This window comes from Sus scrofa, chromosome 2 (genome assembly GCF_054392235.1).
Source record: "Sus scrofa isolate SSC_HxYL_T2T_F1_AM1 chromosome 2, Sscrofa_HxYL_maternal_Yorkshire_Landrace_v2.0, whole genome shotgun sequence".
Classification (NCBI taxonomy): Eukaryota; Metazoa; Chordata; class Mammalia; order Artiodactyla; family Suidae; genus Sus; species Sus scrofa.
Window position 1 is genome coordinate 19,476,735 of NC_139384.1, and position 284,259 is coordinate 19,760,993.

Sequence of the window (284,259 nt, forward strand, 5' to 3'; positions counted from 1 at the left end):
CTGCGGTCCGGGGCCGGGTGGTGAATGGGCTGGTGGTGCTCGCTGCTGCTGCTGAGAGGAGGAGGAGGAGGATGAAGAGTTGGGCTTGTTTGTCTCCCACAGTTTCTCTCCTGCTGCTCTGATTTCTCCCCTCCACCCCATTCCGGCCCGGGGCCTGTGTGTGTCTCTCCTGGAGGAGGAGGAGGATCCAGTTCCTCCCCCCACCCCCTCCTCCCCACCCCCCCTTGCCTGGGGAAGAGGAGGAAAGAAACAGCCCAGAGAGAGGGAGAGAGAGTGAGAGAGAGAGAGAGAGAGGGAGAGAGAGAGAAGAGAGAGGAGAGGAGGAGGAGGAGGGAGAAGGGAACAACCTACCATCTTAACACACTAATATCTAAAAAGTGCGAGAGGCCCAGAGCAGCAGCAGAAGCAGCAGCAGCAGCTCCAGCTTCTTCCCTCCCTCCCCATGAAGAAGAGTTCCCTCCTCCTCCTCCTCCTGCTTCTCCTGCTCAGAGTTCCTGCCTCCAGCTGCCAGGGGGGACAGCCAGCCAGCAGCAGGAGGGTGCAGTATCCCAGCTTTTCCATTCTCTCTTCTCCTCACTCTCCTCTCTCTCTTTTTTTTTCTGGAGTAGCTCTATTTCCCCTCCCTCCCCCTTCTCCCTCTCCCCCTCTCCCTCTCTCTCCCTCTCTCTCTCCCTCTCTCTCTCTCTCTCTCTGTCTTGTCTCTGGTGTTTGTCTCTGGGAGGAACTGGGGCTGCCTGCTTGGAGTTTGTTGTGGGGGGGGAGGTAGGGGGAGGGGAGGGGTGTGTGGGAGGGAGAAGGGAAAGGGGGGTGTTCTCGGCAGGACCCCTCAGTCAACTTGAGATTTGAGCTATAACTTCCCCTTCGGGGCGCCCCCCTGCGTGCCCTTCCTATTCCTCCCCCCCTAAAAAAAAGACAATGGAAAAACCTTGCCTCCCCCTTCTTCCCCTCTGCCCTCCACCCCTCCCCAGGATAAATTGGAAGTAAGTTTACGAGCAGCCTCGGGAGCCTGGGCGCTGAGTGCTGGGCCGGAGCGGGTGACAGAGGCGGCGCGCCGGGGGTGGCGGGGAGGGGGCGTCACATTGTCCCGGCGGGGGGCCGGGGAGGGGGCCTACGGCAGGGGCGGGGGGCGCGGAGCTTCGTCCGCCCCCTTGGGCTCTCCCTTGGCCCAGGGATGGTCGCCGGGGCTCTCTCACCCCCCCACCCCCCCCCGGGATGCTGTCGGGGGGAAGTTTTTATTATGGTTATTTATTTAATTTTTTTTTTTTTTTTTTTTTTGGAAATCCATCTTGTTTGGTGACTGAGGGATCTGGTTAAAAAAAAAAAAAATAGCTGCGGCTGCTGACGCTGCCGGGCCCAAGTGTGTGTGTGTGTGTGTGTGTGTGTGTGTGTGTGTTGGTGCATTTGTATTGGGTGGCCGGAGCAGCGTTGGGGAAATTCCGCTTATTCTTCTTCTTCTGCAACTTGTTATTCCGGAGAGTCTGCCTGCACCCCTCACCCCGGGGCCGGCCCTCCCGTACTCGCCCCCGCCGCCCGCGGCCGCCGGGCGCCCCCAGGACCCCGCGCCGGCCGGGGCCCGCAGGCCGCTCTGAGAGGGGCCGCGGCCGCCCCTCCCCCGCCCGCGCCCCCGCCGGGGGGAGGGGCGCGCGGAGTGGGACTCTTTCCGTTTGGTCCAGCCCCGCCGTGCACGCAGTTCCCAACACTTCTCGTCATCCTCTCTTTGGTCTCTTTATTCTGCTGAGCGGTGCTGTTAGGATTTCTTTTTTTCCCCTGACCACGTTCGCGATGGTGGGTAGCAGCAAGGTGGCCCTGGTAGGGGAGGGGTTTGATACCGAGATTGGGCACCGGGGGAAGAATGTCTCCTTTCAACTTTGTCTGTGGCTTGCACCCCCGGAGAAGGCCACACGCCGGTTGTGGGGTGCAGATGTGCCGAGAGTGATTTCTAAGTAGTTGAGTTGTTGAGATGAGGGTACGACTGCTAATGGTAGGCAGGTTTTGTTTTCATTGGTGAATCGGGTGTCATCATATTCCGGTCATATGTTGAAATATTCTTTGTTTAGGTCTTGAAGTAGAGGATCTTACTCTGCACGTCCACATTGTGTTGTTTTTAAATGATGTCTCTGCAAGTATGGCTTTCTAGAATTTCAGATGTGAGTTAAGGTCCGGGCGTGTGTGGGCCTCAGCACTGGCCTTGACAGTGAACTTTGTGGCTGTGTTTTGGATTTCAAAGATTTACCCCATAGCTGGGGTGCGAGCTGTGCTTTTCTTTTTTTGTTAATTGTAAGTGTCAGGAATGGAGATGCTTGAGCTGGGGACGTTACAGAAGAACATTTATGTGTTAATAATTGATAGTTGAATATTAGAATCAGATTAATTTGGGATGATGAAAGTTTTTTTTTTTTTAAAGCAGTTATGCACTCTAGGAAGGAAGCCTTTTCATAGGCACACTTTATAGGGGTTCTTTAGGGCGCAGAGCTTGAATATCTCCTTTGAGAGAGGATACTCATCAGCATCTGTAGCTTCATTGAGGGCCTGATAAGCGGACTGGAACTAGGGCTAAAACATCTAAGTGAACTTTTCAGGGTTTGTGTTGTTTGTTTACATTTGATGTTCACTCTTGTTTGGGCAATAGGAATAAATAGTTCAGCTTTTCTTTTGATTTTTGAAGACAAGCCCCTGCCCCCCTTTTTTAAGTTTCACAATTTACTTGGTTTCACAGCATTATAGGAAACTGTTACTCCATTTTTACTGGAAAAACTATTATTCATTTTGATTTTGGTAAGTTCCTTTCTATTCTCTTTTTCTGTCTCCATTTGTATATGGACTCTGCATCGTGGGCTTAATCCTAGCTTGTTAAGGACCATTTAAAATGTCTGAAGAATACATTTTAAAAGCTCAGAACACGTGTTTTAATGGCAAAGAGGAAAATTTTGTGTGCAGTTACGCTCATGTTTTTAAAAAATTTACTGTACTTAAAACTTTGGAGGTGTACAACTATTCTTAGATAAAGAGCATAGTAATAGTGCAGGAAATTCTCAAAACACAAACTTCTGGCTAACATGTTAATATTCCAGGTGCTTTATGTTATGTCATATTTTTGCTTTTCTTAGCAGAATAGTTTTTGCAGTCTGACTGATATTGCTTGGATGGCCTTAATAGTCTTTTGCTTGAGTGCTTCTGAAGGCTTTTTAACATAGTTTCTAGATAATTTTGCAAGCTTTATTTAAGCATGTTGCACTTTGGACTCAGGCAGGTCGTTATGGAACTGGAACAGTAGTAGATTAAAAAGACTCCTGCCTATGCCAGAATTGGTTCTTAAGAAGTATAAGTGATGGACAGGGCCCTGTTTCTTTTGGCTTTGAAGGGTCCATCCTTTTTCCCATTCAGTCATCTGGAAGGAGCTGCCCCAGAAATACTCTTCTTCTGCTTACATGAAGAACTCTAAATGCTGTCCAGCAGGAGGTGCTACAGCAAGATAAAGGAAACATGAATTTTGAGGGTCTTGCTACTTACTACCGCTCTACTTAGCTTCAACTAAGCAGCAGGATTAACACCTTAAAGCTCCAGAAAGATTTTGAGTAAGTCCATTGAGAAATTCCATTTACTATTTGAAATTGAAATTTTTGACTGCTTTTTACCTGTTTACAGTACCACACAAAGTAGATGGCTTATTATGCTAGCTTAAGGATGCTGCCCTTATGTACAGAACTTTGTTAGAATTATTTTATTTCAAAGAGGAGTTAGGCTCATATTGGTGAGTAGGGTATTGAACACACTTTAAAAATTCGTGTGTGATGGCTGTAAACAAAAGTAATTGGTATGATTTGGGACTTTAGGCTTTGTGGACATTCCCTATAATATTAATACAAATGGGATATAGAGTACTTGAAATTTTGGAAAGGGAGGTACTGTATGGAAGAATTTTTAGGCTTTGTGTGTTTGTGTGCTTTTCCTCCCAATCTATGGACAGCAGTAATAAATTCTTAGATACTCACTTTGTAAATATATATGGTTGATGTATTTAAGTTGGCCCCCAAAGACTGCAATTCTTGAAATGTAAGTAAAGTTATATCTCTGAGTATGGGTCATTGCTGATGTGTCCATTAGTAACATGTAACAATAACTGGATAAAGATGAATGTAGTTTCACAGCATTTACAGCACATGGGCCTTTGAAACTGTTAGTGTTAGGTGAATTGATTTATCACTGGAAATAGTATGCTACTGTAGTGGCTTGTAAAATTTTATTTCAGAATTTTAAAAACTTAGTAATGTGTGGAAAATTTGATGACCCTGCTTTGAATTTTTTTGTTTTCTAGGAATAATACTGTACTTTTTTTCTCAGAAGGGCAAATGAGATAATATGTATGAAAGTTCTTTGTAAATTGTCAGAAGCCATGCAGATGTTAAGTTGTTGAGAAAGGTAGCTAATTAATACATAGAAACTTCTGTCTTTAAAATATTAACTTTCTCCATATCGTTTGGGAAATGAGTGCTTTAAAAGTGCACCCAGAACACTTTATTAATTTTTTTTTTTAATACTGCTGTGGTTACCAAAACCTCTTTGTTATAGTTTTGAAGCTTTGTTTAAAAAATGCTGCCTAGGCAGTTTCCCCAATTCAAAAAAAAGATCATTTTTCCTTTTGTAGATCCTGTGAAATGTGTATCCACTAAAGTTTTTCTTCGCTTCTCCATTGATGTGATAGAAATTGATTTTAGTGAGTATTTAAGTTCCCAGATTCTTCTATAGCATCTTAATAACACAGAGTAACAGATGTCACAGTTAATATTTTGATTGTTTTGATTGATTCTGCTAACTTTCTGAAAAATTCTTACTAAACCTTTCGGACTTATTTCAAAGTGAAAATGATGTATATCTATAGCATTAGTATTAGGTGTGTGTGGGTATATATCATTTTTGCTTTTCTAACTTAGAGGGGTGCCTAAGGAAATGACTACTCAAATCTAGAGAAATGCACCGAAATATTTGTGTAAAAATAACCCAGCAGTTTAATGCTTAGAGCTTTGAGTTCTACTTTTCTTAATAGACTCTGCTTACAAAATTGGACTAAAATAAAATAAAATAATGTATAGATAATTGGGAGTCCCTATGTTTTTGAGAGTATCAAAAGGTATATAGTACCTTAAATTTTAGAATTGACTGCTGTTTATGAAATAGCTTCAATTAGAAATTAAATCTAGAAACTTACTTCTGTGAAAGGTGAGAAAAACATTTAACTGTCTAGATAAAAATGAAACATCTCAGGGTAATATTAACTTTTTCATCTTACAGAGTGAATATTTAAGCTTCTTTTGAGGAAATACTGACATTAAGGTTATAGTAATATGCTTTCAAATTTTGTATCCTTAGTATTTTATTGCCGAAGTCTTTTGTATTTTAGTTACTATTGAAAGGGAGAAAAGGAAGGGATTAAAGTTTTAGGTCTCTAACCTTTGACAGAGTTCCTTTATATCTATATTCAGAGCTGATTTTTTGAAGCATGTTTGAATCTTCATATTAATTTGTGCTGGGAAATATTAATGATTTATGTTGACTTTTCAGAACTTTTGTACATGGGCTTTTTTTTTTTTTTTTTTTTTGGAGGCCCTAAATATTCATTAGGGGTGTAGCAATATATTTTGATCACTTTAACTTTACCAAGTGTGTATTTTTGCTGCTTTGAGATTTTTTTTAAGAGATAATATGTTAACACTGCATTAAATTTATTGTAGATAATTATTTCTTAAGTGGCATGTTTCCTTCTTTTGTTTCTTTGTGTGTATGTGGCCACATTATTTTTTTAGGCTTTTATATCATCTTATTTGTGTATTGAATTTCTGAATAGTTATCTTTTGTAATGTTGAAATAGACCTTTAAGAATAACTTTTATATTGCTTGTCTGTCAATTCAGTCTTAAACTGAGGTAGTAGAGAACTCTTCCCTTAGAAGTATGTGCATTTCAGTCTTCCTCTGGGCTTTTTTCTAAAGCAGCTTTCTTGTACTAGACACTTATCTGGCAGTTTGAATGCCCCTCTACTTCTCCCCTTCCTGCAAACCACACCCCCACCCCCCTTATTAAAAACAAAGCAACAACAACAAAAAAACCCAGCAGGTTGAAGAAAACTATTCTTGTCTATACTTTGGAATCATCTACGGAAATATTTTTCTACTTTTTAAAGTAGACAAAAAAGTGAACCCATAATATTGAGATAGGAAAGGAAAGGGGCCTAACAGGTTGATGATCTAGGCCTTATTTTGTCTCTGTTTATGGGCCTAGGGGAGAAAAATAACTTAAACACAGAAGCCAAAAAGATGGGTTTTGTTTTATTGTTTTGGCTGCATTGAGAATACAAACTGTCAGTACTTGAGGAGAAGGAGCAGCAGAGAGGAATTGATTTTTTTCTGCTGCAGATCCAAGTATTGTTAACCATGTGCATCTCCAAAGCAGCATACTTACAAATCAAACAGTAGTTGATTCTTTCACTCAATTAAGAGTCAGAACCCTAAACTGTTGTTTTTTTAAGAATTTTAAATAAGTACCCAAAACTTCAGAGAAATGACACTAATTTCTTGATAAAAGTGGGTGATAGTAACCATGGCAACTGCTATCTTTGGCCTATGGACAGTATATTGTATTGATGAAGCTTCAGATCCTGTAGTATCCTGTCACTTTTATGATGAAATGTAGTAGCATGTGTTGCAGGTGATTTTTAGCTGGATTGTGTTAAATTTGTGTGCCATCTTATCTTTCCTTGTTAGGAATTTCTTGGACTATATTCCACAGCATGTTTGTGAAGGTGCTGTTGCCTGAAAATAACCCACCACCTGTGTTAGGCCTCCTGATGCAGATTGTACTTAGTTCCTTCCCAGCCTCCTTCCTCAATCTTGCAGAAAATAGGGGTGTATGTGGAAACTATATACATAAATTACAGCTTAAAGTTATCCACTTGGGTTTGGACATGTTGTTGATAGCTTAAAAACAAAAACAAACAAAAAAAACTTTTGTGTTTTTACCAGAGGTCAATGAATGAGGGAAATGGGTCTGTAGTTGGAATATTTTTTTCTAAGTGTTCTTTTCCCAAATATTTGTACGTGAAATGAGGGTGTAAATATTGAGTAAGGACTTGACAAAAGAGAAACTTAAGTATTATTGTGTGTGTGTGTGAGAGAGAGAGGGAGGGAGAGAGAGAGAGAAAGATGGTTTTATGTGCATGTATTACTATAAGAATATGTTTCCTAGTGGGCAATATTAGGATATGGGAAATGTTTCCTTATGAGAATTTTCTTTAAGAAGAATTATTTATAAAATACAACCTGAAAGTCTGTTAAGAGAAAACCTGGTAAACCAATTATGACTTTTTTCCTGGAGGGGAATAGAAGGCTTTGAAACTGATCAAACTTAAAAAAATTGTTTTAAAGATTATCTCCTTAAATATAATTTAAAAATTGTACATATCTTTTTGCTTTTTAAGGATTTCTTTTATATGCTTATTCTATATAAGGTTTTTTAAAATGTGAAATGTGGATCTAAATGTTAAGTGATACTTTTTCCATTATATGCTAAAGAATCTGTGCTAGAGCAGACAAAAAAAAAAAACTATAACTGAATTTGACTAGGCTCTGATAATAAGATCTAGTCAAATTGTGCTGGATAGTTCAGACTTTCTTGAAACTTACTGTGATGGGATGAAGTGGTTTACTTACTACAAGTCCCAAAATGCTTTGCGGGTTTTGCCTAACTCCAGATTAGAGCATTGCATGCTGGGACCTGTAGTTGATTTAAACAGCACAGGGAACCCTTCCCTCTTGTCTACTCCATTTTATACACAGCTTCCCAAGCTTCTAAGAACTTTCTGCTAAGTAAAGTTTGATCGCTAATATCATGATTATTCTGCTGCTGGTATTTCTAAAGTGAGTCTTCAGAAACACCTTAGTGTTTTAGTTTACCTTAGATGAGTTTGCTGTTTTTGAAATCAGTTACTGTAAGATTTAGGTGTAAAATAATATATTTATGTAGATGTGTTCAAAACTTGACTTAGCAATTGTAAATTTTTTGTCTGTGATGATAGAGGTCTCTATAATTAGATCATTAACTGATTCCTAGTAGCCCTGATAGATATGCTGTTCTCTTTTCTTTGAATGGGGACAGTTATTCAGTAGTTAAAATTTGGATGAAAGGGATGGTTTTTTGTGTGTGGGCCAGTATTTAAGTTCAGAGTTTTTTATTCTTATTTAATGATTGTCAACATCTTGAATCTCAGTATTCTATAAATGGAAGATAGATTCCTGAAAATGTATGTAGTTTTATTGTAAATTTAATACTCAGAGGTATAGTCTGAAAGAGAAAAAGGTAAGATTTCTTTAATTGTTTGTATTTTCAAACAATTTAATTGTATTTATAAAAGTAAAATTTCTGTCCTTTCGAGGGGTCTGATGTTTTCACTTTATTAACTAATATCAGTGTTGTTGTGGGGATTAAATGTTAAAATGTGTAAAAGTGCTTAGCACAGTGCCTGGTACATACTAAAGATTCAGCAAATGTTTAGAATTAGCAACAGCAGCAGTAGCAGTGGTTATTGTTACTTTTTTTTTTTTTTAAAGCATGCTTTACATTTTTCCCTTTTTATGTTATTATTTGATCAGAAACCCAGGATGTTCTGACAAGGCCTTGGGATTTTTGGCCTGTAGTAATGATGTGGCAGTTCCTTACCACATAAAATGTCTTCGCACCTCACTTTCTCTGTAAGTGATGTATGCAAAAAGTCAGACAACCAGCCAGTAGCAGAATTTTGACCAGGATTCAGTGCTGTCTATTCAGTACTGTTTGCCACTGTGCCACAGCCTTTAGTTGACTTTGGAAAGTTCAAAAGGTAATGAAATTTTTTTTTGTTCATAATGTGTGCACTATTACAACATCCAGCCTAGTTGATTAATGAAAATAAGATGCTTCAAAAATGTTTCTCATGTCACAGTGTATGTAACCTTGGAAAAATTCTCTTATGTTCAGAAGCATGAACCAATCTATCACCACAGTTCACAGTGTTACAGGATTAATGTATTGGAGGCCAGTGAGCAGCCCCAGAAAGAAAATGTAGTTTCAGGTCTGTGGGTTGTACTTAAAATGTTAGGTTCAAAGAAATCATAAGTCATTACATTATTTTTCTCTTTTAGGACACTCTAACTTCTTTTAGGTTCTTGAACTTGTTCAAGGATATTTTTATCTACGTGGCTTTTAGCTTTTTGAGAAGGGAAAGGGACACCTGAGAATATTGAAAAATGTAGGCATAAGTTGTGATGTATGTACCTTAGTTTGAGCATATGCGAAATCAGGGAAGTGTCTTTCTTATCTGCTTGGCCAGTGTCTATTCTAGCAGAGCCCCTCGAATGTTATTGCTGAAGGCTGCTATGTTTATTTAAGAAACTCTGCCTTTGGTAGTAATTATTTAAGTACTTGTTTATACAACAAACCAACCCACTGTAATAATACTAACCTTTTTTCCCTCATAAACATGAACTGAAACTTGTTAACATTTGTATACTAGATATTAGATTCTTTAGACATATTGTAAATTTATGGAATCTGATTTGATATGCTTCCACATTATGAATGGTTTTATTTGTTTTATATTAACTCAACTTTTCAAGACCTAATATTAAAATGAAAATAATTTAGTGGTTATAAAGATGTTAAATTCAAAAATCTAAATGTAAGGAAGAAAATGGTCTCTGGTATTAATTGGCCAATGCAGAAAGTTTGGATGAGTTATTATCTATATTTTATAGTTATACACACTTGTGTGATTCCTGAAATAACCAAAGTTGGAAATAAGGAGAGTAAAACTGGGCAGCCATGTGTAATTCTCTGTGGAGTCCTCTGACATACTAAATTATTGAGCACAGTTTTCTATCTTTTTTTAAATGAAATATCCCAGGCCAATGTAGATGAAACAGTTGTGACGATATCAGAAGACCTGGCTTTAAGACCAGTCCCATCATTAGCTGTTCACTCTTGGGAAGTTCATACTAGCTGGGCTTTAGTTTTCCCAGTACTGCAGTAAAATGGGGATAATGGTGAGAGCCTGCTTCGCTGTGCTATTAAAAGGAGTAGATGAGACAACACTCATGAATGTACTTTATTTTCTAGACTATGAAAATTCATATTAGTTGAGTTTTTAATCACTAATAGATGGCTGGATTCTCAGATATTTGGCTATATTGTTTAAACAATGTTAATATATTAAAAATTTCAAATGTGTGAGTTAGAATGATAATTGGTGATCTAGACCCCTCCCCATGGCCAACAGACAAGTTCCTTTTTTTTTTTTTTTTTTTTTGTCTTTTGTCTTTTTAGGGCCGCACCCTCGGCATATGGAGGTTCCCAGCCAAGGGCTCTAATCAGAGCTGTAGCCGCTGGCCTACACCACAGCCACAGTCACACCAGATCCTTAACCCACTGAGTGAGGCCAGGGATCGAACCCGCAACCTCATGGTTCCTAGTCGGATTCGTTTCCACTGCGCCATGACAGGAACTCCGACAAATTCTTTTTTCAAAAAAAAATTTTTTTAATTATAGTTGATTTACAATGTGCCAAATTCTAATGTATAGCAAAGTGACTCAGTCATATATATTTATACATAGGTATCCTTTTTTTAAAATATTAATTTCCGTCATGGTCTATCCCAGGAGATTGGATATGGTTCCCTGGGCTACATAGTAGGACATTATTGTCTGTCCATTCTAAAAGTAGTAGTTTGCATCTATTAACCCCCAGCTCCTACCATACCACTCCCTCCCTTGGCAACCATAACAAGTTAACATGTATTTGCAGTGTATTTCTTGACAAAAAGTGCTGCTGTGTTTGTGTGTATATATCATATATATATGTATATATATCATAAATGTACTGGTGTGTTAGGATAATGTAAAGTTTGAACTATCGGCTTTTCTGTTGAAAGGTATTTTTATGTGTTAATGTACAAATCTATACAAATATATGTAGTTGTTCTCAGAGAAATGGCACAGATAAGACTAGATTTGGCAAGTTATGAATATTTTTTGTATTTTAGGGTTATCTATATATTAATAATGATAATTAACATTTGCTGACTGTGTTTATGTTTAGCGCTGAACCATTTTACATATAGGATTTCATTTCATTTTAATTCTCACAGCAGTATTCTGAGAATTTACTGTTGCTATCCTACCCCCATTTTACAGATGAGGAAATGAAGGCTTCCCTGGGGTCATTTAGGTAGCAAATGATACAGTCTGAATTCAAGCTCAGGTCTGATTCTAGAGCCCCTCCTTTTAAGTGTCTATAATGCTGTATTTAACTGTGTAATTCCCGTAGAAACCTAGAAAGTGAATTACTAAAGAAGTTTTCAATTTACTGAAATGGCCACAGCTATGATATATCATTTTAAGAATGTTTTATCTGATTTGAGTTGAATTAGGTTGAATGTTTTGGAAATTGTAAGCACTGGAATGGAATGAAACTGAAGGCATTTGCAAGACTGTGCGTCCTGTCCGTTATCTGCCCGTTGCTGAGCACAGTGCTGATGTGGAGTGGGTTCTAATATCTGTGTCTTAAAGGTTAGAACTGGGGCACTGTAGCATGGTAGGTTGTTTTATACACAGTCTTAATAGGTGCAAATAGTTTGCATTGGCTATTTCAGTTATTCCTTACGTAACTACCAACATGTAGAGGGTTTGATGGTAAGTATCTTTTCTTTTAATATTTAATGTTATTTTAATGTTTTAAAAATATTTAAAGGCAGAGCATTGGAATTAGAAAACTAATACTTGCAATATAGATATATGTAAAGTGGAAAGCTAAAGTTATCCTATTCTCATCTACCTAAAAATTTTCTGTGCATTTAACTGTATATAGTATCTATGTATTTTAAAAATACATAGCATTATACCATACTACTCTCTTGAAGTTTACTTTTTTCTGGTGGCTTGTTAAAAAACTTGCCTGTTTTTCAAATTAAAGCTCAGGTGGGAAATGTGAGTGAAGTTGAAAGGAGGGAGGTGGGTAAGTTTTAAACATTAAGATTATGAACCAGATATCCTAAACTGATTATGACTTATGGGGCAGAAAGTAATTGAAGTTCTTTTTACTTGTACCTAATGCCTTGGAAATTGTCATTGTTATTTTAAAAATTTTAAAGAATGTTAACTGATGTAAAATAACAACACTGTTCTCTGTCCTGCACAAGTAATTTAGGAGGTATCATTTCAGAATTAAGTTCTGCTAGTTTATTCTGGTTGCTACTTATAAAGAGATCAGTTGTGGTTTCACATAACTTCTTTTAAACTGGTAGTCTCTCTTCCTGTTGTTAGGTGGCATTCATTCAACATTTGTACAATAAGAGTTTTAAAACTAAGAAAATACCTGTACTGTTTTAATTAATAGAAACTCAAACGAGTGCTTGTTTGATTGGCATACAGATAGCCTGCCTAAGAATTAGTTCTTCACATGTGTAGTGTTGGAGGACCTCACTCTCATCCTATCCCTACTCAGTCACCCACCTTAAGTTGCTATACTGGTAACCCAGCATTTCTTTAAAGCAGGAAAAAAAGCGGGGGGGGGGTTATTGGAAGTGCCAAAAGTTTATTAAATGCCAACAATTCATTCTTATGGTGTCATATGTATTTCAAAAAAACCTACTTAAGACCTTATAATCTACATTAAATATCTTTTGATTCTGGCTTTGAGAGTTTTGACTTATTGATAAGGTTATTAATCGTAATTTACCTTCATAATTTTTAAATTAAAAATTTTATTTCATAGGTGATAAGTTTTTCATCGTCAAAGTTTTTGAAAAACCTTTCTAATCCTAGAATGTGCTTGTATCTAAGGTGCTTTATACGTATTTAGACCCCTATTTGGTGAAAAACTAAAGCGTGGCCTTTCTAAGCATTGGATTTGACAGGGTTTAGCAGTATACTAGTTTTAACAAGCCAAGTTAAAGGTATTTCTCGTTGGTAGGATTCATAGTGTTTTTCATTTTGTGTGGCTCAGACCATGCTCTAAAGAGTATTTTATTATTTCTCATCGTAGTTTTTTAAGTGTGAAAGGGCTCAGTTCATGTCGTGGATGGTGAAACTGAGGCAGAGACAAGAATTTGAATAAGTTAATAGCAGAGCCTGTCTCATTCTAGTTTTGGTCTTCTTAACCTATAGTATCCAAACTTTTAAATATTACAGCCACCAGTAAATGTATATTTATATATAATTTCCTGAACCTTGTATTTTATTTATGTTAGAAAATATACAGGAAATTTGAAATTTTAAAAAGTATGAGATTTAAAAACAGGAAGTTGTGGAGTTCCTGTCGTGGCACAGTGGTTAACAAATCTGACTAGGAACCATGAGGTTGCAGGTTCGATCCCTGCCCTTGCTCAGTGGGTTAATGATCCAGCGTTGCCGTGAGCTGTGGTGTAGGTTGCAGACGCGGCTCGGATCCAGCGTTGCTGTGGCTCTGGCGTAGGCTGGCAGCTACAGCGCCGATTCGACCCCTAGCCTGGGAACCTCCATATGCCACGGGAGCGGCCCAAGAGAGGGCAGAAAGACCAAAACAAAAACCCAGGACGTTGTAATGATTTCTCCCCATGGCCCCCGTTTCCCCCAGGGTGGGTGCCCCCACTTGGAGCGTTCTAGTGAGGACATTCTTCTGCAGAGGTAGCCCCAGGGACACCTGGAGGACAGTTGGTAGAAGGCGCGGGGGTTTTAAGTTGGAGTAATCTTTTTATGGCTTTTTAATTTTAAAGAAATAGCCTTTCTTTCTGTGAAGGCTGAAAGATCGAGAGTAAAGGCCTTGAGAGAGGTTAGCTTAAAAGACAGAAATATAGGCCTTATTTGTTTTCTTCTGATGTGACCAAAGGGAGAAAGCTGGCCTTTGCTCACAGCTCCTACTCCCACTATGGAGATGGCAGTGCCTTCTTCTGTTGTTGTTAGGCAGTTTATAGAACGCAGGATAGCTTGGTAAGCGTCTTCTCTGTGCCTGATATGACGTAACATTGTGGAGTATGCAGCATGCATGTTAAGTACAAGTGGTTGTATTTGGCTTGTTGCTGCAGCATTTTTGAGGCTGTCTTAAAAAGCAATTATCACTCAATGGAGTTGGATATGTGCAAATTATTGAAATCGTTGTTTCAGGAGACCAAACTTTGTAACTTGAATTATTCTATTTAGTATTTGTTTACTGCCCTCCCCCCTAATACCTCAGAGCAGAATTCTTTTTCCGAAAAGAACAGATGCCGTTAGCTTATCAGGACCTGATCCTAAAAAGCCCACAAAAATCTTTGTGCTGCTTATTTTCTTTATTTAATCTATATGCAAAGCATATTGTAATTATTGCTGTTAGAGGGTTTTAAGCTGATGGTTCCTCCCCACCCTTTTTGTGCTCAGGGGAGATAGATGAGGAATGCCAAATTGACAACTTGTTATAAAGAAATAATGACCACTGAAATAAAACAGGAGTTCAAATAAAAAGCAAACCAGTTACAAATGTAGAATGAAAATATCTTTTAGTAAAATGTTAGCATGCTGTACTTGGAACAGATGCCACATTAATTCAAAAGAGAGCCCAGAAAATGTGGCAACTTTACGATGTCAATGGAGGGAGCTGCAGTAGTTCCTGTTCTCATTGTGTCAAGTTCTCAGTACCTCCAGGTCCAGTCCTAGTCTCCTCTTTATTTATTTTCTGTATACATTACATGTTAATATTCAGATATTAAATCCATGCATAGTATTTTTGTTTGTTATTAAATACATTTTCATACTAATAGATATTAGTGTAAAAGCTCAGTACTTGTAATCCCACAGTAATGATTCTTATTTTAAATATGCATATCAAGGTTTGTAGAATCTGAGGGGAAAAAAAATGGGCTTTTCTATTAACTCTTCAAGGCACATGTGTGATAATGACGTAGTCTAAGAATTGAGGCTTTCAAAGAGGCCTAGTGCTTTTTGAATGTAGAATTTGGACAAGTTACAAAACTATGAGAATTTTGCATTTTTTTCTCATTTAAATTTGTAGTTATCATTGGACATTTGCTATGATTTTAAAGTAGCTTAGATTCATTCATTCCTTTTGCTGTGTTTTTTATGGTGTTTGGAAAGAAGAAAGGGTGATGGAAGGGTACTATACACACTTGGGTACTCGCAGCCTGACATTCATTTTATAGAAGATTGCACTGGGACATCTCTGAACTGCCTGTTTCTTGCACTACGTGGTTTGCCTGGGTCTGAGTGTGGAGGGAGATGGGCTGGGGGCTCTTAACCAGATGTACAGTGCGCCACTTCCTGAACAGTGCAGTGATCTCATCACTAGGGGCACATCCTATGAGTCTGTGAAGAAGTTTGGTGCACATGCTTAGAAAACCACCACCAGTTTTCTTTGAGTTAGTTGAAGCACGAAGGCTTACAATTTAGTAGTTTTGTGAAAAGGTTAAAAGTTTTATGTTCATGCCATTCAAGTGAAGTTTGTAGCATGGCAGTTGAGCACAGCAGTTAAGAGTGTGTACCCTGGGAGTTCCCGTCGTGGCACAGTGGTTAACGAATCCGACTAGGAACCATGAGGTTGTGGGTTCGATCCCTGCCCTTGCTCAGTGGGTTAACGATCCAGCGTTGCCGTGAGCTATGGTGTAGGTTGCAGACTCAGCTCAGATCCTGTGTTGCTATGGCTCTGGTGTAGGCCGGCGGCTACAGCTTCGATTAGATCCCTAGCCTGGGAACCTCCATATGCCACAGGAGCGGCCCAAGAAATAGCAAAAAGACCAAAAAAATAAATAAATAAATAAAAAAGAGAGTATGTACCCTGGAGCTGGAGCCACTCGGCATAGGCTCGCATCCTGGCTTTGCTCCGCTCAGTCTGGATTGTGTTAGCTCTGTGACAAAGGCCAAATCACTTCACTCTCTATGCCTCTGCCTCAGTTTTTTCATCTGTAAAATATGAAGAAATAATAGTATCCTTTTTTTTCTGAGATTGTCATGAGGAATAAATAGGTGCCTGGCATGTAGTAAGCACTAAATACATGGGAGCTATTATTAACTACTATTACTTAACCTTAATTCTAGACTCTTTCTTCTCAAGGCTTGAGACAAATGTTGCATGGTGGGAAAACAGCCTGAGCTTAGGGGTCTGACCTCTGGGTGGGAATCTCACTATAACTACTTAAAGTTGAGTGTGTGACCTTGGACTAATTATTTAAGCTCCTTTCAACAAAGACGTCCTCTGTACAGCAGCACTGTGCTATTCACTTGGACTTCAGTTTCGCTATTCATGACATAGGGATGATACTGCTAACCTCCTTGGATTGATGGGACAGTAAAATGGAGAAATCTTAAGACACTTGATAAGCAATAGCTGCTGTTACCATTGTCATTGTTACTATTACAGTGCCACTAAAAGTTTATGGGAAAAGAGTAAATGTGGAACAACTTAGGTAGAAAGAGTTTTTTCCTTGAAATATCATGAGAAAAGGTATTGATGGGACACGTGATCTGATGAGTTCTTGTTTGTGAAAACCACCAAAATATAAAATATATGGGAATATATCAGTTATAACAGAGACTTTAAAAAATATTTCAGGGTACTTGGTGGAGTTCCCGTCGTGGCGCAGCAGAAATGAATCTGACTAGGAACCATGAGGTTGAGAGTTCCATCCCTGACCTTGCTCAGTGGGTTAAAGATCTGGCATTGCTGTGGCTGTGGTGTAGGCCGGCAGCTACAGCTCTGATTAGACCCCTAGCCTGGGAACCTCCATGTGCCAAGGGTGTGGCCCTAAAATGACTAAAGACCAAAAAAAAAAAAAAAAAAAAAACCCAAAACCTCAGGGTACTTTATTAAATCTCTTAGTGATAAAAGATTTTTTTGTGTGCCGGGATGTTTACAATCGGTGGGTCACTTAGCGTCAAGGCAGTAATATATAAGGCCTTATAACTCAGCAAGTTCAAAATATTCATCAGTCCGTTGGGTCTACTGCTCAGGACAAATTGTTTGTTTGTTTAACCCTTGAGAACACATGCTTGGTGTCATAACTAGCGGAAACAAATGTGGAACACTTGAGCTATAAGAGTGGCTTACAGATGCTTTCTAGTAATGATGGACATGGTTATTTGCCTTCTGATTTGGGGCATTTTTTCCTTTGTGAAATTTCTTCTCATGTAGTGCTTGGTTTTTTTCTGCAGTAATAGTTCTATATTTAATTGGTGATTAAATATAGAAAGTTTACTTCTGTATCCTCTCAAGAAATATACTTTCTATATTTAATCATCATATGTTTCCTATATTGAGCCCAGGAACTGGGCCTAATGAGAACAAGGTGATTGTGAGAAATGCTATACTTTTAAGTCTCTACCTTATAGTGATCTCAGAATTAAGTTTTTTGGGGGTAAATAATATGAGTTTTTAATATATTCATTAGTAGGTAAGTACCTAGAAGTGTGTGTGTATGTACATATGTGTCTATCTGGTTAATGAAACCAGCAGTTGAGGGAAGGGGAATGGTCATTAAATATAAAGTAGAATTAATTTTATTCATTCACTGTCAGTTTAGATCGGAAACCTTTTTGGTCTTTGATCTGTGTAGTTTTTTTGCCTGAGATTCAACAAATTGTTTGTCATAGTTTACCAAAACATCCCGAGTCTGGTATGTGTTACCACTAGTGAGCATTTGAGTTAAAGTAGAATAATAGCTTCCATTAACCTTTTGTTCTCATTTACTAAACCATACCATTTGATAAAGGCTTAGTAGGTGGATAGAAGTATTTAATTTATTTTGTATGTGTTCCTAAAATATTGTTTCTGCTTTCCTAGCATAAATTCCAACAAGTTTGTTTTGATAATCAAGTGCTGTACTTTAGCTCAACAGAGATTTTTAAAATTAAGCAATTTTATAGCAGGCTGTATAGGGTTTTTTTTTTTCAGTTAAAAATTATAATACTACTTTGCGGTAGCTAGTGGTCAGTAAGGAAAGCTTTGTAGTTTTAGAATTAGCATAGCATATTCCTGTATTAAGTTTACTTTAGCCTGTCTATGCAGGGACTGTAAAAGTTGCTTTCTCCTAGGTGAATGGAATTGTGAAATGTTTAGAAGTGTATTTCATTTTAACAGTAATAGGAGGTAGAAATAGACCTTTGGGGTTGATTTAAAAGAACTTCACAATTTTGAAAATCCTCTTGTCCCTGCCGGATTTGTAAAAGGTGGGCTACCTGTGGCAGGGCTGAACTGCTGACATGTGTGCGGGAGCCTGTCCTGTTCCGTGGTGTGGTAGCTACTCTGTAGAGAGGTGCCGCCTCCATGGGTCGTGCGCACCCTCCACCACAGTTCCGCTCCCCTCTTCTCTACTGTCTTTTATGTCGGTGCTGTGCCTGTGTTATTCCCTGTCTACCATTCACCACTCCCTCCAAAGCAACCACCATCTTATTCTATTTCTCTTAAAAACAAAGCAAAATATCATTGTAATTGTGAGTTTTTAAACGTAGCTGTTATTAAGACCTCAAGGCTTTAACAGTTTTGTGTACTTCTCCATTTTGGGCTGCCAGTCAGGGGTTGGATAATAGATAGCTTAAAATCACTTGCAAAATAACTGAGTATTTGTGAAACATTTTCTGTACTAAGGGAGAGAATAGAAGAACTTTTTACCTCAGAAGTTGCTCTGTTTTCTGGTAGGGGGCGAGGTGGGGTCATCGTGGGGGAGGGCATGGCCTTGTTACTGAACCAAGATAAAGGAGATAGGAAGCATTAATTTATCAGATTGCCCTCTGTAGTCCCATGGACCTAATTGGAGAAGAAATTGGAAATGCTGGTGTTGCTGATTTTGAAAGTATGTTGATTTAGTAGTAGAGAGAGGAGAATTTCTTTCTTTAGTCTATGTGGTACAAAATATGGCTGTGATGCCTTAGTTATTGTGCATTGATTGTTTTCATTTCATTGCTAGTGGTAGCAGAATAGCAGACCCTTTTCTTTTCAGATATCTCCTAGTGGTTTTGAACTGTTAACTGAATTATTTTGATAAGAAAAGTAAAACTCAGAAATCCGCCGAGGTTACATGTTAATAGTTATGTTGGATTTAAATTCAGTGGTTTCTAAGATTTCTACCAGGCATTTCATCCATTATTCAGTACACAGAAAAACATATTTGCGATAACAACCTAACTTTATAGGATTTTTAAAACTTTCTATGGAAATTTAAAAACACGCCCAGAAATAGAGTGAGTAATAATTAACCATCCCCAAGTACCTGTTAACTTGATTTCAGCAATTATCAGCATTTTGTCAGTCTTTACTGTTATGTGAAACATACAGGGAAAATACTTTTATGTCTTTAGAACGTGTAGTACAAATCGATACGTGGGTATACTCAAAGAAAAAGCATGTATGCACAAGAATGTTAGCTCTTTTTCATACATTGTAAATTTAATAGTAATCGTCTTTTAGGATAATGTTGCTTTCATTTGTTTTTTAACTTATTGTGCCACCACCAGTTTATAGGGGAACCACATCTGCTTAATTTTCTTACTTCTCTGTCTTTAGAAACTCAAGATTATTGGTTTTGAATTTACTGTTCTTAGGAGTGCATTTAATTTTATATGTACTTGCCTATTTGCAGCTTTTGTGTGGTCACCAATAATGTTAATTTCTAGAGTATGTTGGGCAATATTTAAGTCATCTTACAGTTGGAAGTCACAAATCTTGTTTTCCACTTTCTCCTGCATATTCTGTTTCTATTTCTCTTCCACCCAAGAGTGTGGATTGACTAGGGAATACGTATTATAACTTGTGAAATAGTTTGTTGGGGAGGGAATTTTGACTACCTGCTATCCCTGGACCTGCTAAGAGTTTTTGGGAACTTGGAACTTAAGTTATTGTTCTACTCCTCTTTGGAGGAGTAGTAAGTTGTGTGTGTGTGTCTCCAATTGTGGGTCCTGTTCCTTACTAGTTACTGAAAGGTGATGGTAGCCTTATTTCTAAATTTCCTTGCTTTTATTAGTTTAAATTAGACCCATGGGGTAATTATTCCACCTCAGTGCATGAGGCAGCATTGTCATTGGTGGTTGTGCATCCAAACCCCTGTACAGCGCATTGAAAAGATACCTTTTAACGTTATGATGCTGTTTGGCATATTTAGTTTAGTGCAAGGAGTGTACTTATTTAACAGGACTCTTAATAAGCTCCCTCTACACCAAAGATATCTTTTAAAAATTATACTTAAGAAGACTTTGTAGTATTCCCCAGTAGAGTTCATCTACAGCAGCAAAACCTTTCTAAAATAAAACTTATTCCTTTAACCGGTATTCATTTAAGTGGGTTTCTCTGTACTTGGTTTCCATGGAAATAGCGAATAGCTAACGTTATTTATAAGGTGAAAGTAAAATAGGGTGCCTAATGGGACCCCATGCTGCTCTGATGAAGAGACTTAGGAAAAAAATCCATGCTCATGGGATTTTTTTTTTTTTTAACAAGGTTAATGGAAGCCCTGATTTCAGTCTTTGGTAACAGAACATATTTTTGGTTTTAAAGGCTAGCATTAATATCAAGCAAACTTCTTTTTTGGTCTGTATTGCTTTCACTTTCAAGTTTTAGGACCACTTACTTATCAGCATGATTGAAGCTTTATGCTTCAGACTCATGTTTCTTTGTGGTTTTTGTTTCAGAAGTTAAAATCCCCAGCATATTGTAGCTGTTTCAGTTTCTCATTGACATTTCAAAGTACAGATAAAAAGCTAAATGTTCATTAATGATAGCAGTGACGATAAAGAATCAATATGTTGGACTACATAGATTTTTTTGTTAATGTGAATGTTATGGAACCTTTAGTTTTCAGGCCTTAAGTCAGAGTTCTTTTTCATTCGTGTTGTGGAGCTAAACCTGTGTAGTCAGAAAAGATTCCAATTTTCTTTTGGGGATAGAAATGGAGGAAAATCTTAATTTCTCTTTCTTTAAAAAGTGGATTGTTGCCAGAGCCTTGTAATTGAAATAAATGTTAATTATTTTAGTCTTTGAATGTGGATTTGGAATAAACGTTGGCTTTTTCCTCACTGCTGCGGTGAGGCCTGCTCTTAGTTTTCTAGGCCTACAGCAAAGCCTTGCATTTCTTAAGCCCCTTCATGTGAAAGAATATCATTCCCTTTGTGTTTGTGTTTGTGATTGGGGTGTGTGTGTGTGTGTGTGTGTGTGTGTGTGTGAGTGTGAGAGAGAGAGACTGAGAGAGAGACACTAATTTTTCTGTAGCCTGAAAGGCACCTGCTCATTTTTTAGCCTGGTGAGTGCAGCAGTGCTATATTGAGAAGTGAGGCAGTATGGAACACAATAAGGTGCTATAATTTTTATTTAGTTAGTTTTGGTCGTCCTTGGCAGCTTGCGATTGTTATCCGTTTGTCTGGAAGTACTCTGTGATTATTTCTGACTATCAGTGCAGCAGGAGTTTTCTTCTGTGTTTTGAAGGAGAGGGCTGTAGTGTACTTAGGGCTCCATCAGGGGAGGAGTTTGGGGTTTTGTGTGTGTGTGTGTGTATGTGTGTGTGTTTCTTTGGACAAGCTTCTGGCTACAGTTGGGTTTTCTGTGCTCTGATTTTTAAAAATTTGGTTGTTTTAATCCTGTTGGATTTTTGTATGGGATATTCAGGTACTTTGACTAGTTTCTTCTGTGCATATTGGTGCATTTTTATAAAATTTCTTTTATGTGTTAATTGTTCTTTTAGTTTAGTTTTTTTCTTGTGTATTTTTAAAACCAGGTGTTTACCAGTGACCTTCCTTAGTGACTTTTATTTAAATTATCTTTGTGCTTTAGAGACATAGGAATTTGGGTCTATTATCCCATCTCTGAGAGAGCAACTCCCAATAGTTGCAGTTAGTGCAGCAGAAAGGGTTTTCACAGATGCAGTGCTGGGCGTTGATCCTCGGTGCCTATGGTTTATACCCAGAACTCCCATTAGTATTAATAGGAGGCACTTGCTTAATCCCTGTACACCATGATAAATCCAAACTCTTTTGTAATGCTTTGTAGATACTTCAGTTGTTTTTTTTGTTGTTGATGGCAAGAGTTTTGGTCCTGAGGTTAACTGATTATTAAGATAAGAATTTGAATTGTCTTGGGATATGGGGTGCTTTGCTAAGTCTGGTCTGTAATTAAGAAGTTTATGTTACGATGATTAGACTCCGAGAATATTTACACCTTTGTGAACTGTAGAGGCTTGCAGATAAGGACTTTGGTACTTTATAGCATGACGAAGCAAGATTTCTTCTTTCCGTTTATTTTTCCTGATACTTCTCCTACTGCAAAATTAATGGTTTTGCAAGTTTTTGTACATATTTTTAAAGAACTTAGTAAAATTATATTTCTATTTGTAAGCTTCTCCACAGTTTTACTCTCTAGCCTAAGTCTTCTGTGAGCTAATGTTGCTAGCATTTTTCAAGCATATAGAAGCTAATAATGTGCACTATCTTAGAGCGTGGACATAGCAATCACTGGTCAAGTATTAGATAATCACTGTTTATTACGCCTGTCTGAATTGTGGATTTTTATTACTTTATTTATGCACAATCTAATGGAAGGATTCCTAGATTGAGAACAGTAAATCTGAGTTTTAGACTGGGATTTACCTTTTATAATCTTTGTAGCTTGTGGTTAGACGTTTAGACTTTTGGGACCATGTTCCCCTTGAAATAAAGGTATGTATCCGGTACTATGGGGTGTCCATTCTAGCTTTAGGCTATTTGAGGGCCTGCTTTCCTAGATACCAAAGGCTATAGAGGCCTATGATGTGGTGGTTCCTAATCTTGGCTACCCATCAGAATCTTCTGGGGCAACTTCTAAAAAAATGCAGGTATTTGAGCTCCAAATCAGATCTAATGAATTCAGAATTTTTAAGGGTTGAGGCTGTGAATCTACATATTTTTTAAAGTTTTAGATTTATCTTGATGTAAGTTTGAGATCTACTTGTGTAGGGCATTATTTCTACTCTGCGTGTGTGTGTGTGTGTGTGTCTGTCTGTCTGTCTTTAGTTAGGGAAATAAGACATAAGTTATAGTGTAAGACAGTAGGTGGTTAAATTCTTAGATGAATGGGAAATTCAAAGAAGGGAGAACTGGGAGTTGGGAAGGTCTCCGTTAATCAGTGACTCTTCATCTGGACCCTAATGACTGGGTGAGATTTGGAGAGGCAAAGAGAAGGTAAAAAAAAAGATACTCTTGGTATAAGAAAGAGCATCCCCAAAGTGAAAGTTTGGCGAGGGGAACAATTCTGATGAATGTTTTAGTCTTTTTTGTAGTATTCTATTCTTGCATCTGCTGTAGATTTCCTAAACATTTTGAGGGAGTGAGCTGTGAAGATAATTGATGGGAGAGAGTGTTTCAGCTAAAAGGAAAAAGCAAGTGGAAGAGCCCTGAGAAGGGAACTTGTTTGGAGTGTTTGGAGTACAGAAAAGAGGCCAGTGTTGCTGGAGCAGATTGAGCAGTAGGGGAAGGGAGGAGATGAGGCCTGAGAGTAGCAGAAGCCCAAATCACTTAGAGCCTTGTGGGCCATTGTAAAGGACTTCAGCTTTTTCTGAGTATGATGGGAAACCGCTGGAGGGTTTTGAGCAGAGGAGTAACTAGATCTGTCTTGGGTTTTACAAAGGTCGCTCTGGCTACTGAGAGAATAGAATTTGGAGGACAAAGATGGAAGTGGCAGGGAGGGGGGGAGCAATTAGGAGGCTATTGTAATAATCTAGGTGAGGGACCAAGGTAGTGGTGGTTAAGACAGTGGTCAAAACCTATGTATTTTGAAGGTAGAGGCAAGATGGTCAGTTATTGGATTGGATGTAGGGTTTGGGAAAAAGAGGAGTCAATAACGACTTTAAGGTTTTAGCCTGAAGGGGTGCAGTCACCATGTATTGAAATAGGGATGACTCTGGGATGAAGGTTGGGGGATAGTAGTCAAGGGTTTGGTTTTGAACTTGTTGAGCTTGAGAAGCCAATTTGACAAATGTTGAGTGGGCAGTTTAATGTATGAGCTCGGAATTGGGGGAAAGGTCTGGGCTAGAGATAAAAATTTGGGAGTCGCAAGCCTACAGATCCTTTATAGCTATGAGACTGGGTGAGATTACCTAATGGAAAGAGTTGCAGAAAGTGAGCCTTGGGACTGTTCAACATTTTGAGGTCCTTACAGATGAGAAAGAAACTAGCAAAAGAAACCCAGACAAGTGGCTAGAGAGATTAGGAAGAAGATCAAGAGTGGGTAGTGTCCTGGGAGTCAAGAGAAGAAAGGGTTTCAGGAAGGAAGGAATGATCAACTGGGTCAAATAATACTGATCCAACAGGGAAATGAGAGCTAAGACTTTACTATTGGATTTAGCAACAGGGATGTCACTGGTGATCTTAACAAGATTGAAGGAGGCAAAAACTCTAATAGAGTTCAATAGAGAATAAGAGGAAAGAAACCAGAGACAGTGACTTTGGTTAACTCTTTCAGGGAGTTTTGCTATAAACAGGGGCATAGATATAGGACAATAACTAGAGAAGGAGATGCAGTCATGGGAGGCTTTTTTTTTATTTTTATTTTTATTTTTTTTAAGATAGGAGAAGCAAAATGATCCAGTGATGAGGGAAAAATTGATGTTTCTTGAGAGTGAGGGGAGAAGTACTTAGAGGAATGCCCATGAGAGGGTAAGGTTAAGAGGGATGGGGGCAGGAGGCATGATTATGAAATTGAGGCCTAAAGGACTAAATCTTATTTAATATGATTCTGCCTTTTTTTTTTTTTTTTTTTGCTTTTTCTTTTAGGGCCTCATTTGTGGCATATGGAAGTTCCCAGTGTAGGGGTTGAATTGGAGCTGCAGCTGCAGGCCTATGCTGTAGCCGCAGCAGCACAGGATCCAAGCCAAGGCTGTGACCTGCACCACAGCTCGCAGTAACTCCAGATCCTTAACCCACTGAATGAGGCCAGGGATTGAACCCATATCTTCGTGGATAGTAGTCGGGTTCATAACCCCAACAGGAACTCCCTGCTTTTTCTTCTAAGCATTTATCTGCGTTTAAGTTTATTTCAGACTTCTTATACTCTTTGCTAGAAGTTAGGAACGGCAGATAAAAAGCAGTAAAACTTACTGTATATAAAATTAGTGTATCAGCTTGGTATAGTAGAAGAGAAGAGATTGAATCTTCTGCGTAAGGTGACATTTTAAAGTGTCTTTGAATGACAATTATCTGTGCTATTCTAGTCCCTTATCAAAATTTATGATTGAGCACAGACTATAAATTTAATCACTCAAAATTTGTAATACGGTGGATTTTAGCCTAATTTTAAAACACGATCTAGTGTTGAACTTTTTTCTCTGCAAAATTTGTTTATGTTTAATGTATTCTTCATACATAAAGATTTTAGATATTTTACAAAAAGGTACTTCCAAAGTAGTTATCCATCAACTTTGGTTTATTGATGATATTTTAAATTTTACAACCATATCAGAAATCTGAATGATTCACTTCTTTACCAGTTCTAATTAAAGCAGCTACCTGTGAAGTTCTGGAGAGGCGAACAATCTTCAGTTTGCAAAAAATCATGTGGCATTATGTTTGCAAGATAGTATTCATCTCTAAAAGCAAAACTAATTTCACATACTCTAGGAGTTCCCATCATGGCTCAGTGGTTAATGAACCCGGCTAGTATCCATGAGGATGCAGGTTCGATCCCTGGCCTCCCTCAGTGGTTTAAGGATCTGGTGTTGCTGCGAGATGTGGTGTAGGTCACAGACGTGGCTTGGATCCCATGTTGCTGTGGCTGTGGCGTAGGCTGGCAGCCATAGCTCCGACTTGATCCCTGAGAACTTCCATATGTGATAGGTGAGACCCTAAAAACACACACACACACACACACACACACACACACACACACACACAAATTCACTTACTCCAGTGTATGTGTTTTGAGTATATTTTTCAAGAACAAATTTATATTTTAAAAAAAATCAAGCAAATAAGGCTCAAATTTGGAACTACTTTAGCTACAGGTGTGAAATCTATGTGAGAAACAAATGGATTCTCAATTAGCTTAACACGCGGAAATCAAACTTGGATTTCAGACTTACATATATTTTGCATATGTATATTGTAAAAATACACGTTTATATATAAATATTTTTTGCTGCTAACTGATTTTTACTACAGAAATAAAGTATTTGCTTTTCTTTTTAAAAATCAATATCCAAATAGTAATCAGTTAATAATGTCTTCAGAAGGAACACTTCGGTAGTTCTGATGCAGAGTGTTTTAAGAATCATTTAGTTTAAAAATAATTTACTCTTTTTGGATATCTGAACCTCTGCAAATCTTATTTAAGTTGTGGATCCCCTTGCCAGAATTCTCATACATTCAGAATTTAGCACATCATATCCTGGAGCTGGCAAACCCCTCTGAAGCCCATTCACGAGGATCCCTTTAGATGTAAAGAATCTCAGGTTTTAAATCCTGCCCTAGATAGTTTACTTGCATGATTTTTCATTAAAACTTTATGTGCAGGAGCTCCTGCTGTGGTACAGTGGGATCAACAGCGTCTTGGGAGCACTGGGACTCGGGTTCGATCCTCAGCCTGACGCAGGGGATTAAGGATCTGGCATTGCCGCAGCTGTGGCTTAGTTAGATCTGATTCCTGGCCTGGGAGCTCCATGTGCCACAGGGTGGCCAAAAAACCAATCTTTATGTGCAGACTTTCCCAAAAATATTTGGTCAATATTTATTATAGTTTGTTTCTTAGAAGAATACCTGCTTCAGCTGGTTAGGAGAAAGTGAGGTTTTGGAGTTCCTGTTGTGGCGCAGTGGAAACGAATTCAACTAGGAACCAGGAGGTTGCGGGTTCGATCCCTGGCCTTGCTCAGTGGGTTAAGGTTCCACCGTTGCTGTGAGCTGTGGTGTAGGTCACACACTCGGCTCGGTCTGGCATTGCTGTGGCTGTGGCATAGGCTGGTGGCTGTATCTCTGATTGGACCCCTAGTCTGGAAACCTCCATATGCCACGAATTAGGCCCTTAAAAAAAAAGAGAGAGAGAAAGAAAGTGAGGTTTAGCGGAAAGGGCAGCTCAGTCAAAGCAATCTCAGGGTCTGTAGGCTCTTCTCCAGCTTTACTCCGGCTAGCCGTGTAACCTTTGGGGAAGTCGGCCTCTCAGGCTTTGTTTTCCAGTGTGATTTCTGCAGTCTGTGCAGGCAGTTTTATGAGTAATTTCATAATATCATGGTAAAATTATTTGTCAATTAGGGATTGACTCTGCTACCTTTTTTTGGAGGAGATACCCCAGAGATAAGGTGCATCCATTGTGCCTGTTTACTGAATATGATTTTCAGAAGAGTTTATTTGACTCTTTCTCAAATGCCATATGAGTAAAAATTAAAATCCCAATCCCATCTTGATCACTTTGAGTTTCAACGTATTTAATATATTCTAGTTATAAGCCATTGTTATTGTATGTGTTGCAGTTACAGTCTTCAGTTCTGTGGCTGGCTTTTTCATTCTCTTAATGGTGTTGTATTTGATGAACATAAGTTCTTAATTTTAATTTGGTCCAATTTATCTGTCTTTTTCTTTTCATTATATTTTAAAATGGTAATATTTTACTTCCTAATCAATTGTTTTTATCCAAAGTCATTCATTTAACAAATAATGCTGTAGGCGATCGATGTATAAGAAATTATCCCCGGCATGTAAGAGCTAACAAGAAATGTATAATAGGGAAAATAAGCTTGCAACAGAGAGTTAAGGGTCCACTCGGTCAATTCATTAATTTAACAAACGTTTACTGAGCATTTACTATGTGCCTGGTGCTGTCTTGAGTGGTACAGAATCTTACAGGTATCTGTAATGTTAAAGATCCACTTTTTAAAAATTGAGGTATTACTGATATAAAACATGGTATTAGTTTTAGGTGTGTAACATAATGATTTGGTATGTGTATGTATTGTGAAATGATTAGCACTGAAGTTTAGTTAACATCCATCACACACATAGTGACATATTTTTTCCTTGCAAGAATCTATTTTTTAATAACCACATCAATCTATAGATTTTTGCATATTTTTCTTTTGGTTTGGAGTCATTCTAATCTTCGTGGTTAAAGTTGCCATTTATATGGACTTTAGAACTTTAAAAGTACTACTGCTAAAGGAAAGGCAGGATAAAAAAGCAAAATGAATTTCTTTTGGAAATGAATTTTAACTGCATGAATTTGGGCTCTTTAAAATTATTTTACTGTGTGTTTGGTATGACTCTACATAGTTAAATAAAAATTTATAATCTGGATAATGTGAAGATTTTTTGAAATATCTGTTGAGGCAATGAGAATTCACATTATACTGTTGGAGTAGTATCCGTCAACAAGTGTACTGTGTTTAAAGCATAAGAAAGATACAGATTTAGAGCATGGTATGTGAAGTTTAAATAATTTAGTACTAGAATACCAAGGGAAAAATTTTAATTTTTATCTCCTAATTTTTTTTTGACTAAAAAAGTTTAGGGCACAGAAGAGTTAAAAATAAACAATATAGCCTGGCTTGAATTTTCTGACCTCGAAATCAACTGAGTGATAATTGGTAAAAGCATCACTGAGCATTGGATTGGGATACCAAAAGCTTGATTTTCTTTCTGGCTCTATCACTGATCAGTTACGTGGCATAGGGAAAGTCACTTTTGTGTTATGTGGTTTACAGTTTAAAGTGGTGAGACTTTAAGAATGTGAATGAGGAGTTCCTGTCATGGCTCAGTAGTTAACGAATCCGACTAGGAACCATGAGGTTGTGGGTTCGATCCCTGGCCTCACTCAGTGGGTTAAGGATCCGGCGTTGCCGTAGGCTGTGGTGTAGGTCACAGACGCGGCTCTGGTCTGGTGTTGCTGTGGCTCTGATGTAGACCGGCAGCTACAGCTCCGATTAGACCCCTAGCCTGGGAATCTCCATATGCTGCAGGAGCGGCCCTAGAAAAGGCAAAAAGACCAAAAAAAAAAAAAAAAAAAAAAAAAAGAATGTGAATGAAAAGTTTAATTAAAATATGGGAACTTCATATGCTGTGAGTGTGGCTTTAAAAAGCAAGAAAAAAGACTGCATATAAAATACTGTGAATTTTAAAGCCTTATTTAAGACAAATCCATTTCAAGATTAATTGAAAAAAGGCCTTTTAGGTACCAAACTAAGGGCCAATGGTGTTAAGCCTGATTTGTTGCTAAAAAGCAACAAATAGGAGTTCCCGTCGTGGCGCAGTGGTTAACGAATCCGACTAGGAACCATGAGGTTGCGGGTTCAGTCCCTGCCCTTGCTCAGTGGGTTAACGATCCGGTGTTGCCGTGAGCTGTGGTGTAGGTTGCAGACGCGGCTCGGATCCCCCGTTGCTGTGGCTCTGGCGTAGGCCAGCAGCTACAGCTCCGATTCAACCCCTAGCCTAGGAACCTCCATATGCCGCAGGAGTGGCCCAAAGAAATAGCAAAAATACAAAAAAAAAAAAAAAAAAAAAAAAGGCAACAAATAGCGAAGGTCGTTTGTTGGGGATGAGGGTCTATTTCTGTGTTACTTAGATGAGGTGCATTTCATTTCTTTGTCTTTTGGGAAAGGGAAACCATCAACTATTTAATTTTCGTGTCTTGAAAAACAGTAAAAAAGTGAGGGAAAAAAAAACTGGAAAATTAGAGATCTAACTGCCCTTGAATTCTTTCCTTGCTGTAAAAACTACGTATCTTTTTCTTTGTTTTTTCTCTTGGGTTTTAAAGCTTTGGAGATTTTTGTATTTTTTGTCATTGTTAAAATCAGAAATCTTTAAGTCATCAGCTTTTGATAAATTTGTGTTTGTAGTCTGATTCCATTTTCCCCTTCTTCTATTGTAGGGAGCAAGAGAGCTGAAGAAGAGTCAGTTTCCCCAAAACTGGTAAGTTCTTTTTTCAGGCAGGCATACTGTGCTTGATATTAGTTGGGTAATAATTCAAGTGTTCAGTGATTTTTTTTTTTTTTTGCAACAAAACTCTCTCCCAGAAATAAGAATGAGGCTTTTCCATTTGTACTGAGTGAAAGTGAATTTTTCTCTAATTTTACATAGCCATATCTGAAATGCACTTGTGTTTCTAATAATAACTACCACGCTTTCATGTTACTGCATTCGATAACCTGTTAAAATATAAAGGTCCCCACTGCAAAAAAGAGTCCTTAATGCAGTGGTTAGGGCTGAAAATTAAAAAGTCAGGAAATTCAAAAGTTAAGGTTCCCATTGTGTTTTATATTACTTAATATGCTGTTAAATTTGATGGCCTTAGTGTATGTGCAAAATGGCTAGTTTAATGTAACTGTGGGAATCTTTGAAATTTGGGACTCTTGAGCATTTACTTTTTTTTTTTTTTTTTAAGACCTCACCCATTGCATATGGAGGTTCCCAGGCTAGGGATCGAATTGGAGCGGTAGCTACTGTCCTACACCACAACCACAGCAACGCAGAATCCAAGCCGCGTCTCTGACCTACACCACAGCTCATGGCAGCATCCTTGAGTGAGGATGATCCTTGAGTGACCCACTGAGTGAGGCCAGGGATCAAACCTGCATCCTCATGGATACTAGCCATGAGTTCGTTACTGCTGAGCCACGACAAGAGCGCCCCATTTGTATTCTTAAATTTAATGCTGGGTTGGTTTCATGTCTGATACTACATTTTCAGTGTGTGTTTTGTATAATTCTTAAAGAGGGAAAAATCAAAAGAGAAATGTAGCAGTGTGGAACATAGAGGCAAACACATTTTTTCCCTAGTATCAACTTTAATATCTGCTTTAACAGCTTGTACATCATCATACTTGCTTGTTTCTTTGAATCTCTAATTCAGGATCACTGATTAGACAGGGCAGTCTAGTGACTAAAGATCAAATAAATATTAACCTTATTTGGAGAGCATGTGTTAGGATAAAAAAAAATTAAACAAGATAGCTGGAATGGAGTGGTCCCCTAATGCAACACTATTCTTTTTTTTTTTAATTCTCTCTCTCAAATAGTAATTAATTTAGTGTATGGAGTAGATACTGGGTTAGGGCTTCTTTTTTCATAGCTTTTGGTCTTGAGATATCTTTTACTTTTTAGGGATTGGGCTTTGAACATGAAAAAAAAAGGCATTTGAACCAGTTAACCTTGCATTTTACAATCTTTTTGTTATACTTGCCTTTCTCTGCTGGAACCATTTAAAATAAATAATCAAGACCCTATTGCCCTTTACTTTGAGATATGATGGAATCATTGACTCTTAAAGAAGAAGGGACCTTCAGGGCCTTCTCTTTCAGCCTTTTACCGGTGTGGTAATTTCTTCTCTTATATCCCTGACAGATTATTATTCGGGTACATATAGAATACTACGTTTAAAAAATGTAGCTCATATTTTCTGTAATGTATTCTGAGGAACTCTAGTTCCACAGAAATTCATAAATATTATTGAGATGGGGCGGGGGTGGGGTGGGGAAAATGTTCTGTGGTCAAATAATTTGGAAAATGCTGCTTTAAAAGTTAAACAGGTTTCTTTACTGCAGGACTTCTCAGAACCTTTAATATGCTAATGTGCATTGTGAATCTCCAAGAGGGGGATATGATATGCAGCATTCTTGAATACTTCTATTGACAGGGAGCCCACTACCTCATAAGGTAACCCATTCCTTTTTTGTACAGCTCTAAGCCTTAGCTCTCCCTTAAACTGATCTCAACTCTCTCTTCCATAACTTCCACTCCTATTAAGTACTTATTGGTTATGCCACGACTACCAGACCCTCTTATGTTATCCTTTGTGTAGGAAATATTTATATGATTCTGGCCAGGCTTGTCTGGACTATTTTTTATCATTAAATAGCATTCTAGTAAATGGGGCAGTGATTTGACCTCATTGTCACCGTGCTCTTGTACTACTCTTCAGCCTCCTTCATTTTGAATTTGTGAGGTGATTGCTCTAAAGAAAGGTGGGATATAGGAGTGTGTGCCTGCTAGGCCCGGGCCCAGGAAGCTGAGGTAGCAACTGTACGTTAGAATGAACCCTGGTGTTAGAAGAAAGGACGCTATGGAGGAGAGGGTGCTGTGGGGAAACCCTAACTCGGCCAAAAATACCATACCCTTGTGTTTCGAGCTGTAGCAATGCTGGATCCTTCCTTAACCCACTATGCCAGGCTAGGGATTGAACCTGTGTAACAGCGCTCCAGAGACTCTGCTGATGCCATTGTGCCATGTGGAAACTCTCGTATTCCTTTTTTCAAATGAGAACCTCTTCCCCTTCCCCCCCCAAAAAAAAAAAACAGAAAAAAGAAAGATAACCTGTTTTATGCTCAAAGACATTCACACGTTTAGATGTAAATCTAATTTTGTGTGCATTTAAGTTAATGATTAGGAAACATCAGTCTCACTTTTGTCAGTACCTGTAATACCAGAATTTGAGCATAGTAACCTTGCCAGATTTAGAGGATAGCTTCTAAGATCAGGGTTGCCAAGTTCTTTGTGCAGTGGCATGTTCTGTTGACCTGTGGAAAGTCACCAAAGAAATGCCACTGTGAAAATAAGGAAACAAATTTTATATTGTTTTTTAACATTTTATTGATTCACGTTAGTAAATGTTAGTTCTCAATAATAGCTATTAACATTTTTTTATTTTTATCTTTTGTGATCATTTTTAGCACTATTAGTAAAAAGTTAAAGATGTTTTATTTCCTGGCATGTTAGATACATATTAAGCAATAAGGGGGTTTTTTTTGGTGGTGGTTTTTTGTTTTGTTTTTGTTTTTGCTTTTTAGGGCTGCACCTATGGCATCAGGCTAGGGGGTCACATCGGAGGTGTAGCTGCCAGCCCTTGCCACAGCCATAGCAAGGATCTGAGCTACGTCTGTGAACTTACACCATAGCTCATGGCAATACCAGATACTTAACCCACTGAGCAAGGCCAGGGGTCGAACCCATATCCTTATGGACACTAGTCTTGTTCGTTACTACTGAGCCATATTGGGAACTCCTGCAATAAGTATTTTGTGCAAATTGAAATCTGATATTTTAGTATTAGGTGTGTAACAAGTAAGGATACATAGCTCTGTCAAGACTTTCTACTTTTTCATATTTTAAAAAATTACTGTTGTGAGAATATAGATCAAAAGTGGAGTCTTAACACCAAGTAGACATATGGTATAGAGAACACTGAGCTGTCCGTTGTTAAGGAATTTAGTCTGGGGGCTCATGTAGCATATACTTCCTGTTAGTTAAAGAAACCTGGTTGATGAGTTTTTATTGGAAAAAGGTTTATTATATCAATTCAGGAACATAGCAGTGATTTTTAGTAATAAGCTTAGAGTTATAGCGTTGGCTGTATTATGAGAATCACAATGAAAGACCTAGAGGTCACATATCTCCAAGCAAAACTGTAAGCAGAAAAATAGTCAGAAGCCCCTTTTCTTAGAGAATTTGAAAATAAGAGAGCCTGCAGTCTCTTCAGCAATGTGCTGTGTTAAGAAGCTTATACAGAAGTTTATGTGTATTAGAGTTAAGTATGTTAAGACTAGCATAGAACTTTATAGTTTACAAAGGGCTTTTCATGTAACTTTACCTAATTTAAACCTCATAACAGTTTTATGAAATAGGCGGTACTGTTCCCATTTTCCTGATTTATAAGCAGACAGACCTGAAGCTGAGTGGTTATACAGTGAGAAAGTGGAATTAGGGCTTTTTGTTGTTGTTGTTGTTTTGGGGACAGTGAACGTTCTTTTCAGACATTACATCTGCCTTTTTAAATGAGATTTGATTATTTTTTGTTTGGTTTGTGGAGTTTCTATTTGTTAATATTTTGGGTTTTTTTGTTATTTGAAGATGGGAGATCCTTAGGTGTCCCAGTGGCTTGACATGTACAGTTTTGAAGATGATGAAGATGGGTATTTTGTGCTAGGCACTTGCCTTCTGTGGTAGTAATATTTAGACCTGATGGATGATGAAAAGCATTATACCTCTGTAAACTGTTTGTGAGTCTGTTCGTATTTACCTTGCAGCAGCTGATTTGTTATTTATAACTTATGAGAATTGGTCAAAATAGAAATCACTTAAATAAATTTAGTAAATAATACCTTCTTTATAATGCTATAAACTGCCCCCAGTGGTCATCACATGGTGGGGGCATGAGTTGTCTAAGTCCCCAAAATATTTTTTAAAAGGATTCAATATATGCTTACCTTGTTTCTGTAAGCTATGAATATATGTATATAACTTGTTCCTTTAGGTGGAAACTGGTCTCTTAAAATTGCTAGTCAGAAAGAGACTTTGTGAAGGAGGATAGCAAAAGAACCTTCTAATCCTTCATGAGATTTTCTGTAACAAGTCACTGCCTTTTTTAACCCTTCAGTTTTATTTTGAAGTAAAATGAGTAATTGGCATTTAGAGGCCTCACCAAATAAACTTTCATGCCTTTGTGTGTCTCTAAAAAGCAGACAATTTGATGAAGGAAGTAAAAGCTGTCAGCTCCTCATTAACTTGAGTTGCAGGGTTCTTTGACATTTAGAGCCTCCAGGTTAAACCCTGGTTTTACTTATTCCTTTCCTGAACATTTTGTTTCATCGTATAAAATTTTCTGATATTTTAATCTAGCAATCCTCAGTTAATTTTTTATTTGAAAATAAGTACATATTTTCCATGGAAAAATTTGAAAATATTGATACTTGTTTACCTAAGTAAACAACCTTAGTACTTCCACTCAAGAGATAACTAACAGCCCTAAATTATGAAAGTACCACCTGACCCAAAATCTAGACAGCTCAGAGTATTGTTATTTTTACAAATCCTTGTCAATTCGATGGACAAGATGTGTCTTCTTAAAATTTACATTTCTCTGACTCTCTTTAAGATAGACATTTTTCATGTTGGTCATTCTTATTTATTCTTCTGTGAGTTTTTTCATAATTGAAAAAAATAATTTGTAAGCACTGACTGTACAAATTATGTTAACCCTTTGTTGTGTATATTGTAAGTTCTTCGTGTTTTTAATCTGCTGTTTGTTTTCAGAGTTTATGAATTGAGTTGAACTATGATGTTATATATTACTACTAGTAAAATAAAATATGGTGTTTCTGTTGTTGAAAATACCCTTCAAGGTGATTCTTAATTTAACAAAAGTTATAAGGAATCATTTTTTTTAGGACACATTTTCTGATAGTCTTTTTTTTTTTTGGCCGCATTTGTGGCGTATGGAAGTTCCTGGGTTAAGGGATTGAATTCAAGCTGCAGCTGTGACCTATGCCACAACTGTGGCAACACTGGATCCTTAACCCACTGAGCCAGGCTAGGGATTGAACCCATGCCATCACAGAGACAGCACTGGATCCTTAATCCACTGCCCCAGAGCAGGAACTCCCTGATAGCCTTAAAATTAATTTAAGTACTGTTTTCAGGAAGAACTCCAATACATAAGTCAATAATTTGAGTAGGGAGATTATTTTAATATTTAAAATCATAGTGACTGTGTTGTTTTAACATTTACTTTCGTTATGTAAGCTGATATGACAACAAAAACCTTGGTCTAAATAAGTAACTTAATGATTCTGATACTTATTTATTCTAGGTTTAGAGATTTTTTCTAAGATAATAAATAGCCGAAAAACCTGGGTTTATTTATCAAAATATGTCTCCTTTTCCACATTTTCTTTCCTAAACATAACTACCTTCATGAACATTTTTGGCTGAGGAAATCATTGTACAGTAATCCTTTTCCTAGCCTCCACAAATGTAAGTTTGAAGGAATTTTATACTTTTGAAATTTATTGTTTTTTTTTTTAAAGGCTAGAGTATTTTAATATTATGTAACATAGTATATACCCCCTAAGGGAGAGGTTTCCGGTGATGTTTTAAGCCTAGTGAGATTAAACAAATACAGTGAAGATTAATATTCACACAAATTCATCCTGTTAATGATTTCATTATAACTCTGTTAAATCAGGTTTTAAAGTTTTAAGAAGACTTAGGCTGACTGTGGACTTTATCTGTAGATAAATAATTTTTAGAAAGTGTGAAGGTGATGAATCTCATTGAATTGCCATAAGAGGTAGTGGTTCTTCTAGCGTCCTGGTTGTTCCCTTCCTCAGTATAAGAATACTGAAAGGCTGCTCTAACTAAAATTTTTATAGGTGCAAAGAAAAAAGGAGAAAGAAATAAAGTTTACATTTGTTCAAATAAACTTTTGCTTTGGGGAGAGTACATAAAATCATGTCTAAGGCCACACTCAAGAAAAAAGAAAAAAAATTATAAGTTAGCCACTGAGTTAATTTAAATTGCAGTAGTGATGAGCAGAGCAGAATAGGAAGGGTCACATTCACAGGTGTAGACTTTTGCCATTATCTCCATATGCAGTTATACATGCAGCCAAAGAGCTGCGCCAGCAGGCTTGAAAAGAAGATGGTTTTCATTGTAAAGCTGGAAACGTTCGTTTCCAGACCACCTCATCTGTTGTGCATGATAGATTTATTTTTGAACATCCCTGTCATAACTTTGTGGAAAGCACAGTTACAGTGCCATGTATTTGTGTTAAGTATTAATTTGTTAAATGTAAACCTTTAAATTATACCAGAAATTCCCCCCATTTTAAGTCTGTTTTTTTCAACAGAGCGAGAGTCCATCCAAGTGAGAGTATTCTGGCCTTCTTTAACCCCTCAGAGACCCTGAACTCCCTCCCCAGTTCGCTCTGTGTGATGTTTAAAAATGTATGACAGTGTTGTTATGTGTCTCTTCCTAAGAACAGCATGTGCTGGATGGTCGTCCTCTCCCGCTCTAGGCTCCCAGCTTATCCAGGACGGAAGTGGTCTTATTCAGCTCTGAATCCTCAGAAAGTACTTTGTAGCGTAGTGCTGGACCTGTAGTAAGTGCTTAGATGTTTTCATGACCAGATTAAACATATTCCTCTCCCCTCCCATTTCTTACTTATTTGAAGTGTTTGGTAGAGAAAGGTTCAGAGAATAAAACCCAGAAAGTTTTGATACCAATTCAGTACAAAACTACTCATTTTGGAAAGAAATCTGGGGAAATTTCTTGCTCTATGTGTAGTTGACTAATTTTTTGACTAATATAACTTATTTTATTTAGCATGTATATTTTCTTTTTGCCCAACATAGTGACCCAAAACATTTTATGATCTCTACAGCTGCAGCGAGAAGAGGAGCTTGTTACTTTAAACAGAGGCTGAAGAAACTGTAGAATTAACAGATATAAGAAAAGTGGAGAAAGTAGAGGATGGAGTTGCAGACTCTACAGGAGGCTCTTAAAGTGGAAATTCAGGTTCACCAGGTATGTTGCATTCATGGCTTCTCCCACATCATATTATTAAGTAATGGCTAAAATTATTACAGACCATTTCTGATTTTGAGTACAGTTTTTTTTTTTTTTTTTGTCTTTTTGTCTTTTTGCCATTTCTTGGGCCGCTGAAGTTCCCAGGCTAGGGGTCGAATCCGAGCTATAGCCGCCGGCCTACACCACAGCCACAGCAACGTGGGATCCGAGAATCATCTGCGACCTACACCATAGCTCACGGCAATGCCAGATCCTTAGCCCACTGAACAAGGCCAGGAATCGAATCCGCAACCTCATGGTTCCTAGTCAGATTTGTTAACCACTGGGCCACTACAGGAACTCCTTGAGTAGAGTTTTTAATCATCTTTCAGTCAGTTGTCCAAGAGTCATGTTATTTGCCTTTTATTAGTACTTAACAGACTCTGATAATTTTTTGAGAACTTTAATAAAATATTCCTGACATTTCTTCCACAGAAAAGAACTAAGCATATTTTTTATCCATGTACCAAAAGTTATATATATAAAAAAAGACCTCTCTTTTTTCATGGTTTTGGCTCATCTGAGGGCCTTTGTTCATGTGACCTAACTTGCATATATAAATAACCAGACATGTTTAAATTGACTACCATGTATACTGAAGTTTTTACTCATAACTCAGTTTTTTATTTGACTCCAGTCTTTAGTAAAGAAAGTGTGATTGCCTTCACAGATGTTTAAATTTCTTCCTTTCTTTCTTACTTTGTCTTTTTATGGCTGCAGGTGTGGCATATGGAAGTTCCCAGGCTAGGGGTCGAATCAGAGCTGCAGCTGCCAACCTGTACCACAGCCACAGCAACGAGGGATCCAAGCAGTGTCTGCAACCCACACCACAGCTCACAGCAATGCCAGATCCTTAAACCACTGAGAGAGGTCAGGGATTGAGCCTGCATCCTCATGGATTTTTAGTTGGGTTCGTTACCACTGAGCCACTATGGGAACCCCAGTGTTTAAATTTCAAATTTCACAGTTCTTACATTTTACTTCAGGTACCTAGAGTAAACAAACCTTTAAAACATATAAATAAAATATAATTATAGTTCCCTGGTGGCTTAGCAGTTAAGGACTCAATGTTGCTGCTGTGGTTCAGGTTTGATCCTGCCCTAGGAACTTCTGCCTGCTGCAGGAATGGCCAAAAAATTTAGTAATTACTATTTTATGTAATATAATTATATTAATAAAATATGTATTATATAATAGAATGCATTTTATTTAATATGCCTATAACCAAAACAAAAAGCTGTCCTTAACTAAATCATTAGCTTTTATTGTATAAACAAAATATCACTGTTCATTATCTCTTTTCTAGATGTTAGCTGGATATGGTCCTAGGTTCAGGACACACATACACACAAACAGAAATATATAATCCCTGGTAATGAAAAGTGAAAATGAGGGCAGTTCCCGTCATGGCTCAGTGATTAATGAATCTGACTAGGAACCATGAGGTTGTGGGTTCAATCCCTGGCCTCGCTCAGTGGGTTAAGGAGCCAGGATTGCTGTGAGCTGTGGTGTAGGTCGCAGACGAAGCTCAGATTCCACGTTGCTTTGGCTGTGGCGTAGTCCTGCAGCTACAGCTCCAATTCGACCCCTAACCTGGGAACCTCCATATGCTGTGGGTGCGGCCCTAGAAAAGACTAGAAAAAAAGAAAAGTGAAAGTGAGTAATTGACTACTTTTGAATGTTCAGAGTGTGAATAGAGAGGAAGAAGGAACTGTTTTTTGAAGGTGTTTGTTCTTAGGTATGATTTCCCTTGTTTTATCTGAGTAGTCTAAAATAAGATTAATTTCTAAAGTTGTTGAAAGAACACCTTGGGCAAGTTACTCAGAATTAGGGTGGAGTAGAACTTATAGGAAAGCTTCAAAAATGCTTATATATAATATAATTATCTATTTATCTATCTATCTATCTGTCTTTCTGTCTATCTATATACTTTTTACATCGTCTCTGTATGTTCAGAAATCCCTGATGAGGCTTTGGACCTTGTTAAACTCTTGCTCAGCAGTAGTCTTAGCATTTGCCATGTATAGACGGGCTTCTCTGTGTGAGGTGTGTTTTGTTTTTATGGTAGCTTTAAGAAATTTGTTATGCAATATAAGTTATGCACATTTTATTTGGCCTTGCTTCTGGTACTAATTGAGGAGAACAGAAATCTCTTTGCAGAAATAAGCTTGTCTTTTCCCCTGGTTGAAAGTATTTTAGCATAGAGGTGTGTTAAACACCCAATTTGGCTGAATGGCAGTTGACAACAGTTAAATTCAAGATTTATTCAAAGGTGACATCATCACAGAATGAATTTCTGGAGAATAATAATCAATCTGAAATTTACATGCATCAAAGATAATTTCATGAAGTTATATGTGATTTTTGGAGATATTCCTCCTCTCAAGAAATTTTGAGATGGTAAAGTTAACATAATGCTTTTTGTTCATCCTCAAAAGACATGAATGATTTCAAATAAAACTTTCCTTGAAAGGCTCCTGGTCTAAATGAGACTAAATTACTAAAAATTAAATAGAATCAAATATTTTGTTTAAAAATTTTAATTCAAGCATACCAGTTTATGAAAATTATTGTGAAAAATTTAATGTTTGTTTTAAAATCTAATTTAAATTATAAAATTATGTTGACTCAAAAAGAATGTATTTTCCTAAAGTTATCATTCTCTTAATATTCACATTATTTTCTTGTATATGTAACTTTATTTTTAGTATAAAATTAATAGCTTTTTAAATTGTTATACAACATTTTATTTTGCAGTAACAAAACAATTATTACTATGACAAAACAATGACTGTTACATAAACATTTCTGTTTATCAAGTTGGCTGATAATATTTTAACATAAATTATATATTTCATTTGTTACATTTAAAATACTTACCTATGTAAAAAAATTGACATATTAATAGTAAATCCAAGTGACATGCCTTGCTTATAAATCTGATATTGTTATTCTGATTGGTTATGCAGTAACCTACGTGATCACTGATGATGCAAGTTCAGGAATGCCAGAAATTACATCAAAGTAGGCAGACACTGGCTATTAAGCTAAGGCCAAAGCCATATCACACATTTGACTAAATATTGGAGCAGAAGCTACCCTTTCATCATTTCCACTTAGAGAATGAAATTAGGGCCAAAGATTAGCTTACTGGATAGAAAGTGTGGTATGAAACTACCTGGAATTGATGTTATAGAAATATATTTTTTGTTTTTTAAGGACAGGAAGATGATTTAAAAAACAGCAATGTATACGTGGTTGATGTTGAATGAGTGTTTAAATAATAATGCCCTGTGATGGGCATCTCATCATTTTTGAGAAATTGCCTTTTTGATCGTTCTTATGTGGATTTGATGAAAGTCATATTTAACCTTTTGGGAGTATTTACTTTACATGTATACATGGTATAAAGCAGAGATTAGTAAATTTTTTCCATAAAGGGCCAGATGGTCAAGTAATTTATACTTTGGGAATCATTTATGGTCTCTGTCATATCTACTCTGCTCTGCTGCTATACAGACAAAGCCATAGACAGTATGTAAATGAATGGGTGTGGCTATGTCCCAGGAAAACTTTATTTACACAAACAGGTGGTTGGTTGAATTTAACCATGGGCTATAGTTTGCCAACCCTAGCATTCTTGCAATAGAATTTTGCTGCATTCTTACAATAGAAGGTAACTTTAACTTTTATAACACACAATGTCAGCTTACAGTTACTTGGGGTTAGTATGGTCTAGTTAAGTTGCCAGGCTTGTTCTATCCTGCTTCTAATGGTCTAAAATTCAGCTTGATTGACTATAGGTAGAAAAGTTGGCTTATTTATTTCCTGCAGAGGTAGAGACTTAGTTTGGTTATCAGTTTTAAAATTCCAGTATCATGGAGGAAAATCTTTTTCAGCTTTAAAGAGGCAACTTTAGTGTAGTTGTCCACTCTCTGGTAACCAAATCAGAAAAGAAAGCCAAAGAATTTTCTTATTGAAGAATGTGGCTAGTAGCCTTTAGGCTGCGTTAGTAAAAATGTGTATATATAAAACCTTGTGTTTCTATTTCATTGAGCTCTTGGAAAGTATGTTATTACTGTTAATATAGATTAACACCAGGATATAGAAGAGTTATCATTGTCGTATATGACGTAGGCTCCAGTAACATATACCTTGTATATTTGAAGGTGACATGTTGGCAGTCTTCAACTGTCCAGAATGTATCTTAGCACCTGAAGTAAGGCTTTTGACAAGCTAGAATAAATGTCTGAAGTCATTCGCCAAAGATTACACATTTTACTCAAGGGGATTTCTGAGGTTATTACAGCCTATTCGCTCATCTTAGAATTAGTTCACTGAGTGTTATCACACAGACGAAGCAGCAAATTTGAATTGGGGTTCAGGGGCTGTTAGAGGGAGGCATAGAAAGATTTGCTAACTTACTGCTTGGCGTTAAGTAGTCCGAAAAACTAAAATGCAAGACACAAGAATGCTTTAAAACAGCAGTTTTGGGCCTTTATTGTAGGGACCTTGTTGAATTGTTTGCAGAATAGTATATTGATGTAAACATACCTCTGAGTATCAATAAAAGCTGCTCTTTTTTCCTATTTAATAAGGCAGATAAATATATATTTTAGAAAGGTTTTATTTTATGATTAAAAACTTTAAAAGTGTCTTGCCACCCAAAGAGATGTACAGATTTTCCAGTTATGTGAAAAACTCACTTGGGGAACAGCTTATTCCCAGATACTTTTAGGATTCAGCCTTCTGATACTCCTTTGTGCTTCAAATTCTCCTGTGCCTGGTTATTACCTTTGGGCAGTAATGCTTTTAGAAGTTGAGATAGATCAGTTGACATCCATTTTTCTTTGTTTTTCATTTTTTGGACTTACATTTTCCCAAGTAAAGGTCTTTCTCATTCAGTATTCTGATAGCACTCTCCTTCCCAGAGGAACCCAGGTAGGTAGAATTTTGCATTACTGATCTTTCACTTCATTACTGAAATACTGAGCATCACTGCTCTGGGTACATCCATCCTCCCCCACAGAGAAGACAGTGGCAGAGTCACATCTGACACTAGGCTCCTTCTGTAAACCACACCAACAGACTTGCCAGATCTGTTTGCTGTGTACAAACAAGCCTGTCGTTGTATGGGAGCAGCTTTTCTCCAGGCCTTGTTTGGGACTCGAGACAGTGACAACATTTTAAAGGGATGTTTGGCTTTTGGAGCATCCAACTTGTTTAAATTGTCTTTTAAAAGCTCCCCTTCCCCACCCTGTCTCCAGATTTGTTTAACAGCAGGAAACTTTTCATTTCAAATATAAGGTGGTAATTTGATTTTTTTTTTAATGTTAAGAGTGTTTAACATATTATATGGATTACAGAAGCTTTTGCTATATTCTCATGTGGTGTTGGAAATTTTTTTTGTGTGGACTTAAAACTGTAGATTTGGGGGGCCAAGCCTGATTAGCCATAGTGAGTTAATATGTATGACTGATGGCTCTTTTTCTCTTTTTATTATCAGAAACTGGTTGCTCAAATGAAGCAGGATCCACAGGTAAAATACTGCTTTTTTTTCATTTAATTTTTAATTTAAAATAATTTAAAATAAAATGGCCATAAAATACTAAAATATAAACAATTCTTAGGTTTTCAAAACTATCTCATCTCTAACAGCAATTATTTTCAGCACATTCTTCATGTTTTAAGAGCTAAGAAAAATTCATTCTATTATATTTATTTCATCTTCATTACTATTATTTTGCTTTTATGTTGTTTTGAGTATTTTGAGGAAAAAATTGAGAGTTAATACTCTACATATAGATTAAATTTCATTTCTGCAAGCCCACTTACTCAAAATCAGAGTTTGTGAGGCTTTTCTGTAGTCTCAAAATTATTGAATATGGCCCAGAATCAGTTTTATTTTCTCATAGTTTATAGTACAGAACACTGAACTATTTTCTCATAGTTTATGGTATAGAATAGTTTCTACGAGAAACTATATTCTCATAGTTGATACTATAGAACATCCTACCATGACCAGTATAAGAATTTTAGAATAATTTTTAAAAAGCATTTAAAAATTTTATTTTTAAAAGAGCCTTTAACAAGGATTTTAAAGAACCTTATATAATAATCCATTAAGTATTGCCTTTTCTTTAAAGACTCGTAGGAGGTTTTTATTTTTTTTGGGCTATTTCTTGGGCCACTCCCACGGCATATGGAGATTCCCAGGCTAGGGGTCAAATCAGAGCCACAGCAACGCGGGATCCGAGCCGCGTCTGCAACCTACACCACAGCTCACGGCAACGCCAGATCCTTAACCCACTGAGCAAGGGCAGGGACCGAACCCCCGCAACCTCATGGTTCCTAGTCGGATTCGTTAACCACTGTGCCACAACGGGAACTCCTCGTAGGAGTTTTTTGGCTTAGGCATTTTATTCTCTGTCCCTGAAGAGAAACCTTCCTAAAAAATTATTTTGTCTTCAGTGATTATATTTATTGTTCAGGCAGTGACTCTTTTGCAGCAGTTAGACAGTGGTCATAAGTATGGAGAGTATTTATCAGACATTCCCAGAATTTCTCCCTTGTATTTGTTTACTCGTAATCTGTTCACAGAACACCTAGACCCATTGATGGGTGTGTGTGTATTTGCACACATATAAATTGTTTTAGCTTGTTAAACATAGCATACATACCTCATTGTAAAGTTAAGTAAAATAGATTCTTGGATTGAAGAATGGTACTGAGGCAGATTTATTTTTGGAAGTGGGAGATAATACTCACTCCTACAAATTTTGCACACAGTGGCTTAACTGCTGTGTTTTTAACACAATCCATTGACTGAGTGCCGGCATTGATAGCCACTTAGCTTCTGTTTGACAGTCCAACTTCTTTGAGAAGCTTCTCCATTTTAATTTTTAAAAATATATTATAATTTAAATTAGATTTAGGGAACCAAGAGGCAGTAGACCTTAGATGAATAGGTTCTTTTATATTTAATATCATAACTTATGTTACCAGCAGCTGAAATATTACTAGAAAACTTTAGCATTTCTTATACAGCTGGCCATCATGTAACAGAGCAGTTTTAATGTGAAAATTCTGAGGGGGCAGTAAGTTGCTAGACAGTCTTGTGGGTAATTTCATTAGAGAGGCCTTATATCACATACTCTCATACAAAAGACCACGTGGAGTAAACAGAGGGGAGGATGTATCTCTGGCCCTGTCTGAAGACCAGGCAGGGTGAATTGAAAGAATCACTTGTGAAATGATGAAGGAGAAGTAGTCTGTCTCTCTCGGGTGGTATTCCTTCCACTAGTAAGTAGGCTATCTTGTTACATTAAGCTTTTGAAAACTTTAATTTTGGATTTTTCTCCCACTTGAGTAAAAGGCAAGCGTGCTCAGTGTATCTCATTTAGAATAGTATTCTTTTTTGATTCCTAACATTTTAGAACTGAGAAGTTGCCCTGGTAGTCAGTATGTTAATTCGAATGATGTAGTGTTAAGGAGTTGCAGCACTGACAGCTTTTCAAATCTAGGCTAAAATAACAAATGTACTCTTCTAAATAAGGGAGAGGGCAAGCAGAGGAAAACCTCTTTCTATTGATAATGCCTTTAAGCATGCCTTTAAGCAGTGTGTTCATACTTATAACTTCCATTTTCCTGCTTTTGTCTGATTAGTGGAGCTTTAGGTTTTCTGTCAACTGGTACTTTCTTATGAAGAATAATTATTTTAGTAGAAAGGAGTGCTATTATAGTACAAGATACTAAAATATAAAACTTCTTATAATTTAAAACAATTGCAAAGGAGCTCACCCCTGTTTTAGTGTTAGCAGCTTACATTTAGGATTTATGCACTAGGTGGTGGTAATATGACTACAGTTTAATGGATGACAGATATGATTGGCTAAATGCTTAAGGTTGCTTCATCGTTTGTAATACAGTATGCATAAAGTCTTCTTGCTACTATTCTGTTAACAAATGAAATATCTTTCTCACAGATATTTTTTCTTTCCAATCAGAATGCTGATTTAAAGAAACAACTTCATGAACTTCAAGCCAAAATCACAGCTTTGAGTGAGAAACAGGTAGGGGAAAAAGGAGGGGGGGCATATTTTTAACATTGTGTTCTAAAGATATGTCTGCTCGAGGCTTCTAGGAGAACTGCTATTTTTCCTCATGTGTGAAAATAAGTGTGGGCAGCCAGACTCAGTTTTAGTTTTGTTTGAGCTCTGTTTATCTATTTTTATTTTTGGTTGAAATCAGTTTCTAGAGTATCCCATGGGTATATGTTACTGGCAGATATCTAAAAGCAGTGTGGCAGGCTGCTGTTAACTGAGTTAATTAAACTCTGTAGTTTACCCACAGGGGATAGGGGCAAAGAAAGTTAGTGGGAGTATGTGATGGAGAATCTTATGGCTGCTGGATGTGCCTTGTTACCTGCTTTAAAAGCTTGAGATGACATTTAACTTAGTGTAGAGAGAACGGTTTTAAGTAGATTGCTCTATATGTAGGTCTCCCATTCTGATTATTGTCATTCTTTTATGTTAATCTTTATTAGATATTGGCCTACTATTATGTGAAAAAACTGTGGCAGAGCCTTGTTAGATGTATTCTATGTGGGACAAGAAAAAGAACATCACGTCTTGCTTTTTTTTTTTTTTAAACCAAGGATATCTGTAAAGTAGTCTTTGGAATTTTTTGTATAATGACCTCTACTTCACTAATTCAGGCAGCTCCTGCCACCAGGTGGAGTGTGACGATAGAGCTATAAGTGAGCGTCTGTGGTAATCTGACAATGTTTTATTTTCTTGTTCCTTCCCCACCCCTTTCCCTCTGGTTAAAAGGGGCAGTTTTCTATCTTGGAGTAGGTGAATGTTTGAACCAAAACAATGAGGTGATTTGCAATTGACAGTTCACGCTAAGGACGTTTTATGGAAGATTTTTAGCTATGTAGTTCTCAAAGATTGATTTTTGTGTTGTTTTTTTTTTTAAAACTTGTGTTTAGTGAAATAATAGCAATAAGAGAATTTTATTCCTGGAGGGGTTTTTTAAAGTATTATGTTTATATTATGTATTGTATTGTGTTTTCATTTAACTAAGAGGAAAAATAAGTTTTGAGAACTATGTGGAATAGATACGAGCCGTTAATGTTTCAGAATAGAATCTTTTTCCAAGCTGAGTGAACAACTGCTTTTTTCTCCCCTCTCCTGTTCCATTGCTTCTACATTCGCCCATCTTGTCTTCTTCAGACACAGGAGGTGTTTTAGATTAGGGAATTGCCAAACTGAAATGGGGAGGAGGTAGCATGGTGGAGAACAATCTGTAAGGAAAAATAAACACAGAGTTTGTTAGATGTATTTTGCTCAGAAAATGATTCAATTCTCTAACGTCAAAATGATGTGTTAGTGAAAAATGTTCTAGCTTTCGAGTTCTGTTAGTGCTGAGCCTCCTTATAGTGTCAGGGTTAGTTTGACAAGATGCCAATGAGTGAGTCACTTTTGCTGAAAAATTCACGTGTTCCAGCAGAGAAAGAAGGTGAGAATTGATTAGTGGAATAGGGGGTGGGGGATACTGTCAGAGAGTTAAGACTACCTCAGACTACATTTGGGGGAAATGGGGCCATTTAAAAAACTTAACATTTATTTGAAATTTTTGTAAGAGCTGGCGTAAAGATTTATTTCTGTAACTTTTTAATTTTTTTTTCTGCTAGGAACCTCACTTAATAGAAAATTGCAACCATTTATGTTCAGTAAAAATTCTCATCAAGTGGCAAACTCTGTCATCTGAATCTAATTTGGATTTTAGAAATTAGAATTTTAAAAAATGGGTTTAGAATCAGAAAAACCTCAGGTGTACAAAGAACACTAGTGTCAAAAACTAGAATACAGTCTTACAGTTTTTAAAGTATTTGCTTAACTGTTGAAACAACCTTTTTGGTGAAACAGAAAATATATCATTTTTAGATGTGATAGTGGTTGAAGGAAACACAGCTACAGAGTTCAAAAGCTAGGAGTCCCCATTCTGGCTCAGCAGTAACGAAGCCATCTAGTATCCATGAGGATGCGGATTTGATCCCTGGCCTCACTCAGCAGGTTAAAGATCGGGTATTGCTGTGAGCTGTGGTGTAGGTCCCAGAGGCAGCTTGGCTCTGGTATTGCCGTGAGCTGTGATGTAGGTCCCAGAGGCAGCTTGGCTCTGGTATTGCTGTGGCTGGCAACTATAGATCCGATTCGACTCCTAACCTGGAAACTTCCGTATGCAGCAGGTGCGGCCCTAAAAAAAAAAGTTCAAAACCTAGTCCTTGCTCAGACTTATTTCCAACATGACACATTGATATTTTGTTTAAAATAGTTTTATTTTAGAACAAACTCCTAATACTGTGTGCCCAGCTTTTTGTTTTTCCTTCTCAAAAGAGCCACTTGGCTTCTGGGAAAGCTTGCCAATTTTCCTTCTACTTTAATAAGTAAAATCTGAGTTACCTTACTCACATGACTAATATTTTAATATAATATTAATTTTTTGGATGTGAGAAAAAATTCAAATACAGAAAAATTCAAAGAATGTCATATTCCAGAATTAATAGCTATTAATCCTTTGTCATATTTGTTTCCATTCTTTTTCTATATACATTTTTCTATAATCATTTTCCCAAATCCATTTGAAAACTTAATTATAGAAATAATAAATGCATATGTTCTTTTATTTTGCTTTATTAAAAAAATAAAACTTTGCAGATAGTCAACTAATTCTTGCAGGAGGCACTTTAGTTCCTATTTGTTATTACTACCTCAGTCTTTGATATTTATTCTGTTTCTTCCTCAAGACCAGTTAGGAAATGGTGCACTCCATTTGGGACAATATAGTCTTTATTGAGTGTCTTTCATGGCTAAAACTCAGTGAATTTCAGTGAATTCTTGGTTAGATGGTTCCAGTGCTTTCATACTGTATTTAGAAACTCCCCATGGCAGTTTTTAAAGTCATCTTCTTGATCCAGAGGGCTTTAATTTGTGGTTAACAGTTTTAGTTCAGTTTTAACCCAGATTTGATTGGCTAAATAAATTGTATGTTATATAGGCATTAAAAATTATGGTTTCAGGAGTTCCCATTTTGGCTTAGTGGTAATGAACCCGACTAGTATCTATGAGGATGCAGGTTCAATCCCTGGCCTTGCTCAGTGGGTTAAGGATCTCGAGTTGCTGTGAGCTGCAGTGTAGGTTGCAGATGCAGCTCGGATCCTGTGTTGCTGTGGCTGTGGTGTAAGCCAGCAGCTGCAGCTCTGATTCAGCCTGTAGGCTGGGATCCTCCATGTGCTGCAGATGCAGCCCTAAAAAGCAAAATGTGTGTGTGTGTGTGTGTGTGTGTGTGTGTGTGTGTGTATTTAATGACATAGGGGTGACTCATGATAAAATAAATGAAAAAGCATATGCAACTTCACATGCATTACCATCCCATTTTTGTGTGTTGTGTATATATATGGAAGTAGCCATGTAAGTGTGTATAAAAACACTGTCAGTACAAAATGTTGTTGAGAGGTGATGAGTTTATAGGTAGTTTTTTTTATGGTCTTGCATATATTTGCTACACTCTCCACAATAAATGTTTCCTTTTTATAATCAGAAATAGATGAGAAACATTATTTTAAAAAAAATGTTAACACCAAACTCTTGTCTGTTCCAGGGATGGCTAGCGTTAAAAAATCTGATGACATTCTTCTCATGGTATATGAACCACTCTAATCAGTGAATCCAACTATTTTAAACCCTAGTAATACTGAAGTGTAGAGGGAATCATTAATTTCTTTAACAGGGTTCATTCTCATTCTGTACCCCTCCTCTCTCATTTTTGACATGCATATGTGATCTTTTGCTCGTCAGAATAGAGATTCTAATATTGGAGCCAATGCACTTACTGGCTCTAGTGCTCTGCTTTCATTCTCATTCATTCATTGTAGAAGCAGTCTTAACATCCCAAAGTTTGTTGCTTATTTCTGTTGTGATTCAGGCTTAAGCCATAGTAGTTTCATCTTTTATTTCCCCTGCCTTGAGGAGTTTGACCCCATCTCCCTTCACCTGGTGCTCTCCTGGCCAGGCATCAGGGAGGTTGTAGCTTAAAAGTTACTTCAGAGGACCTACCCCTGAAACCCCTTCCACCTGTCAAAATCAGTGTTTCTCTTAGACGCTCTCATTGAATCCTTCATTTTTCCTTCATAGCTATGCCATTTAGGATTAAGTTCAGCTGTGAATGACTGAAAACCCCAAACGAAAATGGCTTAAACAAGGTAGAATTTTATTTCTGTCTCATGTAAAAGCTCTGTAGGTGTACTAGGGCCAATAGTGGCTCCACAGTGCCAAAGAACCCAGGGTCCACCAGTTCTGTTGCTCTGCCATCTCAGCATGAAGCTTCCACATCATAGTCCAAAATAGCTGCTCCATCTGGTAAGAAGGGGGAAAAGCAAGCCCTTTATTTTTAAGAATGTTTACTGGAAGTTGCATGCACCACTTCCAGCTAAATCCCATTGGTCTAAACTTGGTCACGTGGCCCCAACTAGGAGCAGGGAAGCCTGGGAAGTGTAGTCTCTTCCAGGTGGCTCTAGGCACATAAAATTCAGGGACTCTAGTACTGAGCAAGAAGCGAGAAATAAATACTGGGGGTTATTAGCAATTTCTTCTCAATAATTTATCATAATTTACAATTACATATGTATATTATTTTTATGTCTTTTTTTTTTTTCTTTCCTAGTAAGATTCATTAACCACAGAGCCACCATGGGGACTCCTATTATTTTTATTTTTATTTATTCATGTATTTATTTTTGTCTTTTTGCCTTTTCTAGGGCTGCTCCTGTGGCATATGGAGGTTCCCAGGCTAGGGATCTAATTGGAGCTGTAGCTGCCGGCCTACACCAGAGCCACAGCAACACCAGATCTGAGCCGCGTTTGCAACCTACACCGCAGCTCACAGCAATACCAGATCCTTAACCCACTGAGCAAGGCCAGGGATCGAACCTGCAACCTCATGATTCATAGTCGGATTTGTTAACCACTGAGCCATGGCAGGAACTCCGTCCTATTATTTTTGAATATCTGTCTTTAACTAGATTGTTTCAAGAAATCAGGGAACATGCTTATCTTATTTACTTCTTTATTCCAAGTATAGTATAGTATAGTATAGTATAGTATAGTATAGTATAGTATTTATTTATTTATTTATTGTCTTTTTGTCTTTTTAGGGCCATACCCGTGGCATATGGAGGTTCTCAGGGGTCCAATCAGAGCTACAGCTGCCAGCCTATGCCAGAGCCACAGGAGTACCAGATCCAAGCCATGTCTGCGACCTATACCACAGGTCATGGCAATGCTGGATTCTCAACCCACTGAGTCAGGCCAGGGATCGAACCCGCAACCTCGTGGTTCCTAGTCGGATTCGTTTCCGCCGCGCCATGACGGGAACTCCTCCAAGTATAGTATTTAGTATAATATTTAACACAGGAAAGCATTTGTATTTCTTAAATGAATTATTTTTTTTACCTGATCTTTTTCTCTACTTGTAGCTATTTTTAAACAGTGCATCTTGCTCTTTATACTTTTTAAACTTAAAATATTACTAACATTTTCATACTTTGTTATTTAAAAACGTAATTTTTAATAGCTTCAAATGTTTAATAGTCTAGCTAGATTATAGCTTATTTAACGATTCATTACATTATTTGATGATAGAATGTTTCCAGTTTTTGTTATTTATAAATCTTGCTATGATAAATATCCTCCTATGTGAATCTCTTCTTTCTGATTGCTTCAGGATACACTGTCAGGTATGAGATTATTGGGTATATTGATCAGCCATCACCCAACAGTTCTACATAGCCAACCAGTGTTTTATTGAGTTTACCAAAGGTTTATTTTCACACCGGGTCTGTAGGCCCTCTTGGTCTAGGCTGGGCTTGGCCAGGCATATCTACTTCAGTTTGTGAGTTGGCTGGGCCTGCCTCAGGCTATAGGTTGTGTTAGATCTGCTCTAAATGTGTTTGTTCTGAGGCCTGTCATGAAGGGGCAGCAGCCACTTGGGACAAAATCATGATGTGGTTTATCACTAGAGTGTAAGAAACAAGCCAGATTACCAAAACACATTATAAGCCTCTGCTGGCTTCAAGTCTCATTAGCCAAAACAGGTCATGTGGCCAAGCCTTGCAAAGTTATCTGTCAAAGGGTGTGAATGTATAGTTTTAAGACAGAGAGAATATAAAGAGGTGAGAGTTATCATCCATGCACTATTACTCTTGATCAAAGTGTATTAAAAAAAAAAACCAGTTTTACCGCTTATTTCTAAATAGCCTTCAGAAAAGGAGGTATCAGATTAACAGCATATTTGAGAGTACTAGTTTTCCCCAAGAGATACCTTGTGGAAGAAAAAAAGCACTTTGCTAATTTGAAGATGGACTAATGTATCCATCATATCTCTGTATATGAATCTGATGCTTATTTGAAGGTATACTTTTCATGTCATTTGTCCATGGTATAAATATTCCATAGTGTTCCATAGAGTTACCTTTTGGTTTTAAAGTTTGTTTTTTTTTTTGTTTGTTTTTGTTTTTTTCCACCTTTTCCTCTATTTTTCTTATATCTTTAAAGAGAGGTAGACCCCTTCATAGTCTTTGGTCTTTGCTGCTGGTTTGTTTTTCTGACTCTGTGTTTAAAAATCAGTCTCTATTCCTTACAGATTACTTAATCTAATACAAGATGAAATACTTTTCTGGGTTTAATAAATAGTTGCCACTCATGGAATCATTCTCATTTAAAATTTGAACATATTTTAATGAAATGGATTCTGAAGCCTTTGGGAGAGAAATTTCTGTTCCTGCCATAACTAATTATGTTTCTGATGCATAGAGCAACATAATTTAAGCTAAGTAGGTGACTTGAACAGTGGACTGGGTATGTGTGTGTAGGGAGTGCACTGAGGGTTTGATTCTTTTCCTTACTTGGTAACAGATTTGTTGATAGGTTTTGAGTTATTAAGTAATTTAACATGTCTGTTTCCTTATTTATGGAATGTTTGAATAATGAACATGTATCTGTTAGGTGCACTGAATATATTTGGAGGTAAGTTCTATTTAAATGGAGATTGTTAGCTTTAATCATGGTGGTTAACTTCATCTCAAGTAATGCCTTCATCATACAAGTAAAGTACTACTTTTTCAAGGAGCTTAGAATATTTCATATTTAACTCAGTCATGAGCACATCATTGTAACACATAAACTGGGACATGGACTGTTTGTGATTTAGCTATGATTATATAATTAATTATATAAAATTCAAGACTAGAATCCAGATCATTGTAGTATTCATTCAGCTTTATTTAGTAAATTATATTCTTAAATTACTCTGTGGACTTTAACCTATCAAATATGTTTTGAGGGAATTCCCTTGTACAGTGGGTTGAAGATTGGGTGTTGTCACTGCTGTGGCTTGGGTTTCTTCTGTGGCACGGATTCAGTCTCTGGCCTGAGAACTTCCATATGCCATGGATGTGGCCCAAAAAATATTTTTTGAAAGAGGACATTAAGCACAACAATTACTTTGCCTTTAAGCTTCATTGCCTTGGAGTCACATAAGTAAATTAGTTCTTGTAGTCTCCTATTGGTAACCTGATACATGACTTTTTCTCATCTCTGATGTAAGTAACCATAGAATGTTAGTTACCTTGTCTCATTCACAACCAAACTGGAATGACTGCATATCCCATTAGAATTTAGAATTGTTATTTGCTTAGAGATCCTTGAATCGTGATGGGAATCTGACCTCATCTTTATCCAAAGTTTAGGAGTTCTTAGGATTTAATCTAGTTCAACCCTTCTGCACAACGTTTAGTGAAACCATTGGTCCAAATGTTTGTTGGGTTTACTGCCTCTTGTATACATCAGTTCCTTCTCCCTGTATCGAGGGAAATTTATTATTTCTAATTTCTCCTGGTGAAAACCTGTTGGCTTATATTCAACCAAGATGAAATAAATGAAGGTCTTAGAAGTACAAGTCAAGAACGTAGAGGTTTTGAAGGTTGAGATGTCGTACGCCTGTGATGTGACTGTGGTCCCCAGAGCTGCATTATCTCCTGGGGTCTATTTAACCTTTACTCTCAGAGTGTAGTTGTCTCTGTGGCTGGTAGTTGTAACCTGCTGGTCAAAGATTTAATTAAGAAAGAAAAGCTTGATGAAGGAATTCATATTTTAATGATGTTGTGCCATGTTACTGTAGGACATTTTACCTGAAAATGGTGGAGGAAATCGAGTTAGTTGGTGACTTGGACCAAATGCAGCAGTGTACTTGCTGAGTAGGATAGAGCAATGTTCTCAGGTCATCCTGATCATTTACTTTTAGTGTTGGTAAATGGAATGACTTTTAAAATTCAGTTTGAAATTCTTAATCCTCATCATAGGTGTTGCATGTCTTGATACTGGGCTAATGGAATCTGCTGTATTTCTTTTTCTGCTTTACTTGTCTGTTACATAGCAGAGAGCATTGCTTCAAGCTAGGAAAATCTAGTTAAAGTCCAAGTTTGTAGCCCTGTGTTTAGGGACTCTTCTTTACTTTGACTCTTTGAAGGATGTATAAGTCTTGGGTGGAAGGTGGTGTACACAGCAAATGCTTAACTGGGCCTTAGCCAGTGTAAGTCTGACTCTACCTCTCCGCTATGTCATTAAGCTAATTTGTGCTTTTAAATAATCAATTCCCTCTAATGTATTCCCTTCTTCCTAGGATCTGTGTTTTTTCAAATTTCTTTATCATTCTAGGATTCTGACTCATCGTTTATTCCACATACATTATTGAAAATTTCCTGTGGTGAAAGGCATAGTTGTAGGCCCATGGGAGCTGCCAAGAATGAAAACCTTACAGTGTAACTTAACCTGTGGCTGGTCATCACCTGAAAGATGTGCAGGTTCATTAGCCCTGACACCTTTGGCAACTCATTCTTGATCGCCTCTCTTGTATCCTTTCCTGCCGTAGCTACCCCCTAAGTTCCCTGATGTCACCTTTACTCACCACTCTCTCGAGGCTCCATGCGTTTGCACATGCTGTTCTTTACAATTGAAATTCTCTTTCCCCTTTGCTTGGTGAATTCTTATTTAACCTTTGAAGACCTAGTTTAAGCAAAGATCCATTAAAGCTGTCCTTGACTTTGTTCCAGTCTCCAGGCAGCGAGATAGGCCTCTTCTGTGCATCCATGGTATTTGTCCCTACCTCTCTTATTTATACTTACTATGTCGTATTGTAATTATATACTTGTAATAAGCTCCTCAAGGACAGGGAGTATGTCTTGCTCATGTTTGCACCCATCAAGCCTAGCATGATAGCAAGCACTTTCTGAATGTATTAATTCATTATGCTTTTAAGAAGCTAGAAGTCTAATAGGTGGCTAAGTTTGTTGGATGTCCCTACTGAAGTGTTTTGCCATTAGGAGAGTCTCATTAAAATAGTTCAGTTCCGGAGTTCCCGTCGTGGCTCAGTGGTTAACGAATCCGACTAGGAACCATGAGGTTGCGGGGGTTCGGTGCCTGCCCTTGCTCAGTGGGTTAACGATCTGGCGTTGCCGTGAGCTGTGGTGTAGGTTGCAGACGCGCTCAGATCCTGCGTTGCTGTGGCTCTGGCATAGGCTGGTGGCTACAGCTCCGATTGGACCCCTAGCCTGGGAACCTCCATATGCCGTGGGAGCGGCCCAAGAAATGCCAAAAAGACCAAAAAAAAAAAAAATAGTTCAGTTCCCCTTTTTTAGGGAAAATATTTTCAGTATTGTTTCCTACTTAATGCTTTAAGAACATCCAGTAACACTATTACCTCTGTTCCAAATCAGAGCAGCTTTATAAAAACTTTTATGAAGTGAGGTAGCATAAAGTAGACAATGAGCCCGAGTTTGGTCATATGGAAACGTAATAGATCTAGAAATGGTCTCCTGTACAGCGTTGCTGTGTCGCTTACCTCTTTCTGTTGTACCTTCTTTGATTCCTCTTTAGGTTTTTTCCTTCTGACCTTCCTAAACATGCTGATATCGCTTGTATTCTTTTAAACAACAGCAACACTCCTTCCTTTGTTTAATTTCTTTCTGTCATTGGCCCATCCCTCTGTGCTCTCCATCCCTTCATTATTAAGCTTATTAAATTATTAAATATGATTAAGCTCAGGCTCTATTTGATACTACTTTTTCCTTACCTTCTAGTCTTTATCAGCCCCTCTGCAGTCGGTTTCCATATTCATTCTACTCTAATGAGCTCGCTGGAACTTCCGGTAACATAATTGCTAAATCTAAAGGAAGTTTTTCACACTTCATCTTACTTGAACTAACTGTAGCATTTCGTATTAATGATGATTTTCTTCTTCACGGAACCAAGAACCTTCCTTTCCTGGTTCTCCTTTTACTTCTTTGAATGCACTTACTCGGTTTCCTTCTCAGGCAGTTCTTCCTCAGCCTGACCTTTAAAAATTAATATACTCTGGTGTTTCAGCCTTGTCTTCCTTGTCATCTTACTCTGTTTTCCCCCCTGTGGGCGGTATGCTGCCTTAAACCACCACTGAATACCACTAACCTCCAAATCTTTATTCCTTTTCTCCTGTCTCTCCAGTGCTCCAGACAGATGTGTATTTTCGGTTTCTGCATACTAGATGTCCCAAAGCTCTATATTCTCAGACAGAACCCTAAATCCACCCCTCTTCAAGTTCGGCTTCTCTTTCTTTCCCTTTCTGGTTAATGATACCCCATTCATCCAGTGGCCAAGCAGCAACCTGGAAATTACCATGGACTTCTTTTCTCTCTCTCTCTCCGCCTTGGTCTTTCATCCGTAATTCAGGCCAGTTTATTTAGGCTTCTCAGTATTGTCCATTTCTTCCTACTTCCTTCCCATGGTATTGCCATGCATCCAGTCCCTATCGCATATGATCCAACCTTTCCACTATATTCAGGATGATCTAAAGGAAAACCCTGTATGTTGCTTTCCTGCTTAGAATCCTGCAGTCAGTAGCTTACCTTCTCTTATATTCTAGGAAGAAGTCCAAACTCCTTATGATGGCTCAGCAAACCCCTCATTATCTTGTCCCTGCCTACCTCTACGCTGAGCTCATACATACCTTTTTCTCCAGACTTGCCACATACTTTTATTTTCTTGGTTGTTTCTTTGACCTGGAATGTTCTTTCCTGTCTTCTTTGCATAATGTGAACCTAGAGTCACCTTCTTCCCTTTGACCCAGTTGGGTCATTTTCAGGGCAGTATAGTTCAGAAATAGCTACTATACAAGAAGAATTGAAAACAACTACAAATAAATCAGGGTGCATTATCAAGTAACATGTAAGACTTTATATGCATATTTAAGGTGCTTAACTGAATAGAAAGATGAATGGAAGGTGAAAAAAGCAAACTGTAAAACAGATGTACAGTATGATTCATTATTTAAGATACAAAATGTTTAAAAACCATGTTTGTATATGTGCATTCATGGTCATTTATGCTTGGAAATACATGAGAAAAGGTCTAGACTATTAAGACTTATTTACATGGAGCTGGTGGCAGCAATAACCTCTAAGAACTAAGATTCAAGAGAGGTGACCAAGAGGTGACCTGGCATTTTTAACTTCTTATATTCTTTTTTATTTTTAAAATATTGAAATATAAAAACTATACATATATTTATGTGTATGTACTTATGGCTCAAATATATTTTTACAAACCGAAACACCCAGGTCAGTGGCACTCATATCAGTGTCAGAGCGTTACTATCACCACAGAAATTCCTTCGTGCGTCCTTCAATTCACCACCCGCCTCCACCAGAGAAACCACTGTTGTGACTTCTAACAGCCTCAGTTGATTTTGCCTATATGAAATAAACAGGGTGCACCATTTTGTGTCTAGCTTGTTTTGTTCAACATTATATTTATGAGATTATACCTATTTCTCTGAAAGTTTTTTTTTAAAAAAAAGAACTTTAAGAAATAATTATAGGGTCATAGGAAGTTGTCTTTTAAATCACTGAAGAATAAAAGTTTGTCATCTCCTGGATGTACCCACCCTAAAATCTCTTGGCGTTGTTAGCTCTGTCCTCTTGGGAATCGATAGTTCTTGCTCTGTTGCTTTTATTATGTTTCATTAATTACTTGTTTGTGTGTTTATCTCCCTTCTAGATTGTGAGTCCCTAAGTACTATATTCCTTTCATCCTTAAAACCCAGTGTATACCTAGCACTGCATACACGGTGGTGCTTAAACATTTGTCAAAGAAAAGCAGAACGTTTTAGTCTATGTGTTCTAGGCCATGCCATGTACCGGCTTGGCTTCCTCATCTATAATGTGGGCATTATAATCGTGTCCGTTCCTATGCTTTTAGCTGCACATAACTGAGCACCCAACTAAAAGTGGCTAAGACAGTAAGTGGACTTAGTGATTCACCTAGTAAGAAGTTGCTAGAATTGTCTAGTTCAGCATCTCAGCAACACCATGAGAACCGTGTTCTGCTCATCTTTCTGCTCTGCCATCTTTAGTAAGTCAGCAAACATTGCTTGTTGTCACAGGATTGCTGCTCCAGCTCCAGGGTCTACATCCTCCCAATTTTTCTTGTGTCTCTTCTCAAGAACAAGGAAAACTTAACTAGGACAACTTTCGACAGACTTTGCATCTCATTGACTACAGTTTTGTCACATGCCAGTGTCTAAAGTAGTGACTGGCAGAACAGTGGGTCCAAGATTGATTTACATCCTGGAACTGAGGATTCACCTCTCAAACATTCGGCGGCTCTGGGAGCTCCCACTGTGGCACAGCCCCTTAAGTGTTGCCTCTGTGGTCACACGGGTTTGATCCCTGTCCCAGTGCATTGTGATAAGGATCCAGCATTGCTGCAGCTGCGGTGAGGGCGCAGCTGATGCTCAGATTTGATCCCTGGCCTGGGAACCTCGATATGCCACAGGTACAGCTGAAAAAGGAAAAAAAAAAAATTCAGAGCTAGATACACAAACAAAATTAGTTTTTGTTAGCAAGGAAACAGAAGAGAAAGAGAATAATGGGTTTGAAAAAACAAAAACAGTCAACAGTCCTCTGTCTCCATTTATAACAGTTCTCTCTACTATTGTAAGTTAAATATAATGTGTATCTGAAGATGTGTGAGTCCTTGGTGCTCCCTTGGCCACCTTGGCTAGCAGTCTGCTTTAGGGCAAGGAATGCAAAAGTAATTTTATTGTTCAGCAAAGTAACGTATAATCATAAAGGTAACTCTATGACAGAAAAAATGTAATTTATTTCAAATGTGAACTATAAAGTTTTTTTATTTTTAAAAATTATTTGTCTGTAGCCTATCACTGACATCTGTGTTGTTAATATTGATATTTCATGCCTTTGAAGCAGAGCAGCCTGGTGTCCCTTGGTTAATAATACCTTTACCACCTGCATTATTCAGGGAAGCCAGAGTTTATCAAAACCCAATGGTATTCATGGATTTTAATTTTGTAAAAGGTTGACCACTATAAATGGTAGGCCAAATCATAGATTCCTTCCTTTTTTCTTTCTTTCTTTCTTTCTTTTTTTCTCTTTTCTTTTTGGGTAAGGAACCAGACAGAAAAAACAAAGTATATTCTTGAGCGGTTGTCTTCATATAGTAGCTGGTTAGATGAGAGGCTGCCCTGCAGAATTATCTTTACAGGAGACAAGTTCCCCCAAGTTGATTTACTCTAAGCTCAGGAAACACATGTTTGTGTGAATCAGCAGGGACTGGCTAACCTCTTTCATACTAGCTCTATCTGAAAATGACAGAGTGATTATGAGTTTCTGTCAGTTAAGCACCAAACATTCCTTTGCTCTGAAAAATGAGGCCCTAGAAATCTTCAACTAATGTGTTTAATTTGTCGCCTTTTCTCCTACTCCCACTTACATCATCTTTTTAAAAACCTCTCCTCCTTTGCCAAAGCAAATGATATCATTTTGACCAAGAAGGACACTAGAGATAGAGATCAGTTCTGAACTTACCTCTCCTATGAACAGTGAGTGATTATTTCTGATCTCTCTTTAGCTAGTGCTTCTGTCATATAGTGATTGGAGAGGAAATTAACACTGCCTTTCCTCTGCAATCGAGAGGCACACCTTACCCTGAAAAGTTGTATTTCCTGAAGGAAAAGAATTGAGTGAAATTGGGGAGTGTTATTAATTGACAGAAATTGAAATTTGTTTGCCTGGGTGTGTCTCATTTATTACAGATTGTAGAAGTTGGTCCTGAATTTAAGAGAAATTTATGAAGATTTTGAGTTAATCCATCTCTTCCTTTTAATTAAGAATGAGGTAGAAGTCTTACTTTTTAAAAAAAATATTTATTATTCAGCAGTTCAGCTTTTTTTTCCATAGAAAGCTTATTTGATTTTTTTTTAATCTGGAGTGAAATCTTCAAGACTATTACTCACATGCAAAACCCCCAACTAAATTCAAGGTAGACAAAAGTAACAGTTGGAAGTCATTTGTAAACATCTGTCCTATAAGCTTCTGAAGACACATGATTTTCTTACTCTGTTTTCTGTTTATCCTAGATGTGAGTTCATCAGATGAGACAGTTGTTTGCAAGTTATCAGAGGTACTACCCCTGAGCCTCATCTGCTGCTAATAGCTAAGATTATCTAGAACTCTTTTTAAATGTCCAGTTTTCCCTTTTCATGTTTTCCTTTCCCCTTTTTACTTGCTTAATTGTCTTCTTTAGGTATAAACTGTTTTATAGCCATGACTTCTGAAGAGATATTGACTAGTTCTCCAAAGATGGAAAGACTGGTTGGTATACTAGATTTTCTAGAGCAGGGATCAGCAAACTGTGGCCTGTATCTGGGCCCTATCTGGCCTGCTTCCTGATTTTGTAAAATGTTGTTGGATACAACACATTCGGATATAAGTGTGGTTGGATACAGCCACATACCTATTGTTGACATGATGTCTCTGGCTCCTTTGGGGTTACAGTGGTAAAACTGAGTAGCTGCAGCAGGACCTGGCCATTTGTAGAAAAAGTTTGCCAACTTGAGGGAAATTTAACCAGAGAGGCACTTGACTCAGATAGTGGGCACAGTAAGACAGTGAAGAGCAGGAGTGAATGCCACACTGGAGCAGAGTGTACACTGCATATAGCTCATGAAAAGACCCTCTTATAGTCACACATGCCAGCCCCACAGCTTTCAGTACCTCATTTTCTTAAAAGCCTCTTTTATTTTGGATTCTTTTTCTCTCTCCTTCCTGTTGTCTCTCTTACAGAGTTATGAGGCATTTAATATAAAATAAACTGTGCACATGTTTTCAAGAGTATAATTTTTGATGGGGTGAAACCATCACTATAATGAAAATAATGAACATGTCCATCACCTCTGAAGGTTCCCTGTGTCCCTGGGTAACCCTTCGCTTCCTCCCCCACCCTCCCAGCCCTGTCCCCAGGCCAACACTGGTCTACTTTTTGTCACTTTAGTTTAAGTTTACACATTTTAGAATTTTAATACATGTATTTCTACAGTGTGTACTCTTTGGAAGTTTTTTCCTGTTTTTAGCTGTTAGAGATAAAGCTACTATGAACATTCATATAGGAGTCTTTGTGTAGAAGAATGCTTTCATTTCTCTTAGGTAAGTACTTAGATGTGTTCCCGTCGTATGGCATGTGTATTTTTAAAGAAACTGCCACAGTGTTTCTCAAGTGGTTGTACCATTTTTACATTCCCATCAGCGGTGTGAGAGAACTCTTAAATATGAACATAACAGCCAAGAATTCCAGATGTTTAATAGAAGCCACTAACATAAGAGTCAAAACACATCCACAGAATTTGAAGGGACAGTTCACGATTCTTGATAATAAAAAGTGAAAGATTTGGAAGGAGAAATAGGAGCAGTCTTTAGAGAGATGAAGAGACAGAGGGACGAATAATGGAAAGAAAAATTTTAGAGGCTCAATCCAGAAGGTCTAATGCCTGACTAATAGAAATTCTAAGACAAGAGGACAGAAAATGGAGAAGAAAAAAAAAAAAAAAACTGAAGAACAAATACAAGGAAATTTCTCAGAACTAGAGAGCATATAGTCCAGGTTAATACAATTTACTGAGTGCCTAAAACTAGAAGCGAAAAAGACCCACATCCCTCTACCAAGGCACGTCGCTGTGAAACTTCTGAAAAACAATTTGAATAAAAGCTCCCAGGAGTTCCCGTTGAGGCTCAGGGGAAACGAATCTGACTAGTACCCATGAGGTTCGATCCCTGACCTTGGTCAGTGGGTTAAGGATCCAGCATTGTTGTGAGCTGTGGTGTAGGTCACAGATGGGGCTCAGATCTTTTGTGGCTTGGCTGTGGCATAGGCCAGCGGCTGCAGCTCCGACTTGACCCCTAGCCTGGGAACTTCATATGCCATGGGTATGGCCCTAAAAAAAAAAAAAAAAAAGAAAGAAAAAAGGCTCTTGGGTGCTTTCTCAAAGGGGGGAAAATAACAAAACTTTGTGAACAAGGATTGGGAATCAGATAGCATCAGACTTCTTAGCAGCAATATAGGAAGATCGAATTTAGTGTAATGATGCTTTTGAAAAACTAATTTCCCATGTAGAATTCTGTACCCATCCCAACTCTTAATCAAGTCTGAGGGTAACAGAGACATTGTGGACATGTAAGATTACAACCCTTCCTTCCATGCACCCATTTGAGGAATCTACTGAAGGGTGTTCTCCATCAAAACTAGGAAATAAACCGATAAAGATGAAGACATGGACCCAGAAAACAGGGAATCCAGTACAAAAGAGGGGTGAAGAAAACCTTCTATTTGATGAAGGAAAAACCCCGATGACTTGTACAACAGGTTTAGAGAACAACCAATATCGGTTGAACAGGAGCTAGAGGAAAGAGGTAGCCAAGAAAAAATGGACTGATACATTACATGATGTGTTTTATAGCTTTGGAGAGTAGAGGGGAAGATGAATGATAGGAATAGAAAACCAAGCAAATGACAAAGTAAGGCATTTTTAATTCCAGGAATAACAAAATGTACAGAAAATAAGTCAATTGTAGTATTAATTATCTCATCAATTAATGTTGTTTACGTTCTAAAGATATAAATTTTATTTATTTTATTTTTAATTACTTAATGAATTTTATTACATTTATAGGAGTACAACAATCATCACAACCAAATTTTACAGCATTTCCATCCCAAACTCTCAGTGCATCCTCCCCACCCCTCCAACCTGTCTCATTCGGAGACCATAAGTTTTTCAAAGTCTGTGAATCAATATCTGTTCTGCAAAGAAATTGTCCTTTTTTAAATTCCACATATAAGTGATAGCATTTGATGTTGGTGTCTCATTGTCTGACTGACTTCACTTAGCACAATAATTTCTAGGTCCATCCATGTTGCTAAAAATGCTGGTGTTTCTTTCCTTTTAATGGCTGAGTAATATTCCATTGTTTATATGTACCATATCTTCTAGATCCACTCCTCCGTTGATGGACATTTAGGTTGTTTCCATGTCTTGGCTATTGCATATAGTGCTGCAGTGAACATTGGAGTACATGTGTTTTTTTGAGTCACAGTTTTCTCTGGATAGATGCTCAGGAGTGGGATTGCTGGATCAAATGGTAGTTCTATTTTTAGTTTTCTGAGGAATCTCCATTTCTGTTTTCCACAGTGGTTGCACCAGTTTACATTCCCACCAACAGTGGAATAGGGTTCCTTTTTCTCCACAACCTCTCCAGCACTTATTGTTTGTAGATTTTTTGATGATGGCCATTCTGGCTGGTATAAGGTGGTACCTCATAGTGGTTTTGATGTGCATTTCTCTAATCATGAGTGATGTTGAACATCTTTTCCTGTGTTTTTTGGCCATCTGTATGTCTTTGGAGAATTGTCTGTTTCAATCTTCTGCCCATTTTTTGTTGTTTTGGTATTGAGGAGGTATTTATAAATTGTGGAGATTAATCCCTTGTCAGTCACTTCATTTGCAAATATTTTCTTCCATTCTGTGAGCTGTCTTTTGGTTTTATTTAGGGTTTCCTTTGCTGTGCAGAAACTTTTAAGTTTAATTAAATCCCATTTGTTTATTTTTGTTTTTACTGTCAATACTCTAAGAGGTGGATCTGAGAAGATGTTGCTGTCGTTTATGTCAGAGAGTGCTTGGCCTATGTTTTCCTCTAAGAGTTTTATAGTGTCTGGTCTTATATCTAGGTCTTTAATCCATCTTGAGTTTATTTGTGTGTGTGGTGTTAGGAAGTGTTCTAATTTCATTCTTTTCCATGTGGCTGCCCAGTTTTCCCAGCACCACTTATTGCACAGGGTGTCTTTTCTCCATTGTATATTCTTCCCTCCTTTGTCATAGATTAGTTGACCGTGGGTGCGTGGGTTGAATTCTGGACTTTTTATCCTGTTTCACTGATCTGTATTTCTGTCTTTGTGCCAGTACCATACATTGACTGTTGCTTTGTAGTATAGTCTGAATTCAGGGAGCCTAATTCCTCCAACTCTGTTTTTCTTTTTCAGGATGTCTTTGGCTATTCTGGGTCTTTTGTGCTTCCAAACAAACTTTAAAATATTTTGTTTGAGTTCTGTGAAAAAATGTCCTTGGTGATTTGACAGGGATTGCATTGAATCTGTAGATTGCCTTGAGTAGTATAGTCATTTTGATAATACTGACTCTTCTAATCCAAGAGCATGGTATGTCTTTAATTTCTTTCATCAGCATCTTACAGTTTTCAGAGTACAGGTCTTTTGTCTCTTTAAGTAGGTTTATTCCTAAGTATTTTATTCTTTTTGATGCGATGGTAAACAGGATTGCTTCACTGATTTCTCTTTCTGATCTTTCATTGTTAATATATAGAAATGCCATCGATTGCTGTGTATTAATTTTGTATCCTGTGACTTTGCCAAATTCATGGATGAGCTCTAACAGTTTTCTTATAGAGTCTTTAGGATTCTCTAGGTATAATATCATGTCATCTGCAAATAGTGATAGTTTTACTTCTTCCTTTCCAATTTGGATTCCTTTTTTATCTCTTTTACTTCTCTGATTGCCGTGGCTAGGACTTCCAAAACTATGTTGAATAGTAGTGGTGAGAGCGGACATCCTTGTCTTGTTCCTGATCTCAGCGGGAATTCTTTCAGCTTTTCACCATTGAGAATGATGTTCGCTGTGGGTTTGTCATATATGGCCTTTATTATGTTGAGGTAGGTTCCCTCTATGCCCACTTTCTGAAGGGTTTTTTTTTTTTTTTTCTCAGAAATGGGTGTTGGATTTTGTCAAAGGCTTTTTCTGCGTATATTGAGAGGATCATATGGTTTTTATTCTTCAGTTTGTTAATGTGGTGTATCACACTGATGGATTTGCAGATATTGAAGAATCCTTGTATCCCTGGGATAAATCCCACTTAACCATGATGTACAATTCTTTTAATGTATTGTTGGATTCAGTTTGCTAGTATTTTGTGGAGGATTTTTGTATCAGTGTTCATCAGTGCAGTTGGCCTGTAGTTTTCTTTTTTTGTAGTATCTTTGTCTGGTTTTGGTATCAGGGTGATGGTGGCCTCATAGAGTAAGTTTGGGAGTGTCCCTTCCTCTGCAATTTTTTGGAATAGTTTCAGAAGGATAGGTGTTAGCTCTTCTCTAAATGTTTGATAGAATTCACCTGGATTAAACATGGATTTAATTTGAACATGGATTTAACTAAGAATTGTGATATGACTCTAAGGGGAGGAGGGGGTGGAAAGAGGGAAGGTAGTTATAGAACTAATTTTCAGTTACTTTGTGGTAGGAACTCAGTAGGTATGATTAAAGTGAAAAATCAAGGAATCACGATGAATATATATTTAAAAATAAGATAAACACCTGAAGAAATCTAAAAGAGTTGAAAGTGGCTTCATGAATGTATCCCCCCCCCCCGCCCCGCCCCGTGGTGCCCCAGGGCAATAACTAAGGATCTGGCATTGCTACACCTGTGGCTTTGGTGGCAGCCGTATCTTGGATTCCATCCCTGGCCCAGGTGTGGCCGAGAAAGGGGAAAAAAAGAAAGAACGGTGTTTCCTGAAAGCGCTGGAACTAGAGAGTTGAGAGGTTTGGTGCAAGGGACTGCTATTTCAATTATAAGTCTTGTAGTATTATTTTTTTAAGGCTACGTATGTGTATTTTAATTAAAAATCTAAATAGAGGAGTTCCCGTCGTGGCGCAGTGGTTAACGAATCCGACTAGGAACCATGAGGTTGCGGGGATTCGGTCCCTGCCCTTGCTCAGTGGGTTAAGGATCCGGCGTTGCCGTGAGCTGTGGTGTAGGTTGCAGATGCGGCTCAGATCCCCTGTTGCTGTGGCTCTGGCGTAGGCTGGTGGCTGTAGCTCTGATTCAGCCCCTAGCCTGGGAACCTCCATATGCCGCGGGAGTGGCCCAAGAAATAGCAAAAAAAAAAATCTAAATAGAAAAATGAAAGTCCCGACTTTTAGATAGGATGTTTATTAACGGTCTTTGAGGGATCCCAGGACTCCTGAGGTAGGTCATCTGCTCACTAAATCTCTGGCCTCCTAACCATCCCAGACAGTGTTAGGGACTCTGCTTGGGGCTCTTCCCTTTTCATTTTCATTAGTACAAGCTGCAAGTGACTCCAAAATTTGATTAAGACATTCTTAAGGAGTGTACAGGAGAGACAAATGTGATCTTTTTAATTAGTTACTCTTCTCTTCTGGATGGAGGATATATTTAGGCTCTAATAATAATAAAACATAATAAAAACTTATTACTACCCAGGAGTTTAACCCCATAGGATATAACGTCCCCTTTGCGCTCAGAGTGATACCTTATGGTACTATACTCAAAGCCCCCAAACTGTAAACTCCATGAGGGGCAGGGATTTTTACTTGTTTTATCCATTGATGTACTGGCTCTCAATGTTTAACATGCAGAATAAAATTCTGCCTTGAATATAATGTAAAGCTTTAATGATCAACTCATTTGGCAAATATCTGTTGAGTACCTCCTATATGCCAGGCACCCTTCTAGATGCTGAGAGTGTAGTTGACCCTTGATCAGCATGGGTTTGAATTGCATGGGTCTGCTTACACATGGATTTTTTCTGGTAGTAAATGCTTCAGTACTACATGATCTGTGATTGGTTGAACCTGTGGGTGCAGAACCACCGATACAGAGAAACCGCATATACAGAGGTGACTTCCAGCTGGGTCAGTTCACCAACTCCTTCATCCTTCAAGGGTCAACTCAAAGTCTCAGCTTTGCTTTTAGTCACGTGTTAGAAGTTTGACATGCTTTCAAACGCCCTTCAGAGTCTTAGATTTCATTTTACTAACATTAAACCACACTTAAGCCTGGTTAGAAAAAGAAAACACCCATCATGTTTCCTTTGTTGGGTATCGCTATTCATTTTTTTCCTAAGTCTGGGATGGCAAGTTGTGAGGTTATGTTGCTGGACGTATTAGAATATTAACCGTTTATCCCTCCTTCCCCACCTCTGTGTTAGGGTGGTATTAGAGTGCAGGGAGGTGTCCAGGTTATTGGGTCTCTAGTTTCTGTTTTCTACAGGTTTAAATGAGATCCTTACATTTAATAGGACTTTCTCTTATGTGAGATGTTGCAGGATTAGAGTTCTCCTCCTAGTTGGAGAATTAACTGACAGAAGGCCCTTTATAAAGTAAGAAAGGAGGTATGTTTTGAGTTTACATCAAAAATAGATCAGGAATTCCTGCTGTGGTGCAGCAGGATTGGCATGGTGCAATGGGATTGGCAGCATCTCTGCAGCACCATGATGCAGGTTCATTCCCCGGCCCAGCACAGAAGGTTAAAGGGTCCAGCATTGCTGCAGCTGCAGCACAAGTCACAGTTGCAGCTCGGATCTGATCCCTGGCCCAGGAACTCTGTAATCCATGAGACAGCCAGAAAAGAAAAGAACACAACAGATTAGACTTTTTCCACCTAGTGCTTTGTACCTGTCATTCAGGTTGGTGGTGAGTCACCCAGTGACAAACTTGAAAATGTTCTGTGCAAGCCTGGTGTTTTAGAGGAAAATTCCCCTAAGAATTATATTTTTATATTTTGCTACTCTGAGTTGGCTTTCAGCTGGAAAATCTATGTTGCATTTAAGCCAGGGCTAGTGGATAGTGCCTTCTTATGAGAGCCAGTCATGGTTTAGATGGGACAAACCTATAAGTGAGCAAGGTGGGGGCCAGCTTCAGAACAGCCCCACTACTGCCTGTTTACACTTGTGAGACCTCTTGCTGCTACTGGATTTAGAGTTGTAGTTGATTTCAGTTTGAGCCATATTATGGATGACTTTTTTTAAGAGACACCGAACTCTCTCTTTTCTCTATTCAGAAAGTAAAACATGGAGAACAGAAAGGGTATGCTTTCTTTTGTATAAATATAATATTATATACAATTCACGAAATTTTATTCTCTTCTGCTGTTTCTAAACCAGCCCGCGTTCAGTGGGAGAATTAAGCCCTGATTTTCTTGGCATTCATTATACATATTGAATTAATATTCCTATGAATCTAGAATGGTGCTAGTTCTGTACTGTCCCTGTGATAATTGAGAAAATAGTCACTAAAGTAAGTTTGTGTGTTCTGTGGTTTCAAATGAGGAATCATGGTTGAGAAAGGCTGTTCTAAAATGATGAGAAACCCTCTCCCATAAAACTCATAGGTGCCCAAAGATTTTTTTTTTTTTTGCAATTACTTTTTTTCCCCCCACTGTACAACAAGGGGATCAAGTTATCCTTATATGTATACATTACAATTACATTTTTTTCCCCCACCCTTTGTTCTGTTGCAACATGAGTATCTAGACAAAGTTCTCAATGCTACTCAGCAGGATCTCCTTGTAAATCTATTCTAAGTTGTGTCTGATAAGCCCAAGCTCCCGATCCCTCCCACTCCCTCCCCCTCGCATCAGGCAGCCACAAGTCTTTTCTCCAAGTCCATGATTTTCTTAAAGATTATACTGTGTGAGTATACAACGGTATGGTAACTCCTTGTCATTCTAAGATGAGAAACAAAAAAGGTCTCAAGCATTAATAGCCAGCTGGACATGATCTAGTGAAAAGAACTACTCTGCTCTTTCCTTTAATCAAGTCCATTATAAACTTAGGAACAAAACCTAGTTATAAATTAATACATCTCATGCCAAGTATTCTTACCACAAATGAAAGAAAGTTAGGTGTACAAGAAATTTTTGGAGGTGGTGGATATATTTATAACTTCTGATCATGGTGTTGGTTTCATGGGTACTCACATGTCCAAACTCATTAAATTATAGGCATTAGGAATGTGCAGCCTTTTGTATATAAATTATACTTCAATAAAGCTGTTTTTTTTTAAGAAAAAAAACAACCTATTTGTAGTTTTCATGTAATCAAAGCAGATTAAGAACAATAACATTACTTTTTTGTGTGTGCTAACATTTTGTTCTTTTTCAACACTTTATCTTGCACTTTATCTTGATTTTTTTTACTGTGTTTATAGCAAATAAAATCAATTATCTTTATAAGATGTGGCACTTGATTTGTTTTTAAAATAGATAGGTAAAAAGCTCATCAGCTCAGTAAAAGGCAAAACTATTCTGCTTGTAAATAATATAACTGTTTTATGGAACTGAGCCCTAGGGAGGAGGACAACACATGCTTTGTTTACTAACACAAACTACAAGGATTCTGCAGCTAATCTTAACGTTTTCCTGTCTAAAAGTCTTTAAAGCAGGAGCATCTATGAAATTTACATTGTTATTTTTGTGGCTAAATCCTGGTTCATTGAATGGGAGAGCCATTATTGGTAAAGTAAACACAGATTAAGAAATGTTTTGTGGATGATGAAGTGACATGTTCATCTTGAACAAGTTTTAGATTCTTAGAAATTGACAGTTATTAACAAATATCTCCACCCTCCTTTAGAGAAAAATTTTTTTAACAGTCCAGGTCCTTTTTTTAAAATCTTGACTCTGATACTAGCTGAGACTAATCGAAGACAGTCCAGTTTACAGATATTTAAAGTAAAAATTTTCCTTTTGCCATTATCATCACCTTCATAGTTAACCCAGAAATAATTTGCATTAATTGGTCATAGATGTTGGCCCATACATCCCACGCCAGTGAAAGTGCAAAGTCTGTTTTGCTCTCAAAGTCTTCTGTCAGATGTCCTGTGGAATAAGGTTGGAGTTATCAGCTTTGTTGGGAAAGATTTAAATAAAAACAGAATTGTTGCCTAATTAAAATTAAAAAATAGTTCTCTTTTTTTCTTACAAAATACAGTTCAAAATCCGTGGATCTATTAAGCTGGGAGTAGGAAGCAGGAATGCTATAACTTTATTTTTAAAAACTTTTGTATTTGAAAAGATATCACGTTAGTTATAAAGAAGCAAGAATATTTTAAATTTCAAGACTTTCAATAAAAGGTACATTGCAGAGCCTCCTGGTGGCAGCAGTTCTTTGTTGCCAGAATGTCCTCATATGAGACACCTGCCGGATGGGAGCTGATTCTGAATTAACACAACAGACCTACTCCACTTGTCTGTATCCTTTTGAGGCTTTTACTATGAAGTGAAATAGTATGCTGAGCATTTTTAAAATTCTGATTTTAGGTTCATCTTCTATTTTATTTTAAGTGGATCGCTGATATGGTTAACTTTTAAATGCCTTACATGTGAATTAGGGAATCTAGATGTACATTTTGGGGGTGTTTTGTATTAAAGAGCCCATGACTCCTGCACTTCTATGCCTGATGCTTCTCTAATGTGTATAGACCTGTTGGGTCTTTTTGTTGGGTCTCAGTTCAGATGATCTATCTTTCTGAAGGGATGAATCGAGTGCTCTAGGGAATTGGAAAGGTCAACGGGATGTAAACTGTGGCCAGCACTTGTGTAACAGTAAAAGCTCTGCAGAGAGAAAAGTGTCACTGACCGACTGGCTTAACTGTCACTCTTTACTTCCTTTGAGTGCCTGTGGCCAGTAGGTCCTGTCTAGGTTACTCATACATATCTCCCATCGAGTTGTAGAATGATTATCAAGAATGAATTGTGAGGAGCTCCCCTCGTGGCACAGCGGAAAGGAATCCGACTCGGAACCATGAGGTTGTGGGCTCCATCCCTGGCCTCGCTCAGTGGGTTAAGGATCTGGTGTTGCCGTGAGCTGTCGTGTAGGTCACAGATGAGGCTCGGATCCCGAGTTACTATCTCATAGGCCGGCAGCTGTAGCTCCAGTTAGATCCCTAGCCTGGGAATTTGCATATGCCACAGGTGCAGCCCTAAAAAAAAGGGGGGGCCACAAAAACAAAACAAGGAATTGTGTTTGTTCCCAGACCTGTTTATGCTGTTTGGGTATTGTAACTGTTACATACGCCAGTGACTTATGAAAACCAAGTTAAATGCTTTGGAAAGAGTTGATAGAGATGAATTAGTAAAACATTGCTGCCTAGTTACATATGGGTAAGACAGCTATAAAAGAAAGAGATGAACTATTAATGACCAGAAGGATTATACATTCAGATTGCTTTAAAGTGTCTTAAGAACCAAAAGTGGGTATGATAGAGATTGCATTATGGTTGTGATTTATGAAAGAAAGATATTTTGAAACTCCTTAACGTAGAGATCCATGCAAACAAGATACTTGGTACCTTATTATAAAATTAGCAAATGAATGCTCATTTAGGTTAAAATGCTTAGGTATGTATATCAAATTTTTATGCTTTACTGATTTTATATGACTTTTTTTTTCCTTACCTGAACTGGTCCTGACCATTATTGATTTAAGCTTAAGAGAGCTTCTATTGTATTGCTTTAAGCTACTAAAAATGAGGTGTACTTTTCAGCTTTTAATTCACTCATTCACAAATATTTATGGAGCACCTATTACGTGCCTGGTATTTACTTGGCCTCAGTATTAAATGCGGCTGATAGAGTTTCTCTTCTTAAGGAACCTACTTTCTACTGGCATTTTAGTGAAAGTATAGTAATTTGAATGGTAATGATTTTCTCAACAGTTGTAGAATAGTTATCAAAATAAAATCTAGTCTTTGTATTGAAGACCAAAGTCATATGCACACTAGTGATTCTCACCCCTAGCTTGTACCCCAGAATAACCTGAGGAGCTTTTGAAAATGCTGCATCTACAGCTCGGTCTTAGACTGATTAGGTTAGGTTCTCTAGGAGTGGGGCCCAGGCATACAAAGATGTGTAGGAAAGGCAAGTTGAGTTTAGTTAAAAGTTGTTTGATGTTGTCCAAGCTAAATCTGATAACTCCAAGTCAGTTTGATATAGCATTTTTATTCCTGAATCTAAATCTATATGGTGTTGGTTGGTCAGAGTTAATGATTTGTTTGAATCTTCCTAGAGAAGAAACTATTATATTAATAGCCTGACTTTTCAGCTTTTCCTTGTAAAGAAAAATTTTTAAGAAAGATAATGAATTGATTAAATTCGTTTTTGACTTTTCTCTAAAGTTAGACATGTGATTTTTTTTTTACTAATGTATTTTAGCTTTCAGAAACATTTTAGTGAGAAATCTCGAGAAAAGTATTATCTTTTATTTGTTTCAAGATATTAATGTCCAGCTTATATGAAACATGGGTTAAGTTTAGGAAGCACTGAGCCACGGGGTTTTTACTGGTCATAGATGTAGTTATACTCCTGTGTATGATGAACAAAAACACCTTGATGTCAAAGGTATTGAAAACATCTTGAAATAAAACCTCCTCTTAACGATGATTTCATTCATAGTTCATCTTGAGGCCCAGAAGCTTTGAAAGTTCAAAGTGTTAACGCATTCATTATTTTTCTTCCTAGCTCTTGTAAAATATGCTTGTGCTTTTCTTGCTTATTTATTTCCCCACTTACATCACTCAGAAGAGGACCAGAAGTTAGTACCTTTACTTTTGGGTATCTGTTTCACTAATAATCCTTTGATATTAATATTTTAGAGATGAGGCACATTCTTACAGAAAGTTTCTTATCCTTTTCCGGTATCCATGATAGATATGATCTAGTGTTCTGTGAAACCAAGCATTCATCAGGTCACTACAACAAATAACAAAATACACGTTACATTTGATTATGAATTCTGTTTTGAAAATCTAATCCTAATAGATCAGTTCTGCTCTAAGAATACTAATGCTTTGAGGGAAGGGGTGGTCTGGCACATTGGTTGAAGCAGTTAGGTTTTCATCTTGTTTAGGGGTAATTTCTCCTCTCTGATTTGCCTTCAGGTGAGAATTATTCCTTTCCCTCATCTCATGTATGAATGGCTGCGTGCATATGCAAGCACACACACACTCCTTGAAAATGGAACTGTTAATTTTCCCTTTCTGTGATCCCTTTGCTTATTCGTTATGGTAAACTAGCTAGGTAGCTTGGTCAAAGATATGTAGGAAGGTAGAAAAGTCTTGTCAACTGAAAGTAAAAGGAAAACACTTAAAGATTTACTAGGTGATTAAGTGGTTTGATAAAGATTTCGTAGGCCCTGCTAGGGCAAATGAAGAGAAAACTAATAGACGTAGAGTATTATCTTATCAGCACTAACGGCTAGGAGCAATTTAACCCCATGAGTATCTTATTCCTTCCATCCTTACCTTCTGTTTTAGTTAAAATATCAATGCCTCCTATGTAGGGCTTAGCAGTTTCAATTCTGTAAGGTAAACAAACATCCCCCCCCCCACTTCAAGTTTAGAAAACTGATGTGTGGTGAGATTGAGTGACACCAGTTATTTGGCTGGTGTATTAATGAAGACTCCTGGTTTCAAGTGATGGAAACTCAAAGTTCTTGAAGCAAAAAAGAGAATTTATTGGCTTACATAATTAATAAGTTGAGAAATGTGGCTAGTTTCAGGCATGGCTGTGTTTAGTGCCTTAAACTTTGTTTTAGGACATTCTCCTCCTTCTGGCTTCATTTGTGTACAGGCAGTCCTCTATTGGCAGTGGTCGGTTCTGGCAGCTCTGGGTTTACAGCCTGCCGTTTTATCAACCTCAATGAAAAGAGAAAAAAAGGTTTTTTTTTCCGCTTCTGGAAGTATCAGCACAAGATGCAGACATGATTTTCAGGTCTGTTCTCCAACCAGTCATCCTTCACTGTGGCCAGGGAACTGGGGTCTTCTCATTGACCAGGCCTGAGTCACATGCCACCCCTGAAGGAAGGTTGAAATCGTCCCTAGATGAACCACATATATTGAGAGTCAGGGAAGATAGTTACCCAAAAAGATACCAGGAAGGCGAAAAAGATAAGGTCTCTGGTAAGTTCTTGAGCCTGGACTTCTGATACTAAAGCTGATGTTATTTTCTAGTTTACTCCTACTAAAAATGGCAAGAGAAGTACAATTGCAAAAATAAATATAATTGTCTGAAGATAGGACATGAAATCTTGAAATTTGTAAATTGTTTACAAATTTATCAAAACATTTTCCGTTATCCTAGCAAGTTGAGAGTTATCTCAATCTCATAAAGTCTAGACACTCTTAAATAATCTGATCTCATTTTGACTGTTATAGGAACAACCTTTGGAGACTACTTAGTTTTAGAATTCTACTACTAGTTTGAAATACATGTGGGGAAAAGGAGGCTTAACAGAAAAACTCTTGTTGGATTGTGTAGATTTTCCATCATTGCAAGAAGCTCCCGACTTTTGGAGAGGAGGATTTTTCTCCCAGTTTACCCTGTCTTCTCCTGCCTGTCTCCCCAACCCCCATCACGCTTCTTTTTGTTTTTCAGCTTAAGTTGGTTCCTTTCTCCAAACACTCCCCCTATGTGAGCAGAGGCTAGACAGTTTCCTCACCCCTTTGAGCAGAGGCATAACAGCCAGTCCCTTCCTTTAAGGAAAGTACTACAGAATGGAATTGCACATTGACATGCTTAAGAACTGTTGAGAACTCTCTTTCCTTGTGTGGCCAAGAAGGCCAAAATCAGAGATCCTGTCCCAGAGATCTTGGGCAGCTTCAGCTCAGGTATCTTGGAGGCCCTAGAAGCAGCCTCAATACTGGAGATGCAGGGACTTCTGTAAACTCTTTTGTGCCCAAGATGGCTGTGAGAATGGAGGTGGGAGGTAATGTTGAATGCTCTGGTTTTCAGTCCTGCTGTCATCAGAATAAGAATGACCTAACGAAATTTTGGGCCCCCAGGCAGCACCGAAATGACATGCCACCTGCTGACCTAATCCATTTCATTTCTGGTACTAGGATAGTCAAAGCAGTTTGTTCAATTTGCAGTTGACTGTTTACTCTTTAAAGCAGCAATGATTAGATCTAGTGTAAGAAATCATACACTCTATCAAGAATTATTTTAAGGTGGAAAGTTACCCTTTTCAGAAGTCATTTAAATGTGGTGTATTTTACCTCAGAGACGATGCTTTTTGAAAGCTACTTTTTGCTGCTGTTCCCCAGGAAGGAGTACAATCTGCTGATGAAATTTGAGATAACAGAAGTGTTTGTCAGCAGCAGCTGAATGGAGCAAAGGACTAAGAGACTGCTATATTTATCTTTAGGTAAATTTTGCAGTTTACTAGGGGGAAAAATGTGCATAGCATGCAAGCAGATTAACTCATGTTAATCCAGCAGCCTCTTCTCTGGCAAGTAGAAGAGAGGGTGTGTAGCTGTGGGCCTGCACACACACGCAGGTGCTGGGTGGACTTCCTTCGTCTCCACAGCTCGGCCAAGAGCCACAGATGCCGATGAATTCTTGCTTTTTTAATTTTAATTTTTTATAAAAAACCTTAATTCCTGTTTTTTCCTCTCACCCATCAAAATGACGTAATTAAAACTTTTCTATTAAATGATAGTTTCAGGAGCTTGGACTCTGGTCTTGAACACGGCGTTTAATAGTTATGTGTAGTACTGCAATTGATGAATTAGACGTATAGAAGCACCTACTTCATTCCTCTCCCAGAGATCCTTATATCAGTAAGTAACATGCTGGCAGAATTAAGGTGTCTGCTTCCAGTTCAGCCCTCTTTTATTTCTTGCTGCTTTCTGTGATTCGGCAGCTCTGGAATTTGCTTCCCTGCATGGGCCTCTCAGAAGCCAGCTCTCCCGCTCTCCCCAACACGCTCACAGTCAGCAGAACAGGGAAATCACACTGATCAGCACACCACTCAGTGGATCAAAGGAAGCCAGCCACTTTCCTTCAACAAGACCCAGCGGTATTAGTCACTATGCCTTCTCCTGCCGTGAGCAAGGCCACTGGAACGCTGCTGGCAACATTAGTCTCTGTGTAAAAAGCTGCTTATGTTCCCTTTGCCTTGGCTTTGGCTTTGGCTTAGGCCTCGGCAAGGGGGAGAAAAAGGAGAATTCCTGGACAGCTAGTATCTCTCCTCTGTAAAACTTGGTGTGAAGCATTTCCCCCTATTGGCAGTCCCTAGTGGCAATCCCTAACTCTGCTGGGGAAAGACTTGGTAATTTTCTTTTAATTGTGAAAGAGCAGAGCCCCACAGCAAATTGAACATGTGGTGACTACAGGAGTTATATGACGATACAGTTTTATTTTGATTGAATTAATCACAGGTCTGACAAATCTACAAAATTTTTTAAAAAGCCACAGTTTTTGGTACTTAATCTCTTGATTCTGTTTGTTTTTACTATTTTCTGAGGAGTCTTGTTATTTTGTAGGAAACCTATGAGCCTTCATACTAATTAGTTGGATATAGTTGGCACTTTGCTCCTCAAGGCTCTAATGGGGGTATAATTCCCTCTCTTGTAAGCAGTTGGCATTTCAGTACAGTTTACAATATGGAACATAGAAGGGACCCCCTGAGTAGGACAGTGGCTGCTCTTTGTCACTTGCAGCTGTGTTTGCAAGGGAGCCTGCTGGCAACCAGCAAGGAGAGTGCCGTGACAGGTGGGAAGAGCAAAACCAGAAAATATGCTTCTCCTTTCTCTTAGCCTCTTTCTGTTCCCTTCCTTCCCTCCACCCCTTTCTACCTGACCTTCTGTTTTTCTTCTCTTCCCCTTTTAGAAGCCATCTGTTTTCCTCTACCAGTTCTGTTTGGCTTGCAGATGCCACTATGCAGGAATACACTGTGTTGGAGCTAGCGTATGCTTGACCTGTACTAAACGTATGTATTTGGGCTGGGCTCAGCCTGATGCATTGAAGGGAATGGTGAGGGCCTGGCTTATAAAATTTCATAAATTTTACACACCAATTCTAGTAAGCAGAAAAGGACAATGTATATTACCACCTGAATCTGAAAAATAATATAAGACTTTTCAATGGCTGGCTCTGCAAGTTATGCATTATTTTCTGTTAGAGATGGGGGAACATTGGTCTGGGTGTAAAAAAGCTGTTAGGTTCACTTGCCTTAACCTGGGCCTAAGCAGAGGGGGAGGAAAGGAGGAAGATACACTAACAGCCAGTATCTCTTCTTTCTAAAACTTGGAGGAGTTCCCCTCGTGGCTTGGCGGAAACGAATCTGACTAGAATCCATGAGGATGCAGATTCCATCCCTGGCCTCGCTCAGTGGGTTAAGGATCTGGCATTGCTGTGAGCTGTGGTGTAGGTCACAGACGCATTTCGGATCTGGCGTTGCCGTGGCTGTGGCATAGGCCAACAGTTATAGCTCCAATTTGACCCCTAGCCTGGGAACTTCCATATGCGGCGGGTGCAGCCCTCCACCCACCCCACCCCCCAAAAAAAGAAAGAAAAAGAAAAAAGAAAAACTTGGTATGTGAAGCCTTTTCATCCCTGTTGTCAGTAACACAAGTTCTCATCCTGCAGCGCTAGTTTAGCTGTTCCTGCACAGGCACCAGTCAATGTCTCCCTTCTGTGTTCTCCCGTCAGTTGCCTTCTCCTCAGGCATTGCTGATGGGAATGTAAAATGTTGCAGCCACTTTAGAAAACAGCCTGGCAGTTCCTCAAAGTTTTAAGCATAGAGTTATCATGTGACTCAGTATTTTTACTCCTAGGTATATGCCCAAGAGAAATGAAAACATATGTCTAACAAAACTTGTACACAAAATGTTCATGGCAGCATTATTCATGATAACCAAAAAATGGAAACAGCTCATCAACTGACAGATGGTTAAATAAAATGTGGTATACCCATACAATGGAATATTATTTGGCAATAAAAGGAATGAAGTACTGATGCATGCTACCATGTGAATTAATCTTGAAAACATGCTAAGTGAAAGAATCAAATCACAGAGTTCCTGTCATGGCTCAGCGGTAATGAACCCGACCAGTATCCATGAGGACGCAGGTTCAACCCCTGGGTTAAGGATCCAGCATTGCCCTGAACTGTGGTGTGGGTCCCAAACATGGCTCAGATCCCACATTGCTGTGGCCTTTGTATAGGCTGGCAGCTGCAGCTCTGATTTAACCCCTAGCCTGGGAACTTCCATATGCCACAGGTGCGGCCCTAAAAAGACAAAAAACAAAAAAGAAAGAGTCGAATCACAAAAGGCCACAAATTATATGATTCCATTCGTATTAATGAATATGCAAGTTTATAGGGACAGACAGTAGATTAATGGCTGCCCAAAGCAGCAGGGGTGTGTGTGTGTGTGTGTGTGTGTGTGTGTGTGTGTGTGTGTGTGGTGAGGGAATGGGGAGTGACTGCTCATGTGTTTGGATTTCTTTTTTTGGGGTGATGAAATGTTCTAAAATTGATTTTCGTGTTGGTTGTATAACTCTGTGAATATGCTAAAAGCCACTGAATTTGTACACTTTAAATGAGTGAATTGTATAGTATGTGAATTATACCTCAATAAAGCTATTTTTAAAATTATTACTATATATTTCATTTGGTCTGAGGGCACTGAATTGTCTTTCCTAAGGTAGGGACTGGGAGAACCCATGTTCCTAATAAGAATACCAGTCTAACAAAGGTAATCACTTATTTGCACAGTGTGTCCTTGTTTGCCCATAGATGAAAGTGGCACACATAAAGACACAGTGACTTCTCTAAGATTTTACAACCAATAAATGATAGAGCGAGTATTTAATCTCAGGCTTTCTGATTCCCAGTCACTGCACCCTGGTCAGAAGTGTCAGAGCACTGCAAAAAAAGTAATGGTGACCCTTGATGTTTTCCAGGTTCTTAATTATGCTTATCCCTTTCACCTCTTGAATATGACTAGAAAAGTCGCTGACTTTCTCCGTCTTGCTTTTCTTATCTGGGAAATAGAGATAAGAATGCCTCGCATTCCAAAAGTCACTTAACTTCCTGTCTTGGTTTCTTTATCTAGAAGAGGGAGCTAGGAATGTTTCCTGTCTCATGGGCATATAATAAAGACCAATGAATAAAAAACAATTATGAAACATCTTACCAGGCTATAAAAATTCTTATATAATAAACTATCAAAGAGTCTTGTTTCTTCTCCTTTCCTTTATGTTGTGCAACTTCGCATTAGTGGGATGTAGTAATAACCACTTATATCACTTTTCTCTAAGGAACTCAAAGCACTTTATAGACATTATCAAATTAATCCTGCCTACCTCCTTGTGAATTACACAGGAGCTGTCATTAGAGGAGCCTAGAGTGCAGAGAGGCGAGGTGACTTGCCTGAAGCCTTTCTTTCAGTCTGGGTCTATACTATACCAATTGCTCATTTATTTGCCCCTAGTGATGTTTATTTGGTCAATTACATTCTCTCTGGAATTTGTCACTTGTTAAACATGAAAACAGTGCCTGAATAGCTCTCCTGAATCATTTTAGGTTAGCTTAAACTTTATCGAGGGTAAAGCTGTTTATTTTGACCTGACCTAGACTAGAAAACAGTGTAAAACTCCTGAATATACACTTTGACTGGAGCATTCCCTATGGGGGTGCAGTGCCAACTGTGTGTCCTGCAGTGTAGACAGGAGGAATCCTGGAAGAATCTTTGGAAAGTACTCTCATTTGTCCAGACACTCTTAACAGAGTGAAGATAGACTTCCTTCCAAGTCCTTGAGTTTTACAGTGTGTTTACATGTAGCAGGCTCCTTTACCATCTGGATTCCAACCAAGATCTTCCCCACCACCATCATCATTTAATATTATTTTGATCTTATGGCTTAATCCCATTACCAGCCCTTCTGACAGAGAAATATGTATGTGAGGAATGTGTGAGATGATTAGAAAAGCCTGTATGAGATAGCCTTTGGGTAGCTTCTAATAACCCCCCAGATAGAGTGGAGCCTGACCCATCTACTGGAAAATACTGCATTCTGGCTTTTCTCTTTCCTGATGTTAAGGGAAGCTCTTGTGTCTTGCTGAGACTGTCCTGGCACATTTTTTGCTTGTTTGGGTTTTTTTTTGGGTGCAGGTTCTCTTTTGTCGTGTAGATCTCTCATCTTACTTGATGGGGGCACACTTTCCCCCCACTAGAAGCAGATTTTCCCTCATATTAGCCCTGGTGGTGTACTGCCCCAGGGGAGGCGGCCCAGTGCTGTTGGCACTGTCCTGTGTACAGTTAATTAAACCTCCTGCTGTGGACTGGGTTTCTGCCGCCGCTGTCCACTGATGTGTGTGAATTGAGTGAAGCACATGTACACGAGCTCAGGCGCACTCGTGGAAACAAACCCTGAAAATAGCAAAATATGAAGTTGGGGCAAAGCCTTCAGTTTTTAAATAAGCTTGGTAATCTGGCTAGCTGAATGCCAGAGCTCACAAAGCTGAGAATTGCATTTCTGAAGATAAGACGGGCCCTTTTTGTGTTTTTATCTTTTCTTCCCCAAATGTATTGAGTTTTAATATGGTGCTTTATCTCTGTGAGCAAGAAAACAGAACCCAGTGGTGCACTCATAGGCCCCTGGGTCTCCTCACTTCTCTGATGACCACATCCCAAGAAGGTAAACCTTATCCTGAGTCATCTTCCTAAGACATGTGTCTGCCATAGCCCCATTGCAATGTAAAGGGAACTCACAGAAGGCAGCAGTAGGGCTTTCCAAAAGCTAGTAATCTATACATTTTAGAGAAAGGAAGTAGGCCCCTTCCCTCTTTAAGTGTGCAGAGAGAACCTTGATTTCCACCCTTTCTTTTTTGAAATAGTTACAGTGCTTTGAATCCTTCTTGTGATTCTCTTTATTAGGACCTAAAATGCTTATTTAAGAAAAAATAAATTTTTTTTCTAATTATCATCTTGCTTACTTGGGTAAAATATAGCAAATAATCAGGCTGGGGTAGCAATGGAGTCTTGAAAACATACCAGTTGCTGAATCAGGCAGCTTCTTTGTTCTTTTTCCGCCCATCCCAACTCCACTCAGCAAATTTTAACTGTGTATTTTCGTATGAACTCCACCCACCAGGAATGTTTTTTTCAGCTCCTCCTTTGTGTTCATCTCTAGCATACGTGTGCAGACACTCATGACCATTAGTAGAGAGAGAGGACACATACATACATGCGTAGTCCAACAGGACACTGCATCATAAAGAATTGGTTTGTGATATAGATAATGAGAAATGAGAGGGCAAGGAACCCACATGGGACCTGAATCCAGAAAGGCAGAAGGCATGGAGGCAACCTAAGAGGAGTCACCTGAGCAGAGGCAGGGATATAGCATCGAACATGATGTAAAGAAGAAACATAAGAACATCACTATGCTAAAATTTTTTCATGAAATGTGTTGGGAAACAATGAAAAGGAAGACTGAGTAGTTATGATAATAGGGCCTGGTACCAGAAGGCTTTAATTGACCACACTGTCCCCAGCCTAGAACTACACTTGCTCAGAGAACTTTGGTCAGTACCTCCCTTTGAATGGAATGCTTTAGCATTGGAAGGGTGGAATGAGTTTGTATTTGGAGGAAATAGGGTTTCATTGGCCTGCTTGTTTGCTTGCTTGCTTGAACAATAGATTTGTGGAACTAAATCAATTCTCTGTCCTATAGAAAGAAGTTAAGAGAGCAGGGATTTTTTTCCTTAAAAAGAATTTGGTTTCCTAATTGTGAAATCCTGGCATGTTTGCTTATAGATGAGAACGTTTGTGAGGGAAAAAATCAGTTTAAAGTTGAAAAGAGTTTGGATAGCTTTCACAGAAGCAAAATTGATTTATAACATTGCTTCCTGATCTGGGGTTGCCTGAAGGAGTAAGAGAAATCTTACAGTTACCTTTAAGTTGCATAAGATGTCCTATAGAAATACTTGGTTTGAAAGATAAAATATGGGATCCAAATGGGGGTGCTGAGGGGCGGGGGAGGTAGTAGTTCCCAGGACCCTGGCAATGTAAAGATTGGGAGTTTCTGTTGTAAATTATAATTTTAGATTTGAGTAGGAACAGATGACCCTACAGTTTCCAACTGTGTCTTTTACCTTAATGTGAATTTTTAATTTTTATTTTTCCACTTGTTTAAGGTACCTTTTCATTTAATAATGTATTCTCCATAAAGCCAAAAGGAACCTTTAGCTGTAATGTAGTAGGCTTTTGAATAGTAGTTTGATTTATTTCTCTTTATCTTGTGTTGTGTCGAGAGTTGCTGTTATTTATCTCGTTTAAACAGTAGTGCTCAGATTGAAATTTGATTCTAGTCAATTCTATTACGATGAGTTTACCATCTTCTCAAATATAGTACTCCTCTAATGCTTTGTTACTATATCACGAAGGTAAAAACAAATTTACAGCTGTTAACCACAAACCTAACCTTTCTTCAGTTTGCTTGATTTACTACAAATTAAATTATATTATGCCTGATATAAATCATTAAGTATATAATTTAAAGCAGTTGCCGTGATCCATCTTTTAGTGTTTTCTGCCCTCCCATCCAAGTCTGGAACTTCAAGTCTGAAAGGTAGTGAAATGATTAGAAAACTGCCTTTTTGGAGTCCTAAGCGACCATTCATTTCCATGTTGGTTACGACAGCGGGGTCCCTTCAGCTCAGAGCCGGAGACGCACACATTGCATTCAGGATGGAATGTTTGCTCCTTGACTTGTCTGCCTGATTTAAATATTCATACTTCACCAGAAGGAAAAAGCTGCTGACTTCTAAAAGTGGGTCAGTTTTTTTTTTTTTTTTTAATGGCCCTTTTGGCACTTTGCAACGTGTTAATACTGCCTTAGAGCTGGGGAATAGTTTGGCAGAGTTCATCTTTACACTTCAGGGGCCAGGGCTTCACTAGGCCAGCGTAAGGAGAGAGCACTGCAGATATTAATAGCCAGAAGACTATGATATGGGCTTTATTTGCCTTTGTGTTTGCTTTTCTAGATGTAGAATGCAGTGTATTAACTAGAAAGGACTAATTTGAGAAAAACCTTTTATGTGTAGATGAATGATAAAGGTGACAGTGTAAGTGAACAGCAGATGTAGCCTGTGTCTTCAGCTGCGCGGCATTATAGAATAAAGTCCACAGTTGCATAGATGTGTTTTATTTCTCTATTTGCATATGATAATTTTTAAAAGAAGTCTTTGGGTAGAGTAGGATCATTGTTAGGTCGTGAATCTTATTCCTACATCATTTATTTAAGCTTTATGGTTATATAAAGTGTACTTTATATTGATTGAGTTTCTTAACATGTAAGGGTCCTAAAAGGCATTTTTTTTTTTTTTTTGTCTTGTTAGGGCTGCACCCTTGACAAATGGAGGTTCCCAGGCTAAGGGTCCAATCGGAGCTGAAGCTGCTGGCCTACGCCACCCCCACAGCAAAGTGGGATCTGAGCCGCACCTGTGACCTCCTACCCCGAAGCTCACAGCAACGCTGGATCCTTAACCCACTGAGCGAGGCCAGGGATCAGATCCGCGTCCTCATGGTTGCTAGTTGGCTTTGTTAACCACCAAGCCACAACCAGAACTCCTAAAAGGCATTTTAAACATGAACATTATTTTTTTTTTCTTCACACAATTAAAAACTTAAATATCTTTCATGGAAAGGAGTGGTAAGACAGTGAGATAAGAAAAGGAGTGTTGGAATAATAGGAAGTACTCGAAGCAGAGCAATCTCCTGGAGATCCTGATTACCCTGTCTTAGTCCTAAGACATAAGTGAGATTAAGAGAGTTCAAATTACTTGTTCAGGAGAAATGTGTAACATTTCACCAGTCTCTTCCTTTAGTTCCACAGGGTTTACAAGAATGAGTCGATGGTTTCAGTCTAGTCTTATAATGTGTCCATGGCCAGTTCTGTACCTTTTCTTAGATCAACTTGAGAGGTGATGGATTCTCCCCAGACTGCACTGATCGCATAAACTGATATAGCTTCTTCTAGAATCTTCTTCATCATTGTCAAATTCTAGCTCCCCCTTTAAAATGCCCAAAGACTTGTCTAATGATCTGAAAGTTTGGCTCAGGAGTTCTCTGGTAACTCAGTGGGTTAAGGAGTTGGTGTTGTCACTGCTGTGGTATGGGTTTGGATCCCCGGCCTGGGAACTTCTGCATGCCTTGGGTGCAGCCAAAAAAAAAAAAAGTTCAATTCAGGAATCCCTAAAATTTTGAAATTTGCTCTACTGAGGAATATGGTTGGTCATGTGGCTCTCCCAGAGACCCAAGATGTGTTTGCTTTTATTAAAATGATAAACACTGTATTTAGTTGTCTGACAGCCTGGTAAATAACCAGATATTATTGAACTAGTAATTCTAGGAGCTATTTATTTACCTTTCTTTAGACGTTGTGTTCCAAAAGATTGTTTTGTAAATTTAAATTTGTGTTAAATATAGTAGAGGAAATTGCCGTTTTTAATAGCTGAACAGACGTAGGATTTAAAAAATAAATTAGATGAATCCTGTTCTCAGGGATCTCGTAGTGTAGAATTTTAAGGAATTCTGGGGTATATCTTTGCTACAAGGCAGAGAATCTTTCTGTAATAGAAATGCCTACTACTGAAGTATTTAAGGATTAAGTGTCATGTTGTCTACTTTCATATGGTTTATGAGGAAAAAGGGAAAATGATGATTTGGAGGGAAGGTGGAAGGATATATAGATATTTGGTTTATCGAAGGGATCATTGTATTATTCTTTGAACTTTTCTGTACTTTGAAATTTTACAAAATAAAAAATCATAAAAATAAAAACAAGGAATGCTTTCTAATTTATTTTAGATTTGGGTTTTCATGTATTAGGCATGCTTACCAAGCAACAAATTAGGCAGAACCTGTACCTTCAGAATCCTGACATGCATACTTCACTAAGTAGATCCTACCACCCGCAAAAGATGCAGGTAATCCTGGACTGCCTATATTTGAAACCAAGGAGAAGAGACTTGGAACTTTCAGATTAACTCCTTGGTTAATGTTCCCAAGATAAATTTGACCCAGATGACTGAAAAAATAATCGGTTTTCAATGAGTTTAGTAGGGTGCAACAAAAATGTCATTGCTCAAAAGAAATTACCACAACACTTCCATCAGTAGCCAACATAGTCTTTCTCTCTACATTCCACATGTTTCCAAGATCTCATTTGTTAGCAACTTATCTTTTCCATCCTTCTGGCTTTCTTTTTGTCTTTTTTTTTTTTTTTTTTTTTTTTGGTGACTTTTACTGGGTTTCTAAAAAGCATTCGTATGTGCAGATACAGTTTTAAAAAATATGACCGATTCTGCCTCTGTATTTCACATTGGGTTGGTGGGGGGCAATAGGAAGGAGATGATGGAAAAAGGAAAAAGAATAGGAGGTTGGATTTTTGTATATATCCTAATGAGGAGAAAGACACGAGAGCATATATCTAGTGCTCACTGGATTATCATCACCATGAAAAATCGGCAAGGAAGACCTATTAGTTGTGTACAGACATGTTCAAATTTGGTACACTGACAAAGGATGGGGCCAGCCTAGGGAGTCCTTACCCTTGCTAGATCAAGAGCCTTAATCTTGTGTGGTAAGTGGGTGGGTGTGGATGTGTAATATCCTACTGTGAGCTCTGTCAGTGTAGTTCTAAGGGCGAATAGATTTACTTTTAACTGACAAGGAAAGGAGGAGCTCTTCCTGGGTTTTCACTACCTAAGTAGGCAATTAATGAGAGAGAATCAGAGCTCTAAGAAAAAATTGCAGTGGTGTTTAAACTTGAACATGGAATCTTCCACTCCCTAAATGTGCAATTTGGTATAAGATACTTCAGGATTGAATTGTAAACTTGTGTTTACCAGCAGGACTTCTTAGTGCAGTCCTTTAGCACATTCTCTTACGTTTCTACACTAGGTTGTGTTAGTTGCTAAACCCTGAGACACCAACCGTTTCTCTCAAAAATCATCTTAGATTGTACAAGGGCTACAGCGCCCCAAGCCCTGACCTCTCCCCACTTTTTCAAAAATCACTGTCCATACATTATATCTTCTACTTATAATTATATTGCTAAATTATATTGGAATTAAAGAATCCCTAAAAACAACTTAATCATAGTCTATATAACAGTGTTCTTCTTTGTTTATAAGTGTAAGTAGTATCATCACTGTGTAGTATAGATATTTCCTCCCACCACCAACCCACCCTGCTTCTTCCCTTCATTCATCACTGAGGTGGGACCACTAGATTTAATGAAATTCTGTTTCCTGTGTGACTTGTATTATGTTCTACCCACTAAAATACAAGAGTAGAGTGAAAAGTCACTTGGGATTACTGCCAGAGGTTGTTCGGAAGAAACCACATCTAGTAACCCTGTTATATCTGGCATAGTTCATACTCAGAGCCAGCACGAAAAGACTCAGAAGGTTAAATTCTCCTACTGGAACATTTTCAGTTACATGTGCTTTAGGCGTATAAAAGGCCTAATAATCTCTTTTACCTAAAAATGCTGTTCTTATCAAATAATAGTTAACTTACTGGGTTTTTTTCTCCCATAGATATGTTGCTTGGAAGTCTTGGGAAAATGCAGGAAAGGAAACAGATTGATGGGCATTCAGTATTTTTCGTTCATGCAGATATTTTTAATCACAGGAAAATTTTTAAATTATTTTTCTGACTTTAGTCAAGGACTCTATAGAAAGCTGCAGATTGTGCAGTTTTGACTGGGATCCTGATAATGATCTATAATTTTAGTTTCTTTATAATAGTGACCTTTTGTCTTGACTACTAAGAAGGGTTGAGTGAAATACAGAACTAAATTCAGTCTTTATAATCTACAATTGAACCTATACCTATCCTGATTTTCAAAATATTACTGACTGATCTGAAGAATATGACTATTAAGAGTTTAGGTCTCTAGGTTTAAGTTAAGAGCTCTCTGTGCTGACCCTTACATGCTTCCTGAGAATTAATATTATAGTAAAAATTATTGGTGAGCTGCTTCTTTCCAGATGGGCCCTCCGTTACGTACACGTCTGGTCTTAGACTTCCCCATACATCCGCTTTGCCTGGGACAAAGACCTCTTTTGGATTTTCATGACCACACATATACTGATTAGCTAAACCTTTATTTGTAAGTGTAAGCAGACAAGAAAATGTTACTAGTTATATGAAGAGAATCAATAGCTTGAACGTGGACAATGAAGCTGAGCCATCAAACCAAATTCTTCACCCTGTCTCTACTAACACAGCTAATGTAAGAAAATAGGAGATAACTTTAAAAATTTTCATTAGTATTCTCACTGAGGTTTTAAAGGATATTGTTGCATCAGCAAAACAAAAACAGGCTATCCTGATGACCCTCAGAATAAAAGTCCAGTTATTGTGTCCTATAAGGTCTCATGGCCTGTCTTCACTTCCTGCTCTCCTCCAGCCCACTCTTCCTGATCCAGCCAAAGAGGGCTCCTTGCTGTTCTTGAACATGATGGGCTCTTCTCACTTCCCAGGCCCTTCTCTCTGAGTGGGAAGCTCTTTTTTTTTTTTTTTTTTTTTTTTTTTTTTTGTCTTTTGTCTTTTGTCGTTTTAGGGCTGCACCTGTGGCAGATGGAGGTTCCCAGGGTAGGGGTCTGATTACAGCTGTTGCTGCCGGCCTACACCACAGCAATACCAGATCTGCAATCTACACCACAGCTCACACAGCCACAATGGAAACACCCTGCCTGGGAGGCTCTTAAATAGTCACATGGCTAACTCCTTTACCTCCTTTAAGAGACTGGAATGTGATCTGGCATATGGTAGCTGCTCAATAAATAGTTTTTGAAAGATTGAAATTAAATAGTAAACCTAGGGAGCTCCTGTGGGGCTCAGAGGAAATGAATCTGGCTAGGATCCATGAGGACGCAGGTTTGATCTCTGGCCTCGCTCAGTGGGTTAAGGATCCAGCATTGCCATGAGCTGTGGTGTAGGTCACAGATGCAGCTTGGATCTGGCATTGCTATGGCTGTGGTGTAGGCCAGAGGCTACAGCTATGATTCACCCCCTAGCTTGGGAACCTACATATGCCTCAGCCGTGACCCTAAAAAAAAAAGACAAAAGTAAACAAACGTAACAGAAGGAATGAATAAGAAAATGGACTCTGCAAGAAGATGAATTAGTAATTTAGAAGAAAGCTAAATTCTGTAACATATCAAAGAGATAGAAAATACGAGAGAAAAAATAAACATGCAAACTAGATCTAAATGATTTAGTATCTCTATAATGGAGGAATTTCAAAAGAAAAACTAATCAAAGAACTTAAGGAAAAAATTTCTGTGCTGAAAAAAAGCATCAGGTCTTGAGATAAAGATCTTAGCATCAGGTGAGATTATTGGGGGAAAAAGGGACTCGTCCTATTGCTAAAAATGTTAAGTCCTTAAGGAGAAAAATCCCACAAACTACTCAATAGTTAATAACAACAACCAAAAAGTTAGTTATAAAGGAATGAGAGTCAGATAAACATTTAATTTTTCATCAACATAAGGGTACAGGATTGTGACACTAGAACTTTAGGAAAGGAGTCATTTAGATGTGAGGATAAAAGAAAGATGTTTTGGACTCCCGAAGTATACTTTTCATATAGCCTTTCTGAGGAAATTTTTGTCTGAAAAATTTTGGCTGGGTATGCTCCAGCCAAATTAGTCAAAATTAAAGAATTGGTAAACAAAACTAGAAGTTGATTCTTTGAAAAATATCAACAAAATTAACAAGCCATTAGCTATACTAACCAAAGGGAAAAAGAGAAGGAGATTATTCTGGGTGTTCTGGGTGATACAATAGCATAGGAAAAGGAGATGAAAAATATTGCTGGAACAAAAGATGTGTATTGTCATTATTTGTAGGTGATGTGATTGGCCCCCTAGAGAAACCAGGAAAATCAATGAATATTACTACAACTGATTACAATAAGGTGGCCAAATACAGGGTAAAATCAAAACCGAGAACGTCCCTTTATATCAGTAGTATCCTGTGAGGAAACAATAATGGAAAAAAATTACCGAGTTACAAAAGCAAGAAATCTTTTAAAAGACAGAAGTAAACTTAACAAGAAACGTACACTCTGTGGACCTTTACCTTTACCTAGGGATGTAAAAGGGTTTGAATAAATGAAGACCTGCACCTTCTCTCTGGATGGAAAGAGTCAGCATTTTAAAGAAGGTAATTATCCTGATATCTAAAAATTTGGTAGTATTCCATTCACAGTCCCAGTGGATATTTTGAGGAATTTGACAGATTGATTCTCAAGTTCACCCACATGTAGCCAAGGAAACTTTGGGGAAGAGTCCTGGGGGATGCTTCAGTTCTGGCCCAGACCTGTCATCCAGCTGCTACTAAATAGCGCCAACATCCCACAGGCTTCTCCAGCTCAGCATGTCCCACACTGAGCTCCTTGTCTTCTCTCCAGCTTGTTTCCCATGATGTTCCTTGCTGCTGTAAATATTACTGCTGTCCACTGTAACAATCAGGCCAGACACCTGAGAAGTAGCCTTGATGGTTCCCTTTTACTCATCTCCAAAATTCAGTCATTAGGTCCTGCCAGTCTTCCTCATAAGTAGCTCTTAAATCTGCCTTCTTTCCGTAATCATTACTTGAGTCACCCCATCATCATCTCTTGCTTAGCTGATGAAGAGCCTCTTTGGGGATCTCCTTGCTTCCAGTCTTTCTCCCTTCCAGTTACTCTAGAGTGAGTCTTCAAAAATGAAAACCTGAATCATAGCTGAAAACCACCTAATGTCTTCTCTTTGCTCCTAGGATCCAAATCCAGAATCCCAAAATGACTTAAAATGCTGCGTGATCCACACCTACTTTTCCCACCCTCTCTTCATTCCACTCTTTCTTTCATTCATTCCGAACACCAGCCATTTGGGGGCTTCTCTTGGACCCTGATCCTTCTGTGCCTTTGAACTTAACCATTTTTCCTTCGGAGGTGCTGTTCTCCCTATCTTGGCAAGCTCATAAGCATCCTGTAGGTCTCAATGTAAAAACTGCTTCCTCCTGGGAGCCTTCCCTGTCCCCTAGATCAGGTTAGGTCCAACTTTAATCTAGAATTCATTATGTTTTATTTTTATCTTTTCTTCCTTCTAGGTTTTAAACTCCGTGAGAGTTAGGACATCATCTTTTTATTCAAGGGGATTTTCAGTGTGCCTAGAACAATGGGATATATTCAGTAAACGTATATAGTGAAAGAATTAATTACCAGAATCAAAAACATACTAGAAAGTTATAATAGGTGAAATAATAATATGCTGGCAGGAACAGACAGATCAGCAGACCAAAACAAGCTCAAAAACAAAACCTTAATATAAATTTGAATTTAACATATTATAGAGGTAGGGAAAGATGGATTATTTAATAAGTGATATTAGAACAATTGGCCATCTACTTAAGGAAAACTATCAAGTGAAATTCCTACACTAGTCAGGACTGTTTTGGTTGCAAATTACAAACTCAACTCAAACTAGCTTAAGCCAGAAAGGCTTTATTGGAAGGACTTAAAGGTATCATTGAAGGGAAGGTATAACTGAACAACTAAGCTTCAGGGAATACAAACCTCTTCAGCCCTCGTAATCTTGAAATCTACTAAGATATTCTTTCTCTTACATCTTACGTTCTCAGCTTTTTTTTCTCTTACGGTCTGCTAACTCTCTGTGTGCCGGCAGTTTCTAGGTTCTAAACTGTTCGCCTTTTGAAGAAAAGTTCTCTCTAGGCTTATCTCCGTGTTGAACATCCCCAAGGAAGTACTTTGATTTGTGTGGCTTGGGTCACATGCTTGCCTACCATCCCCACCTAAGGCTTAGAGCAGTTGCTGTGCCAACAAGACCAGGTAGTGTGAGCTCCTGTACTGACTGTGTGTTGGCTTCTGTGGGGGCATGTGTGTGCCTGTAACTGTGTGCAGTGAGGGGAGGGTGAGGGCAAGAAGAAGGCCTCCTCAAAAAAAGGACCTAGGTGGCACAGCCACAGCTGCAGGGGGATTTGTGATGAGCTGATGGTCACCCTAGTTTTTGTCTGCTCTTACCTCTATTTCACACCATACTCAAAAAACAGATTTCAAGTGGTTTCCAGATAAAATATAGAAATATAATAATGCTAGAAGAAAGTAGGTTTGTTGGTTTTTTAAAAAATCTTGGAGTGTGGAAGACCTTCCATAACATGATAGAAAAAGACTTAATAACATAACGGGAGGAGTTCCCATCGTGGCTCAGTGGAAACGAATCTGACTAGTAACCATGAGGACACAAGTTCGATCCCTGGCCTCACTCAGTGGGTTAAGAGAACGGCATTGCCGTGATCCATGGTGTAGGTTGAAGATGTGGCTTGGGTCTGGTGTTGCTGTGGCTGTGGTGTAGGCCAGCAGCTGCAACTCCAATTCGACCCCTAGTCTGGGAACCTCCATATGCTGTGGGTGTAACCCTAGAAAGACAAAAACCAAAAAACGTAAGGGGAAAGAAAAAGAAGAAAAACTTTCTCGAAGGCAAAGGCAGTAAAAACAAAATTCCAAGAACACAATAAAAAACTCCAGAAAAGTATTTTCAATACATGTCTGACAAGGGGTTATCAGTCTTAAAGAGTTCTTAACGAATCTCTAAGAAAAAGATGAGCATCCCAAGGGAATAGTAGGCAATGGACATTAGTAGATGGTTCACAAAAGAAGTAAAAATGTTAGTATATGTATAGAGAAGGAAACATCAATAGACAAAATCACAATGAATACCACTTTACTTCTGCCAGATTGGCAAACATTACAGTATCCATCAACTATTAACAAGGATAGAACAGCAAGAAACCATGTACACTGCTGGATGAAATGTAAAGTGGTTCAACCACTTTGGAAAACAATTTTGTATTTTCGACCAAATTTGAAAAGGTGCGTAAGTTATAACCCATCAGTTCTACTCCTGGGTGTATATTCCAGAGCAACACTGTCCAAAGAAATAGAACAGAAGCCGCACATGTCATTTAAAATTTTCTAGTAGCCACGTTACAAAAAATAAACACATGATTCATTGTAATTATATCATAATGATTAATTTTCCTTGTACATTTCAGCAAATTAAACCTAACTATGAATTTATTAAATTGTATTTAGATATAAATACATTTTAAATACTGTCATTTCAACATATACTCAGTATTAAAATTACCAGTGTGATGTTTCCTTTGAAATCTGGTGTTTCTATTTTGCATTTATAACATAACTCAAGAGTAACCACACTCCAAGTCCTCAGTAGCCATCCATGGCTAGTGGATGCTGAACTGGACAGTGTAGACACTCTTATACTAGAATATTCATAGCAGCCTTTTTAATAACAGCAGCAAATTGAACCAATGTAGATGTCCTTTGTCAGGATAGAGAAATTATGGTAAATAACCTCAGTGGAATGCTGTACTGTACTTTTAAAAAATGAACTATAGGCATATATGTATGAACATGGAGAATTTCACAATATTGAGCGAAAAAGAAATATAAGTCACAGAAAAATACATTAAAACCGATAAAGCTTTGTGTGTAGATAGTTACATAAGTGGTAAAGTTGTAAAAGAAAAGGAATAATAAAAAATTTGAGAATGGTAATCACCTCTTGAGCAGAAGGAGAGGGATGCAGTTGGAGAGGGGCTCACAGGGATGCAAAGATATTGATAATAGTCTGTTTATTGGAGATAACGTATGTATTGTATACACATACATATACATTCATGCAAACTTACGTACACACACTCCTATTCTCATGTAAATCATTGGCTGTATTAAAATCATTAATGACCAGTAAATAGGAAGTGATACTCATTTTCACTAATCAAAGAATGATAAATTAGAACAATAATGAAATTTTTTTGCTTTCAAACTGGTAAACATATTTTAAAGCTGTCAGGTCCATGTACTTGTAAAGAACAGACAAACAGGCAATTAACACACTATCGATGAGAATATACAGCCTCTCTGGAGAGCAGTTTTGGAGTAGGAATCCAAGTTTTAAACTGGCTTACCCTTTAACCTAGCACTCTAATGTCTAAGAATCCATTCTCAGGAACGAGTCAGGTAAATGGGTAAAGATATATTTATAATAAAAATTTTTTAAAAATTAAAAAAAGTGAGTTCGAAGGTGAGAGGCAGTCCATTGATACCTGACATTGAACGAATGGAGGGAGCCTCCTGTGTCACCAGTGATGTTCTAAAACTTCACTTGTGTGGCGGTTAAACAGGTGCTTTCATCACAGCTGATGTTAAACTGCACAAATATTATGCACATTTCTGTAAATTTCACAACAAAATGTTGATTTTTAAAAAGAAAATATTTTTATAAGGATGTTTATTAAACCTTTTTTTTTGTTATAACGGTGGAAAATTGAAAACATTCGTTGTAGAGGATTGGTTAAATGAAGTATGGTGTATCCATAAGTACAATTAATAAGAAAAAGAAGTGAACGATGTATGCTTTGACATGACACACGTCCACGATGTACCGTTAAATAAAATAAGGGCAGAACAGTGTGCGATATGCAATCCCAATACTGTCACATAAAATTAGGAAAACATCAGAAAGAATAAATCAGACAACAGTGCTTATCTCTAAGACAGACAGATGATTACTTGATATTTTAATATTTTGAAAAATTTTAAATGAAGTTATATTATATTACATTTATTTATTTATTTAGCCTTTTCTAGGGCCGCTTCCTGTGGCATATGGAGGTTCCCAGGCTAGGGGTCAAATCAGAGCTGTAGCCACCAGCCTACGCCACAGCCACAGCCACGTGGGATCCGAATCGCATCTGTGACCCACACCACAGCTCACGGCAATGCTGGATCCTTAACCCACTGATCGAGGCCAAGGATTGAACCCACAACCTCATAGTTCCTAGCTGGATTCGTTAAGCACTGCGTCATGACGGGAGCTCCGAAATGAAGTTATATTACATTTATAAACAGGAAAATAGAAGGATATTCTCTTCCTACGAGATTGGCATCATTTTGTGTAGCAGAATCCTAAGGACACTGGATGTGGCTCTAGACTTTATCAAAGTCAAATTCTTTCTTTTTGAAAATGTATAGGTAAGAACAGTTTTCTTTTTAAAGCAGCACTTAGGATTTTTGGCTTTGGCTGTGATTTAAACTATCAGCTTATAGAGCTCTGGTTTTTGTTTTCGTTTGGAAAAGTTGGGAAAATGCATTGGGGAAACTGGGTAATTGTGTGACACAATCCAGTCTGAACCTTGGACCCAGAATGGCATTGCTAATTTTTGTTGTTGTTGTTGTTGTTGTTGTTGTTGTTGTTGCTATTTCTTGGGCCGCTCCCGCGGCATATGGAGGTTCCCAGGTTAGGGGCTGAGTCGGAGCTGTAGCCACCGGCCTACACCAGAGCCACAGCAACGCAGGATCCGAGCCGCATCTGCAACCTACACCACAGCTCACGGCAACGCCGGATCGTTAACCCACTGAGCAAGGGCAGGGACCGAACCCCGCAACCTCATGGTTCCTAGTCGGATTCGTTAACCACTGCGCCACGACGGGAACTCCGGCACTGCTAATTTTAATCAAGCCTCAAGCCTTTATGTCTCATCCCATTTCCATAGTCTCTGGGTAAGTGTCACTCCTGAAAACTTAAGGATAAGTGTAGTGTTAGTGAAGTCTCTAAAAGAAATAAGATGATTGCATACTTTGCCAGGCACTGTTAGGCGTTATAGACAAAACCAGAAGAAGAGATCCAGCTAAACCCTTTTGATTTGTTCTGCCTTAGAGTGCCTGTTAATCTAAAGAGAAAAGAATCTGCTAACTAAACAATTGAAAATATCTGCTACCTTGTTATGCGTGTTTATCTGAAACTCTATAGAAAGATAATGAAGTTGTGTAGTCTGCATGAACAGTGAGGTTGGATTCTGCCAGATCTCCACCTCATTGTGTCCTGTGGACTGTCTTTGGGTTCCTGTTTCTAGGCTTCAGCTCCACTACCTCCTTTCTCCCCTGTTTCTCACTAAGTCCCCTTACAACTGTAATAGTCTATGATACTTTGCTTTTTTTTTTTTTTAAAGCCAAGGAAGTGACATAATCAATCTGAGTTATGCTTGAAATTAATCTGGCAGCACTGTACAGAAAGGGAGAAATGGGGTGCAGATGTACAGTTAGAATCATGTTATTGCAGTTTAGGGGTAAGAAAATTATTTCTCTGACACAGATTAAGGGCCAAGAAGTATGAGGAAGAGAGATTGGGAATGAACAATGCTGCAGATGCAGAAGAATCAGCAGGATTAGGATTTGGTTGAAGCTGGACCACAGGGCAGAGGAAGAAGGAATTTCTTGTAGAACTGCACTCACTAATACAGTCTTTAGCTCCTTATGGTTCTGCATTATTTGCTGTTTAAAACATTTATTTACTTATGGGCAAATATAGGTAGATGCTGCTGTTCTCAAATCAGCATTTTTTTTTCCTGGTCATTCCCAGCCCAGCCCAAAATAGTAGAAATTGTTTACATAAACACACACACACACACACACACTCATTCACAAAATGTGGTTTAGAAATGATTTTCAAGTTCTGCACATTAAAAAATATAAGTGAAAATAGTTGAATGAAAGCATAAAATATTATTCAAACAGATTTTGTTGTGTTTATGATGCAAGTTATTTCTTTCTTCCTTTGTTTGTGGGGGGATGCTGCACCCACAGCATGTGGAACATCCCAGCCCAAGGATTGAACCTGCAGCACAGCAGCAGCCCAAGCCACTGCAGTGACAGCACTGGATCCTTAACCCACTCTGCCACAGAGAACTCCTTTTTTGGGTGGGAGGTGGTTTCCTTAAAAGACCTAAGTTTGTATTTTAGGGTTAAAAGATCTTTTTGAATTTTTTGTTTAAGGTTGTTAACAAAGTTAAATTTTAGTTATTTTAGGGTTAAAAGATCTTTTTGAATTTTTTGTTTAAGGTTGTTAACAAAGTTAAATTTTAGTAACATTCAGAGAGTAGTAGACTAATGAAAAGTAGCTTATTTATGTATTTTGGGTTGAAAAAAGAATACTTTCCCATTGTTTTCAGGTTTTTAAAAGTTTTTATTATAGTTGATTTACAGTATTTTATCAATTTCTGCTGTACAGCAAAGTGACCCAGTTATACATATGTGTGTGTGTGTGTGTGTGTGTGTGTATCCTTTTTCTCTTATTTTCTGTCATATTCCATCATAAGTGATTGGATATAGTTCTTTGTGCTACACAGCAGGACCTCATTGCTTATCCATTCCAAATGCAGGAGTTTGCATGTTTTCAGATTATTTTTTAATGCTGTTATTGAAATCACATTTTTGTCTCCTACTGATTCAAAGGGGAATCTCATGATCATAATGTTAGACAAATGTTACAAAAACCTGGGCAAATCCTATGATTAGAACAAAAGATTGTTCAGTGTCCTCTTACAATGAAAGGCACATTCTTGATTGGAGCAGGAGAGCTTATGGAATGAAAAAGTACTTTTCGGTTGTTTGACACTCAGAGAAATCAGAGAATAGAAACCAAAAATGTAGCTTGGTCCTATTCTCTGAATAGTTTTTTTCAGAGGCTGGGATTCGAAACCTACAGTAGCTTTTAATGTATTAGCAAGATGTTTTCCAGATAGAGTCAGTAGATTGCTCTATTGTTTCATGTTGATTCTTTGTCCAAAGGCCATTATGAATAACAACCCATTGTATTGGTTGTGTGTGTCAGGGCTTTCTTCTTGCCATAGGTAGTACTGCATTTCAATTTTGAGAATAAATATCAGTGAGAAAGATCATTACCAAATGAGTTATAAAACATCATTCAAAGGGTGTCTTTTAAAACGCTTTCATAAATAGAGTGTTTGATCCATCTCCCTCTCCCAATTTAGAAGTGCACATTTAAATTCTGTGCCTTTGTTGTTATTTTTACTGTGTAACTCTAGGTAGGTGAGTAAAAAACATTTGTGTCAATTTATTGTTATTAGAAATCACATAGAATTTATTGCTGGGTTTTTAGGTTATACTTAGAGAATATAACCACAATGAAGACAGTGAAAAATTTTTTAAACCTTGAGTTCAAAGAGAACTTTGAGAAGGAAAAAAAGTCTGTTTTCAGAACGGTTACTTAGTTGGGCCTCTATAATAGAATATATTGTTCGGGGCACTGATTATATGAGGAAAAATTCAACAAAAGTAGTTGTTAGATTTCGTGAAATTCACTAAGCATCAAGTAGAATTAATCAGTGAAAAAAGTATCTCAGAACATTACTTGTAAAAAATTTGCCAAATATTATGGGACTAGAAGTTGTCATTGACTTCCCGAGTTAATTCTCTGATATCCCTAAGGTTTAGTTCATCATGGCAGATTATCACTCTTTTAGGAGCTATTATTTATTTTATTTGGCTGGCCCCATAGCACGTGGAAATTCTTGAGCCAGGGATTGAACCTATGCCACAACAGCGACTGGCGCCGTAACAGTGACAATGCCAGATCCTTAACCTGCTGCACCACAAGAGAACTCCTGAGGAGCTATGTTTTGTTTTGGAAAGGTTAAATTCAGTTTAATGAACCATGATGACATCAACATTGGACCTGGGCTCAGCTTGGAGATTCAGTAGGATTCATCCTGCGTTCATGTAGTAAACACACTTAAATAAAAAATTAAAAACACCTTTAAAAAGGCAAGTTTTTAAAGTGTAAAGAAGTATTTTAACACATAGACTTTAATGTGAGCAATACAACTGAATCGGGAAGCCTTAAAGCACAAGGAGGGGAAAATTTTTTTTTCTAAAAAATATAATAAGTATTATTCTAATTATGAAAATAATATATTTTATTATAAAACCAATTAATTCAGCAAAGCAAAAATTGTAAGCTTAGCACCCAACTTAATATTTTGATAGGCAGTATTATTCTTTTTATAGAAATCAGTGTGAAATTGTCCCAAAAGAATCAAGGCTTTCTCGTTAGAAGTTCAAGGATGGATAACTGCATGTGCACCTACTTAAAAAACTGAGATAATTTTTTATTCTGATACCAAACAAATGTTGGGAAGTTGAAGTTTTCAGGTTACTTAAGAATAGAAGTGTAGTTTTTAGATGAGACAACTTTTTGGAGTTATTTTTTGTTGTATTTCCCCTAAAGCCCATCCTTCAAACAAACAAAAAAAAATTTAAAGAATTAACTACCAGCTTATTACTTCCAATTATAGTAAACATTTCTCTTTTTGTATCATTAGGCCAAAGTGAATTCCTTGTGAGCAAAGAAAGGAAATGGTAGTTTAGGCTGCTTTCCCTCAGTGTAATGCAGGGTCCCTCTGGATCAGGAGTGACATTTCCATGGTAGCCAACTTAGGAATTCTTAATGTACTTACAATAGACGAGAAAGTAAAATAGTGACCACTTTGGCTGTTACGTATCTTCCCAGTGTGAGTCGTATGCTGAAAAGAGGATCAAGAGGATGTCCACTGTACACTGATTTTTGAGAAGGTAGCTTTCCCCGTGGGAACAAAAGGTAGCTCCTCGTAGCTTTGGCTCTTAGTCCTCACGTTGGTGGAAGGTGAATCAGGAATGTCTTTAGCACTTGGGCATTTTAAAGATCTTAGCAGTACATTTAATTGACTGATTTGCTTCATTCATGAAGGAGTTGTATGCTTTAAAGACTTCATCAAATTGCATTGTATTTTGTGTGTTTTCTGTGCAGGCGGCTGCATTCAGGTGTAGGTAGTAGTGTTTTCGAAGTCCAGAAAGGGCAGGGTGCTCAGTTGCCTTTATAAAGGCAATTTCTTGGTTGACTGCGATTGAGTACAGAATTATAATACTGAGGGCCTAATTTATAATAGAAAATGCAGGAGCACAAACCTGTTAAACCCCTTGTACATGTATAAATAAGGTAAACAGTGGCAGATTAGCATAGGATATTGTTTGATGTGAATAATCTTAAAAACAAATTTCCTTGGCCTGCGCATGTTGTACCTGTTAACACAGAGAAAACTTGTAGAGATCTGTGCATCATGTTTGAAATATAATAAAATAAGGGAGGAAAAAGTAGAGCGATGTGAGACAGCTGCTGCTTGGATTGGCAGCCTATTTATAATCTGGGAGGCTTGTAGCTAGATTGCTGTGCTGTGTGCTGTGCTCTCACACATCAGATAGGAATGATGATTTGCGTGCGTATGTGCATGTGTTCCTACTCTCAGACTTTTAATTCTTCAGAGGAGGATTCCTTTTCCTGCGTAGAAATGGAGCATGCTAGCAAAAGCAGGTTTTCCGAGTTCTAAACATTGCACAGTCTCTCCCCAGGACCTGTGGGCATTTTTCAGTGCTGGGGCAAAGACCTGTGGTGGGCCAGGCATTTAAAGATGTAAGGAAGCTATAAGGCCTTTTCAGCATTCTTCATGAGGCCGCCTCTGCTGAGTGAGTGCGTCATGGGGGACAGAATGTCGCATTTCAGTACCTTTTGGCTATCCGTGCACGGTAGACAATAATGATTGCCAAGCCAACGTGTCTCAGGTTTTTTAATTATGGATTTAAATGCCCACAGGAGCTCTGCTCATATGTTAATTCCACCGTTTGACTTTAAAGGATTTTTTTTTTTTTTTGCATTTTCTGATTCAGATTATAAAAGGCAGTCAGCCATTCGGTATGAAGACAGTTTACACATAAACTTGTGTGAGCAGCAGGCAGGTATAGAAGAGGTAGGCTAACGCTCTTCCACATTTTTATTCTGAGAAAGAGAAACGCCCTTCCTCACTGCTCTTCCTTTAGGTTTATTTTAAGGGTCTGAAAAGAGGTATGTTAATAAAAATAACCATGACACTTGTATTCGCAAAGGATCGTAAAGCATTGGAATGGCATCCTTGAGTCCATGTCTTGTCAGCCTGCTATCTGCATCATAGACTGTCTGCAACTAAATTTTCCACTGAGGGCAGTTTTCTTCGAGGTATGCTTTACTGTAAAAACACTTCCTTTGCCACTGACCATGGGTGTTTTCAGAACATGCTAATGGAATTTTAATTTTAAAACTCAGTCCAAACATAATTATATAGATATATCTAACCCCCAAAGGGCCATTTAAAAGTCTAACAATTTAAAAGCCAAAAAAACACTGAGTTTTGGATATTCTGGTATTTTGGCTTATCGTTAGCCCACGTCTCTCACGTAATCGTGAGTAATCAGAAAGCTGACTTCCTCTGTTGCTCCATTAGAGAAATAGAGAAAACAGGATACATTTAGATAACTTACAAGGCATGATCTGGGATTTTCTTTTGCCTAAAGGACATTATTGAGACATTGGCAAAGTCTCTTTGAATAAGGTCTGTAGAAAATAGTGTTGTATCAATATTGATTTTCTGATTTTTTCCCCAACATTTTATTATGAAAAAATTCAAGCATACAATAAAAATTGAGAGAATTTTATGGTGAACCCCTGAACAGTCATATGCCTGACACCTATACTTGCTTCATCACATATCTAAAGATAGATGCATCTTTATCTGTCTATACATCTATCTATTAGCAAAATAGTAAAGACATGTTAATGTCTGCAGCTTCCTCTCATGATTCAGGGGTACCAATGTGTATGTGTGTGTCTGAGAAAGGGAGAGAGAAAAGAATAAAACAGATGCGTCAGAGTTAACATTTGGGGAATCTGGGAGAAAGTTATGTGGGAACTCTCTGTGCCATGCTTAAAATTTATCTGTAAGTCAGAAATTGTGTCAAAATGAAAAACTTGAAAAAAAAATAGAGATTATAAGAAAAATGCAGTAAATTGAAACGTTCTCAAGATATCAGAGAATCACTCCTTCTTAGATAAAATGATTTTTTTTTTAGTCCAAAACTACAAATGATTATGGTTTTATTATTGTCTTACTATTATTGTCATCCTTCTACTATCTTAATCTATTACCACAGAAGGTCTAGATTTAAACAGAACAGGAAGGAAGGGGATATCTGCTTCATCAGCAAGAATTTGACTTTTATCTAAAAACAACTGAATTGTTTACCTGCCTATTGGTCATGTCTGCATGAAGGGGACACAGTAAGCTTGGGCAGAGAGGAAACTTAGTGGTATTCATGAGAGGACTCCTCCCTTTTTAAAATCTGTGGTGTAATATTGTACTCTGTTGGGAGATGGAGAAAAGATTTTTATTTTATTTTATTTTACAAATTGTTATAGTTCACTGTAAACTAACTATAATTGAAAGAATAAAAATCATTTAAAAAGTTGTTATAGCGGAGTTTGTCTCGTGGCTTAGCGGAAATGAATCTGACTAGTATCCATTAGGATGTGGCTTCAATCCCAGGCCTCGCTCAGTTGGTTAAGGATCTGGCATTGCCATGAGCTTTGATGTAGGTCACAGACACAGCTTGGATTCCACGTTCCTGTGGCTGTGGTGTAGGCCAGCAGCTACAGCTCCGATTCGACCCCTAGCCTGGGAACTTTCATATGCAGTGGGAGCTGCCCTAAAAAGAAAGGGAAAAAAAAAGCAAAATAAATAATAAAAATAAATTAAAAAATAAATTAAAAATTGTTATAGTTGATTTACAATGTTCTGTCAATTTCTGCTGTACAGCAAAATGTACATATAAATACTTTATTTTTCTCATATTATCTTCTATCATGTTCTATCACAAGAGATTGGATATAGTTCTCTGTGCTGTACAGCAGGACTTCATTGCTTGTCCGTTCTAAATGTAATAGTTCGCATCTCCTAACCCCAAACCACCAGTCTACCCCAGTCCCTCCCCCTCTCCCTCCCCCTCGGCAACCACAAGTCTGTTCTCTATGTCCATGAGTTTGTTTCTGCTCTATAGCCAGGTTCATTTTACCGTACATTAGATTCCACATATAAGTGATATCATATGGTATTTGTCTTTCTCTTTCTGACTTACTTCACTTAGCATGAGAGTTTCTACTTCCATTCATGTTGCCGCAAATGGCATTATTTTTTTTTTATGGCTGAGTATTATTCCACTGTGTATATATACTATGTCTTCTTAATGTGTTTCTCTGTCCTTGGACATTCAGGTTGTTTCCATATCTTGGCTATTGGTGAATAGTGCTGCAATGAACATAGGGGTGCATGTATCTTTTTGAATAAAAATTTTGTCTAGATATATATGCCCATGGGTGAGATTTCTGGATCATGTGGTAGTTCTATATTTAGTTTTCTGAGGTACCTCCATACTATTTTCCATAGTGGTTGTACCAGTTTACATTCCCACCAACAGTGTAGGAGGATTCCCTTTTCAGAGATAGGGAAAAGATTTTTAAAATAAAACTTTATGCATGTGTTTGAGAGCTTAGATTCTTCCCCTTCAATATACCCATACCAGTGTTATTTCTTTCAGAGAAAACTCCTTGTGGGTAGGCAGTGTATGCTTATTTCCATAGTGTCTAGAACACCACTGTAGAGCTGATGAGTAGTATCTAATGACGATGAGATTAAGACTCAGGAATGTCACAGCACAGCGTAATGCTCTTCTTGAACAGCTTCTTGTGAGGAAGTGTTTATTGGAAGGGGTGTTCAGGAATAAGGGATGTTCAGTAATAGGAGATGATGGCTTTGTAGACTAGAGATAGGGAGCCATTATGGTAGAGAAAAGGGAAATTAAAGAGTCATCAGGAGTTCCCATCATGGCTCAGTGGTTAATGAATCTGACTAGGAACCATGAGGTTGCGGGTTCGATCCCTGGCCTTGCTCAGTAGGTTAAGGATCCAGCGTTGCTGTGAGCTGTGGTGTAGGTCGCAGACTTGGCTCGAATCCCGTGTTGCTACAGCTGTGGTGTAGGCCGGGCAGCTACAGCTCCGATTTGATCCCTAGCCTGGGAACCTCCATATGCCGTGGGAGCGGCCCTAGAAATGGCACAAAAAAAAAAAAAAAAGTCATCATAACAGTAGGTTCACTCTTAGAGAAATCCTCAAGTCTTATACAGGTAAATTATAGAGGAAAAAATGGAATAGAATCTGAACTAGGTGGTTACCTCAGAATGAAAGTTAATGTTAAGTGAAAAGCAATGACAAACACTTTTTAGTGAAAGAAAGGTCATGTTGCTTTTTAACAAATGAAAAGCAAAGGAAGGTAATTTAATGGAAAAAAAGAGGACTACTGACAAGAAAAAGAAAAAAGGAGGAAGAAAGGGAAGGAGGGAGAGAGGGAGGAAAGGAGGGAAGGTTTTGATAGACTAGACAAGTAAGTGGGAGAATTAGGAAAATCAGAGAAAATAATAATTTAATGGGAGGTAGATTTCTTCCTGAATCAAGACCTAAATGAGAAGTAGGAGAAAGAAAGCAGATCAGTACCCCAGTTGGCTGAAATATATAAAATCATAAAGATGGGACCACCTTGTCTTTTGCTTGCTTTCTCATTTCCGTTGCTGCTTTTTCTTTCTTTTTCGGCCCCACCTATGGCACGCATATGGAAGTTCCTGGGCCAAGGATTGAATCCTAGCCCCAGCGCCAGATCCTTTAACCTACTGGTGCCGGACTGGGGTTTGAATTGGCAACATCAAAGAGACAAGCCAAATCATTAACCTACCATACCACAGCAGGAACTCAACATTCAGTTGCTTCTAAATCAGCATTTCCCAGGAGTCCCTTTTGTGGCTCAGCAGTAACGAACCCAACTGAACCTGACTGGTATCCATGAGGATGTGGGTTCAATCCTTGGCCCCACTCAGTGGGTTAAGGATCTGGTGTTGCTGTGAGCTGTGGTGTAGGTCGCAGATGCAGCTCGCATCTGGCGTGGCTGTGGCTATAGCGTAGGCTGGCTGCTGTAGCTCAGATTCAACCTCTAGCCTAGGAACTTACATATGCTGTGGGTGTGGCCCTAAAAAACCAACCAACCAACCAGCATTTCCCAAACTGTGTTCCTTGGAACATTAAAGTTCAACATGCTCACAGGTTTCCGTGAAAAAAACATTCTGTTTAGAAAATCTTAAGAAATGCTACGTACTCTCTGCCTCTTAGAGATTCTTAACGTATGTTAGCAATTAAAGACTGAATTCTGTGGTAAAGAAATGAAGTATATTTACTTGGGTTTTAGCAGACTTGTTAACCAGGAACACACCTCATATCTCAGGGATACCAGAGTTTGGGATTGCTGACCTAATCATTTCTAGAGAGAACAGACTTCCTTCTTAGTTTCCTTACCTGTTTTTGGAAATGGATTTTGGCCCTTCCCAAATGTTAGTGTAGTTTTTGACATGTTGCTTAAATAAATCCCTTCTGCCTAGGTCTTCATACTTTTTTTTTTAAGGGCTGCACCTTTGGCATATGGAGGTTCCCAGGCTAGGGGTCAAATCGGAGCTGCAGCTGCCGGCCTACACCACAGCCACAGCAACGCAGGATCTGAGCCTCATCTGCCACCTACACCACAGCTCATGGCACCGCCGGATCCTTAACCCACTGAGTGAGGCCAGGGATTGAACCCACGTCTTCATGGATACCAGTCGGATTCGTTACCACGAATGATGTCTGCATTTTCTATTCTTATGGTGGTTTTTTTTTCCTTCCAAAGTGTATTATTCTGCCCCTCCTCAGGAATTACTGAAATGTGAGCTCAAAGAAGGTAAAGGTCTCTGTCTTTTGCCTCTTTTCCATGGCACCTTCTGTGATACTCAGCTCAGCATGATACTGTTCACAGATTCATGATGCTGATAGAGGGGGTAGTGTCTACTTGTTAATAGTTAGAAATTTGGTGAAGGTATTTTTAAAAATCTACCTAATGGTTCCTTTCGTGTATTTGAAAAGCATGGATTTTTTTTTTTTTTTTTTTTTTTTTTTTTTACAGCTGTCAGGGATTTAGCACATCAGCATTCAAAACAAGATACTTCAGAATGTGGAGTCTGTACACTTGGTGCAGTTCCCAAGAGATAACTTAAGATACAGGGAGCTAGGAGTCATGTTCATGTTTGAGAACTTTCATAGCTTCTGGAGGTAAATAGCACCCAAGAGGATAGTGTTTTATATTCTAGATCATCAGATGATGTTAGACACAAGAAGAGCAGAAAAAGTTAAAGTGGAAGCCAGTTGTGCCAGGGCCTGCTTTCAAAGGCACCCGCAGTAGCACGTGTGACCAGCAAGTGCTCTCACCCACTGCAGTGGAACAGGTGCTCACTGACGCTGCTAAGGGAAGACCGTTTGAGCAGGGTCAGAGCCAGCTCTCCTGTTCTTTGTGGCAGTTCTAATGAAAAAGTGGTTTGCTGCAAGATGTCAGCAGCCACTTCAGGGAATTCTAGTGTCGTCCCCAAACATGTCACAGGATCTTACTCTACAGATGCAGTATGTGTGAATGAAATGCCATGTCTGAGAATGTCAACAGGGAACAAAAGAAGACACTGGGAAATGACACCACTGATGCCACAAAATAGGGGCCAGAGCCAAGAAAAGTAATCATAGTTCCAATCAGTGTGTTTGAGTGGCAGAATTGCCTGTTTACTGGTAGTAAATAACCAGGATGAATACAACAGAGTTAGTAGAAGACTTGCTTTCACTAGAGTGGCTTTGCTTGTCGGAGTTGGTCTGAGTTCCTAGCATTCAGGTCAAGCAGCCTCTTCAAAATGATAGCCTAAAAAAAGGGAGTTAAAAGTGTAGAGAATAGGGGAGTTCCCGTCATGGCTCAGCGGAAACGAATCCAACTAGGAACCATGAAGTTTCAGGTTCAATTCCTGGCCTTGCTCAGTGACTTAAGGATCTTGCGTTGCTGTGGCTGTGGTGTAGGCCAGCAGCTGTAGCTCCAGTTGGACCCCTAGCCCGGGAACCTCCATATGCCACGAGTACTGTGCAAAAAAAAAAAAAAAAAAGGGAAGAAGTAAAGAATAGTGATATGCCCTTGAAGGAAAAGGATTTGAGATGCTGTGATCATGATGGTTAAGATTATTAGGAACCCTGAAAATCAGCCACACCAGTTTTCCTGCTTTTTATGGTTGTGTGCTCCTTTGCTGCCTAAGAAACGTAACTCATGTTTCAGTGTTGTGCTAGCATTCCTACAGCAGAGCTGCTATTTAGCTCTCAAGCTGAAATACGAAAAACAAAAACAAAGGAGCCAGTCAAATCCAAACAGACTGATGGGACTTAGTTTCATTGCTAAGATTGGAATGTAGTCTGATTGCCTAACAATAAAAATGTAAAGCGTTGAGATCTTGAAAAAATTTGTTTCACGTGGATAGAATGTAATCCAACTAGTAACCGTAATTTATAGCATCAGGAAGAATATAATACTCTATAATACTCCAGAATTTATTCAGGAGTATGGCAGAGTGTCTTTAAATTCCTCTGATGCCTACTTTCTGCCGACTTTGTATAGAATCGGCCATATCCAAGTGCTCTGTGGGCCTGGTTCATTCCTACTTAGTTTCTAAAAGGCCATCAGTTTTTTGGCATGGCATGTGTATTTATCAATACAAGTTAGCCTCTAGGTTAATATAGGTCTCAAGTTAAAAAAATTAAGATTGATTTGATGTTATACTTAATTTTGGTATGACTTTATTTGAAACTCAGCTCCTACACTCATCAAAAAGTGCCTTTACTGCCAAGTTAAAAAGCTGACAGTCTTCTGCTGTCTCCTGGAAAGCATTAAGAGCAGTTCTTGGAGTTCCCGTTGTGGCGCATCAGAAATGAATCCAACTAGTAACCATGAGGTTTCGGGTTCAATCCCTGCCCTCGCTCAGTGAGTTAAAGATCTGGCGTTGCTGTGAGCTGTGGTGTAGGTCATAGACATGGCTTGGATCCTGTGTTGCTGTGGCTGTGGCGTAGGCTAGCAGCTGTAGCCCCGATTGGACCCCTAGCCTGGAAACCTCCATATGTCACGGGTGCAGCCCTAAAAACCAAAAAAATAAACTTTGTGTATATAGATAGATAGATAGATAGATGTATATATTTAGAAAGAACTGCTTATTATATAAAAGCAGTATTTTCTTTGCCTCTTAAGAGAAAGCAAAAAACCAATAACAGAAATTAGCATCCACAACATTTTGAAAATGGAGTGAGTTTCAAAGGCTTAAAATTAAAAAAAAAAAAAAAAAAAACAACCAAAGTAGACTAAGCTTCCAGAATGGGGAAATCTTTTTTTATCTTCCTTTTCTTTTTCTTGCCATATTTTTGACCAAATGAGTTTGTTTTTAAACACAATTTTAGTTTCTTACATGATTTGTGTGTTCTTGCTCCTTACAGTGATGATGCATTGATTTTGTCATAAAAAGTCTTGCACTGCGTTGCGTTACGCTGAGATGTTATTTTAGAGATTGGTGATATGCGTCTATGAGAGTGTGTCATGGTATTCAGCAAGCAGTGCCATTAAGCAAGTTAGTGCCATCTGCTCCCACCTGCACTCATTCTCAGTACAGCAGCATCATTTTTTTTCTACAAGCATCAATTGCTGTCTCAGTTTCTGGTTTTTTTTTTTTTTTTTTTTAATTTGGTGTCTGTTTCGGGATTTTGTTTCAATTTGCAGATTATCTTCTGCTGAGTCATGTGGTCCATAGTTGTAATTGTACGGAATTCCTTCTTTAAGAAATTGAGTCAAATAGGTTAGTGGGATTATATGTACATGAATGGACATATAAATTAACTTATGCACAGACAGCTATTTCAGGATAGCTGTTTTCTCTGAAGTGACAAGACATAAAGTCCTCTGACAATTTTCTTTCAATTTTAGGAAGACTCTTTTTTCCCTTGTAGATTGCCCAGCTGGCAAAGGTTAAGTGGTAATAGTATGCATTTTTCTGAATTTGGTGATGAGCTTGAGCCTAGACTTTCAGGATACTTGATTTAAAAGGTCTTGAGGGCAGTCTGAGGAGGTATATTTTGATCTTTTATAAGGAAGTTTTAAGCAAAAGGCATGCTTTTAATTAATTCAACTACCCCAAATAGCAAAAAAAAAAAAAAAAAAAAAAATCCACTAATTGAGATTATAAATTTGGAAAGAAAAAGTACCATAACATGCCTTTTGGGCAGCTGATTGCATTATACTTTGCTATTTGATAGTCTTTTCTGTTGAGCCTTAAGGAAAAGGTTAGTTTTTCCTATCAGTCTGCATATTTATAATTAACAATTTTCAGAGACAAAACCACTTGCATTTTGATTTGTGTAAGCTTTGTTAGTAATTGTAGAAATTAGAAATAAAATATTATAGTGAGTAAGAATAATGATCTCTTTCCCAGTTTCATTTTGGATTTTTTTTAAAGAGCAAATCCTGAAATGTTACTTATAAATCTGGAGCTCTTCATTGTCAGGAATTTTAGCTTTTTACCAAACAGCTTTGTGGACACCACCACTGCAGACGGAGGATCTGTAGTCCACACCCACGGGGCGAGGAAAGAGCGTGTTCGGAGCTCCCAACATGGTTCAGTGGAAATGAATCTGACTAGTATCCATGAGGACACAGGTTCCATCCCTGGCCTAGCTCAGTAGGTTAAGGATCTGGCATTGCTGTGAGCTGTGGTGCAGGTCACAGCCGTGCAGGCATGGCTTGGATCTGGCGTTTCTGTGGCTGTGGCATATGCCAGAGGCTACAGCTCTGATTCAACCCCTAGCCTGGGAACCTCCATATGCCGTGGGGGTGGCCCTTTAAAAAAAAAAAAAAAAAGAGAGAGAGAGAGAGAGAAGCAAGTCTAAGTATTGTCTTCAAGCAGTGGTTAGGAGTTTCGTTAGCTTTCAATATACTCTGATATGCCCTGAATCTTTACTCATTCTTAGTGTTACTAAAAATCTTATTTTTCACCATATAAGATAGCAAATGTGTCATTAGAAATTGATAGGTATATCTCTTTTGGATTTAAAAGTCTAGTTAATTTTTTTCTCTGTAGAGGTACATACTTTATATACATTTTTTCTTAAATTTATTTTTGCTGATGTTTGCGGGCATCATGATATTTCACCCCTGAAGACTTCAGCATAACCATAGTATAAACATCACAATCAGGAAATTTAAGATTGACACACTACTTTTCTCTTACAGAGTGCTTCTCAGACTATGTGTGGTAAACGGTCTGTTTTTAAATTTCCAATCCATCGCTAGTACTTTTATAATATTCAATAAAATGAATACTAGGAAAATGAAATTTAAAGAACTAGCATGTAGTACAAGCCCAATTGTTTCATTATTAAATGGTTGTGAAATTGTCACATTTCTAAAAACATTTCTAAATGTTCATTCTTTCTCTTTTTTTCTTTTTTTGGTCTTTTTAGGGCCGCACCCGAGGCACACGGAGGTTCCCAGCCTAGGGGTCAACTTGGAGCTGTAGCCACCGGCCTACACCACAGCTCACGGCAACGCCAGATCCGAGCCGAGCCTGCGACCTACACCACAGCTCACAGCAACGCCAGATCCCTAACTCACTGAGTGAGGCCAGGGATTGAACCCGCATCCTCATGGATACCAGGGAGATTCATTTCTGCTGAGCCACGATGACAGGAACTCCTAAATGTTCATTCTTAATTTCTGTATTTATATCACTGCTTGTCAGTAATAGTTTGCAGATCAGCATGGGCCCACAGACTATACTTTTGAGTAGTGACAGTCTTATATTCACATTTCTCTATCAGGTGACCACTGTGTTTGTATATAGAAGGCTTTATATATGTGTGTGTGTGTGTGTGTGTGTGTGTGTGTGTGTGTGTGTGTGTGTGTGTATTTTTTTTTTCCTGAGGCCGTACCCATGGCACATGGAGGTTCCCAAGCTAGGGTCTAGTTGGAGCTGTAGCTGCCAGCCTGTGCCAAAGCCGCAGCAATGCCAGATCCTTAACCCACTGAGCAAGGCCAGGAGTCGAGCCTGCAACCTCATGGGTCCTAGTCAGATTCGTTAACCACTGAGCCACGACAGGAACTCCAGAAAGCTTTGTATTTTTAATCCAGGATCTAATCAAGGATCACATATTGCATTTGGTTGCCATTTCTCTTTGATCTTTAATCCACAACAATTCCATGGCCTTTTGGCTGGGGTGGGAAGGGTGGAGATTCATTTGTTGAAATTTGTGAAGAGTCCAGGCCAGTTGCAGTGCTGCATGTCCTGCAATTTGGATTTATCTGATTTGGTTCCTCATGATTAAATCCATGTTGAGCATTTTTGGTTTACAAATACTGCTTAGAATACTTTGTGCCTCCATCACAGGAGGCCATATCCTGACCATTTGCCCCATTATCAGTGATGTTAAGTTTAATTATTGGTTTGAGTTCCTGTTGTGGTTTAGCCAGTTAAGGACCCAAAGTTGTCTCTTGTGAGGATGTGGGTTGGATCCCCAGCCTGGCTCAGTGGGTTAAGGATCTGGTGATGTTGTAAGCTGTGGTGTAAATTGCAGATGCAGCTTGGATCTGGTATTGCTATGGCTGTAGCATAGGCCACAGCTGCACCTCCAGTTTGACCCCTGGCCTGGGAATTTCCATATGCCACAGGTTCGATTGTTGGTTAAGGTAGTATCTGTTTAGTTAATTTTGTAAGTTCTATAGGTCCGTATTTTAGATGATAGAGTCATATATAATTATTCTATTCTGTCTAACAGACATCCTTGAAGGCCACGAAGTTTCAGGCAGTGGACTATGAAAATGCGTAAGACCTAGTCTCCTTGTCCTCAAGGCACTGGCAGCATAACCTATAAATTGAAGTATGAACTAGATTATGGTACATGCCATTCTAGAATTACAAACAGGGTGTTCTGCAAATGCAGAGAAGGGAGGTATTAATCCTCAGTAGGGAACTAGGGAAGGGTTTGTGTAAAAAGCAGTATTTGTTCTAGGTCTCCAAGAATGAGTGAGATTTCGACAGGTAGGAGAGGTGTTGGGTGGGAGGGAGGCACTAATTTAAGCAAAGGTACAGAGGCAAGAAGAAACATTTCAAGTTCTGGAAATAGCAGATAATTCCGTGTGGTTGAAGGAATGAATGTAGTGGGAGATGAAGTACAATTGTTAACGGCCTTTAATGCCTCACCTAGGAGTTTAGGCTTTATTCCATAGTTACTAGGGAGAAGACCCAGGAGATTTTAAGCAGAGAAATGACATGATGAGATCCCTTTTTGAGAAAGTATTCTATCAGCAGAGGATCTGTCTGTTCCAGATGGGAGAGATATGAGTTAGGAAGATGTTATAAATTGTCCTAGTAAGAGGCCTGATCACAGCAGTGGGACAGACGTACAAGTCGGTGCAAGGACTAATTAGATGCAAAGAGTGAGGGAGTGAACATGCATAGGATTTCCAGCTTGAGCTATTAGGAGGATGTTTTGAAGATGGGAAACTGCAAGAGGGGAAGACTGATGCATTTGGCCTTGAGCCGGCCAGACTTTCAGTGTGGGTGAGGCATTAAGGTAGAAATGTCTGTCATACAATTAGAAATGTGAGTGTGGGGTTCAGAAGAGGCCAGGGCTAGAGAGACAGATTTATTGACCCTCTACCATGTGCCAGACACTGTTAGAGAGGTATCTTATACTCTTACCTCATTTACTATTCACAGCAGCCCTGTGAGGTAGACACTGTTATCCCTGTCTAAGAGGTGAGTAAACACACCGAAGTTAATTAACTTACCTGGCCATACATAGTAAAGGCCAAAATCCTATCCAAGGTCTATGGACTTGCACTGTTCCACAAAGGAGATATTGCAGCACCGAAACTGAATGCTCGTACCCAGGGAGTGAATATAGAAAGGAAAGGTAAGAAGGCTCAGGATAGAGACTTGAAAACCATCTGAATATAAGAGGATCTAAACTTAAAGGAATTTTCAGGGCTATGGGAAAGAGAATCAAGAAAATAATGCCAGATAATAATGACAGGTGAGCAGAGGGTCCCCTGAGGAGCACGGTCAACAGCGCACGTGCACAAAGACGTCAAGGAAGACAAAGATTTGAATAGCTTTCCAGGGAAATTGAAAGATGATCCTGGAGGTGAGGGTAAAGATGGCATGAATTTCAGGCAGCGCCTGCGGCCTGGTTAAAGGATTCTTGCCAGTAGTAATGAGCAGCTCAGGAGGAGGATTGTAGAAGTCAAAAGGAAGAGGGAGTCTAGTGCAAGGGAGAGCAAAGTGGAAATAGTTTACCGCAGGTCCCAAGATGCCTAGGAAGTTCTGAAGCGGTAACTGACTGACAGTCTGCAAGTGCAGACAGAGTGAAGAACTGGGCTGTGCCGTTTGCTTCTAATTTTAATGCACAGTTTTCAGTGTTATACTGAAGAAGTTTTTGGTCTTTTTGTTTTGGTGTGTTGTATATGCAGTTTTTAAATTAAGAGAAAGCAAGAATTCACAGTAATTCCTTTATTTTAGAAGTCAATTAGTAAATAAAAAAGCTGCTCTAAAATGCCCCTGTGCCAAATTCAAAGGCCTCCACATTTTAGCTTTGAGGAAACTTTGTTCGCTGACAACATTGCCTGAAATAACATCTCTATTCTGCAGAAGTCATGGAAGAAAAAGGATCTCAGCCAAAACTCTTTCATGAATTTAGAAATGAAAAGCAATGCTTGGTACAAAGCATGGAGATGTCATGAATCCTAGACTTGCAAAGCCAGAAAATACCTTAGGAGGTGCCATCTTTTTATTTCAACAGTTAATTCATTAAACATTTCTTAAACACCCTGTTACCGATCAGCTGAAAAGTGAAGTTAGCAATTACAGCAGGTTTTTTTGGGGGGTGGGGGGGCATGTACCTGTGGCATGCAAAAGTTCCTGGGCCAGGGATCAATCCTGAGCCACAGCAGCACCCTGAGCCACTACAGTGACAACACCAGGTCCTTAACCCACTGAGCCATAGAGGAACTCCTAAAACAGTTTATTCTTGCCTTCAGGGAGCTCCCAGTCGAGTGGTAAGATCAAAGAGCCCAGTAACTCCATTAAGAAACTTAGTGAGAATGCTCAAATATTTGTTGAAAGAGTGAAAAAAATCTGTATGTTAATTGATAACCTCAAAGCCACATAGTTTTAAAATTAAGTGACTGATTATATAATACAGCTATCAAATGCTTTCCTTATTAATAATATTAATATGTCAAAATACAACAAAAAAGGGTTTAGTGATAAAGGGAAAAGGGAACTGTGCGTGAGTGGATGCCCGTTTTCTTTTGGGCTCTGTATTCACCGTACATTTCATTTTCGCCTCCCAGGAAAGGAAAGGAGAGAGAACAGCAGCCCTGAGGAGAGGGTGTTCACTTTTTATACAGAGGAGACTTGGTGTGCTTGTTGATGGTTGGTGGGGAAGAAGCCAGTGGAGAAGGAGATACTGTTCACTGGTTACTTCTATTGCTCCAGTGCTCTAGCAACTCAGTCTTGAAAGTCAGCTGATCATCATTACCCCGAGTGCACTGGTCAGGGGGTGGGGTACTTGTTAGGGGAGGGAGATAGTAAACTTCCAAAATAAAGGGGAAAGAGAGGTGCAAACATAGGTCTGTTTTAACTTCTTGTTCTTTAACGTCTGTGGGCCAGGGCTTTGCCCACTGGCTCAGGAAACCTGCTGTTTCATTCAGAGCCAAGACTGTTTGTATTTTTGCTTTATGATTGTTGTTGACTTTCAGTGTTATGAATTACCAAAAGATGAGACTCAAAAAAAAAAAAAAAAACCCGTGCTCCAAATTTAATTTCATTTTGAGTTATCCACGCTGCTATTCCCAACAGTGTTGTGAAGCAGAAAGAAATGTAGGCATTAGAATCAGAAAACAAAGATTTGGGTCCTAGTTCTGCCATGTAATTGTGTAATATTGGACAGATCACTAAATCTTGATCTGCACTTTATTCTTCTTTAAAATAAGTATCTTCACAGGGTTCTGCACTTTATTCTTCTTTAAAATAAGTATCTTCACAGGGTTCTGGTGAGGTACAAATAACAGTGTCTTTAAAAGAAAAGACTTTGTAAACCATGATGTCAGTTATAGTTACAGAATGCTGACATTTTAAAAATAGTTGTATATCTTGGACTGGTTCAGTCTTAGGTGACTTAATCATTGAATTGTTACATCTCCAGTTTTCCTTACAAATGCTCAAGAGAGTGCTTCATGGGTGTAAATCAGGAGAGGGCTTTAGTTTTTATCTTTAGAAGATTATCCTTGTTCCTATAACTGACTCCCAAACATACCTACATCTCTAAATTTTTTGATTTTGAGCTAGAGACAGGAATAACATTTTATTAGAAACTTAAACAAATTAGGATATTTATTTAATGAAAACACTGAAGTTCGGAGTAACTCATTGTAAAAGTTGAACTCCTTTCCCCAGAATATAAAGTCACTGATGGTCCATCTCTACTTTCAAGGTAACACTGAGCATATAATTGTATAGCCCAGAAAATGCAAGGGTATGGAAGAGTTACATTAAATGAAATGCTTTTACCCTTATGGATCGTACATAGTGGATCAAAAGACAGAAGCACGTAAGAAATTTAACAAGCAGAATCCATACAGTGTGGTGGAGAAAAGCGTGGGCTCTGGAATCAATCTGGCCAAGTCAGAATCGTGTTCTGGCTCTGCCACTTATTACCTTTGAAAGCTTGGAAAGTTACTTTTCTGTGCTTCAAGTTCTCCATCTGTAAAATGGGATACGAAGACTACCTAGCCCATAGGATTGCTTTGAAGATTAAATTACATAATACATGTCATGCTTGAATTGCCTGCCATATCGTAGGTCCAATATGTGTTTTCAGTTGCTATTATTATATATTTAGATGTTAAATTATGTATGATTCAGATACTTGGTGTAATAGGGTTTCACAGATCATTCTAGGCAGTCAAGGAGAGTTTTATAGAGGATGTGGGGCTTATCAGAACCTTCAAAGATAGGTGGTCAGACAGGAAAAGGAGAAGAAGAATGGTAAATTACGCCCAGAGAATATCAACAGAAACTTTCAAACGGGAGCAACTTTAAGTTCACTGAGCAGGAAAGAGACCAGTCTTATCAAAGGATCTGATTAAGATGCAGGGTGAGTAGTTCCTATTTTGGCTCAGTGAATTAAGAACCTGACCTAGGGAGTTCCCGTTGTGGCGCAGTGGTTAACGAATCTGACTAGAAACCATGGGGTTGCGGGTTCGGTCCCTGCCCTTGCTCAGTGGGTTGACGATCCGGTGTTGCCATGAGCTGTGGTGTAGGTTGCAGACGCGGCTCGGATCCTGCATAGCTGTGGCTCTGGCGTAGGCTGGTGGCTACAGCTCCGATTAGACCCCTAGCCTGGGAACCTCCATATACCGCAGGGCAGCCCAAGAAATGGCAAAAAGACAAAAAAAAAAAAAAAAAAAAAAAAAAAAAAAAAAAAAAGAAGAAGAAGAAGAACCTGACCTAGTCTCTGTGAGCATGCGAGTTCAATCCCTGGCCTCATGCAGTTGGTTAAGGATCTGGTGTTGCCACAACTGTGGCATAAGTCACAAGCTGTAGTGTAGGTCACAGATGCAGCTCAGATCCGCTGTTGCCATGGCTGTGGTGTAGGCCCCAGCTGCAGCTCAGATTGAACCCCTACCCTGGGAACTTCTATATGCTGCAAGTCTGGTTAAAAAATAAAGGGGAGGTTGCAGGGTGAGTATTGCTCAGACCTGTGGTGGAATGATAGTGGATAGTGTAGACAAGATTATTAGGCTAAAAAGAGCATTTTGCAGTGCACATTCACATTTTTTCACTTAAATCTAACAAAACTTATTCAGATATATTTATATAAGATAAACATACATTTAATTATTGTGGTTGTTATTTGCATTTTCACTTTACAAATAAAGATACTGGAACTCAGAGAGGTGTTCCTTGTCCAGCAGTGTCAGGTTTTCATACTCCAGACTCAGCCCCCTTCCTCCATATCTTGCTGTTTCTCTTCCTTTGCTGAATGTACAGGTAGGTTTTGACAGTCAACTCAGCCTGTCAGGTAGGTGCTTTTCCCATCTTCTACCTTTGACCCGTGGAGTGGTTTTCAGGCCATTGGCACTTCTCTAGTGAAATAAATTAGGTCAAGATGAGATGTATGCCACCTGTTCCCTGGTGCCTTCAAGAAAAGAAGAGAGGAGTTTTGATTACATTTAGCTGTTCTTTTCAGAACTCAGGCCATGTAGGGTTCACAGTGCTCCAGATATGCTTATAGTATGAAACTCTGCTCTGTACTTTCTTTAATGAGGGGATGCACACGCACACATACCCACACCCACAAAGATCCTACAAAAGTTGCTAAATTTAATTATCATATAGACATTATTATATATTAGTCTAATATTTGACATGGTAGAGTAGTGGAGTGTGGGGTATGGGAGAAGATGCTGAAATATTAAAGTAGGCATTCCTACTTGGAAAATGGACTCCTTTGCAGGTTACTTTTCTGAGCTTCGCTCTGTTATTTCCCACCGACTGGTGAGTAGAAACACACTGAACACGTTTTCCTTGAAGTCCTTCCTGTTCGTACCTGGAGCATGGTAATTCCAAATGCAAAGAGAAGAGGCAGAAGCAGGAGTTCCCGTCGTGGCGCAGTGGTTAACGAATCCGACTAGGAACTATGAGGTTGCGGGTTCAGTCCCTGCCCTTGCTCAGTGGGTTAAGGATCCGGCGTTGCCGTGAGCTGTGGTGTAGGTTGCAGACGCGGCTCGGATCCAGCGTTGCTGTGGCTCTGGCGTAGGCCGGTGGCTACAGCTCCAATTTGACCCCTAGCCTGGGAACCTCCATATGCCGCAGGAGTGGCCCAAAGAAATAGCAAAAAGACCAAAAAAAAAAAAAAAAGCAGAAGCAGATATGCTGTTAGGGGTGTAAATAGCATAATGACACTGATTATTGTGATAGCTCTTGTGCCTTACAGGAGAGCTGACATTATCCTAAGACTTGCAGATGATAAAAATAAATCATTTGTGATGGATTAAAGAAAGAGTATTTTTATTGTTATGTGAAGGATGTGTATCTTTTTCTGTACAGTTTTTGGTTTAAGTTATGTAACTGAGTCAAAATCATGATGGATTTAATATTCATGCTAGTATTTTATTTTTAAATGTGGAGAAAATTAGCAGTAAAACTATGGTAGAAGGTAGTTGTAACTATCTTTTATAAAGTGCCACTGATCCTTGGGTTCAGAGCTGAGCCTGGGCTCCTTCAAAGGCCAGGACTCTTCGTCCTGTATTAGAACCTCATCATCATCGCTTGGCATGTTTCTGGGCATATAATAGGTATACAGTGAGCTGTTGTTGGTAGACGGGACATTCACATCATGGGTAGAGGGAAGAAAGAACATTTTGATTAGTCACCCTGTTTTTGTGAGAGAATTAATTGTAGAACTACATTTCAGGATAACTTTAAAAGTTTGTGAAGTGCCGGTATCTGCTAGGTATTTAATAAAGAAGTTGTTGTTTAAAATTTTTTATTGGTCAAATGTCATTTTGATTTTGACTGCTTTTTTCTGAGATCTTTGAAAATAACATATAGTTACTACGTGTTGATTTTGTACCTTTGAAGGAAAGAATAAAAATATTCCGTTCTAAGTGAGGGTTGCTGATCCTAAAATATTTTTATGCCTTTTACATTGTAGGCAACTTTACCACATTCTTATAATAGGCATTCAGGATAGTTTACTTATTAATACAAGAATATATTTTAAAACAATATATTGGACCAACTGAATAGATTGTGGTAACCTGGAGTAAGCCTGTTTCAGCTGAAATCTCACCGATCCCACTAGATGGCGTTCATTCATTAAGTGATAACTTCATCCTCTAACTTGGTAACTGACAGCCTCCTACGTAGTTGAGCTGATTTTGAGTATCTTTAGAGGGTAAGTGTAACAGTACACACTCAGACTCTAACTTGGTAACTGACAGCCTCCTACGTAGTTGAGCTGATTTTGAGTATCTTTAGAGGGTAAGTGTAACAGTACACACTCAGACTCCTTGCTATTTATATAAAATGATTTGTGGAGATTATTTGGAAATATGAGGAAGATCAGAAGGCTGAGGGTAGATTTATTCAAACTAAAAAACTGTGATAAATTATAATATTTTGCTGGGTGCTACTTAATTCTAGCTTTGACTTATTAGCCTTTGCCCTAATTATATATCCAGCTGAAAGATTGTGAGCTTACCATTTCCTCATAGTTTATTGCCGTATTGTCATAATTCTTGTTTGGGCGTCTGGAAACATTGGAAAACAATTGAAAATGGGAAGCAGATACTTCTGACAGTATATAGCTTATAACAGATTTAATTTTAAAATCTTTTGATTCTTATTTGTAAGGACTAGATCAACGATGATCCGTTTGTGGGCTTTTCTGGTTCTTTAGTCATATATGTAAGGTAAAACAAACATCCCAGTTCTTTCATTCTCTCATGTGAATTTGAATTCCTTATTATCTACAAAGACCATTTTATTAGTCCATTTCAAAGTTTAAAAATTGTGCTTTTCTACACTCATTTGTAGGCTGTCAATAATTCAGTAATTAAGCTATTCTCCATATATGTTTTGTTTTCTTCTGTTCTTAAGAGTTCTAATGTGAAATTATTTTAAAGAAGTGGTAATGAATACATTTCACACACAAAAGGAGTCGTTCCACATTTCATTAGAAGTGATTTTTTTTTTTTTTTTGTCTTTTGTCTTTTGTTGTTGTTGTTGTTGCTATTTCTTGGGCCGCTCCCTCGGCATATGGAGGTTCCCAGGCTAGGGGTTGAATCGGAGCTGTAGCCACCGGCCTACGCCAGAGCCACAGCAACGTGGGATCCGAGCTACATCTGCAACCTACACCACAGCTCACAGCAACGCCGGATCCTTAACCCACTGAGCAAGGGCAGGGACCGAACCCGCAACCTCATGGTTCCTAGTCGGATTCGTTAACCACTGCGCCACGACGGGAACTCCCAGAAGTGATTTTTTATGATCTTTATGATCGGATTCACACCGCTAGAATAAAATTATTTCAGAATTGGTGGGATGTTCTATATTGAGCCATAGAAGCTTAATTATGCTACACATACCATTCTTTATTCATGCTCTTGGGAGTAAGTGGTTGGTGCTGCTGGTTTCTCTAATGTTTATTTAACTATTCCAGTGGAAGCCAGTTCAAATTTCTTAGTAAAAAGATTGCCAATAGTTTTATTCACTGGTTATAGTAAAAAGTTGAGAATAATCAAGGGCTTTTGTCAAGAGTCAGAATAACATGTTTTATAAATCAGAACAGGCGGCCTGATTATGTAATGTCCATTAATCAAATTAGTGTCTCAAATGAGTGTTTTTACTTTCTCTTAGGATCTTAGGAAGCTTTAACCAAAAAATAGCAGCTGCCTAAGGTAATTCAGTTATATGCGAGGCATAACGATATTGTGACTGATTTTCTTTTAGTAACTTCTGAAAATTAGTTCATTTCTTTCTAATCATGCCTTATATTCGTGTTTGTACTTATGGCTGTCATAGAGGCACGTATTGAAATTTAACTGCATAATCTCATTTTCTCTATCTAGAGAAGTTTCTGGCAACAGAAATACTCTTGTAGAGGAGGGAGAATAAACAGTGTTGCATTGTACTTGAGTTTATCTACATGCTGTGTTTCTTCTTTGGCAGTAGACCTAAGAAAGAAGAGAAATAAAATTCAAGTGTATGAAGGTGTATGAGTATACTGAATGAAAGGGCAAGATCGTCTTTTCAGGAGGCACTAACTATATTTTACAGACAGATCTTTGGGTGATAAGTCCTTAGTCTTGAGGAGACAGTTTAATGGAATGCTATCCAGTCCTGGCAGGATATAGCACTCATCCACAGTAAGACTTAAGTACTGTAACAAAATAAATACTCCTACGCCGTGCAAACCAATATGAAGGAAAATGAGTTTCTGTTGGATAAGAGGTCAAATAAGCACAGTTCTTTAAAACTGTTATGTTGAAGAAAATAATATAAGATGTTCTACTAGCCGCTGATCAAATATCTTAGTCCATGAGATATCATCACATATCTTTTAAGTAGTATTTATTTATTTATTTACTGTCTTTTTAGGGCCACACCCGAGGCAAATGGGGATTCCCAGGCTAGGGGTAGAATTCAGAGCTGCAGCTGCCGGCCTATACCACAGCCACAGCAACTCAGGATCCGAGCCATGTCTGCCACCGACACCACAGATCACGCCAACTCCTGATCTTTACCCACTGAGAGAGGCCAGGGATTGATCCTGCCTCCTCATGGATACTAGTCAGATTCATTTCTGTTAAGCCACGATGGGAACTCCTTAAGTAGCTTTTAAAACAGTCTTAGAACAAGGACTTCCTTCTCTTCTCTGCCCCCAAATCCCAATGTCTCTTCTTTCTTTTTCTTTTTTTTTTTTTTTCATTGAGGGATATTTAACTTAAAAACATTATCTTAGGTGTCTGATATAATAATTTGATGTTTGTATAGTTTGTTTTGTTTTTCTTTTTTGGCTGCCTCTTGGCATATGGAATTCCTGAGCCAGGGATCAGATCCAAGGCACAGTTGTGACCTACCTTGAAGCTGTGGCAATGCTAGATCCTTAACCCACTATGCTGGGCCGGGGATCGAATTTGAGTCCCAGCACTCCAGAGACGCCACCTATCCCATTGCACCACAGTTTTTTATTGAAGTATAATTGGCATATAACATATTGGTTTCTCAATTTTTTTTTTTTCTTTTTAGGGCCGCACCCAAGGCACATGGAAGTTCCCAGGCTACGAGTCGAATTGGAGCTGTAGCTGCTAGCCACAGCCACAGCCACAGCAATGCCAGATCTGAGCCATGTCTGACCTACATCACAGCTCACAGCAATGACGACACATCCTTAACCCACTGAGTGAGGCCAGGGAGTAAGCCTGTGTCCTGATGGATACTAGTTGGGTTCATTACCGCTGAGCCACAACAGGAACCCTCGTTTCTTATTTCTTAGCTATTAAAAGTGAAATCCTTCTCCTTTAATCAAAAGTACAATTTTTTTTTGCTGTACACAAGGCATCTCAGATTGATTCATTTCATTGTACAGCAGGACCGTCTATGATGTTAGACTATTTCTGAGAACATCGACTTTTGTTAGGAGCTCTTTTTCATGGAATTATTTGGTTTTTATGAAGATGAATATCTGATTAAATTTCTTACTAGTACACATAACTTGGTAATTTTTAAAATGTAAGGAAAATTTTTTAAATTTTTAGGTAAAGTAGGAGTGGAAAAAGAGAGGAGAGGACTTTAATCACTGGTATGTCTTTATAATTTTCTACTTTGTGACTCCATTAAAAAAAAAAACCCAACTCTGTAATTTTGAAGTAGAGATTCTGAAATTACCACTTTTCTAAAAATATCGCTTACAGCTGAAACTTAATATATCTAAGCATTTTAGTTCTGGGGATGATACTTATTTTCATAAAGATATATTTTCAAATGGAAATAGCACTGAGGCTTCTGAAATAGGGAACCTTTCCAAAACAGGCTTGTGGTTGCCTGGGTGAAGAATTATTAGGTTGCAGCACTCAAAAAAAGGAAATCCTGGCATAGGAGGCAATTGATAAAGGGTAAATACCCACATAGTCTAATGAAGCTTTTAAAGGCACTTGTATGGGCCAGCAATGCAAGGCCTCACCATACCTTTCAAATGGTGTGCTGAGCCATGTTGCACTTCCGTCTTTGCTTCTCTTAGACATCATATATCATTCTTATTTTTACTCTTCTGTAAGTACAGTCATCATCCTAGTGAGAACTGCAGCCTCTTCTCACTACCCTTTGTGAAATTGTCCTCATAAGAATGGGTAACAGGAGTTCCCGTCGTGGCGCAGTGGTTAACGAATCCGACTAGGAACCATGAGGTTGCGGGTTTGGTCCCTGCCCTTGCTCAGTGGGTTAAGGATCCGGCGTTGCCGTGAACTGTGGTGTAGGTTGCAGACGCGGCTCGGATCCTGCATTGCTGTGGCTGTGGCGTAGGCCGGAGACTACAGCTCTGATTCGACCCCTAGCCTGGGAACCTCCATATGCCGAGGGAGCGGCCCAAAGAAATAGCAAAAAAGACAAAAAAAAAAAAAAAAAAGAATGGGCAACAGGGCAGCCTCATGATGTTTTAAAAATCAAGTTCATCAGCATTTTTAGACCATCGATTTATTATTTAGGGTCATTATTCTTACTAAGACTACTTAGAATTTTATAACTCTAATTTTATAAAAAGATTTTTTTTCTCTTTTTTCTTTGGTAGTAGGGATAGGTATTATTCTAATTTCAAATAGACAAAACTAATGTTAAAGAGAAGGTGAGCGATGACCAGAATTATATAGGAAAATGAACATCCTGGGGGTTTTTTTGCTGTTTTTTTTTTTTTTTTTTTTTTTTTTTGGTTTGTTTGTTTGTTTGTTTCTTGGCCATGCCCTTGGCTTGTGGAAGTCCTTGGGCCAGGGATCAAATTCATGCCACAGCTGTGACAATGCCATATCCTTAACTGCTAGGCCACCAGGGCACTCCCCCAACATCCTAGTTTGTAAAGTCTTTTAGCCTTGAACCCAAGCTCTTTCCTTGTAGTACAGTAGGTATACAGTGTTTTCAGGGCTATTTTTGTTTAAATGGGACTCTTCATATACAGATTTTCTTTTCCAAACAAGTAACATTTGAGTTTTTATTTTATTTATTTTATTTTGCAAAAGGGCCACACCCGCAGCATTATTGGTGTTCCCAGGCTAGGGGTCGAATCGGAGTCACATCTGCCAGCCTACTCCACAGCCATAGCAACACAGGTTCTGAGCCGTGTCTGCGACCTACACCACAGCTCATGGCCATGCTGGATCCTTAGCCGACTGAGCAAGGCCAGGGATCAAACCTATAACCTCAAGGTTACTAGTCAGAAACTCCACATTTGAGTTTTTAAAAAGTTCTACCAAGGAACTTGTTATAGTCCTGTTTTTACAACCTTCTCCTATCCCAGAATCTCTCAAAATAACTTTAAATGGGTTTATGCCATTTGAGTGAGAAGAAGAAGGCACAGAAACAAACTTACCTGATATTGCAAGTCCAAAGAAAGAGTTAGAACTCTGGTATTCAAGCTCTAGTAAATTTTCTGCAGTAGATACATATTGAACTAATGTATTTTATTTGAATTCACTTAATTTGAGCTATGTTTTAAGTAAAAATGTACCATCAGTCTACTTATTGTTAAAAATATTAAGGTTTTTTATTGTTGTTTCGTGGACTTCCATTATTACAAGTATGGGATTTTGGCTTTGGGGAAGACAGGACCTGAATAACAATTTGAACTTGTACTTGGAGAGTGAGGGTGGGGCTCTAAACTCCTTGAAATGTGCGCAAAATATGTGTGTATATATTCATACACAAGAGGCATTTTGGGGGGATGAGGTCCATAGTTCTTCATTATGATGTTGAATATTTTACCCCAGGAGTTTTCGTAGTGGCTCATCGGAAACGAATCCGACTAGTAACCGTAAGATTGTGGGTTTGATCCCTGGCCTCACTCAGTGGGTTAAGGATCTGGTGTTGCTTCAAGCTGTAGGTCGCAGACACAGCTTGGATCTGGTGTTGCTGTGGCTGTGGTGTTAGGCCAGCAGCTACAGCTCTGATTCGACCCATGGCCTAGGAACTTCCAAATGCCTCAGGTGCGGCCCTAAAAAGAAAAACAAAAAAGAAAGATTTTCCCCATTAGTAAGATCCATGATCTAAATCAGATTACTTACTAGGATTGAATATAAAGCATTTCATTTTTTCCCCTCAAATAAAGAGGGCCGCATGTGAATACCTTTTTTCAGAATAGTGTTAGAAGTGTTTGCTAGGGAATCAGAATTTATAAATTGAAAGAGATATGGTAAATTACTCTTGCGTTCTATTGGAAAGTTAATACATTTCACAAGTTATAGTAAGTACAAGTTACAAATTAGTTCCTTTTTGAAACATTAGCCATTCCACAATTATTTTGAGGACTAAGTACTGTAGTTACGGAAGCCAAATATAGAAACAAATCTTGAGGATGGAGCAGAGGAAAAAGTTGCTCAAAGGAGCTCAACTTACCATTAAAGCCCAGCTCGTGTGCCAGACTGTAATGATTTAAATCAGTAATGAAATTTTGAGAGGAATTTTTTTTTAAACATTAAGTGAGGTAGTAATTTTCCAGTAGTCAAATTTAATGAAAACATTAACTCATATAAATTGGAGCTTTATTTTTATATATTAGTTTTGCTGTTTAATTTGTTTTTACTAAAAATAGCCACTCTTTTTCTTTTATTTCCTCATGAAATCTTTCAGAACCACTTCTAGAAATGGCATCATTTTGCCATAAGTATTTTGTTTTCTCCCCCATCTAGTTTTTATGAAGTAGTGCTAACTCTGCCTTAATTTGATTTGGCATCCCTGCAATTGAACATTTGTAAGTATCTTGTATTATGGCCCATCTGGGTTGTCATAGAAACCGAAGACCTCCATCCCCTTCCCTCTAGTTAAAAATGGAATGCAAACAGGGCTTCAAAGTGACGTTTTTCTAGTACGAGTGACAGCCCTGTGAAGTGCAGAACAGAAAGGTTTCTTACTGGTTTTATTCTCCCATGGCCTGTCTTACCAGTTAACTCTGATGCATGCAGCTTTTCTCTGGAAAATCTGGCAAGATACTAGTGGAATTTTTTAAATGTAAGCATCAGAGGGGAAAAAAAGAATGCAGCTAATCCTCTTCCTGCTCTTTTCTTATCCAAAAATGCAGTGTTAGCTAGCAGTGTTTTTGTTTTCTTCCCTGTGTTATTTATTAGCTGTTCTGTTGAAGCTGTGGGACATGTGGCAGAAGCAATGATTAGTCACCACAACTGTGGCTTTCATTATTAGTCTAATTATTTACTTTTCAGGTCAGGTGAATGTGGCTTTATCTCATTAGAACCTATGGGCCCATTGGTTAAGGACATGGCAGGAATTCATTAGAATAGAAGCTCTAATAGAATAGCACTTCTAATAGCCATATCATTAGCCATTTAAAAACATTGTAGAGCCCTGATAAAACCTAATTCTGAAACACTGCCCCATTTCTACCACCGTGGTAGTCACAGAATCCTTGACTTTGCCGCAATGGTTTTTCAGCTTCCACGTTCCCAATACGTGACTTCTGTGATGTTCATGCTTTTAAAGCAGCTAAGTTAATAAGTGCCAGTGTCTTATTTCAGTTGTGTTAGCAAAATGTCTGGGTTTGATGGTTAAGATTTATTGAACTGTTAAAGTGGCATTACTCAAAGTTTAGAGTGTCAAATTCTTATTTTAACAAAGGCTTTGAATTTAGAAAAGGACTCAAATAATGAGCTCTGACTATGAAACAAATAATGAAAAACTGACCTGTAAGTTTATATCCTAGTAGAAATGCTCCAGAAGGGCTGGATTAAAATCATTTAACAGTTGGGGTTCCCGCCACAGTGCAGTGGGTTCGGATTCCAACTGCAGTGGCTTGGGTTCCATCCCCAACTTGGCACAGTAGGTTAAAAATCCTTCGTTGCCGCAGATGCTGCATAGGTCACAGCTGCTGCTTGGATTCAGTCCGTGGCCTTGGAACTTCTGTATGCCAAGGATTCGACCATTTAAAAAAAAATTAAAATGTATCATTAGACAGTTGTACTTAGTGAGTTTTGGGTCAGTTTAAATCTACAGTTTTTCAAAAGAAAAACATTAAAGTCTTGAACATCTATGATTTGACTGTTAACTATTCTGTCAATTATGTACGTTCTTTAGTCCCACATCTCAACTAATGTCAGTTTCAACAGAAATTGAATTCAGAAGTATTATGAGTACTTTCATATTTCAATTAAAGAGACCCTGCAACTCCCAGAAAGTATATTGACTGGGGGGGGGGGACACACACAACGTGAGAGTTGTGAGTTAAGTTTTATTTGGGACAAAATGAGGACTATCGCCTGGGGGACAGCATTTCAGACAGCTCTCCAAAGAGGGAGGGGGAAGGTCATTGTTCCATAAGATTTTAGTGAAGGGAGATAGATACAATCAGGCACACACTTTGACAGAAGGTTGCTGCTAGTCACAAGGAGCTGATGTCACCATTAATGATTTGAGTGCTTTTCTAGATACGAGGAGGTGCAAGAATTTGGGCTCGTAAAAATCTTTTCCTGAAAATATCTCTCTGAAGTCCTGTTCTGCTGGTTCTTCCTAGAGCACTGAGTCCTTCATTCCTGATCTCTGTCCTAAACTTCTTTTAGGGGGTGTTGAAGGTCAGTGGCTACAGTGGCTAGTGACTTAATCCTTGTAGATGTAGATGGCAGGTGTCAGTTTTTAGTTGGCAAGTACAAGTTAAGAGGTGGGGTTTATCTGCTGTTATATCTGAAGGTAAGAGAATATTGTTGCCAAAGAACGCTGTATTCCTTGGCATTTAGCATAGAAGTGAATAACTTGGGAGTTCCTGTCATGGCTCATCAGAAACGAATCTGACTAGTATCCATGTGGGTTTGATCCCTAGCCTCGCTCTGTGAGTTAAGGATCCGGGGTTGCCGTGAGCTGTGGTGTATGTTGCAGATGAGGCTCGGATCCTTTGTTGTTGTGGCTGTAGTGTGGCCGGCAGCCATAGCTCCAATTTGACCCCTAGCCTGGGAACCTCCATATGCTGCAGGTGCGGCCCTAAAAAGCCACAAAAAAAAAAAGTGAATAACTTGTTTTCATAGCCTTACCTGGGAAATGATGTAGCAGTTTCTTCGTGTTAAATGTATTGCTTTCTTCTTTAAATTGTGCTGTCTTCGCTTATAATTTGATTGGTACTGTTTGTTTTTTGTTTTTGTTTTGCAAGTATTAAGCAGTTGAGAGAGTTAGCATACTAGCCTCAACTCTCTAGTCAATTTAAAATTTAGAATCTTCCCTAGATCATTATATCTCGTTATCTGTGCCTGTTTAAAAAAAAAATGACTACGGATGTTGGTAGTTGTTTAGGAAAAGTCACATTGCTGCCAGCCTTACAGAAGATTGTGACTTTGCCTCAGTGCAGAGGAATAGGACAAGCATTTCTATTCACCACGGCTATGACTCATCCTCAGGAGAAAAGTTAAGATGTTTGTGTATACTGGAGACAGTAGGGCCTTGAACAAAATGAAACATGATGAATTTCTCACCCACCATGATACAGAAATTCTCATGAAGGTGTCAGTCCCTTTCATCTCTGTGCTTTGTCATCCCCGGTTATTTGTTACTAATAAGCAACACAATATTTGGTTCTTTCAAATATGTGTTTTTAGGTATATTTCTATACATTATCAACATAGTTCTGTGTCTTCTAACCACCAATTTGGCAACTATTCAGCTCCTTCTAAATTATGGTGGGTTTTTTTTTTTTTTGGTTATCAATAATGCTTTTTTTTTTTTTTTGAGACACACAGATGATATTTGGAACTTCCTGGACCAGGGATTGAACCCTTGCCACAGCAGCGACCCAGGCTGCTTCAGTGACAACACCAGGTCCTTAACCCATTGCCATAAGAGAACTGTTAAAGTATATCTTATTTTATTTTATTTTTGTCATTTTGTTTTTTTCTAGGGCTGCACCCACAGCATATGGAGGTTCCCAGGCTAGGGGTCTAATTGGAGCTGTTAGCTGCTGGCCTGTGCCAGAGCCACATCAATGCCAGATCCAAGCTGAGTCTTCGACCTACACCACAGCTCAGGGCAACACCGGATCCTTAACCTACTGATCATGGCCATGGATCGAACCCGCAACTTCATGGTTCCTAGTCAGATTCGTTTCCACTGCACCATGATGGGAACTCCCAAAAAATTTTTTTAATTTAAATAAAAATACACTTGCATTTTCAAGTGTATTTATTGGAAACAATATGAATTAATTCTAGGAGTTTCATTGTGCAGCAGAAATGACTCTGACTAGTATCCATAAGGATGAGGGTTCTTCTATCCCTGGCCTCTCTCAGTGGGTTGGGGATCCAGCATTGGCGTGAGCTGCCATGTAGGTCGCAGATGCAGCTTGGATTCCACATTTCTGTGGCTGTGGTGTAGGCTGGCAGCTACAGCTCTGATTCGACCCCTAGCCTGGGAACTTCCATATGTCATGGGTGCGGCCCTAAAACGCAAAAGAAAAGAAACAATATAGATTAATTCTACATTCTATTCTCAGCAGTATTTTCAAGTTCTTTACATTTGAGAATGGAAGTATATGCATGCCTTTTCATTGAATACATATTTGTTTATCTACTAAGCACTTCTAATCAGTCACTAGCAACTAAACTTGCCTTCCTCCATTTCTCCAAATTAAAAAAAAAATTTATTGATGACCCATATTTGTTTTTGTCTCAAAAAAGTTCACTTGGCTTTATCATTGCTCAAAATGTACCCTCTCAGATTTGACCTTGTCTTCTGTTTGTTAGCTCCACTTTCTCTCTGCTCTGTTTACATATTTTTTAAAATCTTCCGATAATTTTCCTTGTTAATCTATAAGAAATGTTATAGTTCTTTTGTATGTATATCTTCTATTTCCTGAAATATTTATATAAACTTCTTAAAGAATTTATCTTTTTTTTCCTTTTCAGGGTTGCACCCACACAGCACATGGAGGTTCAAAGGCTAGGGGTCGAATCGGAGCGACAGCTGCCGGCCTACACCACAGACACAGCAACGGAAACACCAGATCCAAGCCGTGTCCCCAACCTCTACCACAGCCCACGGCAATGCCGGATCCCTAACCCACTGAGCGAGACCATGTATTGAACCCGAAACCTCATGGTTCCTAGTTGGATTTGTTCTGCTGTGCTATGATGGGAACTCCAATAATTAACTTTTTATTTATTTATTTTAATTTTTTAAAATTTTTATTTATTTTTTTTAATTGTTGTTTCCCCAATACAATTTTTTTTCTACTGTACAGCATGGTGACCCCGTCACACATACATGTGCACATTCTATTTTCGCACATTATCATGCTCCATCATAAGTGACTAGACATAGTTCCCAGTGCTACACAGCAGGATCTCATTGCTAATCCACTCCAAAGGCAATAGCTTGCATCTATTAACCCCAAGCTCCACATCCACCGCACTCCCTCCCCCTCCCCCTTGGCAACCACAAGTCTGTTCTCCAAGTCCATGATTTTCTTTTCTGTGGAAAGGTTCATTTGTGCCATATATTAGATTCCAGATATAAGTGATATCAAATGGTATTTGTCTTTCTCTTTCTGACTTACTTCACTCAGTATGAGAGTCTCTAGTTCCATCCATGTTGCTGCAAATGGTACGATTTTGTTGTTTTTTATGGCTGAGTAGTATTCCATTGTGTATATATATCACATCTTCCTAATTCAATCATCTGTCTCAATGGACATTTAAATTGTTTCCATGTCTTGGCTATTGTGAATAGTACTGTAGTGAACATGCAGGTGCATATGTTTTTTTTAAGGAAAGTTTTGTCCTGATATATGCCCAAGAGTGGGATTGCTGAGTCATATGGTAGTTCTATGTATAGATTTCTAGGTACCTCTATACTGTTCTCCATAGTGGTTGTACCAGCTTATATTCCCACCAACAGTGCAGGAGTGTTCCCTTTTCTCCACACCCCCTCCAGCATTTGTTACTTGTGTACTTATTAATGATGGCCACTCTGCCTGGTGTGAGGTGGTATCTCATGGTAGTTTTGATTTGCATTTCTCTAATAATCAGTAATGTTGAGCATTTTTTTCATGTGCTTGTTGGCCATCTGTACGTCTTCCTTGGAGAAATGTTTATTCAAGTATTTTGCCCATTTTTCAATTGGGTTGTTGGCTGTTTTGCTGTTGAGTTGTATAAGTTGCTTGTATATTCTAATCTGCTGTATGCAGGAAGCTCACCTTAGAGCAAAGGACACATATGGATTGAAAGTGAGGGGATGGGAAAAGATATTTCATCCCAGTGGACAAGACAGGAAAGCAGGAGTTGCAATACTCATATCAGACAGAATAATCTTTAAAACAAAGGCCATAAAGAAAGACAAAGAAGGACACTAATGGTTAAAGGATCCGTTCAAGAAGAGGATATTACAATCGTCAGTATATATGCCCCTAATATAGGAGCACCCGGATACCTACAACAAATACTAACAGACATAAACGTTTTAATATTATACCACAGACTCTACTACCACACTACATACTCTATAGGTACATTCAATAAATATTATTTTCAAACCTTATTCTGCCCACCACCCTCTTGATGGCCCTAACATCCTTTTAAATCTAAGATGAAAGAGTAGTTAGCAAAGTGCATGCAAAACAGCAAGCAAATTAATAGTTACAGATGATTCAGGAGATGTTCTGAGAACCTTTTCTAATGCTGTTGTAAATTTGTGTGCTAATCACACAGATAGAAACCCATCTCTGAGTAAGTTACCAATTTTTAAAACAAAAAAGAACAGAGTGGTTTGTATTTGTAGTTCATGCTCTTGTCCTCTGGCATTCAGTAATCTTTTTAGCCTCTCTCCGCAGTAGTACATGTATATTTCTAGGTAGCAGACTGATTGCTGCTGATGGTACTAAAATGTTTTGATAGGAGCAGAACTGTGCTGCCACCTTCCTCACGAGCCCAGTGTTCAGAGATGACCTGTTTGCATGTGGGCCTGTGGTGTATCATTTTTTTGTACAAGAGCAGTAGAATAAGGTTTGACTTGAGTTGATTGAAGTGGTAGTTTTAGATTCCGATAAGAGGACCTATTGCTGGTGAGGGAGGTGGAAACTGCAGAATGAATTTGCAGCATGAAGTAGGTCTAGTCAGCAGCAGGTTGATTTGCACCGTGAGACAAGCAGCACACATAAACAGATGGCCAAACAATGCGTCAGAGCGACAGTTCTTGAGCAGGTAGATTGGCTTTTGCCTGACTTTTAACATGATTATAGGGAGTGGAATTTTGTCTGCCACTCTTAAAACTGAAAAATAAGTACTCAGTGAAAGAAATTCTACTCATTAGAAAATGAAAAATATGCATCATTAGGCAAAAGACAAATCTGACTGTCATTGGATCTGGACATTGAAAACCCAGCATTTAGGCATGGGCTGGCTTTATTCTTAGGCATGTGGTCATTCAATATTGTTGTGCTGAATGCTTTAGTATGTAACATGTAGCAAGAAAATCTTAAAATTATGATTTTGATACTGGGTTTTAAAGAATTATGAACTGGTTATAGCCCAGTGGGTTAAGACCCAAACATGGTGACCATGAGGATTCAGGTTCGATCCCCAGCCTCACTCACTGGGTTAAAGATCTGGTGTTCCCGCAAGCTGTGGCATACATAGGTCACACATGCAGCTCGAAGCCATGTTGCTATGGCTGTGGCATAGGCTGGCAGCTGCAGCTCCAGTTCGACCCCTAGCCTGGGAACTTCCATATGCCCTAAACAGGGAGGAAAAAAAAAAGAATCATGAAGTATTTAGTTACAGGCACATATCTGATATTCGGGTTAAGAAAAGCATTTTTTCAAACAGACACCATGGCGGCAAGTATACAGATATACAGGAAGGTTGTAATGGTATTAAGCACAAGAAAAATCTTAATGGAAAAAATCCTTCAGTTTCATGTGTAAAGCATAGAAAAGAAGAGTGGGAGTTCCATCGTGGCGCAGTGGAAACGGATCCTACTAGGAACCATGAGGTTGCGGGTTCTATCCCTGGCCTCTCTCAGTGGGTTAAGGATCTGGTGTTGCTGTGAGCTGTGGTGTAGGTCGCAGACGCAGCATGGCTGTGGCTGTGGCTGGCAGCTTCAGTTACATGTGCCGTGGTGCGGCCCCTAAAAAAGAAAAAAAGGGGGGGTGTAGTGGAATTCCCACATCTAATCATCTGTCTTCAAAATGTAAATGCAAACAATCATTTCTCTGCCATCATTTCAGAAGTACTAGGTATCTCACTAATTTTCAAAAACAGGGTTTTGCTGTAGTTTATATCTCTAGGAAAATTGTGAGTTTTGGGGGCAGTTTTTTGTTTGTTTTTTTGTTTTGTTTTGTTTTGTTTTTGCTTTTTAGGGCCGAACCTGTGGCATATGGAAGTTCACAGGCTAAGGGCTATGGGAACTCCTGGGGTGAAATCTTCAACATCACGCACCACAGCTCATGGCAATGCCAGATTCTTAACCCACTTGAGTGAGGCCAGGGGCCGAACCCACATCCTCATGGATACTAGTCGGGTTTGTTACCACTGAGCCATGACAGGAACTCCAAGGAAAGTATTTTAAATATAACATTTGATGAAGAAAATACTGTACCTTTGAGTTCCTGTGGCTTAATTTTCTGATCATCAGATTGCACTTATGAAGGCTAACATCCTCAGTGCATACGTTTGCCGAAGAAATCTAGTTAGTACTGAGTAGCGTTGTCAGGGCACCTGTTGACCTTCTTGGGTCACTGTAGTTAGGGATGTATCCAGAAACACAAGCTACCATGGTGGAAACCTTATTCTGAGATGTTGTAAGGGCTGCGATGCTATTGGTGAGGGCAGAGGTATAAATTTGGCTACCTTTTATTTCCTCAGTAATTGGGAACTTACTCAAGATTAATTGTGCCAGCACCTACTTAAACTGGTTTTCATTTTATCTGCTCAAGCATGTAACACCTGGTCTTTGCTGAGGGTTGGAAAAGTACTAATCTACCTTTTTACATATGGAAATTAGTGTTCCAGGCACTGCATTAAAAACCGGGGGAGAATGTATTATTAATGGGATAGGTCTCTCTGTGTCTCAAACAAGGGAAAAGGGAAGTCACTTATATGGCCACTGTCAGGAAGGATAGAGATAGACTCTTAGGGCTAGTTCTTAACCAATTTTTTATTATTATTATTATTACTGAGAGATACGTAAGGAGAAACACTTGAGTAAATTACTTTCACAGTGTGCAGCTTGTAGACACCAATGTGTAATTGTGTCATCCCGTAAGCTTCAGTATATTGAGTACATTTTTTATAGGATGCCACATTATCAAAGGTTAGAAAAATAGTTATAAATTTGGGTGTTTTGTATTGTAAAAATTATCTGAAGACTTTGAATCACTTTTGGTTTGAATAAGCTCCCATCATCTGTTTGCTGGCTTCCAAGCTTTACGTTTTAGGTTTGTTTTTGTCTACACATGTATAATTGAGCTGAAAATGTGTGCCAATAAGTAGAGGGGCTGCAGAACTGCATTCAGCTTCCGCTTAAGTCTGCAGTATTAAAGTCTTCCTTTTGTTGCATGTGCTGGTCTTGCAGACTCTGTAGAGCCTTATCAAATGCAGCCAGTTGGTGCTGCTGGTATGAAAGCACAGGGGAGCTCTCATGTGGAAGGTTAATGGAGTGTAATTATAAAGAAAAATGAACTGCTCAGCCACTCTATCTCACTCTACCTGCACCAAGAGTGACAAGTGCTCTGATCTTTTATAAACCCTGGAGCAGAGGTTTAACCATCTAAAATTATGACAGTATAACTGTCACACAAACAAACATCCTGTGAAGCATAGGTATGCACCCCTGTGTAGGAATGATTCCTTCCTGTTATAAGGAGTCTCAGGTAGGAAAGGAGTACCTTCAACCGCCAAGAAAAGCTGCTTGTTAAACATTGTACTTTTGTGTCACTTCTTCTTTTCCACTCAATTTGTCCCATTTTCTTTTCCTATAGATGCTTTCTCCCCTCTGATTAGTGGCAAGGCTGACAGCCTGCACACAAGCAGGTCCATTTCACTGTATCCATCAGACGACACATATCCTTGCTTTCTCCAAGCAGGTCTATCACACTTGCCCTCCCAGCCATCCTTAAATCAGCTGGGTTCTTTTAAAAGGAATGGAAACAACTTTCTCTTCTCATTCTCAGCATCTAAGCAGAGTAGGTTGTAAGCAGGAAGCCCTATGTCGGGATGTCTGTAGAGCAGAGAGATTATGACACACATCTGAGGGCTCAAGATGGAGTTAGATCCTAAGGTACCACAGGAAATATTTAGTAAGGAAAATTGCAACTGAGAGGTGCAAGGACGGAGAAGGACCAAGGAGGCATTCACAGGGCGTGATGACTAGACAAATCTCTATTACTACTGTGTCACGTTGCCTGTAAATGTTGCAAATTCGTCCTGCTATGGGAACATCTGAAGGATAAGTGGAGCTGGATCATGGCACCGGGTTGATTGAGTACTTTTGCCAGCTCAGCTCAGAGTTGAAATAAGGTGTTGCAGAATGATGCAGCAATAACAAACCCCCTGACATCTTGTTCTTACCAAGTCTGAAACATCACCACGTCTGGTGAGGCTGTGCTGCCTACTGAGATGAGTAAATTCAGCATCACGTACATTAGGCCTGTGGAGACTAAGCAGAAGTGATGGCTCTGTCGCTTGCACAGCAGTCTTATTGACTGAGCCTTGGTCTTGTGTGGCAGGTGGGGGAGGGTCGGCAGGATTCCTAGTATTGGCTCTGAAAGCAGGGAAGCTGATTTTAAAACCTCTCTGTGTGCTTTATAATGTCACTTCCCCAGCCCTTTTGCCTATGGGTTGGATCATTTGTGCTCTATTTAAAAAGCAAAATAGCTGTATAGTTTTTACGACAGTAGAATAAATCTGTTAGTGAATAAAAATTTTAAATCCAACTTCATATTGGTGGCTAGTATATAAAGTTTGCTGTGATTTACTCCCTTAAATAGCCAGTAGAACCCAACATTTTTGCCAGTCTAAATGTTGCCAGCATCCATTACATTTGTTAAATTGAAGTCATTGTTCCAGAATTGAAGTTTTTGGCTTGAAGTGGAGGGTTAGCAACAGAATCTTAGAATTGTCCGTCATACTCTGTCGATGAGGAAGCATATCATTCTTGTTGGGTTGGCTCCAGCATGTAGCCCTACTCTGCTACCAGAGAAAATACCGTTGATGACAGAAGTGCTGTCTCTCTGGCATTTTGGAGCAAGTTATCCAGCACTGCACAGTCTCTTTAAGAACATTCCCAGCCCTTGGAGTGCTCAGAGCTTATACGGAGTTTGCCTTACGATGGTCACTATCAGTGGCATTTGCTCAAGACCCATCACTTGAGCCATCCACACCTCACCCCTGGCTGTCCCATTTCCCACCTTGACCGCACCCTCCAGCTCCTCTCCTGCTTGGCCCCTGCCGCTGGTGCAGGTTATTCCTCCTCGGCTTCCCACAGCCTGTCTGTTTCCTGGCGGTTACTCTATCTAGAGACTGATGTCCAGCAAAAGACCTCGCGCTCCCTGGCCCAGCTCCCCACGCCAGAACACTCCACATTTAGTCAGTCCACTTGGACGCCACCCAAGCTCCTGTCAGCCCCAGAAGTACTGCCTCAGACAAATGAGTTCCAGCTCTTTATTCGGTGAACAGAGTTTCATTCAGACCAGTTTTCCAGAGGAGAGGAGTCCATACTCTAGCGCCCTTTTTACTGTGAAGTAACTGTGTACCTTTTGGTGGGTCATCAGTCACCTCAGTTTCCCTGTCTGAATCAAAGACAATTACCTAATTCACCCCCGCACAGTTGTGACAATCTTATTTGATGAGAGGGTGTGAAAAGTTACAAGTATAAAATGCTGTAAATGATGATTGTGGTACACCTATAAATGTAATAAGCTGCATTAAGTATTAAAAATAAATAAATAAATAATAAATAAATAAAATTCGGTATAAACACATGATTATGTAAGCATAAAAAAATACACCATTAAGGATATATTTGTGGGAAATGATTGTTCATTTTTTCATTTAGAGTTCACTCAGAAAGTAGGATGCTTGAAAATTATTAACCCAAATGTTTATAGCATAAATTCCTTTTTTCTTTTTTTTTTTTTTTGTCTTTTTGCTATTTCTTGGGCCGCTCCCACGGCATATGGAGGTTCCCAGGCTAGGGGTCCAATCGGAGCCGTAGCCACCAGCCTATGCCAGAGCCACAGCAACGCAGGATCCGAGCCGCGTCTGTGACCTACACCTCAGCTTACGGCAACGCTGGATCGTTAACCCACTGAGCAAGGGCAGGGATCGAACCCGCAACCTCATGGTTCCTAGTCGGATTCGTTAACCACTGCGCCACGACGGGAACTCCAATTCCTTTTTTCTTAATCGTATAAATTAAATAATTTTTAAGATTGCAGTACTTGGAATCAAGAACCAGTTAAGAGTAGAAGATATTCCTAGTGTTCTGCTTGTGTTCCCAATCTGATGATTATCCTTTGCTTATTACATTAGTTCCCTGAACAGCTTCAACAAGGTGGTTTTCATTTTTCTGACCTTTACAATGTGACTATTATTATTATTTTTTTGTCTTTTTAGGGCCATACCCACAGCATATGGAGGTTCCCAGGCTAGGGGTTGAATCAGAGCTACAGCTGCAGGCCTACACCACAGCCACAGCAATGCCAGATCTGAGCCGCATCTGCCACCTGCACCACAGCTCATGGCAACGCCGGATCCTTAACCCACTGAGTGAGGCCAGGGATCAAACCTGTGTCCTCATGGATGCTAGTCAGATTCATTAACCGCTAAGCCACAACGGGAACTCCCAACATGGCTATTTAAACAGCTACTCGATCCAGCCCTAGAGATAGCTATGGTTCAGTGGTAGAAAAACTGATTTCACTTCATTCTTAAGGCGGTGTTACATGATGGGGAGAAGATTAAATTGTCCATAAGGTACTTTAAACTATTTGGATAAAATTGGAACAACTGCAGAACGTATTGTTACTGAAGTTTTTGCTCTTTCATATTTTGTGTATTGTTGACTGTCTCTGTTACATTTTCTCTTACCATACTCTCAGTACCCACTGATCACTCAGCACTTTCACGTCTGTGCTGCCTCCCACTAAAGTCACACTCCAGCCATTTGGATTTTCTGGTTATCTGAAATTCTTTTGAATCACCTTTTATTATTGAAAATGTCCTAAATAATGACTAACTCCTCTCCTGGTTAACTATAGTTTCATGAAGGTTAAGTACTGTCTGGAGGTTGAACACTGGTGTCCCATGGATTTAATCTAAGTAACAAAGATATTTCAATAACGTTAAAAGTGAATCTTAACGTTAGTGCCTTTAGACAAGGCATTCCCTCTCCAGTTGACTTCCGTCTGCATTGCCCCCTGTTATCTCATAACTGGCCTGCTTCATTCATGTGTGTTACCTGCCTGACCCCGTTCTTGTGAATTTTTAATCTCTGAATGAAACTCTTCTTTAATGATTTAGCGTCTTTGTAGTGTGTGAAGATCGTCACTGTGAGTGTTATTAGTTTTCTGTGAACCACACTGATAGAGATGGAAAGTGAAGATCAAGAGATTGTAGTCTTGCCGTTTAGACATTCACAGAATTTTAAACAAGAAAATGTTGAAGACCGAGTCAAGAAGCTGAGACCAGAATCAGGTAGATTACTTACCCAAAGTGACAAACCTAGCTTAGTGACAGATGTGGGATAAGAACCCCAATTTCTTGACCTTTTTTGTTATTTCTGCTGCATTGTACTGCCTCTTTACGTATTTTTCCTAAAAGCAGAATGGGATGGAGGATATAGATGTTTTCAAAGGTTTTTTTTGGCTAGGTGCTTTTGTGACTTGCTATATTAAATAGTACATAGATGTGAGGGCTTCAAGTCCTTACCAAGCAAAATAAGGAGGGGAGGGGAAAGGTAAGAAATTCGACATCAGGAACTAGAACTGTTGAGTCTGACTCTGCCCCTAACTTGAGACCTGGGTCAAATCACTTAGATGCTCAGAGCTTTAGTGTTTTACCTGGCAGGTATTACCTATTTGGTATTATTGCTGTTTTACTGTAATCGCTGTAGAACTCACCAGCTGCCACATTGGACTGTATCTAAAAATCAGTATCACTGTATCTGCTGTGATATATTCAAGGATAAAAAGAATGAGCTATCAAGCCATGAAAGACATGAAAGAACTAATGTGTATTACTAAGTGAAAGAAGCCAATTTGAAAAGCCCACCTACTGTATGATTCCAACATATGACATTCTGGAAAAGGCAAAAGAAATTTTTTTTAACTTTATTGAAGTATAGTTGATTTACAATGTTGTGTTAATTGCTATACAGCAAAGCGATTCAGTTACATACGCACACACACACACTCACACTCCTTTTTTTTCTTTTTATGGCCACACTTTGGGGCATATGAAAGTTCCCAGTCTAGGGGTCGAATAGGAGCTGCAGCTGCATCTGCAACCTACTCCACAGCTTGCAGCAGTGCTGAGTCTTTAACCTACTGCGTGAGGCCAAGGATCGAATCCGCATCCTCACAAATGCTATGTCAGGTTCTTAACCCACTGATCCACAATGGGAACTCCCTATTTTTTTCATATCCTTTTCTATTATGGTTTATCGTAGGTTATGGAATATAGTTCCCTGTGCTGTACAGTAGGCCTTGTTGTTTCTCCATCCTGTATATAGTAGTTTGCCTCTGCTAGTCTCAAATTCCCAATCCTTCCCTTCCCCACCCTCCTCCCTCTTGGCAACCACAAGTCTGTTCTCTATATCTGTGAGTCTATTTTTGTTTCATAAATATGTTGATTTCTGTCATATTTTAGATTCCACATATAAGTGATATCATATGGTATTTGTCTTTGTCTTTCTGACTTCATCTCATTGATAATCTCTGGGTCCATCCATGTTGCTGCAAATAGCATTATTTCATTTTTTTAATAGCTGAGAGTAATATTCCATTGTGTGTGTGTGTGTGTGTTTATGCATATATTCCACATTTTCTCTATCCATTCATCTGTCAGTGGACACTGTTTCCAGTGGGGAGAGGGGAGGAGTAATATAGGGGTGGGAATTAAGAGGTACGAACTATTAGGTATAAAATAAGCTATAATGGTATATTGTACAACATGAGGAATATAGCAAATATTTTATAAAATTAAAAATGGAGTATAGCCTTTAAAAATTGTACGCTTGTAACATATAATATTGTATATAACTGCACTTTAATAACATTTTTTAAAAATAAAAAGCAGACTACAGTTTTTAAAAATCAAGTCTTTTTTAAAAAACAAAACCAAGAGACCTATCTTGTATTCTGCACAGTGTCCTCTTCTCTTTGCGCCCTGCACCTTAGTAATTTTATCGGGTGTGGAAACTGGAGAACAGTAGAGTGAGTGCACCTTTACTGCTAGAAAATGCATTAAATGTAGGGAGTTCCTATTGTGGCTCTGCAGGTTATGAATCCGACTAGTATCCATGAGGATATGGGTTTGATCCCTGGTGTTGCTCAGTGAGTTAAGGATCCGGTGTTGTCATGAGATTGCAGACATGGGTTGGATCCTGCGTTGCAATGGCTGTGGTATAGGCCAGCAGCTACAGCTCTTATTTGACCCCTAGCCTGGGAACTTCTACATGCTGCAGGTGTGGCCTTAAAAAGCTTAAAAAAAAAAAAAAAAAAAAGTACATTAAAGGGAGATAAAAATAGCAAATAGTTTTTTGACTGTGGCCGTTGCATCTTCTCTAAAAGAGTATGTGCATGCAGTGTGTGTGTGTGTGTGTGTGTGTGTGTGTGTGTGTGTGTGAAGACAAATGTTTAGAGATTTTGTAGATCGCTTTTAATAATTTTCCTAGCCCATGAAAAATATTTTTCTTCACACTTAAGATTTAATAAAAATTAAGTACTTTAGCCAAATACTTTGTTCATGTTTTTTCCTGAATTATTGTATCCCCCTCCCCCAAGGATTTAAAAGGGTTAAATCTTTACTTGAAGGAGTTAAGTCTCCCCCAAGTTTGAGGCATTCCTATTTGTTTTCATTTTATTTTATTTTTTGGCTGAAGCCACAGCATGTGAAAATGCCTGGGCCAGAAATCAAATCCACGCCACAGCAGTGACTGAAGCCACTGCAGTGACAAGGCTGGATCCTTAACCCACTGTGCCACAAGAGAACTCTTCTCTTTCTCTTTTTTAGCAGGTAAAATCAAACCTGCTCTGAAATTCTGAGAGATGAGTTTGGGTTTCTTCTATTTTGGGTGTAGAAAACTCAGACTAAATTCGAAGTTGTACAAATCATCTTTTGTCACGTGTCTTGGAAGATCCAGTCCGTTGAAGTTAACTGTCCCTCATCTTGGCAGCCTTCGTAGGTGATGGAATTGCTTAGTTCTTCTTTGTTGTTTTATGTGGGATCTTGTCAGAAAGCAAAGTTATAACACTGTTCATTTTTTTCTTTAAGTGATTGTAGCAAATACTTGGTATTAAACAACTGAAATAGTGAACACTGTGTTAAATCAAGAGATACTCATTCAGGGAGTTCCTGCTGTGGCGCAGTAGATTAATGATCCGGCTTGTCTCTGTGGAGGCATGAGTTCAATCCCCAGCTGAGTGCAGTGAGTCAAGGATCTGGCGTTGCTGCAGCTGTGGCGTAGGTCCCAGCTCTGGCTCGGATTCAATCCCTGGTCCAGGAACTTCCATATGCTGCAGGTACAGCGAAAAAAAGAAAAAAAAAAAAAAAAAAGATTCAGTGGCTTTGGAATCTTTTAATCTATGTGTTTATGCTAGTACAATAGATGATAAAAATTGTTTTCAAGAAAGCATCAAGAGTGTTGTTCAGGTTGTAATTTTGTTAAAATGCTTCATTCAGAATATCAGTGTTTTATGATGTGTAAGACTTTTTTTTTAATGTAAGGAAAACATTACATCACATCAAAAATATTTTCTACCTGATATATCCTACCTGACACAGTATATTGTTCTAATACTGTTGTCTGTTTCTTTCTCTTAAGAAAAAACCACGGAGTCAAGGATTGTTAAAAGATATCCTTGCCTTTGGAAGTGATTGATCCATGATTTAGTGCATGTATTCTGCGTAGAATTTGGTTGGATCATCTATTGTATTTACCTCTCCCGGAATCTCTTTCTGTCTTAGGTTTCTGTGAAAAGAGTGCTACCTACATTATCTCAAATTGTACCCAGAGCTTGGAGTAGGCAAAACAATCTGTTTATCTGAGCAGTGTTCCGTAAAATAATAGAGGGGTTTGGTTTTGTTCTGCCTGTTCCCTCTCCCCATTTTAGGACCATTATTGTGCTTAAATTGTATTTTCATATCCAACTTGTCAGGGACAGCTACTGTGCAGCCATTTCCAATCATATTCCTTTTGTGAGGAAAACCATAGCGGCTTCAGGGCAGAGCAGTGAGAGAATTTCTATAGTGTGTGGGACAGCTCTGACATTAACAAGGCAGTGCTGCCTTTTACGTTGTGGGGTAGAGCCCTGGAATGATGAATGACAAGCTGGTGGTGTGTGCAGGTCTGTAACAGATAGTTACGAAGGGCCATGCATTTTACTGAACTGGAGCTCAATTTACAAATTAATAGCCTCTGTGTCCTATCTCACTGTGGTACAAACACAATGATACAGGCACTTTTTTATATTAGCAGGCTGCTAAATTGTGCGGATTATAAATGGTTCTTGTGTTTTTTTCTGCTGTTCTCATTACTGTATCTAGGGTCTTTGCTGGGTCAGGCTACATTTAAATTGGACATCTATTTTATGCATTCAGAATATGGCCCTGAACTGCCAATAGAGGTGTAAGAAATCAGAACCGTATCTAGATTTCTACACAGGGAAATATTCCCAAATGTGCTTGGTTTCTGAGATAAAAAGGCAACAGGTAGCATTTTCTTTCTTAAGCCTGTACTTTTTTTTTTTTTTTTTTTTTTTTTGGTGATTCTCATTTTTTAAAAAAGTAACATAGCTTGAACAAACAAAATGACTCGATGTTAAAAATAAAGTGACTAAAAGATAATTGACATTGGAAATAAAAGTCACATTTAATTAACTGTTGCTCTGAGCTAAAAATTCGCACTAGAAAAAGTATGCTATTCATTTGTTATCATCTCTGATTTTCACGTTGCCCTCAACAGTTTCCTAAGCACTCCCCACTCCCCACCATTAATTCATTTGATCCTCAGCATTTTTTGAAGCAAACAGTATAGCTTAGGACTTTGAAGAAACAGAGAACTTAAACGCAAGCTAACTGGGTTCTGATTTTGGCTTCCTACATTATGGAGAGATATAGTGCAACTACCATTCCCAACACACATGTGCTCTTTTTAGTCTGTCTGTGTTGCTACTGTTTTGCCCTGGCATCTGGGTTTGTTACATTTTGAAACACTGTAGTTCTCCAAGGACTGAATCTCTCTTGAGTAAAGGGCTATGCACTTTGTCCTTTGATGCAAATTAAAGGCAGTCCCCATGTCCTTAGAAGGGTCCCTAGGTTTAGACAGAGTTTGACTCTAGCAGTCCTAGGAGTCTTTTATAGTTACGCATAAGGATTTGGAGGAAGGTTGGTTTGAGTTTATCTATTAGAGCATGAATGAACAAAATAAGAAAAAAAGTAGACTGCATTTCAATCAGGCTACCAAATAGAGTCTAATCCCCAATGAAAATGGAATATAAATCCCATGGATATGAGTAAAAGGTCTAATCTCCTGTGGAGATGGGATGTAAAACCTATTGATGTAAATATTAGAGTGTGTATGTGCATTTTGAGGGAAAAGTTAACCCCAAAGAATATTTTTTAATTAAAAAAGCCAAAGTCTAATCAGTATCGTGACATATGCCTTCTCCACCATCTGTTAAGCATCCATGTAGAGAAATTTGAACTTTAGCAGAAAAAAACTCTAATTCCAACTTCTGCTGTTTGTTAATTCATCTAAATTGCACTGTACAAATTCCCCGACACCTTGCAGAACTGTAAAATACCTTACGTTCCAACTCTAAGACCAAACAAATCCTCTTTAGTAGACAACATATACAGCTCACTGTATAAGATGAGGTTCAGCTACTGATCTGTCAAACAGGTGGTGTTTTTCAAAAATATATACCTTTTTTAAAAAAAGTTTTAAAAGGTTAGAAGCTATTTGTCTGATTCCAGCCCAAAACTGAATATCAGTCTGGGGGAAAACTTTTAGTGCCTTACAAAATGAGTGAAACGTAATTATTCTTAGCTAAGTATATTTTTAGAGATGCTGCTGCTAACATGCCTCCTCCTGTGTCTCCCTAGAACATTCCCTCTAATAACGAGTACCTGTCCTCCCATTGAAATTCACTTACTGCATTGAGAAGGAGTTTGTTTTGAGTTTATTGCTTCCTTTCCCTGTGGTTTTATTCATGAAATGGTGGAATCATAACTTAATTTTCCTTTATTTATTTATTATTGTTATTGTTATTATTATTATTATCTTTTTAGGTCCTTAACCATGGCACGTGGAGGGTCCCAGGCTAGGGGTCGAATCGAAGCTGCAGCTGCTGGCCTATGCCACAGCAACGCAGGATCTGAGCCACGTCTGCAACGTATACCACAGCTCATGGCAACACCAGATCCTTAATGCACGGAGCGAGGCCAGGGACTGAACCTAAGTCTTCATGAATACTAGTTGGTTTCTTTAGTCACTGAGCCGCAATGGGGAACTCCTAATTTTCTGTTTCCTTTAAACAGCACACACCTCTTACTCTGGATTTGTAGTTTTGTCACAAATGTTAGGCAAGTAATAGACCCTCATCTGGAGGATAATTATGTGGTGGCATTCTGAAGACTATTGTCCTGTCTCTTCCTGCATCTTCAGTGTTGATGAATGTTGGTGTTACTTATAAGTGCAGTTGCTTGACTTTCAGTTGGGCAGTAGAAATTTTTTCCCCCTCCTCTTTGAGTAGATTGACTTCATTAACAATGTAAATTTCTCCATGTTAGTTTTTCTGCACACAAAAAAAGTTTAATATCCTTGGTTTCATTTGGGCAGTTGGCAAGTCTGAAGACCTAGAAAGATTTGTCACTGCATTTTAGGTATGAAGATGGGTAAGATTTGCACTTGACTTTGTGGATTTGTGAAAAGTCACAAGACTATCAGTTTGTGGTGTGAAGGGGGAAACATTTTCAGATGGTGTGGTTCATCATAGGGGAAGAAAGGCTGAATTTGTAAGGCAGTGCTATGTAAGAAGATGTCTGAGTGGATGTGGCCCTCTCATAATTGATACAAGAACAGATAATGCCGAGTGGAATACAAGCAGGCTTAGTGACTGTGTGGCAAACAGCACCCTGAAGCATCAGCATCCAGTTGTGAAGGGCAGGGCCTTGTGCCTGGAGTTGCTTTTGAGAGATGTTGTCTGCGATTCATGTGAGGATTTGATGGAAAGAAACCGGTGGCTCCATTGGAGGGATTGGGTGGGGGTGGGGGCTGTCCTTCCATCTCGCCATCTACCTTCTGTGTTGACCAGGGCCATGGTACTTGGAGTGATTGACTTTAGCAGGAGAATGAACCCCATCTTCTGTTGAATCGGACCTATAAACTTATGTGTTTTTCTTTGGGATGTGTCTGGCTGTCGTGTGAACACGTTGATAGTATCGCTGAGTGTCACAATATTGATCACAGTGACTACCTGTCTCAGAAACTGTGACTTCAAGCGTCAGCGGCTCTGTGAACCCTCCTGTGTGAACAAGCGCTGATGAAATTTAGTGATGAGAATGTCAGGGGACTCGAAGGCCTGGAATCACATGCTGGGTTTATGGAGCGGTTCTTGACAGATGAGTTGAAGGGGGCGGGACTAGCCGTTCCGGAAGATGCCTGGCACATTGGCCTATTGTTTATAGCAAAAGTATTAAGGAGAGAAGATAATAAATGGTTAACTTCTCCTCCCTCTTTTCTGCCATCATTCTTTCCGGCTTTTCCTATTTCATTTCTTTTGCTTCCCCCCACCTCTTTTTAGCCCTCATCAACTTGTTAGTGAGTGACACATGGCCAGTTTGTGAGCTTAGCCTTTTCTCAAAGCTTCAGGATAATGTTCTAAGATAATTAGCCATGTTTAAAGGTCTCCTTTATATGCGAGTAACATTGAAAATATCAAATTGTTTATGCCTATAAACCTTCGTCAATGACCAGCAGAAGTCATGATTTCTTTGTTTAGCACATGATAGTAAAAGTATAGGCTCACTTCCTGTGGTGATGAGGGGCTACTCAGGAAATTAGCATGATACCCCAAGCTAGGATTTGTGGAATATTATAGCTGTATTCTCTCACTGCCACCCAGAACTGGTACTGACCCAGATCCGGGTCCTGCTAGAGTGAATGTGACTGTTGTATTTGCCAGAGTTGCAAGGCTGAACCAGAACAAGACTGGATTGTGCAATCTAGAAAAGCCAGCTTCTGCACAGGGCAACTCTCCTTTATTAGCCAGTACCTTCAAAGAGGATGCAGGGCCTCAATACTGCGGAGCACCTCCCCGGCAGAGCTCACCTCACTTCAGATTATTGGTTTTCAAAACGCAGCGGACAGATATTTAATTGGCAGAAAGTATCAGTGCTTCCCCTGGACCTTGATTTCCTAAAAAGAATTTCATCGATATGCAGAACTCTATGCTTGGTATTCTAATCTGGTGAACACAGCAAGGACTGCCGGGGCAACGCATTTCTGAGCTGCTCTCTGAAATAGGCCAGTGCCTTCTTTCAAAGAAAACATTACCCAGCTCCTGTGATCTGACCCGTATCCAATCTGCACAGTTCTCTCTTTTTCTTTTTTTTTCCCCTCTTCTCAAGGACTAATGTAAGTTTGCAAGTATTTTGATCCCATCTCCCTTCCCCCCTTTGTTTCAGGCCCTGGGGGAAGAACAGTTGTGACTGCAGTGTGACTCACTGGCTCCCCCTTTCCTGATTCTGGTTCTGATTGGTCGTCACCTTGCTCTAGCCGTCTGGCTGCAGAGTTCTCTAGCCTGCGACCCTGTCTAGTTCTTTCCCCTACTGTTCCCTCTGTTGTACAAAACTCTGAGAGTGGGGTTCACCGGGTTAGGCAGTAAGTAGGAGAACTCACTGCATTTCCTTAGGATGGCTGTAGAGGAGAAACACACCCTTTCCTTTTGTGCCTGGTGTAGTAATTATTTAGTTTCCTGTGCTGTTTTTGTTCAAAGTTTATTTTTTGGCAGATGTCACATTTGTGTTTGTATTATTTCCTCTAGGTTTCTCTCCTCCCCCTGATTTGAGCTGGGGGTTTTGTTTTCGTTCTGGTAAAGGGTCTCAGTCTCTTTGCTGATGCTACCTAAACTTTAGCTAGTTTGTTAATGTTTGATTAATGCTGATTAATATATTGCGGAGGGGGACTGAAAACAACTCTAGATGCTTATTTAGTTGTTAAATATCTAAATGTTCTGGCAGTCACCAAGCAATACAGTCTACATATGTGATACTCAGAATTATCCACAGCACCACTGCTTTTACTTCTCCTTCTCCTAAAGTGTATCCATTCAATTACTCTGCCTTTTATTCTTGGGAAATAGGATTTTGAAGATTTGAAAAGTTAATTGTATAAGAATTTGATATTTTTATTAATTTGCATTTTTAGTATTCTACAGATGGTTTCTGGAAAGACTTTGGACGCTGCCTTTTTTCTTTTTAGTATTTAACTGCTCAAAGAGGCAGTGCTAGCAGAGTATAAAATATAGCAGACTCCCCCCCACTGCCAAATTGGCCTTTGTATAATATTTTTATTACCTAAAAAGAATCGGTAATAAAAATATTAAAAATTTTCTCAGAAATGTATTTTATATTGATTTAAAATTTTTAAAAATCCGTTTTCTAAATATCTTAATGTTCAAATATTTTAAACAAGTAAGCTGTATGTTTGGGTTCTTTATTTATTTTTTTTTTAATTTTTTTTTGTCTTTTTGCAATTTCTTGGGCTGCTCCCGCGGCACATGGAGGTTCCCAGGCTAGGGGTCTAATCAGAGCTGTAGCCACTGGCCCACGCCAGAGCCACAGCAACATGGGATCCGAGCCGTGTCTGCAACCTACACCAGAGCTCACAGCAACGCCGGATCGTTAACCCACTGAGCAAGGGCAGGGACCGAACCTGCAACCTCATGGTTCCTAGTCAGATTCGTTAACCACTGCGCCACGACAGGAACTCCAGGTTTGGGTTCTTTAGAGAGTATGCGTAATGTAGTTAGAATCATAAGCAAGAATCAACCTGCCCCTCATGGATTCATTTGACCCTTTATTTAAAGGTCTGCATTTACTTCTCTGTTTAAAATCTGTATTATAAAAATAGCGACGTAGGGAGTTCCCTTCAGGCTCCGTGGTTAACGAACTCGACTAGGATCCGTAAGGTTGTGGATTCGATCCCTGGCCTCACTTATTGGGTTAAGGATCTGGTGTTGCTGTGAGCTGTGCTGTAGGTCACAGGCGTGGCTCGGATCCAACGTTGCTGTGGCTATGGCTGTGATGTAGGCTGGTGGCTACAGCTCTGATTCAACCCCTAGCCTGGGAACCTCCATGTGCCACAGGTGCAGCCCTAAAACAGCAAAAAAAAAAAAAAAAAAAAAAAAAAAAAAAAAAAAAGAGAGAGAGAGAGAAGAAAATAGCAATGTATTTTGTCGGAAATAACAAACCTTAGCCGGCGAACTCACTTGAAAATGCAGAAGAGTGCTGCTTATACTTTCCTGCAGCCGTTAGAGCAGGAGAATCAGAACCCAGGTCTGGCCGCAAATGGTTATTATGTTTTCTCTGAGCCGTTTGCCTTTCTTTGGTTCCATCAGTTTACACATCAAGTGAAGAGAACGAGGACATTTTCTTAGCTGCAGAGTTCTAGGTGCAGAATTTAGTTGTGAGCAAAATAGGTCCACACCCTGATGGAACTTACATTTTGTTGAGGTGTATTATTATAGTAATGAAGGTTTCTAAACATACCGTTTTCTTGGATTTGAACAAGGACTGAAGGGTTTTTTTAATCTTAAGTTAAAATATTCATTCATCTCATGTAGCTAAAACCCTACTCTGCCTAAACAAATTTATGTGTCTCTCCAGATCCTTTCCCAGAAAAGCAGTCTGCTCATGAGTTACATGTTTCAGTAATTTAGAATGTTTGTTGTGTATATTGCATAGTGCTGGGATTACAATTTCCTTGTTTAAAAGTCTGTTTAATGGTTGAAACTGGGATAGAGACATGGTATCTATTTGATTAACAAAAATTAGTATGAGTGGTATCTACGTAATCGGACGCAAAGGAAAAAAAAAAGACTAACAATATGCCAATCATGGTTCCAAGTCCTTTCCCGGAGGCAGTTTGGTACTCCTAAGAAGCCCGAGGATGTTATTAATCACCTCACTTTACAGAACAGGAAATTGAGGCACAGGTAGGATAAGTGACTTGATCAAGATCATGTAGCTGATAAGGAACAGAACTAAAATTTGAATTGAGGAAGTATGTCTCCACGGTCATGCCTTTACTACTCTGCTTGGCTGTACTGTCCCTCCCACCCGGCACACTCCACTAGTAAGAGGGAGTCCCACCTCTGCTGTGTGAGCTCCATTAGTTTTTCTTCTCATCTGTGAGCCTCGGTTTCCCTTTATATATAAAACATTTCTTATGCCAGTGGGTTTCTCCTCGGTTGTCTCATCTATAAATTTTAAAGGTAAGAAGTTTTGGACTAAGCTCATTACAGAAGAGATGTCAGAGGCACAGGAGTGCCTCCTCTTTCTACACAGCTGATAGACCAATATTCTGATAGATTTTATTCTGTTTTGTCCTTATTTGGTAGAAAAGAGTAGTTGAACAGCTACGGAAGAACCTGATAGTAAAGCAAGAACAACCAGACAAGTTCCAAATACAGCCATTGCCACAATCTGAAAACAAGCTACAAACAGCACAGCAGCAACCACTACAGCAGCTACAGCAGCAACAGCAGTTCCACCACCACCACACCCCAGCTGCATCCTCTCCCAGCCTGACCGCTTCACAGGTACAAGTATGGATGGGGCACCGTAGGCTGCTTTCTTATTGTCCTGTTTTCAGACTGTGTTGAGTGCAACTAGCACTTAAACAACAGTTATTTTGGTTACTTTTTTATACTGTAACTGGGATAAGAATTACTTGAAATTCATTGGCAGAAGAAAATAACATTACTAAAGAATCAAAGTGAAGTGATTTCCCATCTGTCCAAAGAAGGCAGAAGGGTAATTAATCAGTGACAAAGGAAAATTGCTTCTCTGTATTAGAACAGAATTAAAGTCTTATTTTGTATTTATTTGCACTTGCTCTAAAAGTCTGTGTGACTTGACCACCTCAAGAATTGTTTTTCTGGAATTCTTAGCAGTTAAGTGTGGAGATAGTCCAGGCTTAGTGCCCTTGGGACCAGGTGGAAAAAGGCATTTATAAGGTTCTGTGTTTCTATTGTTCATAGAAACAAAATACTCATTTGCCAGTCCATATTCATCTCACATGAGAACATGTGTCTGTTCTCCTACACTGAAGGGGATCTGAAATGGGAACTATAGGTCAAAAATAGCACTAAGGAGGGAAGCTTAATAACGTTCTAATTGATGTAGCTGTCCCAGTGATTTTACTGCAAAGGGCATTTACACTACCTTGTAATATAAGGATATTGAGGCAGTCAGCACACAGAAAAAGAGCGTATTTGGGAATGACATTCAACAAAGAAAAGTATCCAAGCTTGCTCTCCACACGCTTCTATGTAATGTGGCCTTACCTTTTAAAATGGGATGCATGAGCAGTGATTCTTGATCCATGATCTTATGCGTCACCTTGGCTAGACTGTTGAAAGCCATGGTTTCCCTCCCCAGAAAAATACACATTCATACCTAGTACTGTCATTTTGCATATCATTTCAAGGACCTTGAGATCTGAAACCTAAGCATGGACACTTCTCACCCACCAACACCATCTGCACTATGTCTTTATACAGAGAGAAAAAGATTATAGTTTACTTGGTTATTTGCCATTTATGGGCATTGGGCTAGTCCATATACAATATTTTGCAAATGAAAAATCCATTACTTGGGAGTTCCCATTGCGGCTCCGTGGGATAAAAACCCGACATAGTGTCTGTGAGGATGCAGGTTCAATCCCTGGCCTTGCTCAGTGGGTTAAGGATCCGGCATTACCTCAATCTGCGGTGTAGGTTGCAGATGCAGCTCAGATCCTGTGTTGCTGTGGCTATGGCATAGCTGGCAGCTGCAGCTCCAATTTGATCCCTAGCCTGAGAACTTCCATATGCTGCAGGTACAGTCATATACCATATATATATGTACACACACACATATTCTGCAGCACGTATATATACACTGAAGGTTACCAAAGATAGATAATATTTATTTATTTATTTATTTATTTTGCTTTTTAGGGACACACATGTGGCATATGAAAGTTCTCAGGCTAGGGGTTGAATCTGAGCTTCAGCTGCCAACCTACACCACAGCCACAGCAACTCAGGATCCGAGCCACATCTGCGACCTACACCACAGCTCACAGCACCACTGGATCCTTAACCCACTGAGCAAGGCCAGGGCTCGAACCCACATCCTCATGGATACTAGTCGGGTTCATTGCCACTGAGCCATAACAGTAAACCCCAAAGATAGATAACATTTAATAGAGGTGCTATATACTAGGACTTTCTTAAGTGCTGTACATACATGATATACAGTCTTCACCCCAACTCTAATTAGGACGTTATTATTATTATCTCTGTTTTTTAGAAATGGAAACTAAGACATGGAGATTTTTAAATAATTACCTAAAATCATGTATGTAATATGTGGTGGAGCCAAGATTTGACCAGATGTTCTGGCTGAAAAATTTGTCCATTTGCTATTCTAGACTTCCATATAATACCAAAAAAAGGGGGGGGGGGGAGAAGAAGAAATGCCAACATTTTTTAAAATGCCAAGGAAGAAAAAGGGAGAATCCTTGTTGAAAATCAGGTAGCTAGAGTGGCCTATATCATTTCTTCCCTAATCTCCAAGACTATTTGGAAATTAGGCACTCAAGCTGATTTTAAAACCCATCTGACCAAAACTTGTATTTCTTCTAAAACATTGCCTATCACTTTACTTTTGTTGGCGTTTTAAACAGTTTTGGCTTGGTTATTCTCTTTCTGAAGTACAATTTGGTAAGAAAGTGTTTACATGGAGGGAGAGTGGTAGAATCCATTGTTTCCTGGAGTTTTTCTCTCTTCACCCATGGAAACTTTCTGTTCAAGTACCATTTCATATCACACAGTTCAGAGGAAGTACTTATGTAATATGTTCAAAAGCTATTGCCTTCCCTGGTAATCTGAGTTACATGCTGCTTTGGGATCCTCTCCGTAAAGCAGTGATATGTGGCATCTCTCCATCTGGTAGCCTGCCTGATAGATCTAATTGACTTAGCTAAGTTTGTTTTATATTATTTTGTTTAGTGTAATGTTAAAAGCCAAAAGATCTCTAGGTTTGGGGGGGGGGTTGTTTTTAGAGCACGCTGTCAATCAGGAGTTGTCTGTGTGCTCCCTTCTGGTATACAAAGAGGTAGTAATGGCCCCTGCCTAGACTCTGGTTGACTGTGATAATTATTTTCATTCAGTATGTAAGTATTTATTGAGTACTATATGCAAGCCCTGTGCTGAGCAATATAGAGGACAGATTCACACATAAGACAGACTTTCTGCCCTCAAGAATCTAAAAAATTTAGAGAAGGAGAGGAAGATGTAGCTGGCAAAGAATACAATGAAAGTACCAGAGAAGAGCTGTGAAAATACCAGAGGACAGTAATACCGACTAGAGGGAGCAGAGCTCTTCATAAAGGATGTGGCTTTTGATCAGAGCCTTGACAGATAAGAGAGGTTTTAGTGACAGAGCAGAGCAGGAAGAGCATTAGAGTGTGGAGAACGATGTGAACAAGGGTATGGACTCAACAAAGTAAATGCAGGCCTTGGGAACAGCAAGGAGGCTGATGGGACTGGAACGTGACTACCAGGAAACGATGGAGAGGGAGATGAAACCAGAAAGGTAGGAAGAGGCCAGCTTGTCGAAGCCATCCAGCGTGTGGCAGAACTTTGGGGGTTTTGGCAGTCATAGGGGGTCAGTAAAAGTTCATGGGTTCAAGGACAAATGGGAAGTTTAATATTTGGCATATATTAAATGTCTAAGTCCAGAAAAGATTAACTACTAATTAGCAGTTTGCATGGGCAAGGAGGAGATACTAGGAGGAGAAAACTCTTTTATTCTGAGTCAGGTGATTAGCATGTCTCCAGGCCTGGGGTACGGGTGGGGAGGCAGGGGTTGGAGGAGCCAGTTCCCATTACTTAGCTAACTCCAACTTGTGTTTATATGTGTATTTTGAAATTTTTCCAATCTACAGGAAAAAAAAAAAAACAACAAAAACAAAAGAGCAGTTGAATACAGGTGTACCCCTCAACTTAGATTCACAACTCTGTCTTTTTTTTGGCCTTTTTGTCTTTTTAGGGCTGCATCCGAGGCATATGGAGGTTCCCAGGCTAGGGGTCCAATTGGAGCTATAGCTGCCAGCCTATGTCACAGCCACAGCCACAGCCACAGCAAACGCCAGATCCCAGCCAAGTCTGTGACCTATACCACAGCTCACGGCAACACCGGATCCTTAACCCACTGAGCAAGGTCAGGATCGAACCCGAAACCTCATGGTTCCTAGTCAGTTGGATTCATTTCCACTGTGCCATGATGGAAACTCCAACTCTGTCATTTTTAATCATGTAATACAAATGTAAAGAGGCATGCAGTTAATAAACCAAACAAAAAAACCCTTAGACAAAAGGGGAGGGGTTCTATTGGTAGTTATTCGAGAGTACAACAGTTATCTCTCAACAAAATAGATATGGAAGTTAATTGGAGCCCATAGTAATCTCTCTAAGTTCTTATTTGCACATTGGAGTCTATCTTTTTAAAATCCACACTTCATGCTTTGCAGGTTAAAAAAATAATAATAACTTCACAAAAAATAAAACGACTTTGCCGGTAGTGCTTCTTGCCATATTTTTTCTGCATGAACTAGGTTTTGTTGGAAAGAACCCCTTAATGAAACTGAGGGAACTGCTATCATCTCTTCAGGGTGATCAGACTCGGACAGTGTCAACCAGCCAGGGGCTAATCACAGCTTCAGGAAAAATAACTGTCTTTGTTCTTGTACACCTTTCCCCTCTGTGTCTTCTCTTCCTCCTGCCAGAGTAATTCACAGGTTTTCATTAGGTTTGGATATCAAAATTCTAGATTCTCTTTTATCATCTAAACTCAAAATTCTAGGAGTTTGGTTTATATTCCCTAGTACTTAGAATAGAATAAGCACCGGACCAGGAATAAAGATCTAAGCATTACCTGTATCAGTACCTAGTGTCAGTAAATGGTTAGCAGATATATTCTTGAAAAGCTTTTCATGGAGGTCCCATCATGGCTCAGTAGTTAGCAAACTCTGTGAGGATGAGGGTTTGATCCCTGGCCTTGCTCAGTGGATTAAGGATTTGGCGTTGCCATGAACTGCAGTGTAGGTCACAGATGGGGCTTGGATCTGGCATTGCTGTGGCTGTGGTGTAGGCCGGCAGCTACAGCTCTGAGGCGACCCCTAGCCTGGGAACCTCCATATGCCACTGATGTGGCCCTAAAAGCAAAAAAACAAAAACAAAAACCCTTTTCATCAGTGCATATGGTACGAGGTCCTGTGCCTCTGTGTACAAAAAAGAGACATGTAGATGTTGGAATACATAGAGTAAAATTAGCTGTAACTGAATATTCTACTTTATAAAGTAGAATAAAAAAATGTTAACTTGACATATGAACAAACGAGTTAGGATTCAGTGTTTTTTGCGTGTTGTATGGGATTCAGGTGAGTTTTTAAGAATAATCACTTTAGGATTATTCAAAATATTAATAATGACTTACCTGAACCAAGAATGTTTTAAATAAAAGTTTGTTGACTTCTTTTAAAATAGTAAACATGGAGTTCCCATCATGGCACAGTGGAAACGAATCCAACTAGGAACCGTGTGGTTGCGGGTTCGATCTCTGGCCTCACTCAGTGGGTTGGGGATCTGGCGTTGCTGTGAGCTGTGGTGCAGGTTGCAGATGCGGCTCGGATCTGGTGTTGCTGTGGCTGTAGGCCAGCAGCTGCCACTCCGATTCGACCCCTGGAGGTTCCCAACCTCCATATGCCTTGGGTGTAGCCCTAAAAAGACAAAAAGACAAAATAAATAAATAAATAAATAAAATGAAATAGTAAACATGCACAACAGTTTTTAAAATCCATGTCAGGAAGTGTTGCTGATTAGAGCTTCTCTTCCATAACCTGTGGTATCAAGGATTGAATACCATCTGGTGTGACTTGCTTACCACTTCAAAAGTTCTTTGTATTTAAATGTTTTACTTTGAAAGTTAGAGCTATTATCACATTGGATTAAAAACTTATTAAAAATAGCCGGTCATATAAAGTCAGTCCTAGCTGGTACACTATTGTAACATTTCTTTCTTTCTTTCTTTTTTTTTTTTTGTTTTTTTGCCATTTCTTGGGCCGCTCCCGCGGCATATGGAAGGTTCCCAGGCTAGGGGTCTAATCGGAGCTGTAGCCACCGGCCTACACCAGAGCCACAGCAACATGGGATCCGAGCCGAGTCTGCGACCTACACCATAGCTCACAGCAACGCCGGATCCTTAACCCACTGAGCAAGGCCAGGGATCGAACCCGCAACCTCATGGTTCCTAGTCGGATTCGTTAACTACTGTGCCACAACGGGAACTCCCTATTGTAACATTTCTGATGATAAATAGCATTTAGCTTTTATTTGGTTTTCAATACTGAGAGACAGTGGATGACCTGATACCTCCCAAAATAAATAATGATTGATGTTCTCTTTTTATTCCCATTTCACATTTGAGGGGACAGTGGCAAGAAGAATAAGCCATCCTATGTTGTTGACTTAGAGAAGAGGAAACAGTTGTGGGTGATTTTAATTACAAGCGTCAATAAGGATTGCTTATTAGGTTGTGATGGGATAGATGAGGCCAGATTATGACATTTTTTGGTTAAAAGGGAAAAAAAGGTGTTAAAAGATTAGATAATGCATGCACATGTGTATGCATTTAAGGCAGAAAAATTACTTAGAACCCAACAACTTAACGTACAACAACTTGCATGGACACTGAAATAGAAATACCCAAAGAAATTGTCCAGATCTATGTCAGGACAAGTGAGGTCCTTGTCACTGGTTGAGGGCAGTGCTGTCCAAAAGAACTTTCTCTGGTGTTGGAAATCTCCACTGTCAAGTTTGGTAGCCACTAGGCATATGTGTGAACACTTTAAGTGTGGCTAGTGTGACTGAGGAACTGATGTTTTAATTTTCATTTTGCTTTAGTGCAATTTAAATACTCACATGTGGCTAGTAGCTACCAAACTGGACAGGGCAAGTATAGAGGAAGAAGAAAAAGGTGGAGTAATAGTAAAATCAGAACCAACAAATTAGACCAGATTTGTTTTCATGTTTCTGCAACATCTCTGTCTTAAGTTGGCTAGTAGCAGTGGATAGATGTGTATGTCATAGCTATGAGGTTGTCTATAATGTCTTATTTTATAACTGCCTCCTTTAATTACTCTAATTATTAATAGAAAGTCTAGAAAAGTACAGCCTCAAAGCCTCAGTAGCCCTGGTGGAACATCAGTCAAGTCCTGTCACCTCAGTTCAGACTGATCTGTGAGACTTTCTGAAACTTAGGTGTTTGTTTCCACCTCGTTGCCTTTTACTGGGTCTTTGATTTACTTCTGCAGCAGGCCCACCAGAGTAAAGACGATATGCAGTGACTCATATCCCTTTGGTATCAAGAGCTGGTATTTTCTACACTAGTTGGTTCAAAGGTTTCCTTATCTAGAGTTGGGGATATACTGCCTTTGAGACAACAATTATTCGAATCCTCATGCGAGTTTCCCTTCCTCCTCTCCAGGGTGCCACTCAAAAGAATTAAGACACTGTCAGAGTTCCCATTGTGGCAAAGTGGGTTCAGAACCCAACTAGCATCCATAAGGCTGCCAGTTTGATCCCTAGCTTCACTCATTGGGTTAAGGATCCAGCATTGCATGAGCTGTGGTGTAGGTCACAGATGTGGCTCAGATCCCATGTTGCTGTGGCTATGGTATAGGCCGGCAGCCGCATCTCCAATTCAACCCCTAGCCCATGAACTTCCATCTGCCACAGGCATGGCCTTTGTATCACAGGAGGCAGACACCCAGAGTTACATGATAGCTATCTTCATATTGATGAGGTTGTAGCAGTTAAGGATAGAGATGGCAGGTACCTCATTGATTTGCAACGTCTACAAAGTTTAAATTAATTGAGAGCAAGCAACGAGTTAGAAAAACCCAAAGAAATAGGTACACTCACATTCTGTGTCTGTAAGCCTACCCCTTTCCTTGTTGAAAACTCTGTGCCCTTGTTAGTCTGATATTACTCCTATGAACTTGAAGCTAAATTTGAGAATTCCAGCAAACTAGATTGCCTTTCCCTGTAGAAAGAGCCGTACTCTCTGTACACGAAAGAAATGCTGCTATACCAAGAAACTTGACTGATGATGAGTATTACTGCTTTGTTTTCTTCCGGAGGTTAGAAGGTTGTTTAGTGGGATCACACCTTGGTGTCCTAATACCTGTCCTCCATGTCTCCTAGAAGACCGTAACTACAGCTTCTATGATTACCACAAAGACACTACCTCTCGTCTTGAAAGCAGCAACTGCGACCATGCCTGCCTCTGTTGTGGGCCAGAGACCTACCATTGCTATGGTGACCGCCATCAACAATCAGAAGGCTGTGCTCAGCACTGATGTGCAGAACACACCAGTCAACCTCCAGACGTCTAGTAAGGTCACTGGGCCTGGGGCAGAGGCTGTCCAAATTGTGGCAAAAAACACAGTCACTCTGGTAAGCCAGCAGCTGCTACTCATGTGCGCCCACATGAGAGGGTTCAGGATATGCATTTGTAGAGTATATCCGTTGTATGCTTCTGCTGGATTTTTTAGTCTCCATAACTCTGCTGCCATGCCAAATTCCCCTTTGGGGCTGGCAAGGGAATATGGCATTCCTATTATCTTTTCAAATAACTGTGGAGGTGCTCTGACAGCAAGGACCAAAACACTTTCAGGCATTATCTGAGGCCAAAGTATGACTTGACTTAAGGGGGAAAAATGCCCTTCCCAGAGGCAGAGTCACTGTTTCATGAAACTCTCCCTCCTTCCGCCCCACAGTCCTTCCTGTGAAACTTGAGTGTTTAAACTCTCTGGTGCTCTGTTAACTGATGTGGGGAAAATGCCTGACTGAATTCTTTTAGTTTATCTTCCTGGAAATGCACCCAGGGAGTATTGGAGTTAGTTGGGACACTTTAAAATTTTTCAAGAAAGTCACAAATTAAGGGCCCATGTCCAAGGTCCATCAGAAGAAAAAAAAAAAATCCCTGGGAGGAAGAAGTACTTGAACAAGAATTGTTCTTGAGATTTCTAAGGTAAAACTGTCTAAAACTGAAGTTCTCAGAAGATTGGAAAAAATATATCCAAAGTGTAGTTGTAAAAGTCCATTCTTAAAATGGAGGCTGAGAGCTCTTGGTGGCTTTTAAATAATGACCACTGAAACTAGAGGGCATTAAAGTGAAGCTTTACCACTTAACTGGGAATCTTTAGAGAAGCAACCAAATAACTCTGCCAGGTGCTGAGAGTTAGATTCTCTATAGGAATAAAGCCATACACTGTTAGATAAAGCTCTTCTATTGGAAAAAAGCCCATTTGTCCAAGGCAGCAAGTTTGATTTTACTTTGGATCCATTGTTGACATTTAAAATAAGTAAGTGCAGGAGTTCTTGAATGTGAAAGAAAATTGTCTAAGATTGCTAAGCCTGCTATGTTCTACATTAGATGTGTAAGGAAACAGAAATACAGTTGGTTCACTTTATGGGGTAAAGCATGCAAGTGGGAGAGTGAGAAAGTGTCTTAAGGCAGTGTTCATTCACATGATTAATTCTGCAGTGAAGTCTTGTCGAAAATATTGTCTGATGCCGAAAATAGTGATGCTGAAAATATTTTTAAAATGCTTAGCTTAATATTGAATAATTATTGTCCTCTCTGATTTACTTACCTTTCTCATTTTTTAGCAGGTTCAGGCAACACCTCCTCAGCCCATCAAAGTACCGCAGTTTATCCCCCCTCCTAGACTCACTCCACGTCCAAACTTTCTTCCACAGGTGAGTAAACCAGTGGCAAGCCCAGTAATAGGTTAGATGGGACAGAAATCTTCATGGGCCCTTTCTAAGCAGCCTGCAATGCACCTGTTAGCTCAGCTATGTTCAGTTCCCACTTAGTTAGAGTCTAGCTACTGATCTCTATACCATGAAGAAGGTCATTTTATCATCAGGTTTCTTAGCAATGACCAAAAGTTATAGCAGGGGGATGTAAGGAAAAGGACATTTTCCTAAGGTTAAAAGAATCAAGATAGCACCATTTTAAACATTACAGTGTTAAACTTCCTAGAAGAAATTTGCCAGAACTGCCTGCCAATGGGGAGGAAATGAAGTTACCACTTTTTCCCCCCCTGTATGCCAAGGAGAGTAGGGAAGAAGACAGTAGCAAAACCAACCAGTAGAAAGCATTCAGTTCTACTCTGGGAAGCGATGGCACTGAGCATCATACTTAAACACAGTGTCTTACTGATAAAGATTTAGACACGGGGTGTTCTCTTGCGGTGCAAGGGGTTAAGGATCCTTATGGCAAAATGTCAGGATTGCCCCGGTCCGGACCTTGAGGGGAGTTGCCTTGTGTGGTAGAAAGGGTGGGGGTTCCTATCTGAGGCCCCAGCTTCAGGCAAAAAGAGTAGGGAGAGGACGTGTGTGGTCAATGGCCATAAATTATTTCTGAATTGCCTCTGGAGAGGGGATGGGCAGTGCCAACAAGAGATAAGATTATTTCAATCATTTATCACATAAATCCTTAATAAATACCTTAGGAATCAAAAGAACACTAAGAACTATGGATATGAAGTTTTCAAGATAGTTCTCACCTCATGGAGCTTCATACGCATGTGCAGGCAATTATTGTGTCCATTATGGGAAGTCCAGAGTCATTTGATGGGAAGGACATCCAGTTCATGCTTAATGAGTTCATGAATATTACAGAAAGTTTCCATGATGATGGGACATTCAATCTTAGACCTAAAATCCTAGTTAAGTTAGCCTGACAAAGTTTTGGGGAAAGAAGAAAAATGTCCGAGGCAGAGAGCAGAGCATATATGCAAGTCTGAGATAGAAAGCTACCTGTGAGCTTAAGGAACCAAAGGACATTTGGTGTGGCTGAGCACAGGGGCCATGCAGCTGACTCAGGCTCGAGAAAGAAGTGAGGCTGGAGAAGCCACTGGGCCAGAGCCTTTGGAACCTCGTAGGGTATGTAGGAATTTGGGCCTTATCCTGGGTACAGTGGGAATCTGTCAAATTATTTTCAAAAAAGTTGACATGATCAGATTTTTGTTTTAGAAAGTTCCCTCTTACTACTGTGTGGAGAACAGTTTGGAGATGGTCCAAAGACTGTAGCAGGAGAAACATTTCAGACATTGTCAACCATAACGATAGCTAATGTTTAGAGCATCTTGCTATGTGCCACTTACTGCACTTAGCATTTATGTGGATTTTCTATTTTAATCCATACAACAAGCCTAGGAAAGAGCCTAGCTCTAGTTCTTTTTAAAGGTAAGAATCTAAGGCTTCATCTGTGTTTTTCAAATGGTGGGTCATGATCCATTAGTAGGCTATGATACCAATTTAGTGGATTGTACCCAGAGTTTTTAAATAAAGTGATAATAGGAAATGTTAGAGTACCTAGCACGAAAGTATTGCTTCATGAAGTTTTTATTTTATGAAGGTATAGATGGATAGCTGTGTGTGTGTACTAGTTACATGGTGAAGCCCGTTTCTTGTTCTGTGTCTGCAGGATCCACCACAGGGTTGTCTTAGGTGCAGCTAAGTATGTGGACTCTCTCAACAGTCAGAGGCCACACTTGGCACCGGTCTACTTGGAATGATGTAGGGCAGAAACCGGAGCTTGCCCCAAGACAGACGTTTTTCTCCAGTGCGAGTCCCTAAAGTAGTCCATATAAAGTCTCTACACTGTCCAGGGACTGCTCAGATACAGAGAAATGGGAGCTTTATCAGTGCCATGGGAGAACCACCCTGGCACAAATGCCTTATGCCTCACAGGTGCCCAGCATATCTTGTAACAGTTCCGTAGGTGTAGTTTTCAAGGTCTCCACACTGGACATGCCCACTTACAAGAGTCACCCCACTTCAGGAGGCGCAGAGCATGGTGTCTTGTCAAGTATTTATAGTTCTCCCCATTCAAATTCGATTTGGCAATGAGATAGCTTTTTTTTTTTTTTTTTTTTTTTTTTTTTTGCCTTTTAGGGCCACACCCATGGCATATGGAAGTTCCCAGGCCTAGGGGTCGAATCAGAGCTGCAGCTGCTGGCCTACGTCACAGCCACAAAACCGTGGCATCCTAGCTGCATCTGCGGCCTATGCCATAGCTTGCGGCAGCACTGGATCCTTAACCTCTGAACCACAAGGGGAACTCTGAGATGTCATTTTTACCATAAGCAGTGTTGCCTGCTAACATAGTTGACATTCTTACCCTTAACAGGTTTCCTGGCTGTACAACTAGAGAGTTAACTGAAGGTCAGACATTTTGCCCACAGGTCACAGCTTAGAATGTTTGGAAAATACTGGCTTAGGGAGATCAAGTATGTTATCTTAGGTTACATGTCTAGTGGTAGAACCAGGATTTGAACTCAAGCGAGGCTGACCTCATGTTTTTAAGCAGAGTTTTCTGCTGCTGTTTTAGTAAAGCAAACACAAGTTAGAGTAGTGGCGGTGAGGATAGGAAACAGACATTTGAGAAGGATTTAAGAAGTAGAAATAGAGTAGGACTCATTAGGAATGATTCTGAAGTTTTTTTTATTAAGAAAATGCCATTTACTGAGGTGGTGATTATAGGGAAAAGAAAAGATTGGAAGGAGTTGATGATTTTTAGATGTGTTGATTTAGAACTTCTTCTGAAATGCCCAAGTAGAGATGTCTAACAGGCAGTTGAATATATGATTTTGAAGTTCAGGAAATGTCTGGTCCCGAAATGCAAGTGTGGAAATCTTTAGTACAGAGACAGTAATTGCAGCTGTAGGGTGGTGAGAGTTCCCAGGAGCAGTGAGGACATTGGGAGGAAAAGGGGTTCCAGGACAAAATTCTGAGAATATTTGGGATTGGGCAGAGGTAGAGGAAGGCATGAAGAAGATATAGAAAGGAAGTGACCACAAATAATGGGGAGTTAGAGGGCCAGAAATGGGTGAGGGGAAAATTGAAACCATGGAGATGAAGAAATTTAGAATATGAAATAAGAGCATTGGCAGCATTGTTGCCATATGGGCACAAGTTCAGGGTGGGGCCAGTCTCTGGATTGGGCAGTTGACCTCTGCCTGAAGAGGTGGCATGGTGTAGAAGAGGGAGCTATGGTTTGAAATCAGAATAACTGCATTCTAGGGGAACATTTGGATCCTCTTAAGAGCTGATGCATCTTTTATAATCTTATATCTTGAGGTCTATAGAGTTAATAATACCAAAACAAATGCTAATAAATATTTGTACTGAATACTGTTTCACATATATAGTGTAGAGGATCTGGCAGTGTCTCAGACTTATAGGACTTGAGACATTTAAGTAATACGATAATTGTTCTTTCTTTCTCCATAGGTTCGACCCAAGCCTGTGGCTCAGAATAACATTCCTATTGCCCCAGCACCTCCTCCCATGCTTGCCGCTCCTCAACTCATCCAGAGGCCCGTCATGCTGACCAAGTTCACCCCCACAACCCTCCCTACCTCCCAGAATTCCATCCACCCCGTCCGTGTCGTCAATGGGCAGACTGCAACCATAGCCAAAACGTTCCCTATGGCCCAGCTCACCAGCATTGTGATAGCTACTCCAGGGACCAGACTTGCTGGACCTCAGACTGTACAGCTTAGCAAGCCAAGCCTTGAAAAACAGGTACAGGCAGAATATACACCTGCTTTGGGCAGTAGATTTGCCGTTGAGGCTGGGAAGTCTGTAAGGGGTCTTTATCTTCTCAGGGGCTCTTTATCTCAGCATCAATGTCTGTTGCTTATCTTGTGATAATTTATCCACAATGCAAAAGGGTCATTCTTGCCAAGGAAAGTTGGGTTGCTTTACCCACCATCCCCTTATAGATGGATTCAAATTCCTGTGTGAGTGAGCTCCCCCTGCTGGTTCTGAAACATAAATTCACAAATGGGTTCTGCTGCCCTCAGTCAGGAAGCACAGGTGAGGTAATAAACAGAAAATGCCATATTCATTTCAGCCCAGCAAAAATCCAGATGAGGATATCACTATGAAAGGAAGACTTTCAAAACAAAACAAAAAGGATTTCACTTCAAAGATTTTCCCTTATCAAGAGCCAATGAAAAAATGACCATTTCTAGAATGCATTCTTTTAACTCTCGGGAATACAGCGATTTTAGCTCGAATATTGAAGCCTTTCATTTATATTTCTAAAATCAGATTTTCTCTTACAAACACAAGGCTATAGAAACTTCCCCAGGAGTTCCCATCGTGGCTCAGCAGAAACAAGTCCAACTAGGAACCGTGAGGTTGTGGGTTCGATCCCTGGCCTCGCTCAGAGGGTTAACGATCCGGTGTTGCTGTGAGCTGTGGTGTAGGTCACAGATGCGGCTCAGATCCCACATTGCTCTGGCTGTGGAGTAGGCTGGCAGCTGTAGCTCCGACTGGACCCATTGCCTGGGAACCTCCATATGCCATGGATGCTACCCTAAAAAGACAAAAATAAATAATTAAATAAATAAATAAAGATCATCAAACATTAAAAAAAAAAGAAGAAGAAGAAAGGAAGAAACCTCCCCAACTACTTAAGGGTTCTATGACAGAAAGACTTCTAAAAACAAGAAAAAAGATTTATAGGCAGTCACCATATTCTATTTAAAGAAAGATCAGTGGCCAGAAAGGATTTTGCAAAGAAAAGCATCCTCTTTCAAGAAAGTTGCTTTTTAAAGTCATTGACCTATTTCTAATTGTTCAGGCTTGAGTTCTCATTCATCTGAAAATAGTCTCTGGTGATCCTGAGTCTTCTGCTTCTGGATGGCTGACCACGATTCAGATAGGCTGGCCAGATGGCAGGGAATGAGAAGGCTTCCTGCTGCCTTGGCCGTCTTGAACAGAGGAGCCTTCTGCGTAGAACACCGGCTTCCTACCCAGGCGGCTCATAAATGCAGCCGATCTTGCACTATGAAGCCGGGTACAAAAATCTTGTGTCAGGAAGTACAAGTGAGAACACATCTCTATTCCTGGAGAGCCTACTCAAACCCCAGGAAGTGCTTTGAGGAATATTCAGAGATAAGTTACTTGCATGTATTTTAGATCAGAAGTTTTCAAATTTATTACCAGTAGAACTTCAGGATTAAAATATTGAAGGCAGATGCTTAAACGTAGAGGTTAAGGTGGGGCATGCTCAGAGACCATCTGGCCTCATGTCCTGTGCTTGCTCTCAAAGGACCTGGGGAACCTTAGAGCTGTAAAGAGTGTGGCTTCAAAACACTCTTTCAGATGATTAGATATTATTTCTCTTTGCTCTCTTTTTTGATAAAGATTTCTAGGAGATAAGAATGCTTGCAATTTTGTTTTTAAATATATTTTTTTCTGATTGCAAAGGTAATACATATTTATTGTAAGAGAAAATTCAAACATTACAGAAATATATATTGTAGAAGGTGCATCCCCTCATAACCTATGCAAAGAGTAAACTTCTCCCATAATTTTACCTCCTAAAAGTTGAGATTATATTCCTCCACAGATTTTCTATGCATATACTAATCTTTTTAAAGCAGAAGGCAGAGTCAAACTGTATATTATTTTGTAACTTGTTTTTTTTCTTACTAGATCCTGAATATCTTTTCATGTTCTAGCTTTACATATTGATAGAGCTTTTCATTTTAATTATAATATCAGAAAAAGATACCCATGAATTCTTAAAAATTAAAAAAAATTCTTTTCTATGAGTAAATTCCATGGTCTCTCTTCTTGTTTGTCTAATAGAGGAATGCAGTCATTGCTGCTTTTGTTTAGCAGGCAACCTGGCATAGCAGTCTTGGAGGTTACCAAGCTCAGTCAGCAAGGATTCTCTTTAGACTGGACTCTATTCTCAGAATTCTCTTACTTCAGGTCTTTCCACTCTCCCTCTTTTTTCTTTTTTCATGTTTCATTTCCAGTATCTCATTTGTAGCTGTTAAGAGAATTCATAGATGGGCAATATGTGGGCACGGGAGTACCACTTACAGCCTACTTACAGCTATCAGAACCCATGTCCAACATCTCTCTGTGAGCAGGTTAGATGATTTCCTGTCTACTTTCTACTCTTTCCTTTAGGGCATAACAGTCACTTAATAAAAATGTGTTAAGGAGTTCCCGCTGTGGCACAGCAGGTTAAGGATCCGATGTCTCTGTGGCGGCACAGGATCGATCCCTGGCCTGGCAGTAGGTTAAGGATCACAGCTGCATCCTTAACCCACCTAAGAATATGGCATAGGTCACAGCTGCAGCTCATATTCGATCCCTGCCCTGGGAACTTCCATATGCCACAGGCGTGACCATAAAAAACCCCAAAACAACATGTTGATTACATGCCCTCTGGCATGCCACGTTTGGTGTCTAACGTGAGGGTTGATAAGTTAAAACCTGTACCTTCATAGAGCTCAGGCTAGTGCATTTGGAACAGGCCCTGTGGCTCTGGCTCCAGAGGAGGAAGCCTAGCAGGTATGTAGTTTTCAAAGGCCTCCCCACCTTTGTATAGGAAAGGGAGAGGCAGAGGCAGCTGTAACAAATAGTGCTCTCGCTGCTTCCCCCATCAGGCACCCCCAACTTCCTTGTCCACTCCTGCTTACCCCTTATTAGAAGTCACATGACACTGTGGCTGTGAGAACATGAGAGGTAGGGTTTAAAGAGCATTGAGGCTAGAAACATATTTAAGGCAGAAGAGTAGATAAAGCCAGACAGACTCCCACTGCCTCCTTGTATGTCTTTGTCCTCTCCAGCACCCGATGACATGGGGCTAACCTCCTGTTGATGAGGACGGGCGAAAAGTGCTGTGAGTCTGTTAGACTATGCTTGACGCCGTTAGTTCTCAGGAATTATCTTCATTTCTTATTCATGCCTCCCCATCCCACTCCCTGCCCCAGAGACCCCTATGTGTGTCCCCAAGGCTAAGCTGCTGAAAGAAATCCTAGGTTCTCTGGGAAAATTTGTCAGCTTGCCACTGTCTCCCTACTTCCACATATATCTTATATAGCAACCTGCACAGTATCCTCGAAAAAGAGTACTTCCAAGTTGACAGTATTGTCCTCAATTCCCAGTCTTCTTCCCTCCTAGGAAACTTGAACTGGTGACTTTTTGCCTTCCACTTTAATTTTTTTAATTTTAATTTTTCCTTTTAAAACTTTTACTTTTTTATTGAAGTATAGATGATTTACAATGTTATGTTAGTATCATAATCAGGGGTATAACAAGTGATTCAGTTATATATATATTCTTTTTCATATATATATTTTATATATATATTCTTTTTCATATTCTTTTCCCTTATAGGTTATACAAAATACTTAGTTCCCAGTGCTATACAGTAGTAGGTCCTTGTTGATTATCTATTTTATATATAGTAGTGTATATATTTTTATCCCAAATTTCTAATTTATCCCCCTCTCTCCCTTTCCCCTTTGGTAACCATAAGTTGTTTTCTGTATCTGTAGTTCTATTTCTATTTTGTGTATAAGTTCATTTGTATCATTTTTTCTTTTAGATTCCACATAAAAGTGATGTCATATGATATTTGTCTTCTGGCTTACTTCACTTAGTAGTATAATTTCCAGGTTCACCCATGTTGCTGCACATGGCATTATTTCATTCTTTTTTATGGTTGAGTAATATTCTACTGTGTATATGTATGACATCCTCTTTATTCATTCATTGGTCAGTGGACATTTAGGTTGCTTCCATTTCTTAACTATTGTAAATAGTGCTGCAGTAAGCATTAGGGTGCATTATCTTTTCAAATTATAGTTTTCTCTGGATATATCCCTAAGAGTGGGATTGCTAGATCATAAGGTAGCTCTGTTTTTAGTTTTTTAAGAAACTTCCATATTGTTCTCCATAGTGGCTGCACCAGTTTACATTCTCACCAGCAGTGTAGAGAGGATTCTCTTTTCTTCACACCCTCTCCAGCATTTATTATTTGTAGACTTTTTGATGATAGACATTCTGACTGGTGTGAGGTGATACCTCATTGTAGTTTTGATTTGCATTTCGCTAATAACTAGCAATGTTGAGCATTTTTTATGTGCCTTTTGGCCATCTGTATGTCTTTGGATTGCCCTTTATTTTATTTTATTTTATTTTATTTTATTTTATTTTATTTTATATTATTCAATGAATTTTATTACATTTATAGTTGTACAACAATCATCACAACCAAATTTTACAGCATTTCCATCCCATACCCTCAGTGCATCCCCCCACCCCCAACCTGTCTCATTTGGAAATCATAAGTTTTTCAAAATCTGTTGAGTCAATATCTATTCTGCAAAGGAGTTCATTGTGTCCTTTTTTAAGATTCCACATGTAAGTGATAGCATTTAATGTTGTTATCTCATTGTCTGACTGACCTCACTTAGCATGATAATTTCTATGTCCATCCATGTTGCTGCAAATGCCGGTATTTCTTTCTTTTTAATGGCTGGGTAATATTCCATTGGGTATTTGTACCACATCTTCTTGATCCACTCCTTTGTCAATGGACATTTAGGTTGTTTCCATGTCTTGGCTATTGCAAATGGTGCTGCAAGGAACATTGGAGTACATGTGTCTTTCCCAGTCATGGTTTTCTCTGGATAGATGCTCAGGAGTGGGATTGCTGGATCAAATGGTAATTCTATTTTTAGTTTTCTGAGGAATCTCCATATTGTTTTTCCACAGTGGTTGCACCAGTTTACATTCCCACCAACAGTGGAACAGGGTTCCTTTTTCTCCACAACCTCTCCAGCACTTATTGTTTGTAGACTTTTTGATGATGGCCATTCTGGCTGGTATAAGGTGGTACCTCATAGTGGTTTTGATGTGCATTTCTCTAATCATGAGTGATGTTGAACATCTTTTCCTGTGTTTTTTGGCCATCCATATGTCTTCTTTGGAGAATTGTCTGTTTAGATCTTCTGCCCATTTTTTGATGGGGTTGTTTGTTGTTTTGGTATTGAGGAGGTATTTAAAAATTTTGGAGATGAATCCCTTGTCAGTTGATTCATGCGCAAAGATTTTCTCCCATTCTGTCGGTTGTCTTTTTGTTTTGTTTAGGGTTTCCTTTGCTGTGCAGAAACTTTTAAGTTTAATTAAGTCCTGTTTGTTTTTACTGTCATTATTCTAAGAGGTGGATCTGAGAAGATGTTGCTGTCGTTTTTGTCAGAGAGTGGCCTATGTTTTCCTCTAAGAGTTTTATAGTGTCTGGTCTTATATCTAGGTCTTTCATCCATTTTGAGTTTATTTGCGTGTATGGTGTTAGGAAGTGTTTTAATTTCATTGTTTTACATGTGGCTGTCTAGTTTTCTCAGCACCCCTTATTAAACGGGCTGTCTTTCTCCATCGTATATTCTTGCCTCCTTTGTCATAGATTAGTTGACTGTAAGTACATGGGTTTAATTCTGGATTGCCCTTCATTTTAATTTTGTGCTATAGTAGGGAAAATAGAGCCAAGTGACCAGATAATGGATTTTGCTTTGCCCTCAATGCAAATTTTTTTAACCTTAATTGATGATACTGTTGGACTTTTTTTTAAATTTGCAAGTGCCTAATTTTGATTATTCATGTAGCCCAACCCTCAAAAGGTGAATTTGGAATTCAGGGTATAAATGGCTAACTTAGTTCTAGTCTTAACTGGAGTTTTTGGCTTATGTCTTTATAAAGTCAAAAGTGAACAGGAAGTTTGTATTTACAAATTTATATCGATGCAAAGTAGGAAATATAAATGAGTAAAGCAGACTGGGCGTAAACAAGTGGATTGTTTTTTTTTTTTTCCCTTTCAGTGGGACCATGAGTATAAGAGATAACCCCCTTTTATTCTTAATTTCTTCTTGAAGTAGTAAGACAAGCATGGCAAAATTGACAATTTGGCCTTGGTGTCAAGAAGATAATAGAAGGTGGTAGAGACGTGTGATTAACTGCAAAGTAATATACTCCATCTCAAGGAGGCAGCTGCTTTTGACAAAGCCAATCAAATGAAAACTTTTCCAAGAAAAGCTAGAAATCCAGAGATTTTTTTTAAAATACTGGTAATTATTTAAATACCATGTAGGAAAAAAAATTACATCTGGAGGGCAGCCTGTCCTCTGGATGATGATTTATAATTTCTGATAGAGACCATATTTTTATTTTTTAAAAATAGGTTTATTTGTGTCTTATTTATTCATTTATTTTTGGCCATGGCATACAGCAGCTTGATGTTGAATCTCAGTTCCCACATCAGACCAGGGATTGAACCTGGGCCATAGTGGGTGGGGAAAGCACAGTATCCTAACCACTAGACTACCAGGGAACTCCCTAGAGACTATACTTTCAGCTTAATCTTTTTTGTTTGTTTCCCAACTTAACTGTTTTTTTTTTATTATGAAATTCACATCACTTCAAATTAATCATGTTAAAGTGGCATTATCACCCCAAAATAAAACTCAATACTCATTAAGTAGTTACTCCTCATTTTTTCCTCCCCTGCCTGTAGCAATCACCAGTCTACTTTCTATCTTTATAAATGTACCGATTCTGGCTTTTTTTAATAGGTGGAATCATACAATATATGACCCTTTGTGTCTGGTTTCTTCATTTAGCATCATGTTTTCAGATTTATTCTCATTGTAACATATATTAGTACTTCCTTCCTTTGAGTAGCCAAATAGTATTCCATTTGTATGTAGATACCACAGTTTGTTTATCCATTCATCCATTGATAGATGTTTGGATTATTTTTACCTTTTGGCTATTGGGAATAGTGTTGCTATGAATATTTATGTACCAGTATTTGTTTCAGTACCTGTTTCCCATTCTTATATTAATGTTTAACTTTTTTTTTTTTCTTTTAGGTCCACACCTGCAGCATATGGAACTTCCCAGGCTAGGAGTCAAATCTGATCTGTAGCTGCTGGCCTACACCACAGCCACAACAATGCAGGATCCAAACCGTGTCTATGACCTACACTGCAGTTCACGGCAGCGCCAGACCCTTAACTCACTGAGTGGGGCCAGGGATTGAGCCCAAGTCCTCATGGATACTAGTCAGGTTTGTTACTGCTGAGCCACATTGGAAAGTGCTATGTTTAACTTTTTGAGGAACTGCCAAACCATTTTCCATGGCAACTTAATCAGTTTACATTCCCACCAGCAATGTCTGAGTGTTCTGTTTTCTCTACCTCCTTGCCAACACTTATTATTTTCCTTTTTTAAAAAATTGGAGTTATCCTAGTTGGTGTGAGGTGGTATCATATTGTAATTTAGATTTCCCTAATAAATAATGCTGTTGAGCATCTTTTCATGTACTCATTGGCCATATGTATGTTTTCTTTGGAGAAATCTCTGTTTGAGTTCTTTGCCAGTTTATAAATTAGGTTATGTATGTTTTTGTTGTTGAGTTTTAAAAATTCTTTATATAATCTATATACTAGACCCTTATGAGATATATAACTTGCAAATATTTTCTCTCACTATGTAGATTGTCTTTTCATTTTCTTGATAATTTCCTTTGCACAAAAGTTTTTAATTTTTTTCTTTTGTTGCTTATGCTTTTGATACCCTATCTAAGAATCCATTGTCACATCTAAGGTCATGAAGATTTACCCCTAACTTTTTTTTTTAAGAGTTATGTGGTTTTGGAGTTCCCGTCGTGGCGCAGTGGTTAACAAATCCGACTAGGAACCATGAGGTTGCAGGTTCGGTCCCTGCCCTTGCTCAGTGGGTTAAGGATCCGGCGTTGTCGTGAGCTGTGGTGTAGGTTGCAGACGCGGCTCGGATCCCTTGTTGCTGTGGCTGTGGTGTAGGCCGGTGGCTGCAGCTCCAATTCGACCCCTAGCCTGGGAACCTCCATATGCTGTGGGAGTGGCCCAAAGAAATAGCAAAAAGACAAAAAAAAAAAAAAAAGAGTTGTGTAGTTTTGTCTCTTATATTTAGGTCAGTAATCCATTTTTACTTAATTTTTACATATAGTGTGAAATAAGGGTCCAATGTTATTTTGCATATGGATATCCAGTTCTCCCAGCACTATTTGTTGGAGAGTTGTTTCTTTCTCCACTTGAATAATCATTGCACAATTATTGAAAAGCTATTGGCTATGGATGTAGGGGTTTATTTCTGGACTTTTGATCCTGTTCTGTTGGTCTGTATGTATGTCTTTATGTGGCAGTACCAACCACACTGTCTTCATTACTGTAGTTTTGTAGTAAGTTTAGGAATTGGGAAGTATGAGTGAGTCCTCTTAACCTTTTCTCTTTTTCAATATTGTTTTGGCTATTTAAGGACTCCGACAGCTCTACATGAATGGGGGGTGCTGTTGAAATTTTGATAGGAATTGTATTGAATCTGTAGATTGCATAGTATTGCCATCTTAACAATATTCAGTCTTCCAGTCCTTGAATACAGATGTCTTTCCATTTATTTAGGTTTTCTTTATTTCTTTGAGCAGTGAAAGTTTTCAGTGTACAGGTTTTTCACTTCTTTGATTAAATTTATCCTTAAGTATTTTATTCTTTCTGATGGTGTATAAATTGTGGCCATGCCGCAACAGTAACCTAAGCCACAGCAATGACAATGCTGGATTCTTAACTACTAAGGCACCAGGGAAATCCTGATCTTTTTTCTTTTTTCTTATCCCCCCCCCCCTTTTTTTTTAATGGCTGCACCCACAGCATATGGAAGTTCCCAGGCTAGGGATCAAATCGAAGCTGCAGTTGCCAGCCTACACCACAGCTCAAGGCAACACCAGACCCTTAACTCACTGAGTCAGGCCAGGGATTGAACCCACATCCTCATGGATACTAGTTGGGTTTGTTACTGCTGAGCCACAATAGGAACTCCTCTTTTTTTTCTCCCCCCCCACCCCCGCCACCACCACGAGGCATGTGGAGCTCCCATGCCAGGGATCAGATCCATGCCATAGCCTCCAACTAAGTGGCAGCTGTGGCTATGCTGGATCCTTAACCCACTGTGCTGGGCCAGGGATCAAACTCATGTCCCAGCACTCCCAAGATGATGCAGACTTTCACAGCTATGAGTTTCTCTCTCCCTCTGAGCAGTGCTTTTACTGCATCATACCAGTTTTGGTATATTGTACATTCATTTTCATTCTTCAAGGAAATTAGAAATTTTTCCTAGTGATTTCTTCTTTGAGCCATTTGTCATTTGAAAGTATGTTGTTTTGCAGTTACTTGGTGACCTAGCAGTTAAGGATTTGATGTTGTCACTGCTGTGGCTCAGGTTTGATCCCTGACCTGGGAACTTCTATATGCTGTGGGCACAGCCAAAAGAATAAATAAATCAAAACTGAAAATATGCTGTTTCATTTCCACATATTTTAAATTTTTCTAAAATTCCTTTTATATGGAGTTCCCATCGTGGCGCAGTGGTTAACGAATCCGACTAGGAACCATGAGGTTGTGGGTTCGGTCCCTGCCCTTGCTCAGTGGGTTAACGATCCTGCATTGCCATGAGCTGTGGTGTAGGTTGCAGACTTGGCTCGGATCCCGCGTTGCTGTGGCTCTGGCGTAGGCCGGTGGCTACAGCTCCGATTCAACCCCTAGCCTGGGAACCTCCATATGCCGTGGGAGTGGCCCAAGAAATAGCTAAAAAGACAAAAAAAAAAATTAAAAAATAAAAAATAAAAAAAATAAAATTCCTTTTATTGATTTCTAGTTTCTTTCTATTGTTTTCAGAGAAGATAATTCTTATGATTTCAGGTCTTTTAAAATTTAGTAGGATTTGTTTTGGGGCCCCAAATAAGGTCTATCCGGGACAATGTTTCATGTGTACCTAAGAAGAATGCGTATTCTATTGTTTTAGAGTAGGCTGTTTTTTTTTTTTTTTTTTTTTTTAATTTTATTGTAATATAGTTGACTTGGAAAGTTGTGTTAATTTTAGGTGTACAACAAAGTAAATCAGTTATACATATACATATACCCATTCCTTTTCAGATTCTCTTCCCCTAGAGGTGATTACACAATACTGAGTAAATTTCCCTCTGCTTCACAGTAGTTGACTGTTACCCATCTATTTTATACATAGTAATGTTTATATTATCAGTCCCAACCCCCTAATTTATCCCTCCCCCCATGTTTCCCCCTTGATAAATATAAGTTTGGTTTTGAAACCTTTGTTTCTGATTTGTAAGTTCTATTATATCATTTTTATTAGACTCTGCCTATTAGTGATCTCATATGATATTTTTCTATCTCTGACTTATTTCACTTAGTATGATAATTTCTGGGTCCATCCATGTTGCTGCAAATGGTGTTATTTCATGCTTTTTAAGTAGGCTGTTCTTTCTATGCCTGTTAGGTCTGGTTGGTTTACAGTGCTGTTCAAGTTCTCTATTTCCTTATTGATCTCATGTTGTTTCCATTAAATAAAGTGACGTATTAAAATCTCCAATCATTACTACAGAACTGTTTATTTCTCCCCTTAATTCTGTCAATATTTGCTTTATGTATTTTGGGACTCTGTTGTTTGTTGCATATATATTTGAAATTGTCATATCTCCTTGATGAACTGGTCCTCTTATCAATAGATAATGACCTTTTTTGTCTCCTGTAACAATTTTTGATTTAAAGTGAATTTTATCTGATATTTGTATAGTCATCCTATACTCTTTTGGTTACTATTTGTGTGCAGTATCTTTTTCTCTTCTCTGATGGACACCTTTTTGTGTCTTTGGCTCTAAAATGTGTCTCTTATAGATAGTGTATTGTTGGATCATGTTTTTTTTAATCCACTCTCTATTCTTTAATTGATGAGTTTAATAATAGTTACATTTAAAGTGATTGCTGATTGGCAAGGACTTATGCCATTTTGCTATTTGTTTTCTACATATCTTATGTCTTTTTTTGACAGTTCCTTCAGTACTACCCTCTCTTGTGTGTATATATGTGTGTGTGTTTTCCTAGCGTACTCTTTTGATGCTCTCTCACTTCCTTTTCTATATATATTTTAGTTATTTTCTTAGTGGTTACCATGGAGATTACAGGTAACATTCATAAATTTTTAACAATGTAATTTGATTTGATCCCAGCTTAGCTTCAGTAGTATACAAAAACTGTGCTCCTACCCAGCTCTGCCCCATTAAGTTCCTGTTGTCTCACACACATTACATCTTTATGTATTGTATAGCTGCTAATATATATTTATAATTACGGTCTTATGCATTTCTCTTTTAAATCACAAAAGAAACAAAAGTTATAAATCAAAGATACAGTAATGCTGGATTTTATGTTAACCTATATAGTTACCTTTACTGGAGTTCTTATTTCTTTGTTTGGCTTTAAGTTACTGTCTAGTATCTTTTTGTTTCATCCTGAAGAACTTTAAAGGGAGTTCTTTTAGGGGAGATCTATTAGCAGGATATAGAGTTCTTGGTTGATAGGCTTTTTTTTTTTTCTTCCAGCACTTTATTTTTGCTTTTATTTCTGTTGCTTTGGGAGACTGATCCGAGAAAACATTTGTAAGGTTGATAGATCAGAGAATGTTTTGTCTTCCAGCACTTTAAACATGTCATCCCACTGCCTTCTGGTCTCTGGTTTCTGATGAGAATTTAGCTGTTAATCATATTGAGGACCCCTTATATATAATGCATCATTTCTCTTTTGCAGCTTTCAAGGTTCTTTCTTTGGTTTTTGACAGTATTTTATAATGGGTTTCACTATGAGTCTCTTTTAATTTATCCTACTTGGATGTCTACAAGCATACCTCAGAGATTTTGCAGGTTCAGTTCCACACCACTGCAATAAAGCAGATAAAGCTAGTCACATGAATTTTTTGGTTTCTCACTGCATGTCAGAATTATATTTATATTATACTATAGTCTATTGAATGGGCATTAGCATGATGTCAAAAAAAACTGTACATATCTTAATTTTAAAATATTTCTGGAGTTTCCAGTGGTTAAGCTCAGCAGGTTAAGGATCCAGCATTGTCACTGCTGTGGCTTGAGTCAGTCCCTGGCTTGGGAACTTTTTGTATGCCACGAGCACAGCCAAAACGAAAAAGCAAAAAAACTTTATTGCTAAAAAATACTAACCATTATCTGAACTTGTGCAAGTTATAATCTTTTTTTTTAATAGTAACATTAGAAACCACTGATCACAGATACCACTATAACAAGTATAATAATAATGAAAATGTTTGAAATGCTGTGAAAATTACCAAAATGTGATACAGAGACATAAAGTGAGCAAATACTATTGGAAAATTGCACCAATAGACTTGTCCAATGCAGGGTTGCCACAGACCTTCAATATATAAAAAATGGAACAACTGCAAATTGTAATAATGTGAAGCACAGTAAAATGAGGTATGGCTATAGATTACTAGATTTCATCACATTTGGGGAATTTTCACCTATTTCTTTATATATATTTCTGCTTCTTTCTGTCTCTCCTCTCTCCCTGGTATTCTACTTTTTTTTTTTTTTAAACCTGAATGCCTTTAGTGAATTCTTCATTTCAGCTGTGGTTTTTTTCAGTTTTAGATTTCTCTTTGGGGAATCCCACTGGGGCTCGGTGGTAATGAACCCGACTAGTATCCATGAGGATATGGGTTCGATCCCTGACTCTGCTCAGTAGGTTAAGGATTCAGCATTGCCTTGAGCTGCAGTGTAGGTCACAGAGGAGGCTCAGATCCCACATTGCTGTGGCTTTGGTGTAGGCCAGCAGCTGCAGCTCCAATTCGACCCCTAGCCTGGGAACTTCCATATGCCATAGGTGTGACTCTAAAAAGAAAAAATAAATTGTTTGGTTCTTTTAAATAATTTCTGTCTCTTTATTGATATATATATGTGTGTGTGTGTATATACATATATATATATATATATTTTTTTTTTTTTTTTTTTTTTTGGTGAAACATTATTCTCTTGGGTTTTTGTTGTCGTGGTGGTTCTTTGTCCTTGATTTCCATTAGCTCTTCAGGCACTTTTTTTATTGAAATATAATTGATTTCTAATGTGTTAATTTCTGCTGTACAGCAAAGTGATTCATTTATACATATATATATATATACACACACACATTATTTTTTATATTACTTTCAATTATGTTTTCTCTGAGGATATGGAATATAATTCCCTGTGCTAAATGGCGGGGCTTTGTTGCTTATCCATTCTCTATGTATCATTGAGTGTTTTTAAGGCAGTTGATGTGAAGTCTTTTTCTAGAGAGAAAGACTTCCTTATGGCCAGGTTCTAGTCATTTTTCTTTTTTTCCAATGACAGGGCCATACTTTCTTGTTTCTTTGTTTGCCTTATAATTATTTATGAGAACTCTTCATTTTGAAATTACAGTGCAATGACTCTGGAAATTATATTTTCCTCCCACCTTAGGGTTTACTGTTCTTGATTGTTGAGGGCTGCAGTTGTTTGTCTGTTTAGTGCCTTTTCCAGACTATTTTTGCAGACTATTTCTTGTCATGAATGGTTATTGAAATCTCTCTTCTATTATGTTTACTTGAACAGCTAGAGCCAGAAAGAAGGAAAAAGTAGTAATAAGTAAATTTAAAACAGGAGTTCTCACTGTGGTGCATTGGGTTAAGGATCGAGCACTGTCTCTTAGGTGGCACGGGTTTGATTCCCAGCCCAGCACAGTGGGTTAAGGATCTGGCATTGCTGCAGCTCTGGCTTAGGTCACAGCAATGGCTCAGATTCAATCCCTGGCCCAGGCATTTCCATATGCCGCAACTGAGGCTGAAAAAGAAAAAAACAAAAACAAGCAAACAAACACCTCTTTTGGTTTTTGCAGATTGGTTCTGAGCAGGGCCTCTCCTTCATGCTAAGCCAGGCCACCTAAATCTCTGTCTTAGACTTCACCTCTTTCTTGGATGGAGCTCAAAGATCAGCCAGAAATGCAAGCTTAGTCTTCTCTCAGGTCTTTTCTAAGTGTGCATCTGGCCTTGGGAATGTTCAGTGCACTCTGGAGTCCCCAGTATATGTGACAGCACCTCAAAGCCCTTTCTCCTCCAGGAGTCTTCTTCCTCAGCCTCCACCACCCTGAGCCACTGGGTCTCTCTGCTGCATATCCATCCTCCATCCTTTGCACCAGGTAACTGCAGGTAACATATGCCATTAGATGCTTTCATCAGATGGCAACAAGAAAGCCATGCCAACCTAAGATTGTCAGAGAGGCTCAGCCTCTGCACCAGTCCTCAGGGACTGCTACCAGGGACTGTGTTCAGCAGACACAACCACAAGCTGAGAACAAGGTTCAGTGAATCACACCAGGAACATAGGCTTCTCCACAGCCTCTGCTGAGCTAGGGGATAGTGAGGAGAAATGCTTTCTTGGTAAAATTTAGCAGCTTCTTCCTCAGTAAGTGCCCTCCTGGTTGCTCTTAGTTTTTGGGTTTTTTTTTGTTTTTGTTTTTTTTTAATTAGATTCTAAAGTTTTAAAAAGTTGATTCTGTCTATTTCTGCCAACTTAATGGTTGCTTCAGTGAAAGGATTGATTCTTAGAGCTCCCTGTCCTGTCATTTCCATGGTGTCACTCCCCTACCCTAATGTGTCTTTTTTTTGGTGTCTTAAAGCAGCTTAAAACAACAAACGTTTATTATCTAACACAGTTTTGAGGTCAGGAACAGGTTGCATCTTATCTCAGTGGTCCTGGGTCAAGGTCCCTCAGAACTTTGCCTTCAGACTAGTGGCCAGGGCTGCAGTCATCTCAGGGCTCAACTGATGCTGGATAATCTCCTTCCAAACTCAGTCACATGGTTGTTGACAGGCCTCACTTCTCCCTGGCTGTTGGCAGGAGGTTCAGTTTCCCACTCCATGGGCCCCTCCATGGTGCTATTCACAGCATGGCAGCTGGCTTCCCCCAGAGTGGAAGGTCCATGAGAGAAGGATGCCTCCCCATTGTTTTGATAGTTTTATCTTTATTTGGGGGGGGATAGTTTTATCTTAATTTTGGGGGGGAGGGGATGCTTTTGGTATTCTTTATCCAACCTTGGGATAATTGTATTCTTTTTGCATGAGAAAAAAGTTGAACCCTGGACAATTCCTTAGTGAAGAGGAATTGGTTTACTTTCCTAGAGGTATTGCCACTGCCTGCTTTTTTTCAGCCTTAGAGATGGAAGTAAGAGACCCCACGGGACTTCACATAGCCTTGGATGGAGCGGCAAATCCTAATAGTTGACCTTCTCTTCTCCCTCCTCCCTCAGACTCCTGTCCTTCCAAATCAGAGAGCTATGAAGATAAGCTTGCTGGACACCCAGGACCTTAAAAATGTCACTATAAACTACTTTGCCATTCCCTTGTAGGTGTGTTTGGTGGTTTTACGGAGGAAATGTGTCCTTTTTGGTTAAAAAAAAAAAAATGTGTGTGTTTGGGAGAGAGGAGAGCAAATGATTCTTCTGGTAGGTCATACTCCCCACTCAGAAGATCAGCATCTCTTTGCAGTATACCTGCTCTACGTGAGGTCCTGCCCTAGGCTCAGAGGGGTGCACGAGTGTGTAGAACAGTCCTGCTCTCAAGTAGCTTATAGTCCAGAGGTGGAAATGTGTCAGGACCCCCATGAAAAGAAATACTAAGCAGCAGGTATGCTTCAGAACAGTGGTCGCCACAGTATTGATAAGGCAGATACTTGCACGTCCTAAAGTAACAGTGTGAGAAGCAGAAGAAAAATATGGACGTGGCCAGGAAAGAAAGGGAAAAATCTTGGTGATTGTGTTAGTTTTTCAGATCTAGTAAAATATTCCACAGCATAATGATTTTTGAGAACTTTCTATATCCTGCTGTAGGACCAGTCTTTCATTTGGCTCCTACTCATCAGTAATCAGACAATTTCACTTTCATTTATTTAATTACTTGTTGCTATACAAAAAGACCATTTGCATCTGCATTGTTTTTAATTTTGAAAAAGTAAATTAGGTTTGTGTTTATAGTTTTATATCTACTGTTCTAATATCATTTCAGTATTTACAGAGGGCTTCGTAAAATGAATTAGCCATTGGGCCATGATAAGAATTGTAATGCAGAGCCGGTCTACCAGTTTGCTAGCTTCCATTTATGTCTGAAGATGATAATGCTCCTGGTGTTTCTTTTGTTGGAATGAATGCATCTTGAAGATGAGGTTGGAAGTAATCAGGATGTCTTGCAAGAGAGCCTTTCCTTGGCAATTGCATCTCTCCTCTAATGAATGATGCAGGCAGGTTTTAAATACCCCAAATAAAGGTAGATCTGCAACCTCTCTTAGATTATGATTGGAATTGTTCTGAAATAGAAAAACGTGCATATAAGATTTTTTCGGACATTATTCAGATCTTAAGGATGCTGCGAACTGGAACTTGACCTGTATGTAACAAGAATGGGCTTACTTCTGAAAAACTACACCTGCACATTGAAATTAGAAAGAGCAGCCTTTACTTGATATTTATACCTAAAAATTAAACCATAGATTTTTTTTTCCTTATGTATAATTAAAACTATTGTGAAGTTCCCACCTTGGTGCAGTGGGTTAAAAATCTGACCGAGGTGGCTCGGGTCTCTGAGAAGGAACAGGTTCCATCCCTGGCCTGGCACAGTGGGTTTAGGATCCAGCATTGCCGCAGCTGTGGCTTTTATTCCATCCCTGGCCTAGGAACTTCCATATGCCATAGGTGTGGCATTAAAAAAAATCTATTGTATTTATAGCTTTGTATCTAGTCTAGTTATACAATTGAATCATTTCAACTGGGCCCTTACGTTTTACTTTTCCCCCCTTCCAAGACGAAATTCATATGCTCTCCTTTACTAGCAAGTTCTTTTCTTTCTTGCTGGCTACAGTCAGACTTTGCTTTTGTTCTTGTAATAAAAAGTGAATTCTGAATTTTCGTTTCATTTTCCTCTCCTAGACAATTAAATCCCACACAGAAACAGATGAGAAACAAACAGAAAGCCGCACCATCACTCCACCTGCTGCGCCCAAACCAAAACGGGAGGAGAACCCTCAGGTTGGTAGGCCCAGCCCTCCCAAGCATGGCTCAGTCTATGAGATGTGACTTATTCACACACATCAGGAGGGACCCTCGCTGTCTGAGTCACTTGATTTCCTTTTCTTGTGCTTTCTCATTATTCGGTAATGTCATTGCCAAATCAGGTTGGCCTGGGGCGGATTAAGAGTGTGGCCTTGCGTGTCTATGAGCTGGCAAACAGGCATTTCATGCATATGTCACCAATTTGAATTGTATGATTAATGACCATTTTTTCAGGTATCCTATTGCATGGCTAATGGTCATTACAAATTGTTTGTCTCAGCCAACATTTTTTAGATGTCTAGTTCACTCAGTTAAGGTCTATCTGTGTTATCGATTACACTTGTTTTATGTGTATTGTTGTTATTACCACTGTATTGCATTAGATCCCCAAATCACAAATGAAGCAGTAGCTCAGAAGTAGTTCAGTGAAGCATAAAAGTAGGGATGAAAATATTACATCTGTACTATAAGTTAGAATACTATTATAAACTTAAATAGCAAACAAGACTCTGGTACAAATATAGAATGTGGATTTGTATGTCCTTAGACAGGAGAATTTAGTTTGATACTATTGTACAAGCAGCTGTAAAAAAAAAATGTGGACAGGTAATATGATGATGAATATCTGAGAGTTGGATTTTATTAGACTGGCAATCCATTTCCTTCTATCCTCAGCGTATTCTTTGTAATGAAACCATGTCAACTAGTGGCGTGAAGCCATCAAAGCTTCAGTGCCATTCACAGAAGTAAAGCAGTGATTTATTAAGCCAGTTTAGGTTTTTTCTAAAACAAGTACAAATTATAATTCTTTCTGGTATGAAATAAATTAATTTTTAATTTGCTTCTAAGGAAGAGACCAAGAAGAAGTGCTAGTCATGTATATCGCTGAGAAACTTATGAAATCATCTGAAAAATTAATGACAAATAGGAGGCTTGGAGGAGGAAAAATAGGACAGGCTATTAGCAAAATTTTCTTATCAAAAGAAACGGAAGGATATCTTCTGTCAGTGGCACAGTGAGGGCAAGCAAATACCATCAGGCATAATAACAGGTATTTCCAACTGGATAGATTCACTGCCATAAAGAGAATAAATTAGTTATTGGCAAATGTGTGATACATAGATGAGGCAAAAGTTCTTGACAACATTTTATTCTATTTATCACTGAAAACTGTTCCACAGAAGAGAACTTTCCCCATTTAATTATTATTTTATGAGCTTGATGTAGATTGGCAAAGATGAGTTGGATATGAGTGGCCAAGAAGTGTGCTGTTACTTGATTAAAAGAAAGTGTATCTGAATATCAATTCACACGCTGCTTTATTAACAGAGAACAGTTAGCAGACAGCCTTCTAATCTTAAGTTTTGAAGGAATAGTGAAAAGTAGGAATGTGGTTAATTGTCAACCACAAAACGTATGCAGTGGAGAAAACGGGCAGCAGGTCCCAGACTGCTTTTCCTTACTGAAGTACCCTGGCTGTCAGGAGGATAGGTGCCCACCCACGTTTTTGAAATAAGAAAAAGAATAAATAAAAACATTTCTTCAGGACTCTAAGGAGAGGAGACCATTAAAGGACATATCTGTATTCTCAAGTGGCTCGTTCGAGGTCATCTTCATAAAACACTGAGTACCTTGAATCGCCTGAACCTATCACTTTAGGCCAGAATATCATAATATTTAATTTTGAGGGTAAAATGTCAGGATTTTCAAAGACCAGTTTGTGGTATAAATAATTCTGCAGGAGTATGTCTCTTTTAACAGTTAACGATGTTCCATATTCATCAGTGAGAGAAATCGATGATGTATTATTTGGCATATTTAGCAGCCACATGCAGTGGTACGGCAGAAAATGAAGACATACTTTCCAGACTGCCTGCAACCAAAGAGAAAAATAGTCATCAATCTGTTGCTCTCTCCATTTTTAAGCATCTGACGTTCCAGCTTTGGAGCACAGTGCTCTGATCAGTCTGGCGTCCGAGGGAGCCCTGAGAGTGGTGGTCAGAGAGACATCGCTCCATAACTTTTAGGTCCGTGGTATTAAGCAGAACCACCGCTGTCATTCCTAAAACTCATTTAGCTTTGAGTTATCACTGACCAGTCAGTGGTAGTAAAAATCTAAGAACCCCCGGGCCTTGTATGACAAGCGAAGTACTTAGAATTTGGAGCTCGTTGTACAGGTAGCTCTTTGAAACCCTCCATGTGTGTTTTCAGTGTGAAGTCCTCTTCCCTCTTAAGAGAATTTTTCTGGGGGAAAAAAAAAAAAAACTTAGGGTCACTCAAGATACTGTTTCTGCCATTGAGAAAGTAGAAGATGTAGGCCCCCTGTCAGATCAGAAAGCCTCCAGAACTGCCCCATAGCTGCAAGGGTGGAAGGTGCCTGCTCCCCATTCACTTGAACTTGGCTTTCCTCAAGCCACTGGCTGTTGGGTTGGCTTTCTCTAGGAGTCTAACTGGGAATATGCTGTTGGCTTTGGAGAACCCAAACTAAAATATATTCTTTTCTTTCTCTGGCACAGAAACTTGCCTTCATGGTGTCTCTAGGGTTGGTAACACATGACCATCTAGAAGGTAAGAGAAGATACCTATGGCACTGCCTTGCTTCTGACCCAGCGCTTTGTTCTTGAAAATAATGTTTGATTTATTTGCTAGAATAGAAAATTGGAACACAAATGGAGCATGATTCAACCAGTGTGGCCTCTTTTTTTGGAGTAAACTTACCGTCCTTCTATCTAAGTTTTAGCCCTTCTCCTTCCTGTCATTGTCCACACTGCTGTCCCGAGGAAACTCCCTAGTTTTCTGGGTTAAAGTGGCTTCTGTTCACTTAGAGAAACTTTTTTCTCAGGCAGCGCAAAGTATCACATGCCCCTCCAACAAGTGTTTGTATTTTTCAATCGCGCTAGGTTATCAGAATCTTAAGGACAGTTGCGAAGCTATACCTGTCCTAGTTATTTAATTCAAGAATGGTGAACTGTGGTTACTCAGTCTAGGTCTGTGGGTAAAGTTCATCACACCTGTATTTCAGTGACCTAAAATTAAATCAGGACAGCTTGTACAGGCACTGTCTACTGTCGAGCTCTTGATCACAGAGAGCCACTCTGTAGGATGGCATAGCCTTGCTTTCCAGGAGGTGAGAGTAGATGACCCTACATATTTGTTCCCAGCAGTGTGCTTGCCTCTGCTGAGGCTGCAGTGAAACTGAGAGACCTGCCCTCATTTCTGACTCTCATGGGAAAACCAAAAGATAAACAACAAAGTTAAGTTTTTGAGGTTCTCCCTACCTCTCTTCTAATCCAAGTCTTTTGCTTTCCCAAGAAATCCAAAGCAAGAGGCAAGAGCGAAAAAGAAGAACAACAGCAAATCCAGTATACAGTGGCGCGGTCTTTGAGCCAGAGGTATTCCTGGCCAGCATTTGGCCCCTCCCTCTCGTTTTCGGTTTAATGTATGATTTGTTCACCGGCTCCCATCTGAAATTCTGCTTAAGAGCAGGACCCTGAGTGTGCTTAGCCAGCTCTGTGAAATGATGGCTTTTTCTCTGGCTGATCACATCATTTTGTTTGTGTTATTCACTATTTGCCCCTTAGTTTTTTCCCTAAGTTTAAGTTGATACAGATCTACCTTAAAAATTAAACTCCTCCGGTCACCTGAACACAACTGTTTTCAGAAGCAGAGACAGACAGCCCTCTCTGGAATATTCCCTCAGAGCCAAGTACATAGGATTAATCCCAGTTAGCACTGAGACCTTGGGATGACTAGCACTAACTAGCTGGCATGTCGATGAGCATGTGGTGCTTGGGCTTTGGCTTGTGCCAGTATTGGTAGTAACCGTGTTACTCAACCGGTCACCTTTCCTTCTTCGATCCCCAAAGCGTAAGAAGAGTGCAGTCACATACCTGAATAGTACAATGCATCCCGGGACCCGGAAGCGAGGTGAGCACCTTTTTGCATCTCTCCCTTGCTGTTGCTTTTGCTTTCTGTGTTGTGTTTCTCTCCCCTCCCTCCTCCTGTTGTCCTAGAGCCTAACTCCTATATCCCTTGAAAATCGTTTTGTTGTTCTCTGAGAATGGAGGAAAAAAAGAGCGAGATTTCTTATCAGAGTTCCGGTTACTGAGTCAAAAGCTGTCCTTCCCGGGATTCTGGCAGAGCTGGCTCAGGAGAAAGGCTTAATGCAGCGTTTCTGCCCCAGGCCCGCCAGGCTGTCTATGAATAGCACAATGAAGAGGACACCTTGTGAAGAAACATGGTAGCATCATTGAGCAGAACAGAGCGCTGCTGTTGCCAAGGCGTTCTTAGGGGCATCTAAGTTGTCCTGCTGCCAGTGAGGCCAGAGTATGACTCTTAAGCTTCTGTGAGCTGCAGACTTTCCAGGAAGGAGAAAGAATTTCGCATCTGTAAGAAAAGGGTACCTCCCACTAAGGAAGAAAAGATCACTGTCACAGCAGGCTCCCCGAAGGAGAAATTCCCAGAGCTCCATCCCCCAATTTCCACCCTCCCGGGCAGGTGCTCCATCTCACTCTCAGGGCAGAGGTGGCGGCTGCTCTCATGGTGCAGGTTCCAAATAGGTCTTAATAGCTCAGAGTTCGAGCTCATCAACAAGGCTCTGAAATTGTTCTTTGATGTTAGTAATACATCCCAAGGTCCCTTTCTCCACATGATAATGTGTCCCTGAATTATAGTTGCAGGCTAGAAAGGTTGCAGAGTGAGTGGAGCAGCATACTAATTTTTGTGTATGCACACACAATCTCAGAGCTGTTGGAAGCCCAGGAGGTCACCCTGACCCTCTGTCTGCCGTGGGCAGGGCTGCAACTGTACCATGACCACCTCCTCCCTGAGAGAGATGGCACCCCCACCCTTCGTGACCCATTCTCATGTTTCATCAGCCCTCTCCTTCAAGAAGCCAAAACATATTGAGATGGGAAACCCTAAGCTGTTGCTTCTTCTTGATTCCCGGGCCCCAGTAACCTGTGTCATGGGTTAGTTTTTGCAGTTTTATTTAGTTTTTGGCAATTTTTAGTGACCTCTGACACAGTTCTCAAAAAGGAGCTCCCAGCCAGAAGCCACAATTAACTGGCCTCCTGGTGGGCAGTATCTGCAAAGAGGACAGGGGTTAAATGAACTAGAAAGACCTTGGCATCTCTTGCCAAGGTCAGAGGATGAAAGCCTGCATTCACAATGCCTAGGACATGCCTTCTGTGGGTAAATAAAGAGCCTTCATCTTCCCCTTCTAGCAGCACTAAATTCCCTAGAAAAGACAAACCAGGGCGCTCTGTCTTTCTACTGCAGACAGTGCCAGTTTCGCACAGATGGGTAATGTTTGTGCAGGTGTCTGACAGAATCATGGCTCTTGTGCATAATTCTATTATAAATTGTAACTGTTGGCAAGGTCATGATCCTGCGTCCCATCCACCAGTGTTTGTAGCCGCTTGTGTACCTCTCTGGCTCCTTTTTGCCTCTGGTGTGCCGAGCATACACTTTGGATCACTTACAGCTTGGATGCCATGACCGTGGCCCATAGAAGATAAGGACCCTGACTTAGATAAGAGTGATTGACCTGAACTGCCCACCCCTGTTAGGGCTCATTTATGGATCCTCTGTAGCCATGAAGTCTGATTCAAAATGCTCTTGCTCAAATCACCTCTCTCATTAGCAGTGTTGCTGATGACAGGGCCTTTCCTGAGACTTTGGAACAGCCCAGTTCTTAGACATGTAGTTCACAGGAATGTTTGTCATGGAAAGTGGGGAGGCAGTTCTTCATCAACTCGGGAGGGTCTCTAAGGCCAGAAATACATTTAGCCCAGAACATCTTTTCAGCTCTTAGGTTCCAGCTACTCCCAAAACATCCCTTTCTAGCTCTGCCAGCAGGGGGGTGAGGCTGGTTCATCTGAATTTTGCCCCCTGCCCCTTTTGCCTCTCTCCATATGCACAGCAATGAAATGACCAAACTGTGGATAGGAAAGAAAAGGGCGAAGCAGAAGTCCTCCATAAATCCATTCATGGGAAGTGAGAATCTTTAATATTACGATAGGAATGATGATGGCAGAAAAACCTTAGGGAGCAATGTGCAAAAGAGGGGAAAATAAAATAAGTTCTTATCGCTGGCCTTGGCTCCCATTGAGCGTTGAGTCTTGTTCTTCCTTAAGAAATCTCAGCTTGTAATAGTTAGGAATGTCACCATAATCTGCCCAAGGCACAGACCTTTGCCATAACTGGGTGTCTCCTGGCATTTTCTGAGGCTCTCTCATCCTCCCTTCTTTCGAGGCTCGTGCATTGGTGTCTGATGACGTTTAAATCTTTGCTTCTCTTCCTCTCTTTGGGACTGTTGTATTAACCTGCTGTCTGCTACCTCACTTCCTTTTCCATGCTAGCCAATGAGGAACACTGGCCAAAGGTATGTAAGATCGTTTTTCCCCCTTTCTTTCCCTCCCCGTTTTCCCTTTTGTTCCCTTCTCTTGGTATATAGGTCGTCCTCCAAAATACAATGCAGTGCTGGGGTTTGGAGCCCTTACCCCAACATCCCCCCCATCCAGTCATCCTGACTCCCCTGAAAATGAAAAGACAGAGACCACATTCACTTTCCCTGCACCTGTCCAGCCTGTGTCCTTGCCCAGCCCCACCTCCACAGACGTAAGTAACTTGGGAAAAGCTCACTCTCTTGCTCGGCTCTTCAGTCGGGAAATCCACTGTCATATGTTGTCTCCTTCCCAGTTGCATCTCCTTGACTCACCCTGGGACGGCAGTCTTCCCTGCAGGACACTGTGTGCCATGCAAGGCAGCTCTCTGCTGGGCCCCAAGTCCTGCACGTCCTTAAGAATTGTGCTCAATACCGCATTAGGAAGCTTAGTCCACGTTCTCGGGTCTGGACTCTTTCTGCGCGGAACGAGTTCTCAGGGCGGGGGCGGGAGTGGGCAGTCAGCTCCTATGAGTGAGAGCAGTGCAGGTTTCTTTCTGCAGTGTGGTTTTTTTTTGGGGGGGGGCAGGTGATGAACAAGGTGTACATGCCCCTTGCACTCGCAGTCCTTGTTTCCTGCTTCAAGTAGAATTCAAGACGTGGGAAACTTTTCCTTAAAGCAACATCATTCAGCAGACTTATCAGAAACAGGTTCCTGAAAGAGTGTCACATACTCAGAAGTCCTTCCCCCAGAAGCTGTGGGAGTATAAACTAGTTTTTAAATGAGCACCTACAAAACAGTGGATTCACTCAACAAATACTCCCTGAGCAGGCACTGTTCTTGAGGCTGGGGACGGAACAGGGGACAGAACCAACTCCCTGCCCTTGGGGAGCTCATACTGCACCGCTAGAGGCAGGTGATAAGCAAAGGCACGTGTGAAAGGGCAGGTAATAAGTGCTGTGAATAAAACTGAGACAATGTAAGGGCCATAGAGGTCATGGCAGGAAGCTGCATTTTATGAAGAGTGATGAGAAAAGGCCTCTCTGATGGGAGTGGAGTGTGTGGGCATATCTGTGGGTGGAAGAGCATTCCACACAGAGGGAACAGCAGTGCAGAAGCCCTGCTTGTAGGAGGAAGTGTCACGTTTAGAGCAAGCAGGCAGAGCCGTGGGAGGGAGACCTCAGAGGACAGGGTCGGTGGTACAAAGCTTTGTGGCTTTTACTTCTAGTGAAGTGGGAGGTACTAGAGGGTTTTAAGTAGAGACATGATGTTATTTTTCACTTTTTATTTTTTTCACTTTTTTCATTTTATTATTTTTCCATTTTTGAAAATTTTTCAAATCTACAGAAAAGTTGCAGTAACAACACAAAGAGCAGATACATACCCTTCACCTAGATTCACCAATTGTTACCATTTTGCCACCTCTGCTAGTCCCCAACCCCCGCCCACGCCCACTTTTTTTAAATTTTTTTATTTATGGTTTTTTTTTTTTTTTTTGGTCTTTTTGCCATTTCTTGGGCCACTTCGGTGGCATATGGAGGTTCCCAGGCTAGGGGTTGAATCAGAGCTGTAGCTGCCGGCCTGCACCAGAGCCACAGCAACGTGGGATCCGAGCCATGTCTGCAACCTACACCACAGCTTAAGAGAACACCGGATCCTTAACCCACTGAGCAAGGCCAGGGATCAAACCCACAACCTCATGGTTCCTAGTCGGACTCGTTAACCACTGTGCCATGATGGGAACTCCCCACGCCCACTTTTTTTTTGCAGATCTAGCTAAAAAGCTGCAGGCCACATGAATCCTGACCCAGAATACTTAAGTGTATATCTCCCAAAAACAAAGACGTTCTCTGACATAGCTACAGTGCATTTATCAAACTGAGGAAATTTACTATTGCTAAAACATTATTATTATAAAAATAGCCCACCTGCAGATTTCTCTGATTGTCTCAATAAACACCTTAGCAGCACTTTGTTTTGTCTGCTCTGGGATCCAATCCAAGATCACTCTTGACATTTATTGTTACGGAATATTCTCTATAGTCTCCTTCCTCTGGAACAGTGTCTCAGCCTGTCTTTGTCTTTCATGACATTCACATTTTTCATAAGGTAGGCCAGTGCCATAACAGGGGTTCCTCCACTGGGATGATCTGAGTGTTTCCTTAAGAATAGATTCAGGGCGTGCATATCTGTAGGAGCACTAAATACGAACCCTTCTCAGGGCATCACAAGAGGCCTGTGTTGTCTCTGTGTCCCGTTGATGGTGATGCTAACTTTCATCTCTTAAAACAGATTCCACCAAGTATCCCTACCTATAAAGGTGCCTGTTTCCTTAGCTGGAAATAGCATCAAGATGGTAAAAATATCCAGTTCCCTAACAACCGGTTTTAGCATCCTTTGATGCTTCTTGCCTGCATTTATTATTTTTAAGGTGTTTGCACAATTGATTTGGATTTTAGAAGGGCCGCTACGTCTGACGTGGAGAAGAGACAGCGGGGAGATAGGATGGGAGCAGGGAGACCAGTTAGGAGGCTGTTGCCATCGTCCAGGCAAGAGCTGACAATGGCTTGGTCTAATAGGATGGCAGAAGTAGAGATGGTGCAAACCGACTCGGTCTGCATGAAAGAGTCAGCAGGATTAGATGACAGAGTGTGAGAAAAAGACAACAGCCAAAGGTTTTGGCCAAAGGATGAAGCTGCCATTTATTGGAAATGACAAGAGGAGCAGGTTTGAGGAGGGAAACCAAGGGTTTCATTTTGTACATGTCCCATTTCTTTTGTGAATTACAGACCTTGTCTTTCTGATCATCATGAGTAAAATGTCCTTTGAACTTGAGGGTTCTTAGTACTTACTAACGGTCTACGCCTCTCCAAAGATCAAAAGAATACCGGGAATTCTCATTGTGGCTCAGCGGGTTAAGAACCCAACTAGTATACATGAGGATTCGGGTTCAATCTCTGGCCTTGCTCAGTGGGTTAAGGATCTGGCATTGCCGTGAGCCATGGCATTGGCTGGCAGCTGCAGCTGTGATTCGACCCCTAGCCCAGGAACTTCCATGTGCCGCATGCAGGTGCAGCCCTAAAAAGACAGAAGAAGAAGAGTACCATGTGCACATCCTGAATTACAATTCCAGAGGAGACAAAGGAAGTGTGTCGTCCTTGGAAGGCCTGGGCCATAGAAGAGTTCTCTCCTTGGGCAGATTTCCTTCCTTGGATACAGCCAGTGGCTACAGGCCCAGCCTTGCTCTCAAGATTCAGCATTTCCAGAGTTCCCATCGTGGCTCAGCAGTTAAGGAATCTGACTAGTATCCATGAGGACATAGGTTCGATCCCTGGCCTCGATCAGTGGGTTAAGGATCTGGCATTGCCGTGAGCTGCAGTGTAGGCTGCAGATGCTGCTCGGATCTGGTGTCGCTGTGGCTGTAGTGTAGGCTGGCAGCTGTAGCTCCATTTTGACCCCTAGCTGGGAATCTCCATATGCCGCAGGTGCAGCTCTAAAAAGACCGAAAAAAATCATCATTTCCTCCAGTTCTCCTGGCTTTTGGCATTAGCAATTGACATAGTTTTCTCCCTGTTCTGTGAATGAGCACCAGAAGTCCCTTTCAGAAACTGTGTTTGCTGGCACCAAAGACTATCTCTGTTTTCCTCAGTCGAAGCATCGCCAGGGGTTGCCAGCTCGTGGCTTCTTGGTAGAGATCCTTCACAGGGTGACACTCTAGGGAGCAGATGATTATGGGTCTGCATATGAGTCTCTTTCCTAAAGGATGTTTTTGCTTTTTGTGACTTGTTTATTTATTCATTTATTTATTTTTGTATTTTTATGCACCTGTGGCATATGGAGGTTCCCAGGCTAGGGGTCAAATCGGAGCTGCAGCTGTCAGCCTATGCAACAGCAACACCACATCTGAACCGCGTCTGCGGCCTACGCCGCAGCTCATGGTAACACTGATCCTTAACCCACTGAGCAAGGCCAGGGATTGAACTTTCGTCCTCATAGATACTTGTCAGACTCATTTCCACTGAGCTGCAATGGGAACTCCAGTTTTTTGTGACTTTTGGCTAAGAGGCTCTATTGTTTTCTTTGAGTGACTGAACCCAGAGGATCCACTCAGATCAAATCACTAATTAAAAGCTTTTGCCAGTTTTCATCTTAAAATGCAAACTTTGTTCTTTTCAGGAATTTAAAGGTAAAAAGAACGCTACACTACTAAATGTTGAGACCTTTCTAAGTTAAACCTACTGGAATAGATTTTCTTTAGAAATAACTGACTTCTACTTTTACAGTGTCCCAACAGTGGCGATGATTAAAATCAACACAGAGAGCTGTGTTTGCTGCTGGGTTGCACAAGCCCCGACCACATTAATTAGACAATCACAGTTGAGAGGCAAGCATTTCCTGGGGATCAGTAACCATCTAGAGAGAGTTGGTAATATAAGACGCAGCCGGCCACTAATCCTCAGGATGTCCTTATTGCCACTGTCATCACTTTTATGAGAAGGAAAGATATGTTGACACAGTTATAAATTTTTTTTTCGCAAGTGATAAAGTTGCAGTTGACATAGCCAGGGTATCTCCAGAAATCATATATCCCCAGCGCCTAGCGAAGACGCCTGGGTCAGGTTCTTTGGTTTATGGTAGTAATTTGGTCAGTCACCAAAACCTGGGCCTTTGGACCTGGTACGGCATCTCTGTGGGACTTTCCTCTGCTCTCTTTAAGCAAAGAGCCGATGCTTTGTGGATGAAGCGTATATCTTGGCATCTCAGACTCACTTCTGTGGACAGTAGTTCTCAACATGTGTGGTCAGGGTGACCCTGAGACTCTTGCAGGGGAGTCACAATAGCAAATATGTTTTTATATATTATGCAATATCATATCAATCAAAATATAAAATCAAAAATATTTTAACGATCATACTGAAGTGTTCTTTGGAGTTTCATTCTCATTCTCTCCAGAGTAGGACAGTGGAGTTTTTCTAGATGCTACGTGATGAGGAATGATGTCATCACTCAGAGCTAAAGGGAATGTGTGTTCTTGGCTTTAAATTTTTTTCAGTACACGATTTTTGTAACTTCCTGCGATTCTATTTATATTTCAAAATTAAAAACTTTTAAAACTTCTAAAACAATAAATAGCGATAGATGTAAGTCATATAAGCAAAAGCACTTTGAGGTCCTTAGTAATTTTAAGAATTTTTGTGTGTGTCTTTTTAGGGCTGCACCTGCAGTATATGGAAGTTTCCAGGTTAGGGGTCAAATTGGAACCACAGCTGCCGGCCCACACCACAGCCACAGCAACACCGGATCCAAGCCACGTCTGCAACCTACACCACAAGCTCCCAGCAGTGCCAGATCCTTAACCCACTGAGCAGGGCCAGGGATCAAACCTGCGTCCCCATGGATACTAGTCAGATTTGTTTCTGCTGAGCCGTGATGGAAACTCCCAATTTTAAGAATTTAAAGGGGTCCTGACACCAAAAGTTTTAAAAACTGCTGCTATAGGATATGAAAATAGAAGAATTCTTTTCTTTAGAAACTTGAAGGAAGTTATATGACCTTTATTTTATGTAATCTTCGCCTTACACTTCTTGATGTCCTCTTTACTCAGGAGCAAAGGAGCAAGTAAGATAGGGATTTGGAATAAGATGTCCCATTTGTCTCTTACTTCATCACTGATTAATTTTACCTATGGTTCATGAAAAGAGTTTTTGAAACCATAAAACTTGTATAAACCCCTTAAAGATACAGACTTCAAACATGGGGTTGAGGTTTGAGAAAGACTAGCTCTGGAGAAGAGCCACCCTCTGCCTGATTTTAAGAATGAAAGAAGGAAGTCACAGTTAACGTAGTGGTGAAACCTTATGTCTTTCAGTGCCTGGAAGTTGAAATATTAGATTGTATTCTCATGCAGTGTTTTGTTTTGGGGGGATTTTGTTTGTTTGTTTTTGTCTTTTGTCTTTTTAGGACCACACCCGCGGCATATGGAGATTCCCAGGCTATGGGTCTAATCAGAGCTGCAGCTGCCAGCCTATGCCAGAGCCACAGCAATGCCAGATCCAAGCCGCATCTGCAACCTGCACCACAACTCACGACAACGCCAGTGAGCGAGGCCAGGGATCGATCCCCGCAACCTCATGATTCCTAGTCAGATTCGTTTCTGCTGCACCACAATGGGAACTCCTTATTTGGTGTTTTTGCACATGTACTCGGTATCTTTTTTTTTTACTGCCCAGAAGTAACATTGTCTTACCAAAAAAGATTAAAATCCATCCATACTTTGATGTATCTTACAACTTTTTCCAGCCAGTTTTCAAGGCTGCCAGCTACCCTTGATGTATATGTGCTGTCGGATACCTACAGCATCCTTTCCTTTGGAGAGAGATTGTAGATCTGGGAAGATGTGTTCCTTTCAGCGGTGTGGTTGAGGGGCTGTATCATAGGAAGAACTGGGCATTGCTCTCTGTATCACTGCTTCCTGTGCAAAATTTCTGTCTTAAGCTTTCAGCAGAACAGCCTAGAATTCTAAACACACTGGAAGTGAAAGGAGCTCTGCTCCGAGCTGTGACACTCCCTTGGCAGCTGACCAATGGCACCTCCCTTCCCTGGTCTCTGTATCAGCAGTGTCAATCCTGTTCAGAGAACAGGCCGGGGATTGACTTACCGAAAAACACCTCTTTTTGTTTTGTTTTGTTTTGTTTTGTTTTGTTTTGTTTTCTTCCGCCGGCCTATACCAGAGCCACAGCAACCCAGGATCCAAGCCACATCTGCGACCTACCCCACAGATCACGGCAGTGCAATCCTTAACTCATTGAGCAAGGCCAGGGATCGAACCCACGTCCTCATGTATGTCAGTCGGGTTCGTTAACTCCTGAGCCACAATGGGAACTCCTAATAAACACCTTTTAACCTCTTTTTTTTTTTTTTTTTTTTTAATGTGTTCTCTACAAATTTTGAATAGATCTGTGTTTTTTTTCTGATGGTGCCCTTTGTAGAAAGAGCTCCAGCAGGCTCACCTGAGGACCAGAACTATCATTGATGGGGGTGAGGGAGAGTAGCAGAGTGCACTTAGGCTGCTCTTCTTTTTCCATCTGGTGAAGTATTTTGTGGGGAGGAATAAAGTCTCCTGGAATAGAATGGTCCATTGAACAGTAAATGCCAAATAGTGGTCTTAAGGGAACATTGTCAGCTCTTTGGCTTTTTTAATTCATCATGTTAGAAGGTTCATAGGAGTTTAATTTGCTCCCGATTCATCTTTTTGAACTTTGACTACAGTTTTTCTCTCAGAGCAGGCGAAGTGAAAACCTCCATTTCTTGTCTCTCTTCTTTCTCAATCCTTCTGAACTCCACCAAAAAATGATGGGCAATGAGAATTTTTTGTACCATATTTGATGAGTGGATTCCAGTGTCCTTAAACTTTATGATTTGTGGGTTGGACTGTACCAAAACATAAATATCACCTATAAAGCTAATTTTGGCCTAAGTGGCCACAGAGTTCCAACTTCCTATAAACTCTACCTTAAGACTAAGAATACTGGCCCCACATGGGGAACCTCAACTGTATGGAGCAGGTGGGGGGGGCCTGTGCCATTGCCAGTTTCTGCTTTTTGCGAGCACTGTTGTAAACAGTTGGAGGGGCGCAGCTGATTGTCCTAAAACATTTATATGTGTCCAGAATGTGCCTGGTAACAGCCAAATTTTACCTTTTTGTCCTTTTTCTTACCTTTCCTTTCCATTTCATAGGGTGATATCCATGAGGATTTTTGCAGCGTGTGCAGAAAAAGCGGCCAGTTGCTGATGTGTGACACGTGTTCCCGTGTATATCACCTGGACTGCCTAGACCCTCCTCTGAAAACGATTCCCAAGGGCATGTGGATCTGTCCCAGATGTCAGGACCAGGTACCGTGGGCGGCCAGGCAGGGTGAGGGACTAAGGACAGGAAGGACCGCCTTTCCCCTCTTCCCTCCCAGGAGGTCTCCAGGCCACACTCCCCATTCACAGCACCGCACGTGCCGGCACTCACCTGTCCTCTCCCAGGTTCTCTGTCCTTGAGGTGGCGCCTCGTGCACAGGTGGAGAGACCCTGACTTCTTCCTTCTGTGGGAAATAAGTCCATAAGACTCTGCCACGTTCTCTAAAAATGGTCCAAACTTGCTGTAGGGTTAAAACTCTGGGAATAAAATCCTTATAGGAAAGTGCTCAGAAGATCGTTTAATTCAAATGGGAACAGCTTTTCACTTTTAATCTGTGTTGTCATCGGGATCAGAGCACTAACTATGAAGTACTGCCTTAATAGTTCATGGACTTGAAAGAAGAGAAAAACAAAACCTCTTCCCTCCCTTTTCTGTTTAGTTTCTTTTTCTGTCAACTCTATGTGTAGCTCTGCATTTTCAGAATACGCTTTCTCGAGTCTTTTTGGGTTTTTTTTGTTTTTGTTTTTGTTTTTTTTGTCTTTTTGCTATTTCTTTGGCCGCTCCCGCGGCATATGGAGGTTCCCAGGCTAGGGGTCTAATCGAAGCTGTGGCCACCAGCCTACGCCAGAGCCACAGCAACGCAGGATCCGAGCCGCATCTGCAATCTACACCACAGCTCACGGCAACGCCGGATCGTTAACCCACTGAGCAAGGGCAGGGATCGAACCCGCAACCTCATGGTTCCTAGTCGGATTCGTTAACCACTGCGCCATGACGGGAACTCCGAGTCTTTTTGGAAGTAGGCAAAAGTATGAAGAATAAAAAAATAAGCTCGGTGGCTCAGCAAGCTTTGGAGTCCTGCTCAAATTCTTTGGAATCCTGATTTGAGAAAATTCTGCTTTTCCTCTTTAAATCCTGGTCTTCATCCTTACCGTCTCCGTGATGTCTCTTCTCTCCTGCTGCTGCTTTGTGACTCTCTGATCATTTTTGGCTTGGGGTCTAGGTTTTACTTCAGTATTTGAAACTGATACTTAGTTTTCTTGGTCAGGCCATCTTTGAGGGACATACACAGCTAAAATTGAGGCAGGCAGCCCATGTCAAGTCAAGGATGAAACTGTCAGTAGCTGTTGCCATCATGCAGACTTGAGCTCGTTGCTTGTTGCTGTAGTTCCGGCTGTCAGGAATAGTTGGGGGTCACTGGGCAGGCATGAAAAGATGAGAAGGCTCAGCCAAGTCTCGGCCTCTTTCTAAGCCAGGGCTCAGGTGACCCTCGTTCTCTCAGGCTGATGGCTGGAACTTTGTAGTCCAGAAACTATAGGCCAGAGTTTTGTAACACTGCCACCATAAATCCTTCCTGGATTTTGTCTGCCAATATCTACAGACACTGTTGCTTATTATTACGCAGGGAATATGTGTTTATACCTCTTTCTCAAGGGTTCAATTCTGAAAATCTTTTCAGATGCTGAAGAAAGAAGAAGCAATTCCATGGCCCGGAACTTTAGCAATTGTTCATTCCTATATTGCCTACAAAGCAGGTAAAAAATTGTCCATGTTGCCTTTTGTATAAGCCTCCTTTTGTTTAAAAAAGAAGAAAGTACTAGGAGACAGTGTTTGTTTTGTTTTTCAAAGGAACTTTAAAGTTAAAAATTAAAAGCTTTTGGGAAGTTCCCTGATGGTCTAGTGATCAGAATTCGGTGTGTTCACACCGCTGCAGCCCAGGTTCAGTCTCTGGTTTAGGAACTTAGATCCCCTATCAAGCCACTGAACACGTGGCAAAACAAAAACAAAACCTTTTTTGTTGAAGGAAGTTAAAAGTTTATTGTAGTACTTTCTTGGGGAGGAAATATGAGAAGTGGTATTTTACTTATGTAAAGCCAGGCTCAAGCCACAGACTTTTTTTTTTTTTTTTTTTTTTTGTTAGCTCCTGTTTGCATATAAAAGGGAAGCCAGTTGGGCAGTGTGTGTGTGTGCCCTGGCTGTGGGGCTGCAGGATCTTTTTTCTTTTCTTTTTTTTTTTTTTTTTTTTTGAGGGTTGCATCTGCTGCTTATGGAGGTTTCCAGGCTAGGGGTCGAATCGGAGCTACAGCTGCTGGCCTACACCACAGCCACAGCAATGCCAGATCCAAACCATGTCTGCACGTCTGAGACCCACACCACAACTCAGGGCAACGCCAGATCCCTAACCCACTGAGTGAGGCCAGGGATCCAAACCCACAACCTCATTGTTCCTGGTCGGATTCATTTCCGCTGTACCATGACGGGAACTCCATTCTTTGAGGAAAATTTCTTTTTTGGCAAGCCTTCTGAACACAGTGGCCTTTTTCAGAGAGTTTGTCATTAAAAACCAGTACCCTTTCTGTTCCCAGCAAAAGAAGAAGAGAAACAGAAATTACTTAAATGGAGTTCAGACTTAAAACAAGAACGGGAACAACTAGAGCAGAAGGTGAAGCAGCTCAGCAGTTCTATAAGTGTAAGTAGACCTCCTGCCTCCTAAGCATCCCTGACAGGTACAGAGACGCAGAACTTTCCGTGTGTGTGAAGTGCATGCGGCTCTCGGGGCCTGATCCTTCCTTCAGCTGCCTGACACTGTTACCTTGGGTGGTTGCATTCCACCTCCAGTTAGAATTTGGCTCTCGGGTACAGGTGGCCAGGCGGTGTATGATGTCCTAGCCAAGCTCTGGGACATCCTCTTGGCTTTGATCTGAGACAAGATTTTCAGTCTCCTGGCTGAAGAGGTCAGGTAGCAACTATGGCAGCATGGCCACCACCCCTTGTGCTCCTGGGCCTGTTTGGGAGAAGTGTGGAGCCACCTGGCACTGGGCAGACCCAGACCAGGCCCCCGCCTATGGGTCTTCCTGGCTGCCCTGGCTCGTGAGTCCATCGCACAGACCCTCTCTCCCACCCCATCTTCCACGCACTGCTGACCGCCTTTCCAGGCTTCCCTGACCAGCCTGAGGAGGAGAGGTTCCTGGAGACAAGTATTGACAGTAACCGCTACCCAGCCTGGCTGACCAGGTGGGAGAGAGGGTTGTGTTTGCAGCAGGGGTTCAGAGGCTCCTCCCGAGAGGAGCAGGCTTTCTTTTCCATTGAATAGGTCCCCTGGTTGGAGTGAGGTGGCCTCAGCCCTCATGATGCCAGGTGGTACCCTGGACTTGGTGGCAAGTATGCTCTCTCCTTACCATACCGCCTGTGGCTGGCAGGTTTCACATCTCTTTCCTTGCCTAGAACCTAGGCCAGCAGGTGTGGGAGGCCAAGTACGAAAGGGCAAAAGACTACCTACCAGTCCATGATGGAGCAGAAGGGCTTCTCTTGGCTGAAGCCTTTGATTCTCCTGAATAGCACTGTCCAGGCCTCTAAATTCTTGCTGACCTAACGATCCTCAGTAGGCCCTCAGTTTGAATCCAGAAACCAGTGGCTTATTTCTACCCTGGAAACCCCAATCCAGTCCTGAGCCTATCCACACCATTAGCATGGCAGAAGTACCCCCCGCCCTGCCCAAACCAGCTTTAGCGCAGCTGGGGGAGCTTTTTTTTAAATGCCTTTTATTTTGTAGTATTAGAGTGGTAATTCACGTTTGGCTTTAAGTCCTTGTGTCAAGGAGAGTTGGCTTTTAAACCACTCAGCTTGCCCCCCCTCTCTCTTGCCTCTTGGGCCTCTTCCTTCCCTTGGGTAGTGGCACCCACTCCAGTGTGGAGCAGAACGAGGTCTAGGGGCTGCGCACTAGGCGACAGGGATCCTTTATCTGGAGAGGCTGCCAGGCCTGTCAGGAAAGCCGGAGGCTCAGTGCCCCTGCCCTTCTCATTGGCTGCAGAAATGCATGGAAATGAAGAGCACCATCCTGGCCCGGCAGAAGGAGATGCACAGCTCGCTGGAGAAGGTCAAACAGCTGATCCGCCTCATCCACGGCATCGACCTCTCCAAACCTGTAGACTCTGAGGCCACTGTGGGGGCCATCTCCAACGGCCCGGACTGCACCCCCCCTGCCAACGCCACCACCTCCACGCCGGCCCCCTCCCCCTCCTCCTCCTCCTCGCAGAGCTGCACAGCGAACTGTAACCAGGGGGAAGAGACTAAATAACAGAGCCCTGCTAGGAGAAGCCACGGGATCCCGGTGGCCAGGAGAGCAAAACACTGAAGACTCTAGAAAAGCAAAGCCGGATTTCTTCTGGAAAGTACAGAATTCTTTTGGTTCTTTGGTTCCAGAGAGAGAGAAGATGCTTGTGCCAGGTGGCACCAGAGTTTGCCAATTGATCCTTCTTATTCTGTGTGTACATGCAAAGATTGGACCATGTTACATGAAATAGTGCCAGCTGGAGGTTCTTTGCCAGCACCATGCCAAGTGAAATAATATATTTACTCTCTCTATTATACACCAGTGTGTGCCTGCAGCAGCCTCCACAGCCACGATGGGTTTGTTTTTGTTTTGTCGGGTGGGGAGCAGGGACGGGCGGAGGGAGGAGAGAGCAGGTTTCAGATCCTTATTTGCCGAGCCGTTTGTTTAGGTAGAGAAGACAAGTCCAAAGAGTGTGTGGGCTTTCCTGTTTCTAAACCTTCACTACTATAAAACCAAAAAGAGGAAATCGAGATTTAACCAACCCCAGTGCCCAGAGGAGGGATGGGGAGGGAAGGGGAGGGAGCCGGGGTGGGAAGAGTATATCGAATAAGCAGTATTTCATATTGTCTGGGGTGGGGGCGGCGCACGGAGAGACGGAGCCGAGAACAGCCGCCGGCTTCTCCGGAGCAGTCTGCTCCCCCGCCGTGGGCACCCCCACGCTCCCCACATTCCTTCCCTGCTTTGGCAAATGGGCGCCATCCCCGTGGATGATCCGGTTAACCTTCCCTCTCCAAGAACAAGCAGAGCCGGGCCTCAGGGGGCCCTTGCCCGGGGCAGGGAAGAAGGGGGTGTGTGTGTGTGTGCGCGCGCGCGCGTGTGTGGTGTGTGTGTGGTGTGTGTGTGTGTGTGTCGAGGAAGGAAAAAAGGTGGATCAGTGATTTTACTTGAAAACAAGCTCCATCCCTTTTCTATATTTATAAGAAGAGAAGATCCTGAGCGAAGCAGCACGCGACCCAGGTGTGTGTGAATTGAATGGAGACGTTTCTTTTCTCTCTTTTTTAAATTTTTTGTTTTTGTTCTTTTTCTTTCTCTTAAAAAAGAAGTTTTATTTTGTTGTTTCTTTTACTTTTTTGGTAACAAAAACTAAAATAAGGAATAGAAAAGCTGTTTTTCAGGCTGACAGTCCAATTAAGGGTAGTCGAGACCTTGCATGGTAGACTAGGAATCATAGTGTCAGTGAGGTCCAGTGAGTCTGTGTGAGTCCTTGTGTCATCGTTCGGGGCACTGTTTTTTTATGCAAGGGCAAAAATCTTTGTATCTGGGGAAAACAACAACAACAACTTTTTTTTTTAATTAAAAAGGAAAATAAAAAGATATTGAGGTCTTCCTAGTGTTACTTAAATTAAGATCAAGGTAAGAAACATTGTAAAAAAGAAATTACAAAAGTGCTATTTGTTTCCTAAAAACAGTGATTTCTATTAAAAAGGTGTCAGAACTGGAGAAAATGCTGTGTAGTTATAATTTTTTAGCACAGAACCTGCTGATCATGATGACATTTTGCTGTGTTTGTGTCTCAAGACTGGTGGGCTAGTCTCCAGGATTTCTGTCGTCCCGACGACGACGGCTGTGGCCCCCAAAGGGCGGGGGCGGAGCTCCCACCTGTCTCCCCTCCTCAGCAAAGACTGTCCTCTCTTCCTGGTGCAGGGATCTGGGCTCCTGTTTCTGCAGCCCAGACGCAGTGTGGATGGTATCAGGGTCCTACCTGTTGTCTCCTCGGATTTTGTTAGAGCCGAAGGCTGGTGCCTAAATAAGATCCCTTCCTTTGGTGCTGCTCCTGGTCTTTCAGCCACCAGCATTTTGAGTGCCTGGGGGACACAACTGTGAAGGAAACGGCCAGGGAAGCTCAGTGGTGCTTAGACAGAACAAGGGAGTGAGAGGTCCTAAGGTACGTGGTGTCTCTGAGACTGAGAGCCCCGGGGCCGCCTTTGTGTCTTCTTGCCTTTGCAGAGAGGTTGGCATCTCCAGTGCTTTCTCTGGCCACTGACTCCAGGCACTGGAGATGGGGGTTGACTCTGCTTTGCCCACCCACCAGCTTCCTTGGTGACCTTTGGCTAGAACGCTGTGCTGTGCTTGGCTTGGCTTGTCTCCTTCTTGAGAAAACCAGGGTTCTGGAAGGCTTGGGCCATTTCTGTCGTCTTGCCTTGTGGGAAGGAAGTTCTGGTAAGCCCGGGCTCCCACACACTCTGCCCATTGTGCGTGTCTGGCCACAGGAGGGAGGCAGAGGCTCTGGGCCCCAGCACTCTCAGAACGCCTCTCCCAAGCCGGCCCTGTGCCCCCGAACGGCCAGAGTCTTGGAGGGGCGGAAATCGGCCCACTGGTTTCTCCCCCACCTAGTTAGGCCCAGAAAGACACAGATGAGTCCTGAAAGCAACTCCAACAGGGAAATACGTCTTACTCTAAACCTGTCTCATCTCTACCAACCGCTTCCGTTCATCTTCCCTGGATGTTGGAAGAGGAGGTTAAAAGGGGCTGCACAGGCCTCAGAGTCAGACCTGCGAGGTCGCCTGAGGAGGGACGAAAGGAGCTCCCTTTTCTCATGCAAAACCCAAGGTGCTATGTCTAGTCAGGGAGCTTCGGGCGGGTGGTGCCTGGACTAGTTGGAGGAATAGTTGGCGGAGGTTCAGAGCCCAGAGGCAGGCTGTGCGCCCTGTCTTCAAGCCCTCCCATTTGACTTGTCTGGGCCCAGAGACCGAGGGTTGCCACCTAATACTTATCTTCTTGAAGGAAGTTGGGGGAACTGTCCTCACTAGAGGCCTTTGCTCAGAAAGGAGCTGCCGGGGATTCTCAGGGGTGGGGGCCGGGGCTAGGAACTGACCTGGGCTTTGCTAGCTGCTGTGAGGTGTCACACTCTGCCCTTGCCTAGGGTTGGCCTATGGATTCTTCCCCAAGTTCAGATATAAGCTGTTTTGCAGGTCAGCTAGTCTGGAGTGGAAAGTGCAGCCTGCCCCCAAGTCTGCATACTGGACTCAAATCCCCAAATGCCTTTACTGCAAAGAAAAGTCCCTAATCACCCAGTCTCATCCTACCAAGAGAAGACCCTCTCTGTCCCTCCAGACCTGTGGGTCCCTGTGACCATGACTGCCCCACCAGAGCTGCCTCCACCTCCCTCTCCCTCCCTCCTGCTTTTGCTCAGGCCCAGGTGTGGCCGCTGACAGACACATCTGAGCACAGCTGGCTTGCAGTCTCTCCAGAGGCCAGAGAATGGCTGGTCTGAGACTAGGAAGGAGCTGCCCCCGCTGGGCCCTGGATCAGGAGACCTCTTGGCAGTCCTGTGGCTCAGGTGCTGTGCCTGGGAGGCAGTGAGGTCATGTTGCCGTCATCGACCCTGCTCCTGTTCTTGCCAATGTGGCCTGCGGGCCCTTTTTCTTTCCCGGAGTCTGCTGGGTCTTGTCTCGCCTCTGCTGAGCTCATCCGGAGTTCTGCTTGCTTCCATCCTTATTGGACCGTTTGGGGGCAGGCCTGGCAGGGAGACCCAGCTCAGGGCAGCCCCTCGTGGGGCCTTAACCTGTGTGGGGCCTGTAACACAGCCATGGCAGCCTCCAGCTGTCACCCTGTGAGTGCTCTGTCTCCCTGCAGGCCCTGCCTCTGTCCCTGCTGCTTCCTGGCTCAGGCTCAACAGGCGCGTTGCTGGGCGCAATGGCTCGCCCCGCGCCCCTCCCTCTCCGGTGAGGGTGGCCCATCTCCAGCTCCCCTGCGTTCTGTGTGTGCAGTCGCCTCTCCGACACTTCCTCTCTTGGGGCCAGCAGAGCCTTCCTGGGCTCTTGTCCCAACCCACGACGCTCACAACACACTCCAAATGGTTTCTTCATTCCCTTTTAAGGTGTCGGTCTTTCTCATTTATCCAAAGGGCTTACCTTAGGAGACTCTTACCCCAGGGGCAGAAGGCTCTCGGGTACTAGGATAGATGGTGGCCCAGGTACATTTTCCAGGCCCGGCATTTTCCAGGTTCCATGGCTTCTGTTGGATGGAGGCAGCCTTGCTCTGTGTAAGACTGTGGACCTCACCCCACCCCTCAGCTGGGCACCCTTGTCAGGAAACAGGAGACCCTTTCTCACCCTGATTTCCAGCCATCCTCAGTGTCAGCTCCTTTTTAAGAAGTGGGGGGGGGGCTCTGAGAAGATTCCTCTGGCCCTCCAAGAGTGAGGGGAAGCTGGGGGTCACCCCTTCGGAGAGCCCAGGGGGAGCTCCTAGAATTAGCCCTTGTGAAGGAAGAGTGGGGCACACAGATGGACTTCACTCCCGGCTCCCAAAGGCACCTCTTCCCCGAGAACACCACCATCCCCCACAGCAGCCTCTGGCCCCTGCCCCTGGCTCTAGTGTCGCTGGGTCCTCAGCCCAGGGTCAGTTGCAGTCAGGCAGGACAGGACGGGCAGCTGGAGGTCAGCACGCTCTGAGCAGAAAAGAGCCAGCCAGCCCCCAACCTGTCTCTCGTCCACGACCTTTGTGATTTCAGTCTTGGTAGAACTTGTATTTGGAGTTTTGTGCTTCAAAGTTTTTGTTTTTGTTTGTTTGATTTTTGTTTTGAGGGGGTGGGGGGGATACAGAGCAGCTGATCAATTTGTATTTATTTATTTTAACATTTTACTAAATAAAGCCAAATAAAGTCTCTCAGACTCATGGTGTTGGGTTTGGGGCAGGGGAGGGTGAACAAGACACGCTCCCGTCCCGGCCTCCGTGGGAGGGCCGGTCCTCTTGCAACTCCAAGTGGGATTCAGCACCGCCCCAGGCCCACAGATGCCCTCATGCCCCAAACTGAGAGGACCGTGAAACAGTGCTGTTAAAACTTTATTTATAAAAAAGGGATGTTACAGTTGAGGAAGTAGGAACCAGCCCCAAACCAGCTGGGGCAGAGGAACACGAGACCCCCAAGCACAGAATAGCAGCAAAGGGAAGCCCCGGGCCCCACCCCACGGGCGCCCCATCACAGTCCTTCCCAGGGACTTAAATAACTTAAATAGCAGAGAGGGAGGGGTGGCAGCAAGGCTGCTCCAGTGTCTGCAAGGAGTGCGTGAGAGTCGTGGAGACAGGCAGGGGTGCAGTCAGGTGGGGCCTCGGGGCTGCTGCAGGGCAGTGAGGTATTTGAGGGCAGCAGCCCCGTAGTGACGGGACAAGTCCTGGTGAAATTCATCCTTGAGGGCCTGGAGGCAGTCACGATAGGTGGGGCTGGAGCGGAAGCGGGAGATGTCAAGGCTTGGGGCGTGTGGCAGGTGGATGATGAAGGCCTCGGGCAGCACCAGGAGCTCGTATTCCTGTGGAGTAGGCCAGGTGGACTGTCACAGCCCAGGCTAGGGGAAGATGACAGCTTCAAGGAATGGGGACCAGGTTTATCTGATAGCCGCCAAGAGCCAAAGTCAGGGCCAAAGGCAGCTGATTTTAGTTCTCCAGAGGGGTGGAATTTCTAACAGTGCAGTGGGCCCCACTGAGGTGTAGTGAGCCCCCTGGGCCTGGAGGCATTCAAATTGAGGCTGGAGATGGCAAGATGCCCCTCACCTGTGCATCCAACTCCACGATGTGGGCCACCTTGTTCCAGCCAAAGCCCACAAATCGGGGATCATAGCGGGGACAGTCTCGTGGCACCACCACATAGGGCTCGTAGTCAGCTGCCCATTGCACGCGGTACGGGGCCTGGGCCTCCCGCCAGCGGGCATAGTCTGTGGGCGCATGACCCCGGGGCCACTCATGGTACCTGTGCATAGGAGAGGACAGGGAGCCAGGCTGAGGCTAGGAGTTCCTGGTGGTGGCCAGTGTAGGGAACCGCAGGGCAGGGCCGTGGCCTCTCCTACCTGAAGGTATAGAGAGAGCCGGCGTCCAGCAAGGCCAGCAGTTCGGCCTTGGAACTGGGGAAGCTGAAGCGGTAGTGCAGGGTCTCAAATGCTGGCACCACCAGGGCCACCTTCCGCCCACCGGTGCCCAGCTCCAGCTGCTCGATGGAGGCCCTGAGGAGGGAGCACCCATGAATGGGAGAGAAGGGGGAAGGCTCTGCCTCCAGCACGCGGCCTCGTGGTTCTCTTTATTTGTACCAGAGGTGGGACCCGCCTTTCAAAGGCCTGCACGCCCCGGAGCCACTAGGAGACGACACAAGTGGAGCTGCTGTGGGAGCAGGTCCCAGCCCCTCCCTCTGCTGTGGCAGCCCGGAGAAATGATGTGGCCCCCACCCTAATGTGACCCTATTTCACAGAGGATGCTGTGGCCCTGACAGGAACACCCTGTCCACACGCACCCGCACACCGCCCCCTCCCTCCTCCGGCCCACCTGAGGTAGTGGTAGAGGGAGTAGGCGGGCAGGAAGTCAATGTCACTGAGGAAGACGTAAGGCGTGAGGGCCTGCGCCAGGGCCACGTTGCGAAGCTGGTTGATGGGGTAGAGGGGACCCTCGCGGTACACCACGTGGTAGGCCACATTCTGCCGGGCGGAGAGCACCGCCGAGGTCTCCACGAAACGCAGGAACTGCTGGGCCTCTGCGTCTGTCAGGTACAAGGCCAGGCTCATGGGGCCCGGCCAGTGCCTGCACAGGGCTTCCAGCATCTGCAGCCTGGGGTGAGGGGGGTGGTCAGCCCAGGGAGGGCGGGATGCCTCCCACCTTGGCGGCTGCGGACACCCCCTCAGGTGACTTAGGGAGCACCTTCCAAGCGCTTTTTGAGCTGTTCTTATTATTTAGTCTTCACAACTACCCCACAAGGTGGGTACTTTCATTTGACAGATAAGAAAACTGAGGGCCAGAGATATTAAGACTTGCCCGTGGTCCCACAGCTGAAGAGGGGCAGCTCCCGACATCTGAATGATTGCCAAAGCCCAAGCTCCTGCCACCAGCTCCAGCGTCTCCGACTCCCGGAACTCCTCGAGCATCAGGCAGTAAGCGCGCTTCCTTCCAACCCGATGGAACCCTCCTCCTGAAACTCCCAGACCGTGCCGTGCTCCCTGGGGCCGCCCTGGGCACCCTCACCGGTCCATGGAGAGCTGGGCCACCAGGGTGACATCGTAGGGCTGGGGGGGCGGCGGCTTGTGGGGCAGGAAGGTGATGTGCACGCGGTGCACGGTCAGCTGCTGCTGTCGGAACTCAAAGCAGGCGTCCTCCTCGTCCAGCTGCGCCAGGGCCCGCTGCAGCTGAGCGGGTCGGGGGAGAGATGGGCCGGGTGAGCGGGGCAGGCGGACAAGCTCGGGTCCCACTCGAGCAGAAGGGCGGGGCCTCCCCAGGGAAGTGAAGGCGGCTCCCCCTCACCTGCTCCGCCCCAGGAGGGGGCGGGCAGGGGCACCCAAAGAGCTCTCTCCGCAGCAGGTTCCCGTCGTACTCCAGGAAGGTCAGGTGGAGGTTGCGGAAGGATTCCACGTGCTTGTTCTTCACGCGAAGCTTTTTTGGTGAGTTCCAGTGGATCACCTGGGACCAGGGAGGGTGTTGGAGGAGGCATGGGAGCAGGAAGCCGGCGTCCCCCTCCTGGGCCCATCACCACGGCTCAGCCACCCCCCGCCCCGCTCACCTTGAGGTCAGACGCCTCCGAGTAGCAGCGCTCAGCCAGCGTGTGGTCTGACAGCTGCACGTTCCAGACGCAGGGCAGGGGCTGCACCAGCCATGGGTGCTCCTTGATTACAGCATTGAAGATGTCCTGGGCAGAGACGGCCATCACACTTCGGCCCAGAGCCTGCCCCACCCCCCTCCAAAGCTCCCCCAGACCTGGTCGGCCAGTGAGGTGGCGGGGAGGGTAAGGAGCTCCTGCGTGGCGATCAGCTTCCACATCTGCTCCCAGCCAGCCTGCCGAAGCCGGTCCAGCCGCAGAAGAATCACGCCTGCTCACGAGGAGAGGTTGTCATGCCCACCTGGGTGACCCAGCTCCTGGGGCCAGGGCTCATGAGGGTGTCTTTTGAATGCTTATCTTGTGACGTGTTGATATGTTCTGACTCTTCAAACATGACCATGGACTAGCTCTGTCAACAACTGATCATTCTCTTGGGGGTGAAGGGGAGGCAAAACAGCTTTCAGAGCACTTCCACAACCATCTTCTCAAATCCAGTAATCCCAGGACTGGTAAAATCATCCCCACTTAATGGATGAGAAAACTGAGGCTCAGAGGGACTAAGTGACATGGCCAAAGTCTTCCAGCGTGTACAGCCAAGGCTGGAAATGTGATTTCTGGCTCTTCTCCCAGTGTTCTTTCCACAGCACAGTTCTTCCTGGGGGGCCTTCCTAGCATTCTGTGGCCTGCCCAGCCCTGGGACCCAAGGATCAGTGAACATCCCTCTTGCCTCCCCTGACCACTGTCCCCCACCTGTGTTAAACCCCCGGCCCAAGGCAGGCCAGGGCCTGTGGTTCCTCCAGAGGTTGCCAAGGTACCAGTCGCTCTGGTTCTCCACGAGACCGATCACTTGCTTGTCTGGAAGGAGAGGGCATATGGGAGCTGCCTGAGGTTGCCACAGGACCTGGGCTCAGGACTCAGCCACAGGGAAGCCAGGGAGGGGGCCTGCCTGAGCCGGGGTCCCAGGCCTCTCACCAGAAAAGTGAGCAAAGAGTGCCCAGAGCTCTGCGATGTTGGAGGCAAAGGTGACATCTGTATCCAGAACAATGACACGGGCCAGGTCAGGGGGCAGGGCACCGGGCAACACTAGCTTCATTAGCCCATAGAGGCCAGAATAGTGCTTGTTAGGGATCCAGGAGACCTGGGGCTGTGGGTGGAAGGATAGGGCATGAGCCTGGCGGAGAAAGGCCTAAGGGGCCGGAACATAAGCAGGGTGACACAGGGGGAAGTGGGGGTGGGCTCTGGGAGGATGAGAGATTCGAGCTTCGAGCTTCAGTGGATGTGATGGGGCTGGGGCTCCCAGGCAGCTCTACCCTATCCTCCGCCTGGTCCCCACAACCCTGGGAGGAAGGAGGGGGCTGGGCATGGCTGGGGAGGAGTGTAGAAGGGCCAGGGCTCCTGCCTTGAGCTCATCAGCGTCATAGAAGCTGACCCGGACAGCGGGCACCATCCATGTGTGAAAGAGCGTCTCCAGAATGTTCCTGGCCACGGCATCAGTCACCAGGTGGAGGTGCAGTGGATTTTTCCTTCAAGAAGGACAAGGATGAAAAGCTGACAGGCCCCAGAAGGAACTACATGGGACAGGCCCCCACCCCAAGGGGCTCAGAAGGGGAAGCACCAACTTCTGCCAAGAGCTTTTGCATACCCAGATTGGGATATTCTCAGAACCACCTTCAAGGGACAAAAGGGACACTCCTGGCTGTACCTGTAGAAGAGCATGGACTTCACCAGGGTGATGACGTCTCTGCTAGAGTTATGACCTGCACACACGATGGCCACTTGCAAGAGCTGGGGAGGGGACACCAAGTCATCAGGAGTCCACTCCTCCACTAGATGGTAAGGACCCATGCGTGGGCTGACCTGGCCTCCGCCACTGTAGTCCCACCTGGCATCAGAGCTAAGTAAGAGTGGGGACTCCGGAGGGCAGGAGGAGTCCACGCCCCCATTTCACACACCGGGAAACCGAGGCCAGGAGAAGGCGAGGGGCGAACCCGAGGCGCCCTCAGCTGGCAGGTCAGCGCCAGAGCCCACTCCAGGTGTTGGGATTCCCGCAGGCGTCCAGGTGACTGGGTCGGGGGCGCGGCACCCCTGAGATTCCCGCCGCCAGGGGCCGTGCGCACCTACCTACCTCGCACTTGGGCGGCAGCGGCCGCGGCGGGACGCAATCGGAGCGGTTGTGGCCACCGTGGTCCGCCGGCGGGTCTCTGTCGAGGGCGACAGCCCCCAGCGGCCGCAGCCGCCCGTCTGAAGGTACACGTGGCATTAGCGAGCAGAATAAGGATCCCGGGCTGCGCCCCACCCCCCACCCCCAACTCGCGCTGAGCTCACAGTCCAGGTCCCCGCCGAATAGAAAGAAACCGATCAGAAGTAGCAGCAGCAACAGCAGCAGTGCAGCGGCCCCCAGAGCCCGGGGGCGCCCTCGGGGCAGCATGGCCGCCTGGGGCGGCGGCGGGGGGTGGGGGCAGTGCTCAGGGTGGGGCGCGACCCCGGGCTGGGGGCTCCATCACGAACCCTGTGGACCAAGGAGGGAGAGAGGAGAGGAGGGTGAGCCTGGGCGATGGGGCCCGACGGCCACCTGGTCTTATCTCCCTCCCTGAGTCGGCACCTCACCTGCTCCAGCGACTTGAGGACCCCGACCTTACTCTTTCAGAAGCCGGCTGGGGTGCGAGGAAAGGGGCGGTGAAGGCACAGGCCGCCCGGGTCTCAGCAGGAGCCGGCCCCGCCCCCAACCTGGGTTCAGGTTTCACCTCCGCTTGGCTGAGTCCGAAGGGGCGGGGAGACCCCCCCCCCCCGGCGGGGGAGGGCTGGCCCCGCCCCTGCCCGGCTGGCTTCCGAAGGCCCCTCCAGCAGGGGAGGAAACCTGGATGGCTGGAGGGCTTAGGGGCAGCCACCTAGGAAGGACCAGTCTCAACTACCTGTTCTGAGCCCATTCCCCTCCTCCCTGCACGTCCCGTTAACCTTCCACCTTCGGGGGCCGTGACCCCGGGGCCCGGGTAAAAGGAAGAGCCTGAGTAAGGGGGAGGGGCTGGAAGGACCTCGGGAGGTTGGGGACACCTGCTCCGGGGCGGGAGGCGGAGCCAGCCGAGACCTACCCCGGAGCCACAGTGCACCTGGAGTCCCAGCTTTCCTCCCAGGCTGCTCCACCCCCACTCAGTCCAGGTGGCCCTAGGGACACAAAGCGGCCTCGTGAAGGTCGCCTCCTGCCTAGGAGCTGGCTGAGGGGCCTCACTGACGCCTGCCAGGGCCTTCTGAGCAGAGCTGGGGATCCCCGACTGGTGACAAGACCTGGGTGATTGTGCCTGGCACCGGGCCTGGATCTCTTCCTCTGCCCCCCTGACACCCGCCACAGTCCCAGCCAGGCCTCTGCCCTGGAGCCAGAGGTGGGCACTGGAGGCAAACAAGAACAGCCACGGTTGACTGAGCGTGTATATTCCTCGTGCCAGGCCCTGTGCTGAATTTCCACATGCCTCCTTGCCATTACCCCCCACATGAGTCTCCCGTGACAGGCATTATTCTCCCTAGAGAGCTGAAGTGACCTGTTAGAACACCCTTTGGCCCTCAGGCTCTATCCTGCAGACAGAGTTTCAGCGCAACCTTCCGCAAGGGTTTCCTGCCCTGGGACTTGCCCTTGAGACTCCTGCTGCCTGGATTCTGTAGGAGTCTCACCAGGTAGACTCTCCTCCTCCCACATCCCTTGGTTTATTGTTTTCCTAGCCCTCCTTGCAAGGGAACCTTTGTGACTTGTTTATAGTAGCCTAGGTCTTCCCTAGAAGATAGCTGCCCACCGGACTGGGTTCCCTGGGTCCCCAGGGCCTGGCACATACCTAGCTCTTGGTAAATATGTACTGAATGTGGATGGGCCTCCCTGAACCTCACTGTGACCTGGAGAAGGGGCTCAGGCCAGGTCCTTTAGCCCAACTTCCAGCTACGGAAAAGTGAGGCTGAGGGGCCCCAGCCCCCAAAGAGATGTGGCAAAGAAGCCCAGTCTGAGACAACCCCCTCCAAGTCTCCTCTGCGAAATGGGGGTGCCTTTCTCTGGGAAATGGGGGTCTGCCAGAAAGGTCTGGCTCTGGGCCTTGGAGGCCAGGGGCAATGGTTACCATGGAGACTAATGTGGCTTCCTTATACATCTGGGAACTGAGAGACGGAGGAGGTAGGGACCACCTAGGCATCTGGAGCTTTGAGCCGCCAGTTGCCTGACTCTCATCGCCAGCCTGGAGCTGGGGTGGGTGTGGATGAATCCCTCCCCAAGCCCCGCCACGGAGACTATCTATCAGTGGGGTTACATGTGAGAGAGCAGATAGGGTACCCGTGAGGGCCTGACCAGGGGGGTTGTGGAGGAAGCTGGGGCTGCAGCTGGCTCTGCACAGTGACTGGTCAATCATGCTGGCCCCACCCCTCACTCCAGCTTACCACTCAGTGGACACTGAGGTGCTGAGATGCTTGCTGGGCCTCCCAGAAGTTCTTCTGGGGTGTGGAGGAAGAAAGGAAGGTGGGTATGGGCCTACGAAGGGTGCTGGTCGTCTAGGCCTCAGACTCAGTTGGCCCAGCTCTGTCCAGGACTTTGCCGTATGACCTTGGACTAATCAGGCCCCCTCTCTGGGCCTCTGTCCTTATCCGTACCTGTTAGACTGGTCTAGCTCTCTTCTCTTGTGGTTCAGGGCAGAGTGAAGGGGGAAGGATCAGGTCCAACCTGCGTAAAGGCCCTACAAAGAAGCCCAGCCAGATAACCAAATCCGGGCAGGGGCCCAGGAGGGCGGGGCGTCCTGAGCGCCTCCTGCACACACGACCACTCTTTGTCTCTGCAAGCTAATCAGACATGTGATCTGGAGAGGAAATTTAGGCAGACCTGCTGTTGCCAACCTGGCTGAGCCCATGATCTCCTCCCAGACCTGAGGGAGGGAGGAGAAACAGGCCTCAACCCCAATATTCTTTTCCGTAGCTGGAAGTTGGGCTAAAGGACCTGGCCTGAGCCCCTTCTCCAGGTCACAGTGAGGTCCAGGGAGGCCCATCCAATATTCTGTTTGGGGGGGGCCTCTCTTCTGTCCTCCAGGCCTCTCTCCTCTCCAGAAGCACAGGAGCACCAGCCCTGGGAGTGCCAAGAAACCTCACAGTCCCCTTTCCTCTCTCTCTCCACTGCCACGGAGGGAGGAGGACCACTGATGAAAACAAAACCATTAAGGTGATGGGATGTAGGGAGAAAAGGAGGAAGAGCCCTGCACCCAATGCCCTGAGCCCTAGTCTTAATCCCAGCTGCTAACTTGACTCCTGACCAAGTAGCCTCAACAATCACTGCTCTTGCTGGGCAGTGGGCAGTAGGAGAGAGGGCCCTGTCATAGGAGAACCTCACTGTGGTCTGTTTGGCTCACGCCATGCAGACAAGTGACCCGAGGCAAGTCCTTTCCTCTCCTTGGGCCTCTTATTTCCAAGCTATGAAAAGTTCATACCAACCTGGTCAAGCTGCTAGGAGGAGTCAAGTGTGGGTGAGCCTGGCACTCAGGAGGTGGTGGTAAAGGATGTAGAGGATGCCCATGGTCAAGGCCTCTGTTCCTCAGGATCTTTCCCTCTCTGGAGGCCCTGGGACACATCTCCGTGGGGCTTCATTATGTGGCATGAGTAGGGAGGGCAGCTACAATTCCCCACCTGATACAGAAGCTGGGGAGGAGGCTTGGGGGAAAGAGTGCAAGGAGGGGCTGTGGTTTCTTGGTGAGGTGTGTTACGATGTCTAGATTCTGTGGTCAGACTAAGACCAGAATTCCAGTCTTGACTGGGCGTTCTTAAGCGGATCCTTTCTTAAAGAGATAGTGTCTGGTGGAGGGAATTAGGTAAGATGCAGTACTATTCTCAAGTGTACTATAAGTCTGCTGTCCCTGTCCCAAAGGCAGAACCCGCGGCCCCATCCATGCCCCGCCCCTTTGCCCACAGCCTATCGGCGGCTGCCTCTGCCGAACATTGGTTCCACCTGCCTCTGGCTGCTGCTGTTTCGCTGCCTCCCCTTTCAGGGAGGCTTCCTTATTTGGGAAGAGATTCCCAGGAGAAGCCCCCATCCCTTGGGGAGAGGCTAAGGGACTGAAAGGTGCACCCGAGGGCCGAAAAGGGCTTTGAGGTTGATTCTGAGTTCAAGGACCAAGTCTGCCCCTCTAACCATTTTACAGATGGGGAAAACCGAGGCCCAGAGAAGGGATAATCCTGATTAAGGTCACTCCCCATCCGAGAGCAGAAGCCCGGGCTAGGGTTTTCTCTCTGGAGATGCGGAGTGCAAGTGCGCGCTCTTTGGGAGGTGGGGGGCGTGCAGAATCCGTGCGGGAGTTGGGGCCGAAGCCGGGCCACCAACGGTGCCGGCCGGGAGATCGTGACTGCGTGGGAGGCTGGACCCCTCGCTGCCTCACTTTCCTCACCACTACCTCAGGTAGGGGTCAGGAGACGAGGCAATTGGCCAAACACGCGCCTGCACACAGTCTGACTGTTCTTAAACTGTCCACGCGCACCCCCAAGTTTGACGGAGGTTCCTTTTTGGGCGCGATACCGGCCAGCCCTTTAAAAGCCTGTCTCCGGTTCGAGCCGCTCGGCGTTCTATTGGAAAGACTCTAGGCTCTTAAGTCCCGCCTCGGGAACGAACTGCTCAGACTACCACAGATTTCCTGGGGCTGTAACTGCGCAGGCGCAAGGGCAGCCAACCCGAAAGGCGGAAGAGCCCGATGGGGGTGGGGAGTGTGTTAACCAATGACCTGAAGAAATGGAAAGGGCGGGATTAGGCCCGCAGTTGCTTTACTCTAGTGGAGGGTAATTTAAGCAAAGGGGTGAAGAGTGGTTCAATGGCCCTTTACGTCACCATCCTTCCGGCCCGCGGAAGTTAAGCAACAGAGAGGCGGGCCTAGGGCCGGAAGCAGGAAGGAGGGCGCAGGAAGCAGGGTGCAGTGGCCAGTCGCGCTGTCGGCCGTGAGTCTGTCGGTCCCGAGGGCAGGATGGAGAAGCTGCGGCTCCTGGGCCTCCGCTACCAGGAGTACGTGACTCGTCACCCGGCCGCCACGGCCCAGCTGGAGACAGCAGTGCGGGGCCTCAGTTACCTGCTGGCAGGTGCCACCCTGACCTTTGACCCATCCCTTCGGGGCTCTGGCCTCTGACCCCACTGGCCCCCTTCTCTGCGGAGTCAGAGTAGTGCTCGCCGCGCTTGAGAAGTTCCTTCCAGGTTCCCGTAGGACTTAGGGAGGGGATGTCCGGGGACCCGAAGCCACAGGGTGAGGCGGACGCTCACCGAAAATCCCTTCTGTGCCTTCTCCCCAGGTCGTTTCGCCGATTCGCACGAGCTGTCGGAGCTGGGTGAGTCGGACTGTGGGGTGAGTCGGAGGCGGGAGGGGTGACCACCCTGGCTCGCAGTTCTAGACTTCCCGTTAAATCATCCTCTGCTGTGACTGAATCAGACGAGGGTCCAGAGTCCACTGTCCTGGGCCGTCCATGACCCCAGTAGTTGAGAGACATGTGTGGGGACCTTGGCTGGTCAGGAGGCTAAGCCAAGCGGCTTTCCTGCCTTTGCCCAATTAATCCTCCCTACAGGCACACATGAGGTGGGTACTGTTACGGTCCTCAATGTCCAGTTAAGGGAACAGGGGTTTAAATGAGGTTAGGGAACAGCCACTGAAGGTCGCAGAACCAGGATTCAAATCCACATCTCCTAGATTCCAGAATCTACAGACTGTAACTGCCTCAGTAGTGTTTACCCTGTGAGTATGGGAGGTGCAGGTCCTGAAAGGATGAGCTGGCTTTTGAAAGGTAGAGATGGAATCGACTTTCAGGGACAGGCGTGGAGAGAGCAAAGGCCTGTTTGGCAGTCTGGGCAGCCAGATGACTGGTGTCCTCCAGCAGGGCAGTAGCTGGTCTGTCACAGGGATCAAACCATCCTCTCTTGGTCCAGCTGCCCACAGGAGAGATCCTGTGGGGGAGTGTGGAGCTCTGAGGGAGTGGGTGGGGAGGCACTTTGGTTTCCACATAGTGTGTGAGTAGCTGAGCACAGCGGGTGACGAGTGATCCCTGTAGCTTTGGGGTGAAGGGGAAGGGTGGAGCCTGCAGATCCAGCCTCTCAAGGCCACACTCTACCCCTCAGTGTACTCTGCCTCTAACCTGCTGGTGCTGCTCAATGACGGGATCCTACGAAAGGAACTTCGAAAAAAGTTGCCTGTGGTGAGAATTGGGCCAGAACTGAGGGCGGGAAGCATGGAGGCTCGGGAGCTAAATGGGAACTACCAGCCCATGTGTACAACATGTGTTATGGTCTCACCGAGCAGGAGACATGCTTGCATCCCTCTGAACTTCAAGCCATCTCATTAGGCGAAATGTCCGGGTGTTACTGTCTCTTTACCCTTTTTGGATAAAGAGACCAGGCTTCAGAGGGATAGAGTAGCCTGTCCCATGTGAACTCGGGCTTACACGCTTAATCTTGGAAAGAGGAAAGTCCACATTTTCTGGCAGAGGTGTCCCGTAGGGGGAGGGCATGGGACTGGGGGAGCCCCCTGACCTTCTGATCTGGGGTTCTTGCAGTCACTGTCCCAGCAGAAGCTGCTGACATGGCTGAGTGTGCTGGAGTGCGTGGAGGTCTTCATGGAGATGGGGGCCGCCAAAGTGTGGGGTGAAGTGGGACGTTGGCTCGTCATTGCCCTCATCCAGCTGGCCAAGTATGTCGGGACTCTGGAGGGCAGGCCCTGGGTGGAGGTAACTGAGGCCAGCTGTGCAGATAGGGTTCAGCAGAGCACCTCTGACCCCCTGTCGGCTGGCCACTGCCCCCACCAGCCCTGTCAAATTCTCAACCCAGGGCTGTACTGCGGATGTTCCTGCTGATCTGGTTCAAAGCTGGCCTCCAGACATCACCCCCCATCGTTCCACTGGACAGGGAGACCCAGGCACAGCCCCAGGGTAAGCTGCTTCCCAACTCCGGAGTGGAACGGGGCACGGGACTCATCTGAATTTAGAGCCAAGCAGTGTGAATATGCGGTGTCATTGGTAGAACACATCTATCTCCGTCAACCCATTTTGTTCTCATCACCCTATAAGAAAAAGAAAGATGAGGTCAGAGGCAGATCAGAACTTGAACTCAGGACTTCTGGCTTCGGAGTCCTCCTCTTTTGTGGGCTGCCATTGAGAGGGGAAAGAGCATCAGCAGGAGGCAGGGGTTGTGCCAACCTCATCTCTGGGCCTGGTTTTGCCTCAGGGCCTGCAGCCTCATGAAACAGGGTACCCAGCAGATCTGACCCCAAAGGGCTTTGAACCCGTTAGCTCTTGGCCCCAGGCCTTACCCTCCTGACTTGGAGTGGGGACAGTTCTTTGCTAGTCTTTTCTTCATGGTCATGTTGAAAGCAAAGGACTGGGGAGATGATGGCCCCTCTGGTGCTGTGGTCCCCATAGACCAAGGGCCCTCCCTGCCTTGTTCCAGTCCCTGAAGCCTGGGCTCTTGGCTGCTTATCTGCTGCAGGAGATACTGGCGTTTCCCCAGGGAGGGCTGCAGAATGCCCCCCACTGTGGACAGGTCCCAGGCCTGGCCCCTGCTGCCGCGCCCCGAACTCAGCTTCCGCCTTAGTACAGCTCATCTGTTCTCCCCTTAGCCCACGAGCATCACTGCACGCATGTTCTTTGCAGGCTCTGCTGGAAACATGTCCCTCTGACAGTGTGGCCTTTTGTCTATCCCCGCTAGATGGTGACCACAGCTGTGGCAGCGGAGAGCAGTCATATGTGGGGAAGCGGTCAAACCGAGTGGTGCGAACCCTCCAGAACAGTAAGTGTAAGGTGTAGGCACCTCGGTGCTGAGGTCAGTGTGGGCCTGGGGGCCTGGCTTTCATCGCTACTGGCCCTCCCTGCCCCGCCCTGGCCTGGGCCCGGCTGCTCATCTGTTGCCCCTGTGTTCTAGCTCCGTCCCTGCACTCAAGGCACTGGGGAGCCCCCCAGCAGCGGGAAGGACGGCAGCAGCAGCAGCAGCGTGAGGAGCTGAGCATCCCCCCAACCCCGCTGGGGCTGCAGGAGACCATCGCCGAGTCCCTGTATATTGCCCGGCCCCTGCTGCACTGTATCCTTCACATGGCATGGGGGCCGGGTAGATGGGAGCGGGCAGCGCGGGCCACACGCTGGAGACATCCTTGACGCCTTGGCCGTCAGTGCTCAGCCTGGGCTTGTGGGGTCAGCGGTCGTGGACACCCTGGCTCCTGTCTGGTGTCGTGGATGTGACCAGGTGAGTCTGGGCCTGCCTTGGGGGCTCTATTCCCTCCTCGGGCTTTGTGCTGCAGGCCTGGCCTCACCTGGACAGGCCGGGGCCCTTGGTGCTCCTATTGCTGGCCCTAATCTTGTCCCCTCCGTGTTCTCCCATCCTCCCAGCCTGAGCCTCCTGAGTGACAGGAAGGGCCTGACCCGGAGGGAGCGGCTGGAACTGCGACGCCGGACCATCCTGCTGCTCTACTACCTGCTGCGCTCCCCGTTCTATGACCGCTTCTCGGAGTAAGGACCTGCCCCCTTCCGCGAGCCAGAGCGTGGGGAAGCGGGGTCGGCACCCTACCGCTGTTCACACCTCCCCTTCCTCCCTCCTTCCCCGATCTCGATCTCGGTCTACTGAGCACATGCTATGTGCTGTCCTGGGTGCAGTCACTCCCTGATTTTCTCTGGGCCAGCCCAGCCCTGCCCTCAGAGCCCTCGGGACCATCTTAAGCCGTATTGGCAGGATATACACTGAGGGCGGGGCCACCGTGATCCTGGGTGGGGGCTCTCTACCCCTCAGATCTGTCCTGTCAAATAGCTGGGATTATCCCCACTTCTCAGAGCAGACACTTGAGGGTCAAAGAGGTTGGGCCATGGGAAGAAAGCTGGCCAGCGGTAGAACCAGATCCTACCTCCGTCTTCTCTCCTGGTCTGTCCTCCGTAGCCCAGCCCTCCATCACCTGTGAGGGTCCAGAGCTCCCAGTGAGGCCTGCCCCGGGCCAGTGAGGGGTGGCTCGGGGCAAGTCTCGCCCATCAGGGTGGCTGCCTGAGGTCAGACCGAGATTGGAGCGACTGGGGCTGAGACAGATGGCAGCTCCCAGGACCCCCTCTGTCTAGGTCTTAACAAGTATGCTGCTTAAAGGCTGGAGTATTAATTGGAATTGTATTTAATATTATGTCCGTTCAACCTCTGTTTATTTTCTGAGACAGTGGAAAGTAAGCTTAGGTCATATTTAATAACCCCCTCAGTGAAAATAACTGCCTGGTAGTTCCTAATTTCAGATAAGTTTGAAAGCTCATAAGGTACTAAAGGCAAATCCTATTTCCTGCTCGACAGGAACATTCCTGAGACTTACGTGGATTGTATGACACCCCCCCACCCCCCAACACACAAATTGCTTGCACTTTACGGAGGAAACATTATAGCCCCAGCATCTCACTGAGCTGAGGGGTTTGGAGACCGTCATCACAGAGGGGGCGGCCCTCCAGGCTGCAGACCTCCGGTTTGGCTCACTTTCCAGCTGACCTGACCAGACCAGCCCTCTCAGAGCAGTGGCCCAGACGGAGAAGGGTCCAGAAACCCGTCAGAGAAATCTCCTTCTCCAGAGGACAGGGAGCAGGGTGCTGAGGGCCTCTGGGGTCTCGCTGGGGAGGTCCTCTTCCTCCCGTCTTTTTCTTTATTGTCATAGAGACAATATAGCCCCTGAAGCCAGGCTGCCTTCCAGGGGTGGGCTGAGGTGGGAGCCTTCCAGGCGTGTGGCTGGGGGGACAGCAGGTTCAGAGGCCTTGTTCTGTCCTGGAGGACATCGTTGGTCCACAGAGCGGCTTTCTGTCTTCTGGGATGCACTGCCTTCAGTCAGGTGGCTAGTGGAGGCTTTTTAGCGCTGGCCTTTGCAGGGACCCAGAGCCCCTATTCAGCCTGCTCCTTTCTTGTAGGGCCAAGATCCTCTTTCTGCTTCAGCTCCTGGCAGACCACGTCCCAGGCATTGGCCTGGTCACAAGTAAGCATTTGCGAGAGTGTGATGGTGCCTGAGTGTCGCAGATCTCACGTGTGACCTGTCTCCCTGTGTTCTCTTTGTCTCTTTGTAATTTGATTCTTAGCACAGTTGGGAGCGGGAGCCTGGAGGTCAGGTTGGGTGGGTGACAGCTCCTGGAGTGGCATGAGACTGGCTGGGTCTCATATCAGTGCAGGGACTCTATGGCAGGGATAAAGCCTGCTGGAGATCTGACTGCACCAGAGAGGCACTGGGCCGGGGCTGTCGGCGTGTACAGCTGGACCGCCATGTGGTCTCTCTGGGCCTCAGAGTCCTTGTCTGCAAATGGGGACAGAGATCACTGCTGGCCCTGCCTCTCTGAGGCAAGAGGTGGGAGGTCGGGCTCCTGTGGTACCGATGGGAACAGCTGTATTTGGGCGGCAGCAGCTCCAAAGGGCCCTGGGTAGAGCAGAGCAGGTTGGGATCTGGCCCTCAGCCCTGAACTTGTTCCTGTCTCTGTTGTTGCAGGGCCGCTCATGGATTACTTGCCCACCTGGCAGAAAATTTATTTCTACAATTGGGGCTGACAGCCGTTGCACGAGCGGGGTGTGGGAGGGGCAGGGAAGCCTCAGTCCCTCAGTCCCCTGTGCCCTAATAAAACTGACTCTGGCCGTGTGCAAGCTGTGGCCTGTCTGTGCCCTCCGTCCGGGGCGCCCGGTGCTCCCAGCCTGGCCAGGCTCTGCGCACAGCCCTGGCCGCCACCAGAGCTCCCCCACACCCTCCAGTGATGGAGACACAGGCCCACCCCTTGTCACTGGGCTGAGACGCCTCTGCTAGGTCTGGGACCCAGCTTAGCCCCAGAAAGCTGGCCTTGACCTCACCCAGCATGGAAAGCTGCCTGCTGGGGCAGCCGCAGGAGTAATGCTTCTCTCTCCAGTCTCTGCTGACGACAAAAAGGCTGAACCTCAGTGGCAGATGGCAGCTGCCCCTGTCTTCTGGCCGGAGCCTGCCTGCCCCTCCCCGCCACAGGGCCCTGTTGCCTGCCAGCTGCTTCGTGGTGGAGCCTGCTGGTGGTGGGCCCAGCTCAGTGCCGAGCAACGCTTCAAGTCCTGCACCCCTGCTTTCGAGCAGAAGGCTTTTCTCCTACAGGAAAGGAACTTCAGTCCCCAGCCAGCATGGTGCCAGCGCTGGGCCGGTGGTAAGACTGGCAGGGATGGGAGCCCCAGAGGCTCTGGGGACAGCCAGGGGCGGGTTCACAGGGTACGAGCTGGGGCCTCCTGAACGCTCTCCTTGGTGGCCAGGCCTATGTGGAGCCGCGCAGGCTGCTGGGGAGGGAAGGGGGTTTGGCCAGTGCAGCCACTTTCTGCCTGGTCTTCCCCTTCCTCGGCCGCTTTGCCCTTGGAATGGACCTCATACTCCGGCTGGAGTTTCTAGCCAGTTTTCTAGAACCTCTTAGGTCCTAAGGGGGCTTTGTCTGCACTGTGTCTACTGTGCCTCACCCCTTCCCAGACACCCTGGAGGGAGCCGGCCCTTCCCTGACTACCTTCCCCAAGTGCCTCTGAGAAGCGCCACCCAGGTCCTGGGACAGGGGACGAAGGCACTGAGTCTTCAGGTGGCCACTGCGTGAGGGCCACGACCCCGGGTTGTCTTTAACAAGCGTTGCAGGGCACTCGTCAATGTAGCGGGCTCTGTGCCTCATGTGTGTGTTTGGAAGTGAGTCAGCTCCTTGCTCTTGTCTCATGGCTAGTGGTGGGGACAGATGTGTGAATGCGTCCTTGCGCCGGGTTGTTGCAGTCGGTGGAAGCGTGTAGGGAAAGTGGTCAGCTTGGAGGTGGGCACATGGCGGTGCCTGCCCACATGGGCCCACTGGAGGGCTCATGGTCAGGGAGCCCTCCATTCAAGCAGGGTTTAAATTGGTAAAACTTCGCTTTTCAGTGGGCAGATTGGGAGCGGAGGCTGTGTGTGCAAAAACAGCAGGCATAGTGTCACAGTGGTGTGAAGCCACTGCTGGGGCCAAAGGGCCTTGAGGGCAGGAGTCCAGCTAAGGGGTTGAGGTTGGAGGGTGAGGTCAAGGCCAATCCGACAGGCCATGGAGTCTCAGGCAGGAAACTGCGACCTGCCTCTAGGGGGCGCTGGGGAGGGGGCCTGGTTCAAACCTCATCTCAGTGCCTGATGCAGGGTGGCCTGAGGGTGAGGGGAGATGGAGCAGGGCACAGTGGGCAGAGACTTGTAACAGTGGATGGGGCTGAAATAAGACAATGGCAGGCGGCGTAGAGAGGTTTTGGTGTACCCCAGCTAGGCTTGGGGATGTCGTGGCCAGAGAGGAAGAAGGTGGCCTCCCAGAGGCAAGGAAGTGAGGAGTGTGCAGTTAGGCAGAGCCTGAGTGTCAGGAATGGATAGGGATAGAGGGTGCCAGGGCTGGCCTGTGGGAGCCAGCTGTGTCCGGGACGTGGAAAGGGAGGCCGTCAGTGGGAAGTCAGTCCACGCTGTGCTGAGCGGGGGCTGGGCAGGAACCAAAGGACCCCACAGCCTTGCCTCAGGCCTGTGACGAGACGCCATCTCCAGCCTCCTGTCACACTGCATTTATTCATTCAAAAAGTATTTATTGAACACCCACAAGGTGTCAAGGACTGGGGTCCTGTAGTCCTTGCCCTCGGAAAGCTAAGGCACCGGGTCCCAGGCTTTGCCACCTAACTTGCAACCCCTCTGTCAGCCTCAGGGGTGGTGGCAGGGCCCATGGAGTCCCCAGGGTCAGGCTGTTCCAAGCTGCAGGGGGCAGAGTGGGGAAGGCCCTCAGAGCGGGCTCTGCTGGGGGCTTTCTGAGTGGACCAGGGCTAGTGAGCTGCTCTGGGCCCTTCAGCTGGCGGGGCCTTCCTGGGACTGCAACGGTGCCAGTGGGAGATGGGGCAGTGGTGGGTCCGCACGCAGGAAGGAGGCTAATGGGAATGGTTGGTGCTCTGGGTGGTGAGGATCCAGTGCCAGTGTCCTCCGCTCGGGGCTCCTGTGTCCTTGGGCACATTATGTATGTACCTGACCTCAGAGGTGAGGAAACTGAGGCCCACAGAGATCAAGTGACACGTCTGTCTAGCAAGAGGCAAGGTGGGGATCTGAACTGAGATCTAACTCGGAAGGTCTGTAGCCTTAATGAGTGACACTAGAACAAGATGTGGCTTGCCACCTGCTGACCCACAGCCTCAGTAAAATCAAACTGCAAAGCTCAGCATGGAGGTTTGTGACCCAGCCCCCGGGCCGAGCCCTGGAACGCACGCCCTTTGTGAGGCGCCTGGGCCTTGGCAGCAGGTTCCAACCCTCTGGCGGGGGAGGGGCCGACAGAGGCCGGAATCAGGGACGGAGCAGAAGATGGTTCTCGCCATGCTGGGGGCTCTGCACCCCAGGGCCGGCCTGAGCCTCTCCCTCCTCTACTTTGTCCTGGCTGCTGCGCTCCTCCACCCCCAGCCACTGAGGTAGCTCCTGGGGGCACAGGGTCAGGGCTCAGTGGGGTGGGGGACAGGGGGACCTGGCGGTGGGTGGGGGTGCTCTGCAGCACAGCCCCTCCCTGGTGTCGGGGCTCACCCAGTCCCCCACCCTGGGCCATTGCCTCCCTTTACTGAGAGGTGGTCGTGGGCTTTGGGGCCTGGGCTGAGCACCCCGACATCTCCCACAGGCCTCAGCGATCTGTTCCTGAGGAATTTTCAGCCCCCCTGGAACTGTCGGAGCCACTTTCGGGCCTGCTGGATGGTAGTACCTCCCCTCCTGCCTCCCCCCCTCCCCCCCCGCCCCTCCCGGAAGGGGGGACCGGCCCGAGGAGAGGCCACCCAGGTCCAGCCTTGAGATGAAGAGGGCCTTCTTACTGCAAAGCATCGGTTCGGGGAGGACGTCAGTGGACTCAACAGAGATTCTCCCTCCCCCTCACACCCTCTTCTCTCTCTCTAGACTACGGGGTCCGACCCAAGCACCCATGGCCGCGAGGCCCTCGACCCCTGCTCTCCCGGGCCCAGCAGCGCAAGCGGGACGGGCCAGACATGGCTGAGTATTACTACGACGCACACCTGTGACGGGAGCCCCCCATAAAGCTATTCTGTGCAGCAGAGCCTCGGGCTTTCCTGGGATGGAATTGAGGTGGGTGAGGGGGGCATCCAAGCAGATGACACCCGCTGCGGTCCCGACAGGAAATGGCACTTTAATAGGTGTGGCCAGGGTGACAGGACCAAGATGGGGCGACAGCTGAAGCAGCCGAGAGGCCCCGACTGGCCCGGGCCAGGGCGGGAAGCCTCCTTTTCCTGCCGGGGCAGGGCCCCGTTGTGGCTCTCTCCTTCCCTGTGAGGCCCCACACCTGCCAGGGGCCAGCATGCCAGTGAGGCTGGCGGTGGGAGCCATCCAGAGGCCACACGAGTGACAGGGCTGGGAACAGGGACCGCACCTCTACCTGCCGCCGTTTCCTTACTGCAAAGTCCTCGGTAGGTGGCTGGGCTCAGCCTGAGCTCAGAACCCCTCGGTTGGGGTTGGGAATTAGGGGCAGGGTTGGCGTGGGCAGTCGCAGGAGCCAGTGGCCAGAGGCCCAGGGGCCCTGGCAGGGGAGTGAGTGAGGCCCAAGATGGGACAAGGCCCTCTGCTCCCAGGATGGGCACCCTTCCTGGCCAGGGGCTTGAAGACCCCCAGCCCTGCTCCCTCCCAATCCCCGGGCAGCCCGTGCCAGCCTCCATAGATGAATCTAATCCCATATGTTACAATAAACTGCATCTGCCTCTCCCCATAACCCCCGCCCTCCCCACCCTCAGCCAACCGCCCCCCACTTCCCCATCCTCTGGTGGTGGCGGGTGCCCGTCCTCAGGCAGTGCCACGTCTGGTCAGGAGCCAGCTGTCCTGGCACCGGCCTGAGGGTCCGGGGGATGCAGAGGGTGGGGCAGCGCTGCTACTCCAGGTAGATATCTTCTGTGGGGCAGGTGTACTCCACGAACTGCTTGTAGAACTGCTGGAACGCTCTCCTAGGAAGCGGGCAGACACAGGAATTACTGGGAGGGAGCAGGACTAGAGCCCCCTGCCCAGGGCTCCCCTTCCCCCAGATGGAGCCGCTCGCTCCGTCCTCGACACATGGTGTTTCCTGAGTAAGAGTCCAACTGAAGAAAGGGCCCAACAGCTAGGAAGTTGGGACCTAAGACCACCCTGCCCGCTCTCCAGGCCACGGCAGCCCTGTGACCCGCAGACGGTGTGCGGAGCTGCGGGCGGGGCGGAGGGATGCGCTGAGCACGAGGACCGTGCTCCAGGCCTGAGACCGGGGCGCTCGGCAGGACGCACGTACCCCACGGATTCTGCCAGGGCTTTGGTGGATTCTTCAGACACAAAGACGTGGCAGGCAAACCGGTGGTCAGCAGGGTGCTTGGTGATGAACCCAAAGTACCTGTGGGAGGACAGCAGTCTGGGCGGGCTGGGGGCTCAGACCCACGGCGCATGCTCGCCCCCGCGTCTGACCATCATAGCCCCTGGCCACCAGCCCCTGCCTTGACCTCTTTTCCATCGTGGTCTTACTTGTTGTTCTTTGGATGGTATCCGCAGAAAGAGATGTTTTTTAACTGGAAAAAGTGGCTACATTTATTCCCCTAGAGGAGAGAGAGGAAAGGGCGGTCACGAGCCTGCGGGCGCACAGGCTGGAGCGCTGGTGGCAAAGCCGGGGACCAGTCCGGGGTGGTCACCTTGGCCTCCTGGGAGTCATCAGCCTTGACGCCTATCTTCACGCCCCGCACGCTGATCTCTAGGATGCAGCTGGAGGGCGGGTTAAAGTGCACGGTGAGCCGGCGGGTGGTGGCAATCTGTGGGGTGGGTAAGGGACAGGAACGTCAGGTGCCAGGTGTCCCTCTGCCAGGAGAGGCTCGGGACTGGGCAGGGCCCCCTCCCCAGAGGCGCGCGTACCTTTTGCATAGCGGCACAGAGCACGTCATTGCCCTTGTGATAGGGAACCTGGACTGAGCCCAGGAACTTCACCCGGAACTGGTCCACCCAGTCGCTGTTTTTGGTCAGGGCTGGAAGGCAAGCGTAGCGTGAGGAGAGGCAGAGCCAGCAGAGGCGGCGTCGCCTCACTTTTCTCAACTGTGAAATGGACCTGATGGCCTCCGCCCAGCCCCATCATGGGTGGTTGAGACGTGGGGCACAGGCTGACCGCACAGTAAGTCGGGGCAGGGCAGACGGCGGAGCCCAGTGGCACCAGGTGCAGGGAAGGCACACTACCTGCCATATGTTCAGGCTCCTTGGTGACCTCGATGGCGTAGTAGGCAGGAAAGATGCCGCGGGCACCTGTGCGCATGTTGTAGGCCTCGTACCAGTAGTCCTCGGCCTGCAGCTCCACCAGCAGAGGATCGTCCACTTCCAGCTCAAGTTCGTCTTCATGTCGAGGCACAAACCTGTCTCCAAAAGCGTCCGTGAGGAGTCTGCCACCGTGGCCTCTCCAGCCAGCCCTCTACTCCCCGCCCTGCTCTGGGGTGGAGTTGCGCCATCGGCAGCACTGGTTCAGTGAACGTGCGCAGCGTCCCATGTGCCTGTCACCACACTAGCTTCCCTGGGGGCGGGGGACCAAGGCCCATTAGACAGGCATCTACCACTGACCTCCCGGCCAAGGGGCATGGCCACTGTGAGAGGTCATGGGAAGCGAGTGTTTCCACGCGGAGGAGGCTGAGGCCTGGCTGCTGGGGGTGGTCAGGCACCTGTGCTGGGCGCCCTCCTGGGCCCCTGTCCAGGCCGGATTAGGTGCTCAGCCCTGGGCCCGGGCAGCACAGCACGCTGCTCCAAAACCAGCCACTCTGCCACTGGACTCAGTTCCTAGAGGGTGGACACTGTCCGCCTGGGGCTGAGTGGCGGGTTTGGGTTTAGGCCACGTGACGGCAGAGGCCAGGGCGGCCAGCCCAGACCCGGGGTGCTTACCTGAATATGGCCCGGTGGGTCTGCTCCTGCTCCTCCCCGTTGATGACACAGGAGAAGAGCCCGAAGGACTCGGCACCTGTGGGTGAGGGGACAGGCTAGAGGGGGGTGGTCCCAGCCCTGGGCGAGGCTGCGCGGGGGGGAGAGCGCATTCAGTCCGAAAGCCTTGAACCAGATGGACCCGAGGCTGCCACCGGGGAACCCCCTCACGTGGGCTGTCCCCACCTGGGTCCCCCACGGCTCCCGCTGCCAACTCACTGGAGGAGCGAGAGCGGCCGCTCATGAAGACGTTCAGGAACTTCTTGGAGAAGTGGACGTCAGGTTCGTCGGGTGTGGAGTCCTCGGAGAGGCAGGCAGAGGGCCGCGGCCGGGGCGCCTCCTCGTACTCCTCCCCGATGGCCGACTCGTAGGGGGAGGAGGCGGAGGCGCAGTTGTCGTAGACGGTGGCCGAGTCACTCTCGTCACTGTAGTCACCGAAGCACGGCCGCAGGCTCACCAGCTCCAGCTGTGCGTGCTCATCCACCACCAGCGTGTACTTGACCGAGTCGTAGGACAGGGCGCTGGTGTCCGAGCTCAGCGAGGCCCGTGGAGGCGGCGGCGGCTCGCCCAGGCTCGCCCGCCACCCTCCTGCCGGCGGCTCGGCCCGCTCTGGGGACGACAAGCAGTCGAAGCCCTCGTCCTCCTCACTGATGGAGGGGTGCGGCCGCCCTGCAGTCGAGGGGTAGGCGGCAGGGTCTGGATCGGAGCTGACCGACATGCGGCTCTCAGCCGGCGGCAAGAAGGCAGAGGTGGGCTCAGCGGGGTCTGGCGGCCTCTGCACCGGGGTCAGGTAGATCTCCTCCGTAGCCTCCAGCCGCACGTCCGCCTGGTAGTGGATGCGGTCTCGATGCGCGTGGCCCCGGCCACCGGGTGGGGCCGCAGGGGGGCCACTGGGAGGTGCCATCTGGGTGGCGGCACTTCGGCGGCAAGGGCTGTCGGTGGAGGTGCCTCGATCCTTGGTGGTGGCGGGGCTGCTCTGGGGTGGCAGCTCATCGCTCAGGCAGATGTGTTCATGAGGAGGGGTCTGCTCCCCTGGAGGGCAGGCAGGGCAGTGCTGAAGGCAGGGGCCCTCACGCCTGACTCCCAGGCCACCCGCTCCCTCCTCTCGGCACCAGGACACAGACACCAGGATGGAGCCTCCCGGGCTGTAGGCGCTCGGCTGGCTGGGGCCAGTGCTCTCACTGGGGCCACAGCCCAGCTTGGAGAAGCCTGCGCAGGCCTGCGGGACAGGCAGTTCACTTCCCCGGGCAGGCTGGAGACTGCTGGGTCTGCTCCCTGCAGTGAGGACTCGGACAGGGCAGGCGGGGGCCAGGAAAGTAAGGGAAAGGGTCCCAACCTACCTGTCTTCAGGGGGGAGGATGATCTCGACACCCGATCCTGCCAACTGTGCTTCTTGCCCAGAGAATTATTATTCAGTGTGTCCTGTGCAGGGGACAAAAGGGCCTTGTGACAGAAGCACTCAACAGTGCCCGGCACAGGGAGGTCCCGGCCCTGCCCCCATCAGGCCATCCCTAGGCCATTTGCTGCTCCCTCATCCCCACCCCTGCTCCCTACCACTTGCCAAGGGCCTCACCCCCAACCCTCTGGAGCAGGCAGGAGGGGTGGCAAGTGTCAGCCCTCCCGGCTAAGGCCTACTGGCTCTAGACAGCCCACCCTCCTGGCTCGGGAAAGCCGGCCAACCCTCAGGGAGATGCCGCTATCAGCCTCAACAAAGGTGGGGATGGCCGGGTGTGCTGGGGAGTCCAGGAGGGAGTGGGGGGAGAGGCAAGAGCCAGATCCCCAGTCTCAGGCATGGGGTGGGGTGGGGGGGGTCACAGGGAAGAGGCTCACTCTCAGCCCAAATCTCCTGAAAGCTATGGCCTAGCAAAGAGGCAGAGACATTCTAGTACAGCCTGAAAAAGGCAGGAGGAAGGGTCTCCCCAGCAGCTGGCCTGGGGGACCAGGATGAATCATCCAAATGACAAATCCAGAACATGGTCGTCACCCCACCACCACCACCACCAGGAGCACATGACTGAGGAGTGACAGATGTAGTTGTCAGAGGCCCTCCCTCCTGGATCTCTGGGACACCACCCCACATTCTCAGTCCCCTGAGACCCCTCCCGCCACGATGCCCACCCACAAGGCTCCCTACGTACAACTTAGGCCCCCTCCTCTGAGAACACCCTCACAGGCTCTCACATTCATGAGTCTGGCTGCCAAAATCCAGCCCAGAGGATCCTGGGAAAGGGACCAATCCTTTCCCTGCAGCCCCTGCACCCTCCACCAACAGCCCCACCTCCTAGAGCTGCTCCTCTGCACCTCTCCAGACTGGGCCTGGAAGACAATGGGCCACAGCCGGCTCTCCCCGCTCTATTCAACCCTCCCTGGCATTCGGCCACCTGGCCCAGGGGCCCTAGGCCCCCAACTCAGCCAAGCAGCTCCACCTCCCATTTCTCGTGCCGGCTTCTGGGAATCCCCAGCTGCCGGCATTTCACACCGGCTGCTGCTCCCCATGCCCTGCTCATCACAGTTTCCCACGACTTTCCCTCGCCACATCACATGCGCCCTTTTCTCCAGATTCAGCTCCCCCCAGCACCTTCACCAGGAAGGAACCCTATAGCCTTGCAAACCCTCAAAGCCCTGTTCTCTGAATCCTCTACTTCCCTCTTCACCCGGATCCTTCCACTGCCCTTCTCAGCCCCTTCATTCCTTCAGTCTCTCGGCTCAAGATTCCAAACCCAGCCAGGCCCACGCGGCCCCTCTTTAGGGCAGATTCGACTTGCCTTCTGCGACCACCTCCCCAGAGACCTCCCCCTCGGAGGCCTTGAAAGGTCTTGGTAGGCTGGAGTCTTCTCCCTGCTCCAGACCAGCAAGTCCCTTTCCCGCAATCCCTCCCGATCCCCAGCCTTGGGCCCTGAGATGCCAGGTGTGCCTAACACCTCTCCAGGCCCTGCCCCAGGGCGCCGCCCCCTCAGCCCCGCCCCCAGCCGCTGGCGCCTCACCTGAGACCTCGGCACCTGCGGGAAGAGGTTGAGTGTGGTGGGTCGCTTAGGCCGGTATGTGTCCCCGCCGCCCGGGCCCTGGCTCTGGCCGCGGGGCGCTGTCTCCTGGCGGGGCTCGGCCTCGGGCGGCCCCGCTCCCGGACGCCGCGCCGCGCGCTCCTCCTCGTCCTCTTCTTCGTCGTCCTCCGCGCCGGGAGTGTCCCCCGTCGCGTCGATCAAGTCCATCTGCAGCATCTCCGCCTGCAGCCGGCTCCCCCCGCCGCCGCTGCCGCCGCCGCCGCCGCCGCCCCCAGACAGCAGCCCGGCGCGTGGGGGCTGCGTGGCGCGAACGGAGGGGCGTCAGGGGGCGGGGCCTGGGCGGGGCCGAGACCGCCGCGCACCGCCCCCCGCGCGGGCGAGTCCATTCCGCGGCGGCAAAGAGGGGGAGAGAGGGAGCCCCGCGAGAGGGAACCGTGCCCTCCTGCCCCCTCGAGGATGGGCAAGGCCGCCTCCTCCCCACGTCAGTCGGTGCCTTTCGCAGTCCATACCTCTCCCCTCTCCACTGTTCCCCGCTTCCCGATTCTTTGCACCCTCCCGTTCCCTTGGCAACGGCCAGTGACCTCATCCTGGTAGTAAGCCGAGCCCAGAGTGAGGTCACCACTGTTGCCATGGGGACGCAGGGTCACCAAGGAGTTCAGCCCCGCAAGGGATGGAGGTGGGGTTAGTATTTTGAGGAGGGCAGTGAGGAAAACGGAGGAACCGATCTTAGCCAGGGGAGGGAGAGCGGGAGGGAAGCAGTGCGGACAGGAGGACAGGAGGACCTGAGCGCGGCTGGAAGAGGGATGCTGAGCAAATGGGAGGCACCTGAAGAGGCAGTGGCATCCCCACCCTCCCCCGTCCTCAGGTTGAGGCCCCTCCAACCTGACATTTTCTCTCAGGCCAGCCTAACTTTGACAGTTAAGAGTCCCGTTTTAGTTCCAGCTCTGCCATGAACTCCCTGACACCTTGGAGAGATCCCCCGACTCTCCAGGTCCCTCACCAGTTAACTGCCTACCAGCTTCCCAGAGAGGTGAGGACTCACTGGCAATACTATGTGAAAGCCCCCTGGAGCTTGTCTAAGGCCCCACAGGGTACTGCCTCAGGGTCCTGCGGGTTGCAAGGACCACCCTCTCCCTCTTCAAGGCTCAGCTTGTGTAAGTCTGGGGAGAGCACAGTGTGGGAGTCCCCAACAGGTGTATGACCTTAGAGAAGCTATGCTGGTCCACAATAAATGGCCTTGGAGTTCCTGTTCCTGTGGCACAGCGGTAAACGAATCCGACTAGTAACGATGAGGTGGCTGGTTTGATCCCTGGCCTCACTCAGTGGGTTAAGGATCCAGCGTTGCTGTGAGCTGTGGCGTAAGTCGCAGACGTGGCTCAGATCCCGCATGTGGCTCTGGCGAAGGCTGACCCCTAGCCTGGGAACCGCCACATGCCACGGGTGCGGCCCTGAAAAGCAAAAAAAAAAAAAAAAAAAAAAAAGCCTCTCTCTCCATCCCTGCCTGGCCTAGCCAGAGGGTGGTGGGTTGGGGTACAGGGTACTGGAGGGTTAGCCTCACCCTTTGGTTTCCTTTGGCCTGGCAGAGCTTGCAGAATCTCTGGGGGCAAGAAAAGGTCAACACAGGCACCCCACCCAACTCACTGCAGCTCTCCTTTGCTAACCATTCCCCCAACACCGTGTCTACTAGGGCCACCCACCCTCCCAGGAGCTGAGAGAAGCTCTGGGCTCTGCAACCTAGACTTGTGCTTGCCTTCCCTCTCCTGGCTAGCAGCCCCTTCTTCCTGTTCTGGAAAGACAAGGGAGAATCCCCATCCAGCCCAGGATCCCCACCTCCTGTGGGATTCAGAACTCTGGGAGTGGGAGCCATCTGTCCTGTGACAAAGGCATGGGGCCCAAAGCAGCAGCAATGTTGGATTAACCTTCCAGAGGCCTCCTTTGTGGGCCAGAGAGGGTCTGCGAGGCTGTGGGGTGTGCTTGGTGCAGTGGTGGCCAAGGGAGTGCCTTGGCTCTTTTGTCCTGCCCCAAAGCACTGCAGGTTCTGCCAGACTCCACCCTGCTCTGCCTCAGGACTTCTGCCATGGCCGCTCTGGAAAGGAATTAGGGGAGTCCCAAACCTTCCCTTAATTCTGGCCCTAACTGCTACTGTCCTAGACCTCAAGACTTCCTGCTCTCTTCCTTCTGGGCAGTTGAAGGAGCTGCTTCCTGCCTTTGCCCTTGGCAAAATATATAAATAATTTAAAAAATCTGAGCCATCAAGATAGGAGCCAAGCATCACACTGCATGTTTCCTGCATGTTATTTCATTTAATGAGAATGCCACGCAGACGCGGAAAGCCCCTCTAGATATAGAAGCGCTCTCACTCCTGTCCCTACCCATTCTGCCACCCCACTCAGGGGCTCCTGAGAGCCCGCCCTTACCCGTAAGGACAGGGTGTCTTTGCACTGCAGGCTGATGCCACACTCATCAGTGATCTCGGAAAGGTCTTCATCTTCAAACTCCTCCAGGCTGATGTCATGGGTGAGCCTGATGGGGACAGAAAGCCAGAGTTACCACTCAAGGGACTGTTGTCAGCGGACTGAGGCCTTCTGATGTCTCCCTAATAGCTCTTCCAAGGGACAGCCCCTCGAAGGCAGATCGCAGCCCCCAGAGGATGGGACCTGGGCTCCCCCTGCACCAGTGCAAGGGGTACTGAACAGAAAGGGAAAGAGTTTGGGGCTCGAGTCAAAAGGCAGGCCTCCGGGGGGGGGGGGGCAGTGGAAAGGGAGGCCCCGGGTTATTCCAGCTCCTCTGGGCTGGGAGATGTCCACCCTGCTGCCAAGCAGGAGGCCCTGCCTAGAAGGCCCAGCTGGTCAGAGCTGAGGCTCTGCCAGAGAAATGGCTTCCAGGGTCAAGGCAGGTGCCAAGGCCAGTTCAGCCACAGAGGGGACAGAGAGAGATGAGAAGAGTCTCCAAAGGATGCCTGGAGTGGGGGTTCCCTGTACAATCTGTGCCGTGACCAAACCTGAGGTACTGGCAGAGGCCCTGCTCCACCTTGGAGCAGCACTCCATGTCCCCAGCCCAGGAAGTCCCATGCCTCATAAGCCCTGGGAGCGAGGCACGGGAATGCAGGGGTCAATGTGGGTGGTTTTAGCTGTTCTAGGAAAGACCGTGCCCCATTCTGTTCTTGGTCCCATCAGCGCACACCCCCAATCCTCCTGCCCCAGCCTCTGGGCCCTGAACAGCGGGGGTCAGGGAAGGTGGAGGTGGCCTGGGCTCAGAGGCAGACCCAAGCGCTTCAGCGCTTCAGCATCGAATCTCTAACTGGGTGTCCTGGGACCCTCTCCCCACCCCCCCACCCCACCCCCACCCACCGGCCCGCCCTAAAAGCCCCCCAGGGCGGGGCTGTCCCAGCCACTGAGCTCCCTGCGGGTCCCCTCACCTCTCCAGCCCCCCAGCCCCAGACACTCTGCAGGCTTCAATGTGGGAGGGACACTGGGAGAATTCTGCTAAGGAAGTTGGGGAGAATTGAGTCTTTTCCTCAATAAGACGAGGCGATTGAGGCACACAGCAAGGGAGACCCCCCGGTCCAAGGTCACTTAGGAAAGGTCACGGGCTCAGCCCCAGGGGAACCTCGGAGGCCCACACCCCGGCCTCTTGCCTCAACCCGACCAACAGAGACCCAGAGCTCAGTGGAGCTCCCCCCTCCCCCACCGGTCCCCGCACCCCTACCAGCGCTCCCACTGATCCTCCAACCAGCTGTCATTGTCTGGGCTCGAATCCATCTTCAGCACCAGCTGCATGGAGAGCCCTGCCCGGCCCGGGGGCTGCAGAGCCCCGGGGCCGCCCTCTCATGCCCAGAAGGGTGGGGGGGCCAGGGCTCGGGGCAGGGCTGGGGCCTCGGGCCTCCACAGCCTGGGCCTGCCTTTCTGCGTCCTGCCCGCTGCAGACGCCCGGGGAGCTCATTAAAAATAGATGGGCTGGGGGAAGAGGCAGCGGTTGCGGACCGGCCTGGCCCCAGCTCTTCCCAGCCAGCCTTCAGCTGCAGGCAGCTTCCTCCCCCGGCCTTTGCCGCTGCCGTTGTCGCCTCCCCCGCGGGATCAGGTTACTGCAATCGATGCTACCGGCTCCACCTGCCCTTCCAATGCCCCTGTCGGGGGATGGGGTGGCCCCCCTCCCTGGTCCAGGCTTCTAAGCAGATGGCAGAAATCTGGGATATTTCCCCCCAAAAGCCAGCCCCTGATCTGCTTTAAAGGGCCAGCACCACAATTAGGGTTCACGGTGGCCAGACTGGGGGAGGGGGTTCTGAAATTCTCCAGAAGTGGATGCCCCATCTCCACAGCTACTCGCTCAGCCCCCACACCCCATCAGGGAGGTTTCTGTGGGCCCAGGCGGCGTCCACACAGGGCTGCCTGGGGTGGGTCGGGGCTGCTTCTATTGCCTGCCTGAGTGCAGCCAGAACCCTGCCCCCTTCTTGGGGCTTCAGACTTCAGCACCCACCCAGGAAGTGCCTAGAGGCACAGGCCAGGGCGAGGGGTGTGCGGGCCCTGGAGGGAAGGGAGGGAAGGAGTCTCCTGCCACTGCGGGGCGGGGCGACATAAGCCGGGAGGCCCCTAGAGGGAATGGCAAGGGGCACAGTGGGATTCTGACCAGCGCCAGGGGGCTGGATGGACAAAGTGCTCTTTCAGGCCCCTTCTGACCTGGAGCCCGAGGATGGTGGCTTCCCAGGGCTGGGGGTGGGCATGGTGTGGAATCAGGGGTCTCTGGGGAGGGAGCCCAGCCCGAAGCCAGGGCAGCCCTGCTCTGTCCGGCTGGTGCAGGGTGGCATCTCTGGCCCTGGGAGGAGAACCCAGAGGTGGGCACTAAGCAGATGGTCAATGCACACTGGCCGCCTGGCCAGACCCAGAGAGGGCAGCCCTGCCACTCAGCCAGCACCGGACAGCTGCAGGACCATGGGGATGTCTGACCCAGAGGTGCCCGATCTGTGTCTGCCCATCCTCAGTCAAGCTCCTGCATCTTCTGTCCCTGGCCTTCCCCACCAGCCGGCCTGCACCGCCTGAAACACTGCTCTTCTGTCCTCCACTCAAAACCCTCCAGGATTCCCTGCTAGCGGCCAACTCCTCGGCCTGGCATTCAAGATCTGCAGCTCCGTGTGGGACTGCCTGTCTCTCGCACCCACCTCCCCAGAGTCTAACCCAGCGTCTGGGTGGAGCACGTGGCAGGATCTCAACCTCTGCCTGCTGGTGGAAGGCTCAGATAAGCCTGCTCCTCCAGGAAGCCCTCCTGGTCCCCTGTCATTTCCCTCACTTGTGGTTGGTGTCACCATCTGCATGGAGGCATGGCAGGGTCTGAGAGCAGACAGGACTCAGCCTGCATCAGACACACACCCCCCAGGCAGCTCAGGGGTACATGGAGCCCACACCCCCTGCTCTGCATCCAGCAGATGATGAACCCAGTGCAGTCTGGAGGGCAGAGCTGGGACGGTCATCTCCCATGCACTAGGTGCTCAGGAGATGTCTGTTAAGGACAGCCTCGGTCTCCACTGGCTCCTCTCAAACCAACGTGTTCGGGGAAGACCTGCAGGCTCTGGCTTGGACATGGGCTGGGGCTTCTCAGCTCATCCCCACACGCCCGATCTTAGCATCAGCCGATATTCCCACTTCCTGGGACAGCAGGTCTGGGTCGGGCAGGGGCAGCTGTATCAGCCACTCCAGATGACGGACAGAGGGTACTGAGGGCAACGGCAGAGAGCATGGGCTGGGGCGCAAAAGCCTGCACTTGATCCCTGGCTCCAGTGGAACGGGTTAAGGGAGCTCCTTAATCTTACTTTTTCTCATAACCCAGGCAGGACGGTAGAATGGCCGCCATATCAGGTTTGGAGACAAGAGATCAAATCCTGACTCCCTCACTTACAAGGAGCGGCCGCCCCATCTCCTGAGCGGCAGGCGGGGTGCTCTAGCCTCCAGCCTTCTTTATCCTCGGCATCTCCCTTCATCCTCACTCCAGCTTTGGAAGAGCCATAAGCCCATTTTACAGATGAGGAGCACCAAAGCCCAGCCATAAGCTGTCGGACGCCTGCAGTTTCCCCACATACAACATGAGGCCCCCCGTACCTGGGGGCTGGTGAAGTGTCTGTGAATTGCAGGGTGCTGTGAGGAGGCCTGGCTGATCACGGAGGCCCCTCTGCAACTCATCCCCCTCCCCGGCCCCACCCCCACCCTTTCCTCCTGCTTCTCCAGATGCCAGATGTTCTGGGTCTCTCAGCCCAAGCCCCCGAGAGCCTTCACGGAGGGAAAGCTAAGCAGACCCTTGGTCCCTCTGAGCTCAAGGAGGGCAACTGCAGGGAGAAAGGAGGGATGGATTGAGGGAGGAGGGAGAGAAGGAGGGGGGAGGGAAGAGGGAGGAGGGAAGGAAGGAGGGAGGGAGGGGGGAGGGAAGGAAGGATGGAGGGAGGGAGGAAGGAGGAAGGAAGGAGGGATGGAGGGAGAGGAGGACGGGGGAGGGAAGGAGGGATGGGGGCAGAAGGGAGGTTCCTTCCTAAAGCCACCCATCCACCTTCCCCTTGGAAACCTGAGACCTGAGCACCACGAGGCCACATCACCTCCACAGGTCAGGTCACCTCACCTGCACAGGTCAGGTTGCAGCCTCTAGACCTGGAGACCCCAGCCCTGCGGAGGCAGCCACTGCTGGTCCATCAGACCCACTGGCCCATGCGAGTGAGATGGTTCCTGAGGTCTCGTCCCTATTAACGGTCACTCGAGGTCGTGGGTTTGGTCTCTGGAGACATCCCTGACCTTTGGCGTCTATCTTTCTATTCCAGGCCGCCTGTTCCGCCTTAACCTCCTTGCCCCCCACTGAGGCGCCCCAGTCCTTGCCTCTAGCCAGGCCGGCTCCCCGTACACTCTGAGTGCCACCTCCGCTCCCCCGCCTGAGTGGCGCTCACCTAAATGAACAGATAAGCCTCTTGAGTGCCGATCTTTATGTCATGGCCTTGTCCCTTGCCATGGGAAGGCTGCCACATCTCCGTGTTAGCCTGTTCCACCTAAAAACAGCAGGCTTTTTTTTTTTTTTTTTTTTTTTTTTAGGGATGCACCTGTGGCATGTGGAAGTTCCCAAGGCTGGGGGTCAATCAGAGCTGGAGCCATCCGCCATCCGCCTACGCCTACGCCACAGCCACTCCAGATCCCAGCCGCATCCTCAATCTACGCTGCAGCTCATGGTGATGCCAGATCCTTAACACACTGAGCAAGGCCAGGGATTGAACCTGCATCCTCATGGGTCCTAGTCAGTTCCTAACCCACTGAGCCGCAACAGGAACTCCTACAGCAGCCCTTTCTAATTTGCTCTTTCAGCCCAGCAGCAGGTGGAGTTAAAAGTGCAGGAGAACTAAGGGTTAAGTGGAAAAGTGCTGAGGCTTTAGCTGAGCAGGGCCAAATCCCAGCCAGGCATCTGGCTGCCCAGAGGCTGTTCCTGTCTTCCTGTTCCTGGCTCTCCTGGAGGGAAGTAAGGATGCCAGCTCAGTGACCTTGGGTCCCAGCCACAGTGTCCCACAGGTCCCTCTTGAGACAGGGGGCATCTCTGGTCCAAGGTCCAGCCTGTCACTCTGCCCATTCTGAGGGCTGAGCTGAGCTGCTCTACTCTAAGCAGGTCCTTCCCTTGGGACATTTGAAATGCAAATCTGGTCTCATCACCCTTCCCCAGCTCAGGCTTCCCCTTGCCCTTGGGAATCCTCACCTGTGGCCCCAAGGCTCAGCAGGGCCTCCCCCCACATCCAGGCTCCTGCTCCACTGGTTCCCTTAACAAAGCCTTCTCTGACCCCTAGTGAGGCTAAAGGGCCCCCGCTACTGGCTGAGGCCCTTTTGCTTGGGGTCCTGGGTCACTGTAATTTTACCTTTGGGCTCTGTGGCCCATGGTGGACTCCCCTTAGAAGCAGTGGGTCCATGAGGGCAGGACCATCTCTCTCTCTCTCTCTTTTTTTTTCTTTGGTCTTTTTAGGGCCACACCCACGGCATATGGAGGTTCCCAGGCTAGAGGGTGAATCGGAGTCCCAGCTGCTGGCTTACGCCATAGCCACAGCAATGCCAGATCCGAGCTGCGTCTTTGACCTACACCACAGCTCACGGCAACGCCGGATCCTTAACCCACTGAGGGAGGCCAGGGATGGAACCTGTGTCCTCATGGCTACTAGTTGGGTTCTTAACCCACTGAGCCACAATGGGAACTCCAAGACCATGTCTCTCTTGCCCACTGTGTGGTATATGATCTGAGAGGTGCTTAATGGATGTTGTTGAGTGAACCACTGGGGTCCCCAGGTCTTTGGAGATTTCCAGGTGCACCTGGAAATCTCCAAGTCAGAAATCCGCGCCCCCCAGCAGAGTCTGGGGGAGGGAGGGTGGTGCTGGCCGACGGGGCGGAGCAGGCCCAACCTCAGCCTCAGAGCCCATCCTCCATCCAGCCCCAGCCCTGGGTGGTCCCTGCGGTCAGGCTGGGCTTCTTCCCCTGGTCTGGAATTTCCTTCTCAACCATGTCCACGTTGGGGTCCTTGTCACTGAAAACAGAAGGCACCTCAAGAAACAAGTCCCATGAGACAACCCCTATGTGGTGTTATTGGGCGTCTAATCTGTTTGGACACCTGGGTGCTGATATGGAGCAAGAACCCCGGGATCTGGTGACCCGGCTTTCGGGAACCTACCCTGAGAAGACAATCCCTCCCCTGGAAAAACCTTTCTACACACGGATGTGTGTCCTCATAACAGCGAACAATGGAAAACAGGTGCAGAGCCAGCACCAGGGCCCGCCAGCTGACGGGGTGCGTGTCTCAGTTATAAAGTCTGTGTGTTGATGTGTAGAATGGCAGCCAACGCAACGAGCAGAAGACAGAACATGCGACCTGTGGCTCCACGTGGTGGCTCACACACAGGAAGGAACTCTGATGCAGACACGGCTGTGACACATGGTGGGACCTGGGGTCTTCTCGGCTCTCCCTGCTGGGCTGCACTGGCCCCAGCACCGGCCTCCAAGCCTGGACCTGGGCTGGCCGCCCCTCACCGAGCCGGGTCTCCCGAGGGCAGGCCCTGACCCCTGCCCCGCTCCACTGCCCGCACAAAACCCAAGGCCCTGTACCCAGCAGGCACTAGATAAATGCCTGTTAGAGGAAGGGCTGGGGGATCCCGGCCCCGGGCGCTCCAGAAGAGCACCCAGTGCGTCTCCAGTGCTGATGCTCCTAGAGGTTTTCTGAGCGACTCCAGAGCAGGGCCGGGGACCGAGATGGCACCCATGATGGGCAAGAATCCCCCCCCCGCAGAGAGCAATGGTGCCAGGGACCCAATCGGGGGGACCCATGGGGGCCTCTGGAATCCAGTACCCATCTTAAGGCTCAGATATCCAAGAATTGGGGTTGAAATCCTGCCAAGGCCAAGCCCACATTCTGTCCTCACCCTGGAGTTTCATCGGAGCTGGGCGGGGGCACTGCCCAGGGCGGGGAGCTTTCCGCCCCCTTCCTCCCACCAAAGGCTGTGGGGACGGCGACTCTCAGCCCGGTCCCCAGCCTCAGCCTGCGCTCTGGGTATGCCAGGTTCTCTCGGAGTCCTCGGGGGTCACCTCTTGCTCTCTACGCAGAGACTCCCAGGGTCTCTGGTGCCACCCCCATCCTCTTCTTTGAGCTCCAGACCCAAAACCAACCTCCTGCTCGAACGCTCCAACGGGGTCCCCAGTGGTCACCAACCTCACATTCGGCAGGTCTCCAACGGACTCCACCACCTGCCTGCCAAAACTCTCATCTCCCGTGGGGTGGCCCCCTCGGGGCCTGGTACCATCCAGACTCTGGTCTCTCCTCTGCCCCTCACGGCAGCTCCCGATCCTCTTAGCGTCCCTCACATCCTCCCCTGTCCCTTCTCACCTGCAGGACGGCCAGTCTCCCCCTGGTCTCCCTGCCTCCTCATCTGTTCTCCACCCAGCAGCCCGAGAGACCCAGGCGATGTGGTCATGCCAACACTTGCAGGTGGCCAGGCTGGGGTCCTCACATGGCCTTTGAGTCCTTACACGCCCGCGCCACACTTGTGCCAGCCTGGGCGCCACAGAGCCTGCCTGCTCGCTTCTGCCTCCAGCCCTCCGCCCAGGCCTCTCCCTCCCTCTTCTCCCCTCCTTCTCCCGGTGACACTCACTTGCCACCAGCCCTGAGCTGAGCTGGCCCTTCCCTGATCCACTGAGCCTGGGCCCCTCCAGGCCCCTGACCCAAGTCACCAGCATACCTCCCGCCTCTCTGCTAAGGCTTTGTCTGTCTATCTATCTGTCCGACGACACTGCCACATGCACGATGCTGAGGCCCACGTCTGTGCCTCTGGAGTGACTCTCAGTGAGCCTGGCACAGTGCAAAAAACTTTGCAGTTTTACCAGATGAGAAAAGAAAGATATAAAAGGCTATGCATATTAAAATAAATCCTTTTTTTTTTGCCATTTCTTGGGCCGCTCCCGTGCCATAAGGAGGTTCCCAGACTAGGGGTCTAATTGGAGCTGTAGCCACCGGCCTACACCACAGCCACAGCAATGCGGGGTCCGAGCCACGCCTGCAACCAACACCACAGCTCACGGCAACACCGGATCGTTAACCCACTGAGCAAGGCCAGGGATCGAACCCACAACCTCATGGCTCCTAGTCGGATTCGTTAACCACTAAGCCAAAATGGAAACTCCAATAAATCCTCTTTTAATAAAATAATTTTTTAAAATAATTAATTAAAAAGAAAAAAAGAAAGAAAACTTTGTGAAGAGATGAGTAAGGAGGGTCCTTGCTTGTCGCCTGTTGGTGGCCTCATCTCTCAAGCCCGGGCAGTGGGGGTTAAGAACACACCACTGTTTGACGAGTTCTGAGACCTGGGTCATGGCCCCAGCTCCGTCACAACTTGCTGTGTGTTCTCAGGAAGCCACTTGCCCTCTCTAGTCTCCTCCTAAGTGAAAGGGGAGGGGTGCAGGCTGGATGAGCTATTTCTTTCTCTTTTTTTTTGCTTTTTAGGACCTCACCCACGGCATATGGAAGTTCCCAGGCTAGGGGTCTAATCAGAGCTGTAGCTGCCGGCCTACACCACAGCCAGAGCAACACGGGATCAGAGCCACGCCTGCAACCTACACCACAGCTCAAGGCAATGCCAGATCCTTAACCCACTGAGTGAGGCTAGGGATCGAACCCGCCTCCTCATGGATACTAGTCGGATTCGTTTCCGCTGTGCCACAACTAGACCTTCTGGATGAGCTATTTCTAAGGTCCCCCTCTGCACACCAAAGCAGCCTGCTCACTTTACTCTCCGGGAGCCTCCCACATGGACGGTCCCACTGTCCCTTCCCTGTCCCACCACCCAGCTCGAGGTATCTGTGGCTCAGTTTCTAAATTCTCTCACAGAATGTCCTTAAAAAGAACATGTATCACTTTAATGATCAATTTTCTTTTATTACCTTCTAAGATACAGAAGTAACCGGTGCTTGTGGTCCAAATCAGAAGTCAAAGAATACAGAAGCATGTGACACAAGTGAAAATCCCTCCCAGGCACCAGCCAAAGGGAACCACTAGTAAGTGGCTGGAGCATGTCTATCATCAAAAAAAGAAAGACCACATGTTTCTTTGAACCAACTATCCACCAACGCTCGCCATCATCCCAGATCCGCACCAGGACGCCCCCTCCCCAGTCTCTCCTCTGTGACGATTATGCCAGGATTATGCCAGGCCTTCGCTGGCCAGGGTGGCTCTGAACTCAGACCGCCTGCGCTCAAGCCCCGCTCGGCCACGTGGCTAACCTCTTTATGCGTCAGTTTCTTCAGCAGCAAAGTGGGGATGATAATGACACTCCACTGCTGTGGTTCTAGGCAGGACTGGATGCTCTGCATAGAAAGTGCCCAGCAGGAGGCCTGGGCAAAGCCAGGACCTTCTGGGCAGCGACCTTTACAGCGTGACTCTCTGGCAGGGGGCACTGTTCTCCGTAGTCTGGGAGCGCAGCACCCAGTTCTATCCTGCATTAGATGACAAACCATGAAGGCGATACTGAGCACCTACTTGGTGCAAACCAAAGCTTAGCTGTTGACTCCTTGTGCCTTCTGGAAGTTGACAGTGGTGCCCAGGGCACGCACATGTGCACACGCGTAATAATAATAATAAACAGTCCTGAGTGAACGCAGCTCTGCTGGCCCTGGAAACAGTCAACCTGTGTTGTCTCATCCACGTCTTAGGACCACCCTGAGCAGGGGCCAAAGTCGGCCTCATGGAGAAGAAGAAACATAGGCTCAGGGGGTGAAGCACCCACTCCTGGGGCATGCAGCTAAGAAGGCCGAGGCAGGACTTGAGCCCGGGCCAGTGCCGCAGGAGAGCAGTCCCCCCCGCCCAACCCCTGGTGGGGGGAGAAGCCTGCTGGGCTAAGAGCTATGAGAGGCGGGACACAGAAAGGGCAGCGGGGGCTGCTGGAGCAGGCAGGGTGGGCCCTGAGAGGCTGAAGACATTGCTCTTATTATTCCCACGTGTGGGCCACATGTCCACGGCCAGGCCACGGCGTCCTGCAGGGCCTGCCCTCGCCTCAGCCTTGGTCTACTGCCACCCTCGCCCACTGGGTCCCGGGCTGGACAGGCTCACTGGCAGGCCTGCCTGGTCAGCATTTCTCACTAAGGATTCCAGGGGTGGGACAGAAAGTGCTGTCACTTGGGGATGGGGAAGCAGCCAGGGGGAGGCCAAACTGTCCCCTGGGCCAGAGGCAGGGCCTGGAGGTAGAGTGGACTGAACAGGCAGACCCGGGTTCTAGTGCAGCCTCAGACCCTGACTCTCTGGGGGTTCTCAGGCAAGCCATCTGCCTTCCTGCCTCAGTCTCCTCTTCCACACAATGGGCCAGGCCAGGGGTGGTTGTGAGCCAGCACAGAGACGATGCTTTGAGCAGTAAGGAGCCATCTAAACATCCGCTGGTTTGGAGGGCGGACACTTGTTGAGCACCGACTTGATGCACATTAAGGAATCAATATTAATTAGCTCACGTAACAGATGGGACTGAGAAAAGACAAAAAGCTGCCCAGGCCATACAGCGAGAAGATGGTGGGGCTAGGATTTGAACCCAGGTCCATCTAAACTGGCTGCCATGGTCTCCCACTGCAGAGGGGCCTCCTGGAAGGAAGGCCAGCGTTTGCGTGGAGTCGGCACGTGACGTGTCAGGTGGTGTCAGGCTCAGACGTCAGCCCTGTTACTCTGAGGCACTAACCACAAGGCCCCCAGCCCTCGAGGCTTCAGGCTTGGCCTCCTCCATCTGGTCCCCTCCCTCTGGTCTTTCTGCATTCAGCTCAGGGCCTTGGGGGAGATTTCTAGTCCTGATGATGCCATTAGAGATCCCCAGGGATCACCTGAGGGCCAGGGAGCCAGCAACCTCTTGGTCAGAAGAGGCGTTGGCGCCAGAGCCCAGCTGGGGCCTGGCTGGGGTGGGGGCCCCAGGAGAGGGGAAGGCACCAGCTCATTAGGTGGAGAAACAATGGGGAATGTCTAGGCCTCTTTCTCAGAGGCTCTGGAGCTGTAACATCCTCTTCTCCAACCGGCCAGGACGGGTGGGGTGGGGGAGGGAAGAGGGACGTTCATCCCTCCCCCTCCCCAACACCCACTGCCACTTCTCTGAAAGCCACCTCCCAGGTGCCTAACACCAGATAGGGGGCAGGGAGAGGGGTGCTGAGGGGCTCAGATCAGGGTCCTGGGTACTTACCCCAGCAGGGACCCCTCCCCCTCAATATCCCTGGCTACTCCTAGGCGCTCCAAACCAGACCCCCTCTCCCACAGCCGCGCCTAAGATCTCTCGGTTGAGGCTAAGGCTTCCGCACGTGCACACATCTGACTAGGTCAGTGCTTGTCCAAATCCACAGAGGGTCCTAGCCATGCCAGGCCTGGGAGATGCGCCCCTTGGGCCCGGAAGGGCTGGAGGAAGGGCCTACGACTCCCTCCTTCCAGCACCAAGGTTGTCGGTCGACCCAAGAAACTGGGATCCACGGGGGCACCCCTGCCTGCTCCCACCTCGATTCAGAAGGCTTCTGACTGGGCAGAGGCAAAGCCCCAAGCAGCCTGCCTCCTCGGGGATCTCAACGCAGATCCCAGGCCCCGCCGCAGCCCCAAAGTCGGGGAGAAGGAGGCCTCCGCGCCCCCTCCTCCAATTCAAGCTCAGACTCTCCTTGCCTAGGACACGGAATGGCGGAAGGAGCCGCACCATGGTCATGCAGCGGCCATCAGTGTGGACTTGGGCTGAGGGGGCTTCTGGGGGATCCGTCTCGGATAGAGACCCCATCCCCACGCCGCCCTCTCGTTCTGGGGTCTGGTGTGTGTGTTGGGGGAGAGGGGAGAACCGGGGCAGATCAATCCGGGCTGAAGGGCGGGACGCGGCGGCCGGGGATTCTCACCTGAAATTGGGCGGCGACGCGATGTGCAGCCCCAGGAACGGGGAGGCGGCAGGCGGGGACGCGGCCCCCCCGCCCAGGCCGCCGCTCTCTCGCTCCGCCATTCTCCCGCACAGCCCTGGCCATCCGGGCGGAGCGCGGCGCGGAGGCGGGGGCGAAGGCGGCGGCGGCGGCGGCGGCGGCGGCGGGGAAGGAAGCGGAACCGCGACGAGAGGCCGCCGCCACTGGGCTGAGGCTGGAGCCGGCGCGGCAGGCGCACCTGCTCAGGGCAGGGCGCGGCTCGGGACCGCGTTCCGCTCTCTGGGCTGGCGCGCGCGCGCGCGCGCCCCCGGGCTCTCGCCGGGGTCCCTGCGCCCCGCCCCCTGCCCGCCCCCTCCCGCTAGCCCCGCCCTCCGGTGCTCTCCAAGGTGCTGAAGTCGCGGCCCCCAGGCTTGGCCCGGCCCAGCCCCGCCCTAAATCCTCCACTAACGCCTTGGTCTACTTCCCCTTCCGGCGAAGCCCTTTGCCTGCATGGGCTCTGCCTCTTGGGGTGGGCATAGGGCACAAGTATTGGGTAACTAATGGCGGGACATTGGTGCCTAGGGTCCTAGTTGACCCCCTGGCTGCAGACACAGAAGGTAGTCAAGGAAGAGGGTCGCGGAGGACGGCAGAGAGAGGCAAGTGGGTGTTGGGAGCTGGCTCCTAGAGCAGACTTGGAGTCAGGTGGTGTGAAGTCACAGCCTGGCTCTCCAAGTGAATAGACGGTGTGGCCTTGCATTATTAACAGTGGTCCTAAGCTCTGGTTTTTCTCATTTGTGAAATGGGGACAATGATGGTCCCTCTTTCGGTCCTGAGGATGAAGTGTAATACAAATATGCTGTCACTGGAGACTGGGAATGCTCACCTCCTGCTGGGATCCAGCTCTCACCCAAACCTGTCCCCTGAACTTGAGGGGACTCTTCCTCCCAAAGACTCTCCCCAGAGGGTCTCCTCTCCAAAGATTGACTCAAGTCCCCCTTCAGCCCCCAAACACCTCTAGGGGTGAACTGAACCCTTTCTTTTGGCTTCTGCCTCTCAACTTCTCCTCCCTCATATCAGGATTTTCCTGATTTCTCCCTCTTCTCCCTTAGCACCTCAACTGCACTTCCTGCAGAGCACCCCCTCTTGTGCACCCTGACACCCCGTAGCAGGCTTCTCACATTCTAAGACTTAGGACCTTCCCTCCTGTCTCCATGATTGACTTCTTGGGATTTTTTGGGTGGCTTTTCTGCTCCCTCCAGGACCTCTGCCCCTGCTAAGTTTGGGCTGTGGTTCCTCCTGGTCGTCTCTCCCCTCAGAGGACTAAACCTGTGAGTTTTTCATGGAGCGTGGACTTCTGGATACTCCACTGCTGGCCACAGCTAGGCCCCCAGCCTTGGTGGCTCATAGAACCTCTGGCCAAAACCTGGCTTGTCTGGCCCCGCTGGGAGTACTCGGAGATCCTGTCCTGAAGGGGCAGAGCAAACTGTTCCACAGCTTGTGGAATCCTATTTGCAAATGTAGACTGCCCACTGTTTCTGCCACCCTTACCCTGCATTGTAGCACCCAGAACGGACTGCAGGCACCTGCTCTGCAGTAAACAACCCCCGAGCTCCAGCTCTGAGAACATCCCAATACCTAGAGCCTTGAAGAAGCCTCGAGAAGGGCTTGGATGCCTTTCTCCCTGCCCCTTTTCTATCTGGGCTCAGGCTTCTTTCATCAGACCTAAACAGTAACCACTTGCTAAGGTGCTAGCTTTTCCTCTCAGGAAAGCAGTTCTGACACAGTGGCTGATAATTGTTATTGTTCCTTGGAGTATGTGCTTGTCTCTACTAGGGAGCCTCCTCAGGTCGGGTGCGTGTGTGTGTGTGTGTGTGTGTGTGTGTGTGTGTGTGTGTGAAGAACTCTGTTTTTCAGAAACTTTTGCTCAACAACAAAGGTATTTTAGCTCTCGAAGTCAAACCAAAGCCATACTAGAGAGAAGCCAAGAAAAGGGTCTAAGTGGGAAGGGGGCCATCAGGAGCAGAGCGCGGAATGGGATGAGTCCCAGAGTCAGGTTCCTCCTTTTCCCCTTTCTCACTTTGTGCAAACCGGCTTCTGATAATCTTGGCTGGCCTGAACCCTTCCTCACAGGAATTTGGGCTAACAAAGCTCTCAAGTCCAGTGGTCCAAGGCCAGAAAGCCTCACGGGAAAGCCCATGCACACTGTAGAGAGGGGCCCCTCTGGCCAGATGGCATGAGACAAAATCAGTATCCAGTCTCTGGGCTTGGCTGTGGGCGGATTGGACCCTACACCGAGCAGCTGCACCTGCATGGCTGAGCCGAGGTAAAGAATGGCCTGAAGAGGGCCCTACCACTGACAGACCCCAGCCTGGGGTTTTAAGTGAGCTGGGGGCGCGGGAGGCGGCGTGGGTTCACCGCAGGACAGTCCTCAGAGCCTCGTCCCGGGCCTGGCATGCCCTACACCATTCCGGCAGACTGACCCCCAACTCTGACCACGCTTTATTCTGCTCCAGTTGCTTACCTAGGAAGCTCCCCTTTTCTCCGTCTCCCACCCCTCCCCCTGCCACCTCCAAGGACGGGGGAGGGGCTCCTGGTTCCGGCCTATGGCTTCACTCAGGCTAAGCGCTACTGCCTCCCAGTCCCTGGACCGCCCACAAAATTGACACCATCACAATTTTGCTCAGACAAATCAGACATTTATGAAACATGTGAATATTCACAAACTGTGGGAGAAACACACCTTCCCAGAAACAGAAAAATCTCTGTATAAAGTGCATTTGGCCTGCAACCACCTCCTGCCCATGCCAGCCCTTGGGTTAGGATTTGGGGCATGTGCTGCGGCAGCCCCCGGGGACGCCTTGGCCAGGAGAGGGGAGGCCTGACACTGTCACGGAGCTCCGGGCCACTGGGGGCACCCTCTCCTTATCCCGCCCCTCCCGGCTGGGGGAGTGGCCCACTCCGGTCCACTGGGAATGGGCCAGCGTGCCAGGGATGGTGGAGAAGTGGGGGGGAGGGGGTCCTGCCAATGTGGACCTTAGGGAAGAGAACCATCGTCAAACAGGCACAAAAAGGAATCATCCCGACAAGTGCAGGTGCTGCTGAATAAACAGTGACTCTGGCCCAAGCCCCCGGTGCTCTCCGTTTCTCAGACCCGCCCTACTCCCCTTCTGGCAACAGCTCCCGGGTCTCTTTCCTCCTGGCTGGGGCTAAGGGAACAGGGAAGCCCCCAACCCAATGCTGCAGAAACAAACCACCACCTGGGCCCCGTTCCCCCACACGATGATGCGACATTTCTAGTGAGGGTGACACACATACAAAGGTTGGACTCTAAAGGCAGCTCTCTGGCTGAGAAAGCCTGGGGACATCTCAGGAAGAAGCCTGTCAATGTGCTGGACAGATGTAGGGGACAGGGCCTGACCGCGGGGTTCTGGTCCCAGGACAGAGGACGGTGAAGGGCTGGGGCCACGGGAATGAACAGCTATGAGGTTAGGAAAGGTCGCAGGGGAGGTAGAGAGGAGAAGGCCCAGAGGCCAGCTTAATGTCATGTGTACGAGGACAAAAATCCAAAGAGGAATTGGCCTCTCAGCTACGCACACACCCCGCATGGGTGTGCACGCCCACACACACCCACACACACACATGCACACTCGCTGTGGCTCAAGCACAGGCCACGGGCAGAAGGAAGACTTGCTCCAGCTGACCGCATAGTCCTCCTTCTCGTGGTGTCCTCTGCACAGGCCACCCCTGGAGTTCAAGGCTCCTGGCTTCTCTGGGTCAAACCTCCCACCGGCTGCTTCGGGAAACTGCTGTGCTGGGTGTGGACCTCTCCTAACTGTCCCTGGCAGTCCAGCTGCCTGGGGCCTTGACGTCCAGCCACTGGGAGAGCTGACACGACAGCCTGGATGCCCACCAGCTACGGGCAGGCCGTGGAAGCCTGCAGAGTGCAGACGGGGATGGCTTCCCTGGCTGGGTGTCAGCTGACCTCAGTGGCAGCACTGAGGTGCCATGGGCATGGCCAGAGGAGCCAGCGGGCTTTCTACCACCAGGAACCCGGCCTCCTCCTGGTGGAGGCACTGAGCCTCCCCCCCGTCCGCTCTGAGGCTGGCTCTCAGCTTCCGGGAAAAAACAGCGAGGGCTGGGATTTTGCTCCTAACCGCAGGTTTTCAGCCCCAAAGGGAGACCTTCTCAGCTGTTCCCCGGAGGACTGCTCATAAAGGCTCCAGTCAGCTGCCTGGCTGCACTTCCCTACGACGGCGCAAAGTTTTCTCATCTGTCTCCCGCCTCGTGCTCAGTCCCAGATGCCCAACGAAGAGTCTGGAGAATCCAGGGGCAGGGGATTTTCAAATGAAGCCAGGCCAGGTGACTATGTCTGGACAGCACGTGTCCTCTCCAGGCTGCCTAGCCCCTGGGGTCATAAGGCAGGAACTCAGCAAGACTCTAGCTGCCTCTTGAATCCCTCGCTCTGGGCAAGAGCCAGCAATGCTCCCCCTTGCTCCCGAGTCTGACGCGAGGACGGAGGGAGGAAGGGCTGGGGTTGGGGGCAGATGCCAGAATCCCAGCTAGGATCCTATCACTCCTCTATTCAGACAAGGCAGCTGGCTCACAGGGACAGGTCTGGGGTGAAGGTCACTGCCGTGACCTCTAGCCTGGTGTCCGGAGGCTGAGGTGAAGCTGCTACAGGTTCTCCTCCAGCCCAGTCAGCAGTTCAGAATCACAAGAGTGAAAACAGATGCATGCACACGCAAACAGGCAGGCCACTCCTTCCTCTGCACACGCGCACACACACGCACACATGTTCGCTCCATCTCTGCAGGTGATCGGCTGTTCTGCAGGTTGCACGCTGCTGCCACGGTGGCTGCTCGGGCACCCAGGCTTTGCTCACGGAGCCACGGCACTGCAGCTGAAAGAGAAAAACAAGGGCACAAAGGAGCGTTCAGGAGGCTGCTCGGGTACCCAGGGACACGGCTCCTCTGGCTGCTTCTCTGGGGAACCAGGAAGGGCCCAGAGTGAACCAAACGGGCCACAGTACCCGGGGACGAGGCTGTGCTGGGATGCCAGCAGCGCCTGAACACAGGCCCTCTGAGGAGCTGACGCAGGACAAGCTCTCCCCTGCAAAGCTTCTGGGCCTCCTCTGCCCCAGGCCTGAGGACAGCAGAGGGGGAAGAGGAGAAGGCCAGGGACACTCTCCTGAAGCCCTGGGTGACACTCGCTCAGACATGACAACAGCAGTTTCTGAATCAAGGCACAGTGGCTGCTGCCAGAGGTGGAGAATCAGAAAAAAAAAAAAAAAAAAAAAAAAAAAAAAAACGCTGGCTGGAAAAGAAGCCTGCCGGGACCAGTCATTTTGAAGATGAAGGCAACAACTGGGTTTGGGATCAGCAGGGAGCAAATCTCCACGGAGAGATTAAAACATCCTTGGCACTGTGCTAGAAGACTGAGGGCAGGGGGAAAGGAGACACAGGGATGACTCATTTTAAAGATTTATAACATCCTGAATCTGGGGCAGAGGGAAGAAATAGCCTCACGCCTGTAACAGAGGACAGGGTAAGCCCAGCACAACATAAACAGGCTGGGCTGCCTCTTTAAATAGGTCGAGTGTGAGAATATAAAGAGACACGCAGGGCTCCCTTCAAAGTCTGTACCGTTCAAATGATGGTGAGGCGGATGCTAACAAGAAGGCTCCCGAGCCTCCTGTGAGGCAGGCACCACCCACTTGTGTGATCGATGAACTGTGTCCCCCCCCAGATCCACATGCTGAACTCCCAACCCCTTCACAATGTGACTGTTTTTGAAGGTTAAGGTCCTTATAGAGGTAATTACGTTAAATGAGGTGCTTAGGATGGGCCCTGGTCCCAAATGACTGGTGTCCTTACAAGACAAGATTAGGACACAGACACATGGAGGTCAGACCACAGGAAGACGCAGGAAGCCGGCAGCAGCCTCCAAGCCAAGGAGAGAGGCCTCAGAAGAAACCACCCCCGCCGTCAACTCCATCTCAGACCTCAGCCTCCAGAACTGTGAGAATAAACTTCTGTTGTTTAAGTCACCCGGTCTGCGGCACTTTGTTAGGAGAGGAGGAGGAGGCTTGTGCTGCCGTTACCCCTGACAAGATGACGGCCCTTTTCACAGGTCAGAAGACGGAAGCCAGAGAGGATGAATTGCCCAAAACTACAGCATCCAGAAGTGGCAGCGCCAAGACAGGAAACCCAGGTCTGCCTGATTCCAAAGCCTGTATTTTTACCACTAAGTACTATGTTTTCTAGTATTGCTCATTAAGACTTTAGAGAATATAAAAAGAAGAAATTCAACAGGGTAGCATGAAGACTAATATCTAAGCAACATAAGCAGAAGTTCGCGTATTAAAAGAGAAGGGAAAATGCTCGCAAAGGCATTGGAGTCAGCCATTCCAAATCATCTCCTGGGGCTCCTGCTGAGGCTCTGCGGAAATGAATCCAACTAGTATCCAAGGGGATGCAGGTTCAATCCCTGGCCTTGCTCAGTGTGTGGAGGATCTGGCACTGCTGTGAGCTGTGGAGTAGGTTGCAGGCACAGCTTGGATCCCAGGTTGCTGTGGCTGTGGTGTAGGCCGGCGGCTGCAGCTCCAATTTGACCCTTAGCCTGGGAACTTCCATATGCCACAGGCGCGGCCCTAAAATGCAAAAAAAACAAAAAAACCCCAACCAAATCAGTCTTCTGATGCATGCAAACTTTTTCAGATAAATTTCAAATTGAAGATTTTACCTGGGTGACAATGATTTATCTAGAAGTTGGGAATAATCAAGAGCAAACGCAGTAGTGGTTTATAAGGGTCAGTACTGTCTTTTTAGAATATTATTCAATAATTTTCCCCTTTAAGCTTGAACTATAATAACCTAGTCATATTCTTCCACAAGTACATTTGTAACTAAAGTACATGTCTATTGGAATATTCTGATTATAATATATACTTTATTTTTATTTTTGATTTTTTTTTCTTTTTAAGGCCACCCCTGAGGCATATGAAAGTTCCCAGGCTAGGGATCAAATTGGAGCTGCAGCTGCCGGCCTAGGTCACAGCCACAATCACACCAGATCTGAGCCGCATCTGGAAACTATGCCACAGCTAATGGCAACGCCAGATTGCTAACCTACTGAGTGAGGCCAGGTATCAAACCTGCCTTCTGGACACTATGCTGGCTTCTTAACTGCTAAGCCACTAGAGGAACTCCCCGTGATCTACTTTCTACACAGGTCTCTCTACGGCCCCTGCTGTTAAACCAAAGCGATGACTCCTCTTCTGAAACTGAAACTCTCAGGGTTGGAGAGTATGCACAGGATGCCCTCCTACCCGTGACCCTATTGCTTGTGTCTCTCCACCTTCAGAGATGCGCGAAGAGAAAGCGTACTTGAAGCTTCCTTGAAACAAGGGCTCTTCCTCTGGGGTTTGTGCATCTGTAAGGGGTCCAAGGATAGGCATAAGGGGCAGCCCACCAAGACCCCCAAGTTCAGTGTACACTTGTCTACGTGGGTGAATAGATGCTATTTTCTGGGGAGAGGCTCCATCCTTCCATCAGACCCTTCAAAGCATGGGTAACCCAAACAGGGTTTAAGAACCAGTGCCCAGCTTAGAAGATAAGGGGGGGAGGTACAGTCAGGTGGCTACAGTAACAAAAATTCTTTCAGACCTATGCCAACTTGGACGTGGTTTAGCTGTGGTGCAGCCTCGTGAAGGGAGCTCACAGTGACTTGGGCTCTGATAAGCCCCAGTGACCCATGACCCCCTACGATGGGTTCAAAAACCCAAATAGAAAACCAAGAGTTGGAAGAATGAGCTTATCCTTGTCCACAAAGCTAGTCAAAGGCCTGTTCAACTAGTTACTCAAGCTGCTTGATCAGCAGATAATTAGATGGTCCCTGTGCTCTTGTTTTCAAGCTAGGGCATGATCTGCAGAAAAAGAGGGCTGGGGAAATCAAACGAGGCCCTGCAGGAAAATGATGACAGGAGCACATGACAGCAGAAAGGGAAGAACAGCTAGGGGAGAGACATTCAGGGAAAAAAAATCAACTCATAAAACATGCACTTAAAAAAAAAAATCAATCTCATGATTGTCCAACTCTTTAAACTGGTCATTAAAACAAGAAACAGAAGTGGCTAGAACGTGAAATAAGTTAATGAGACTGCCTCCCTCAGTGTGCCAATGTCAGTTCGGATGGGCCCCTGGGTAGCTGTGCCCTCACATCCCCCCCTGCCCGCTGGATGCTAACGAGAAACCCAAATCTTCACGTCCACCCTTCCCCGGCTCCGAGCCCAGGCGGAGTGGGTGGACGCTGTGCCGGCATGAGCCCAGGTTAGCAGAGGAGCCCATGACACCTAAAGGTCTGGGAGAAACTTTGGAGCCTGTAACCAGGTCTCAGAGGTCACCCCTTGCTTCCACATGGGGTGAGACACAGCATCCAAGGGCTTGAGGGGGCAGAGGGTTTGCTATGCACTCCCAAGTTAAGAGTAGGGAAGGGCAGAGGGGCAGCTGGATGGGGTACAGAGCTGGGCTTTCAGCTCAGTCTCATTCCTCACATCAACCACACGCTTGGCCTTCCTGCACCACGTAAATCCCACAGCCAAGGGGAGAGGACATCCATCGGGAAAGCTACTCAGTGAGTGCCAGGGGACACCAGGTCCCAGCTTCTCGGTTCAGGAGCCAGAGAGGTGGGGAAACCGTGTGCGCTGGCTCCTGGGCAGAAGAGGCAGGACGGGCCCCTGCTTCCAGTTACAGACCGCCCATGCCATCACACACACTTTGCATGAGGAAGGGTACATGGAAACATGCCAAAACGCCAATGAAGGGGTTCCAGAAGTCAGGTTTTCCTCAGGAAAGCCCCAGGGCTACACAAGTTCTGGTGAACTTTGGGGAAAGGAGGGGACGAGGTGATCTTTGGCCGTGAACACTTGCATTCAACAGACTTCTCTCAACAGAACACTGTGTACCAGCAGAAGGGCAAATGGATCACGGGAACTGCTAAAATAATTGGACCAATAAGAAAAATCTGCACAATTCGAGGCTGATGGAATCCGGAGCAGTCAGCAGCTTTGGGGATTATGGGAAGCAGCTGAAACGACAGCTATTTGGGGCTGGCTTATTTTTCAGTGTAGTGAACACTGTACAATAAAACCAAATGCAAAACAGATACTGATGTGGGTTTGAAGTAAGCATGGGACCTACTGATATCAGTTTAAATCATTGTCTGGCCCAGGCCTGAGGCATCATGAAATAACAGCATCACAAAACTATAGAGGTCGGAGATAAACAGGGCCTCAAAAGGTCCAGATGGAACCTTCAGGCTGGTAAAGGACGATTATTCACACCTTACAGCTAAAGCATCTCAGAAAGGTTATGAATCCTGCCCCAAATCACACAACTAAAACTGACAGGAGAGCTGAGAAGGGGTAGTAAGACTGCATCAACTCAGGACCCAGGGCCACCGCTCTGTGGTCCAGCCAGCCCAGGGTGCTGGCTCTGACGGAAGTAACAACACAATCAGAGATGCCCCAAGGAGCATATGCAAAATGGTAACGTGATTTCATCTGCATGGTGCAGTACACTTATTCAAAGGCTTTTCACAGACGGGTTTTCATTTCCTTCCCCAAAGTGTGTGCTCGCTGGGTAGGGCAGGCGGCAAGATGCTATTATCACTGTCTTACTGATAAGGATGCTGAACATCTTTAGGCCCCGGTGCCACCAGCAGCCTACAGTGAACACACACACGTCCTCTTCTCAGGGTTTCCAAAGAACAGGGGTGTCTGTCCTGTCCTCTTACCTCCCAGCCCCCACTTCCAAGCAATTAGCCATAAGTAGGGGCCAAACCTTGACCATCAGTGCTAACATCCCAACAGGCTGATGGACATGTCCTGGACTACAAGGCATGAGACAGGCACTGACCTCTGCACACGTGTGATGTCCTCTTGGACTCACCGCTACAGCCTCTCAGCGGGCTCTCCCCCTACCGTTTCCTCCCAGGTCCCGGCCCAACGCTTGGTTCATCTTCCCAAAATGCCAGTTCAATCATTCACTCTCCTGTTCCAAAAGGCTCCTTAGTTCCTAGAGAGTACACCAAAGACTCATCTGCCTGCCGTTCAGACCCTCCATGATCAGACTGTAACCCTATGTTCTTCTAAAATAATAATGATAACAATTGCCATAAAAACAATAATAACAGCTACCATTTTATTTATGAACTTATAAGGCAGGTGCTGGGCTAAGTGTCCTATATATTATGTAGACACTGTTAGTTATCAACCAGTATCCATACTTCCTGGCTAACAGAACCTGGATTTTGTTCAAGCAGACAATAGATCGTGAATGGTCTAAGTCAGTGATTCTCAAAGTACAGTCTCAGAACAGCAGCAGCATCAACTGTTGGGAACTTGTTAGAAACGCAAATGCTCAGGTCCTCCCCCAGCCCTAAAGCATCAGGAGCTCTGGGGGCGGGCCCAGCCACCTGGCCCTGAACCGCTCCTCTGCGGAATTCTGTGGCTCACCCAGGTTGGGAATCAGTGGTCTAACCACTCCTGACCACCTGGGCCCTACTTCCCAGCTTGGAGGTGGCTCTGTGACTCAGTTCTAGTTCAGGAGGCCAATGTGAGAAGCTGGGGACGGAGTGTTCTGGGAAACCTTTGATTTTTCTGATGAAAAGGAAGAGAGGCATCCGCAGACAATCCTCATTATACAAAACTGCAACCTCCACGGTGCTCGAACCATTACTTTCTAGCTTTTTACTGCACTTTATTTTTTCTTCAGACCATCTAGGGTCTCTTGGCACACGGCGTTTCTCTTTGTTTATTGTCTGTCTCCTCTCTAAGATGCACCCAAAAAGGAAGGGACTTTGTCGGCCTAGTTCACAACCACATCCCAATACCTGCAACAGTGTCTGGCAAACTGTGATCACTTGATCTAAGTTTACCGAATGAATGAATGCAGTTCTCTCTGCAACTCCTCCTCTTTCCTGCTCTGAACGAGGAATTGATGGCTGAGGCTGTGGCAGCCACCTTGGCGCCATGAAACAAAAGACTCTCAGAAAGACTGGCTCTGACATTGTTAAGCCATCAAATCAAGACCAGCGACACCCAGCTCTGGGCCTCTTGTTCAGGAAGAAAACTGGATCCCCATTAGTCTTAGCCACAGTAGTCAGGCTTCTAGTCCTGGCGGCCCCACACATTCCTGACACACACATTTTATCATTTAATCTTTGCAACAAGAACCTAATTTTTGGTGAGGAAACCAAGTCTCACGGCGGTTAAGTAATCTGTACAAGATCATGTAAATCACTAAGCTGTTTTCTTGTCTGAAATGCCCTCCTTGCTGCCTCAATTCAATTCATCTTCAGGTGCCCGAGGGTGAACGTCTGTGTTGTACTTCCTGATCACTCCGGCCCACCAATAACTGCCTTGTGATAAACTGGAAGAGTCTGTATCGTTTGTCTAGGAAATACAGGCTGTCTTCTTTTTCCAAGCAGACTATTAAATCCTGGTGATGGGAATCGTATCACATTTTATGCATCTACGCTCCCTTTCCTCACACACTTGCTGACAACAGTTTCATGCTGAATTGGATGCCATTAGCTTGCTGCGCAATCTTCACCCAGACATTTAACCTCTCTGTCCTTTGATCTTCTCACCGGAAAGTCAGAGTATCAGCCTGGCAAGTTCCAGATTTGTAAGACAGAACGAACTTTGCTTAGCATCACAGAGTTAAGAGATAACTAAGAGAGTAGTATCTAAGGTTGCTGGTTCTCCCAGAACAAGATAACGTCAATCTGTCATCAGCAACGTCTATGACAAAGAGCCTAGGGGGGTAAAGGGCACAAGCATCACAAACTCACCGTCTCACCTTGCATTCAAGTCTAGACGTGCAAACCAGATGGCCCTGCCTGGCCCGAAGTGGAGGAGGGCTTTAGGAAAAGAATCAATGGGCTCCATGGAGAAAATCACCCTCCGATTTAATAATGCAGACATGGCACATAAACAGCCTGAGATGATTACTCAAAGGGGACAGTAATTTATATCTTCCCTGGAAAGGCATAAAAGGCCCTTCCTGCTCTGGGAAAGGAGGAGCCAGGTTTGGGGGTTTTTTTGGGGGGGGTGGGGGAGATATTCAGGAGGCTTCTAAGGAAGATGAGCACAGACAGGCAAGTGCAGTGCTGAAGCCACAAGAAACGTGTGAACGGAGGCGGGGCTGTAAAAGGCACAGAGATGGGGAGCCAAGGTCTACTGGTTGGTCCTTAGGTGGGGCTGGGCTGAGTGCGCCTCCCAACACCCCTTAGCCTGTCTTCTGAAGGCAAGTGCTGCCCTCTGCTGGCCTGCCTGCAGGGTGAAGTAGCAGCGGGGCCTTGAGCCACGCCCCCAGCTGGACAGAGGGCCGTTTCTCCCACAGCTTCATATCCAGCTCTCTGCTTTCTTTTTTTGGATTTGGGATCCTTTGATAGGCAGAAAGAGTGAAAAAAACAAAAAACAAAAACCAAAACCTGTTTCCTTAGCTGGCAAAGAAATAACAAGGCTTTACTTTTAAATTCTTTTTGTTTCAGAAGGTACAGAAGTCAAAATGGCAGGATTTTTTTTTTCTTTTTTTCAAGGCCGCATATGTAGTATATGGAATCTAGGGGTCCAGTCAGAGCTGCAGCCACCGGCCTACGCCACAGCCACAGCCACGCAGTCCACAGCTCACTGCAATGCCAGATCCCCGGCCCACTGAGTGAGGCCAGGGATCGAACCCGTGTCCTCATGGATACTAGTTGGGTTCGTTGCCCCTGAGCCACAATGGCAACTCCAAAATGGCAGGATTTTTGAGCTGAAATCCTCATGTGGTCTTCACTAGGTTTTAATCTAGTTTGCTGGGTTTCAACCTTCAGCTGGCAGGGCAGTAGTTTCCCAAACCCACGCCCACCTCTCTCCCACATCCCTTCCTGAAGTTGCTTCTCGGCTGCTGTCACTCACTCTCAGACATCCCTGCCAGGCAGCTCTGTAGGGGGCAGCTCTGCCACCCTGGCCCGCTTGCTGAGTTCTTCTCCAGGTGGCTCCTCGGCCGCTTCCAGCTTGCGTTTGGGGGATGCTGGGCCACTGGGCAGTGGTCTTGGGCCTGTAGGGAAGCAGGTCAAAGAGTCACACAGACTTGTGCACTGAGCCAAGTTAACCCTCAACTGTGCAGCAACAGCTCTTCAGTGGGCAGGGGGCCTGTGCCTCAATGCCACCAACATGTTGCTTCTCTGATCTGCCTGTTGGCCTTCCTTTCAGCAGTGACTGACTGGAAATATCCAAGAGCAGGGCCAGGCCCACCAGAAGCAGAGCCAGCTTTTGGGTCCCAAGTCCCACGGGCTCCAGGCCAGGGACTGATTTGGTTTGCCTGCTGTTCTTGCTCTCAAGGTGAGGCGTTCCCTCTGCTACTGGCCTCCTAAAGCTGCACCGAGCAGCACCCTCACTGGTGAGCCAGCCTGGCCGTGCAAATTAGAAAATGCCCTAAAGTTCATGCCAGTCTGAATGTGCTGATCTTCATTCCAGAGCGGAAGGGGGGAGGTTAAGAATGCGGCAAGTTTGTCCTGCCACCGCCTGGCCGTGCAGCCAGCTCTTGCCTGGATAATGCAGTCGCCTCCTTTCCAGCCTTCCAGGACTTGGAGACTCCTGCCCACCCTGTGCCCTTCACACAGCAGGCAGAGTCACTTTTTAAAACATGAACCGTGCCTTCTCCCTGCACTGACAATGGACTCCTAACCCTCCCTGTGGACACTGCATCTACACGGCGCTACTCTACATCCTCATCTCACTGCAGCTCCTCACTCAGGACACGCAGCCCCACCGCCTCCCTCCTTCCACGCCTGGAATGGCTAAGCTCGCTGCCATCGCTGGGTGTTTTCTTGCTCTTCCCTTTGCCTGGAATGTTCTTCCTCCAGTTCTTAGGAGGCTGGCTCTGCTCACTACGTGGGTCCCTCGCATGCCATAAAGCAAACCCCTTCCCCAGCCCTCTTTGGTCAGGCCGCTGGATTTGATTTTGCCCCAAAGCGCGTGTTATCTGTCAGGCCCTTGCATGGGGCCTTTACCATCTGTCTCCCCAGGTGGAATACGAGCTCTGTGGAGGCCTGACTTGTCCTGGCCTCCGTCTTCAGCCCTCAGTGACCGAAGAGGAGGTGGCTCTGCAGTCCCCCCGGGACTGACGCAGGCCTCGGGAGGCCAGCTGCACTCACCTGCAGCGCTCACGCTCCCAGCCTGGCTTGAGCTGGGCTCTGCCACTGGGTTGCTGAGGTCTTCCACACAGGAAGGGACCGACGCCAGCAGACCTGGGAAAGAGGCAGGGGGGTAATCAGAATGCAATCTCCCGGGACTGTGGAGGGCGCACGGCAGGGGCTGCTGGGCCGGGACACTGAGGTTCCAGCTCCTCCCAGTGGTCACAACTGCTCCGAGAGACCAGGTCCAGCCTAGCCCACGTGTCCTGTGCTCTGGGAAGGCAAGTCAGCTTAATCGCCTGGAAGATAGCGCTCAGTCTCCCTTTGCAAGTATCTGAGAATCCCCGTCCATGCCCCTTGAGCCCGTAGGTGCCATCACTCCCTTTGGGGACCTAGCAGGTGGTGGTGGGAATAGTGGCTCCTTACAGAGTCCCCGGTAGCGGGAGAGCTGTTGGTAAATCTGCTTCATCCGCTCAATGTTGAGCCGGCTGGTCTCAGCGTGGTTGACGATGGGCCGTGGGTAGTCCACACCAATGATGCACTTGGCTGCCTTCTGCACTGACTCTGGAGCATTCCAGGGTTCATAGATGTATCGAGAGGGGAACCCTTTCAATTTGGGCAGGTATCGCCTGAAACACACACACCGGACAACCCATAAGCACACTGGGAGCCTCCTGTCTCATCCTAAGAAGAGGCCACAGTGGTCAGAAACCAGAGAGCCTGGTCTGCATTCTTACCGAATGTAGTCTCCACTGGGGTCTGTGCGGCGGCCAAAGCCCACTGGGCAGTAGCAGTGGAAGAACTGTTGGAAGAAAGCACTGCAGGACAGCCACATCCAGCTGCCCGCATTCACGCTGAAATCCGCATCCAGGAGCAGCTCATCAAACACCTAGATGTGGGGAAGGTGAGACAATCAGCCTTCTTGGGGACTTCGGCCATGGTTCTCCCCAAGTCACCACGCGCCCCGTGGAGATGGGCTGAGGGCAAGCCAAGGAGGATCTGGAGGGGATCTCCTGGAGCCAGGGGTCCCAGCCCATCCCTCAGCCCAAAAGGGGGCCGCCCTGGGCCAGGCCGGTGAGAGGGTACAGGCCAGCTGCCTGCTGAGAGAGCACTCACCCGGACCCCGCTCTCCCAGCTGACCCAGAGGTCCCCGCGCGTGAGGAAGCAGGCCACGGCGTGCCGGGCCAGGTGGTGGATCCAGCCCTCCTGCCTCAGCTGGGTCATGATGGCGTCAATCCAAGGGAAGCCTGTCTTGCCCTCGGCCCACTTGGCCAGCGCCTCGGGGTTGCGATCCCAGGGGATCTGGATGCAGATGGGGTTCCCCTCCATGCGGTCAAACCTGGGGTTGTTGGTGGCTGCCGTGTAGAAGAACTCTCGCCACAGGAGTTGCCCAAACAGGGAGAGCGGGGGGGTGCTGTTCCGCTTCACCTGGGGGTGGGGACAGCACGTGGATCAGCCTGGCCCAGCTCTCAGTGCCCGGCCACTCAGGGAGCTCCCACAAAGGAAGGTGGAGCTGCTATGAACTTGGCGGCTCCGAAGCCCTAGATGCATGGAGGGGCCAGGCCCCAGGAGAAGCAGCACAGTCTGCGCTCAGACAGAAGCCCCGGGCCCTGGCTGTGCTCTGAGCAAGGGGAAGGGCTGCCGAGAGTCAGGCAGTGGAAAGGGACAGTGCTGCAGGACTCTGCCCTGGGACCCAACCTCCCCAAACTGGTCACGATCCTCGTCCTTGAAGGGTCCCTGTTTGGTTCCACCTTCTAAAACGTCAAAGGGAATTTGCCATCAGCAGACATAAAAAATGTTCGGTCTAGATTTTGGTTAAATAAGTTATGCCCAACAGCCTGGAGTTGAGGCCATGAGGGACTTAAGACATCAGATCTTCAAGAGAATACTAATTTTCCTAAAATTACAAGATAATCCACCAAACTGGCAAAGGCAGCCCATGCCACGAAAGCTGGATATTGTGAAGGATTAGGAAACTACACAGAGGCAAGGACGATAGATGAATCCGAAGAGCTAGATGTGCTGCCCTCTCCCTGCCTCGGGGTGGGGGCGGCAGCAGAGGGCTCTCTGCCTGCTGTCCATAGCTCGCCCTGCACTCAGGCCTCCCGGTCATTTCCTCATCACCGATGGGCAACTGCTGCTCCTAGGCACCCCCTCAGTGCTCTGGACACAGCCCCTTAGAGGGCTGCCGTGCTCCTCCCCTTAGGACTGGCTCTAGCCTCCCCCTGCCTGCCATTCTGAGCACCCGGTCCCCGTCCACTGGTAGAACTGCCACCTCTGGGGTCACCTGAGGTCGGCTGTTCTGCCTGTTCTCCACGTGAGAACCTGGATTTTGTTTAGATTGGCAGTGGGTCATGCCTGGCTCTGCCACCTCTTGGATGTGGCCTCTTCCTCACCTTCTCTGGAGAGTAAGTACACACACTGAAGCCAGAGGGAAGGCCTCTCTGTGGGGTGACTGACCGGCCCGGAAGCCCCAGTCCGCTTGGCTGTAACCGGGGCGGGGTGTGCCGCCCTCCCCGCCCCTCACCTTTTTGTACAGGTCCCACAGGCGGTAGTAGAAGAGGCGGCAGGAGAGGCAGCCGAAGCGCAGGTAGGGGCTGAGGCCAGTGGGGCTGGCCAGCAGGGAGTTGGCATTCATCCGGGGCCTCTCATAGTTGGCAACCCAGGCCTGCAGCAGAAAGAGAAGGCAAGGAAAGGGTAGATCCTGATGTTTCAGAGGGAAAACCTGAGGCACCAGGTACTTAAGGAACTTGCCTAAGGCCGCAGACCAGAAAGCCAGCGAGCCAGGATGTGAGCCCCGTGCTCATCCCGCTCCTTCACAGGATTTTTCATGGAACCACCGCCACCAGCCAAACAACAAGGCCCAAATTCTTGTCCTGAATCTGCTATTTAATTTGAGGTACTTAGTCCCTCAGCTGCTTATCTAGTAAATGAGAACGGAATTTCCCCCTCCTAGGGATTAAGTATTCTCATGGATGTTACGTCAGGTTCTTAACCAGCTGGGCCACAGCGGGAACTCCAACAGGCTCCTCTCCTTAAATCACCCTTCTGTTGGCATTCCCCATCTCAGAAAATGCACTGTCATCCACCTCGTTGTCTAAGCCAAAAGCCTGGCCATCACCTTTGACTCCCCCCTCACCAGGTCCTGTCAATCCTACTGTCCAAGTGTTTCATCAGTCTGCCTTTTCTTTTCACTCCCTATTGCCACCAACCTGGTTCTGGCGAGGACTGTGTCTATATGTCTATACTGGACAACTGGCAGCCTCCCTGCATTAATTTTCGTCCCCTCTAGCCCATTCTCCACACTGGGAGCAGAGGGATGCTTTAAAATGCTTGTCCCGGAGGACGATGCATGCACTGAGCTTCCTGTTGTTCTTAGGCTCAAGTCCCAAATCCTAAATACGGCTTGCAAGCAGCCCGCACTGTGTGGCCCGTTGGCCTGGCTTCCTCCCCTGTTGCTCTTCTTTAGGCACCATGCTCTCACGAGCCTTTGCACATTCGGCTGCCCCAACTACAATGCTGTCTTCCTTTCCTCAGTTAATTCTGATTCTTCCTTCAACTCTCAACATAAAGACTGCCTCCTGGCAGGTGACCCCTAGGGTACTGGTGAAGTGCCTGCAACAGACATGAGGCCTATTTCCTTGCTCACATCCTTGCCCACCTCTCTTTGAAATTTTTTTATTTTTTTAAGTTACTCAATGAAAGAAAATCTTTCTATTTTTAAAAGAAGCACAGATACACAAATCACACAGCTCTGTGGCTTAATGAACGATTCTTTTTTTTTTTTTTTTGGTCTCTTCTAGGGCTGCACCCGTGGCATACGGAGGTTCCCAGGCTAGGAGTCCAATCAAAGCTATAGCTGCTGGCCCACGCCAGAGCCACAGCAACTCAGGATCCCAGCTGCGTCTGCGACCTACACTACAATTCACGGCAACGCCGGATCCTTAACTCACCGAGTGTGGTTAGGAATTGAACTCACCACCTCATGGTTCCTAGTTGGATTCGTTAACCACTGAGCCATGACAGGAACTCCCTTAATGAATTATTCTAAGGCAAACACCTGTGCAACCACTACCAACGTTCAAGAATCAGTGCTCTGCCGGCCACCCCAGAAGCCCATCCACGTGCTCGTCCCAGTCAGGGTCCTGTCCCTGCCCCTTAAGTGACCACTTTCCCAACTTTTATAATAACCACTTGCCTGCATTTAAAAATATTTATGTTTTTCCGTTTTTGCAAAGCACATTTGGAAGCAAGCGCTTTATCTTTTGAGTGATTCCTTGCATTTTTAAGTGTATTTTTCTTTTTTTCATCTAAATGTGCAACCCTACGCATTACAGTTTAGTCTTGGCCATTTGAAAGGCCTTGATGTGTTAGTTGTTTTTTTTTTTTTCCTTTTTACAGCCACACCTGTGGCATATGGAAGTTCCCGGGTCGGGGTCCAATCAGAGCTGCATCTGACGTTTACACCACAGCCACAACACCACCGGATCCTGAACGTGCTGAGCAAGGCCAGGGTTTGAACCTGCATCCTCACAGACACTAGTGTCAGGTTCTTATCCTGCTGAGCCACAATGGGAACTTCGAGTTTCTTTTACTCTATGCACTTCCTGTCATTTCTTTCTTTGCCTTTTCGATCTTCTGTGGAAAAACCCAAGCCATGTAACTCGTACTAATCTCTACAGTCCGCCTTTCCTTGACCGTGTCCTGATGGTGCAGTTCGGCGCATCCCTCTGTCCTGCATGTTGGTGGCTGGTGCCAGGGACTGGCTTGGACAGTCTGGCAAGACTATAATGGGAAGAGGCCTGACTGTGGCTCTCCACGGTGTCAGTGGTCATTAATGCACCATGGATCATCTCTGGAGGCTGCAAGACTCCATCATTCCTTTTTCATGTCCTTTAATAACTGGGCCACTGTTATAGAGAGACGCCTGCCCCTTCTACTGCTGGGCAACCCAGTGGTAAAGACCATGGCGTTTGCCTCCCCGCTTTTGGCAACAGCATCTTCTTTTCTTTTTTTTTTCTTTTTTTTAAATTTATTTTTTAAATTATTCCCCCAATACAATTTTTTTTTCCTACTGTACAGCATGGTGGCCCAGTCATACATACATGTACACATTCTATTTTCTCACATTATCCTGCTCCATCATAAGTGATTAGACATTGTTCCCAGTGCTACACAGCAGATCTCAGTGCTAATCCATTCCAAAGGCAATAGTCTGCATCCATTAACCCCAAGCTCCCAATTCACCCTACTCCCTCCCTCTCCCCCTCGGCAACCACAAGTCTATTCTCCAAGTCCATGATTTCCTTTTCTGTGGAAAGGTTCATTTGTGCCCTATATTAGATTCTGGATATAAGCGATATCATATGGTATTTGTCTTTCTCTTTCTGACTTACTTCACTCAGTATGAGAGTCTCTAGTTCCATCTTATTTTCTTATGGTGACCCAGCTCTTCCCTAATCTCAGCTCAAATGCGTAAAGTGGAGCTAAGCCCACCTCTGACTCTGAGAGTGATTTCACTCCCAGATGCAAGTCTGGCCAAAGGATCCCCTTTCCCTGGCCACGGTGACTGAGTCTGGGACAGTCACATGACCCAAGCCAGACCAATGAAAACTCCTTGGGACTTTTTCTGAAGCTTTTGGAAAAAAGGCACACAACTTTGTCTGGTGGCATTAAGCACACTGGAAATAAGCTGCTGGTGAGCCTCGCCAGTGCTCAGGGAAAGCCTGCCTGAGCATGAGCGAACACCGAGGAAGGCAGAGCTGAGATGACAACGTATTGCAAGCAGCACGGTTTGGACACCAGCATCTAGCTGTTCCTGAAGGCTACATCTTGGACTCTTGGTTATGCAAGTAAAAAGACTTCCTTTTCCAAAAGCCAACTTGCAAACAAGAACTGACTCACAGAATCCTCTTGCTCTTTTGCTCCCATAACCCTCTGGACCACTCCTTCCTGCTCCTTCCTAACCCTCTGCATACTGCAATGCCTGGTTTCATGTCTATCATCTCCCATAGGCTACGATTCTGAGGACAGACTCCAGGCCTGTCTTGTTGGGCAGTCTTTTTCGTAGGTAGACCATCCCGGTAAAAGACTCCATGCTCACCTCAGATCTGGAGAACTGAAGAAGTTAAACCTGCTGAAATCAGGTTACACTCCTGCCCATCAGGTACCTTCTGTTCTCCCAGATGTGGAGATACCGTATTCCCTTGGGCCCCCACGGAGTCTGAAAGGCCCTGACAGGAGAGGCCTTCCAGGGGTGTGTGGAAAAGCAGTCTCTGACTTGGTGATCTAGGGGCATTCCTCTATGAAATGCTTTTAAGGGTATAATAATCCCCAGGTCACAGGTTAGCGCCATACTTTTTTTTTTTTCCTTTTAGGGCCACTCCCTGCAGCACATGGAGGTTCCCAGGCTAGGGGTCAAATTGGAGTGGCAGCTGCTGGCCTGCGCCACAGCCAAAGCCACGCCAGATCCGAGCCACATCTGCAACCTATACCACAGCTCATGGCAATGCCGGATCCTTAACCCACTGTTCGAGGCCAGGGATTGAATCTGCGTCCTCATGGATACAGTCGGCTTTGTTTCTGCTGCACCACAATGGGAACTCCAGCTCTATGCTGTTAAGTCTCATTCTACTCCTGTCATCCCATTTGTCATCTCCACCCTTCTGCCCCCTTGGCTCAGCCTCTGTATCCAAACCGACTGCAGGGCTATCTGGCTAAAGCTGATGTGGACAAAGACAGCTGGTTCCCTCATGGCCCTTGGACATCAGTTCTCATCCTTCCAAATCACTGAGGCTTGCTTTCGGCCCTGTTCGATGGTACCGTGCAGATGGGGACAGCAAGGCCCATGGTGTGCCTTCACTGCTGCCGAGGCACCTCCAGGGAGAGGAAGCAGTCTTCCTAAGCAGGCTGTCCTGGTCTCCTTCCATTGTTATCACCTGGCTGCTGGGCCAAACACCCAGCCACCTGAGTGGGACTAGAACAAGTTGTAATTTTAGGGACCCAGCCTATAAACTAGCTGCAGGGGGCAGGAAGTAGGAGCTGACTGTTCTCTGCTCCTCCAGCCCTGGGGCAGTGGAGGCATTCGACACAGTGAGGACTACCTCTGGGGCCTTGGCTTCTTTCTTTCCTCTTACCAATTCCCACTTCACTGGGAGGTGGGCCATCCATTCCCTGTGCTACGCAAATGGAGACCCAACAAATGGTGGGGGACACATAAACACAAAATAATCAACCTGATGGACTTCACTGACCAGATATTCTCTTGAAAAGGGACACACAGATGAAAGAAGAGCAATCTAGCATACGTTTTAGAGCTTAATACCTACCTGTAGGGCTGTTGGCGAGGTGAAAGGAAACAGTACAAGCAGGTGCTTAACCCAGAACTGCTCAGCCCAGTGACCACGCTCACTAAATGGTAGCTACTATTACTGCTGGCATTACTGCCATAAGGAAGATTTTTCATTTTCTAACCAGCTTGAGCAAAGAGTCACTAAGGGACATGAACCTGGCTCCATCGCCCCTACTGCATGGTGTCCGCATCTGAAGTTCTGCGTCTCAGAAAAGGGGCCATACCTTCCGTTCCAGGTGCTTATCCAGGCGGGCCAGAGCTTCTGTCTCTCCTCCTTGCCAAACAGCCGGGCCGAGTCCTTCAGTGGGGAACCCTACACGAGGAGGAGCAGGTCACAGGACCGGGGGTCAGGCCACCAGTGGGAACTGAACCCCGGTGTGGGTGGTGCTGCCGGGGCTGAGATGATCCCTGATGTTTCCGTGTTTTCATGGTTCTCACCTCACCGTGACCTTTTCTCTCCTTTCCCTCGCCTCGCCTATCCCAGCCAGGCAGGTGAGACAATTCTAGAATGCTGGCTATTTCAAGACAGCTGGCTACAGCTGTGGTTCTGAGGTGAGGAAGGCTAACTTTGTTCAGATAAAAAAAAAAAAAAAAAAAAAAAAAAAAGGATGGTGGGAAGATGAAAGGGAAGGGGAGAGGGTGCAGTAGTCAGTAACTGAAAGGCTGACAGGCCCCCTTTCAAGAGAGGCAATGCTAGCTAGCTGTGTTCATGTTGAGCAGCCCACTGAGGCCAGCCCCAGGCTGTGCCTATATCGTCTAAGGAGGGCAAGTATGAAAACAGAGGTATGAACTAGAAACAGAAGATTACATATACGGATATGAACAGAAAAAGTCTAGAAGGACATACTGCAAAATTAATAGTGGTTTTCTCTGGGTGGTGGGTAAGAGTGAGAGTCTTTTCCATTCTCATTTCTCTGAATTTTCTAAAGCGTCTATAATTAACATGCGTTACTTTGACAAAAAAGAAAAAACCAGTAAGTTCTTTTACAAAAAAGAAGGTGCCAGCGTGAGTGGCTCGGGGCAGGAAGTACGCACCCAGCTCCTCCAGGGAGGGCACGCCGTAGGTTTCATCGTGGTTCTCCTGGATCTCGGCCCTGCAGCTCTCCATCTGCTGGCTGGTCACGGAGCCCACGGGCTTCTTGGGCAGCTCCATGCGGCTGATGAGGGCCTGAAAGCGCTTGTAGGTAAGGGGTGGCTTCTGCCCATTCAGCTCAATGATCCTGGAATCCCAAAGCACACCTAATGTCACTCACGAGGCCCTTCATTTCAGGGGCCTGTCGGCCCAGAAAAAAAGCCCAGACTTCAAAGGCTTGAGGGTGGCTCTCCTCACCCGCTCACGGGTCCCACCCCTAAGTGAAAAGGACAGGGGGAAGGAGGCTATATCTCCATTTTACTGAGAGGGAAAATGAAGCCCAGACGGCTGGAGCAGGTACCTCGGGTAATGGAGCAAGTCAGGGCCAAAGCTGGGGCTCAGTTCCAGGTTCCCTGGTGCCGATGTGGAGCTGCCTAAAGACAGAGACTGACCGTATCTCTCTAATCCCAGAAGGTCCCCACTGTGGGTCCAGGCCATGGGACTCCCCATGGACCCTCCTCTCCACCACAACCTAAGCCTCAAGGAAGTTCTTCGGTAAGAGCCGCACATGTGTTCCGTGGGTAGAGAATCATTCCCTTGGGGGCCCATCCACTAGAACAGAGAGGTGGAGAACAGACCATCCTCCCTCATCAGAGGCCAGGGCTGGAGTTAACAGCAAGATCTAAAACTTAAGGGGGGGGTGGTTGCAGTTTACCAAGTATTTTTTCATGAGCAAGGGAAACAGCTGTACTCAGGTGAGAAGAAAAGATACAGGAGACTGAAGAGGAGAACTGAGGCTGTTTTTACAAGGATGAATTGGGGTGGGCTAGAGCCAGACTCCCAGGGCTCTTGTTGGCCAAGAAGCAGCTTATGCAAGACCTGGCTTGCCAGGAGAGTTCATTTCTCAGTTCCTCTCTCCTCCCCTCATTTAGCAGTGATGTAAGTAAGGCTGGCTGCTGCCCTGCGGTACCTCCCCGCTTCTGCACGTGGCAGGAGGTGGAGCTCCACACCCAGTGCCTCCCCAGAGCCCAGCTCACGTGCAGAGCTGTGTGACCTGGCCTCTTGGCAGCCAACACTGGGTTCGGGGGGTGGGAGAGGGAGCAGTGGTGGCTTGGCTGCGGCAGAGGCAGCCGCAGCCGCAGCAGCAGGAGGGTGACAGCTCTGAGGGGGAAGGGGAGGAGGGGGTTTCCTCCTGGCCTCTCTGAAAGCACAGAGGCCTCTCCCAGGGGGAGGAGGCGATTCTGTGTAGTTAGCAGCTCCCGACAGGGATCTACAGCCTCCTGAGCAGCATCTAAGTGCATGGCCTGGAAACCCAGATAGCCCGGAGCCCAGGGAAGGCATCTCAGGAACAGAAACTGGGCCTAGGAGAACAGAGAGCTGATGGGAGGGGCGACAGACAGAGCCCATTGAGGTCAGAGGGCAGCAGGACGGACACGTAAGTGGAGTGGATGAGACTGGAGCGTATTAGAAGCAGATCTATGAAGATCCGGAGTGGGGAGCCTCACGCGTCCATCCCTTGGGCCTAATAAGCATCTCTGCACCCAAATCACGTAAGCTCTCTGAACTGTTCTACAGGCCCCAACTCTGCCCTATTCTCATCTAGCTGCTAGAAAATCCCATGTGCCAGGGGGCCCTACTGCCGAACCTTCCTGAGTTCTGCACAACAGAAACCCAAATCATCAACTCCCATCACTGGCAGCCTGACGCCTGGGACCCCTCTCTTACTTGTCCAGGTCATAGAGAGTATGCGAGTTCTCAGTCACCACCTCCACGCCCGCCTCCTTGGCCATCTTCATGATGGCTGCGTCCCGTTCTTTCCCAAAGGGTTCAGAGTCATATTCAAAGGTCAAGCGGGTCACCCCCCATTCCTGTGGAGAGAGAATCTGTTATGCTCAAGACTTTGGAGAGAAGGAAGGGGGCCCTCAGCTCCTTCTCAGGAGGGAACAGAGCCAAGTCTAGAGACCTGTCGGAATGGGCTGCAGAACAAGTGATTTGAACTGGAGAGCAAACAATCTAAGGTCCACGATGTTGGAGAAGGGCAGGCCTTTGAGGTGAGGCCAACAGCCTGCAACAGTGGAGAGAGGCGGGCAGCTCTGTGCACTTGCTATGTCCTTGAGGTTGAGGACTGCAGCAGGAGGCTAGAAATGTAATGCTCCCAGGGGAGCCCCCAGGCCCAGAAAGAGGCACTGACTCACTGGTGGAGACGGCAGGAGACAGGACTGCCACCTCCCGTCTGCTCAGCAAGCCTTTTCCACAGCTCCTCAGGGCTCTGCTAACTTCTGGCCTAGTTTTCTTGGCAGACATGTGCTATGTGAAGTGTCCTAATGGTTTCCACAGCAACACTCTTGAGGCCAGGAGCAAACAGAGCTAAAAGGCTGCAGCTCTCAGGGAGCTGGGGAAGGAGGAGCAGCCCTTAGCCCAGAGGTCAGAGAAATTAGACCAGAGGGGCCACATGTTTAAGAAGCAGGGAATTCTTTTCCAAGTCTTTAGTCATGTCTAGTAGAAAATTTTAGATTAACTAGCAAAACTGAGAGAAAGCTGGCCCAATGAAAGGTTGTAGAGGTAGCCCGTAGAAAGCCCTACGGCATGCAACCAACAAGGAAACCACATTCCAGCCAAAGTCCCTGTCATGGTCCCTTAAAACGCTGAGCACCCAGGGCAAATGTCCTGCCATGCCCAGGCCAGCGTGGTCCTGACTCGGTCCTGCTGGGTGTGCGTCCTGGGCGAGGATGGTTATCCTTCATCCAGGGATAGTACTAAACAGAAACTTACTGTGAGTCAATTATCATGCTTAGCAGTCATAGAGATCACAGGGTTAAAGACTTTCAACCCTGTGAATAATAATATACTAGACGACACCTCCTCCAAGAAGCCTTCCTTGACCTTCTCTTTCAACATGATTCCCCTGTACCCTGCCCATTTTCCATCACAGCAATTACCATACGGCAGTGAAGCTACCCATCACTTGCCTGTTTCCTCCATCACAGTGTGAACCCTCGGGGCAGAAGCCATGCTGTCTCTTTTCATGACCCTAGGGCCTGGCATGGGGCCTAGTACACAGTAGAAGCTTCATAAATAAGAACGAATGAACCATCTACCTGTATCTCTGGACTATCACTGGGTTGGCCTCTGAGGTGCTGAGATGGGGGACAATGCAGATGGAAAAGGGAGGCGAATGTGTTTGACGGTATGGTGGTGAAGACCACAACTCTGGAGCCAGAGCCTGCGCTCAAGTCCTAGACTACCCTTCTGACCTTCACGACCGCGCCAAGCTACTGTCGCCTCATCTGTAGAACAGGGACAGCAGCTCCCGCCTCTTGGGGCCGCTGTGAGGAGTAGGTGAATTAATGTACCTAAAGCATGTACCTGGAACAGTGCTTGACTCACAGTCGGCCCTCAATGAATGCGGGCTGTTACCAGCACTGTGTGATTTGCGTGTGTGCGCATGTGTGGGGCGTGAAGTGAATGATGACGTGTTTACTAAGCTCCTTGCTCTGACGGTCAGCCTTTCTTGTCTTCTGCCCCAGGAAGAGCGGGCAAGGAAGCTGGGATGGTGAGGGGCATAACCACCACCGAGCGCTGCTGAGGATGGGGGAGAGCTCTCCGTCCAGGAGCCCTTTTGTCTCTGCTTGGGCCTTAAAAAAATGTGCTTTACAGAGGGGCTGAGGGAGAAGTGGGCTGGCTACCTGATACAGCAAACGGAGGCCCATGTGGTACCCAGATGAAGATCCTCCCTATCACTGACCCCAGAGGAAGCAGGGAAGTTCCTCAGAGAGGCCGACGTCCCCACCCCCACCATAAACAGGGCGAAGCAAGACCGAAGCGCCCCTCGCTCAACAGGAAACCTCGCCCTCGAACTCCTGGCCACGGACGGGCCCTGATAAATCCTGCTGGCTTGATCCAAGAAAATATCTAAGGAAGCCAGAGACATCCAGGGTGGAATAACTTGCCACATCCCATGTCTGGACGGAGCTGGGTTTCAGAGTTTTTCCTTCACAGTTTCCATTCTGCTGGCAGCCAAGCAGCTGCCCCTGCTCCCGGCGTCCCGAGCAGCCGTGGTCAGACCAGCCCCAGGCGTTTCCATTGCCTCAGTCGGCGAACTGTCTCCTTCAGCCTGTGGGGAAACCCTAGGAGCAGACTCTCGCCGTCCACTCTTGGACGCTGCACACTTACCTTGAATAGCCTTGGGAACACGTCAGCCGGCTGGCCCCGGACTACAAAAAGGCGGGAGTTCAGTTTCCTTAAACTGGTGTCCAAATCTTCCAGAGACTGAAGTAGGAACCTGCAGAACCCACATAGGCCTTGTTGGTGGTAACAGAACAAAGAGTCACTCTTCCCTAACAAAACAGGGAGAAGCTGGCGGCACATCGTTTGCGCCAAACAAGGAGCATCGTTCTACTAGGTCCTGGGCCAGGGCTGACATAGTAGGGGAGCGGTGCTACCTCATTGAAATCCTGCCTTTGCCACTTACTAGCGGCGTGACTTTAGGCACTTAACCTCCTTAGCTTTTTTCCCCCTGATGTGCGATATGGAATTGATGTATCTATTTCATAGAACTGTTAAGAAAAGAAAGCCAAATAGGAGTTCCTGCTGTGACACAGTAGGTTAAGGATCAGGCATTGCCTCAGCTGTGGCATAGGTTGCAGCTGTGGCTCGGATCCGATCCCTGGCCCAGGAACTTCCATATGCCAGGGGTGTGGCTAAAAAGGCAAAAAAGAAAGCAAGCCAAATAATGCATGAAGAACACGTAGTATAGAGCCTGGCATATAAGAAAATCTGAGACCAGGAGTTCCCGTCATGGCGCAGTGGTTAACGAATCCGACTAGGAACCATGAGGTCGCGGGTTCGGTCCCTGCCCTTGCTCAGTGGGTTAACGATCTGGTGTTGCCGTGAGCTGTGGTGTAGGTTGCAGACGTGGCTCAGATCCTGCGTTGCTGTGGCTCTGGCGTAGGCCTGTGGCTACAGCTCCGACTGGACCCCTAGCCTGGGAACCTCCATATGCCGTGGGAGCGGCCCAAGAAATAGCAAAAAAAAAAAAAAAAAAGAAAATCTGAGACCAGTGTGAGCTGCTCCTACTCTTATTGTTGCTCTGTGATCAGAGACAAGTCACTTATTCCCACGCCTCCTCAGGCCCTGGGTGTAGATACCCGACTATCACTAGGTGGTTTTGAGAGACTCAAAAGGGAGAAGAGATGGGAAAGGCGTCTGAAACACAAGTGCAGGACTGTGATACGGGAGCCTGCAGTCCTATTAGCAGAGGAATAAGACTGCAATTCCTACCTCCCCTGGCCCAACAGACTCCGACTGTCAGCACTCATGCTTTGGGCTGCACAGATGTCTACTGCCACTGTCCCGCGGCCAGGGCTGAATTCCCAGTTCTAGGGGTTTCATTTGGGGGGTAGCTCATTCTCCAGGCCCCTGGCCACCAGGTCCTCATCCCCAGAGGGAGAAGGCCATAGAAGGTACTTCTCTACAGGATGTCCTCCCAGGCCAAACCAACTGGGGGCATTGGTTTTGAGATGGGGGAGGGGACTCCAGAAACTCAAGAGACCTAGCCTGAGAGCTGGATCACCACGGGAAAGGGAAGGAAATTACATTCCCGAGAGCCTTCAGTGTTTACTTTATAGAGCCACAAAAATTTATTACCTGTTAAGCAAGACACAATTACCTTTCTGAGAAATTCCATTCATAGATTTTACGATATGTGTTTTATCTTTAAATGAAATTAACACTTTAACCAGATGAACTATTCATGTGGTTCAAACCTCTAGAAGGGTACACAGTAAAAAGTCTCCTCTTCCTGCCTCCCCCAGGAATTTAATCCCCCTCCCCAGAGGCAACTAATATTTTCAGTGTTATGATATACCTGTTAGGCTTTTTGTTTGCTTTTTACGGCCTCACCTGCAGCATACCGAGGTTCCCAGGCTACAGCTGCTGGCCTATGCCACGGCCACAGCAACGTGGGATCTGAGCCACACCTGTGACCTACAGCACAGCTCAGGGCAACGCCGGATCCTTAACCCACTGAGCGAGGCCAGGGATCAAACCCACAACGTCATTGTTACTAGTCAGATTCATTTCCTCTATGCCACAATGGGAACTCCCCTGTTACGTTTGTTTTTTTTGGTTTTTTTTTTTTTTGTCCCCTGTTATGCTTTTAAGTGTGTTTTCTTTTTAACTGTCTCAACACATTTTGAAAGGAAATACTATCCTCGTTTTACAGATGAGGAAACGAGATACATAGAGGATAATTAATTTGCCTAAGGTCATAGTTATTAAGTGACAAAGCTGGGACAGGGAACCTGGGTGGGTCAGACCACGTTTTCTTCTCTGTGGCCCATCGAACGCCACTCCAAGGGCTGAGAGGCTTGCAGGACCTCATGGGTTTGGCATGCCTCTCTCTGACAAACACAAACCTGACTCCAGGTAATCCACTAACATTCTGCTCTCCTTCCTGAGGAACGAAGCCCTGGCCTGGCTCACTGACACCTCCTGCTACCTACCCTGTGGCCTCCCACCCAGCCCTGTCAGCAGTGGGAATCACCAGGTTTTATTTTGAGCACAATGAAACCGGGTGGCTCCTCTGCAGCACATCACGTTCCCTTGACTATGGGAGCCTTGCAAAAGCAGCGACTGTTCCCAGGCTGCCAACTAGAGCCAGCCCCCACTGCTGCCTCTGACGTCTACAACACAACACTCCCGGGCGGTGAATGCCACAGACCCACATTCCAACCTGAGCTGAGTCCTGGACCCAGCCCAAAGCATCTTGCTGGCTAACGAGCAGGCAGACTCTCCAAGGGCGTGCGACGCGAGACTGAAGGGCTGAATGTTGCTTCCTGCAAAACCAGAGCTCCGCCCCTGCACATTTTTTGAAGCACTGACACCCTCAGAAAAGGAAAGCTGAGACAGAGTGACGCACTTGCACCTGTGCTGCCCTCCTCTCAGGAGGAAAGTAAGAGAGACCCATGTAAACAGACTCCATGCCACCTGAAACCTGGGCCCTGCCAAGCAGAATGCCTAGGGATAACTGATGACTTAGATTCCGCAACCCCAGGACAGATGGTCCTCCACCTGCAGCTCCCAGGAATGTCCCTGCCATGCTCTTTGGGGGCCTCATCCTTCAAAGCCCACCACGCTGCACAGGACTTTGATTTGAAGCTACAAACAGGGCTGGCATGCACATGATAGCTAGCTTCCAGGTGCTTTCTGTGGACTTTATTTCTGGACTTCATTTACTACAACAAGAGATTCCTTGCAGCGTCTCTGAAGTGCTGTTAATCCCAGGAGAACTCTACTTCTTTGATAAGACACATCTAGAGCCGAGGCACGGGGCAGAAGGTACTACTCTGAACCTAGCAACCAAGCGATAATAATGATAATAACAGCAACAACTAACATTTAGTGAGCACTTAAATGAACCAGGGACTATTTATTCTACCTGTTCTAGGTACACTTATTTCTCAAAGAGCCTTATGAAGTACCTACTATCATTAGTCCCATATTACAGATAAGGAAACTGAGGCACAGAGAGATAAAGTAATTTGCCCAACATCACACACCAAACAAGTGGCCAGAATTCAAACCCGGGTAGTGTGGCTTGGCATTTGAATTCTTAACCCCTAGGCTCCACCGCCTCTTGACCAGGACACCCCCTGAGCACTGAGGCTGTGCAGCTGGGGACTCAGCCACCAGGGAGCACCACAGCCCAACTAAAGGGCCAACACTTTCGCTACCAAATCCTTGCTCCTCTGGGGATCAACAGCTGTGGATCACCCAGAAGCTGGCTCTGAAATGCAGCAGCTCAGGCTCCATACCAGATCTCCAGAATCAGACCTGCATTCTAGCAAGACCCTCTGATGATTCCTTTGCATATTAAAGTTTCGGAAACACTGTCTCAGAAAAGTGAACTGTGCTTCTAGCTTCTATTGACAAGTTGCCTTTCTTTGCTTCTAATTTGTTTTTTCTTTTTTTTTTTTTTTTTTTTTTGTCTTTTTGCCTTTTCTTGGGCCACCCTGCGGCATATGGAGGTTCCCAGGCTAGGGGTCTAATCGGAGCCGTAGCCACCAGCCTACGCCAGAGCCACAGCAATGTGGGATCCGAGCCACGTCTGCAACCTACACCACAGCTCACGGCAACGCAGGATCGTTAACCCACTGAGCAAGGGCAGGGATCAAACCCGCAACCTCATGGTTCCTAGTCGGATTCGTTAACCACTGCGCCACCAGGGGAACTCCTAATTTGTTTTTTCTAAACTTCTTCTGAGATCCTGATTTCTGCCTCCTCTTTAGCCCTCTAGCAATGAATGCTCTGTTAACTTCCAGCTTCCCTCCTGAGTCAAGCCTGCAGGGCTTCTCCAGGAAGAGAGGCCTCAGGATGGCCCCCAGGAGTCCCAGCCAGTTAGCAAAAGGGCAGCCACTGCTAGGGCACTACCTGTGAGGCCTGCCAAGGGATGCTTTGTAAAACACTGAAGGAACACGGAGCAGCAAGGAACACAGAGCAGCAGAGCAGCGCTGCTACTGGGCAAAAGATCAGTGGGGCCAGTGGGTGCATTCTTTCACCAGAGAAAACCTTGGGCCTTTGTGCTCCCCTAGAGCCCTCCCCTTCACATGGCCAGTTTCTCTCTATTCAATGAGGGGGAACTCAAGAGAAAACTGGCCTGGGCATTGGAGGTAGCAGTGTTTGGGCAGGCAGCTCATCCTTGGCAGCTTGGAGCAGAGCTCACATGGCCAAAATTCAGAGCACACGGTCCTGTGTGAGCAGCTAAAGCTCACCCTCTGGATTAGACAACATGTGCAGCTGAGCTGCATTACGTAAGTGCTCCGGAGCCAGAAGCAGACAGGACAGGAGGAAACCAAATTGAGATTTCCAAAAATACTGAAAGGACTCTGTAATTCAGGGACTCCAAGGAGCTAGCCCTTTAAAATAGCACAGACAGATCTCTAGGGGAGAGCTTCTCTAGAGATGGCAGATTGTGTTGAGAAATGTTTTGTTTATCTGTTATTAAGAGGAGGAGGAAAAATGAACTCTTTTTTTGGGGTCTAGATTGCCCTTGACCAAGTTTCTCTGCTTCAAGCCAAGGTTATTTAACCGTAATGATGATATCATTGGCCGGCCAGACTGGCTACATAGGATATTAATAGAAATTAATTTCTTCTAAGTAATTAAGAGAGCTTAAGCCCCTTTAAAAGGATAACCCAAACCCATACTCCATAGCAGGGAATGATCCTTAAGTATCACTTGGATAAAAATATATTTAATCTTTTCTAATTTCATGGAGAAAGATGAAGAGGCAAGTTTTTGTCCCTTTTGAAAACGGAAACCTTCTCTCAGCAGCAGAACAATACAGTGACTCACTAGGGCGGCCGTGTGAACAGCTCACTTAAACCTCCCTGCCAGAAGACCATAGCTCTCAACCCGCTTCGTGGTGACCGAGTTTCAGCAAGAACAGCCCAACAGTGTTTAGCTCCCAGCGCTGGGAGGAGAGACACACTTCTTCTCACCAGGCGTCATGGGGAGTCCCCAGGTCACCTTACTTATTAATCCTGAGAGATCTGGGCTGATACGTTCTTTCTACCAACTCCCTCTGTCCCAGAAGCTCCTGAACACGGGTGCAGCCCAGAGCTAGGGAGAAAAGGGAGAAGTGAATCGTTGCCGACAATATCTAGGTTGCAGCAGGGAGAGAAAGGTAATGAAAAACTGCAAGGGATTATTTTGGGTAGCCCTTTTTAAATCTAGAAGTAGCTCGAAACCCCCTCCCCTCTTTTCCATTTTTTTGTTCTCACTGCAATACTTCCTTTCAGATGCAGTAAATTTTGGGAGGGTAGAGCTGGGGAAAATGGCAAAGGGATTAGCTAACTAGCACTTGACCAAAAAAAGTCCTGAGGTTCCTATCACTACGATTAGCTTATAAAGTTCCCACTACCACCAACGCAAGGAGTATGCTAGCCCTTCTCCTATGCTAATACACATACATATTCTTGGTCGCCTTTCTCTGTCCACTTTTACTCTTAGAAAGTGCCATTCATGGTTATTTTAATCTGATTCATCTGCTGAAAAACGCTGTGTGGGAGTCAGTACAGGAAATGGAGGAGGATAACAGAGATACAGATTCTGATTCCCCCCACCCTTCCAGATGGCCCAGGGCCCACTCTTCTGAGGGAGGCTTCTCAGAGGCAGCAACTGAAGTATTTGCAGAGCTAGGACGTTACGCTGCAGCACAATTCTCCTAGATCACTTCCAGATCCAGAAACAGGAAGACTGCACATATCGTAGTTAACCCAGAGGTAGAGCTGGCTCCATCACTCCTACCAACCCCCAACCGAGTGCATTAAACAGTCTGCAAATCTGGAGGAGCTCCCATCGTGGTGCAGCAGAAATGAATACAACTAGGAATCATGAGGTTGTGGGTTTGATCCCCGGCCTCGATCAGTGGGTTAAGGATCTGGCGTTGCTGTGGCGTAGGCTGGTAGCAACAGCTCCAATTCGACCCCTAGTCTGGGAACCTCCATATGCCTAGGGTGCAGCTCTAAAAATAAACAGTCTGCAGGTATGCCCTCACTCTGATTCTGAGAGCAAAGAGTATAGAGGCGGTGGTAGGTGTGTGTCTGTGCCCAGGCCCAGGAGCATTTATTGTATTCAATCTGCTTTGTGTTATTTCACCTCTTTCTTCTGATACCAAAACCAATCAGACTTCCTGCCAATGCACTGCAACACATATCCCAAGTTGCCGGACTCTGTGGTCCACTTCTCTGGCTTTGCTGCACATGACAGCTTTAAAGACCCTAGTACCCAAGTCAATGAAATCAGAATTGGGAGAGAAGTGGGCCCAGCCATCTTTTAAAGATACTTAAATGATTCTCACGCGTGGCAAGGTTGACACCCATTGCTACAGTCTGTTCCCCGATTTTATTTATTTCACAGCACTTAGTTCTACCAAGTTATAGCTGTTTGCTTGTCTTCCTACATGAAAATGTAAGCTCCAGGAGCTCTGGACACATCTGCTTGTTCCCTGCTGTGCTCCTAGCAGCCCCTAGAGTAGTGCCTGGCAGATATTAAATTAGGTGCTCATTAAACGCTCAATTAACATCTGCATTCCTACACAGCCTCTGACTTCAGGATTTGATATAGGCATCTGAGCTGCCACATTCTTTTTCTTTTACTCACTCAACAGCACAATTACAAAAGGGTGACCCACAAAAATCTCTAAATACCTAGTTTCTAGAGAATCTGAGTTTAATAAGCAACAGAGGTTTTGTTGTTGGTTTTTTTTTTTTGGTCTTTTTAGGGCCACGCTTGCGGCATTTGGAGGTTCCCAGGCTAGGGGTCAAATAGGAGCTGTAACTGCCAGCCTAAGCCATAGCCACAGCAATGCCAGATCCGAGCCGCATCTGTGACCTACACCACAGCTGACGGCAATGCTGGATCCTCAACCCACTGAGCGAAGCCAGGGATCCTTAACCACCGAGCCACAATGGGACCACCTGTTGTTGATTTTTAATCTCCACTACTGCAAAGGAACAGGCAATTTTATGCCACATTCCTCAAATCCCATAAAAGAAGAAACTCCTTGACAATGTAACAAACAAGTAGTCTGGAGTCTAATTACTCTGCTCTGACTGGCACACTGCCATCAGGAGAGGGGCAAAGTCTGAGGCTTAGTCCAAGCTAAGTCCACACTAGGGATGGCTGGTCATTTGAGGATGTTTGTCAGCCCAACCTCCTATCTAGAGAAACTGGAGCAAGGGCCGAGTAATAGAGCAGACTGAAAACTGTGTGGGCAGGCTCTCCACAGAACTATCTTTAGCTGTTCCCTCCATATAAATGGGGCAGGAGGGGGGCATTTAATAGACCCACTGCTAGAAGCACTCACTCTCCTAGCAGGGCACACACCTTGGAGAGGAAAGAATGGGGAGCCAGCGTATCCTGGGAATAACTCTGCCCCTCAGTGCAACAAGGCCACAAGCAAACATCCTCCAGAACAATGCAAACAAACTAGAGGACGACTGCCGGACTTGTTAAAGAGAGACGGGTACACAATGTCTCAGAACACCTTTGTTTTAAACACTGGCTATGGAGAAAACACATCAACTACCTGTTAAACTTTTCCCATGATCCTGGGAGTCATCAAAGAGGGCCCCTTGGTATCACAGCTTGCCTGCTCCCAAATCTTAGCACATCAGCTGACAAGAGTCTAATCTACAGGCTCAACTGTCCTTTAAAATCAATCTCAAGAGAAGAGGAGGAAGTAAGGGACTCTTTGTTTCTTTTTCTTCTTCCTCCCCCCTCCTGCTTTTTTCCTTAGCAAGCCCATAGCTGCTGAGGGAATTCTCCAAAATAGGTTAAGTACTGCTGTCTGCTCTCTAGCCCAGGACACAGAGTGCCTCTCAATGAACGTGCCCTTGAGAGCATGTTCTTTTATCTACAATAAAGGAGCAAAGGCACCTGCCCTACCTAATGCTAAGTCAGAGTCTCTAGACACCTCCAGAGACTGGATGATCTTGGTGGAAGGAAGACAGGATAGGTGAAAAAATGAATTCACACAAACCAGAGGCTTAAGCTTAAGACGACCTTCAGGAGCGCTCTTGAAGAATGCAGGTGTCTGCCGTGCTATTTCAGAAACCTGTCCCGGCCCTCACACCGCAATAGCTCCCATCCTCCCCTCCCTGAGCACAACCCTAAGAACCCTAGACCAGGAGTCCCTGTTCTGCCACTCGCCGGCTGCAAGTCCTTGGGCAGGTCAACTTTGTATCTCTAAGACTCCAGAGTCTCATCGGTACAATGAGGATCATGATTTTTGTTCCACGGGGACGTCGTGAGGACCAAAAGGGATAACACAGTGCGAACGCGCCGTGCCAGAGGTTGAGCCCTGGCCCACCCAAGCCCTAACTATGGGACTAATTGCTACCCACGTCGCGGCTTCTCCCCACTGGAGACTCAGCTGCGCCTCCCTGCCCCATCTCTTTCAGGTCGGGGGCTTTCAGCAGAGGGGACTGGGGCCAGAGCCTCCCCCCTCTTAGGGTACGTGCCTCAGAGGCTAGACTGCGCTCCCCGGACCCGCAAACCCGCCCGGGGCCCCCTCACCTCCACCGGTTGATCCCGACTGAAGAGGAGGCCGCGAACCAAGGGTCGAGGATGTAAACACAGCGCACGCAGTGCGCCCCGCGAACCGCCGCCAGCAGCGCCGGGTTGTCGTGGAGCCGCAGCCCCTTGCGGAACCAGTGCACCGAAGAGGCGCCTTCCGCGCCGGCAGCGGGAGCCGGGGAGGACGCCGCAGCGGTCGCCACAGCCGCCGCCATCATTGCCTAGACTGCTCTGACTGCGGCCGCTCCGCCCCCGTCGGCGCCGCGAGCCCGGCCCCCAGCTGGCCCAGTGACCTATGACGCTGCCGCTACTCTTTGGAGCCCCGCCCTCAGGCCCTGGAGCGCCTCTGCTATTGGCTGGGCGCCTCCTGCCGGGCGATTGGTTAGAGGCACCATGTCTGGCCCCGCCTCCTCACGTTCCCACCATGTGTGGGCCCTGCCGGGAGGAGCCGGAGGGCTGGGCTAGTGACGCAGGCTGGCGGTCCCCAAGGAGGTCTGGGCGTGGACCAAGTTCCGAGGAACGGCGGAGCTCAGCTTCCTTTTTTAGGGCCTGGCGCTGGAAGCTGTGTGGGCTGGCGAGGGTTGCTGTGACTCCAGCAAATGACTTAGAAGGACAGACCACCGGCTGTCCTACATCATCTTCGTCATCAATATAATCATCTACCACACTCTATACATACATCATTACAGCATTCTAATACAGCTTCCATTAGATGCCAACCAACGTGATAATACCCTTACGCTGTCTCCTTTACTGCTGCAAACTCAGACGAGTTGCATTCTTTCAACAAACCCTAGTGAAAGAGCTGTTTTCATTTTACCGACAAAGAAAACCGAGGCTGCTGCAGGTTGAGTAACATGCTCAATATCATACAGCTAATACTTCTACCAGGATTATTCAGAATCTGAAGTTTCTGCTTTTATCCACAATACTACACCTCTGTCAGCGTTGAGCAACTTGGCATTTACAAGTAGTAGAGTCCAAAGTGTGGGCCCTGATGTGCTGCAGTAGAGGGGTTGGGATTAGGGACTGGAAATGTGGAGAATGTGGGTTGAGATTGTAATTAGGTCATCATTGGAGTTCCCAGTTTGTGGCTCAGCGGTAATGAACCCGACTAGTATCCAAGAGGATGAGGGTTTGATCCCTGGGCTTGCTCAGTGGGTTAAGATCTGGTGTTGCTGTGAACTGTGATGTAGGCTGCAGACACGGCTCAGATCCTGAGTTGCTGTGGCTAGCAGTAGATCTGATTCAGCCCCTAGCCTGGGAACCTCCAAACTCTGCAGATATGCTCTAAAAAGCAAGAGGGAAAAAAAAAAAGCCATCACATGAATTTTTATTTAAGTTCTGTCATAGACTTAGGGGTAACTCTGAGTGTAAAGGACTGAACTGGAGTCTGTGTGGGGTTCAGAGATGTGGAGGATATTCCCCACATGTCCCCAAGAGAGCCAGGTGGAGCCCTCTTCTTCTGGAGTCAAGCACAGGGCTTGCTGATTGACTGAATGAGTGAATGATAGGAGAAGCCTGTAAACACCCCCACTGATGTGTTGATGGTGGGCTAAGCTAGCCTGGAGCTTTGGCATTATCAAATGGAGAGGCCGTCTCAATTTGGCTCTAGGTGGCACCCTTCCTGAACTTGGGAATGAGCAATGAAGGAAGTTAGCAATTTAATCCGCAAGTGAGTGGCACTAATTGGCACAACTGTCTAAACCACAGTGTTGTTACAATCCTAGGCGCTCTCATTGCCAGGGCTTTGCACAAACTGTTCCCTCCAACCTGGATCACACCCTGAACACCCCCCCCACACACCTTCTAACTTCAGTTTGTCCTATGTCACTGCTCAGTGTAGATGTCACTTGCTGTCTGCTCCCAGCCTTCATAGTGCCCCATCTCATTCTGTGCTTCTTAATTTCTTAAAATTATTTTTGTTTATACGGAAGTTCCCAGGCCAGGGGTCAAACCCACGCCACAGCAATAACCAGAGCCACACCAGTGACGCCAGATCTTACCTGCTCAGCCACCAGGGAACTCCGTTCTGTGCTTCTTATTAACACTGACCTTAATGTATGGTAGTGGAATTTCTTATCTGTCTGTCTGCCTCATTAGATTAAAACACCCTGGAGGGCTAGGACTGTGGCTTGTCTACAGCTGTATTTCCAGGGTCTAGCTCAGTGCTTGGCCCTTAATGTTCAAGGATCATTTGGGTAAAAATTGAACAGGGGCTAGAATCTCAGGTTGGCAGGAACTTTAATGGCCTATCTCAGTCCTGATCCTGTTCTTAGTTTTGAATACTCTCTCCAAAAGAAACCCAAACACCTCTGACTGGAATCCAGCCTAAACCCAGATTGGAACTTGAACCCACTTTTTCAAAAAAAATTAGAACCACTGACCTGGTATCTAGACTTAGTGAGACTCAGGTTCTTTGTGTCTCAGTGCAGAAGGATTTCTGTGAGACAAATGGATAGGTAAGAAATAGCTTTATTGAGATAGGACACTTGTGAGGGATACAAGTGGGCAGGTGAGGAGGCTTAGCCCCGAGGATTAGATGGGCTATATTTTTATAATCCAAGGAAAGTGGAGGGAGAGGGGAAATGCGCTTCTTCCTCATTCTTCAGGTAGACGTCAGGCTTACGTCAATAGCTCCTCCTTCCTACTGGGTAAGAGAGTGTTTGACCCTATGAGGTCACACGAGGACTTTCGTGGTGCTGATTTTTCTTCCCATCAGCAGAAGGGTGGTAACAGATGCTAAAATATGTTGAATCATCTCTGGTTTCTGCATAATGAGGGTCTCCTGCATTGAAATCTCATCTTTCCCTTAAATTCCTGTCCTTGGTCCTACGGATCATGAGCTTGCTGAACTTGAACGCGGACCTCATTTTATCTTTCACTTAATGACTGGAGCCATATCACATATTTGTATGTATGGTTTTGGAGCCATATCACATGTTTGTATGTACGGTTTTATCGTGAAGCAAGCCTGCTTTGTTCCATGGTGTTCTGACGGCTTTCTTGAGCGATGATTAACTAACAGTGGTCTCCCAAAGTCCCCTAGGTTTCCCTCTCTATCTGCGGTCCCCTATGGGACTTCGACAACTACCTGTGTAACTAGCCTACTCCATCCCTATCACTGGGAATGGAACAGAGAGTGGAAGGAGATGGTTCTTCCTTACAACCTCAAAGATGCATATTCTCTTTTTCTTCTCTGAATGCCCATGATGCTTTCTCTATAGACCTTGAACTCCATGAGGGCAGAGACTGTGTTTATCTTGCTCATCAGTGTATTCCCAGCCCCTAGTTTGGTACCTGACATGTAGTAGATGCTTAATAAATATTTGCTGAATGGTTGTCATTTATCTCTTTCTATCTTATTAGGCTATTTTGAGCGGCAGTGTGGTATAATGATTAAGCCTAAGGTCTTGCATATTTGGAGTGGCTGTGTTCAAAGTCTGGTCCTGCTTTTACCTGTGTGACCTTGGATAAACTAATTGAGCTCTCTGTTTCCCACTTTTTTTTTTTTTTTTTTTTTTTAGCTTTTCTTTTTTAGGGCTGCACTTGCAGCATATGGAGATTCCCAGGCTAGCGATCGAATCAGAGCTGTAGCCACCAGCCTACACCACAGCCAGAGCCACAGCCATAGCAATGCTGGATCTGAGCCGCATTTGTGACCTACACGACAGCTCATGGCAACGCCAGATCCTTAACCCACTGAGAGAGGATGGGGATCGAACCCACAGCCTCATAGTTCCTAGCCGGATTCCTTTCCGCTACGCCATGATGGGAACTCCTGTTCCCCACTTTCTTAACCTATACAATAGGGATGATAATAGTAGGTAGGGTATAGCAAGCATTTAACAATAGTCAGCTACGGTTATTCTGACCAGCAGGATTGTGTCTGCATTTGTCTTCCTTGCAACACATATGTCTTTACACATAATGAGTGCTCAAGTTGCTGAGTGAATAAAATATTTTTTAATCAGTTTTTTTTCAAAAGTCCTCAAAATTATACCAGTAATGAAAAACAAAGAGAAGTAATCACCATCAACCCCCAAGCCAATCAATTATTTTTTGTCTTCCTGTTACTTTCTAGACTTTGTCCATAAATATCTAAGTGTTACAGCTTTAATCAAAGCAGAGGTGCAGGGTTGTATGCATTTTTAAACAAAATATTAAGCATGCTTCATATTGCTATGTCATCGTCTGTGTTTGCTGTTTTAATGAATATATAATTCTTCGTCAAGTTGATAAAAGAGGAATTATTTTATTGAATGATTGCATATTTCTTAGGTATAATAACAGGGTAACATTCAAGAATTCGGGAGTAAATCTGGCGCTGGGAACATGGGAGTGCAAAGTCCACTTTCGTATTTTACAGTTCAAAAGGGGCAGAGAGAAGTTGGAGAGAGACCAAAGAAATCTGGAAATCGCTAAGTAGGTGAAATGTAATCACGTACTATTTTATCCTCGGGAGAAGTGAGGACTGAGCTATGCATTTTCTTATTAACAATTTCTTATTTACAAGCATCTCTGAAGAGTAGTTGCCATGAGAATGCTTTCCTCCTTGTTTCCACTAAGGGCAGAACAAAAGAATCTAGTTTACGCTAGAAAGATTATTTAAGGAGGAACTTTAATACTAAATAGTTTGGGAATGAAACAACTTAGCCAGGTAATGGGAGGTTTCTTTCTTCGCTAAAGGTATTTACTCCAGAGGGCAGTCCTCTTTTGTCTTTTTGTTGTAGTCCTGTGTGGAGACTGGATTCGGCAATTTTTAAATTTTTTAATTTATTTTATTTTTTGCTTTTTAGGGCCTCAGGTTGGAGATTCCCAGGCTAGGGGTCCAATCAGAGCTGCAGCTGCCACCCTACGCCACAGGCGCAGCAATGCAGGATCCGAGCCGGGTCTGCCACAGCTCATGTCACGCCAGATCCTTAACCAGCTGAGCAAGGTCAGGGATCGAACACCTCATGGCTCCTAGTCGGATTCTTTACCGATGCGCCACGAGGGGAGCTCCAGGATTAGGCAATTTTTCACATTCCCTAAGAACTATGCTTTGGGTAAATATTTGATGATTGGTTGAAGGGTAACCAGGGGCGGGAGGGAGGGGAGGGGTGGAGGGAGTGAGATCCCTGGAGAGTTTAAGTGACCCGCGCCCTCTAGTGGTCAGACTGGGAAAGAAGGGGCGCCGCAGTTTCAGGCTGAGCCAGAAGCACAACGGCCCACCCACCTCTCTTTAAAGGCATTCTGCACTGCCGCGTTCCTAGCGTCAAGACTTCACTCAAAGCCTACTTTTATTTTTTCTTTTTCAATATACTTGGTGAAATGCTTTATTATTTTAAAACCATGCCTGTTTCCCAAAGTGAATGATTTCAAATAATGACATGCATTTATACTGTGAAGTAACACCTATAATATTAAAAGAATCTTTCAAACAATTTGCATTTTATAAAGGGCAGAATCATTTGACAGCAGGTATATTACAGCTGGTTTCAGTGGTCTCCTCTTGTAGGATGCTCTTGTTAAAATCCAGATTCAGGAGTTCCCATTGTGGCTCAGTGGGTTAAGAACCTGACATGACATGGTATCCATGAGGATGTGGGTTTGACTCCTGGCCTTACTCAGTGGGTTAAGGATCTGGCATTACTTCAAGCTGTGGCGTAGGTTGCAGATGTGGCCCGGATCCTATGTTGCCATGGCTGTGGTGTAGGCCTGCAGCTGCAGCTCCAGTTCGACCCCTAGCCTGGGAAGTTCCATTTGCCACTTAAGTTCCATATGCTACTTAAAAAGAAAAAACAGGACTTCCCATTGTGGCTCAGCAGAAACGAACCCTACTACTATCCATGACGATGTGGGTTTATCCCTGGCTTTGCTCAGTGGGTCAAGAATCCAACATTGCTGCAAGCTGTGGTGTAGGTCACAGGTGAGGCTCATATCTGGCATTTCTGTGGCTGTGGCATAGGTTGGCAGCTGCAGCTCTGATTCAACTCCTAGCCTGCTGCACCTGTGTCTCCTAAAAGAGAAAAAAATCGTAAGCATAAAACAAGAAGAATCCAGATTCAACTTGGAAATGTCATGCCAAGTTTCAAGTTTTCTTCTTTTTCCTTTGTTATAGTTTTCTTTTTTTTTGGCCATGCCTAAGGCATGTGACGTTTCCAGGCCAGGGATCCAACCCATGCCATAGCAGTGACCTGAGCCACTACAGTGACAATGCCAGATCCTTAACCTACTGCACCACAAGGGAACTCCAAGTCTCTAGTTTTCTTACTCGTCTTAAAGTGCCCAGATTTGGAAGATCTGAACCCCTGAGCACCTAAGCTTCCCAGTGTTACCCCATTAAGTCACATGGACCCTGGCTCAGGCCCCAACCTGACCATGGCTCTCTGTCTCCATGGGGAAGTTTCTTCTGTTAAGGTTCATACAGCCAAATACATAACCGAAGCTGAAATTAAAGCAGCTCAAGCTTTATTCAATGTCCAGAGAATGGAGAAGCAGGAGCCTAGTTCACAAACCAACTTCTTCACTCAAAGCTACTTTGATGTATGTTATTTGAAGTATTCAGATGGAAAAGCTATAAAACTTCTTCTTCTTTTTTTTTTTGTCTTTTTGCTATTTCTTGGGCCGCTCCGCGGCATATGGAGGTTCCCAGGCTAGGGGTTGGATCGGAGCTGTAGCCATTGGCCTACGCCGGAGCCACAGCAACTCAGGGTCCAAGCCGCATCTGCAACCTACACCACAGCTCATGGCAACGCCGGATCGTTAACCCACTGAGCAAGGCCATGGACCGAACCCGCTACCTCATGGTTCCTAGTCGGATTCATTAACCACTGCGCCACGACGGGAACTCCTATAAAACTTCTTGAGAGCATGGACTGAAAAGCCAGATGCCTTGGTTCCATGTCCAGTTCTGGTTAACTAGTAAATTACTTGGGCACGTTACTTAGACTCTCTGGGCCTCTTTTTCATTTGTAAAATGGGGATAATGATGATGACAACAATAATAAAATTTTGTTTTTCTTTTTTGGGGCCCCACCTGTGGCATATGGAGGTTCCCAGGTTAGGGGTCCAATCGGAGCTACAGCCCTGCCAGCCTACGCCGCAGCCAAAGCAACGCAGGGTCTGAGCCTCATGGTCCCTAGTTGAATGTGTTCCTGCTGCACCACAATGGGAACTCCAATAATAAAAATTTTTTAAAAATAGATGCATCAAGGACTTAGGACAGAATAAGCAGATAAAAGTCTCAGAATTGAGAATCTAGAAACAGACCTTAACCTATTTGGATATTTATTCATGACCAAGATGTCTTTGTAAAGGAGTTCCCATTGTGGCTCAGCAGGTTAAGAACCCAACTTGTATTCATGAGAATGGAGGTTCGATTCCTGGCCTTGCTCAGTGGGTTAGCGGTCTGGCGTTGCTGTGAGCTGCAGTGTAGGTCACTGACACGGTTTGGATCTGGCGTTGCTGTGGCTGTGACATAGGCTGGCAGGAGCAGCTCCAATTTGGCCCCTAGCCTGGGAACTTCCATATGCCTCAGGTGCAGCCCTAAAAAGGAAAAAAAGAAAAAAAAAATAAATGAAATAAAAGTGATTTTTCCTGTAATGGAAATGAGTCAATCAGATACTCCAGTGTAAAAAAAAGATTGACCCCTATGTCAGAGCATACATATAAATCAATTCCAAGAAGATTACATACTTTTTTTTTTGTCTTTTGTCCTTGTTCCTAGTTGGATTCATTTCCGCTGCGCCATGATGGGAACTCCCAGAGTTAATTTATTTTATTTTATTTTTTTTTGGTCTTTTTGCCATTTTCTTGGGCCGCTCTCACGGCATATGGAGGTTCCCAGGCTAGGGGTCTAATCGGAGCTGTAGCCACCAGCCTATGCCAGAGCCACAACAACACTGGATCCGAGCCGTGTCTGCAACCTACACTACAGCTCATGGCACCGCCGGATGGTTAACCCACTGAGCAAGGCCATGGATCAAACCCGCAACCTCATGGTTCCTAGTCGGATTCGTTAACCACTGCGCCACGACGGGAACTCCCAAGAGTTATTTTTTAATGCACTTGTTTAGGATGCTAAAAAATGGAACCAGAGAGGTGATGGTCAGGATGCACTTAATGG

General features: G+C 44.4%; 6 protein-coding genes and 2 long non-coding RNA genes across 65 annotated transcripts; 4 read left to right on the forward strand and 4 right to left on the reverse strand.

The window, feature by feature from the left end:
• The first annotated feature begins 487 nt into the window (after positions 1-487).
• On the forward strand, positions 488-201,311 carry PHF21A (PHD finger protein 21A). Of its 50 annotated transcripts, none has more exons than XM_021083141.2 (21): positions 1,653-1,785; positions 2,717-2,775; positions 3,362-3,575; positions 29,847-29,887; positions 31,518-31,629; positions 37,130-37,272; positions 42,821-42,853; positions 45,321-45,386; positions 147,722-147,922; positions 155,636-155,887; positions 157,106-157,195; positions 160,739-161,032; positions 178,177-178,275; positions 180,816-180,867; positions 181,612-181,691; positions 182,166-182,226; positions 184,662-184,684; positions 192,423-192,578; positions 194,051-194,126; positions 194,958-195,061; positions 196,403-201,311. In XM_021083141.2, the coding sequence occupies exons 6-21, from the start codon at positions 37,219-37,221 to the stop codon at positions 196,667-196,669; spliced, it is 1,908 nt and encodes a 635-aa protein (XP_020938800.2). In that variant the 5' UTR covers positions 1,653-1,785; positions 2,717-2,775; positions 3,362-3,575; positions 29,847-29,887; positions 31,518-31,629; positions 37,130-37,218; the 3' UTR covers positions 196,670-201,311. The 50 variants fall into 50 exon arrangements, 49 of the variants coding, with proteins under 49 accessions (XP_084867473.1, XP_084867489.1, XP_084867461.1 ...); XM_021083124.2 differs by lacking the exon at positions 184,662-184,684 and adding an exon at positions 184,757-184,920; XM_085011336.1 differs by lacking the exon at positions 184,662-184,684 and adding an exon at positions 184,757-184,920 and having other exon boundaries at positions 3,385-3,575; positions 45,300-45,386.
• On the forward strand, positions 93,125-97,064 carry LOC146405270 (uncharacterized). The gene is made up of 2 exons (XR_014837025.1): positions 93,125-95,244; positions 95,311-97,064. It is a non-coding gene; the product is annotated as an uncharacterized LOC146405270 (long non-coding RNA).
• On the reverse strand, positions 116,007-120,540 carry LOC146405271 (uncharacterized). Its single transcript, XR_014837026.1, has 2 exons — positions 117,112-120,540; positions 116,007-117,026 (listed from the first exon to the last, which is right to left on the reverse strand). It is a non-coding gene; the product is annotated as an uncharacterized LOC146405271 (long non-coding RNA).
• Positions 201,312-201,477: 166 nt separating the features above from the next.
• LARGE2 (LARGE xylosyl- and glucuronyltransferase 2) lies at positions 201,478-206,890 on the reverse strand. Of its 3 annotated transcripts, none has more exons than XR_014837022.1 (15): positions 206,823-206,890; positions 206,541-206,724; positions 206,341-206,456; positions 205,918-206,000; positions 205,615-205,738; positions 205,188-205,359; positions 204,966-205,070; positions 204,374-204,486; positions 204,180-204,305; positions 203,924-204,079; positions 203,648-203,808; positions 202,958-203,168; positions 202,489-202,641; positions 202,196-202,391; positions 201,478-201,954 (listed from the first exon to the last, which is right to left on the reverse strand). XR_014837022.1 is itself a non-coding variant. In XM_021083118.2 (15 exons), the coding sequence occupies exons 2-15, from the start codon at positions 206,641-206,643 to the stop codon at positions 201,745-201,747; spliced, it is 2,097 nt and encodes a 698-aa protein (XP_020938777.1). In that variant the 5' UTR covers positions 206,644-206,724; positions 206,823-206,890; the 3' UTR covers positions 201,478-201,744. The 3 variants fall into 3 exon arrangements, 2 of the variants coding, with proteins under 2 accessions (XP_020938777.1, XP_003122879.2); XM_021083118.2 differs by having other exon boundaries at positions 202,958-203,236; XM_003122831.5 differs by having other exon boundaries at positions 202,958-203,236; positions 206,341-206,724.
• A 4,205-nt stretch (positions 206,891-211,095) lies between these two features.
• Positions 211,096-216,819, forward strand: PEX16 (peroxisomal biogenesis factor 16). Of its 3 annotated transcripts, none has more exons than XM_085011379.1 (11): positions 211,096-211,289; positions 211,497-211,549; positions 212,314-212,390; positions 212,748-212,881; positions 213,019-213,119; positions 213,895-213,975; positions 214,108-214,263; positions 214,353-214,425; positions 214,569-214,688; positions 216,102-216,166; positions 216,668-216,819. In XM_085011379.1, exons 4-11 carry the CDS (start codon positions 212,808-212,810, stop codon positions 216,724-216,726), a joined length of 729 nt encoding a protein of 242 aa, XP_084867505.1. In that variant the 5' UTR covers positions 211,096-211,289; positions 211,497-211,549; positions 212,314-212,390; positions 212,748-212,807; the 3' UTR covers positions 216,727-216,819. The 3 variants fall into 3 exon arrangements, with proteins under 3 accessions (XP_084867505.1, XP_003122880.3, XP_084867506.1); XM_003122832.5 differs by having other exon boundaries at positions 211,497-211,532; XM_085011380.1 differs by having other exon boundaries at positions 211,096-211,215.
• A 151-nt stretch (positions 216,820-216,970) lies between these two features.
• FREY1 (Frey regulator of sperm-oocyte fusion 1) lies at positions 216,971-221,718 on the forward strand. 3 transcript variants are annotated; one of them, XM_085011382.1, is made up of 3 exons: positions 217,077-217,337; positions 219,804-219,877; positions 220,073-221,718. In XM_085011382.1, exons 1-3 carry the CDS (start codon positions 217,315-217,317, stop codon positions 220,192-220,194), a joined length of 219 nt encoding a protein of 72 aa, XP_084867508.1. In that variant the 5' UTR covers positions 217,077-217,314; the 3' UTR covers positions 220,195-221,718. The 3 variants fall into 3 exon arrangements, with proteins under 3 accessions (XP_084867507.1, XP_084867508.1, XP_003122881.3); XM_003122833.5 differs by lacking the exon at positions 217,077-217,337 and adding an exon at positions 219,219-219,603 and having other exon boundaries at positions 220,073-220,224; XM_085011381.1 differs by lacking the exon at positions 219,804-219,877 and having other exon boundaries at positions 216,971-217,337.
• Positions 220,295-240,810, reverse strand: MAPK8IP1 (mitogen-activated protein kinase 8 interacting protein 1). 2 transcript variants are annotated; one of them, XM_003122834.5, is made up of 12 exons: positions 240,466-240,810; positions 228,507-228,612; positions 226,072-226,386; positions 224,428-224,509; positions 223,307-224,119; positions 223,052-223,127; positions 222,362-222,534; positions 222,047-222,156; positions 221,830-221,946; positions 221,666-221,736; positions 221,439-221,537; positions 220,295-221,124 (listed from the first exon to the last, which is right to left on the reverse strand). In XM_003122834.5, the coding sequence occupies exons 1-12, from the start codon at positions 240,564-240,566 to the stop codon at positions 221,052-221,054; spliced, it is 2,136 nt and encodes a 711-aa protein (XP_003122882.1). In that variant the 5' UTR covers positions 240,567-240,810; the 3' UTR covers positions 220,295-221,051. The 2 variants fall into 2 exon arrangements, with proteins under 2 accessions (XP_003122882.1, XP_005661016.1); XM_005660959.4 differs by lacking the exon at positions 240,466-240,810 and adding an exon at positions 229,798-230,245.
• A 2,326-nt stretch (positions 240,811-243,136) lies between these two features.
• CRY2 (cryptochrome circadian regulator 2) lies at positions 243,137-276,379 on the reverse strand. 2 transcript variants are annotated; one of them, XM_085011378.1, is made up of 13 exons: positions 276,150-276,379; positions 267,243-267,351; positions 264,795-264,937; positions 263,431-263,503; positions 263,033-263,217; positions 262,222-262,310; positions 257,174-257,314; positions 255,763-256,074; positions 255,384-255,535; positions 255,073-255,275; positions 254,668-254,760; positions 253,427-253,568; positions 243,137-245,362 (listed from the first exon to the last, which is right to left on the reverse strand). In XM_085011378.1, exons 3-12 carry the CDS (start codon positions 264,805-264,807, stop codon positions 253,429-253,431), a joined length of 1,401 nt encoding a protein of 466 aa, XP_084867504.1. In that variant the 5' UTR covers positions 264,808-264,937; positions 267,243-267,351; positions 276,150-276,379; the 3' UTR covers positions 243,137-245,362; positions 253,427-253,428. The 2 variants fall into 2 exon arrangements, with proteins under 2 accessions (XP_084867504.1, XP_020938803.1); XM_021083144.2 differs by lacking the exon at positions 263,431-263,503.
• Between the last annotated feature and the right edge of the window lie 7,880 nt (positions 276,380-284,259).

What these genes read in the sequence shown, in the direction of transcription:
- PHF21A (XM_085011335.1), top strand. Translation starts at nt 37,219, where the DNA reads ATGGAGTTGCAGACTCTACAGGAGGCTCTTAAAGTGGAAATTCAGGTT. An exon ending in AGCCAAGCCTTGAAAAACAG is followed by an intron (nt 161,033 to 178,176) that starts GTACAGGCAGAA and finishes TTCCTCTCCTAG; the next exon opens with ACAATTAAATCCCACACAGA. An exon ending in AGCTCAGCAGTTCTATAAGT is followed by an intron (nt 195,062 to 196,402) that starts GTAAGTAGACCT and finishes CATTGGCTGCAG; the next exon opens with AAATGCATGGAAATGAAGAG.
- LARGE2 (XM_003122831.5), bottom strand. Translation starts at nt 206,643, where the DNA reads ATGCTGCCCCGAGGGCGCCCCCGGGCTCTGGGGGCCGCTGCACTGCTG. An exon ending in CCACCTCACTGGCCGACCAG is followed by an intron (nt 204,306 to 204,373) that starts GTCTGGGGGAGC and finishes GTCTCTGCCCAG; the next exon opens with GACATCTTCAATGCTGTAAT. An exon ending in TCCCTCTACCACTACCTCAG is followed by an intron (nt 202,642 to 202,957) that starts GTGGGCCGGAGG and finishes CTCCCTCCTCAG; the next exon opens with GGCCTCCATCGAGCAGCTGG.
- PEX16 (XM_003122832.5), top strand. Translation starts at nt 211,178, where the DNA reads ATGGAGAAGCTGCGGCTCCTGGGCCTCCGCTACCAGGAGTACGTGACT. An exon ending in CCTCAGTTACCTGCTGGCAG is followed by an intron (nt 211,290 to 211,496) that starts GTGCCACCCTGA and finishes CCTTCTCCCCAG; the next exon opens with GTCGTTTCGCCGATTCGCAC. An exon ending in GCCCTCATCCAGCTGGCCAA is followed by an intron (nt 212,882 to 213,018) that starts GTATGTCGGGAC and finishes TTCTCAACCCAG; the next exon opens with GGCTGTACTGCGGATGTTCC.
- FREY1 (XM_003122833.5), top strand. Translation starts at nt 219,362, where the DNA reads ATGGAGGTTTGTGACCCAGCCCCCGGGCCGAGCCCTGGAACGCACGCC. An exon ending in CTCCACCCCCAGCCACTGAG is followed by an intron (nt 219,604 to 219,803) that starts GTAGCTCCTGGG and finishes CATCTCCCACAG; the next exon opens with GCCTCAGCGATCTGTTCCTG. An exon ending in ACTTTCGGGCCTGCTGGATG is followed by an intron (nt 219,878 to 220,072) that starts GTAGTACCTCCC and finishes CTCTCTCTCTAG; the next exon opens with ACTACGGGGTCCGACCCAAG.
- MAPK8IP1 (XM_003122834.5), bottom strand. Translation starts at nt 240,566, where the DNA reads ATGGCGGAGCGAGAGAGCGGCGGCCTGGGCGGGGGGGCCGCGTCCCCG. An exon ending in ACCCACCGGGCCATATTCAG is followed by an intron (nt 222,535 to 223,051) that starts GTAAGCACCCCG and finishes TTTTGGAGACAG; the next exon opens with GTTTGTGCCTCGACATGAAG. An exon ending in TCTGTGCCGCTATGCAAAAG is followed by an intron (nt 221,947 to 222,046) that starts GTACGCGCGCCT and finishes CCCACCCCACAG; the next exon opens with ATTGCCACCACCCGCCGGCT.
- CRY2 (XM_021083144.2), bottom strand. Translation starts at nt 276,367, where the DNA reads ATGATGGCGGCGGCTGTGGCGACCGCTGCGGCGTCCTCCCCGGCTCCC. An exon ending in GTCGGGATCAACCGGTGGAG is followed by an intron (nt 267,352 to 276,149) that starts GTGAGGGGGCCC and finishes TGGGTTCTGCAG; the next exon opens with GTTCCTACTTCAGTCTCTGG. An exon ending in ACTCTCTATGACCTGGACAA is followed by an intron (nt 263,218 to 264,794) that starts GTAAGAGAGGGG and finishes TTGGGATTCCAG; the next exon opens with GATCATTGAGCTGAATGGGC.